This window comes from Nyctibius grandis, chromosome Z, assembly GCF_013368605.1.
Source record: "Nyctibius grandis isolate bNycGra1 chromosome Z, bNycGra1.pri, whole genome shotgun sequence".
Taxonomy (NCBI): Eukaryota; Metazoa; Chordata; class Aves; order Nyctibiiformes; family Nyctibiidae; genus Nyctibius; species Nyctibius grandis.
The window spans coordinates 11761706-11997399 of NC_090695.1; the positions used below are offsets into that span (position 1 = coordinate 11761706).

At 37.9% G+C, this 235694-nt stretch overlaps 1 protein-coding gene across 3 annotated transcripts; it reads left to right on the forward strand.

Annotated features, from left to right (window-relative positions):
• The first annotated feature begins 47001 nt into the window (after positions 1-47001).
• NIPBL (NIPBL cohesin loading factor) lies at positions 47002-220819 on the forward strand. Of its 3 annotated transcripts, none has more exons than XM_068422204.1 (47): positions 47002-47382; positions 112398-112540; positions 115228-115393; positions 116546-116676; positions 123372-123471; positions 125087-125238; positions 129100-129260; positions 133595-133688; positions 143036-143668; positions 157215-158786; positions 171963-172145; positions 176025-176222; positions 176394-176465; positions 176551-176640; positions 177859-177962; positions 179524-179610; positions 181784-182015; positions 182881-183032; positions 183854-183934; positions 185002-185102; positions 186962-187100; positions 187308-187390; positions 188427-188559; positions 189449-189592; positions 194159-194248; positions 194496-194710; positions 194811-194913; positions 195840-195938; positions 196035-196181; positions 197386-197520; positions 198528-198626; positions 199843-199896; positions 201095-201203; positions 201777-201913; positions 205853-205993; positions 206313-206406; positions 206518-206672; positions 206943-207033; positions 212681-212854; positions 213437-213627; positions 214412-214519; positions 215470-215670; positions 216090-216236; positions 217683-217978; positions 218300-218474; positions 219081-219266; positions 219831-220819. In XM_068422204.1, the coding sequence occupies exons 2-47, from the start codon at positions 112477-112479 to the stop codon at positions 220194-220196; spliced, it is 8385 nt and encodes a 2794-aa protein (XP_068278305.1). In that variant the 5' UTR covers positions 47002-47382; positions 112398-112476; the 3' UTR covers positions 220197-220819. The 3 variants fall into 3 exon arrangements, with proteins under 3 accessions (XP_068278305.1, XP_068278306.1, XP_068278307.1); XM_068422205.1 differs by having other exon boundaries at positions 219081-219307; positions 219831-219918; XM_068422206.1 differs by lacking the exon at positions 143036-143668.
• The last annotated feature ends 14875 nt before the right edge of the window (positions 220820-235694 follow it).

Genomic DNA, 235694 nt, shown 5'->3' on the forward strand with positions numbered 1-235694 from the left:
AGACAATTTAATAGGTAAAGCAAAAGCTACACGCACAAGCAAAGCAAAACAAGGAATTCATTCACCCCTTCCCATTGGCAGGCAGCTGTTCAGCCATCTCCAGGAAAGCAGGGCTACATCATGTGTAATGGTTACTTGGGAAGGCAAACGCCATCAGTCTGAACATTCCCCCCCTTCCTTCTTCTTCCCCCAGCTTTATATGCTGAGCATGGCATCATATGGTATGGGATATCCCTTTGGTCAGCTTGGGTCAGCTGTCCCAGCTGTGTCCCCTCCCAACTTCTTGTGCAGCCCCAGCCTACTTGCTCGTGGGGTGGTGTGAGGAGGAGAAAAGACTTTGGCTCTGTGTGAGCACTAGTCAGCGATAACTAAAACATCCCTGCTTTATCAACACTGTTTCCAGCGCAAATCCAAAACATGGCTCCATACTAGCTACTATGAAGAAAACTAACGCTATCCCAGACAAAACCAGAACAGCATGGCTGAATGACAAGGCACAACAGGGATGAAGTACAGGCCAAACAAGATTATAGCCATGCTGTTAGTTTGCAGAAGATTATCCTACATTTGACAGGCATAGCTTTCTTCTCCCATTAATGATTGACTGAGCTGCAATATGCTCTTAGATGTAAGTAGTTTCTCAGATCACAAGTGACATTAATTGTTTCCACATCTCTTGGCATCTCTTGTAGGCTTCTCCTCTCATAACAGAGCTCCCTCAGTTCCCTGTGCATCTGACATCTAGACTGAATCACTTCAAGTGATTCTGCACCTGGTGGAGATTCTTGACCTGAACAAGCTAGAGAGCTGGGTGGAGAGGAATCTCATGAAGCTCAACAAAGGCAAATGTGGGGTCCTGCACCTAGGGAGGAATAACCCCATGCACCAGTACAGGCTGGGGGTTGACCTGCTGGAAAGCAGCTCTGTGGAGAAAGAACTGGGAGCTCTGGTGGACAACAAGCTCACCATGAGCCAACAATGTGCCCTTGTGGCCAGGAAGGCCAATGGTATCCTGGGGTGCATTAGGAAGAGTGTGGCCAGCAGGTCAAGGGAGGTTATTCTCCCCCTCTGCACTGCCCTAGTGAGGCCACATCTGGAGTACTGTGTCCAGTTCTGGGCCCCCCAGTTCAAGAAAGAGAAGGAACCACTGGAGAGAGTCCAGCAGAGGGCTACGAAGATGATTAGAGGACTGGAGCATCTCTCTTATGAGGAGAGGCTGAGGGAGCTGTGTCTACTTAACCTAGAGAAGAGCAGACTGAGAGGGGATCTTATCAATGTTTACAAATACTTTAGGGGTGGGTGTCAAAAGGATGGGACCAGACTCTTCTCAGTGGTGCCCTGTGACAAGACGAGGGGTGACAGGCACAAACTGAAACATGGGAAGTTCCACCTGAATATGAGGAAAAACTTCTGTACTTTGAGGGCGACAGAGCACTGGAACAGGCTGCCCAGGGAGGGTGGGGAGTCTCCTTCTCTGGAGATACTCAAAGGGACACGACCCTGTGCAACATGCTATTGGTGAACCTGTTTTGGCAGGGGGTTGGCCTAGATGATCTCCAGACATCCCTTCCAACCCCAACCATTCTGTGATTCTGTGCACTGAATGCATTTTAAGACACTAAAGAGATAAATCCACAAAGGAGATAACTGAATGTTTACTAGGTGAGGGTTTATACGGAGCAGAAGTTACACCCATTTTTCAACTGCTTGGGCCTGCTACAATGATTTCCTCTTTGATTACACATTGAAGTTCTGGTCTGTACAGTCTTAGAGACAGTCTAAAGAGATCACCTATCTGTCACTGATCTACGTGACAACTAAGGTCAGATAGTACCTTAAGATACTTAAGTTCCTATTCAGACACAACAGGATGCTGTTATTTATTTATCCTCCACAAAAAGACCTCCACTTACAATATAAGCTTCTTCTAAATTGACTAACAGGTTTTGTTGATATCTAAACTCAGCGAAATACCTCTCTTGTGTTCCTCAGATTATCTTTTGAAGACACTGGGACAGGGGGAAGATCGATCTTTTCTTTTGACCTTAGAAAAGGGCAAAGGTATGTGTGGTTTATTTAAATTTCTGTACCCTTTCCTGAAACAAAGAAAAAAATACATTTTATAAAATTATTAAGCAAAGTTATTTTCAAATTAGAGGTGATAACATTTTTTGAATGTCGGGGAAATTACTTGAATTACATATCCTTAAGGATCTCTCGGAGCAACTAATTTTCAGTGTGCAGTGTTTCAGCAAACTTCATGTTGTTTTTATTACTCTGCATGACATTCTTTTGCAGAATGCTAGTATCTGTTCTAGGTACCTACTGTTTAATTAAAATAATAATAATAATCAACTAAAAAAAGACTCCTGTGCATTTTCAGTACTGAGCAGAAAGACAAAGAGGAAAAGATAAACATCTGCATGCATAAAACTACCTGTTATCCTGACCATGTCTGACAATCTGAAATTTGGTACCTCAGTCTTCATACTAGGAGCACCTGGTAAACGTGAACTATCCCCTTTAGTCCCCAAGCATCTTGAATCAGTTCTGAGTGATGCCTGCCAGCTGTCACACAGAGCAGCATGGATGTCCTCAGCCAACATGAGCAAAGTAATGGAGAGCTCCCTAATGGGGAGCACTTGCAGGCAAATAACTATTTGGAGCACAGGGTAACACCAGGACTTACCTTTAAAAATGCACACTATTTAGTCTGTATAATATGCATGTATATATGGACAGTAGCAGAATTATGATTCAGCTGTCATTGACTGGATAGCTTGTTGCAGTTCAGAGGACTATATAAAGTCAGTGATGCAATCATCTTCGGTACAACAGATAAAAATGTCTCCTGCCCAACTATCATAGCCTGTCAGTAAACACCACTTCCATTGATCCTCTAACTGCAGTGACTTCGGAGTAGTCACAGTCTTCCAAGTTATTGATCTGCAAACCAAATGTTGTCAAAGTGGACTTTAGCGCAAGTGACTGTAGCAAGTGCTGCTCATCAGCTTCAGAGTTATTAGTTTGCTCAGCAGAAGAAGATGATAATCTGATTTTGCCTATGTCACTCAGAGGCCCTAATCGTGCCATTAACTTTTGTTAGAGTATTTGATTGCTGTTTAAATTCCTCAAAGGCTTGAGAGGGTGTTCGATGTAGAAACGGGAGATGTGTCATCTCTGCTCTGCCTTGCGGCATCTCACTCTGCTGACCCATATCCATCCTCTGTACCTTCATTTGTAAACTAAGTGCAAACACCTCAAGATTTTTAAGGCCAAAGGGATTGTTACATTAAGACCAGTGATTTGCGTTTGACTAAGCATATCTTCCACATAATCAATTATATAAGATAATTTTATTCATCATCCTCTAAGATCTATGGGTGAAAAATGCTATTTAAGAGCTATTGTAATTATAGAAAAAAATCTATTAAATCAAGACAGGAAGAATTAAACTGAAAATCTTTGCTGATGTCATCTCTCTTAACTCACTAACATTTTATTTTAATTCCTCCAGAGTTACTTGTCTTTTTGAATATAGAAGTGTATAAGATTTGAGTACTGAATGAGGTCTATGGCCAAGACAGTAAAGCAAATATTAAAGAACTATGTTTATAATAAATTGAATTATTACAAACTGAATAGCAGATAGCAATTTTTCAAATAATCTCATCCTGTTCCATCAGATTCTCCAGAACATTTTAAGAATTTTTTTCAAATATTCAGTTTACTGTTATTCTAGTGTTAGTAAACAACAAAATGTTGATTTTCATAGTTTCTTATTCTCATCTCTTTAATGAAAAAGTGGTCCCCATTTTCTTCTAGACAGTCTAAAGGTCAGTTTGACATCCAATTATATCACCAGGTGCATGAAGACAGGCCCATTTCCAAGCTCTGCTTCTGATACTTTTCTCCTGTGTGATTCAGTTTACAGCAATCAATGTTCCATATAGCTATAATCCTAATGAATCAATTACTACTTATTTTCGCCTATTTATTTCCCTTGAAAAATGTTGATGGAATAGTCATGCTCTAATAGGTAGTTTAAAATCTCTATAATATCTTTAATACTAATTCATTTCATTATGTCTTTGGTTCGAAACTAGCTGAGATCCAGATTCTTCCATCCTTCATCATGCCATTGGAGTCATATATCCTAATAAAATGATGTTTAGCTGGGAGCTAACTAGAGGAACAGGAAGTTCATTTGAAGTTTTTTCAGCCTGTGCTGTAACTTCAGAAGTTTTTAACTGAGATGCCTGCATTTCTATAGCAACTTCTTTCAACCTTTTTTTTCTGCAGGAGAGAGACAGAGGAGATTCTGTGATTCTGTGAGAAGGAAAGAGAAAAACAAAATATTGAATTTAAAGTTACGCATGCTTCGTATCTCCCTATTTTTTATACTTCAGAGTTAATAAGCAAACTTACAATTTGGCAGGTTTTGAAGCATCAGTATCAGTTTGTAATGTCTTATGAGGAAGCCTTAGTACTCTATCATAGGTGATAAATTAACTTTTTGCTATTTAAAATTAGCAGTTTTATACCTAGTCGTTACAGAATGATTTAGCAAACTCAGACAGAATACAATAGCACCTAAAAATTAATCCTACTAAGTAAATCGATGAACATTTATTATAGATTATATTACTATTAATGTAACTTATTAAATAGAAAGAAACAAAAACCCCCAAGAAAAGCTACTGAAATATATAAATAAAAGCTGATAAGCGTAAACCACTCCTCAGAGCTTAACTATCTCAAGTTGAGACTGATGAAAGAGGATCTGAGAAATTCCAAAAACTGCTCAAGCAATAAACACTGTGGAACACTTTATAAATGATGCAAACAATCACTCACTCAGGTCCTGAATCCCAGTCCTGATACTGCCTGTGCCTTCAGGGGCTGGGTGGGATGTGTAGGTTCACTGTTTGCCACCTGCAGTGTGGGGGGGGTGGGCAGGCAGGAAATGTCATGTATCTCTCATCAAAAGCAAACAACTTCAAACAACCAAGCAACACTGCCAGACTCTTTGGCATTATCTATATACAGAAGCCAAGGCTTTTGTAGAGTGTCATCGATTTCAGTGGAACTAAGCCAATTTAAACTAACTGAGGATTTGGTCTGATACGCCTTTTATAAAGCTAGCAAAGAAAAAATGAAAAGTTTCCACCAGCCAGCTCCAGATTATCTTCCCTGATCACTATGGAAGAAAGGAATATACATTCTTTCTGTGCTATCTTTGTAACTGCATTGTCAAACAACCTGTAGAAGATGCTAACAATGCCATAATCCTTGTATTTTGGTAAAATAACCTCACTCTAGCTACGATGAAAGAGACAACTAACAATAAGATGTTGTCTCCAGTCATGTTTGAGAGTGTTTAGTTTGCACTGCAGCTCAACATGTCAAGGGTGTGTATTATTAGAAATTACTCATATGGTCTGTATTCCCACCTGTGAACATCTGGTGGGACTTGCTGATCACAGCATTGTCTTCATTTAGCATGAGATTTTCAGCACCACTGATTTAGAGCATTGTTGTCAGTAAATAATTGTCAGAACCTGAGCTCACTCCTATCCTTTGCATCTCTGTCCATTTTCCCTAAGGGTGTCAGATCTCTTATGCACCAAACATGTCCACTCTTAGTACTGAAACAAGCTTGTAAAGCTAGCAGGCATAGCAGCTTCTCGATTCATCTTTGATGAGACTGTTATCCTAAGTGTTGGGAATGAGTCATTTCACAATGAAATAAAATTTTTATATATCTCTCTAACCATATTGTTTTCGTTTATGTTCTACCTGCTGCTTTGGTTTGGTCCTTGTACCTCTATGCTATAAAAGTAAAAACCACCAAAAAGACACTCTCTTCAGATCTCAACTCAGAAATTAAAAATACATGGTAGAAGCAGCTGAATCAATTTACTTTGTACAACAGGTCAAGGTAACTTATTTGCATTCATTTTTCAGTATCACTGAAGATTTGCTCACTCTTTTCAGAGCTTTCTTTGTCTCCTTTGAAATTCAGTGACTGCTCTTACATTGCCTCAAGTGCCTGGAAAAATATCACTTCCCATGTGGAAGGATTCTCCCCCTCTCTTTCTAAATATGCCTTAAATCTTAACTCTCTTTTCCCCAGAGTGATAGGAAAAGAGCTATTTCTGTTCGGTTTGCAAAAGGCTTTTAGGATGGAAGAGACTGCCATTTCCACACAAATCTGATTCCTCAGAAGAACTTTATGGTTCCTACTCTCACACATTGCAGCTGGAAGGAATCTTAGTAAAGATATTAGAACTAGTGAAAATACTTCTTTGCTGCCCTATATATTTCTCAATAATGTTCAAGACTTTCTCTGCATAGCCTGTGGAAGTGCAGGGTAGCTACAATCACAAACACACACACTGTGGTGCCTCTTTGAAGCTCTGCAGTTTCTGTTATTGTTCTTCTCTTCATCCAGGTATACCTCTTTGTTTCAAGTCTGCAGGAAACATAATACTTAACGTCATGAAAGGATTCTGTGTTGCATCTCCTGTTTTGAAGTGGAAGGCTATAGTGACTCTTTAGTTTCAGGGCCCACAGCTAGCTTCCCTCAGGCAGGCTGACAGAATTCTTTCCATCTGGAACCTTCAGAGCTTAATAATTTCTGAATCTCACATTCATTTCCAATATACTTACCCATATCTCAATACATATCTTTTACTCCTTCTGTTTACAATAAAAATGCATAAAAAGCTTCAGTAAATATATTAAGATGCTACATGGAGTACATTATACCATAAAATCACAGCAACCACAGATTAGAAAATAATTTTTGTGTTTAATAGGAAGAAAAAGAAGCAGCAAAGCAGGAAGGAGCATAGAGTAGAGGAAAATAAGAGGAAGAGGAGGAGAAAATGCTTCAGTTATGAATGTAAAACAAAAGCAGTACTGTCTATAATTAAATTATTCTTCCATTAAGTTGTCATCTATACAGTGTTTTCTCATATAAAGTAGTTTCACTTAATGTTGTGATCTCTTCTTCCAGGCTTTTTTCTGATTTTAGGTATCTTAATATTTTCCACTCATAAAACTTATAGCTATCCATGCTGGATATTGACATGACATCAATTATACTTATTGTAAAGTTGAAACAACCTCCCTCTTTTCTTCCAGAGCTCTCACTTCATTCTTCACATTCTTGTTGCAGGAATATCTTTCTTTCGTGTCTAAAAACCTGACTCTCCAAGGACTCTCCCTTCTGACTGTTTTGTTTGTAACACAGGCCTTAATCTGGCAAAGTAAAAATAAATACATCTATCATGAATAAGTTAAAGTACATGGAGTCAAATACGTACATTGGTTTCCCCTGAATCTACCTTGCAGTATTGTGCCAATAAACAAGACATTATTGCATAGATATTTGTATTCTTCTCCAAAATTCAAATGCACAAATTGCACATGACTGTTCTGAAAATCTGACGCTAATCTCAAGTGGATATTCCAAAATTCAATTTATCATATTTCCGTAACAGAATGTGGTGCTTAGAATCATCATAGAATCATAGAACGGTTTCAGTTGGAAGGGACCTTAAAGATCATCTAGTTCCAACCCCCCTGCCACAGGCAAGGACACCTTTCCACTTACTACTTTCCATCTACACCTTTCCACTTACTACTACTTTCCACCTTTCCACTTACTACTGGTAGTGTCATTCCGCAGGTATTTTCATTCTCATGAATCTCTAGTTCTCAGTTTTGCACTGAGGTATTTAAAAGAGATGAGTTAAAATGTGAAAATTACTTTCATTATTAGGACTCATAAAAACTTGCACATTGAAGCAACTAACAGATTTTTCCTGTTGCTCCTAAAGTATATTATTTTTAACTATATAGCCTAATTACATGTTCGACAGATGCATTCAACTATCTAAACTCCGTATTCTCCTGTTCAGACTTCAACTGGATCATGGAACCTTTACTATGCTAATAAAGAATGAAGAATTGTACTTAAAAACAATGTCAGTTCTACATATTTACTAATTCTTTATTAGCATAGATCAAATATTCAGACAGTCCTAAGGTAACACTGGGAGTTAATATTTTAAACATAGTTTATAGTGCAGTGACGATTTGCACCTCTCCACTGGAAAGAGCAGGAATGCAAAGTAGCCCTTTCCAGCCCCATCTACAAAAAGGTTGCAATTCTACTTGGCATTTTCTTGAGACACCCAAGGCAGGGAGAACTCCTGAGCCATTCTTTCCTCTACTGGCGTGTAAAAGAAAACCTAGCTCCAAGAAAGCACCTGAAGATTTGGTTCCCTAAGAAAGGTACTTTGCCTTCATTACAACTGGTAGAAAGAAACAACTTCCAATCATCTTTTGACTCTCAAGAAAATAATTAACTAGGTCAATTTTTGAAAGAAAATCAATCGTGTCTTTGAAATGAAATAACAAATAGAATAAAATGTTGTTAGACATTCCTTTAAAAAATCCTATTTTTTCATAAAAGCATATGTAGTTTTGCTCTGATAGTCAGATCAAAACAAACAAAAAAGATATCATCTGCAAAAAGCAACTCACCTAAGACTCAAGAGAAGCTTAAAATTGTACATAGGAAGCTTTGTCTATGAATACTGAGTATTAATCTTAGATCTGATTCTATAGAATAGCCTATTAGTATCAAGCAGGATTTTTAAATACTTTCCAATTTCCCTCTTAACAGGATTATCTATCAAGATTACATTTTTCCTCTCTCATTATTCACTCTGGTGATGAAACTGCCTACCTCTTCTATCATAAATGACCTGCAAATATTCAGGCTGGTCAGTGGTGATCAACAGTATGTCATTTTATTGTGTGCAGATGGCAGCAGTGTCTGGAAGCAGAAATTCCACTGCAAACTCTCCTAAGAGCAGCAAATTAAAATGTTGCCTTTGTGGAGGGCTGGTGTGGATGTGGTAGGCCACTTACCATTCAAATAAATGTTCACATACTTAAAGGTTTTAAATATATCAGCATTTAATCTACAAAATGACAGAGGAGTCTGTGATATGTATACACTGGTACTATAACACACATGGATGTGAAAAACAAAGAGCAGCAGTTGATGCCTCATCTGTAGAAACAATATGTTATTTCTGTACCTGCTCCTTGTGCATCATGCTATTTTTCTAAACACCTTAACCACAAAAATCTGTAGGATGCTTAATATATTAAAAAAAAACAGAAATGCTTCCCCACCCTGTTGTCATAGTGTCACGGTATCCAGAGGGAAGGCATCAGGCAAAGAATAACCTCCTTCAACAACATTAGCATTCTCTAATAAACAGTTAATATATAAGGAGGAAAATGAAGTCAACACTTCTGAAGTGCAAACACGACAAAAGGGAGAGGTGCCATATTCAAACACTACTGTTGCAAGAAAAAGTGAGTATGAGTATTTGCAGTGAGTATCTTATAGCCCAGAATAAAGTCTCTATGTTCTTTCACTGAATTTTCTTCACTACAGTGTAGATCCCATTTAAATAAATGGATAATGGTATTTTCATCTTAAAAAAATAAAAGGCAAGGCATTACTAACAACAACAGATCTTGCTGGCTAACATGTATCTCAGTAGGGTCAGATATATTTGTAGATAAAACACTTATTGTAAATAAAGACAAAATTGGGTACTAAGAGGATGACTTTGGTGTTCAGAAAATCCTCGGAACATGACCGTGACAATGAAATGACCTTCCTGTTTGTGAGGAACGGCTCACTTCTGTAAATATATTCTAGTGGTAATTCTAAAAGCACATTTCTAACACAGAAACTTGCAAGTCAGACTGATTTCCTGAATCCTTCACAAGAGGTTGGGTGTCTGTTCAGAAGAGCACAAACATAAATTGTAATAAATAATTAGCAGCACACCTTGAGAACAGAGAATCCTCTTTTCCAGTGATACAGTAGTTTTCCAGTCTCATTGTCAGAAGCAATGATAATCCATTAGAGAAAATAGGCCAATAAATCCAAACTATTCACTGTTACAGATAATTTCTGACTTGTCTATTGAAATCTGATGGAAATTAAGTTGTTTGTGAGTGTAACATATCCTTACAATTTCCTGGGAATTGTGAAATATGAATACTACTTTTTACAGAATGCCATTGTAGGAAGCAATTTCATCTCAATAACCCTCGTACATTTCTCTGCTTCCAGATGCTTAGAAATTTTTCAATTGAGTAACTATCTACAATTTCTCCTTAAGATCTTCAGATTATGTTATGTGTTTTTCCTTTAAGATTTTCACATTTTCCTCTAAAACCTTAGAGGTCTTGAGTATATTCCCTTCAGAATCCTGTTCAAGCAGTTCCTTGCTTTCATTATTTGTAGTTAGTTGAAAATATACCTCAGAAGTTCCTGCCTGTGCTTACTTTTCACATTTAACAATCAATTATGTAATGGCATTATCATTTTCTGAAATGTAGATGGTGCCTTACACAGATGTAATGGAACTGCCATTGACCACAGATCCAAGAAGCCGCTTGAAAACCTAAAAGTTGTCCATTTTCCCATTTCAGCCATTGTTTTTTACATTTTATTCAGTGCTCTGCAAACACAAAACAGTTAGATAATATTACAAAAAGAACTTCCATTCTGCATGTCCTTACACTTATTAAGACTATAGGGTTCACTTTGAAATAGATTCAGAATACACTGCTGTTGTTAATTTTTAAAACGGTATTTCTTCCAGCGTTTCTCTTCCTCGCTCTGTAAAGACAGTCCAAGGAATTTTGAGGGAAACATTTAGTGTTAGCAAAAAAAAGGATGAATTAACTGAAATAAGTTAATAGGTATCACAAAGCTTTTATAATCTCTCATTTTCCATTGTACAATACACTTCGCCTTTCTCCTGTGCCTTTGTTACTAAGCGTGTAAATTAATCTCATTCAGTCCTGGCATTGACAAGTTATTTTCTTTCATACTTAGCAGAGCATTCCACAGCCCACCATTGTCATCAAGTTCATCACATATCAAGAACTCACTTACTTTCACCCTGAAAGAGCCAGGTCAACGTGCCTTGCTATTCAGCCAATACTGAAGGAAAGTCACATAAACAGAAACACAGCAAAGAGAAATGCTGTCTTTCTGTGGTTTTTTTACATAACTGATGCTGCCAAAACTTTTGCTTGCATGCATAGCTGAAAATCTCTCCCTGAGCGATTTTCATGATGTAATGCTCATATTTAAGGACCTTACTCTGGCCTATAGTAATTCTTAGTTTATCTTGTTTTATCATAATGATTTTCCAGTAACCTAGCAGCATATTTGTTTAATAGCAATCACACAAAGATGTTTTCCTTTCTTGCTGCCACATGAAAATCATGTAATTCATTTCTTGGTGCTATGTAAAAGTCATGTAATTCATAATTCTTTTTATATCCTATTGGAATCCTTGTCAATAGGAGATACCATCTATAATGTATGCTGGTTTATTAAAGTCATCCAGTCCTTAAAGCTTATTTTTTGCATTCTGTACAGGGCAACTAGGCAAGTTCTAGGTCTGTTGGATAATACTGGGATAATACTGTACGCTTCAACTTAACTGTTTCAGTCTTTCCACTCAAAAGCGTGGGATTTCTCCATTGAAGTCATGTAAAATCCCTTTGAGATGCAGGTGTCTTTGTCTTACTCTGTAAAACAACCCTTTTCATCCTGGGCAACTGTAATCTTCTCATGTCTGTCTATTTTTTGTGGTCAGGTGCCTGTCTGGAAATGCAGGCTATAACTTTATGTATGTATGTCTTGAGCCAAGTAAGTCAGCAATGTTGCCAAACAAGCAGTCTTACCTTCTCATTGTTCCCACCTCTGCAATTGTTCTTTGTCCTAGCACAAGTGCTTTCCCAGCCACGGGGTGAAGCACCTGGCAAAACCAGCACAGACAAAAAATAATGTTATTTCACTGGCTGATAGGGTTCACTGACCACATGAACACCTGTGCTAGGATGAACAAGGGGGTGATAGAAGCAGCGAATTAGGAGAGCAGGACAACTTTGTTTTGGCAATGCTAGCTCATGCCAATTTGAACCATTTACCTCAGTTTCAGTTAGTTTATTTCTGGAGTCACAAACCACTCTTCAGTCAAACTTTGTACATCTATCAAGAAATCCAACCAAGACTTTATTGCTGCAGGCTTACTGGAGTTTTGTTCTATTGCTCAGTAACAACAATTCTGAAATTCTTGGAAAACTGTGGAGAAAAGCAGGTAGTTTTATGCATTTGTTCCTTTTATTAAAAGTAGGATACAACAACTCTCTTGCCTGACACCACTGATTTGTGTTGTGATCTCTTTATCTCTTAATGAAAAATGTTTGTCCTTGTATCCAATCATCTTTCTTTCATGTTCTGTCTTAATTAGATGAACTCTTTGGTTTTCATAACTCACAGAATTTTATTTGTGAAACATAATTTTTACTATCCGTGCAAGTACTTGCTATTTCCAAATTCATGTCCATCTTTCCTATATATCACACTTCTATATTAATAAGTAAGTCACACAGGAAACTTCACTCAGAACAATTTGTAAGATTTCATCCTCTTCAGCATTTCAGAAAGGCAGTGTTGAATTCATTCTGTCCATATGGATTTCCATTTTGAGAAACCATTTTCTTCCAAAAATCTTAAGGGTTTTAAAATATCAAGTAATTTAATTATTGTGAGAGATCAATGCAAGAGAGGTCAATAGCTACCTTCTTTCTCAGGCTATTGCTACTTACGTTTGCTTATACAGTTTGGTTGGGAATCATGAGCAGGTAGCACCCCTAAGTACATGGAAGCTTGTCTCTACTGTAGCACATTACGTATGAGGGTACTTTAGACATGTACAGGTCTGATAATCCATACTGTTGATTCCTACAGCCATTATACTCTTCTCTACACTGGTGCTTCAGTTACATGCATTTAGCTCTAAGATTTCCAGGAACAGACATGAGGCACTCCATGCTTCAGCAGCTAGAGCTGGTTCTCCATATACTGTTGGAAAACTTGTCTCTTCCTCCTATATCTCTTAATGGAAGTGATTTCAGCTCATCTATATATTTAGGTGAAAACAAATAGCTTCTAACTTCCTGTGTGAGACCTCCTCTGTGAGATACCACACTGGCTGGTCCTTGCTGCATCTTTACTGCTTAGCTGTGTATGTCGAACAGACTGAGAACCTTCTGCTAACTCATGCTCTTCTAGAAAACAGATTTGATAGTTGAGACCACGGGATTGTGGCAGGCGATCTGACATAAATTCCTTAGTTAGACTGGACTTAGAGTGGTGTGCTCTCATCTCCTTGGACTGTCCTGAACGGCCTACAGTTACCTGCTGCATAAGACGGTTGCCAGGATCCTCTCTCATGAATAGGATTGCATTTGGGATACCATAAGTGATGTTTAAGAAAACATATTAAATCTAGGCTCCTGGCAGACCAGAGACTTGCTCTAGATTAGCCATTCCCTCTGACAGTGAAAAAGATGACAACGTGGACCCTGGTGATTTGGCCATGAGGGTCCTTCCCTATGTCCTTGGTTTCCTTGGTGTGAGCTAGCTATGATACCCTGTCACAAAAGAATAGCACTTTGGACTGCCAGAAGTTCAAGTTCAGCTCCTTGCTGAATACCTCATTCAACTTATCATAGAATTGGCAGGTAAATTCAGTTCTTGTCTTCTTTGTAGACACAATACAGCCTTGAATTTCCTGAACTTTATTATTTGTCAGTTTATGTGAAGATGCTCATCTTCAACCCAGTATCTTCATATTATTGCCTGGGAGCTTTCCCAGCAGTAGAGACCTATATCTAGGCACAGTCCAGACAAACATTAATCACATATCAGATCTCACAGGTTGTACTACTTTGTGCCAGCACTATAGCTCCTCACAAGTGCAGGTTAAAAATAACTGCTTTGTGGACTGCTAGGCACAGCCTTCTATAGAGCCCTCTGGAAGATGTGGCCTGCAGACATGGAGAAGCGGTAAGAACATGAGGACTTGGACCTCTAGCAGCCCACAAGGCCTGAAGAGTTACTCTTGGAGGACTATATTAGGCAAGGAGTCAAACTTGCTGAGGATTATGTGAGTCATGAGCAGAACAATAGAAAAGAAGCATGTGCTAGCTTCTTGTCCCCATCTAGGTTTCTCCAGACAAGGACCCATTTAATTCCTCTCAGAACAGTGTACTTAGGACCTTAATAAGGAACTCTCACAAGTATTACAGATGTCACCCTGTGTGACACGCTCAAGGCCTCCTAGGAAATTATTGGCAGATACAGGAACAGTCCTCCAAACCAGGATCAGTTCTTTCCTTAGATAACCGTTTGTCTTTTCTTTGTGGCCTACTTAACTGGCAGAATGACTTCCAGCCACTTGGTAAGTGAGGAAACTCTGACATACCTCCTTCCACTGCACTGCCAGCTCCTGTGCTGATAGTACAAGTGTCAGCAAATGTCATATCAACTAAAACTTTGTAGTTTGTCTGCACTACAGTGTAACTGAATAAGAGGTTACCAATGTCTGAAAATCTTAGTGAAGCCAAGTACAGATATCTTTAATGGGATTTCTGTAGGAGCATGATAAAATTAATTTTTTTAGTAATATCTTGTCTGAAATTAAGCATAATGCCTTACTGCAAAAGGTGAAAGGGGAGGGAGAAATGAAATGTCTTGTACATAGCACATTCAGAAGGACGAAAAATACATAAATGTAACAATAAATGACAAAGAGTACAATTACCGAATAGGTACCTTCATTCATCTCTAATATCGGTGAACTAGCTCCAAATACAGAAAAATGAGTCATTCATGGGAAAACACCTATCCATGTAAACCACCTGAGAATGGCAAGAAGTTTCCTGTATCCCCTTAGTAAGGTGTGTTTTCTAAGAGATAATAACAAAGTCTATATCTTGTAAGCATTTTCAAAGCTCTCAAATAACTTACAGTATACTATTTAAATGTAGATTGGCTTTTTGCAGTGTGACTTCTGAACAAAGAAAAATTATTGGCCTTTTGATACCATAGAAATTCATTAAAGGGACGATCCTATGAAAGCAAGTTGTCATTATTTTATGAGCTGCTTCTCCCCACAACATAAATGCCATTCTTTAAAAGAAACAGTGACATAATATAAAGTATATTTTAATCACACCACCTACTTACAGGGAAGAGTAAATCACTTAAAAACCATATGAAAAGTGTCTTCACTACCATGTAACAAAAAAGAGTAATTAGCAATAAAATAGGATAGTGCCATTTTGACAGACTAATGGAGCACATGGGACTCGTGGAATGCTTCTCCTATTGGAATGCATGACAAAGGCAGAATCTTTCAAAGTTGTTACAGGGAATTCAAAGATAATTCGGTTAGTTATTTAAATTTGTCATATAATAACTTTGAAACTGCCTTTGTCCCCAGTTCAGATGTATTTGAAAGAGATTTCCTTTGTACTTGTACAAGACTCAGAGCTGCATAAGTGCATGGATTCCTGTTCAGTTCTACCAATTTACATCAATAACTGCTTAAGAAGAATAAAGCTTCAGCACTGAAAATGGCTGGGTACATCTCAGGGACATCTACAGAAAAATGACAGCTTTACAAAGACCACAACCACAGTCCAGGCATTAACGAAATGGTGATGCCCTTTTAAATGGTGGATGAAGGCAAAAAGCGATCTTATTCTCACAGTTTATTGCTATAATCCTGGTAGTTAACTCCTCCTTATCATGTATATTCCGCAAACAGAAACGTAAACTGACATTCCCTTACATGGTGTAAATAACTAACATCATTCCATATAAATATCACAATTTAGGATACACAGCACAGTTAGACTAATGTGATTAAAATAAGCAAACTGAACCTCTCAAAGGCTTTCAAGCTTTGTTTGCCTCTCTTCAATGTGTCAAATGGTCCACTCCGAAGTATAATCTGTCATACACCCCAACAGATCCTACAGAAACAAATAAGCAAACAAATCTAAGCAAGCAAAGTACAGAAGTCTGTTATCACAGAAGTTCATTATCATTCCAACTGTAGGCCATCACAATTACGCAGTGAAGCTCAAGGTGGACTTTTTTTCAGAATCGGGGAGAAGGAGATCAGCATAATTTGCATCACATCTAATTTTTGCAGCCTATTTCTCACTGCTGGTGTAGGTTTTCTGCTGTTTATGAAATATCCAATATTTGCCTCTTTATGATTGAAGATGAAAAAGACATTACTGAGATGATGTCTGAGGAGGACTGGAATGGAGAATAGGTGTTCTGCACCCACAGAGGAGCGCTTAGAAAAACACTCTGCTGTTGTCCAAATTAGTAGGATTTAGCTTGGAACTATAATTGGTAATGATGCAATTATAATGAGGGGAAGAATACTGTTGTTCTGTGGCCAGAATAAATCAAAAGAAAGGAAATAATAGATGATACTCACTTTGCAAATATGCTTCCATAAATAAGGTATGTTGGGTAGTAGTAACAGAAAAGTGTATCTGATTAATTTCGGGTCTCATTTTACTTGACTGTATATCTATCTGTAAGATTTGTGTTGTAAACACACCCAGAAGTCCCCTTTCTTTCCACTGCTTTGGTTTAAAACATGGCATTTACCAGATTTTATGTTGTAACTGCTGCTACATGGTGAATCAACTTACTTATTAAATACAAAAGCTATTAAGGTAAATGTATAATTCTTCAGCAACCAATCATAAAGTGTATGTTCTAGTTTTCCCATACAGCTTGCTTATTAATTTGTAAAACTGCTCAGATTAAATCAACTGGTGTCTCTCCTCCACAGCAAAAAGTACAAACACAAAGCATTTCAGTCATTCCCCTGCAGAACACTGTGTTCCTTCCCAAAATCGCAATACTTAATCATCCCAATTATTTTCCAAAAGAATACCTGATATTGAGAAGTTACACTATTCTTTTCATAGCTAAGACTGATACCAGGCTACTCCTCTGCCACTTCAGTTTAGTGCTATTGTAACCTGCACTGGTATTCTTCCCCTGCCTAGAAATTACAAGATGTACACTGAATATAAAGTAGGCTCTTCCTTTGAACATTGAAAGAGTGTTGTCATAATTTTTAAATGCAGAACATCAGAAAATGACAAAAACATTTTAATTTTGTTTCACATTTCTTTGACTCTAGATCAGAGACAACTTTTTACTGGCCTGTCATACTTCCCATAAGTTTTATTTCTTTGTAAACGCATGTGCCGGCTACATAAAAAAAAATCTATGAATGAATTTTGCTGTTCATAGATTTTGACTCAGTTCTGATTCTACTGGTATCAGGAATTATTTTGCCATTGATTTGAGAATATATATAATTATGTTCTGTGCAATTACATAGATATGGCACCTTCTCTTTAAATCTCTTCAGCAATTTCCACTTAAAGCAGATTACATGACTTTCCCGGCCATAATCACAGAATCACAGAATCACAGAATGTTAGGGATTGGAAGGGACCTCGAAAGATCATCTAGTCCAATCCCCCTGCCGGAGCAGGATTGCCTAGACCATATCACACAGGAACGCGTCCAGGCGGGTTTTGAATGTCTCCAGAGAAGGAGACTCCACAACCTCTCCGGGCAGCCTGTTCCAGTGTTTGGTCACCCTCACCGTAAAGAAGTTTTTCCTCATATTTATGCGGAACCTCCTGTGTCCCTGCTTGCACCCATTGCCCCTTGTCCTGTCAACGGATGTCACTGAGAAGAGCCTGGCTCCATCCTCATGACACTTGCCCTTTACATATTTATAAACATTAATGAGGTCACCCCTCAGTCTCCTCTTCACTAAGCTAAAGAGACCCAGCTCCCTCAGCCTCTCCTCATAAGGGAGATGTTCCACTCCCTTAATCATCTTTGTGGCTCTGCGCTGGACTCTCTCTAGCAGTTCCCTGTCCTTCTTGAACTGAGGGGCCCAGAACTGGACACAATATTCCAGATGCGGCCTCACCAGGCCAGAGTAGAGGGGGAGGAGAACCTCTCTCGACCTGCTAACCACACCCCTTCTAATACACCCCAGGATGCCATTGGCCTTCTTGGCCACAAGGGCACACTGCTGGCTCATGGTCATCCTGCTGTCCACTAGGACCCTCAGGTCCCTTTCCCCTACGCTGGTCTCCAACAGGTCTGTCCCCAACTTGTACTGGTACATGGGGTTGTTCTTGCCCAGATGCAGGACTCTACACTTGCCCTTGTTATATTTCATTAAGTTTCTCCCCGCCCAACTCTCCAGCCTGTCTAGGTCCCTCTGAATGGCTGCGCAGCCTTCCGGTGTGTCAGCCATTCCTCCCAGTTTGGTGTCATCAGCGAACTTGCTGACAGTGCACTCTATTCCCTCATCCAAGTCATTAATGAATATATTGAATAGTACTGGTCCCAGTACCGACCCTTGAGGGACTCCGCTAGACACAGGCCTCCAACTGGACTCTGTCCCATTGACCACCATTCTCTGGCTTCTTTCCTTCAGCCAGTTCACAATCCACCTCACTACCCGATCGTCCAGACCACACTTCCTCAGTTTAGCTGCAAGGATGCTGTGGGAGACCGTGTCAAACGCTTTACTGAAATCGAGATAGACCACATCCACAGCTTTACCATCATCTGTCCACCGGGTTACGTCCTCATAAAAGGCTATCAAGTTGGTTAAGCATGACTTCCCCTTGGTGAAGCCATGCTGAGTGCCCCTAATGATCCCCCTATCCTTGATGTGCCTAGAGACAGCACCAAGAACAAGTTGTTCCATCACCTTTCTGGGGATGGAGGTGAGGCTGACCGGTCTATAGTTACCCGCGTCCTCCTTCTTGCCCTTTTTGAAGACTGGAGTGACATTCGCTTTCCTCCAGTCCTCAGGCACCTCTCCCGTTGCCCACGACTTAGCAAAGATGATGGAGAGTGGCCTAGCAATGACTTCCGCCAGCTCCCTCAGCACCCGCGGGTGCATCCCATCAGGGCCCATGGATTTATGGACGTCCAGGTTGCTTAATTGGTCCCTGACCCAGCCCTCATTTACCAAGACAGATTCCTCCTCTGTCCTGACTTCTTCTGGGGCCTCAGGGGTCCGGGGCTCCTCAGGACAGCCTCCAGCAGTATAGACAGAGGCAAAGAAGGCATTCAGTAACTCTGCCTTCTTTTTATCCTCTGTCTCCAGGGCCCCCACCTCATTCATCAGTGGGCCTACATTGCCTCTAGTGTTGGCTTTACCTGCAATGTATTTGAAGAAGCCCTTTCTGTTGTCCTTGACCTCTCTTGCAAGGTTTAATTCCAAGGAGGCCTTAGCTTTCCTAGTTGCCTCCCTACATCCTCTGACAACAGACTTATATTCCTCCCAAGTGGCCAGCCCCTCCTTCCATGATCTGTACACCCTCTTCTTCCACTTGAGTTTGCCCAGCAGTTCCCTGTTTAACCATAATCAGGAGCTTCAACACTGAACTCAACCTAATCTTGTCCGATTAGAAAGCTAATGCTCTGTTTGGGTGATAGGGTTTATTGTGTTCAAGATTTCAGCATGTGAGAGTCTCATGATAATTTCTCCTTTCAATTCTCAAAGTGAAGATCTTTTTACTGCCTGCATCATTAAATACAGGAAAGAATACTTATTACCTGCCTTCTAAATTTTCGTGCAGCTGATAAATAGAATGATTTTATTGTTGATAACAATTTCCATCATTGAATTACAGTCTCAGCTACAGAATCTTCAGAAACACTATTATTTGTTAATTTCTATGGGAGATTGTGATAATTGTAAATCTAAACAGAAAGGTAACCCATTTGTCAACATTATTTCAAAGAACTAAGGTGTTCTTTGAATTCGACCTGTAAGATATGAATTCCACCTGTAAAAATTTTTTAATAATGTCATTTTCATAGCTTACAGAAGAAAGATACTGAACACAATGCAATACGTAGTAAGATTTATATTAAAATTATATCAAGTTAAAACTTCCTATCCTACTTGTCTTAGAAGAACTTCTAAGAGAAACACCCTACCACATTAACAGCTGTCACTCAAAATACGTGACGATCTACAACATTCTACTTGAATAAATATCCAGTTAAGAAGAGCATGGAAGTCTTCAGTGGAGTTAAACACAAAGCCATATTCATAATCATAGAATCACAGAATGGTTTGGGTTGGAAGGTACCTTAAAGATCATCTAGTTCCAACCCCTTGCCAATGGCAGAGACACCTTCCACTACAATAAGTTGCTCAAAGCCCCATCCAGCCTGGCCTTGAACACTGTCAGGGAGGGGGCATCCACAGCTTCTCTGGGCAATCTGTTCCAGTGTCTCACCACCCTCACAGGAAAGAATTTCTTCCTCGTATCTAATCTAAATCTACTCTTTCAGTTTAAAACCATTACCCCTCATCCTATCACTACATGCCCTTGTAAAAAGCTTTTCCTCTCCAGCTTTCCTGTAGGCGCCTTCAGGTACTGGAAGGCAGAGCCTTCTCTTCTCCAGGCTGAAAAACCCCACCTCTCTCAGCCTGTCTTCATAGGAGAGGTGCTCCAGCCCTCTGATCATCTTCGTGGCCCTCCTCTGGACTTGCTCCAACAGCTCCATGTCTTTCTTCTGTTGGGCGCCCCAGAGCTGGATGCAATACTCCAGGTGGGGTCTCATGAGAGCGAGGCAAAACCAAATTTATATGAAGATAAACATGATTACTATTTTTCTTATTCAGGAACAATTTTTGCTTTTCCCAGCCCCTAACTGAAAGTGCTTCTCACATGCATTATTCTTAATTACCGCAGTCTCCCTAGTTACCTTGCTGTAACTGCTGTAAGAATGGAGACTGTTGTTTTGTTATGGTTGTGTACAGCATTTCCTACTGTGGGAGGGTAGGAAGGAACAGGACTGACCTGCAACAAAATCAGTAAGCAGTAACTCTACAGAAAAGTTCAAACTGTTATGTGGATGTGAAGTTTTACAGGTGATGTTACTTCACCTTTTACTTTTGGGTCTTTCCCCAGATAAGTGATTAACACAAGAAAGGATTCTACTTTTAGCTTATATTTGAAAAATCATGTTTTCTTGAATAATATGTTACCGTCTTTAAAAAGAAAAAGGCCGTTTCTCTTTTCAGAAGGTGGACCTGAAGAAATCCATTTCTCAGAAAAAGAAGATAGAAAAAGTTTAATCCTTTCAAACAACAAAAATTCAAAATTTCTTTGCACTAATCTCCTTATAAAATTTCATAAAAATCAGGCTGGAGGAGGGGATTGTTATATAGATTCCAAAAAATCAGTACTCTACAAAAATATAAGAGAATTAAATAAACTAATATGGTCAATCTCCCCAAATAGTTTGTTTCCCAAAATTTAGGAAGGGCTTTTTAACGGATTTTTTTCTGCAAGGTTGACAATAGGAAATAGACATGGAATGAATAAGGACTACAGCAGAAGTGCAGGCAATATGAATCCACAGATTTAAGCTGTAGTCCAGAGGATAAATAAACAAATGGACACAATGGAGATGCTAAATGACAGAACTTTTGGGGCACTTGATGTTTCGAAAGTATCATTAATATGGGGTCACAGAAGAGTGAGAGTAGAGATACGAGAGATCAGAACCTCAATTACTGCAGTACTTATTAGCAAAACCCTTTGTAATATAGGAACCAGAAAAAGCAACAGGGATTAAACAATGATAAACTGTGCTTAACTGGAATGGTTATGTACAAAGAGCACATGTTTAGATCTCTCGTATGAAATATGGAGGTATCAAGTGAATCACCCACCACTGCAAGTAAAAATTTACATATTTTTAATAAATTGGTGGGAATTAAAAAGATGTTTTAACTCTCATGCTTTTACCTTTATCACAAGATTACATGAGAAGCTACATTAGGTCATGCTGGCCTGCCTTTGAATTGGAGAACTGTCAGGAATATATCTGCTACAGATAATGTCTATATTTTCTTTGACATCACTGTTTCATTTGCACTTAAAGCAAACCCTATCATTAAGAACAGAGAGACACCTTCTTTTCGTGATTTCATCAAATTATGTCCCGAGTAGTAAAATCGCTTCTACCAGAATTCTTCCTGCAGTTTTTGATGCATGCTACAATCACCTTTATACACTTATTAAAGATACCTAAGGAGCATTACTTCATTTGGTTACATTGTCACATTTCACCCCAAAGGTGGTCACATTCATGGCCCAGTGGTCATGTCTATTGGTAACAAGAAAAGTACTTTCTGGTTTAGAGGTGTTAAATAAAAGTTATATATTATTATAAATGCACCTCTCAACTGCCATAGACTGATAGACATAATGACTGGGAAGAGAATCACAGATTAAATTGTTATTATAACAATGCATGGAGTGCTTCTGCAATTAAGGCTGGGTTGACTTACTATTTTAAAGCCCACTATACAGTCTAATATTCCAACACTCTAAAATAGCCTGGGGCTTTGTGAATAATATGCTATGAGTAAAGATGGAATATTTCTTCTTTTTCTTTTCTAAAAACAGAATATAGATTTCTCCTTCTTCCTACTGAGTTGAAATAATCTTCTTCTGTTTTGAACATACATCCACAAAGTAACATTTTCAAGCAGCTAATAGATGGAGCCATTACACTATATTCAAAAATCATAGTATTTGTACATTTGGAAAACCATTATTGAGCATGCAGAGTAATTACTCTTAATAACCTCATTTGTCATGACATTGATTCCATCATTTATCTTCAAGGGATTTTGTTTCCCATCCCACAATCCCAATGATGTCAGTGCAGGTGTGCTGGGATGACACTACAGTAATGGAAGGAAAACATGCCATTTTCATTTAGTATCTTTCATGCCAAAATAACTTCAAAGCACTGTAAAAAATACAGTCATTAAAACCAGAAATTTGTTTCCTACATTAAAATACAGTATTTAAAATAGTTTTCCTTTGGCTTCATATGTATTTATGGAATTAATATTTTAAATGTGATGAAGTGATGAAAGTGATGATGGCAAAAATAAATTGATCTTGCATGAGCTCTAAACCTGTGAGTATACACCTATGCAACACAAAGAATTTGGGAGCTGAAATAATTTCCTCCTCTCAGCTCACAGTCTTTCAGTCTCCTCTTCCCCAGCGACCGCCTGTCACACCTTTTTTCTCAAAATAGTCAGAATTATTGCAAAGATGAACAGGAAAATGTTGGAATACTACTTTCAAACAAAGCATAACATCAGTTAAGCATCATTAAATGAATTATTAACAGCATTAGGAAAAAAAAGATTAACTACCACAACTTCTGAGTCAAGCATTTTCTAAAGTACATTTTTCCTTTTGTCTCTCGTTACAAGAGACCACGATTTTTCATAAACTACTGTGACAGTTACTTACATGCAACAGTAATAATTCCTTCAAATACAAATACTTCAAAGAATGAAACAAGCACTGTCTGTGTTAGCAGGTAGCACGGGGCAATAGGAGTCACTTTGTGCAGTGACACCTTTAGTGCTGAGGACCAATGTCCTTTCTGCCTGTGTTGTAGGCCTCAGTCCTGAGGACCGAATGACCATCAGGGGTCAGACTGCATTAGGTGCACCGGTATGCACATCCTGGTTCAGCGTGCTCTGAGACTGTTGTGCAATGCAGACCAAAGTTAAGTGAGATAGTTGCTTCAAAACTAAAAAACTAATGAATGTGCACCTTTAATTAATTTGATGATGCTAAGTGAATATTGAACCAATACAATGACTTAATGATAGAATAGTGTTGCAGAAAACAATTTTTTCAAGAAATATCACCTTAAAGGAAAGGCACTGTGGACACTGAGAAAATCAGGAGATGAGAAGCGGAAATAAAACCTGAAAAGGTTTACTAAGGTTTACTTTTAAACCTCGTGTGTCACTTTTCTACAGAGAAACTAATTCTTTTTATATGCAAGTTTAGGACTTACATATTAATTTGAATTAAATTTAATCCAAATTAATTTTGAAGATTAAAAAACATTGAAGATGCCCCAAAAGGAACCTGATTAGGTAAGTTCTCAGACCAGATATTCAAATCATGTAAGGCATGATTTGAAGTCCTCCTGAGACCAACAAAGTGTCTCTTTTCTTGTTTACTGTTATTATCTGGGTTATCTACCACTCAACAGTCTTGATCATGCTCCTAAATAGTAAGCAAAAATAAAGACATAACCTGTTTCGAAAAGATTACAGTATCACATTCAAATACAAGGAAATTAAATAGATAAGGTGGGTGCAAGGAAAGGGACAACAAGGTAACAGCTAAACAAGAAAGTTATGCAAAATGATATATATAACTGTTGCTAAAAATTAACACAGTATAGTCATTACAAGCACAATGGGAAAAGATGTGGAAGAGAATTGTGAAAAAAATGACTTCATTGGTTTTGTCACAACAGTTTTTCCCAATCACAGGGACAAGAGGCGAGAAAGCAAAATGGATGCTGCCTGAAAAGAGTAGATGCTTGTTGGGCAGAAGAGACTGTGAATGTTACTGGGGTGAAGCCTGAAATCAGCCTTCCTATATATCTGTAATACAGTGGAGCAGGACAGGAGCTAGTAATAAAACCTCTAGAGGACAGGCAGTCGTTGTTTTTACTGCAATAATTAAAAACTGAATGAATATGACATGATAATAGTGTCCATTTTTTCCACTTTGGAAAATGCAATGGAACAGAGCAGCTACATAATTCTCTAGAAAATGTTTCTTCCTGTACTTCTTCAAGATGCATCCTCTACATTTGTGAAAAGTAAAATACAAAATAAGTTAAATATAGCTACTTAGTCATTTGCTTCAACTGGTCATTGTAGGCACAAAAAAGCTGTACCAAATATATGAAGAAATAAAATCAGATTAGTCTGGATTTCCTTTTATGATTACCCTTCCTTGGAAAATGTCAAACAGCAGAAATAAAAATCATGCCCTTGGAAAAAGTGAATTTCCATTCTGGAGATGATCCCTATACTCTTTGTCTTTCCTAACATCACAAACATACAGTTGTCCAAAACTTTCTTGAAATACGTCATAAAAACCGAGAAAAATACTCCAGTTTAGGCTTTATCAGTTTCAAATACAGTGGACGTATTATTTCATATATCTTACTGATTATATTCTTATTTAAGCACCTAAATATTGTGCTTGATTATTGGACAATAGCACAACAGTGCAGACAGATATTCACGATAGCTACCAGTACTCCCTGATCTTCCTTTACAAATTTTTCATTCTCCACCCTGCATCTTCCATTTTATTATTCCAACCTCCTTCACTTTGAACTATTTCTCATTTATGCCTTTAATATTTTTTTCCAAGTATCTGCTGGCATTCTTCAGCTCTTTTTTCCATTAGAATCCTTTCCTATGGGATTTTTTTTACTAATGATCTTTTTATTCTTTTCCTAGGAATCATGAATTTTATAATTCCACTACCACAATCATCAGTATTGCTTTTCACCTTCAAATTCTCAAACAAGTCTATACCCATGATTTCGATGTCAGATGCACTTCACCCTGTATTCCTTCTTACTGTAACATTAAAAATCTTGGCCAATATGTTCCAAGAACTTATTCATACTTTGCATCCTGCTACATACTGTACTTCTACCGAAGTTCAGCCTAGTCTAAAATGATTTCATCTACCTCATTGCCTTGGATTGGTGTTTTAGATTTGACTAACCATGAAAGCACCTTTGTTTTTTTTCTCTTTTATCACCCCTATGGACTTTAAACCAGTTTATCTCCTGTCAGATTCTGCCTCTTAGAGCAAGCATGTATGCCTCAATATAAGGAGTGATATTCCACTTCTTCTGACTGTCCTTCCTAATAAGGTTTAACATTCTATATTCATATTTCAATCATGAGACTTATCCTATGAAGTTACTGTTAGGCCAAACATCATAATCTTCTTAAAGTATTCAGATTTCCAGCTCTTTATTTTGATACTTTTTGTGTAAGTATCCATACTAGAAGAAATGACTTAACATGGTGGATTGTAAATAAAATATAAACTCAGTCCCATTTGTACTAAATTGAATTTAATTAGTCTTGGACAGTTCATTTTATCTGCTTGATTTTTTTTTGTACTCACTGCACGAATGGGTGCTTTACTGACTAGGTTTCCAAACAGTGCAAAATTTTAGCATGTTTTTAAACCTGGCAAACTCATAACACTAAAACAAATCATCCACATAAAAAAAATTACTAACGGTAATATAACTTTTTTTAAAATGAGAAAATGCATGATGCAAATCTTAGATGCACAATTTTTCAACAGCTCAATAACGCCAGGTCAAGCTATGGTAATGTCATTATTAGCATATCATCAAATACCTATCATCTCAGCATCAAAATATATTTATATTATTATGACACTGTTACGTTAGGAAAAAAAATAGTTTGAAGTTGTTTTATAGACCTGTAATTCTAATATATATCAACAAAAATGAATGGACTGTCTGGTACAATTACAAAAGTCTCCTTACACATTCATTTAACTTCCCTTAAGATCATTCACAGTCCAAGAGAAAACCTTTTAAGCCCGTTGTTTCTGTTTGAGGGTTCCTTTAATTACTGTTTTAGTTACATATTTAACTAATATAATTTAGAATGTATATTTTGTGGAAAGTGCACCTTAATTTGAATGTTATTTTAATGTATTGTTCATTTTAATGTATTTATTTTTGTCTTGGTCAATGAATCATTTATGAACATTCTAGGAGGTAAATAATGTGATTTGGTCATAATAGCACAGTACAGCTGTTATGTCTGAAGCAATAGTTACTCAGTGTCCTAGGGAAACTTAGGAAAATGAAATGGTTGCAGAATTGTGAGCAAGAAATTTCTCTGAAAATCCACATTTTGATCCATAAGATTCCCTAGCACGATATGCACTTAGCCAGTGAAATAGAAATTAAAGTAGTATGTTATCACTTAACAAGCTCTTTTGTTGATCAGACTAGAGAGAAATTACACTATTTGTAGTAGCTACTAAAATGTAACAATACAATTTCCAAATAAGCTTTTTCCTGGATAAAAGACACACCACATTGTTCTTCCAGATTCTGAGGAGTGTTCATCACCGCAGACATGCAGTATGCAAATTAAACTCCTTTGCTCCAGCTGAGGCTGTACTGCGCCCACTGAGTGATTCATCTTTGCAGGAGAGCGGGCAGTATTTGCGCCATTAACCTTCCCTGAGATTTTACTGGGGGAAGTTTTCTTCACCATTTTGATGTGATTACATAAGTCATGGTATGGAAATCACCCTAACTAGAAACACCTTTGGATATGTCACAGCCATGGACCAAGTATCTGCAGTCTTACCCATTTGGGGCATAGCACAGACTGTATATGATGCTTTAAAACAATTGTAAACTGTTTTTACCCTTTCGTGTTACACTTTCTATTACCAGAATGCATCTGCTCTGAATTATATTAACAGAAACTGACACAATTTAGGAGTCTACATGAATCCTAAAAAAGTTTCTTTGAAAGAGCATGTTTCTTTGAAAAAATGGAAATCTTACAATGAACACTGAAGTAATTGTTGCTCCACTCCCAAGTGTGAATATTATAATAGTCTGTAGAAATAAGATTTGTCTGGGGTACTAACATCTATAGATTAGTCCTCCAAAATCAAATAATAACTTGCTAATTACATTTGCTTTTCTTTTGCTACACAAATCTTTTAAATTCTCTAACAGAAAAAAAAGAGGACTTTTTTCCTCTTTCATATCCTTATGTGGGCCTCAGAGGCGCACAGATGTCAAATCCCCTCACAATGAAATGTTTACAAATTGGTAAGAGAAAACAAAATACTCTGTATTTTTAAACTTCTAAGAAAAAAAATTAGGGAACAAACACCACAACACGGTAAGGACTGAACTGAGCTTCTCAGTTGTTCTGCTTTCCCGTTCTTTCTCATTCAGTCCTCCCTCCCTTGGCTGTTAATCTAAACTGTAAACTACTTTGGGTGAGGGGGTTGTTTTCGGACTCTCATATTTGTCAATAAAGATTGCTTGCATTCTGTACTAACAAGTACAGAATAAACAAAAACGTGTATATTCTTTTTCATACAAACTCACTAGATTTTTTTAACAATCAGGAATGAGGATTAGAAAATAGATTCCATACTTCAGTCTAGAAAACTGGAAATTTGCTGAGATGAAATAGACGAATGAGCCAGATCCCAGGAGTTAAGGAAGAGAAGTTGATAGGGGCACCAGCAGCAAGAAGCATTGAAAGGACAGAGGGGAAGCTCATGTTAAATGACTGGAAGGCACATAAAGGGTTTAAAATCAGACATGAGTGAATCACTGTAGCATGAATATGGCTCTCATTCACAAGCTGAAAGTTTCTAACTAGAAATCCATTATATAGCTCCCAGATACTTGAAATTGCCCAAGCCAAAATGGTGTTGGGAAGAAAATTCCAAGCTTTACAGTAATAATGTACAACAGACAACAGTGACTGGGTCTGAAACAAGGGATGTCCTTTCTCCAGTGGCCAGTTTGGCAATATCACAGAGAGGCTACGACACAGTTATTTTACAGACACCTCTATCTGCAGCATAATCCATTTCTTCTTCTTAAATGGAAAAGTTTAGTATGTCAAGGCTACACAAAAGTACCAGTAAGTAAGTGATTTGCTTCAAAATGGAAATGAAGAATAAGTGTGTTTACCACTGAAGAATCAATAGATTATCAGATTATCAGATTCCATTAATTGATTTAAAAAATTATTACGTGCGCAATGGCATGTACCGGGTCTGCTTAAGAGAGAAACATGATAGGAACTTGTTTATTTATGCAAATAGTCAGCTAGATGTAAAACACAATAGACACAGTATGAAAATAGTTAATTCATAGTTGTATTTATGGAATTTGTAAGAATGTATTAAGAAAGTACAATTCATATTTGCCAGTCCTAAAAATCAGGACTTAAATCACACTGCAGAACAGCATAAGCTAGTTTTCAGTTCTGAGTGCCAGTATTCCTATCTGTTATGATACAAAACCACAATTTTAAATACCATGTTGATTAGTAAGTTGTGCCACTAAATCCTGTTGACTAAGGCTTGGTTCTCAGTGTATTTCTGTAAAATTTTGTGTAAAGCCATTATTTTCATCACTTTAATTGAAATTATGTTACCTGCTTTATTTCAAGATAAAATTCTAAATAATTTTTCTTTTTTCACCTTATAAAAAACTCCTATAATTCCCATATCAGAACATAATCATCAACAAATAAAATTACTGTTGTTAATAATTTGCTCAGTATACCTGGAACTACAGCCTAGAAAGTCTGATGTTCACTGGAGGGAAATTGGTAGAAACAATACTAAAACACACAAAAAATGGACACATGGATAAATACTGCTAGTGAGGGAAGCATGAACGTGGCTTTTTAGAGGCAAATCATGTTTCACAAATCTTTTGGACCACTACAGGTGTATCTCAGCTCTTAATTTTTCTATTATATGTGGTCTTCCCAGATCCAACTCTCCCTCACTCTTAATAAACAGAATGCTCCTATCCCCTTTCTTACATTATACTAAATATACTTTCAAATATCAGCTGGCTCCTGGCACAAGCACAAATTTGGCAGCAGGTAACACACATAATTAAAAGATGGAAAAGTCACTTCTTTGCTCAACACTGACTACTTTTTTAATGCTGTTGCTTTACCATTTTGTTAACCTATCTGCCATACACTTTAGTTTTCCACTTTTTTTTGCTACATTAAATCTGTCTGTTTCAAATTTGAAAATCTGATATCTAAAACTGTGGTTCCAAAAATTATTTACTTCAGTGATGAAACTGTGGAATGTTAATTTTACCTGTATTTATTACTAGAGGGTATCTAGCTGTCTCTTGAAATGTTCTTTCTCAAATGCAAGACTACAGTAGGTTGTAAAAATGAAGACAGCAACTTTGGATTAGAAGCAGAAGTGACTGTGGGAACTAAGTAGGGCCTTAGAAAAAATGTGTTAAAACATAAGTGTTCTCAGAGTAAGAAGGTGGACAGGATCATTCTGCAGTAGCTGATGTCCAGCCACTTGTATCAGTCAAGGTAAGAAGGGAAATGAAATTGTGTGTAGAAATTCCAGCAAATACATGCCACAAACTTAAAGAAATGTCTGTATGGGATTTTTGTTTGTTTGTTTTCCATCCACTAATACAACTCTGTTGGTGCTTCTAACAGTGGAGGCTACAGTATAGGCAGGATGGAGATGTTATCACCATGTCATCTTGTCCTACTCAGGGCGATACTAGTAGAGAAAAATGCTTACAGATTTATCTAGAAAAAGCCATTTTACTTTCTGAAAAGATGAGACAATGATTATCAATGTTGTGAAGAGAACATCTGAACAATCATAAAAGAGATATTAGGATGGGATGAATGACAGCATCAAGGTACCTCTCAAGAAAGTTAAAAGGAAGGACATTCCTTTTATGCTGTACAACACTGGATGTGTTGGTATCTGATGTTAATAATCATACTGATAAGAAAACAATCCACACTGGAAAAATCTCTTATTTCCTAAAATGTCTCACTTCCTGACTATTTCTAATAGCAACAACTTGTACAAGGATGTTTTCAACAATTGTTAGTATTTCAGAAAATAAAACCGGATGCTGGCAAGGAAAACTGCAAAGCCCAATTTAAATTTTTCAGTGTAGGGACTGAAGCTATTGCTTGATCTTTTTTAACCTCTCTGAGCAATTCATTCAGCCTTTCTGTAAAAACTTCTTACTCATGATTAATGAACTTTTTCAAATCTGCTTTATAGTCACAGGTAAAGTGTTATCTATAGAAAATATTAATTAAAATAGCAGTAATTTTGTGTGTATACCTAATTCTGGAATGATAAACCCATTGATTTTCAGACAGCAGTATGCTGAAAGTGTAGAATTTTCTGTGAAACCTTTTCCGATGTTTTTACCTATTCCATAGGCAAGATAATGAAAACTAAGGTATTACAAAGTCTGTTCTTCTATCTAAACAAAAGCCTTTCACATAACCTAATTACAAGTTATTATAATAGCAAAAAAATACTAACTTTGTACCATATATTTAATTCTAGTTCTCTTTCCACTGTTAATTTTTTTGAGTTGTACAGCATGTTGAATTCAGAGTTACCTATTGCTTAATTATTAAAATATTCAGTTCAGGCTTAAACTAGTTTACAAATGTAGTATATACTTATCACAAACAGTATTATAAACATAAATATTACATAAACATAGATGTAGCAGCATAAATATTAGCTATTCTTGAGGCCTTATGGTATAGGAAGTGAAATGAATGTCTCCATCATTTGGCTGACAGGATTCAGATTTCATTTTCAATCAGAGCAAGTCAAAGTAGGAATAGAACCTGACTCCCTATTTTAGAGACACTGAACTACAGCACCATAGCATCTCAAATGTTCTTGCCAGTGGCTTGTAAAATTTCTCAGATGCATTTTTTTAGAAAATATTATGAATTATACCCTTGTCTTAAAGACAGCAATGGTGACAGTGCCTTTTGACCATGATAAATTCTCATTTTCAGCCTGTATTTAGAGATTTCTCCTCTACTTAGCTGATTTACTCAGATGCAAGATTGCCTTTCTGGCCCCAAATCCAAGCTTTCCAAACTAACTTTACTATTTGATGCTTCTATATACAATATGTTATATTTTCATGGGCGTACCCTGCACCTCAGATAACAAACACCCTTTTAGAATTACCAGGCCTTGAGAATAAGCACTTATATAGCATGTAGAGGATCAGAGGAAGAAGCAGGAAAACTACTGGGGAGTAAGAGCTGTGGAGTAAATCTTTTGTAAGCAGCCCACACTTATAAAATTACTCAAGTGAAGAAGATTTTTGCCTGTTCATTTTAAAGAAACTGAAGTTCCACATGGAAGAAAGTGTGAGAGTTTGTTACTAGTTACTTTCCATATGTACCATTACTTTTCCACAGCTCTGTAACACCCAGTTGCCTGATGTTTATATCATGTATTTTTGATACAAGTACCTGTCTTTCTAAATATATTTGTAGCTCCAACTTCTGCTGCTGTCTTTACATAGCCAAGTCCCCGTACGAAAAGCAGTTCCACACACTGTTCTCTCTGATATAATTAAGACCTTCCACAGAATCCTTTATGCCATATGGATTGATAGATAGCTACGTGCTGAATTAAGCCATTCTTTTTGAGTTAGGTAAAAGATTATGACTGATGCCATTTAGAATGTCAAATTTCTAAAGTATATCTTCCTCCAAAGTGTCCTAATAAGTCTGGAACACTGGTATTATCACCGCACGTATTTATACATTAATTATTCAGACTTAAATACCGTTTCTCTCAGTAAAGTTCATCCTTCTTTGTAACCTTATCATAGACTGCGCTCTCTACGAAACAGGTAGGAAGCTTGTTTGAAACTACTTTTAATGGTCCGCTCACTTCTAAGAGACTGTGCACGAGTGAGAACCTGTTGCTTTCTGTCAGCCCACGGGAGGTGAACCTGCTGTCCCTCGGGGTGGGGAGCCGGAGCTGGTCCTCTATCCCCACCTAGCGGGGAGGGGACGGGCCGGGCGGAGGGCGAGCAGAGGCCGCGGGCCTGGCAAGGGGCGAGCAGGGGCCGGGCGGAAGGCGAGCAGGGGCCGCGGGCCGGGCAAGGTGCGAGCAGGGGCCGCGGGCCGGGCAAGGGGCGAGCAGGGGCCGCGGGCCGGGCGTTACCGTCGGCTGTCCCCGCTGCCGTGACCAGCGCCCGGCAATGCACTGACCGCCCATCGCTTTCCACAGACGCGCCCGTAACGCCGCTGAACTTCGTGAGTGTGAAAGGGAGTTCTTCAGTGAATGCCCTAAATGATGGATTCCGCGTTATCTGCTTGAACCAAATCTTTATGTCCGGAGATGAGTTAACGCTCAGACAGCTGACTAAACTGAACGTTACATCAGAGATTTTTTTAAAAAAACAGCCCAACAGCTCTGGTTACATCACCTTTTTTAACCTTTTACCATTTCGGGCAGAAACAATCCGCATATTTTTGAATGCCATAAATTCCATGCTTGGAGGTTAAAAATTAGAAACTGTTCCCTGACTGTTATTTGGAGTAAACACTCACTACAGATAATGGGTTTCTCGTAAATTAATGAGCCACAAAATTGGCGTAATTGTTTTAGGGAAATAAAACAACTGCACATAATTTGCTCAACCCCTGAAACAAGGACAAGAAGACACTAATGGAAAAACATATTCGGTGTAAAAATTCAAAGAATATAAGAAGACTTCTAACACTTCTTTTCCTTTTTGCAACTTTGAGGCAATAACTCTAACGAAGTGGTAAAGGAAAAATTGGGTTTCAGGACAAATTTTATACCTAATAGGGCTAAACTTTAAAAGCAATACTGATATTTTCAAGGATATTAGAGGGACATGGTAATTATTCAGAAAATTTTACTGGGGTGGGGTTATATTAGAGTACATGCTTCCAAACTAGATTTCACCTATTAGAGGGCGTAATTTCTCTCTTCACATGTCAATATAGAGTTTAGAGCTCTTTTTCTGACCTAGCTATGCATTTCCCTACCTAAACACATCTTGTAAATATAATCCTAATACTGAATTTCTTGACATGTCAACTAGACAGAAGATGACAGATGCCATGAGACGCATTGAGTTTAAAGCACTGCAAAAAAGAATTGGTATGGACAAGCTTAAATACCAACTAAAGGTGGCCAAGGTGCCTTCTACGAGGAAAGGTTTATGGCTGTTCTGAAAGACTGAACCCAGAGCAGAAACAAGGTTTTATATTATCTCCTTGTTTATTTCTGAAGGAAGAAAAACACGATGTGGATTTTAACAAAAAAAAAAACCCTCTAAACCCTAAAGAATCATAGCCATCGTGAGGCTGTAGTGTGAGAGTGAAGAGGTCCTTTCTGCCAACTGGAGAGGGGATCAGGAGGCCAACAGAATCAACTACCACTTCAAAAGTGCCCAGTGCTCCCAATACTTCCTCATATGAAAAGGAAAGCTCTGTATTTGACTGAAGAGAAGCAAACAACAAAATTCACTGAGTGAATACAGTACCCTAGCTTACCCTTTTTTTTTTAAACTTGCCCAAGTTCTCTAAGCAAAAGCAGACATTTCTCACATGTGTTGTATTAAAATCTTGCAATTTATTGTTGCAAAATGGTTTCCTTCTCTTTTTACTTTTAAGGGTTGTGGCCGCAGTTGTACACCATGGGTGCTTTCTAGATTAGAAAACTAGGCCTACTGTTGAAATATAAACCAAATGTGCAAAATACTTTTCAGACAAGAAGTTAAACAGCTGTAATAAATTTAAATATACTAATGCCTCGTTTGTTACAGGAAATATGATACCAATATTCATGAATTGTCAGACACTAGCACAAGTAACTCACCTTCCTTAGCATTAAGCTGTCTAGGAGCTGCAATTCATATATCCATTCATATAACTTAGGAGGCTTCTGGAAAAAGCTGTCTTTAACTTGAGAAATGCAGGTAAGGACCCCGGGTCTCAGGTCAGGACACTTCCATGACTCCAGCTCCTGCTCAAGAGAAAAAAAAATTGTTTCTGAAAGGTGACTTAGCTCACCTGAGAGGAGCAACTACTCTCCACTGACTGAGGGCAACATCTCGAGGGGTGAGGAGGTTGCTGACCTGAGGCAGCAGGTAGGCGCCATGCAGGGTCTACGAAGTTTTCCAGTGCAAAACTTAAAAAATAAAGAAAATTAGTTTACCCAGTCAGTGTTTAAGCATTGTCACATCTTGCCACAACACTTACTAAGATGAATACACGTTGGATGACTTCCTGATGGCAGTTAAGTCCATCTTGAGAGTCTCTACACGTGTGCCCCATTTTACACCGTCCATATGAGGCAATTCGTACAACCCTGACCTGTCTGTGGTGTTTAAGTGTGGCACAGCTTGAGGCAGGATCCAAGTCTCTTGAAAGAAATAACCCTTTATAAGGGGACGTTGGGATTTGGCAGAAAAGGAGTTAAAAGTCGAGCGTCGGCGCCGAGGAACCCGGCGGACTGTTCCATTACCCGGGGAGGGGGGGGAATATACTTACGCATTGTTAATTTTTCGCTATAAAATTAATGACAACATTTCAAAAGGGGAGCTATAAGCAGTCATTATAAAGCACGAGGATAAGATCTATAACTTAAAAGAGGTGAACCTGTAGTAAAATCCTGAGGGTACCTCTCTCCTTTCTCCTGCGTGGGAAGTTCCACGCAGCAGCCGGGTGGGCGTCGAAGCCCGGTCTGAGGGAGGCGGCGAGGCGGCAGCCGGGTACCGTGCGTGGGGCTGGCTGGGCGCTTTGGGAGCTGTTAGGTCCACTTTGATTTCTCCTTCCAGCATCACCAGAGCTTCCCACCTCACTGGCGCAGTGGCTGCTCATAGCGGGCCTCGTTTACCTGAACGGGAGCGGGAGAAGAAAGGGAGGGCACGGAGCGGTGATGGGAGAAGGGGTTTGGAGTGACAAAGGGCTGGAAGCGGCCGCGGCGGGGGAGCCCGGGGTGCCGCTCAGTCAGGAGCCCAGTGGCTTTCTTTAGTGCAAATAATAATATAATTTGACGTACCGAGACAAAAGCTGTTCAGTAGAAGAGCTATAACAAACAGTCTTGGCTAACGGGAGTCCGGAGCGTAACTCGGCCAGATCTCATAGGAAGTGCTGGAGAAGCGGGTGCTGAGTGGCTGAGACCCACCACAGGCAGTTCTCGGGCAGTGGGGGCTTCTCCGGGTGTCTGATCACACCAGTGTTTTGGAGTATCTTAGATACATTGATTGTGTTCTTTAGGATCGATTTAAAACGTCAGTGTATACAAAAAATACTTGTTGTTATTAACAGATTCTACTGTGGCATCCTTGATTTAGACACCCATAATAAGAAATTCTCACGAAAGTGAGGAACTGTTTTTTTTGATCTCTGCCTAGACAGAAGGAAACTGAGGGCACTTAAAATGTTTGTGAAGTAGCTATTAGAGAAAAACATAAGAGAGCTTTTCATCATACTTAAAATATTTTTGTAGAATCATAAGCATGTGCAGTGCTTCCCAGGCCACTATAAAATGCCAAGCCCACTTCCTCTAAGAAGCTCTGAAGCTTAAAAGCAAACCAAAACCACACAGAATAAACAAATTAGGAGCATAAAATGAGGTGAATAGGAGAGGTATCATCTTTGGGAAGCCAAAGTAATTTTTTTAACTTATTTTCTTCTATATGATTAATAAGAACATTGCCCAGTTACTCCTAAGTAGCAGCTGAGTAGTATAAGCAGTAATACTGTGGTAACATGGTATATATGGAGAGTCCACATACTTAAGAGAAAGATACAAGAGATTGAACTACATTATAAAGTTAATGGTGGTCCCTCTGGGGCGCACCAGTGAAACAGCACCAGGAAGTTTGCTTTAACCATTGCTCCTGCGCTGTTTGTTTTTGTGGATAAATAAGGACTTCAGTGTACTAAGCTAGAAATCCAGAACCTTTCTTGAGCTTTACATTAACACATAACCAAAAATAGCATTTAATTAAGAAAAAGTTGGAGTATGTTTTTGCAATCAAAGGGAAGTGTGTATGCTTGAGGAAACCTATTAGATTAATAGTACTGTAACTTTTTGCTTGGCACATACACAGTTCTAAGAACTTGTCCTTTAAATTTCTGCAGATGAAAAGACATATATATTCCTAAGGGCAATAATTAGCTCTTATTCTACAGCTACCTAAAATGTAGTTGTATTCCTATAGCCAGATATTACAGCTCTCTAACTTCCCTGAAATTACATGTGAAATTTTCTATTACAGGCATTTTGGCATCAGTATATAGCATTTTGAATGAAATTTTGGGGAACTGGACAAATTGTATCTATTGCATGTGAAGAACACCTGCCATATAAACATCTCTGAACTGCTTTTAGAAGAGGGCAAAGCTGGTAGAGGCCTGGTAAGAAAAATCTTAATTTAAATATACACATTTGTTTGTATTGTTGGAAGGGAAGATTATTAAAGGAGTGAGAAGGACAAAAAAAGGTTAAGTAACTGCTTAGGATAATCAGTTTGATAGATCTTGAATGTTCAACAGTTACGCAGTTTTATACTAACTTCATAACACTGTGAAGGTTATCAGAATGCTGTGTAACACAATGTTCATAATAATGAAACAAAGACTCACAGACAGGCTATAAAATATGTATGTGACACTCCTTCTGCCATAGGCCATGTTATATTTTTGAGTTAACCATCAACAATATAGGAATACTAAGCATTTTTCTCAGTTTTCAAGTTCTAGCTGGTATTAATGGGAAGATTTAGAAAATAAGGGGATCATACAAATATTGTGACTAACTATAAAATAAAACCTGATGCTTCCCATTCAAAATTCAAATGGACTAGAAAAAGCTGCATTTACCTGTATGAATCTGTTTTTTAAAAAACAAAACAAACACCCTAAACTTTTTTAGTACCTGTGTAGATGACCAGTTTTTCATGAAACTGCATTCTTAAGGAAAACTCAGATGAGGGTAACATCAAAATATGTAGCCTGTACATCTCTACTTAACGTGCCCCTAAGCTGGACAGTCAACTTTAATACTTCTGAAGATTAGGAGGCAACATCCAAGTTTTCATATTATAAGCAATATGCTAAGCTATTCACAGACAATCATAAACACAGCACAACATTAACATTTTAAATAACGTGAAACATTTGCACTTTATAGTCTGAATGAAGTTTCTGAAACTATGTGTGAAAAAATTGGAAAGATCATATTTTCAAGTCCGCACATATATAACAACTTCTGTGAAACAGTATTTTCATGTAAGTACTTTTTATGCTATACTATACTTTAAATATAAATTTTGTAGCATGGGTTTTACAATTAATTCCATTACCAATAGATTATCCCTTATTTAACTGACATTTTTATCCAAACATTATTCAAACACAAATACCTTTTCTATAGTATTAAAATGGCATACCCACCAAAGCAAGTTTTACATTAACTGTCTACTCAAAGACATACACATTCTTCTTTTGCCTCTATGAGCATTTGACTAGTCTGTAAAAACAATTACCAGACAAACTAAAAACAGTAAGATCATTGCTTATAGAGACATCGATCGTCTTTTAAGCCAGTGGATTCTTTAAGAGAAACAGGTAGAGGTTCACATTTTGGATTATTTTTGCCAATGAAGAAGTGTCAAAATAGTACAAGAAGGAAAGTAAGGGCTTTTATATGCTGCCTCTATCTTCGGGAGCAAGTAAGAAGGAAACAATCAAAAATATTAGGGAAAACATGGTCTAATGGCAGACAAAAGATAAACATTGCCCGTGGAAGTGCAGGAGAAACAAGCACTTGACCAGAAGAGAGCGATCACTAGTGTAGCCTGGAGTAAACACAAGACTGACTTAAGTCTGGGAATGAGGGGAAACAGCAATGGAACCATGGAAAGTGTGAAATTAATGAGTAAGTTCAGGAAAAAATCTAGTGAATGAAAGTATGAAAAATATTTTATGACGCATGTGTATACGTTTTCCTGTCAGGAAAATTTGTATTTTGGATGCTGCCAGGTTACTGTAATTTATGGATTTAGTTAGAAGGCAACTGTCTTTCAAGTTGGAAATGTACTCTTATCTGCTTTGACTTGAATGGCTCGTGCATTGTCTCTGTCAGAAAAAATATACGATGGCATCAGATGTTGATGCACTCTATTTATAAAGATTGTGCATGTGTTCTTTTCCTCTGAAACCATGGGAAAGTTTCACTTAAAGTGTCAAGTCCTTTTTGGTTGATAGTCATCTTGAATCTCTCTTGCTCCGTTTTTCTTAGAGCTACATTCCCAGTGATTGCTCAGGCCTGTGTACGGGTTTCTGTGTCTTCTCTGCATCTGTTTGTATGGCTTTTATGTCTTTTTTCTCACACGAGCCTATCCTCAAATATCCAACAACACATGTGCCCCTCACATGTGTCTTTGTTTTGGGTGGTGATATGTACCCTCATGGAGGGTTTTTTTAAACTTTTTTCCAGAAAGTTTAACTACTTCTTACAGTGATTTACAGTGACAGCACTGTCTCTGACAACTAGCTGTAATATGTTTTATCTAACAGCAATATTGTGGAAAATGTGCCACCTTAATGAATTGAACCCTGCGTGGAAAACGTACTACCAAAAGCACAGGTATACATATCACAGCCTCTTCAGGAGAGACACTATATCATCTTTCATATGAGTACTTGCATTGGATTGCAATCTTTACTGGGAATACAGTAGAGAAAGTTGGCCACTTGTCATGGTTTAAAGCTGGGCCGGCTATTAAAGCTGTGGCAGATGCTCTCTGTTAACCCTCCACCCAAAGGGAAAGGGAAAGGGAAAAGGGAGAGAGACTTATGGGTTGGAAAGTTAAAACAGTTTTAATAAACTATAATAATGAAAAAGAGTATAATAATATTGGAATAATCAAATATATACAAATATATACAAAACCAAAATCGAGCTCCCCCGAGGTCGGGCACGTCACCACCGGCACTGCAGGGCAGGCTCCGGGAAGGCCCAGGCTGCGCCCAGCGATGGTTGAGAGCTGGATTCAGGGATGCACGGATCGGGATCGGGGGCAGCAGGAAAACGGACAGAGTCCTCCTTGGACGCTGGCCAAAGGCTCAAGCCGCAGAAGCAGCCCGAAGCAGCAGAAGCAGCCCAAGCAGGCAGAAGCCCCCCAAAACAGCAGGCTGAGACCCTCGTGATCCCCGTTTTATACCGAGAATGACGTGTATGGGATGGAATACCTTCGCTGGTCAATTTTGGGTCACCTGCCCTGTCCGCTCCTCCCTGCAGGTGCGACCCCCCTTCGGCTCTTCACTCGTAAGTGGTGAGGAATTTAGCAGTGACCTTGGTTTCTCTAAGAATAAGTAAGTACAGCAAGAGCCTTTCTGCATAACATCCCTACTGGTGCCTCAGCGATAACTACAAACTTTGAGCGTTATCAGTCCTAAAAGCAGACACTGTCTGCAAAAGTAGTAACATGCAGTTACTTTCAGAAAGTGCAGTTACTTAGAAGAGACTTAGCTGAAAGTAAAAATCACTGAAAGGAAAATTGGCCTGGTTTAGGCCAAACCAGGACACAACTGTACAAAATGTTCAATAGTAACTCAAAACCATAATTTAACATAAATCAACAATGCCGTGCACAGTAGCGTTCCTTCATTATAGTCAAGATTTGTAAATAATTTCCACTTACCTATAAACTTTAAGAAACCTGCTCATACTTATGCTGTTCTTTCTCCAAGTAGATACCTCTTAGGCGAAGATATTCTATGCTGTTCTTCTCTTCAAAGATTAATTGTGTTTGGGAAACCTGAGGGAAGTTGTGTAGGTATTTTAAACAGTGGCAGGACAAATACAGAAATTTAAACATCAAAAACTAGAATCTAAATACATCATGATACAGAAAAGGACTTTTTTCATAAATAGATCTTTTTGACTTGATTTTTAAGTTATGGCTATTTGAGAATTCCATGCTATCCATTCCTAAAAGGTATATTCTTCTTTCAGTATTTTTTTTTTTGTATTGCAACCAAGTTGCATCACCTAGCCAGAGACATTTATTTGTATTTAATTGCATTGTAAAAGCCTAGGGAGCTTCTCCAAGTCAACAATTCAATTTTCTGGACCACTTACTGTCCCCATCAAAAGTTTAAAAAAAATAAGAAAGGCTTTGTGCTTCAGAATGCGTGGCATTGCAAGTCTGTGAGAAATTAAATCTGTGACAAGTTAATACTGCTTTCTGGCTCACTGATGGAGCACCCACACATCTTCTGAAGTGCTGACAAAGTAGATGGACTGATGTTTGTCCCTATGGCCACACTGAGAAGAAAATTGCCAGCACTGTCCAGTTACAAAAAGGAATAATCTTTTTTTTTTTAAAAGGAATTTTGTAAGAGGAATACTCAGCATTCAGAAAATACCCAGTGATGTTTTATTTATCCTTGCTCCTTTTCCATTTGTATCTTAAAATCAATACATTATACTTTAGAAGTTATTTTCATTACAAATTGATGTTAACAGCCATAATTTAAAGGAGTGCCAAAGTCAGTTGTGTTTATTTCATTTTATTGCACAATGTGTGTTTTCTGTTCCTGTTCTCACTGTAACATCCCTTCATAAGGGCCACAGGATGTCTAAAAGAAAAAGTGACATCTGCTGAGGGTTAGAAGGCTGTTTTAGCCACCATGTAGGACTTTCTAAAATGTCTTCACATGAACAAATAGCTAACTTGATAGACAAATTTCGATCAACTTCCTTTTGTCAGGTTTTTGGATAAAAAATATTGCTTCAATAAAGAATTAATTGGAAATATGAATGTGATTTATCTCTAGGTGGGGGACCACAGTTCTCTCTTACCTTCCAAGGAGACTGCTTTAGATGTGTCTATAAAATGCAATGTAAATGAAACCACCACAAAACTTTCACGGAGATTGGACATAACTTGTCTAAAAGTTGTGTATTAGAAGTGTTCGAACAGACCCTGGCACAGGCTAAAACCATGCCAGCTAGCACTTTCCCAAACAATTCCTCAGCACAGTTTGTGAGTAGTGTGAGTCAGGAACCATTCCCAATGGGCAGTAAATGCATGTGTCTATCCTGTTGTGAAGAATAAAAGGGTTTAGTAATATAGGCATGAAACATTATATGGCTCCCAGCCTTAATGCCAGAGAACAGTCCCAGGCATGTTTAACCTGTTAGTTTGTATGTAGCCATTGAATCTTTTGGCTGAGATGGTTAACACTTCAGTATCTGAAGAATGGAAGAGTTCTTCTTTCTTTCAAAGAAGCAGTTTTTGAAAGCCGAAGCCCAAGAAGTTTTTTTAACATACACGATTTAGATAATATCTCTTGTCTTAGATCTTCTTTTCACTGGCAAATTCATTAAGAACAGAGTGGCAAGGCATTTTAAGCATGATATGATGTGCTCAGATTTCTTTAATCCGTAGAAGTATGGCTTTCAGCTTGCGTTGAATACAACAGTCCTTAAGGCCAATTTTTAACTTCTGTCCTTTGCCAGAATATGAATGTCCACATTGACTTGCTGGCCCATGAAGCTGATTTGATTTACCTTTACACCTTAAAAAGTGAAAAAAAAAATTGCCTAAATGTTTTTATCTTTATCCCTCAAAATAATCCATAGTGGCCCTCATTCACAGCTCTCATGTGAAATTGCACAGGATTTCTTATGTAACTGACATGCAATTCTGTATCTCTGTTACAAAACATGACAGTAAGTTGTTTTTCTAGTGCCTATCCAAAACAAGACGTTTAAGTTATATAAGGCTCAAATTAAAAACAACAACAACAAAAAAAAAAAAAACAAAAAAAGAAGAAAAATTAAGCAAATGAATTTGTGGGAAGTTAAGGAAATTATAGAAGGAATGGTACCAGCTTCCTTTCTGAAGTTCACCAATGGTGAATCCACAGAAAAGAGCCTAAAGAGCATCTTCAGCCAGATTTCAGATTTCTTTGAATGACAATGTGTAACTGATCATTTATCTTCCCTACAAAAACAACTGCTATTAGGCCTGTTCTTAAGGCCCTAATGTAACAACACTGGGACAATCTACTTGTCCAGCAGAGTAACCTCTTTTTCTGTTATATAATGTACTTTATTATTATATATGTTTTATAGTCTAAATTACATGTTTTACATTATCTCTCTTAACTTTATCAGAATCCCTAGTGCCTTGCATAATAAGAACTGACTGAAACATTCAAATGAAAGTACTAAAGCTTTGTCTTCCATCGTTTTTCCTCCATATAAAACTCTTTTTTACAAGTATACATTTTGAAAGATATATCTGCCATAAAATTCATATCGTGTTTTCATACAGACAGAAGCACATTCTTAACAAGGTAGAGATAGTGCAAGTTTGTCACTTAGAAAAAATGAAAAAGTATTATTCCATTTCATAATAAATTATTGTTGGTAAATTAGGCTAACTAATTAGAAGAAGGAAAAAATTACTACTTCCATCTGGCATACCAGAAAAAAAAAGTCAGTAGTCACCATCAAGTTGTAAGCTTAGAGCCAGTAACTATACAAACATTTCACTCCTCAATCTGCCGGCTTCCTTGGCTTTTTTATTTTACCTGTACCACTGAAGGTCTCATTTGGCACTTAGGTTGCTTACTTCTCACAATGAATATTCCCCAGTGAACTAATTATGTGGTGCAATTATTTGCTTCTGTGAACTAAAGTCAATGCAAAGAACATAACTTTATATTACTTGTCATACAGCATTCATTATTACATTATTGCTACTTGGTGTTGTAGTCCAGCCTTAACATCAGATTCTAAATAATTTGAATACTTAAATTTAGGATGATAGGTAATGATTGCATTACTATATTTTGTTCAGATAATGAGCTCCTGAGATTTTATAGGAAAGTTCTTTTCAATTATTGAAAAAAATATTAAAAATATACAATAATAATGTTATTTTTTATTTTACTGACACATCACATGTATTTAAAAAATCTGTTCAGACTATAAATTATTAAAAGGTAAAATGTAACAATGTTTGTGCATCCCATTAACAACTTAAAATGACAGGTACCTGCCTGTTATACCAGCCCTTAAAGAGACAAAAATGGAAAAGCACAATACATTTTTCATTCATTCTACAGAAAAAAAACAAATTGCAACAAGCAACCCCTAAGAAAACATTTGTGCCAGGTGTATTTTCACTGTAATATTACATGCTGTCCATAATTTATGAAGCTGAAAAACAACATGTAGCTGTCAGGCAAGTTAACATCAGAATGAAGAGGGCAAAGAGGCCTCTTCACTATTTTCAGCAGTGTACACACACATACTGTCTTTGCATCTAGAAAGCTTATCTCAGTACGCAGCTGTAAACAGCAGCAAGAGAGGTACCTACAATTTACCATATATTTTGTGAGAACAATTTGAGAAATGCATTTTAAAAACAGGACTGTCTGCATGAAGATCTTTAGTTCCTGCCTTTTAAAGCTGCATTAAAATACTCTTTGAAGAACAAGAAATGAGTCTGAGAATAACCGACTGTTCAAATAGTTTAGAATTATGGGAGCCCAGTCATTTTTTAGGGCAAAAGACACATTCTCCCTTGATATCGACGGGAGTGGGATTAGGTTCTAAAGCTTTACCCTGAAACTTGCAGTTCATTTTCAGGACTATATAGGTGTGGATTTATCAGGGGAATTCAGAGAGCTTTGCCTTCCTCCGCACTGCCACCAGCTTTGTTCAGTGCAGTATATGCTCCTTAGTGTGCCACAGTCATGGTTGTATGACTACATAGCTCCTCCCATACAGATTAGGACTACCTCCACCCCATGACTAAGGCCTGTAACAGAAAGAAGGTGTAAAGTATCTTGATATGTTTTCAGGTAATATTCTGAAATACTTGATTTATCCCTTTTTCTGGCCATTTCAGGCATAATGAGACTTAAGTATTGCACACTGAAGTGCTTTTTAGGAACATAGTGAGCCTCCATTCTTGCAATAAATTGCTGTGAGTGGACCTTTGAAGACAACAGGAATACAAGGAACCACTTGTCTGAATGCAATTGAAGAATTTGATTTTTCCTTTTAAAAAGTGGATTACAGTAATATCTAATGGAATAAAAAATATTTAATTTCCCTTAAGGAAAAAAAAATAATCCTGATTTGCTCATGTGTGTTACACTACCACCTTCTAAAACAACTAATGACTTAAATTAGTTGTTTTCTTGTGCAGGTGATAACATCATAGTACTTGGGCAAAATAGCCATTGCTACAAATTCTTTTAGTTGAGTGGGATTTTAAAAGCATAAAATGATCCAGTGACATTCTCACTGGAAAATCCTGACTGAAACAGTAGTCAAATACGTGTTGTGTCTTACTATGATGTTTGCACTGGCTGAACCATATTTGGCATTTGAAAAATAAAAGTTCAGTATTTTCATTTTATTTACACACCAGTTAAGAAAAAGAAAGATCATTATATAAATAAATCACTAAAATCACAGAAAGGCTCCATTAACATGAATTGGTAACAATCAGAAGTAGATAGAAGTAGCATTCCTGGGCCAACTTTGTCATTTTAGAATCACATTTTCCTGTGTATTTGTAGGTGTGTATGTCCACATACATATGGGTATGTGAACTTCAACTAGGGTCCATTGAACAGTAGTCTATTACCAAGAGTATATAAATATTTTCCCCCTTGAGTTACTGAGTTGCACTGTACTAAATTAAGCGCAAACACTTATGAACACACTTCATTCACTACACCAATTATTTCCCTTTATTTCAAATAGATAACTTGAAGTTGTAAATGCATAAACAATTACAGGATTGGGACCTTTTGTATTAACTTGGAACAAAAGTATGTAATACATTTTTTTCAGAGCCCCGTTTACTCTGTGTCCATTAAACTTATATGAGCACATACCCATTAGAATCTAGTATTTCCAGTACTGAATTACCGTATTCTCCAGTGTCATCTTCATTTCTGTACTTTCAAACCAAACACACAGTTGTAAAACGAACTTTGATTCATCCAACATTACGAATTTAATAGTTGTTTAAGCTTGAGAGATGCATTTTAAATCTGCATTAAGGGCAGAGCACTATTCAGGAAATCCTAAGACTTGGGAAGATCCAAGTGCATCAGTATAAGATATTATCCCTTCACGCAAATAATATCCATCCAGACCTGAAAGGATGTCTTTATATGTCACGGGATATTTACAGCTGTGTCCAACTGTATGGCTGAATCCTGAAGTCAACAGACAAGCAAGGCTTCTTCTAGACATCAAGGGATTTTTGTCCAAGTACTGAGGAGCAAAACGACGTGAATACGAAAAGACATTGTTAATTCATCGGCTATAAATGCTTCTTCACTATTATCCTGTGCTATGAGCATTCACAGTTTTACCTGTACAGAGGAACACCAGAAAGTCTTTCAGACTAGGACATGCTCTTTCTCCAAACACTGCTTCACAACCCACAATTGAAATATTTCCAGTAAATCTGGTGGCGGTGGGGAGCATCAGCCTCCGGCGAAGGACCCTTCACCTGAACATCAGCATTTTCCCCCGTGCTCGTCCAAAAAAGGTTGTTTTTAAAAGCCACTCCAGTTCGGTACGTCCACTTGGAAATCCCTCGCCCCGGCAACGCTTTCCGCATCGGGTGTTTCAGTTCCTGCGACGCGGCCTCTTGACACCCGCGGAGACGAACATTAGCGGCAACAGTAACTGCGGCGAGTGTCCCAGTCCTGGCACGGCTCACCCGCTGGGGCGGGGGGGAGGATGCGCCTTTGCGGGTTCGTTTTAAGGCGCCTTTTTAGGCCTGCCTCCTGCGAGGCGGCATTTTGCAGTCCTCCCCACCATCCTTCGGGAAGACAAAAAAACCAAAACGTGTAGTTTTTTCAGCGGTCACTCCATCACAAATCCGTGGCTGTCTTCCTCTCAGCGCAGGCCTTAGCGTAAACTCCGGTCTCGTTCCGCATACCAGAAGGGGGGAAAAAAAAAAGAAAGAAAAACTGAGGCAGCAGCCGGAGGAGTGGGGAAGAGGAGAGATGGCCACGCAGCGGAGACTCGGCTGTGCCCGCCGCCGATAGGCGCGGCGAAGCGAGGCGGAGGGAACCGCTCCAGCTGCGGCGGCGCTGGGAGGGGAGAGGCGCGGCGCGGCGAAGAGCAGTGGCGGCGGCGGCGGAAGCGGCGCTGGTTGAGCGAGGGAGCGAGCGAGCGAGGAGGCGGCAGCGGAGGGAAGGGGGAGGCTGTTGGTGTTTGGCGCCGGTGGAGGGAGTCATTCCTGCAGCTGCACTTCCGGTCGGCATTTTGTTCTGAGAGGGAGCGAGAGAGACACACACAGGATCCTTCCCCCTCCTCCTCTTCCCCCTACCCCCCCCGCTCGGTACCGACTCACCGTGCCCAGGCTGCCCCCTCCCCCGCCCTCCTGCACTCGCACACACAGAGGGAGCGGCGGCGGCGGCGGCCCTTTGGCAGCGCTGTCCCCCGGCCGCCCCCCTGCTCCCCCGCGGCTCGTAGTGTGTCTCGGAACCGGTTCGGCGCGGCCTGGCCGGGCCCGGCCCGTGTTGATGTTGTGAAGCAGGCTCAGGGGGAAGGGATTTGCCTCGGCCGCTCACCCCCCGGCTCTACATGTTCGCTGCACTGAGGAGGAGACGGAAGAGGAGCCAGCCCCCCTCCCGGCCCGGATTATTGTTGTTATATTATCTCCCCTCCTCCTCCTGCTCCGCGGCGGCGGCGGCGGCCCAGCGGCGGCGGCGGCGGCTCCTCTGAGGAGGGAGGGGGCGGATTTCTCTCCCCCTCTCTCGGATTCTCGTTGGATTCAGACGCCGATTTGCTCAGGTAATCCCCCCTCCTTGTCTCCCCTTCCCCTCCCTGCCCTCTCCAGCAGCGGGCCGGGCCTTCCAGCCCAGGCGGCCCAGCACTGCCGGGAGCAGAGGGGATTAGCTGTTATCCGGGGTAGAGGGGAGTAAGTGGCAACCGGAGGTGTTTATTTCGCAGCCCCCCTTCCTGCTCGCTCGGGTTTGGCGGAGGAGATTGGTTCCTCCCGGATTGCCGGCAGGCCCAGGCCCGGTGGAGAGCGCAGGCCCGCCGGCCAGCGCCTTTACTCCAGCTCGGGGATTAGAAAGGCGAAGCGGCTTCTCACTGACAGGCCTCAACCCGGAGAGGAGCAGGAGGAAACAATACAATTAACTGCAAATGTGCACTGATCCTTTGCCGTATTTACAACTTCACTAGGACAAGGAAGGAAGGTCCCAGCTCAGACAGCCCTCTGAAGTGGGGAAGGAGTAAGTGGAGGAATAGGGGAAGAGAGACAATGTAAATATCCAGGAACAAAAATACCACCTCTCTTCGCTGTTACCTTCTCCTTCTAACCAAGTGCGTTCTGAACATTCAAAAGTTCGAATGCATATGGATTTATAATATGTAGAGGTTTAATCTCTAAATAATCTAGCGATTGATTAGTGTGTTAATCACTTAGTATATTTATAGTATAAAACTAGTGCTTGTGGGATGATTGACAAAACACGGACACCTGCAGACCCAGGAAATACAGATAGGCAAGCATATTGTATCAGGTACTCCACACAGTCACAGTGTCTGTGTGCTGTATACATTATAGGAATATGTACTAAATTCAGAAGAAGTACCATTTTATTCTTCTAACAAACAGAAAACAGGAGGGATCGTGTGTAAAGTGCTGCGTTCATGACGTTTAAGGGACGAAGGTGAAGATCAGAGCTTACCCAAAGTACTGAGAATCAAACGTAAATTTAATTAAGTGGAAAGTGAGGAATGCTTAAAAAGTGTCATCCTTTCTTGTCAGGCCATATCACTTTGAGATCCGGAGGTTGTTATTGGCTGTTTGTGACCATGATGTTTGAATATGTAATTAGGTGTCATTTTAACAGGTCAAATGTGTTTTGTAAATGACTGTTGATTAAGTGTCAGGTCTTTATAAATAAATGGTAGCTAATTTACAGTAAAGTAAATCTCGGACTTATGTGTGGTAGAGTTGAGAGTGTAACTAAAAATTGAGGTAGATTTAAAACAGACACCCTGTGAACTAATAAAAATACTCCTACAGAAATTACATAATTGAGGGAATTTTTAAGATACAAAGTTTCATCTTTCATATAGAAAGGAAATTTGTAAATGGCAAACAAATATCAACATTACATAATCTGTCTATTTTTCAGCAGGTTTTTCAGCAGGTTTTTTAGTTGTTCAGGCAGATCTGTTGTAATAATAAGTGGTTAATGTATCTACTAGAGTAATTTTCTGGTATACTGTGTTTAGAATCTTATACTAAAACTGTGCTATCGTGCCTCCGAGTGCCCTGATACATGTTTAAAAGGGTGAAGTTAATATAGCTGTCATGTAGAAGGCGTGTTTTTAATGCTGTAAATCCGTGTAGTAGTCAGTAGCGTGTCCGTGATTTGTATTGGTCAGGGAGCAGTTTGAATTTTAAAAAGCCTGAAGATCCTGCTGAGCCCCAATCCCGGCCTCCCTCCCTCCCACTAATCTCCCATTCCTGTCTTTGTGCTGCCTGGTCCTGTTAGACACTGTTTGCAACAGGGCCTCAGGCCTACGTGCGTGGAGGGGAACCATTTACACTTCGAAAAAGCAGCTTGTTATTTTTAAACTTTGTGAATTGCAGAGGGAGCCACTAGTTGTCTCTCACTGTCCCTATCTCAGTGTGTAGCAGCGGAATTGCTGTTTTCTTTTGGTCTGTAGCGTGCGTAGAGGCCGAGTGTAACTCTGCTTTGCAGGAAAGAAAGGACTGTGCAGAAGTAGTTGTAGTTCTTGGGTAGTTTTCATCATCAGGAAGCGACAAGAGCTCTAGCATTTCTGTCGTCTGTTTCAGGCAGCTCTCGTTTTAACAAAAAATGGGTTTCTTAAGCTAACAGTAGCGAACTTCTCTGACTTACTATTCATTTAAGGAGATTTGCTTTAAATATACCAGATATGACCAGGAAACGAGCTGCTGTTGTTATGTAGTTCCTGTCAAGTTTATCTTGCCAGGCTTGTGTTTACGGTGCATTTTTTTTTTTGCTTAATCAGAAAGCATGCACTTTTCTGGTATGAAAAGTAGACATATTTATAGAGGGAAATTTAAGATGCTGTCCATTTGTGATTTGTAATGAGTTTTTTGGTTTTGTTCTTCTAAGCCATATGTGATTAATCCTGAATTAGTTGCTTTATCACAGTTTATGTAGTTGTAAATTTCTTTATCTCAGAAAAATATTTTTAGCATACAGAAATATTTAATGTGGAACTGTTTATAAGATGACTTATTTTTGGTTTAGATTGTATTTTTTAGCACATTTAAGAGTCTCTGTGAAGCAGGACTATGTCACTTTCATACTACTTTTTCCCTAATGTTAGGAGTTTATCCTAGTCCAGTGTTTATAACAACAGCTAGGTACTTAGGAGGATGTAGTTATTTTATTCATGTTAGAGAAATACAAAATTAATTATTATCAAGATGTTAGTTGTAAGATTTTAACAGAAAGAGGAAAATACTTTCTTATCTTTTATTTTGTGCATTTGACTACCTTGTACATTTTGAATTTGTTTCCTGTGTACAGGTTTTGTTTATTTTTTCCCCTCAACTTCTTAAACGTTTTACCTGAAGTTATTCCAACAAAAAATCTTTCCTTGAAGCTTTTTGCTGTCTTTTAAAGCTGTTTTTATACTTTTTAAAAATCAATACATAGGAGCAGGCATACCAAAAAATAAAATAATTTCTTTTTTACATTTGAAATGTTTAAATTTTGATTTAGGAGAAACAGAACAGGATCAGAGAAGCAAAATTATATCACTAAAACTCTTTGCAGATCCCTATTCTACACAAGAGTACAGGTGCCCCTGTGCAACCTTATTGCATGTTTGAGACTCCATGAACATTAATGTTCATGTGATTCTTCTTGCAGAATGAAGGCAGTAGATAGTGATTCGTTGGGAAATAATCACGGAGGTTTTGTTGTGTTTGTGTGACGATGAAGGTAATGCAGCCTTAATCCTGAATGTTTTATGTATATATTCCTCTACAATATAAATAAACTATATTTTGAAGTATTACTAGATGAAAAGTAGTGGAAGTGTGAACTGACTTGAGCCAAGGATTGGTATAATAAGTTTCCTATTGCAAATCTCTGTGTTCAGTGGCCAGTGTGATACTTTTATGTGTACATTATAATACAAAGTGTTAAAGTCATGCTGTTGAATTTTTATTAACATTTTGTAAATATCGCACAATAAATGTAAAGTTAGTGGATAATTGCTGTAACTGGAAAGAAAAATATACTTCTATTGTGAATATCTAGACCTAGGAAAGAAATTAAGTCTTCAAGTTCAGAAATTTATGCTTTCTAGAAATTATTCTAGAGGAGTGTGTAATATTCATGAATGTGTGGACACTGTGACAGCAATTATGGGCATACTTCATTGGAAAAACATGAGTAGCGATAGCTTTAGAGTTTGGTAGGCATGAGGTGGGTAATTCAGTGTTAGAGTAGCTATTTAGTGCCACCAGATATATCACTAGAAATAGTTAACATTTGAAACAAATGACCGTTTTGATGTGATACAGCTTATTTTCAATCTTACTTTTCATATACCTTTATTAGAGGTAGTATGGATTTGGTTAGCTTCTGATTTTGAATCATCAGCAGTAGCAAACACTCTGTTGTACAGAGATACCTACAAGGAAATTCTTGAAATTGGTGATATCTGTGTATTATTGCTAATAACCCTGTACAATAATGATCCTTTTTAATAATCAAAAAAGGAAGTCCTTTTGAAATGACAATTGTTAAAGGCTTATATTCTAAAAACTGGTAATATAATTAATCTATAATATGTTTTTATTTTCTTAGTGTTACAAGCATACTTCTTAGTAGCTGATCCTGACCCCCAAAGTACATGTGAGAGAAGTGCTTTATATTGACATCTGCTGCACCCTAGGAGTGAGGAAATTGCGTTTGAGGAGATTGTGCAGGACCTATGATTTGTGTCTCACTTCCTGTCCCTACTGTTCGCTATGGAAAATCTCAGTAACAAAAGGGAGGGCAAAAAGGATTTGTAGAAACTAAAAGGAATTCCAGTCAAATTGAACGTGGTTGTTGATACTGCACTAGAAGGTGACTACTTGGTTTACACATATAACTTTAAAAAAACATAAACATTGAAGACCATTTTTCATGTTACAGTCAGAAAAAATGCTAGAAAAGTTCATTTTTATGGCCTTTAGTATTTGTGTCAGTTGGTATTGAGTGGTTTTGCAATCAGAGTTCTCAAAATTCTTTATATGAGTGGATATTTTAATTTTTCAGATTATTACTGTGGTTTGATTTGACGCACTTTGTTTTTTGTAGCAGTGTGTATGTGTAGACATGGAATATGGAATGCATTTTAGAAGAACAGTGTCAAAAAACACTAGGCTATGAAGTAAGGGACTCAGATAAGGAAAGAGCAGACTAAGTTACAGAAACAAACATAACCCACTCCCCTTCTCTGTATACTGGGCCTTTAACTACATTATTGCATTCCCCCTTACCCTCGCAGCCCTAATTCAATGCCTCATACAGTGCATGGGAAATGCCAGCTGACTGGTGTACTGTTATAACCTAGTTTATGTATGTGTTTTTCTTTGTCATTCAGTGTGCAGCCTGCTGCCTTATTACATACTGTATACACGCAAATCTTTCGTGAATGCTGAAGTATTTTCATCTCTTCATTTGTAAGAATTATCTCACTTCACAAACATTAGAGAACTTTTTTTTTTGCACATTGTAAAATACTATTTCCATTTTACATATGGAAGACTGAAACTGAGTCAAAATAGAGAGTTTTAGAAGTGCTATAGATCTTGTGTAAGGTGACATGCTTTATTCTTTAGATTTTTAGAGTTACTTTGCAGCACTTAGTAAGTTTGTAGCGTTGTTTTCTTTGACTTTGTGGTTGCAAGTGCGCTGCGTTTCAACATATCAGGCTCATTGTTTCTTGTGCTGGATCCCTAAGAAGTATAGAATGGAGTTTTGCCGATGGCCTTAAACATCTATTAAGTATCAACTGGCTTGATAGTGCCAACAGCTGGAAAAGCATAGATTTCCTGTCCTGAAAAATTAAAAAGAGTCACCCTCCATATTGCGAGGAAACCAAAATCTCTTAAAAGTTTATCAGGAAGAACAGAGACAACAACTAGGTAATAACCCAGATCCCACAAGTAGTTTGATGGCTTGCCTGCAATATTGGACACAGAGATTCAAAATGTTACTCTGTTAACTTCCAGCAGAAACTAGCAACCCTGGAGAGTATCCTAAGCATTGGTTGTTGGCTGTTAGGGGTAAAACTCTGTCTCTTGCAGTGATAATTGTTGTAGTTGATGTAAACTGGTTGAACAGAAACCTCTGCAGCCTAGTGATCAGACCCGTTTCCTTGTGATGTCGGTCTGTTGTCCGGCTGCTGTATGGCTCTGTTAGGAAAGCAAGACCATTCTGGGGTGTAGTAAGTGCATTCTTAGCCAGAACGTTGCTTTGGGTTGTAAGAAGTCCAGGTCCAAATGCCTGATCTTTATTGGGCAGAGAAGTTCTTGAGCTTTTTTCTCCCCACATGGCTTTTTATGTCATATGCTTTAGGTATGGCCCAGAGGCTGTGAGTATATTATGGAATAGGTACAATAAGTAGTACTCAGTCTTTTCTTTTTTCCTTTTTTTCTTTCTATCTTTACTTGTGATGGAAATTTTCTGTGAAAATAAGGGTGGTTTTTTTAATTTTCTTTTTTTTTAAGGAAGAGTCGATTTTTATAAATGGCAGTTTCCAGCAAAAGATCTCTTGGATGGGAAACTGGTTTTAATCAGGTGGATTTATTAACTATGTTTTAATAAAATTCCTTAATAAAAAAGTGTAATGTCCCACAGAAGGCACTTCCTTTTACTCTGTAACTCTGATTTGTTTCAAGACATATACATCATGTGCCATATATGAGGCAGAGATCCTGTGAATAACAAAAACCAGTATATGATCATTTAATGAATGACTATCATAATGCACAACAGACTAAACTGTAGGTGTAAGCAACCATAATTCTGACGTTTCTTAGTACTTTAATGCTTGGTTTTATGGTACTAAACTTTTCTCTCTCTCCTTTTGATTAAAATATAATGTAATTTATCAAGCTCCTTGAATGTAACGTGTCTGTGATAGTGCAACCCCGTCTCTCATGTTTGAGCTAACAATCTTTCCTCTGTGTTGACCAGGTACTCAGAAAGGATGAGGTTACAAATACTTTGTCTCCAAAATTTTGTTTTCAAGTCTTAGGTTTTAATAGAGACTGTCCCTCTTGCTTGCATGTTATTTTCCATTCAGAGATGTTGCTTTCTCTTTTTCTTCAGATATGCTTGCTGGCTATTAAGGATGTGGGAAAAATTTAGAGCGCCCTCATCAGATACTATGTACAGCAGCTACCTTAGCGCCTGTAGAAAAAATAATCTGGAACCTGTTTTTTGTAGTCTAGAAGCTGGGAAAAGTTTGATAAGACTCTAGTAGACTGTGGTGAGAACTCATGGGGAGTGCTCTGTGGAGATCTAAAATCAGTTTAACTTTGACACCCCGCCACCCACCCCCCGAAGGGAAAATTAAAAATTTGCCTGATGATTTGTATGTTAAATTTCTAGTTCAAACTGAGGAGATATGATTGCTTTTTACTACATGGATGCTTGGTTTTCCTTTTCTTTCTCTCTTCTTTTTTTCTTTTTTTTTTTCTTTTTCAAATAATGGAAAATAGATTTTCTTCTACTAGTGTGCTTAGTGATGATTGGTTCTTCCTGGCAGTTTCTTTAAAAACTCATGTTGAGGCATAACCTGTAACATAGAAAAACTTCGGTGTGTCCTATAAAATTTGGCAGTTACAAGGAATTGCAACATTGCTTAACAGAGTTACTAGTCGACTTTTAAGAATGCATGTTGCTCCCTGCTTGTTTTGTATGGGTAGGACTGGTGGTGACTCCTCTCAGTTTCCTGGCACTTACTATTTAAAGGCACTGATTTTACTTCTGACTTTGCTAAACCTCAGTCATTTGGGCTGACATCTTCCATGTTGGGTGACTGCCCTTTAGTGACTGGTTCTTTTAATAAAGCTTAAATCCAAAATAGTTCACTGGCTCCTAAGGGCCATGGTAGAGAAAAAAAATTTTAAAAATTATTTCTGACCTTTTCTTTGAGTAATTAGAACAACCCTGTTCTTCGGGAAAGGAATTTAAAATTTGAGAGTGAGGTGACTTTTTGCATTAGGGATGTGCATTTTGTTACCATTCAAAAACCTGTCCAAAAATTGCGCAGGTTATTAGTGTCTGAAAAATTAGCTGACTTCTCTAATTGTAGGGATTAATGTTGAAAAATTTTGTTTGCGTGACAGGACTTTCCTAATAAGTACAGTTCTAAGCAGTGAGATGTAGTATAGACTCTTAGTTTTCTGGTGTCCATTCCCTGCTTGTCCACAGTGCTGATTTGTTTGAATGTGGAAAAGACAAGAACTGAGGTTGCAGGTGGCTGGAAGGATGAACACACAGAGAAGATGAGCGGTGGACTGGAGCGAGACTTACACATGTGTTTGGGGAGGGCATGGGAGTTTGAAGGGCAGGAACTGGGAGGAGAGTAGGAGCTTGGAGTTCCTAAGGAAGTAATGACTGAACTGTGAGGACTCGATAAAGGACCTGGTGGGGTAGATACAAGTGTCCTTAGTGAAAATAGAGGAAGAGCTGTGAAACAGCCTTAGCAAGAAGCTGAGACAGAAGGGTACTTTGGAATTGGGTGTACAATCAAGGGAATAAGTTCAGGGATGGGAATGGGTGGGAAGTATGTACTGAGAGAGGCCAGAGAGGGGAAGAAGAACAAATTGCCTGAGAAACCAGAAGTACAAAACAAGGATTGGCTAGGCAAAGAAGCATTATTTCACACACAGGAATTCATTGTTCGAATTGTCTTTTTTTTTTTTTTTAACAGAGGAAATCACATAGTAAAAAAAAAAAAAAGCTCCAAAATGTGGAGTATTTCTTGTAAGAGCAAATGATAGGGAATCCTGTAGTTCAGATTACCTGTGTAGTCCGCATTTGGCATCTTTGTGAATGTATTGTGGTAGTCTTTAAGTCTGTCATCACTTCTTTTTCTTACACCAGGATGCCTGTTTCACTGACTCTGTGGAATGAGTGTAGCCTCCTTAATGGAGTTGTTTTTTTTTTTTTAAAAAAGCACAACATGTTATATTAATGTTTCCTAGGATTGGCCTCAGTTATTGTTGATTCTGTGTTGGGGAAAGGGGTAGACTCTTGAGATTGCTTCCAGTCCTGTCTTTTATGATTGAATGTTTTGATACATCTTTGGTGTTCAATGTGTAGTCCTTTGCCTTAATCACTTCACATCATTAAATCCTGCTCCAGAGATAGAATTAATTTCCTCATGGGCTTTTCTGTGACATGTATTGTAATATCGGAATGCTTCACAAATACTTATTTTTTAAATATTTTTGAGGAGAGTATATAATTAAGCAAGTTCGGAACTGAGATGCAAAAGTTGATCTTTATAACTTTGGAAGTCCAGCTGTAGCAACCGTAAGACCTGACTTTTAAATTAACTTGATTTTTTTTGCATCATAATGTGTGTGATAATATTAGAACAGATTTTATTAATTTTGGCTACAAATATGACTAATCAGTGCTGCTTCAGATTAGGCTTCGGAGCATGCAGGAAAAAAGGAACACAGAAATATTTAACATTAGTAATAGAAATAGAATGAGATTCCCAAGAGCGGTGTTTTTGTTTCCTGCTATCTGATCTGCAGCCTCTTTCCCTTCATGCTTCGCTTTCATTTTTACTTGAAGTTGGAGAGTCATGTATACAACAGACCTTACAGCCTTATGAATAGCCTCTGATTCATTTCCAGAGCAGATTCCCCTTGTAAGCTGGATGACGATTGGGCCCAGGGGTGGGAGGGGAATATTAAACAATTATATTATCCAAGGACTGTGTCAGAATTCTTGAGCACAAGGGGAATTTATTAACTTTTGACTGACTTTGCAAATGTGATCTTTCAGCCTGAGGATGTGGGATTTCCTGGTAGAAGTCTTAGAAAGTTTGAGTTGATACACAGAAAAAGTAATGTCTGAGTATTTGTTGATGTCAGCTTTTCTGTGTTGACTGTTCTGTTTTAGAGAGTTTTTTAAAGTCAGATCTTCAACATTTTTAATGATATGGATTTTAATATACAGAAATGCATTTAGCATGATACCTTTTTAAGCATTGCCTTGTAAACCAGCTGTCACAATGCAGTATGTAAAATTTTTAATCTTGATTTCTACATCATAAAAAGGAATTGGAGTGAGATCAAAAAAGGAGTTAGTTGTTGTGATACTGCTGTTGAACAGGTCAGCCCTTGAGTGTCAATCAAAAGTTTGACATGTGTGAGGATGCAAAGTGGAACTCACAACTCCTGTGGTGCTAAGTAAGAGATCCATATTGTTAGTCAATAGAAAACACTGGAGAGTTTTTTACCTCCTGAAAGAGAATTTAAATCGATTTATTTGATAATCATATTCTTTCTTTCAGGCTTTTTCCCTATTCTAATTAATTTTCTTTGCACTGTGATGTAGTACTCCTTTGACAAGAGGAGAAGGAAATGATCACTACCCCATAAAATCTTAGAGCCAGTCAAAGACTCTAATGGATAGTGACAAATGCATGTTTGAACCTCCTGAGAATTTTAGAATCTATGTGTCTGATATTCTGAGCAAGTGCTCTTCCTCTGTCCTGCCGAGATTTTGAGTGAAGGGTTGGAGGTGTCGGCTAGTATGTAGTGCGAAGTAATTGGTTTTGCGTGTTAGGCATGTTCAAAGCATGTGTATGACTGGACTTTCCTCCTCTGAAGATCTTGCCCAGGCTTAGGTGTGAAAAAGGTGTTGAGCTGCTTAGTTCTGCAAAAATAGTGGCAGTTCTGACATGCAGTGAAGCAAAGCTGTAGGTGAACTTTCCTGGTGATAATTTAGGTGACTAATGGCTTAGAGAGTTGTAGGAACACACTGTGCACTCTATTATAAAAGATCATTTAGATTTATGGCTCTGGATACTTACTCACTGGAGTAATTCCCTCTGGTTCTGTCTAGCATGATGTAAAGTTTAGTCATATTATTTACAGAAATAATTTCCATGGCAAAAATAAAATACCATTAAAATATTTGAGGAATTGCATTAAAAATGGTATGGTTTAAAACCTGTTTTGTCTGTAATTCTCTAAATATCATTACATGAACAAGCCATTGTAATACTGGAAGGTAAACATTCTCAGTTTTCACATCACACTATAATCTTAGCCTGCAACTGGGAAAAGAATAACGAAAGCTACTTATTTAATTTAGTGCCATGTTAAATTATCATATTAAATTAGTAGACTTCAGAATGGGAATTCTCTCTTTTTCTGTGTATGTTTGTGTTTATTTGTGACAAATCCTTTTTTTTAGGCTCAAAGTAGACATATGATGTCATGGGATTAAGCAGATTATTAATCACATCTTGATAAATAATTAGCCAATGAAGTCTTATAGAAAGCTCTGTAGATGGACTTCTGAGGATTCAACATACCTTGTTACATCCTCATAATTTGAAGTTATTGCATGCTCAGCTACAGTGAATGTTCAGTTGTGTATATGTATATGCCTGTGAAATTGCACACAACTTTGTTTAATTTAACTCTGTTTCATTGCTTGCTAAGGAAGGTTGAATTAGTTTGTGTTTTTCATGGGCTGAGTGTATACACACAATCATTGAAAGTCAGCTGAGTCACAGTAACTTGAGAGTCTGGGCTAATTGACTTGCCCAAATGTGGCTGACACTCCATAACTCTGTGTGAATTTTGGGAGAGCGCAATATTTGTCTGGAACAAAACTGTTGAAGGTCTCCTACCTGCACCTAGTTACTGGTACAGGTGTAAATTTGAACAAGTGTTTTGGGAAGGACAGTGAAAATAGGTGAAATATCTCATTGTAAAATACACTAATTTTGAAATCCTGTTAGAAGATATCATAAAGCTTGTTATAGATATAAGCAGATAACCATATTAAACGACAGAAAAACCTCATCAGTTTTATGATGATGAAGCTTACATGCTTATGCTGTTTTGCAATGAACAACAAGCAAAAATTAGAAGACAGATGTACTTTAGTTTTAAAGGTGACCCTATAGAAATAACATCAGTTACCAAAGACATTAAATTTGCTGTACAGAACTTAGAGGTTTTATTAGTAAAATGACATTCACCTTGATAGAAAGAATTCTGTTTAGTTTCATGTTCATGATTATGATGAATAAATATTTTGTAAATCGAGTTACATACAGGTTCATTAATGGGCTTGTGTGTCGAATAATGCTTTAAAATTATACTTCTGTGAATGGATTGCCTTCAGCGGGTTTACACAGGTATAATTACTTGAAAATGATAGATATGAACATATTTGCTTCCTGAAATAGGTTGGAATTTCAGCTGGACTTTAAATAGCTTAGTCCCTAAACATTAGGGTATTGAAATACAGTAAAATATTTATTCGCTGAACTTGATTATAGTAGTAAGTAGTCTTGGTGCACACAAGACTATTTAAGAAGCATTTTTGTTTTTATTTAAATAATATATAATAATTTTGTAGATTAGATTTACCCCATTAAGAACAACAGCAGCTTTATTGATTCTGTCATAGTTACTTGGTATCGTTCTGTGGTTAATTTGGCTTTTGTCATAATCATTGTTAAGCATTTTATGAATCTTTGTAAGTTAAAGATGTTTGTATTTTGGGGGGATGGGGTGGAGGTGTGTTGTGACCTGGAGTGCTGATTGTTAAGATGTAGTGGTAGGCTCCCACTTGTTGTGATTTCTTTACAATAACTTTCTGAACTCTGAATATAGTTTAATAAACTCAACACTCATGTAGCTTACTAACGTACTCATCAGTGGTATGTTACTGTAGATGTTCAGTAGCGTCAGGTAACTTGAAAGATTTCTTTATAATCACCTGTGTAAAAGGCTTATATATATGGTTGGGTAATGACTCAGATACTTGTCCACTGAAAAGCACAGAGTCATGTTTGAAAATTTGCCTTAAAATCTTTCAGAAGTAAGAAATACCTACTTGACAGCCAGTGTCTTAGAAGATCTAGAAGAGGATGTTTGCTGTGAGTAAACAATAGGAATAATTAGCAGTGGGGGGAGCTCAAGTTCCTTGTAATATGAACCTGGAAAACACACATGTAAATGAATATTGGATTATGAAGGATAGCAGTTTAGTACTATATAGAATACTACTGTCAGTATAAATTTGTGTCTCAGACGTAAATATTATCATGTGTGCCAAAGCATGCAGACAATAATGTCAAACATGTGGCCTGGGAAGGCCACTTGTGGTTCTGTAAGCTCTGATTTATGGTCTCCCATGGCAACTGTTAAAGAGAAAAAAGGATTATGAATTGAGATGTGTCTCTGGATCATGTCCTGTGAGTTTAATGTGAAGAGTTTTTAAGTTATTTTTTTGTGAAGGTAAACAGCCTGTTGCCACAGGAACAGATCATTCCCTTGTTGCTGCTACTTAGCTGCTCTCGTCTCAGTTGTATGTTTGATCATGGAGGTTGGTGGTAAGTTAGCGGTTACACTACTGGAAAACAGAACAGAAACTTAGTAGTTTGGCGGCTTGGATGAATAGCTAGCAAAGGACAATGTCCCTACTTGTACAGGTGTCTTGGCATCTGATGTAAAAAGGAAAGACTGAGAACTAGCTGCTTCTTATTGCTACTTTAGTGTATATGTCAGTCTTGATGCAAGTTTAAGGTAGTTGGGGCCTGATCCATTTCTTCTTCTTCTGGTTTCTGTTCAAATGGCATGTGAATGAAACTGAAAGGGTATAATGCTTCATTTTTAATGCTTCCGTATTGCCAGAAAATTCCCATAAAGATGTGTAGCCTCTAGGTCTCTTCTGTGCTAAAGTATTTTCCAGTTTGGAAAAAAGCAAATTGATTCTATTCCTTCTACAATAACAAAGCTGCAGAGAACTGAGGATCTTCTCCAAAATGAGCCTGACTTGTAAAATAATGTTAATGTTTCACACTAGAAAGATTGAGCTACCTCTCTAAAAGGTGGGTGTTACCACCTGCATCTCAGGGAAGACTGCAAAGATGAGCTTTAGTTTTCCCTCCAAGGTACTGCCCTACAAATACATATTTATAGCAGTGCTGTGATTTACATCTTACTTTACATACTGGTTTTCATTCATCAGTGAATTATGGTCGGCAAACAGCTGTAACTGTATTTTTCTCATAACAGAGTGACCTGAAATGCATGCATAGCACACTTATGTTAGAATATTTTTAAATGTTTATTTTTTAAGTAAGTAAAAGATATAGCGATGATAATCCAATTTCATTCAGGTTCTATTGTTTTTTCAACATAGGTAAAACTCTTTGTGTCACTTCAAATATAACTTACCTGCATTTTAAAATCCATCCCCTTGCTAGAAAAAAGAAATGCTTCATTACGAATTGTTGCAATTCAACAAGTTATGAAAATAAAGTGCTCAGCATGCAATTGTGTAAATTCTATAAAAAATTAAGCATGACTGAGTAGTCTTCCGTTTATTTATTAATTTGATTTATCTGCATGGTCAGTTGTGGTTGTTCACATATCTGTAGCATATGGGCCACAGTTCACCTTTTCCTTAGCAACAGCCGGGACAACAGTGCTGTGTGAACTATAGTAGAGAGCTTCATATTAAAGCCTCAGGGAAATTGAGGGCTATAATTAGCCCTCTCCTCCACAGTAGTGAGTTTTAGATCCTTAAGAAAAGAAGATGGTTGTCATTTGGAGTGAAGTGCCTTGAGAATAAAGTTCATAGAAGATAAGCAGAATGTCTGTGGGTTGGTGGATACAGGCAGGCATGGAAGGATTCAGTGTGGATTGTCTCGGCATGATCCTGTGAGGACTGACCTAGCCTTCAGGAGCAGTTTTTGGGCCTTCTTGATCTGCCCATAACATAGTCAACTTGTCAGTTCAGTCAGTAACTTGGAACTCTGTCCCTGGCCTAAGAGATGCTTCTCTTATTTTAGCATTATCAGTTTAGAATTTAGAGGTGTATTTATAGGATGCATGTGGATTTTCATTTAGTCAATAAAATTATATCTGCTACTCATAGAACTAAAGTTCACAAACGGGAAAATGCAATTTTTGCTGTTCAATCATTAATTGATGACCAGCTTTGTCATATTGGAAGGTGTGACTTACTTATATAAATAATGAAAAAAATATTTGTCATCTATTAATGAATAGAGAAGTAGTAGTGCATTTATTCTCGCTTGAGATTTTACCAGTCACTTCTTTGAAGAAGTCATTTTAAGAGCACTTTTTGCTTTTACTGTATAGGTTTTTTGCCATGTTTTTTGTTTGTCAAACTCATTATCTCCTTGCTTTTGTAAGTGAGAGCTTGTATATGTGACATAATTAGAATATACTTTCTGTAAAGGCCATGTGAATACTTCAGTAATTGAAGCTGGAAACCAAAACAAGCTGCTCTTATACTGAGACTTAGATTTCTGCATTTCTTTTAATGTTATTTTAAGCATTCTACTTTTTAAAGAACTGTAATTCTTTTTCATTAGTAAAGACTTGCTCATCTCTCCACACACACCCCCTCCCCCCAGTTTTGAATTTGGATGTTTAATCACTAACTCTTGTAAGTCAGTGAAGAAGCCACATAATGAAGGACCACTCAGGGGGTGGAGGGGAAATCTAAATCTTTCTTGTCCTGTTCTATATGGGACCACTGACAGAAGAGATTGGTTGGGTGGAGTATAAATGAGGCTGTCTTTGTCTGGTTTGTGCGTTATAAGAGATTAGCAAATGAGAGCTTTGCAAGTGTGTGATGTAAACAGGATGGAAAGGCTTTAGTCCCTTTCTTACCTTGCAAAATATGAACAGACGTATTTTGGCTTGGGCAAGTTGGGTAGGTTTGTGGGAAAAAGCTTGATTTCTGAGGGGGCATGTTTGTTCATTTGCAATAATGTCATCATTTGTTTTAGAGTATCGCAGTGTTTCATTAAAAGTATTTATAAATGATTTAGGAATACTGAATTTCAAAGTATGTTACTAAAATAGATCTCGAGAAATGTTTTGGCTGACTGGAAGGTGTTAACTACTTACAAATTTCAGTATAATAGAACAGATAACTCTTCATGGATCTTTTTTTTTCCATACACTTCTTATTTTCTTGGCTTTTGGAGAAATATGGGTTAGTGTATATGAGTATATTGTCTTGTTTGTTTACTTGTGTTTAGTTTTTGCAATGATGTGAACTAGTGTATACTTTCTCTCTGTATGGCATGTTGTACAGTTTTCGATGGCAGTCTACTCCAAAGCAAAATAGAAACAATGTATGGCATCTCTGATCAAATTTCTGGAAAAGTTACGTCAGTAAAAATACTTAGGTTGACATTTGAAAACAATATAGTGATATTTGTGGGAAAAAATAAAATGGAAGTGTACTAACCAGCAATTAGAATGTAACTGAAGTGTTTTATTTTAGAAGTATTGTAATGGTATAAAGCTGAAACACCTTAGTTCTGTTATTTTAAAATAAAGTCTGTTTAAATGGAAGCATTTTCTAAGCTATGTCCACTTTGACAAATGACAGTTTTCAGTGAAACATTCTAATTTAGAAAATTCTCATTCCGTTTAATGGGCAGCTGTCTGGGAGAGAGGATCTGCACAAATCCTTTCTAGCCATTAATGATGAGGGAGATGGGATTTTCGCCAGTGTCTCCCTCCTGTACTTTTTTAGTAGATCTTATATGTTGTAATGTAATCTGAATTATGTTCTTAAACTTTTGGCTATCAAATGATTTCTCTTTTTGTACATGTATAAGGTAGCAGCTGTAAGATCTCTTCCAGATCTTGCATGTGCTTCTTGCTTTTCCTCTTATTTTCTAGATTCTATCACAGTCCATTTCAGAGAGCCTTAGACAGCTTTGATCTCATGGATTATTTTAAATATTGCTAAATAGGCAGGTTTACTAAGAGGTTACAGGAGATGGCTAGGACTTTTGGAGGAGGTTCAGTTGTCTTGGCCCTAATGTAGATTTTCGTGATATTCCTTTAGCAAACAAAAATTCTGTTTACCGCATATGAATTTAGAAAATATGCGACACGGAGGGTTAAGGTGTCTATAGTTCAGTGTGCCACCTCTCATCCATAACCCTATCTACTGTGCTTTTTTTGTCAGCTTCATAGGACAGGACAGCGGTCACATGGTTGTACAGCTTCCCGTCTTCAAGACTGCTACATCTAAATTTCCTTAAGCTTAAAAAAATACTGTATGTGCAGTGATTATATTAATGCCAGCTAGGGAAATTATGGTAGTCAATGAGGTATAACTTTATAGCTGAATTTTCTAATTTCTTGTACTATAAAATCGGCAGTTACACAAGTTTGACAGTATAGTACTTGGGGAGCATAAAGACCATTAACGGAAGCTTTTGGATAATGTGAAATTAAGTTAATATCTCTCTTCAGAGTATGGGAATTTATTAGGAGTGACCATGCTTAGTCAATGCACACCCTATCCTAAATTACTGAATAGTTACTTTGTTTAGTCAGTTTGTTTACCTAAACAGTAATACTTTTTCCACAATAGGTAGAGCAGGAGTTTTGAAAGTTATTAAAATTAAACTAGTTTATTCATAACTATTGACTTGTAGTGAGAATTAGTCGATATACAGGACCATGATCTTGTGACTCTTTAGAACTGGAAAAGTAAGAAAAAATGCTTTTATTCAAAATTTAGGAATAAAACCTCTCTATCAAGTTTTATTTACTTTTTGTGATAAGAACCCTCCTTAATACTGCAGTTTAATTTACATCTGTGAAAGGACAGTCTCTAAAAACCAGATTAAAAATCTGTGATAATGCCATTGCATGCAGTCATTACATATTGACTGAAGAGTCCATTCTGTATTATATATTTCCCCCTTCCCTTGTTTTGTGTTTCAGGTGGAAATGTAGGAGTTTGTGTTCGTTTGTTTTAAGTCATGTTACCAAATAGATTATCATATGCAAGAGTTTAATTGAGAAGAACACTAATGGAATCTGAAATCCTCTAATAACTTTCTAGTTTTACAGTGTTTCTTCTCTTACATCTGATTTTGATATTGTTTGTCCAGCTACGCCTGTAACTGCAGCTTTAATTTGCCTAAACTAAAATAGTTGTTAATTTAGGTAGTGTTACTGGAGAAGTGTTACTGGAGAAGTGTTGCTAGCCAGAAATTTTTGTGATGGACTTGATAGCATCAATCCTACTTGTGTTATCTGTCTGTGTGTCTATATATAATACAAAGAGAACTGACAAATGTATAATTTGAAAAACAATTTGAGTACCAGGCAGAAAAAACCCCAACTGGCAGGCAGTTGAGCTGTGAATCTTAACGAAAAATGTCCCTTCTGCTTCTTAAAAAATAGCCTTTCAGAATATTTGATTATTTTGGTATGATGTCAGTTGCCTTTCAGTTTGTTTTCTGGAACTATGGAGGACACGTCTGAGTGTGTTGGAAATGTCTTTTTTTTTTTTTTCCTGTAAGGATTTGTCCATCCAACTGAATGTATTAAACCACTGAGACAGATAGTACGAGACCAGACCTTAATATTAACAGTAATTATGTTACTCTTCTCTGTACTTCAAGTTACCTATGTAGTACGGTTTCTTAGCTTTTCAAATTCCTAGCTTGAAGAGCAAGTGAATAAAACATAATAAGATGATGTAGAAGGTGGTATTATTATAAAAGGAAAAACCCTAAAGCTTTGCAACTTTTAAAGTTTCCAGCACCTTATCATGAGAGAGCATTTCTGCACCCTTTGTCTAGTCAGGTGTCACACAGCTTACATAGCTTTAGCACGAAGTATAGTAACTGCATCAAAGTGAGGCCAAGTATTTTCTTTAGCTTTCCTGTCTATTCAGTGGACAGCTTGACCTCCAACTCAAAATTTTTTTCAGATTTTGTTATTAAAACTTTCAGATCGCACACATTATGTTCAAAATTATCTCTGTAATCAAGGGGAAGAAAAGCAACAAAACCAAACCATATCAGAAGGTAACAGACTTTGAAACTGATTTTTCTCAGTAAATTCGAGAATATGTTTAATTTTGTGATGTTGATTTCCAAAAAGATGGAAAGGAGAGAGAGGTGTAAGGATGATGTCATCGTACAAGCCTTATTCCTTGTTTGCAGAATTCAAGCATGACTTTTTTGCTAAAGGCTGGGAATAACGACCTGCAGTTTAATGGACAAGTGCCTCTCCCTGTCCACCACATGTTATATTGATCGTGCATCTTTACCTACCAACTTATAAAACTCAAGACAACTTTCTGGTCCTTAACAGGCCAGTGAACAAGTCTGCAAGACCCATAAATATTTCTGAGAAATATTGCTACTCAAGCCTAGGCTTTCCTTGGCTCTCCATAAAAGTGCTACTTAGTTTCTGGTATTTACTAGTGCTGTTATTTGTGAATCATAAATTATCTTGGATCGTTAAGCTTTTTGAAGAGGATTACCTGACAGTGTTGAAGGCATTGCCAAAATACTCCTGAAGTTTCACCAAGAAGCTGTTACTGCTTTGAAGGCACATATGCATAATTTGGAGTTGGAGGTCAGGCTGTCCACTGAATAGAATTCAAGTTAGAGAAGAGCTTGCCTATAATATCTGAAATAGGAACCCGTTCAAAATGAGCCATTTTCAGTGGACAGCGAGGATTAAATTCAAAGTATGCTATATATTAATGAGTGCTGTCTAAACAATGTTACATAATGGGTTAGCTACCTATGCATAATATACAGATGTTTCAGACATCAGCAGTGAGTTGTTTTCAGTCAGTTTTATTCAAGTAGACCAAAACTTCGTTCCCGTTAACTGCTCGGCGTTTGTTGGCAAGTGAAACACCAGGTGGAGTTTGAGTTTGTTTAATTCTCCAGAGACCACCATGGGTAATTCTTGTACAGTATAAAAATAGAAATTGTGATAATTTTGCTGACTTCCCAGTCTGCAGTAGTAGTAACTGGGTTAAGTCTTAGGTGTTTTTCTCTACAGTAGTACCAGTGAAAATGGGCAGAACTTGCCAGTGTTGTTATGCTGCTGTGCTGCAGTGTAAGGTAAATTTTTGTGGATTTTGCAGAGCAGCATGATAGAAATTCTTCAATGACCTAAGTGTATTTGAATAGTGGATGATATAGTGATTGTATGTCTTTATTTTGATGTGGATGTACTATATGGTGTTATTTTAAGCCAGCTTATTTTACATTGTTCTTGCATATGATTTTTGACGCACTGGTGCTCATCATTATATAATTGTTCTGCCAGAGGTACAGATAACACCAGGATTATACTAGAATAGCTGAAAGCTTTTGTCAGGTGTGTGGAACCAAGTAGGGTGTTTGACAGTGGACTGAACATTGGGATGTGAGTGGTTGAAGTGACCAATTTACCCATATAGACCAACTCTTGATAAGATGGTAGCAACAGGTAAAACAAAAAATTACCTGCTTTAAATCACCAGATAGTCTCTGTAGTACTTAGAGATGAGAAGCCTTTATTAGAGAGTCATTTTCATCATTGATAATCAAGTTCCCCTGACCTTTCTCTGTTTTGGTTTTTGTGGGTTGTTTGTTTTTTTTTTCCCCTTTGTAGCCTTTTGCCCATATATATCTGGGGTCAGGTACACATCTTGGGTTTAAATTATTATTGTATAATATTTAAGAATTTGGAAATATTGGTAGACTAGACAGAATAATTCAGCACATCTGTGCTCCCAAAAATTACATCACTTTCTCAGCACTGTTTCTAATGATATTTTTATTGATACACTACAGTGTTGATCTCCTCTCCTGAGGGAGCAAAAGGAGCAGAGGTAATGCTAGTTTTCCTTGGCATTTCTGTAGTTGTAGTTTGTCTTGATCTTTGCATTGAAGCAGTGGGGACAGCGTGGAAGGGAAACCTGGCTAATGAATAGAACTGAGAGAAAAGGAAAGGAGTAAGACATAGAACAAATTGAATTTGAGGAAAGATTTTTGCAAAATAGTATTTTTGAAGAGTTGCTGGTAGCAACAGTAGTAGGAAAGGAGGCATATTTGGTTTTGCTTTAGTGATTAAAAATACACAGCAGGCGGCAAAGGAGATAAAGAAACGATCAGTGCCTTTCTCATGTTTCTCAGTCCAGCTCTTAATTGCATTAGAAATTTAAAATACAGATTTCTTCTTGAGTACCCCCTTTCAGGGTGAGATAAGGTCATCTCATTCTTACTCTCCTATTTGTGTACTACGATGTCCTTTTTCATTGAAATGAATAATGAATTGGAGACAGTGCTATGAGAGCAGTAGCTTGTAAGCCACTGAAACAGTTCAGCTGTTACACGGAACTTTATCCTGCACTTTATGCCAGCACGTTTAGTACTACTACTTTCACTCAGCATCTCTGATTTTCAGGTTGTCCTGCATTTATTGTTTGGTATATTAATTTCTAATTACTGTTGCTGTTTCCTGATGCGTTAATTTAGAGAAAGTCATAGGAATAACTTTTGTCAACTTATCATGCTACTTGCTTCTGTTTTTCTGTTTCTGTACAGAATACAGTAAGCTATTTAAATTCATTTATATTGTGAATGGTCTAAATTAAAAACAGATGAATAACAATGGGGTGATTCAGTCTCCTGCTTCTGTGTCTTTAATCCAAACTTACAATATGAAATAAATATTTTCATAAAATTACCACAGTAGTGCAAAAGTAAATGAGACTGAAAACTTCCTGATGTATAAAGCATATGTTTTCTAGGGCTAAACTTGTGTTGCCAAAGTGTGATAGCATAATGTTTTTGTATATTGACAGCAGCGTATTTGCAGTTTTATTATATATCAGTTGCAAAGCTGCAGGACGTCACATGCAGTTACCATAGCTCAGCTGATGCATAGTAGCCTGAAGAAGAGCCCTAATCCAGAATATTGAAAATGTATGGATAGAGGAAATCTTCATGACCACAGTTCTTGTACTGAACTGAGTTAAAAATCATTCAGCGATTCATCAGGAAAATAATAAAATCGATTCCTGAAATAAGCAGTTTTCAAAAGTGGTGAAAGAGTAGCTCATTACCTCAGCTGTGTGACTGCTTTCTAAACCAAAAGTTGCAGTAACCTGTCAGTCTCAGGAAAGATGGGATAATTTGTAGGTACATAAAGTAGGTAAATGCAGTTATGTTTACAAGTTTATATAAATATGGTATACAAGTTGTACCTTGTGTATGACAATCAGCAAGTGTTCCATGCTTTTCAAGGAGAATATTGTTTAAGACAGATTTCAGGGTGAAGAATGCAAAGGACTTGTGGTGAATCCAGGAAATGTCCTTTGTATATAGAAGACAGAACAAAGTGTTTGACTGCTAGCATGAAAGGGGCAAATGGTAGAGGGAGCTGGCCTTATTGACAATGTGGAGGAGGTGGTATGAAGTGTGATGTCAGGCAAAGTACGTAAGTGATATGTAACATCAAATGGGAAAAACTATGTAAAGTCTTGCAGCTGTAACATCATGGGATAGAGATGGAAGCTGGTTGAAGAAGCAAGATGAAAAGGTGGACTCAAAATGCCCTGAAGACAATGAATTATGCTGTGGGCCATGAAGATGAAATCAGTCTGAAACCAGAAAGTAAATGACACTATCAGTTAAAAAAAGAAGATGCTGACAAACTGGAGTGAGGGTGACAGAAGGCCACTGAGATGGTTAGGGGACTGAAGCATGAAATGTAGGAGAATCTGAGGTAGCTGGGTTTGTTTACCCTGGTGGAGAGAAAGTGAAGAGGGATTGAAATGCTGTTTGTAACTAGGTAATTAGTGTTTATGTAGAAGACAAGACAAGCTCATCTAAGGTGCACAACAAAAGAAGCAACAGCTGCTGTTGCAATAAGGGAAATACTGTTTGGATTTAATGGGGAAAAAAATCACAGTGAATCTCCATCCTTGGAAGTATTCACAACTTGACTGGGAAGGCCCTTAGCAGCCTGACGTAAGCTTGAAGTTGCTCCTACTTTAGGCGCAGGGTTGATCCAGAGGTCCCTCTAAGCCTAAACAGACCTATGATTTTATGGCAGCTTCTGTTTAGTATCATCATCTATACTTGTAGCAACAGGAGTTATTGAGGGAAAGCATTGTTAAAATACTGAACCAGTTAAATTCTTACTTCGACGACGTATTCAATATAATCCAAGCCTGAATGTAAAGTTTCACTTAAGCACAATGCTTGGAAGTTATTCTCCTGTCTAAGATACGGTACCTCTCATGGATTTGATGAAATTAAATGTTTCAGTTAGATTAAGATGTTTATCTAAAAGGTACCTTTTAAAATGTATTTTCAAATTTCTGCATCTAGTTTACTGCATTTCCCCCTGTACTCGGCACTGGTGAGGCCACACCTCGAGTACTGTGTCCAGTTCTGGGCCCTTCCCTTCAAGAACAACATTGAGGTGCTGGAGCGAGTCCAGAGGATGGCAGCAAAGCTGGTGAAGGGTCTAGAGGGTATGTCCTATGAGGAGTGGCTGGGGGAACTGGGATTGTTTAGCCTGGAGAAAAGGAGGCTGAGGGGAGACCTTAGTGCTGTCTACAACTACCTGAAAGGAGGTTGTAGCCTCCCCTGAAAGGGGTTGGCTTCTTCTCCCAGGCAACTAGCGACAGGACTAGAGGACATAGCCTCAAGCTGTGCCAGGGGAGGTTCAGGTTAGACATTAGGAAAAATTTCTTCACAGAAGGGGTTATTAGGCATTGGAATGGGCTACCCAGGGAGGTGGTGGAGTCACCATCCCTGGAGGTGTTTGAGAAAAGACTGGATGTGGCACTTAGTGCCATGGTCTAGTTGACATAGTGGTGTTAGGTTAAAGGTTGGACTCGATGATCCCAGAGGTCTCTTCCAACCTAGTTGATTCTGTGATTTGCATATCCAGTTACTGAAATTCTGTGTTTAAACGATGAGAGAAAGAGTGGCAATAGTGGGACTGAAATATCTTGCATAGTGATGTTTCCTACAGGATGTTACTCAAAGCGATCATAATTACAAACTCAGTTACTTCCGAATATTTTTAATTCTTCGTCCATCCATAGGAACAGGAGACATTTTTGTAGATAGAGGCTGTTGCATAGCTTTAACTCAGTGGTCTTTCACAGTAGTGGTACTTAAGAATATAATTTAATCTTTTCTAAAGAACATATTTTATTCTTTTAGCTTCTGAAAAGTTATATCCTGGTACAGGATCTCATTTTGTAGGTAAGTGCAAGAAGGAATGCACTTTTATTGTAAAGCAGGGTTAAACATTAAAAGATTGTTAATAGTAAATACAAGTTCTGAAGATGGATCTACAAGCTGTTTAAAATAGCGTATTTGTTAAAAAGCCATGAATAAAAAAATAAGTTCGTTGTATCACTTGTGGATTTAAAGTTGCCAGTTATTGTTGGTACAAGGAAGGATGGGAATACCTGCCAGGAAAGATTTGATGACCTCAAGAGCTGCAGAAATTTAAGGATGAAATTTAAGTGCCAAATGTTGATACTTTTAGAGATTCATTACTAGAATTTCTACTGTAAGCAGACAGCTTTTCAGCTGGGTATGACAAAGGAAGCATAAGATCATGTATATTAATATTACTACAAAACACCTAGTCAGTCATCAGTAAAATGAGACTATTAAAAAGCATATGCAGTTTTTGAATCTACCAGGAGAGGTACGTCTGTGTAGAGATAATAAAGTATCAGAGTATATGCATTGAGATTGCAATGGTGCATGGTTCCTTTGTGCTCAGGAAAAAAATAATCAGATGATATCAGATGTAGAGGTTAGTAAGAAGACTGGAAACACTTATTTTATGTGAAGACTTATTTTGTAAGAGGGAACTCTCAGCATAATTTAACAGTGCAGCAGTCTGAACTAATTTGTTTACATGGCTTCTGGGCTATAGCTTGCTCCTGTCTGACTAGCTCAGAGTGTTTACTGAGTGGTACTCTTAATATTTCACCTATTCATTCAACAATACCCAAGCTTTTCTTCTCTCTTGTTCCATTTCTGAGCTTGTGACCATGTGTTTTCTGGAAGTGTTACTCCTGCTGTTAAACTTGTCAAATCTGTAAGCTGCTTGTGTTCTACAGCTCCGTGTTTAGGGGGTTGCTCAGGGATGGTACAAATGAGCTCTTTAAATATTCTGGAAGGGTTCACATCTGGAAAGGAGAGGAGCTACAGGCAAAGACGATGCAAGAAAAAGGAAATATAAGCTGACTCTGAATAATTTCAGTCTAGAAATTGATACAAAGCTCTAAAATGCAAAAGCATAATATGCTGGAATTACCTTCTAATAAGAATGTTGAAGGCAAAATGCTTAACTAGTTAAGGAAGAAAAGTTGATTAAATTACTAAATGCTTGAAATACATTATGTGATATAAATGATAAGAGTCTGGACTTCATGATCAGGGAAATCCTCATTTCTTAAGCAAGCAGTGTGATAAATTGTTTAATAATTTCTGATGTATTTAATGTGAAAAGATAAAATCTGTAAATAACAAAAGTTAAAAGAACTTGAAAATTACATTACAGGACTACTATATTTAGCCATATTCAATGTCATGGAATTACTGTTACACATGCAGCTCCTGGTGGTTTTAGAGTGTTCCTCTCTTTGAAAAGGAACTTTATATCTAATTTATTCAGATGGCTTTCTAAAGTGTGTTCTGAACATATTTTTATACTGATGTCTAAAGTTTCTGATCTTTTTTTTTTCTGTTGGGAACGTGGAGTCATTGCTACTGCTAGAAGATAAGATAAATTTGTCCCCCTCGCTTTGCTCAGCTGGAACTTACTATTCATATGTAAATCCATTGGTGCTAATAGGATTAAGGTTTCTGGGTATCTTAAGGTGGAAATGAAACAAACATTTGTAGTGTTGAACGTTTCATTGAAGGATTTGTGCAAGTATAATGCAGAGCCTAAAGAAGTGATGTGTTGGAAAGGAGAAACCTGATTTGCTGCTGTGGTTGTAGGTGGACACTTGAATAAACAAACCTACTTGCTTTGCATGTTGCTTTTTCTTTTAAATTAATGCAATATATGGTGTTGATTTGTAGTCATATTGCTGTAGGAGCTGTTTGTTCAAGATAAGAGAATGGCATTGTGCTATGTGATTCACAAAAATGTAGTTAAGACCCTGTTTTGGCAAGTCTACTTTCTAAATGCGTATTGTATTACTTACCCTCTTTACGAAAACTGTTTCTGTTGCTAAGGTGCATTTGGTCTCAAAGGAATATACCTGAATTTGGTCTCAAAGGAATAGGCTTGACTCTTTCATTTCTAGTCCAGAATAGTTTTAGGCTGTCTTCATGACTTTTCAGAGGGGACATCTATTAGTGAATGCTTTTGTGAATGGCCATGTTTGATAGGTTTCAGAAATGTATGTGGAAGGCATGAGGGAGGCTGAGGAGTTTTGTGTTCTGTTTCCTGTATATCTTGTGGCAGAAGTGCCTAGAGCCTTGAGGGGGTGTACCATTCCGTTTCTGTTCAAACTTGAAGAAAAATTGAGGCACCAAGAGGTGAATGTGACGAGATCAAAATCATATAGCACATGAATCGATAGCCGAAAAAAAAGGAACCATGGTCTTTCTAGCCCAATTTGGAGCCCCATTCTTTTGCTATGATTTCAGTCCAAATGCTGGGAACTAAAGAATGGGTTGGTTGTGATAGAGAAACCTATATTATATGAAAATCAGAGAGCACAATAGTTTTATCACCACCTTGGACTGCAGTCCTATGACAAAGGCGAAGGACCTGGTGATGAATCTTCCCTCCTTTCCCCGGGAAGGTCGGAGCTTCTCTGCTGAGGAGTGGAAGACGCTTCTTCAGTTCCCCTATCCCAAGAATTTAGTAAATAGAGTGAATGGCATCATGATACTTGGCTGTATCATTATTCTTTATTCTGTATTAATATAATGAAAGTTTCAGGTAGTATTACTCATTTTGTCTGAACTACTTGTAGTGAGCAGTACACAATTTCTGTCCCTGGCAGTACAAAAAGCATGAAAACCTTCAGAGCACTGACTGATTCTGTTGTGCTTTTTTCCCCCAAGTTTTTTGATTAGTTGGAAATTATTTGAAACTGCTTTGGAAGAAAAACTTCTTCAAGTTTGGCAGTTACAGAAAGAGAAATATTTAAAGTTCTTGAAGTTTATAAAATTAATGTGAAATTAGACAAAGTTTCTAGGCTTGCAAAATTGAGAAATTCATACAAGCAGACTCAGTTATATCAGTGAAGTAAAGCTCCAAATGAATATGGGTTGAATGAGACTTTGATTATATTACTTTAATATTCTAGGTTATGTTGGTTATACCACTCTCATTTCATGACTTGCTAAATTGCTACAGCATTTCATCGTGAGCCCTGTTCTTTTGAATCAAGAATTTGATAAGTCACCTCTGAGTTAAATTGCTGGTATGTTCAACTTCTGACTGTTGTATGTCACTTTCTGTAGTATTTCCCTATCTATTGATAAATGTTTCCTAAGATTGTGAGTGCTGTGCACTTCCTTGGCTTGATTTCTTACAGAAGGAAACACGGTTGTACCAGATTCTGCATCTTCTCTGCCGGTATCACCTCTATCTGGAAGAGGAGGTCAAGTTTTAAGACAATTTTTTACAGCAGGCTTCATGAAGACTGTCTTGGCTGAACGTGGTATAAGATTTAATTAGTCCTCCCCTGCCATGTTATCTCAGAATAAAATCAGTCATAACTTCACTTTATGGCATTGACCAGCATCCACGTAGCACTGAATTAGGAGTAGGATGTTGTGTGTCTATATATATAGTATATCTATAACCTGATAGTTAAGGGTTAAAGGGTGAAGTTCAAGTTAGTATTAATGCAGGATACAAAGCTGCATGAAACAAGCTCTCCTTAGTTGTGCTGCATGTGGAACAGCTTGTTTTGCTCTTTCTATCTCTGTGTACAGAGATAGGGAGAGAAACAGAGAAAGTGTTTATGGGTCATATCTAGAGCTTCTGATAATGCCTTACTTCTTTCTATCCCTGAGGAAATATTTGGACTCTATGAAGCGTGCCAGAGTTCTCAGATTACAGATTTAAACGTTAGTTGTTTTAAACTGTTCTGGTAATACTGAGCAAGATTTGCTTTGAGAGGGCAAATCTTGCAATTTTAGATTACTTTGTTACCAGGAGTTACACTTACAATTAAAAATATTTAAAGAATTCTCCACCCCCCTTAACTTGAAAGCAGTGTTGCAGGGCTGAAATACAGTTTTTTAATTCTTACATGCTTTCTTTCTAAAACCTAAAAAATCCTTTTTAGTCTATGATAAAATTGAGTTTATAATGGAGAAACATTTCTGACCCAAATTATGAAGACATTAATTTCCATTATACTGGTTACTTTTTTTTACAGAGTTCTTCTCAGTTTGTAAGTTGTGGGTTTTTTTTCTGTTTAGTTGGGTTTTTTGCATTAAATTCTTCAATGGACTACTATCAGTTTTCATTGGTAGCAAAGGGTGGTTTATAAGGTAAACTGCCTTGACTGACCTGTCTTTCTTTCCTGCTCTGTGTGTAGTGTTTGTAGCAAAGATCAAGTGCTTCAGGTTCTCATAATGTTGGAAATGCTTCCCAGAATGCAGCTTGAGCAAGAATGAATTTTGTGGCATTTGTAAGGTGACAATTGAGAAATGTCTTGACTGTGCAATGGAGAAGTACAATAGCTGACTTTGAGTAGGAGGAGATGACTTAAAAAACTGTGGATTCTCCAACAGTGGCTCCCCTTCCATCAAAAATCTTCAAGAATCTGTAGTAGATGCTCATCACTGTCCTTATCATCTGTGCCATCCATGGTTTAAATGTGGTTTAGCTGTCATATAGGGTAGAACTGGAAGTGCAGCATTGTGTTTCCATTGTGGCATGGTAATGCTTTGCTATATTCTTGGAATCTTCCTTGAGTTATCTTAGAATATTTAAATTACAATAATTTTACCATCTTATTTTTTTTTAAAAATGCATTTCTGAATCGCATTAATTTGTGTAGGTTGTATGTTTTACTGATATTCTAAACTTTTTTGGTCATATGTATAACTTTCATTGTTTTTTAATCAGTCTGGGATACCCACTGAGGATTTTTATTGCCAATGACTTGCAATTTTATGGTCAAAATATGCAAGTTTAGCCTTTATTTTATTCCACCATAAATTCCTCCCAGCTACTAAAATCTTGAGCTGCATTAGTTTCCTTGGTTTTGACTTGTGATCAGGCAGCTAGAACTGTGTGAGGTAGCATTAGTGTAAACTTCATGATGTGTAAAATATGTAGTCTATGCATTATGGTCTTAAAATAGTAAGCAAGCAAACTGAAAGTTTTATTTTTAAAATGATCAAAATGAAAAATATAGATGGTGTATATGTTTAGATGGTGAGATTACATCTAGTTTACTGGAATTTTTGTTTCTAAATGTTACATTAGTTACTGTTTTTAAATGTGATGTTACTAGTTTACTTAAAGTTTATTTGAAGCTACTAAAATCTTTTAGAAAGAAAGAAGTGTGCGCCAACTAAACCGAACATTCTCAAGGTAATGATTGAATGAGTCATTTCTTGAGTGAGATTCTACACGGAAACAAAAGTCAGCCCACACGGACTGAGATGAAGGACAGGCCTTCAGAAGTTGCTGCAACAGCTCCAGGAACTAAGAGGGACAAATGAGAAAACCAGTATTATAGGGTCTAAAAGTTGAACGGTTTTTTCTTTGGTCCTCAGTAATCTGATAGAGAGGAACACCATAAAATTATCAGTCTGTGCTGGTTACTGGTCAGTTCTGTAGTTTCTTATAAATTGTGCAGAGTACTGCTGAACAATGTCAAAAATACGGAGTAATATGTAAAACATTCAGTTGTATCCATAGCTGAAAGAAAATGGTAACATATCTCAAGTATCTGTACAGGTAGTACAAAACAGTAGTCCAGTAGTTGACAGTGCAGTTCTTTGCATTCAGAAACTCTGTAGCTAACGTTTAAAACTGAATCTTGGGTTACTGAATAGTTAGATTGAAAAAACAAAAAACAAAGCTGAAACAAACTATATAACCACAGAACTATCGTATGTGTTAGTTGTGCAAGGTCCAGTATGGTTTAGCTTTCTGAGGCAGAACTCCAACTGAAACCAGCAGAGTGTGTAAAATAAGTGTCAGAGGATCATTCATAGTTTTTATCTTTACTACTTAATACATACAAACTTTTTTTATTTTTTTAATGCTATCATAAGTGATTATCTGAATTTACCCATCTAAACTATATCGTTACCCATATCCAGAGAAGGAGACAATGCTGTGATTTCTAGGATAGATATTTATTAAAACAAGATTCCTGGGGATTATCTCTTCAGAAGGTGGAAGAACTTAATGTTTTGTTAATCTGTAGATAACTGATACCTGAAAGATGTAGAACGAAGCTTTTACTCTAAGTAATATGGCTATGCTGTATTTTCTCCACTGCAGACATATCCTGCTATCTATTGAGATTAATTTTTCCACTTCTCCAAAACAGTCATATAACAGAGAGTGGAATGTTTTCTCCAATAAGAATTAGGGTAAGAGAGAAGAGATATGTAGACTTGTAAATTACAGAATGACTGACCATTACACATTTTTTCAGTCTTCACCTCTTACTGGTATGATTTATCTATCAGATCATGTCATATATAACATGCCATTGATGATGGCAATGCTAACATTCAATTCAGAAGACAGCAACAAGAATGCTAAGGGTAAGGATATACCAAGTACTCTGTTTCAAAAATGAAGCGGCTGAGATCTTCTGCAACAGTGGTACAGCCTCAAAAGCAAACATCTCTGAGAAATCTGATGGTCTTGCTGATCCTGCTGCTGCATCTCCATGTCATATATATCTTCCTCTCTGTTTAAACTGTGTTCCATTTCTGAAGTTCCTGCACGTTTCTTCTTACCACTTCCTCCTATTATACTAACTTACACAGGAAAAATTCCTCATTTTCTGTCAAACGTAGCCATTTTAGCTGCAAAAGAGAGAATGTTTAGTAGAGCAAGAAATTGAACAATTGGGGATGCAAGTATGAAACAGTGGATAGAGAAGTGATGGATGGCAAGGGTGTTCTTGTAGGGGGTCTTTTTTTACAGTTTTTGAACTTATTTTCCAGCTTTTCTTCTTCAGTGCAAGAGCACTGTCCTTGCTACTTCTTTGCTGCTGCATTGTGTTAGACAGCTATGAAAGGTCCTGTGTTTGGTGCTTAGTAGTTCCAGTAGCTATTCCAAAACTGTTCTGTGGACCATTAAATCCATACTGGCATTTTGTAATTCATGTATGTGCCATTGGTCAGCTGAAAGCCAAAACTGTCCCTATTGCAGCTAATTGTTCAAGAGACTTCCATTACTAATGTTCAGGGGGTATGTGTAAGTTTCTATTTTGGAGGCAGAACCTTCAAGTTTTAAAAATCTGTTGCAGTATGTTACTGTACCCTGACAGTCATTTAATCATGAATTTGTGATCTGATAATTCTTAAAATAAAAGTATGTGAAAGAACACTAAAAAATTGCAGATCTAAATGCAACTATATGACCTTTTCATTCTTAGCTCCTTTACTTCAGTATTGTGTTGTCTTTGTTTAGCCCGCACCCAGGGCTAAACAATAACCAGTTGTTATGTCACCCAATGTCCTTTCCCTGACCAAGAAAGGGAATTCGGAAAAGGAGGAAGACTTGTGGGTTAAAATTTAAACAGATTTAATAAAATAAGGAAACCAATATCAATGCTAATACAAAACACACAAAATTATACTTAGCTCGCAGAGCTGTGACAAGTCGCTCCAGGGACAGCAGTTTTTGAGAAGAGAGTAGAAGGAGAAAGAGGGAGGGAAGAAGAGAGCACAGCAAATAGCCCCACCCCTCCCCAGCAAGCTGTCCCTTTTATAGTGAGTGTGATATTAATGTTATAGAATACACCTGTGGGCCAGCCTGGGTCAGCTGCCCTGGTAACTGGTAATGGCCTTGATCACCACACGATGGCTGGCCACAAACTGAAACAAAATGTAACAGAAAAGTGATTCTATAAATTTCATCCCCGCAAAACCAAGACAGGATTCCACCCCTTATTCTATATCATTTACATCAAGTCACTACTATATGCCCTGTCTCTTGAGATATATATATCCATATATATGCACAGATATAATTTTCTTTGGTCTATGGGCTATATCTCTAAGAAGTCCATTGAATTAATTTAGTCCAAAACCATGGGTTCCATTTCTTGTAATAGTCTCTCAGAGCAGGGGAAAAAAAAAAAATGTCATGGGATTCACTCAGTCAGCAGATTGGGACCTGGCCTTAGTATGGTGTGATGGACTGGTGAAGTTGGGCACAGCAGGATGGTGTGTTGCACCTGGAGCTTGTAGCTGGTGTATCTGATGCAGCTCATGTTCATGGTCTGGGGTGATTCTTACTGTGATAAAAGAGAATTAGCATCATACAGTTCAAGTTATCGGCTGTTCTTGCCCAAAATCAAATCTCCTTGAGGTACACATCTAACTTCCCCATCCTCCTGCATCATCCACCAGTTGCACCCAGAATCACACAGAATCACAGAATCAATCAGGTTGGAAGAGACCTCTGGGATCATCGAGTCCAACCATTGCCCTGACACCACCATGTCAACTAGACCATGGCACTAAGTGCCATGTCCAGTCTTTTTTTAAAGACATCCAGAGACAGTGATTCCACCACCTCCCTGGGCAGCCCATTCCAATGTCTAATAACCCTTTCTGAAAAGAAATTCTTCCTAATGTCCAACCTGAACCTCCCCTGGCGAAGCTTGAGGCTGTGTCCTCTTGTCCTATCGCTAGCTGCCTGAGAGAAGAGGCTGACTCCCACCCCACTACAACCTCTCTTCAGGTAGTTGTAGACTGCAGTAAGGTCACCTCGGAGCCTCCTCTTCTCCAGGCTAAACAACCCCAGCTCCCTCAGCCGTTCCTCATATGTCAGACCCTCCAGACCCTTCACCAGCTTGGTCACCCTCCTCTGGACCCACTCCCAACACCTCAACATCTTTCTTGAAGTGTGGGGCCCAGAACTGGACATGGTATTCAAGGTGCGGCCTCACCAGTGCCGAGTACAGAGGGACAGTCACTTCCCTGCACCGGCTGGCTACACTATTCCTAATAGAGGCCAGGATGCCATTGGCCTTCTTGGCCACCTGGGCACACTGCTGGCTCATGTTTAGCCGGCTGTTGATCAGCACCCCCAGGTCTCTTTCCGCTGGGCTGCTCTCTAACCACTCTTCCCCCAGCCTGTAGCACTGCAGGGGGTTGTTGTGACCGAAGTGTAAGACCCGGCACTTGTTCTTGTTGAACCTCATGCTGTTGGTCTCGGCCCATCTATCTAACCTGTCCAGGTCCCTCTGTAGGGCCTTCCTACCCTCCAGCAGATCAACACTCCCACCCAGCTTGGTGTCATCTGCAAATTTGCTGAGGGTGCACTCAATCCCTACGTCTAGATCATCAATAAAGATATTGAACAGCACCGGCCCCAGAACTGAGCCCTGGGGAACACCGCTAGTGGCCGGCCGCCAGGTGGACTTTGCCCCATTCACCACCACTCTCTGGGCTCGGCCATCCAGCCAGTTTTTAACCCATTTAAGAGTCCACCCATCCAAGCCCCAGGCAGCCAGTTTGTCTAGGAGGATGCTGTGGGAGACAGTGTCAAAAGCCTTACTGAAGTCTAGACAGACTACATCCACAGCCCTGCCCTCATCTACTAAGTGGGTCACTTTGTCATAGAAGGAGACCAGGTTGGTCGAGCAGGACCTGCCTTTCATGAATCCATGTTGACTGGCCCCGATGCCCTGATTGTCCTGCATGTGCCGTGTAATGGCACTCAGGATGATCTGTTCCATCACCTTGCCTGGCACCGAGGTCAGGCTGACAGGCCTATAGTTCCCTGGATCATCCTTCCAGCCCTTCTTGTAGATGGGCGTTACATTTGCTAATTTCCAGTCAGCTGGAAATTCTCCAGTTAACCAGGACTGCCAGTAGATAATTGAGAGTGGTTTGGCAAGTTCATTTGCCAGTTTCTTATTACTCTGGGGTGAATCCCATCCGGGCCCATAGCCTTGTGGGTGTGCAGCTGGCACAGCAGGTCACTAACCGTCTCCTCCTGGATCATGGGAGGTTCACACAGCCCCCCATCCCTAACTTCAGGCTCTGGGGGCCGAGTCTCCTGAGGACAACCAGTCTTGACATTAAAGACCGAGGCAAAGAAGGCATTGAGCACCTCTGCCTTTTCCTCATCCACTGACACTACACTACCCTCCTCATTCATCAAGTGGTGGAGGCTCTCCTTGACCCTCCTTTTGCTGTTAATGTATTTGTAGAAGCTTTTTTTGTTATCTTTGACCATAGCAGCCAAATTAAGCTCTAATTGGGCTTTGGCCCTTCTAATCTTCTCCCTACACAACCTGGCCACGTCCCTGTAGACCTCCCAAGTTACCCGACCCTTCTTCCAGAGCAAATAGGCTCTCTTTTTTTCCTTAAGTTCTAGCCTAAGTTCTCTGCTTAACCAGGCCGGTCTTTTACCCCGACGGCTTGTCTTCCTACACACCAGGACAGCCTGCTCCTGAATATTTAGCAATTCCTTTTTAAAGCACGTCCAGCCTTCCTGGACTCCTTTGCCCTTCAGGACCGACTCCCGAGGGACTTGGTCTACCAAACTCTTAAACAGGCTAAAGTCTGCCTGGCAGAAATCTAAGGCAGAAGTTCTGCTCTTGCCCCTCCTTACTTCCCCCACTATCGAAAACTCTAACATTTCGTGGTCGCTATTCCCAAGATGGCCACTGACCCTCACATCTCCCACTAGTCCCTCCCTGTTCACAAACAACAGGTCAAGCAGGGCCCCTCCTCTAGTGGGCTCATTTACCACTTGCATGAGGAAGTTGTCCTCCACACATTCTAAGAACCTCCTAGATTGCTTCCTCTCTGCCATGTTGTATTTCCAGCAGACATCCAGCAAGTTGAAGTCACCCACGAGTACAAGGGCCGGCGACCGGGCAGCTTCTGACAGCACTTGTAAAATACCTCGTCCACCTGCTCATCCTGGTTGGGTGGTCTATAGCAGACTCCCACCATAATGTCCACCCTGCCGACCTTCCCCCTGATCTTCACCCATAAACATTCAACCTTGTCATCCTCACGATCTTCCTCAATTTCGACACAGTCCAAGGACTCCCTAACATACAGCGCTACCCCACCGCCTCTCCTGCTTTGCCTGTCCCTCTTAAAGAGCTTATAGCCATCCATAGCAGCACTCGAGCCATGAGAGTCATCCACCGCATTTCTGTGATGGCAACCACATCATAACCTTCCTGCTGTACAGTGGCTTCTAGCTCTTCCTGTTTGTTGCCCATACTGCATGCATTGGTGTAAATGCACTTCAGCTGGGCTAACGGTCTTGCCCCCGACGCAGGCCCGTTCGCCTCTAGGTTCATTTGTGGTTGCCCTGGTCTTATCCCCCTCCCCCACTGAACCTAGTTTAAAGACCTCTTGATCAGCCCTGCCAACTTCTGGGCCATTACCCTTTTCCCCTTCTGACTCAGGTGTTCCCCATCTGGCATAAGCAGACCCCAGTGCCATGAAAGCCACCCCATGGTCAAAGAACCCAAAATCCTTGGGTTCCAAAGAACCCAGGTCCTTGAGCAAAAGCAATTCCACACATAGATTTGCCTTTGCTCGAGGCAGGAGTAATCCAAACTGTTTTCCCCAACATATTCCTTGTGTGCACCATCTCTACAGTGCGCAACAGCTCAGATTGAGCAGGACCAGCCCGACTGACAGATCCCCTGGTATTAACTAACTAGGTGGCCTTTGCTAAGTGTTCATACCAGTTTTTGAATGACACATCACCCATTGCTTTCAGGGTAGTCTTCAACAGTCCATTACATCATTCCACTTTCCCACAGCTGGTACATGGTAGGGGATGTGATATATCCATTCAATACCATGCTCTTCAGCCCAGGTGTCTATGAGACTATTTCAGAAATAAGTCCCGTTGTCTGACTCTATTCTTCCCGGAGTACCATGTCGCCACAAAAATCTGCTTTTCAGGGCCCATAATAGTGTTACAGGCGGTGGCATGAGGCAGAGGGTATGTTTCCAACCAGCTGGTACTTGCTTCCATGATTGTGAGAGTATAGCACTTGCCTTGGCATGTTCATGGAAGTGAGATGTAATGAATTTTCCAGGCCTCTCCATACTTACATTTTAGCCATTGTGCTCCGTATCACAGGGATTTCAGTCATTTGGCTCGTTTAATTGCAGCGCAAGTTTCACATTTGTGGATAACCTGTGCAATAGAGTCCATGGTCAAATCCACCCCTCAGTCACAGGCCCATCTATATGTTGCATCTCTGCCCTGATGGCCTGATGTATTATGGGCCCACTGAGCTAAAAATAATTCACCTTTATGCTGCCAGTCCAGATCTACTTGAGACACTTTAATCTTAGCAGCCAGATGCACCTGCTGGTTGTTTGCTGTTCCTCAGTGGCTCTGCTCTTGGGTACATGGGCATCTACTTGACGTACCTTCACAACCAGCTTCTCTAATTAGACAGCAATATCATGCTGCAATTTGGCTGCCCAGATGGGTTTGCCTCTGTGCTGCCAGTTGTTTTTCTTCCATTGCTTCAGCCATCGCCACAGGACATTTGCTACTATCCCTGAGTCAGTTTACAGATAAAGTACTGGCCATTTTTCTTGATCAGCAATATCCAGAGCCAGCTGGATGGCTTTTACTTCTGCATACTGACTCGACTCACCTTCTCCCTCAGCTTCTTCTGCCACTCGTTGTGTAGGACTCCACACAGCAGCTTTCCACCTTTGCTGTTTGCCTACAATAAAAGATCCATCGGTGAACAAGGCATGATGCTTCTCATTTTCTGATAGTCTATTGTATGGTGGGGCCTCTTCAGCGCACGTCACCGCCTCGTCTGGCGCCATTCCAAAATCTTTGCTTTTGGGCCAATCCATGATTACTTCCAGAATTCCTGGGCGATTGAGGTTCCCTATTCGGGCCTGCTGAGTAATCAGTGCAACCCACTCACTCCACATAGCATCAGTTGCATGCTATGCAGAGGGGGTCTTCCGTTTAAACATCCAGTTCAACACTGGCAGTTGGGGCACTGGGAGGAGCTGTGCCTCAGTACCAATTACTTCTGAGGCAGCTCAAACTCCTTCATAGGCTGCCAGTTTCTCTTTTTCAGTTGGAGCATAACAGTCCTCTGATCCTCTGTATCTCCGATTCCGCAACCCCAGAGGTCGACCTCAGGTCTCCCCTGGTGCCTTTTGCCAGAGGCTCCAGTTAGGGCTATTCTCCCAGCTGTGGTATAGAGGACATTCTTTACTTCTGGTCCCATCCGGACTGGTAAAGGGCCACTGCACGAACTACCTCTTGTTTAATTTGCTCAAAGGCCTGTTGTTGCTCAGGGCCCCATTTAAAGTCATTCCTCTTCTGAGTCACTTCATAGAGAGGGCTCACAATCTGACTGTAATGGGGAATGTGCATCCTCCAGAAGCCTACTATGCCTAGGAAAGTTTGTGTCTCCTTTTTGTTAGCTGGCGGAGACATGGCTGTTATTTTGTTAATCGCGTCCATTGGGGTCTGATGGCGGCCATCTTGCCACTTGATCCCTAAAAACTGGATCTCTTTTGCAGGTCTCTTGACTTTACCGCATTAGGTGACAAAATCAGCTTCTAGAAGGATTCGAATTACTTTTTCTCCTCTTTCAAAAACTTCTCCTGATGTGTTACCCTGTACAATGATGTCATCCATGTATTGCAGGTGTTCTGGAGCTCCACCCTTCTCCAGTGCAGTCTGGATCAGTCCATGGCAAATTGTGGGGCTGTGTTTCCACCCCTGGGGCAGTCGATTCTAGGTGCACTGGATGCCCCTCCAGGTGAAAGCTGTTGCCTATACTCTGCTGCCAAAGGAATAGAGAAAAATGCATTTGCAATATCATTCGTGGCATACCACTTGGCTGCCTTTGACTCCAGTTTGTAATGGAGTTCTAACACGTCCAGTACAGCAGCACTCAGCGGTGGTGTGACTTCATTCCAGCCATGATAGTCCACCGTCAGTCTCCACTCCCCATTAGACTTTCACACTGGCCATGTGGGACTGTTGAAGGGTGAGTATGTTTTGTTGATCACTCCTTGGCTCTCCAGTTGATGGATCAGCTCGTGGATGGGGATCAGTGAGTCTCTATTAGTACAATATTGTTGCCGGTGGACCGTTGTAGTAGCAATGGGCACGTTTTGCTCCTCAGCTCTCAGCAGCCCCATAATAGAAGGGTCCTCTGATAGACTGGGCAGGGTAGACAGCTGTTTAATTTATTCTGTCTCTACAGCTGCTTCACCAAATGCCCACTGGTACCCCCTCGGGTCCTTGAAATACCCTCTTCTCAGGTAATCTAAACCAAGAATGCATGGGGCATCTGGGCCAGTCACAGTAGTGTGCATCTGCCACTCGGTCCCAATCAGACTCACTTCAGCTTCCAATACAGTTAGCTCTTGGGAGTCCCCTGTCAAGCCAGAGATACAAATTGATTCTTTCCCTTTATAGTTTGATGGTGTTATGGTGCATTGTGCACCAGTGTCCACTAGAGTCATATACTGCTGTGGTTCTGATGTGCCAGGCCATTGAATCCACACAGTCCAAAAAACATGGTTGTCTCTTTCCTCCACCTGCCTGGAGGCAGGGCCCTTTTAATCCCGAACGCAGTGTTCAGTATCGACGTCTTGGTTCAAGCAGCTCACGTAGATTTCATTCCCATTATTCACGTCTGGTAAATAGGGATCCGAAGCCCATCTACGATGTCTGGAGAGCTTCCCATTGGAAACTGGGACAACAAGTTTCCTGGAAGAAGCCCCATTCCTAATTGGTTCACCTTGCAACTCACATACGTGTGTCCGTAGAGCTGAGGTAGGTTTTCCATCCCATTTTCTCATGTCTTCTCTATGGTCACACAGGAAAAAACACAGGGTGCCTCGTGATGTATACCGTCTTTCTTGAGCAGGACTTGCAGGGGAGCTCTGTCTCCTGAAGGCAGAGACATTCGTCAGTACAGGCATGGAGCGGGGTCTGTCCTCCATCTGGGACAATTTTTCCAACACCTCACTGAGCAGTTCTGTGGATTTGTCAGACGGTTTTTCCATAGCTGAGATGCTGGCCCGTGGGGAGGAAAAGAGATTGTCTGCATATTGCTGCATCCAATTATCTATGTCACCCACCATTGGTGCCTCGGCATTGGCCCAGCTAAATAATGCTAATGTGTTGCTATACAATGGTGGTGCGGTCAGTACCCACTTGCGCCACATGGGTCTGGTAACTGATTGCATCTGGATCTACTGGTGTCTGCAGGTCATCCAGGTCAGCAAAAATCAGCTCCTGCACAGCTGTTTCCCTCAGATTCTTAACACCTCTCTCAATGGTTGTCCACTTACCTGGGTGGTATATGACATCATCCCTAAAGGGATGCCTGCTCTTCATGCTTTGCAGGAGTCGCTGCCAGAGAGTGAGGGGCTGTGCACCTGTTGCAAGACCCCTATTAATACCCACTTCTCTAGCCATTGGTCCCAGCTGCTTGGCTTCTCTACCATCAAGCTCAAAACCATCGGCTCCGTTATCCCAGCAGCAGAGCAGCCAAGTAACAAGTTGCTCGCCTTCATGACAGCTGTAATTTTTACATATGTCTTACAGCGCACTCAGGGATAGGGATCGAGTGGTTACCTCTGGCTCGTCCTCTTTTGATGTTCCTGGTAGACCATCATGACTTGCTCTTTTTGTGTATTTCGTCTTCTGTACAGGGGCGACTGATTCTGGCACTGGTTGAACGCCTATGGGTAGCTGCACCACCCATCACTGGGGGCTAATTAACTTCAGCCCTTGTTGCCAAAGTCTGGGTAATCGCAACAAGTGCTGCCTGGAGTTGAGCAATCGCAGTACCAAGTGCGGAAATCTGAATAGCCTCTGGGATAGCTAGGGTGCCTGCTGTAGGGACTGGCAGGGTCTGAGTATCTGCAGTTCCAGTTGTTGATGCTGGGACAGCCGCCGTGTCTGTCATAGGGGCTGGGGCTGCTGTGGTGCCTCGTGTAGGGGCGGGGGCTGCTGCAGGGCCCATTGCAGTGGTTGCAGCAACTGTGCTGTATCCACCCCTATACCCATGTTTTACTCTTAAGCAAGAGCAAGAACTGAAAGATGTTTAAAAGGCCTGACAGTATGATCATGGTGGTTGAAACATCCCAAGGGTATTCAAAATTCTCAAGTCATTGAGATGAGCCTTGAGGGAAAAGGAAAGTACATGTCACCTACTGCCATTCCATAGAAATCAGAACTGGGCACAGTTACAAAAGGATTTATAATACCATAAACCAATGCCAAACAACATAGTAGAATGGTACCTCTAAGTCCACACCCAGAAGTGATAAACCACACAAAATCAGTAACAAACAGCAGCAAAACCACAGGTTTGATTAGCCACCCCAAAAGCAACTGTAAAAACAAACACCAGAGAATTCCACCCAGCGACCCTGCTACTGACACCAACATAATGAATGTTCGTAACAAAAAGTCAAATCTGTGAAAACTTCAGCCCTCCAAGACTCTTAGATCAAAAGTCTACAGTTCTCCCGGGTGAGCTATTTATGTGGGACACCAAATAAACTGTCTTCATTTAGCCCGCACCCAGGGCTAAACAATAACAGTTGTTCTATCACCCAGTGTCCCTTCCCCAACCAAGAAAGGGAATTGGGAAAAGGAGGGAGACTCATGGGTTAAAATTTAGAGAGATTTAATAAAAATAAGAGAACCAATATTAATACTAATACAAAAGAAACAAAATTATACTTAGCCCACAATGTTGTGGCAAGTTACTCCAGGGATAGCAGTTGTTGAGAAGAAGAAAACAGAGCAAATAGCCCCACCCCTCCCCAGCAAGCTGTCCCTTTTATAGTGAACCTGACGTTAATGATATAGAATATACCTGTGGGCCAGCCTGGGTCAGCTGCCCTGGATTTAACTGCTAATGGCCTTGACCAGGATACCACAGCTGGCCACAAACTGAAACAAAATGTAACAGAAAAGTGATTCTATAAATTTTATCCCCATGAAACCAGGACAAGGAGTCACACCCTATCTGGAGCTGTGTGCTGTGAAAATGAGTGGGCAACAAGAAGGGTTTCTACAGGTACATAAGCAGCAAAAGGAAGACTGGGGAAAATGAGGACCCACTGCTGAATGGGAATAGGGACCTAGTGATAAAAGACATGAAAAAGGGTGAAGTATTCAATGTTTTCTTTGCCTTGGTCTTTACTGCTAAGACTGGCATGTGGAAATCACAGGCACTGAGGCCAGTGGGAAAGTGCAAAGCAATGAAGACGTACCCATGGTAGAGGAGGATCATGCGAGGGAACATTTAAACAAACTGAATGTGAACAAGTCCATGGGACCTGGTGAGATGCATCCATGAGTGCTGAGGGAGCTGGACAATGTCGTTGTGAGACTGGTGTCAGTAATCTTTCAAAGGTCATGGTGATTGGGGGAAGCACCAGAGGACCGAAAGAAAGCAAATGTCACCCATATCTTCAAGAAGGGCAAGAGGGAGGAATCTGGAAAATTAAAGGCCAGTCAACCTTACCTCAATCCCTAGGAAGGTGATGCAGCAACTAATCCTTCAAACTACTTCCAAACACTTGAAGGACAGGAAGGTGATCAGGAGTAGTCAGCATAGATTTATGGAGGGGAGATCATGCTTAATAAGCCCAGTTACCTTCTAAAATGACATGACTAGCAGTGTGGATGAGGGCATGTTCGTTTTTTACTTTAGTAAGGCTTTGAACACTGTTCCATAACATCCTTGGTAGACAAATCAAGGATAGACTAGATAAGCAGACAGTGAGGTAGATCAAAAACTGGCTGAACTGCTGGGCTGAAGCATTGTGAACAGTGGCATAAAGTGCAGCTGGAAGCCTGTCATCAGTGGTGTACTCCAGGGGTTGACAGTGGGGCTAGTACTGTTCAGCATCTTCATTAATGACCTGGATGATGGGACACAGTGCACACTAAGCCAGCTTGCAGACAAAATGGGGAGGAGTGGTTGGTACTCTATATCAGTGTGCTGCTATTCAGAGGGACCTCAACATGCTGGAGAACTGGGCAGACAAGAACATCAGTTAGTTCAACAGAGTTGAACTGATTGATGAGAGTTCTGCACCTGGGATTGAATAACCCCATGCAACAGTACAGGCTGGGGGCCAACCAGCTGAGTAGGAGGTTGGCAGAAAAGGGCCTGGGGGTCCTGGTAGGTAGAGTTCAACATGAGCCAGTGATGTTCCCTGTGGCAAATAAGGGCAAACAGCATCCTATGCTTCATTAAGAAGAGTGTTGCCAGAAGGTCAAGGGAGGTGATTCTTCTGCTCTACTCACCAGTGGTGAGACACATCTGGAGTGCTGGGTTCAGTTCTGAGCTTCCCAGCACAAGAAAGACATGGACATACTGAAGTGTATTCAAGCATTGCAACAGACTGCCCAGGGAAGTGGTGGAGTCACCATCGCTGGAGGTTTTTAAAAGACTAGTAGATGTGGTGCTTAGGGACATGGTTTAGTGGTGGACTTGGCAGTGCTGGGTTAACGGCTGGACTTGATGATCCTAAAGGTCCTTTCCAACCAAAACAATTCTGTGATTCTAAGTGAGTCTGGTGAAGGGTCATGAAGAGAGTTAAGGCATTGGAGCATCTGGTATTTGAGGAGAATCTGAGAGAGCTGGGACTGTTCAGCCTGGGGCAAAGAAGGTTCAGGGGGATGTTATCAATATGTTGTTAAGATTTGTGATGGAGCCAGACTCTTGTCAGTGGTGTCCAGTGGCAGGACGAGCGACAATGGGCACAAACTGAAATACAAGAAAATCCATTTTGAGGAGAACCTGTTTGACTTAAGGGTGATCAAACATTGGAATATGGGGTGTTGTGGAGTCTCCATCCATGGAGTTACTGGAAACCTGACAGGACACAGCCCTGAGCAACCTGCTGTAGCTGACCCTGCTCGTTATATTTCACTGGAGCTTAAAATTTGATAGAAATTCTGCTTTATAAGTGGCTATACTCTAATTTTGGTACTTACTAATATAGTAAGCATAGTCATTCTTGACTTGGGAAAAAAGATAAGCTAGGTCTCCTAAATGCTTTTTAGAGTAGAACTATGCCCTCAATGACTACAGAGGGAATTGTCACTTTAGAGACTGGTAGTGTGAACCTTTCCAGCTTCCTCAAATTACTATTTCAAATTCATTTCCAGCTAGAACTTATTCTTGTATGATACGCAGTGGAATTCAACTTTTCTTTAATATTAGAAACACTTTTTGTCCATTATGTATTGATAAGCAGTGAGGTGTTTCTTACTAAATTTACTTCAAAAGAGGTAGGCAAGCATAATGGAAATTTTATGGGAGTGTTTGACTGCTTACAGCTTTCCAAGATTGACTGTCTCATAATATCCTGGGCATTGAAATAGCACTTGTATTAGAGGGTTTGCGTGTTTTGTGAAGGCTAAATACCAAAATTGCCTTCTGAACTGAGAACCTGGAATCAGCTCAAGGGCTATGGCAGTTCCAGTCCTTTTTCCGTCTAGTTTTAAAATTTGTGATGAGGAGTGATTCTGAAGGACTTTCATTTTTCCAAGAGGAACTGAGGTCTAGTAAAGGCATTTCTAAGGACCACTGTCTTAAAGTGTTGCTTTTGTGTTGGTTTTTTTTTGTGTGTGTGAGGGGGTTTTGCTGTTTGTTCGTTCGTGGTTTTTTTTAACCTAGGATACAATTTTCAGCATCATTCAAGCTTTGGATGATGTACTGTCACGTTTTGTGTGGCAGATAACAATAATTTCCCTTGGGAGAAGGTACTCACTTGCAAAGTGGTGCTGGAAGACTGAATTGAATGGAGGAAAGTCAGTAAAGGGAAGTCAGATGGTCATTACAAGCACCCATATATACATTTCTACAACAGTTGCAAAGGCTATGACCATTGCTTTGAAAACAGCAAAAAAGTTTCAGGCCTATCACATGCAGTAAAAGTTACTTTGGAAGAACTGAGCAATTGGCCAAAATGTTTTGTTTCTTCAAAGCTTGGGAAGCAAACGTTTTGCTTGGGAATCTGTATACTGAGTGTTAATAATGGTTAATTCAGCAGATCAAAGGCATTGTATTTAGCGATCTAAGAGAAGGGTTGCTAGAAAAGGAGAACTCTTAGGAGCAGGTAGATTTTCATCTTTATCCAACAGTGCACCTTATTGGAAATGGTTCAGTCTTATTGGAGCTCTTAATTTCTCTTACTGATCATAGCAAAGTTGTGGACATTGCAGTTAAGATTTTACACTTTTTGTTGTAATTTCATATTTGTGAACTGTATTGTATATTCTCCAAAAGAAGAGAAATGGGAGGCAAGTACAACAGAAGTAGCAGATGAAGTAGTTAGCTTTGATTAGGCAGTGATTGATAACATCTTGTAATGGTAATATCATGTTATGCTTAAATTTAAGGCTAAGCTTTGTACTGCATCAAGTACTATTCAGAGTAGTTTATCATCAGTAAAAGTCTGCAGATGTATTAAATGAAAGTTCAGCAAAATAGAATAGAAGGTTTATATCTAAACGATTGTAATGCAGACTGGCAATTTAGGATAGTACACTATTCTACCATTTTTTTTTTCTCCAGTTAGAAATAACATGTCTTTGCGCATTGGAGATGTGTTCTTTGGGGATGAATATACCTATTTTTCATCCTAGTTGAATGACTGTAGTGGTTGTACTAAACTATAGCTACAGTCTCATTGGGGAAGTAGAAAAGTTAGGTCCTTGGATCCAGTGTTTCCAGTTCATCCATTTCATCTGGTTGCAGAGAGCTTATTTAACCAAGGGTCTTCATATTTGTCAAAGCAGGAGTAGGAAGCCTGTGGCTCATATTGAGTACTGACACTTAAAGCTGTAAGCTGAATATTTTCTGGTTCCATGAATCTGTGAATAGAATAGTGAAGACTTTGTTGCGTCAGTAATCACATAGGAAAAAATGCCTCTGTCATTATGGATATTTCTAATTTTGTTTAAAAAGACCATTCCAGTTGGAGCTGTTGAGATACCCGTTTCTTTTTGCAAGATGCATTTAAAAAGCCTCTGGTGATTTGTGTTGGGTTTGATTTTTTTGTTTGTTATTTTCTTACTTACTGTAAAAGGGATTTTTTGGATTTTTTGGATTTTTTTTAAATACGACTATTCAGTGTACAAGTCAACTCTCTTCAAGCAAGTAACTTAGTTTCTGCCTTCCATCAAAGTAATACACCAATAAGATTAAAAGCCAAAAGTAAAAACTACAACATGGAGTAGCTTTGGGAAACAAGCAAACTTAAGTGTAGACTTAATTCTTTGCAGAATTTAATGCATATTCTGGATTACTGATGCTCTTTTACTTCATGATGACTTTTTTAGCTGTATGTACTCTTGGTGTGTGGTTATGTGTTAATCGTAACTTACTTGGTCTAAAGAAGTTAACATGGTGAACTTCAGGGAAAGTTTTTGCTTTGTTACTGTCAATGTCAAGATTAGAAAAGTTAGATGCAACTTTGCTTGGAGCCTTTGTAATCTAAAAGCCTCACTGCTTTTCTTTAAAATGAAAATGGAGAAAATGCCTACTTTTAGAGGACAGGCTGAAAAAACAGTATTCTGAAATTGTTGAAAATATTAATTTTGTTAATATGATGTTGCTCGGTGGATTGTTTACACTTTTATTTTTGGAATAGGGAGCCTCAGATTTCGGGAAATACTTTCTTCCTCAGTTTAATAAAATATGCTGTCTAAATTGTTGAATTGTCTTTGGATTTATTTTGTTGTAGAGGAAGTCCGGTAGTTAAGTGGCAGGTATGATAAAGATTACTGATAAAGAAAATAAAATATGTTGTCAGTTTGAGTACACTGATTTTTTTTTAAATGTGGTGGTTTTTTTTTTCATTGCCCCTCCCCCTCCTTCCCCCTCCCTGGGCAATGTGATCTTGGTGTCCTTGCTTGAGCAGGAGGTTGGACAAGATAACCTCCAGAGGTCACTTCCCACCTCAACCATTCTGTGATTTTTGGGAGAAAAATAGTGAGATATGCAAAATCATGGATGCATGAGCACAGTAGTAGTCCTCTATTCCTTCCTTCTCCCTCAAAGGGTGGGGGGGTAGGAGGGAAGAGGGAAGGGAAAATGAATATATGCAGTCTCTTTGGTGTTTGTTGTCATGGACTGTCTACCTCATTGGCACTAGAAGGCATTGTTCAATGCAGTGTAGGGTAGTTGCAGTGTTAGCTTGATGGTAATTTTTAGTCCTGTCAAATGTTCTTTGTGTTGCATACTGAAAAGGAGAGCTCTACAGAAATATCTGCATGGTCAGACCATGTTTTATGGAGGAATGGGATTAACACATAAATCATGGACATGAGGAAAATGATAAGCAGTGGGGACAGGAGAAAGGCAGGACAGGAAACAGTAAGTTTGTATGTTGTATGCCTTCAGTCAGCTAAAAGCTGAGTTTGTAAAAGTTTTGGGAAGTGTAACTGTCTTCCTTTTTACTCATTTGTCTTTGTGCTGTCCTCTGAGTCAGCAGAAGCCTTATTCTGTAAGAGGATGGGAATCCCGGTTGTAGTTACTGATAGCGTGTATCTAAACTCATTCTTCCCTCTTCTTCTCCAGTCTCTATACATGCGTGTCCATCTATGCATGCCCACCTGTCTGAGGAACTGAGCTGCAGATTTCGAACTGTGACTGAGCCTCATCCTTGGGAATTGTGAAAGGCAGATGGCGAAACATAGGCTTAAAGGAGCAGAATAAAACCGGACTAGAATACAAAGACATTAAGTTAAAAAAAAAAATCTTGAATGTAGGAAAAAGGGCAGCAAAGGATAACTTGTTTGGTTGGTAATCACATTAGTTTCATAGACTGTTCTGAATGCTCTTTGGTCTTCTTTGTCTCCCCTAGCCTTGTGCATTCTGGAATTGCTGTGGAAGGAGGAGGTAGCCATTATAGAAGGGCCATGTTCTGTGTTTTTCAAAATAGTCTGCAAATGGAGTGAAATTTTTAACATAATTCCTCAGTGGGACAGTTTCAGCTTTTTGTGTCATGGATTATGATCCTGCTTTGCTCTTTAAAGAGAAAATAAAATCTACTATTGATCACCCACAGTCTAATCCGTTTGTGTTCTTCAGTGTTTTTACTTGGTCTCCAGTGGTATGCCTTGCTTTTGACATTGTTCTCCCTCTAGATTGACAATGGCTCAATCCTGAAATGTCATAGTGAATCTGCTGTTTCCTTTTATTTGTTCTACCCACTTTTATTCTGATCGATAAGTTTGTACCAGAAGTTGATAGAAATTTACAATGTGAAACTTAGAATTTTCCCTATTTCTTGGAAAAACAAAATTGAAGCTAGTTGACAGATGTATTATTTGTGTTCAGTTGAACTATTTCAAGATGTGTGACTGACTTTGTCCACATAATTAGAAATAAAGGGATTACTCAAACCTTGTCTACATAACAGCGCTTAAGGCTTTTAATGTAAATTAACAGGAGGAATTAATTTAAAGTGGTTTAGATGAACTATATTAAATGTTTGAGTTTATATTCTCTTTCAGATATTAGTAGCTTGAATTCAGTTGTTTTTATTTTGTTGTAAAATTAAGTTGCATTGAGTGAACTCTACTAAAGTGCAAAGAAAATTTCCAAACTGATTTGAGGTAGTTGTCTATTAAAAGAAAAAAAAATCAGATGCCTGTTTTAGGGAATTTCTATGCATAAGGAGATTTTCTTCTAAGTAGTGTTCTTCATTGCACTTGTTTTATACTAACTGGGTTATGGTAGTCCTATCCACACAAATACTTACCTTTTGTTTTGCTTCAAATTATTACTTCTACAAGTATGCTTTCACTGTTGACAGCTATTCTGTGTTTCTTTGTACTGCTGCAGTACCAGGTGGAGGTGAACTGAGAATGTTTAACATGGTCAAACATTAAAAATCCCCAAGCTTTTTTGTGCATGGCCATCATAATTTTGAGATTCCACCTGACTGTTGTTGCTGGAATGTTTGTTTATACTGTGACATTGGTAATTTGGGAGAATTTGAAAGTTGGGAAGTTTAAGCTTAATTGAAATTGTGAGCTTGACTAAGCCTGTGAGCAGCTTTGCAAACCAATTGCTGCAATTCCTGGGTAGTTTTGGTTTAGATTTGTAACATCTACAGGCTGTCAAGGGTAGGATATGGAAGATGATCAGTAAGGTGAAAGAAACACCACTTTAGAGAAACACTTTTCTTGAAACTGCATCCCTCGTTTCAGCACTGTGTGTGAGCTTAAGAAAATTCTATTGTGTTTGTGCTGCAAACATAGGAGAACCAGCAACAGCAGCAGAAGTTCAGGATGACATAGGGCACTTTCCTAGGTAACTGTATGAATCCATCCCCAGACCTACAAAGACTGTACTCCAATATAATATTTTTCCTAGCTATTGAGAGATACCTGATTGTTACCGTCTAGCCCCAGTTGCTCCTGCAGAGGTGGTCATCATTTGAGCTTAGTTAACAGTAATTCCAACACAGTACCTCTAGATGTTGTGTGCTGTGTGCTTCAGGGCTTATTAATAACTTTGAGTGTGTGATTTTTCCGGCTGTAGTCTCCATTTGTTTCCTATGTTATGTCTTTGACTTCAAGTTTGGTTGACTATAATGTTCGTATGAAGAAAAGTCTTTAGTGACCAGACTCTGTGTGCCATTGGGAAAAAGGACTATCTTGGCTGACTAGTGATATTGTTTTACATGCTTGTTTATAATCTCTTGGTTTATATGTTAATAGGGATAGTAATTAAATAGGATAGGAAGATAATTTAAAAAAAATGCCATAGAGTGTCAGGGACTCCTGACACTAATCATACTTTTGTAGTCACAAAATCATGGAGCTCTACATTTTTGGGATTGCTAGGTTGGATAGTGTATGCGAAAAAGTTTATGTAATCCTCAATTTTAGAATATAAACACTAGCTAAAAACAGTTATCAAGAGATTAAAATTTTCATGTTTGAAGTCTCTTACACAATTATTTTATTTATTAGACACTAACACTGAATTTATTTTTTTAAACGCTACCTTTGCTCTCATGTTCAGTCTTTCCAAGCAATGTGTTTTTGCAAGATGTTAGTGGTCTTAATTACAATGTTAAATTGCATTGATTGTTTTGGATTTTTTTGTCTTCTAAATGTTAGCATACTTTCCTTTGGAGAGAATATATCTTATCTGTATGTTACATGACCAATATAAACTACCTCTTGTAAAATTAACCAAGCAAAAAAAAATTTGGGTAGTGAATGCTATAAAATTGCAAAAATAATTGCATTACCAGTAATCATGCAAATGTGTACAGCAGGGCAGTACAACCAAAGCTCTTTATGTGTTTCTGCACATAGTCGGTAAAAACGCTGATTTATTTAGTCGTTTTCTGCCTAAAATCATGGCACTTCGTTATCTGTAAATCCTTCAGTCTAATAATTTTGACAAGCCTCAGCTCATTTCAGTTATATTTTACAGGGGGTGGAAGTCTCAAGACAGTTTAGCTTGTGAAAATTGGTTGTTGGATAGAGGAGATACTCATGTCCCCATTGAAGAAGAGGCTGGAGCATGTGCTGTCTCTCTTGTATCTAGCAGCTGAGAGGTGTGGGAGTGGACTTGATGTGAGGGGACGATATTGGGTGTGTTACAGAGGGCTATTGCAGAGCCTTTGGATAGAGGAATTGCATCATTGTGGTGAGGGGATGAGGTGAAATAACACACCAATCCAGAAGAAAAGCATCTTAACCACCTGTAGTGCTATACAGTGCCTCTCTTAAACATGCATGGATCTTAAGCTGAAAAACAGACAACAAGATGAGTATTAGGAAAAAGGGAATAACATATCACAGGTCAATATTAATTCCAATATAAAAATCCAGTGAGGTGCTTTTGAAATGCAACATAATACATCTGTTTATGTAGAATTTTACATTAGCGTTTATTGTGGATCTCTAAAGAAATGTTATACTTGTGCATCTGTTTTCTTAGTGTGTATTAAAGAAGCTTGGAGGGATTTTAATTGTTTTTCAGAGTCAAAAAGGAGGCAAAAATTGTGTGATGGGAAGACTTGTGCAAAATCAGCTGCTGTCTCAACAGGTTTATTTCTTCCCAGTTTTGTTTTATAAAGATTATGAATCATCTGAGAGAGTTTAAGGACAGAAATGCAAGATTTAAAATTGGAAAAGACTCCTGACTTAAATAGGTTTTGGTTCAGTTTTTAGTTACTAGGTTTTTAGCCTGGTTAAGATCCAACCTAATTAAAGAACGAAAAGTCTTTAAAATACAAGTAAATGTCAGTACACAACTGTTTTTAGAAAGGGCAGCACTACTGCCAGCTAACATAAATGAGACATTCAAGAAAAAGTTGAAGAAAAACTTCTACTCCTCTCTCATACATGTCACAACTACTTTGTTAACAAACATGTGTTGCAACCTGAAGTGTTCTCCATTTGACAGAGCTGACCTAAAGAATCCTTTTAATTCCTCTTGCTCTTCTACACATCTCTTAGTTATTTTCTTTCAATGAAATTAACTGTATCTAGTATCAGCCACTGCATGTATGCCTGAGTAAGCAAAAGGGCTGTGCTCACCAAAAAGAGCACAATTACAGATGTTCTTTCTTTATTGGAGTAAAAGTTGAGTGTAGATGGGAATAAATGTATGAACTACTAAAGTAGCTTGGGGTTTTCCCTTTATGTTTGAATTTCTCTACTATGCTTAATATCATGACTGCTGCCAAGCAAAGTTAGGTTTTTGTAGTTTAATTCTACATTTGCTTCTGCAGGACAAAAAGAATTCAGTAGCTCTCAGTAGTGTCAGGATCTTTGACATGAAAGGCGATCTCATAAAGAGGATATTTGTTACTTAAAAAGATGGAAAAGGAGCAGTAATAAACTCCCTGAATAACTGGATTCTCCCTGACAAAAGTTTTAGCTGCTTTATTTTGCAGAACTGGTGAACATAACTGCCCTACTAAGGTATTTCATGTCTAATAGCTATAAGTGTAATTGTGGCTGCAAACATAATGTGTATTTTATACAGGTTAACTTTTTAAAACATACCAGTTCTTTGGTTTAGGTTTTACTGCCTTATCAGTAGGACTTAATCTTGTATCACTTTTCTAATGAGAAGGAGCCAGTAATATCTTATTTTGGAACCAGGTGCAAGATTTATGTTCTATTCACTTAAATTTAATCCCCAAGTTTTAAGAAGACAACTTAGCTGCCTAAAAGTAAGGCTCTTTAAACAGATTCTGTTTTGCATTAGTTCTCTAACAAAATAGCAGGAAATACACTTTCCTATAGAACAGTATTCTTAGTTATCTGCCCCATTGATGCATTGGGTGTTTTCCATGAAAATCAGTAATTCTGAGATTTACATTTTTCTCTTTTACTGAAGTAAGCTACACTTGTTGATCATCACAACACTTTGTGAATATAATTTGATTTTCTGCAAATTTTTGGGTCAGGTTATGTTTCCTGAAAGAATAGGCTTTTACTTGGTGCTTAAATGTCTTATTTGTGTATGAAGGACTTGATATGGGCTCATTTTAAAGAGTTTGTCATGCTGATACATCTGACTTATATATTTGAGATGTTAATTTTTAAGTGCAGAACACTGTTTATAATTTTTATATCAAATAAAATGAATAAAAAGTTTCTTGTGCTTGAAAGAAGGAAGGAAATTGCTTTAACAGAAGAAGGTCCTGATGCTGCTGGAGGCCTATTCCTTCTTTTCAGGAAACTGTGTTCTAATTAATTTTCACCCTTTGTAGTTGTGAGGTAGCAAGAATAGTCAACGTTTCTGCTAGATGTTTGTGCAGTGTAGATCAGGGAAGCTGCATACTGCCTGTAGGTATCTGCTCTCTGCCCATAGCTTACTCCGATTTTTTTTTTTTTTTGTGGTCCAATTGTGTCAATTTCCCTCTTCTCCTCCCCCAGGAAGAGATATTGCAGGTGCAAAGCACAATTTGTGCTTTGTGTTAGTTTACCCTGGTAGAAATGTGTGCATTCCTGCATTAGAGGGCATCTTTTCTTGAATCCACAGACCTCTCATGCTGTGTATGCTTCCACCACCTTTGCTGGGGTTTCTCTTGCCATTTGCTATTGTATCATTGCCACTGCTATCATATGGGCAGCAGAGGCGTCAGTGTCATTGTTATCGAATAGAACAATGGAGACCAAAGGAATGTGGCAGTAGCCACAGAGGAAGAAGCTGGTTGCTCTAAAATTTTTTTCCAAAGGTTGCTTTATATTTAGAAGCAACTTCCAATTGGCCCAGTACAGTACTTTTCACTGAGGTTTCTTTTCTTACACTGGTTGTAGTTGGTAGTGATTTGAGCAGCTACTATTGGAATAGTTTTAGAAAAACACATTATGCTAATATTGGTTTAGAAATTGTACTAGGTAACTTTTATCTCAAATTTTTTAATTTTTCAGTTGCTTTGTCAGCATCACTGCTTCTGCTTGCTGATCACGTTATGAACCAAACATATGGATTTCAGTAGTACACTGAATTTCATCTGGTTTTGTTCTTCTGGGATTTCTGTATCTGTATTTTCAAACTTGGAATCATAGAATCATAGAATCATAGAATGGTTTGGGTTGGAAGGGACCTTAAAGATCATGTAGTTCCAACCCCCCTGCCACAGGCAGGGACACCTTCCACTAGACCAGGTTGCTCAAAGCCCCATCCAACCTGGCCTTAATTTTTTGTAGCCAGTATTGTAAAAGGTGAAACTGTTCAGTATGTAGTGTGAACTTCCTGGTTTTATAAATCCTGCTGTGTTTTCATGGGCTTTTATTGTTAGTAATGAGTCTTCTGGATTTCTGATACCACCCCCTCAGTCCCAGCCCCCCCTTTCTCTTCACCTGCCCCCACATGCTGCAACCACCACCCCGCTTTGGTTGTTCAAGTTAGATTCGTACCAGGTAGCTTCATAGTTTCTTGCATTACTGTTTTAACCTTAGACAGCTGCATCAGTGATTAATTACTGTTCACTTCCAATACTGACTTTTTCTGAGATTGAATTAGTGTTAAGATGCTTGTGAATGTGTGTGCTTTTTTTTCTTTTCCCCAAGTACTTAAGTGTTAGACTATGTTTTGGCAACTGTATCTCCTTCCTTAGTATTTTTTCAAGTATTTTTGAAAGGATTTAGTCGTGGAAATTTGTAACAGAATACTGTTATTGTGTCAAACCGTAGCTCTGGTATGGAAACCAGAAATCTGCCCTCTTGTGGGTGAATCTGTATGGTGTACCTCAGTCACGGTATCTTATCTGAATGAGAACTAGAGGATATTCATTCATTCTCTCTCTGCTTCTCTCCTGCATTCACTAAGTGATTTTTTTTTTTTAAGGACAGTTTATGGACTGATAACTAGCAGAGATTCATGTAGTAGCTAACAAGAAAAGTAGTTTATTGCCAAATGTGGAAGTTTAAAACTGACTATGAGGCAAGGCTTCTTAAATTTCTAATAGCATTTTCCTGATTTAAAAGAAAGCAAAAAGTCCACTACTCACCTGCATTATAAAATAGCTAGTACATGAGTTGTACTGGTTTACTTTGAGTGTGGAGGTGCAGAAATCAACTATGATCATGGTACTGCAGTTATATCAATATGATGGTAGTCAACAAATAAGAAATGAAAACCACTTTTAAAGTATTTTTATTCTAAATAAACATTTCATAATTTGAATTAAATAAAAATGTATTTTAAGTATTCTATTTAATAGAATGCTTTTTAAAAAGAAAAATATAGAGACCTAATACCATAGCCCTTCTTTAAAATTTAATTTTAATCCACCTGATTTTGTCTCTCATCTCCTCAGAAATATATTAGGTCAGTCATATATAAGTTATTTTTTAAATCCAAAGATATAATAACTTAAAGAATACTCTGGAGTATGGGGAATGAAACATTTAAACGTACACAGGAAATTTCTGAATCCTGAGATTGGTTACTTATCTTTGCATTACTACTGAGCCTGTGTATTACTGCACATAAACAATTTTTTCATAGAATCACAGAATGGTTTGGGTTGGAAGGGACCTTAAAGATCATCTGGTTCCAACCCCCCTGCCACAGGCAGGGACACCTTTCCACTAGACCAGGTTGCTCAAAGCCCCATCCAGCCTCGCCTTGAACACTGCCAGGGAGGGGGCAGCCACAGCTTCTCTGGGCAACCTGTGCCAGTGTCTCACCACCCTCACAGGAAAGAATTTCTTCCTCATATATAATCTAAATCTACCCTCTTTCAATTTAAAGTTCTTCACTTTGTTTTGTTTTCCACCGTTCTCATGCATGCACATAGCTCAGCTGTGGAAGAACTGATATTTTTGTTAAGGAGACAAGGATGTTTTTCAACCAAGAGGAATGTTTTGTAAATGTAGAGCTTGAACGTGTGGTCAGAGTTTTCCTGTTGTCTCATTGATAGTCAGATGCTGCAATATCTGAAAAAAATAAAATTGCAGTTTGTTTCTTTTTCTTGGATTTTTTTGTGATTTTTTTTCTTTGCTTGTTTGTTCGCTTGAGTTGTTGGTTTTTTCCCTTCCCTTGTTGTAGTCTCTTCTTTTTGCTGGGTGATCACTGCCTCTTTGCTTAAATTGTTCACAACTTCTGTTCATCCTCTCTTCCACCCTTAATTTTACCCATGCCTGTCCATTCTCTCTAAAGAGATTTTCTTTTGCTGTTAGTTTTCCACTCTGCCATTAATCCAGTACTATGGTGGGAAATGCAGAATATATAGAGAAATGGTTGTAGAGAGTATCCACATGACACAGCCCAACCTTGTGCCACTGAAGGCAGTCACTATTTTCTGTGTCGATGGTATGAACTGTTTTACAAACCACATATTTACTTTCTACTTTAAAAAGAACCAAAACACCACAACCCACAACATTTTAAATTTAACATTTTGATAGGAATTTTCTTTGGAATATTAATTTGCAGTAAAGGAGAATATGCGTAATTGACAAAAAAAAAGGAATAAGATAACATACAGAAGTAACACTTTAAATGTGTACTTATTATCGATAGCATAAACTTTTTTTGATATTATTTTCCTTGCTAGCTTGGCTTGGCTTCATTTTATTATGGTGTATTATGATGATAGCTTTTTCATATGTTATTCTCAATATATGCTGCCATTTCACTGTTTTCCTTTCACTGAGGGGTACTTTATATCACTTTCTTTGTGCCCTGTAGTTTCTTCCTCCCTGAAAGGTCTTTTATGATAGCCGTTGTTTCTTATAAAGGAGCAAGAGCCTAAATACATATATACTGAATATGCAAGACCTCCTTTGCATATATGTAACTTGGATTTCTACTTCTCTGTTTAAACTGCTACACTACACTCTGATGCGTTGTTTATAAGCTTTCCAATGCAGCAGTTCTTTGATTTCCTCAATTCAGCTAATAGAACAGTTTCATTTTCTCAGTCTAGATGTAAAAATGCTGTACTACTGTTAATAGCTACTGTGCAAAGCTGATAATGTAAATTTTCTAAATATTGAAAAATGTTGTTTCTTCTTGACTAATTGTGAGCTGTTAAAATGTAGTACTTCTGACTCTTGTTACAGTTGGGGAATGAAAAAAAAAACCCACAACAAAACTTGTTTGTCAGTCAAGCCAAGTGACTTGGCTTGAAAAAAAAAAAAAACCACAACAAAACTTGTTTGTCAGTTAACTGTTCCATGCTGGTCTGATATTTTGTATGAAAGAACCTATCTCATCTTGAGCTATCAATTTTTTTCCCCTAACTGCTTGATATTTTGAATTCCTTAAATGAGTGAGTTTACTGATGTTCTCAGTGACATCAGATTTGAGTTCTAGTTTCACTGGATCTCAGTCTCTAGTTCTGGAATTGAATCCCACCTTGTTTGCCAGTTGTATAACAGATGCAATTTTGCTCTCAACACAACAGATGTAATATTTGGACCCAGATATTCCTATGTGGTTTCTTCATATTGTTTATCGTATAAAATAATCCCATCACTTAATCCCATCAGTCTCTTTTATTTATTCTCATCTGTTTACTCGCATCATCATACTTAGAAGATCTTTGTAGTGTAAGAGACAGGCTTCTTGAATTGCCATGCTGAGTTCTCAACTGGTGCAGGCAACTGAAACGGTTGGGGGCCCCAAGAACAAGGAGGATGTTGTAAATACCTTAGACATTCGACTAACCTAGTTATATAAATAAACAAAGGGGAGCCTTTTTTTAATTTAGATGGGTATATCTCACTTCAGACGACTGGGCCTTGAAAAGATAGTTTCTAATTAGGATGGCTGTATTTCAGTTCAGACAACTTGGCCTTGGGAAAACAGAGGCACAGAAACCTAAAGATAAGGGAGTTGCAACAGCTGCCTTGAAGGACATAGCTTACATGACCTATGTGATCCATGGACTGAGTTTGCGCAGAAGCCTTCATCTGAAGACCCCTGACGACCACCAGAGAAAACGACTGCGCATGCGGAACGGACATTTACATATATTAATGAGTTACGGGAAATCTCATGACTATGCAAATGAGTTCTTGGGAATCTTATGACTATGTATAACTTTACGGTATATAATCTCTGAAAATCTGCAAAATCGGCGGAGCACTCATGGTGGATAATCCCCAGTGCTGCCCAGCGCTGCAATAAAGAATGCCTGCTTAATAACACACTCTGGTGTTACTGAGTTGTCTTTCGGACTCCTTACCCAGCCGCACCTCGCTTCCCACTTTGGTGAGGAAAGTTAGAAAGCAAGGGGGTTTGGAGATCTCCGATTTTTGTATCAGTTTTGGCGAGCCAGCCAGGAGCCTCTCTGTCCGGCTGCAGGACCCCTGGGTCGGAGACTCCCTTGGCCGGCCCTGGAGACTTCTCTGGAGGGACTCTCCAATTCAGCCGATCCGTGCGGGGACAGACAAGGACCACTGGTAAGAAAAGGCATTCTTTCTGTGTTTGTTCGGTTTGTTTTGTTTTGTTTTTGTTTCTGTTTTGGGGACCGGTCATTTGGAGCTACTCATAAGTTGCGGTTTGTAAGAACCCCGCCGGGTGGCATTTGGTTTACATATGCGTAGTAATACGTATATGTTTGGTATATGTGTATTTGAAAATCTTTGAATAACCTGTGTCGGCATTTGTCATCTGGGGAGTAGCAGCTGCTGTTGTTAACTTTGTAATCTCTGTACCTTTGTTGATCTCCCCGAGGTTTTGGCGGGGGGGTGAGTGAATGTTCAGAGGAAAAATTTGTTTATTGTATGTAACTTGACTTTGTATCTGAACTTGTGTGATTGTGTGAATGAGAGGTACAAATACGTACGAAGTGAGTGCAGAGTCTGGATCCGCGGTTCTGTTATCCTGCGAGGGAAACAGCCGGAGAAGGACAAAGTGATTGATAAATGTGGGAACCTGAAATACTGTGTGTGTGTGTGTGTGTAAGTGTTCGGGCGCCAGTCCCTGTCTTTGTGTTTTGTAAATTTTAAATGGGAAACAAACAGGGTGGAGTTTTGAAAAAGAGCCCTTTGGGCTGCGTTTTGGCTCGCTGGAAAGATATTGGGGACCACCTGGAGGAAGTGCGAGTCGTAAGACTCTGATAAAATATTGCAATCAGTGGTGGCCTTTATACAAGTTATATGACGGAGAAAAATGGCTTGTTAATGGAACTTTAGATTACAATGCTTTGTTACAACTTATGTTATTTTTAAGAAGGGAAAGAAAATGGGATGAAGTGGGTTATGCAGATATGTTCTTTACTCTGTGGAATCACCCAGAGTGACAAAAGGAATGTGGAATTAATTTAGCACCCCAGGACCCTATGGTCCTGGTGATAGGAAAAAAAAAGAGAAAGAAAAAAAAGGGAAAAAAAAGGGAAAGAAAAAAAAAGAAAAATGGGAGGTTAAAAGGATGTTGCTTGGCTTGTAGCATTGTACAAAAGTGTTTAAAGGTTGGTGCACAGAATGAAAGATTAGAGGAGGGGATAGAGAAGGAGATGCTGCGGGGAATTATCGGGATGATCCTGAAAAGGTTGCTAAAGGATTTGAACTAGTTGTAAAAACCCAGGATCCTGACTGGGAGGATGTGGATGCAATGTTGGATGTGGTGTTTGTGAAAGCAGTCAGAACCCAGGTGCAGGCTCTGATTCTGGCTGGAATTCTGCCGGGAACAGTGAATCTCTGTTTTTGGGACAATCGGCAGATGATATTAGGAGAAAGCTACAGAAAGTGCAAGGAATGGCTGCGAGAGACTTAGAGAGGTTGCTGGAGACTGCATGGCAGGCGTGTCGGAACAGGGAGACTCGGAGGGGCAGAGCGAGGGCGCAGCGGCTGCCGGTGCTGCAGCGGCTGCTCTGCGCACCGCGGGGGGCCAGAGACCCTCTGGAACTTACCGGGAAATAACACTAACGCTGTGAGACGAAGTGCAAGTGCCCCACCGAGGGGAAATACACCCCTCCCGAAAAGATCAGTGTGTGTATTGTAAACAGATGGGGCATTGGAAAAAGGATTGTCTCAAACTGAAATCGGTAATGGTTACTGACACAGGAGCTGACTGACTGGAACGAGGGGAATCTTCCCTAGCAGAACCCTTGGTAAAAATGCAGCTAGGGAAAGGAGAGGAAACTGTAGAATTTCTAGTAGATACAGGGGCCACATTTTCAGTATTGAATCAGACCTTATTGTCAACAAGCAAACAAAATGTTAACACTGTGGAAGCAGCTGGGCAGGTTGAGAAAGCTTTCTTTTGAAACCATTAGAATTCAAAATTGGGTAAAGTGTAGTAATTCATAAATTTGTCTACCTGCCTGATGCTCCTAGACCACTTTTGGGAAGACATTTATTAGAACAATTGAATGCTGAGATAAAATTTAAAAATGGAGAAATTGAGTTAAAATACCAGAAAAGAATCACATTGAAATTTTGTTTGGCTCTCACTGAACCCCAAATTAGGGAAGAAGAAATTATACACGAAATAAAGGACCAGGTATATCCAGGAGTGTGGGTCTCAGGAATGCCTGGAAAAGCTAAAAATGCAGAATGGGTTGTTGTTAAATTTAGAGAACACAGCCTGTTAGGATAAAACAATATCCCCTGAAACTGGAAGATGGTCGAGGAGTGAAAAGCGTTATAGAGGACTTGCGTACTTGGCAGGATCCCTTAAAGCGACAGTGTTGCCCTCCATCCCACTTTAAACTTCAGCTTGCGTCCTTCGCCTGCTATAACTTTGGCTTGTGCTTCTAATCTGCTTTAACTTTGCCTCGTTTCTCCTGTGTACCCCGGATAGGTCTGATCTGTATCACATGTCTGTATTATGTGTTCACCTCTCAGGAACATACGGGTTGGGAGTTCTTGTGTGTGGAGTTCGGTTTTCTGTGTGTGCCTCTCAGGGATCATTGGGGTGGGGGTTGTGTGACGAAAATCCCTGTTTAACCAGAGCCTTGTGAAGATTTAAGTGCCGCCTCCCTGAGACGATTACCCCCCTGCTTGTTGTGTTTGTAGACCAGAACTTCAACAGAACTTTGTGGCTTGTGTGCCTGGATTGTGTAACTTGTGCATCCGAATTCTGTGTGGAAAATTGCTTGATAACTAGGATCTTGTGTGAAACCTGTTTGTGCATTAGGATTTCTGTGGAAGCTCGCGTGTGGACTGGGGTTTTGTAATGAAACCGTTTGTGTATTGGAAAGCCTATTGCTGATTTTTTTCTTTCTTCAGAGTGCACGGGTGACAGCTGCTTTAACCGGAGCTGTAACCCCGGATCGCCATACCCAGGGAAAAAGGTGGGGATGTGGGGGAAGTAGTTCAGGAATTGATTAACTGTGGGCAAAAATATGGCCCAGTTAACACCTCGTCGGCGAGATCGGAATCAAAGGGCTTGGGGCGTACTGAGATAAAATCCCCCGGCAGCTGCACAGGGTTCCCTCTCCCTAGATCTCCTGGTGGGAGAAACATACCAAAGAGGTGAAACACTTTATGGTCTCTGGGGTGTCAGAAAGGTGTCCCTAGGGATCTCATGGATGGGTTACCCACAGACAGGCTAGAGAAATTGGTCTCAGGGTGGCCCAAAAAGCTGACAACCAAAGCAGGCTATAACTGCATCTTACGTAAACAGTTATTTGAAAGAAAAGAGGATCTTTGTAACCATTGGCAGAATCCTCATAATTGTGAAGACCCTTCTGCTTTATGGACAATTTTTAGTTTGTCATCAAAACAAGGAATTATTGAACTTTCTAGTAATGGTGAATATTGAAGCTTAAGTCTCCAATACTATGAAAAACATCAACTACCTTACCAAATTGGGTTTTTTTGTTTTGTCTGTTGTGTTGCTAAACCAACCAAGAAATGCACTACAAGTTGATAGCTTTGAGTGAAATGAATACATAAGCTGAAAGAAATCAGAATGTGTGAAAGTGAATAAATGATGTGGATCTGTATAAGTTGGTAAAAGGTCAACAGAGTATTACATTAGTAAAATACAGATCCTCCTGATTGTCAGGGTCCTATACTTACTTGCAAGTATCCTTGGTGATCAAAGTAACATTGCTAGACATAAAAGACATACGTAAAGAATATATCTGTTAGATCTCATTGCACAGATTTTTCCCCCAAACCACACATGCGCCTTCCAGCCCTTCCAGGAGAAGGTGCTGGAACATTCCTTATTGGGTTGGGGGTGTGGAAATCCATTTTCCTACTGCGTATGCAGACCCCAACTCCAGCAGACCAGGGCAGCGTGACCACCAGTCTCCCGATCGCGACGCAGGCGGCAAACTCATCTGTGAATAGCCAAACGAATCGTAAGAATTAAAAAAGGACAGAATGTGGCTGGCACCAGGAGCTGCAATTATGATTCTGGTCGCACTCTTCCTTTTAATTATTACTTTAATCATTATTGGAATACTTAATCTTCTGTCTTTTTATGATTATGATTTATCCTGTAATTGTCATTGGCCTTGTGTTTGCAATTGTGGACAATCACCTCCTTCTTCTGATCCTCCAGAGCCATAAACCTCCAACATGGCCTGAGATGCGTTTCTATTCTCTTTCAATTGTTGAGATATTGTTAAGTTTCTGTTCTCTTTAAATTCTTGCTCTTTAGATTGTTAAGATATTGTTAAGATAATTACTATGTACATATCAAGATGGTGGACGAAGCTGTCCATGCGCTACATAAGCCTGTCTTGTTTTGTTTGTTGGGTGGAACAATATTTTAAGTTTTGTTTATTGTTAAAATACAAATTTCCATAGGAGGGCTGCCACATTTCTCAATACTAACTTTCACGAGAGAGATAAATAATATGTTTGCCTGCAATTTTCTGTTTGAAAAAGCAATAATGTCTAAAGACTAATTTTGTTTGAATTTATTTCTGTCTGACCTACCACATCACTGGGTGGCACTGAATACACCAACCGAAGCCATCCGTTGTACAAATTGTTTGAATTTGTTGATTGTTTACATTTTAGGAAGTTCAAATGCTCTTTTCCTACTTTATTATCCTTTCCTTCTCCCACCACCACGGGATCCCGAAGACAGCGATCTGAGACGACATAACAAACTTTGAGCCACGGGGTGGTGTGGAGGACCATAAAATGGACTCTTTGGGGCAGACAGCAGGTGCGTTTAGTTATTTTGGGATAAGTGCGCATGTTCTATCTGCCAGCGACAAGTTCTGTTACCAAGGCCTGTGGACACGCATCCATTGGAGGAGACCTACATGGAGACACATGCCCATTGGATGACACGACTCCATGGATCAGCTGCAGGATCCTTACAACCTCCCTGCTTCCCCCTGCTGCTGCTGCTGCCCCCTGCCACCACCTCCCTCCTCCTCCGGGCAGCGCCTACTTCTGTACACCCCCCCACTGAGGAACGAGGACCGACAGCATACCGCTGGATCTGTGGTGGTGACTAACCCTGCTGCTCTCTCTGCTCTCCTGCTTAGTTTTCTCCTCTCACTTCCTACCTTTCTTGTCGCTTCGTTTTCTCTCTGCCCTCTCGTCCAACAAAACAAAGCGGTCTGAGTGGCAGCATCTGACCTTGTTTATGCCTTAATGTCGCTCTCTGGGATCACAAAGAACCTTCTCAGAGCACAGAATATGACTTGGACCCTGATAAGGATGCCATGAGATTTGGATTATTGACTGAATGCTCTTCAGAGTATAACACAAACCTATTTTACCTGTTAAAAAACCTGCTGGCAAAACTTATCGATGGGTGCAGGATTTGCGAACAATAAATCAGATAGTTAAAGGTTTGTATCCAATAGTGGAAAACCCATATACTTTGCTGACCAGTTTAAAGGAAACCTATGAATGGTTTATGGTCACCAGTGCATTTGTTTGGACCTGAGAACTGGGTTTACATTAAAAATATTTCAGGTAACCTTCTTGAATAGAAATGGAGCAAAAGCACCTGAAGGACCATGGAAATCCCAACTCACAGAACCCACATCCGTAAAGTTAACTTGAGACTGTTAATGATTATATTGTGTTTTTGGTTTTGACACCACCTCTGATATTGTTAGTGTTTGTCATTACACTAACAGCTTTAAATTGCCTTTTATGGTATAAATTGAAGAAATTAGCTATGAAAATTTGGATCCTACCTAAGGTAATGAAATATGAAAACTTGGAACCTTTGTAAAAGAATTTACAAGTAACAAGTAAAGGGGGGAATGAAATGGTTGGGGGCCCCAAGAACAAGGAGGATGTTGTAAATACCTTAGACATTCGACTAACCTAGTTATATAAATAAACAAAGGGGAGCCTTTTTTTAATTTAGATGGGTATATCTCACTTCAGACGACTGGGCCTTGAAAAGATAGTTTCTAATTAGGATGGCTGTATTTCAGTTCAGACAACTTGGCCTTGGGAAAACAGAGGCACAGAAACCTAAAGATAAGGGAGTTGCAACAGCTGCCTTGAAGGACATAGCTTACATAACACACTCTGGTGTTACTGAGTTGTCTTTCGGACTCCTTACCCAGCCGCACCTCGCTTCCCACTTCGGTGAGGAAAGTTAGAAGGGAAGGGGGTTTGGAGATCTCCTATTTTTGTATCACAACCACATCCTGTCCCTTCTGTAACATCTGTATGATCCATCTTCAAAGTAATGGTGTTGCTTTAAAGTAATGTTGTTGCTTGTCTCTGCTGCTACTCCTAATGGAATGCTGTTCCAGAAAGTGGCGGCTCTGATGGTGAGAAGCTCTGTTCTGATTTTTTTCTTGCTTGCATTCATGCCCCCATTTACTGTTGTGTTAGCATTGTCCTGTAGCATTCTTCCTTTGTAACCTTCTTTGACTGCCTTAGAGAGAGCAAGCACATCCTCTCTTGACCTTTGTTTTGTTAGCTAAACAAACGCCTTCTACTCTCCTCTTAGAAAGAAAATTTACTCTTCTGCTGACCGTCCTAGCTCACTGCACTTGCTCCACGCTCAGGTCTGGATCTTGCCAGTTTGGGTTTCTTATCATGTGTCTGTGGAGAAAGTTTCTGATTTGAGTGTCTGGTTTTGGAGGAATTTTTCCCATTGAATATCTGTATAATTTAATTATTGTGACAGTAATACAAGGAAAGAATTTGCATTAGTAGTGACTGCCTCTGATGTTTACAGCTTTCCCAGGAAGCTAAAGTGAACAGATTTTTTTGTTTGTTTTTTGTTGTTTCTGGGTTACATATAGGATTTCCAATAATACTGACTAGTGACGTGGCCTTAGTCAGCTTTGATGTAGTTTCAGTCAAGAGAGAAGAGATCATCAGACATGACGTTTTTATTGTACATATAATTAATGTGTGGAAGGTGTTCTTTAATTTCTTTAATTAGTAACCTTTCCATGAATACTTAAATTCTAAAAGTAGTTGTCCCTGTGGGTTTGCTGTTGGAGACTCATTGTGGGAAAAGTTAGGTCCTTTTTTTTTTTTTTTTTTTTTTTTTAAGAATTGCTTATTTATGGAACTAAGAAACCACTGAAATTCTGTGTATATTGCTATTCATTTCAGGTGAGGAACCTCAAGTATCAAGTAGTATTTGAAACTGCTCTGGATGTTTGAAGGCTGTTTTCTCCTGGATTAAAAAAAACCCAACATGACAACCCACACAGCATATCTATCTGTAGCAGTTTCCTTAACTAGATTTTTGTACCTGTAATGTACTGGTTTTTTAATAAATGTAATTTAGTGGTGAGAGTGAGACTGTGGCAGGTGCAGCAAAGGAAGTCAACTCATTGTCAGTTCTGTTTAACCTCAATCTTGGTATTTTTTTCAAAGAATTCAGCTGTGTGCAGATAGGGAAACTTTGAAAAGTTAACTTCAGTGGTTCATGAAAACTTTGAGCAGGAAAAAGACTTAACATTCAGTTTCCTTATCTTGCTTGGAATCTATATGTATTTATTAGCAGTGGTATCCTATATATTGCCATTGGTGTGACATAAGAAAGAATGAGATAAAAATTACTAAGGAAATTACAGTGATCTTTTGGTTTGTATGTATAGTATTGTATATGTAATTCTCAGAAATGTTGGCTTGTAAAGTAAGTGTAAGCAAATCACGATTTCAGCATCTTCAGTATATAACATAAATGCTTAGTAAAAAGAAGTAGTCTTTTTACTGTTTCACAAACTGTTAACGCAAGTGCCTGTCTATAATAGGTAAACGCATATATATCAAATTCCTTTCCTTTAGTTTATTTCATTTGTCTTCAGAAAATATCATGTTCAGTTTTTGTCATTTCGTTAGTATAATAGTAGATTGTAATGTGTGATCTTTGTAAATTTTTGTTGATTTGGAACTGCAGTTAAGTTATTGCGATGACCTTTTTTGTTTTGTTTGTTTGTTTGCTTTCAGTAGTGTGGACTTCATTACTGTTGGGATCTTTATAGTTAGTGAAAACTGAGTGAATAAATTCCTTTTTCAGTAGTTGAATATAAACTCTGCAGTTTTACAGGAAATAAATGAGCTAGTTAAGTGGTGACTAAACCTTTTCTTTTTGTGGAGGGGTGATACAGTTTCTGGTAGTAGTTTGACTGGACAGTGTTTAATATTAAAGAAATATTTTCAGATCAATTTTGAAACAGGTACTACTTTTAAAATATACTAAGATTTTGTATTTGTCACTTCGTTTACTCCTGATTTTTGCATCTGTAAATTACTGCTTTTGTTTTTGCTAACCTCTTCTTATATGAAAAATATCTCCTTCTGCAAAACTGGGAAGTGAATATAGCAGCTAATTACTTAAACTGGTTGTGCATGAAGTGTTGTCCACTGCAGTATGAACTAACAGAAGTTTTGTTACCAATTTTTGAGTTGGTACTTTATAACTGTAAATTTTCTTTTGATTGCTTTATATTGCATCTGTTTTGGTGAAGGGCTCTGCTTCTGAGACCAAAAGCTTGCCTTTTGATTGCTTAATACCATTTGATATTTAAAATCTACATTGTTCTACCCACTCTTAACAAAATTTACTTAGTATGCAGCTGAGGGTATGGTCTGTGTTTCATTTATGTTACTGAATTTAAAAGTCTAAAAAAGTAAACTGAGAATTTTCATTTGGTTTTGTTCTTTTTATTTTTAGTGCTTGGGAGATGGGAAGTAATGATAGCTGGCACCTGAACTAAAATATCTGTGTAGGCACACTATCCCAGAACTTCAGGATGAATGGGGATATGCCTCATGTTCCCATCACTACTCTTGCAGGGATTGCTAGTCTTACAGACCGTAAGTACTCTTCTTTTTCCTGTCTTTGGTGTGCTATTTTCTACCTCTTCGGCAAATACTTGCATTTTCAAAATACTAAAAATAGTTTTATTTTAAAAGTTCCTAAAGGTAAAGCTGTTCAAAATCTGATTTGGCATTAAAAACATTAATTTTGTCATTGCTTGAATTTAAAAAATCTATTCACATAAAACACGCTAATTTAAACATGAAAGGAAATGAAATGAAATGAAGGTTAAAAAAAACCTTTAAGGAAATCTGAAACAAAGTATAGGAATTCATTGTTTAGAATAACATTCAGTAGCATATCTGGGTACCCCACAAATAAAGAAAACCATAAATGATAAAATACTTCTCTAAAACATACATCTCATCATCTTCGGTGGGGGGGCGGGATTAGTTTTGGGTAAGGTACAAAAAAGTTGTTCTAATTAAGGTGGAAAGAATGGCTACTGGAATGGAAAGAAGCAGCTGAAGCTGTCTTCTTAGCTGTTCAGCCTGCAAAAGGAGCAGATGAGGTGTGCGTACTGTCTCACAATACATCAGGAAGACAAAATGCAAGGAAAGGATCAGAACTGTTTACATTAAAAGCTGATACTGGCACAAACCCAAATGGTTATAATGTGACCAAAAATAAATTTCTGGAGAAAACTGGGAGGAGATTTATCATTACTGTAATGAGGTCCTAGAACAACCATTGCAATAAGAGCAGTTGGGACAAAGATGCATCTTCTTTATAAAGCGTAAGGAGTTTATGGCTCAGTCATCTGTCTAAGGATGGTAGGACTCAGTGACCCAGGTCCTTCTTCTGAGCTCTTGTTTTTATTATTATACTGTTGAAGTTTGGACGCTTTCCAAGAGACAGTGTAGGAATATACCCAGCAATTGAGCTTGATTGCCTACAGTAAAAAAAGACAATATATTCGAGGAAATAACCCACTTCTTCACATCCTCTGATATTCTAAAATATCAAATTGGAAGATGCTGCTTGTGTATTTAGGTGTTTATGTGTGTATCATTATGTATGTCTAATAATGGACCACCGGGATGCAAATCATAAGTTTCTGTGCTATGGGCTGTTTTCCAGCATTAAAGTATCTGCAGGTAAGTTCTAAAGAAAGTCAAAGTACTTAACTGGTAGAAGTCACTGGCCAGACTCCTGGTGCAAGAGTTTCTTGAAACACTGAACTGTCTTTAGTGGGATTAGCCCTTGTGTTAGGTGCATTTGCTTCTTTATCTGTCATATTTATCTGACGTTTGGAAACACGGAAGAAGCTGAAAGAGAAAGGCTTGTAACTCACCTTATTTTTCTCTGTGTGAAAAGAATGAAGTGGAATGGACAAGACCTGTCATCCTAAAAACATGGAGGACGTGATGACTAGAGGCAGTAGAGTAGGCTAGTTAACTGGCTGAATTTACAACTGTTTTAATAAATATGTTTTGCTGATCTTGCTGATTTTTCCAAGTTTCTGCCACATTCAAGGTATTCTGATGCAAGTAATGAAAACTAGCTATTTTAATATATTATACATTTCTATTTGAATTGCAATTTATTTCTAAATACAGTAACGATATACATTATATAGGGGGAAAAATTCTGGAATTCTCTCCCCCCTCATTTTTTTTTTAATAAAGAATTTCCAAATATAAAAGAGCCAAAAGAGTGTATTTCACTTAAGTTGTTTGTTTTTTTTTTTTTCTAAAGCTCTTTCTAATGGTTCAGTTAAAAGCTTTATCTCAGAGCTGTAATCAGCCTGGAAACTTGAAGTCAGAGTCAGCTTCTTTTCATGGACCCATGAGTGACTTTTCCGTGTAGCTAGCTTTTTGGCCTCTTCTGGCTTAGTCTCCTCTTGTCTGTATAGCTCTGACAATCATCTGGTCAAGGCTTCTTATATGCTACACTTCCTTGTTATGTCTGTAGACCTGAGAATGCCCTCTGAAAGTATACTGTGCTCGTTTATAATCTGATTGAAATATTGTGATGGGTGTTTTCATTACATCTTTTTACCAATATTTATGAATAGGTGTATGACTGAATTGACATTTTAGTGATCATACCAACCAACAGTTATATAGCCTTTTCTTGAGAAGATGTCTTACACAGAAATAAATACAAGAAGTAAACTGAGAATTTAATCAGTGGCTTAAATTCGTTGTGGGGTTCTTTGTTTTTTTGGTAGGTTGTTTTTTTTTTGTTTGTTTTTTTTAATCTACCCTGACCGTACAAAGTGGGAACACTAATTAAATATGAAGATCAGGAGTAGAAAAGTTAAAGTATATGCTCTATGTACTTATAGTACTGCACGCAACTACAAGGATTTTGCATTTCCTTCCCCTGTCAATGCTTTTGGCTCCAAGAGAAAGCTGCCGTAAGATATTAAATAACAATATTCTGGAATGTTTCAAAGTATGTTTTTTATTTGTAATACTTGCCTTAGCACAGTTAAATATTTATGATAATATAGTAATATAACTTATGGACTTGACTGCATTACTTTGTTTAAAACAGAGTCCAGCCTTTGCGTGTGTGTGTATTGATGATTTTAAAAAAACTGGAAATCTTCCCTAGATTTCAAATGGAGTTGTTAAGTTTTCTGTCTTAATCACATGAGGGAGTAAGAAGGTGTCCATCTTTGCATGCTTGTGTTTCATGAAATGATTCTGAATTCCTTTCTGTTTTCTGGTAACAGTTTTGAACCAGCTGCCTCTTCCATCACCTTTACCTGCTACAACAACAAAAAGCCTGCTTTTCAATGGACGGATAGCTGAAGAGGTGAACTGCCTTCTGGCTTGCAGGGATGAAAATCTGGTTTCACAGCTCGTCCACAGTCTCAATCAGGTGTCAACAGATCACATGTATGTATTTTGAACTTCAGCTATGCCAGATCACCATCCTTATTCCATGAAATCAAAATTAACTGGATTGAGAAAGATGTTTGTGAGAATCTGAAAATTAGAACATGCAGGTTTTTTATTAGGCTTGCTTGGCAGATTACTGCTGTGTGAGAGTCAAATGTTTCAGTCTGTCAGAACGTTAATAACTGTCCAGCAGCCCCTATGCATAACTGTGGAGGTTATTTTATAGCTCTGCTGCTTATTCTATTCTTGGTAGTTAGGAGTGTAGACTTTGTGGTGAGAGGTTGTGCAATACTCATTTGTGTTCCACTTCGGTTAATAATGCACATAGACAAATTATATACCCAGTATTACAGAAAAAGAGAATTTTTTTGAGACACCCATGTAAGACCACATCAATTCTGATTAGGTATTGAACTTAAATATTTTAAGAATTGAACCAGCAAGAATGCTAATGTATTCTCTTTTTGTTAAATTCCCCACCCTCCCCCCCCTTTTTTTTTCCCCCTGGTGTCCTTTGAATTGTCTTATATTGACAACCCTGTCTTCTTCTTACACGTTCCAATCAATTGTTTTGATCAAATGGAAGGAGCTTTTAGAAGTCCTCAAAGCAAACAATAAGTGAAAGCATGGATGCATTTATAGAAAATCCATTAAATTTTTTTATGGTTCAGAGGGAATCGTGTTATGTCAGAGATATGCCAGTTTCCCTTTTTAAAATAAAAAGATTCTCAGAGCATTGGGCTGCAACCTGAATGTTGTACATTCATGCATATGTTATTGTCACTCCTACAGTAATACTTCCTTGATGTTATGCCAAGCATTCTTTTATGGAGAAGATCATGATATAAAAGTGGGCATGCGAAACTTTTTATACTAGTCTGGATCTGACAGCCGTGTATGTATAAGGGCTTAGTAACAGAAAATAATTTTGAAGACTAGTAGGAATACCTCTGCTGCCATTCGTTAAAGAAAAGAGGAAAAAGAAACAGAGACAGGGAACAGTGCTTTGCAGACTTGTTTTTTTCTATTTTTTAACAGTGAATTGTCTTCTTTCGTTTTGTGGTTTTTTTTTTTTTTACTTGACTCATATAGTTTCTTATAGCTTGAAAATGCATTTGCCTGTTTATTTGCTTACTTCCACGATTCCAGAGAGTTGAAAGATAACCTTGGCAGTGATGATCCAGAGGGAGATATACCAGTCTTGCTGCAGGCTATCCTGGCAAGGAATCCTAATGTTTTCAGGGAGAAAAGCATGCAAAACAGATACGGGGTACAAAGCGGTAAGGGTTTTTGATTATTTATTGGTTGCATTTTATGTTGTTCTGTAAGTTTAGGGGACTGATACTAACCACAAATATATATGAAGCTCAGCTGTGGTATTCATGCTTTACCTTGTATTTGATAGTGATATGAAGCTATGTACGTTCGCAGCTTCGAAGAGCGATTGTGTTAGAATAAGCATGGAAATTAACCATTTAGTTTAAGGGTTGGACTTGATGATCTTAAAGGTCCTTTCCAACCAAAATAATTCTATGATTCTGTGATTCTATGAAATAAACTCTACCAGGTGTTTTTGTAAAAAATTTTTAATTTCACTACAAAGTTTAATCTCTAGGATGAATGATTGGAGTTTATTTTAAAATAGTTTTATTTTAATTTCTTTATGACTATGTTCATATATTTGTCTTAGTAAACAATAGAAGTTGGAAAAATATGCCTTGATCTTACTGAAAATCTTTACGATTATAGTGTATCATTGCAGTGGTAGTTCTTAATAGTTCTAGGGTAAAGAATAAGGTTGAATGAACCATACTTAACAGCTCTTTTCTGCCATTCCGTGTCTCAGCAATTTGGGATGCCCTACGGATTTTACTGTTTTGGCATCTAATTCTCTTCTGAGGTGTAGAGAAATATGCTGCTGGATAGCAACAATGAAGAAAGAGAGAGTCCAAGCAAAGGATTAATTGGACAGATTCTAGGTGTAGATCTGGAGACTTGCACCTGAAGTGTGTTCTTTAAATACCAAACTGTGAAACGAGTAGAAGATTTTTTTAACGTCTTTGTCAGCAACATGGACAGTGGGATCGAGTGCACCCTCAGCAAGTTTGCCAAGGACACCAAGCTGTGTGGTGCAGTCGACATGCTGGAGGAAAGGGATGCCATCCAGAGGGACCTTGACAGGCTGGAGAGGTGGGCCTGTGAGAACTTCATGAAGTTCAACAAGGCCAGGTGCAAGGTCCTGCATGTGGGTTGGGGCAATCCCAAGCACAAATACAGGCTGGGTGGAGAGTAGATTGAGAGCAGCCCTGAGGAGGAGGAGGACTTGATGGTGATGGTTGATGAGAAGCTCAACATGAGCCAGCAGTGTGCGCTTGCATCCCAGAAAGCCAACCATATCCTGGGCTGCATGGCCAGCAGGTTAAGGGAGGTGATTCTCCCCCTCTGCTCTCATGAAACCCTGCCTGGAGTGCTGCATCCAGCTCTGAGGCCCTCAACATAAGGACATGGAGCTGTTGGAGCAAGTCCAAAGGAGGGGCATGAAGATGATCAGAGGGCTGGAGCACCTCTCCTATGAAAACAGGCTGAGAGAGGTGGGGGTTTTCAGCCTGGAGAAGAGAAGGCTCTGGGGAGACCTTACAGCAGCCTTCCAGTACCTGAAGGGGCCTACAGGAAAGCGGGAGAGGGACTTTTTACAAGGGTATGTAGTGATAGGATGAGGGGGAACGATTTTAAACTGAAAGAAGGTAGATTTAGATTAGATATGAGGAAGAAATTCTTTCCTGTGAGGGTGGTGAGACACTGGCACAGGTTGCCCAGAGAAGTTGTGGATGCCCCCTCCCTGGCAGTGTTCAAGGCCAGGTTGGATGGGGCTTTGAGCAACCTGTTGTAGTGGAAGGTGTCCCTGCCCATGGCAGGGGGATTGGAACCAGATGATCTTTAAGGTCCCTTCCAACCCAAACCGTTCTGTGATTCTATGATTTCCAGAGTTTCCACAGTGTGAGGATAAAGCTTTGCTTGCACTGTAGAGATATAGATAGAAGTTTACTGGAGTCCACAAGTGATAGCAAGTGTAGGGTGTTTTTGGAGGGGAAAAATGATAACATGAGATTATTATTAGATTCATTCACCTAGGCTAGTGAGTAAAAAGCCATACAATATTTGAAAAGAACTTGCTAAGGAGAGAACACATAATGTTTCTTGAAAGAAGGCAGAAGTTTCCTGGAATGAAAATCTGAAAGGCAGTGCTAAATAATTGTAAGTTCATTGACGCGTACATACTGAAATCTAAGCTCTGAAAACAGTCTCCAGATTCTGTTTTTAATGGTAGCTGTGGCAGAGTATGATTTTTCCAGCTGTGGGAAGAGTTGTGACCATCCTGTCAGTTTGCAAAGTTGTCCCATAAAGAACATACATTCAAATTAGAGTTTTCCACCAGTTTTGTATAGAGTAAAATGATTTTTTGCCCGTGCAAAAGGGAGACATTGTTTTTGAAATTATCTGTTCCAGCAGAGGCTTTTGAAAGAAAGAAGACAAAGCTAGCTAATTTCTTTCTAATTTTCGCTAATTCTGTGCTTCACAAGGAGAAACACTTTTGAAGCTTGATTCAATAGGTTAAGAATAATCCTTAATGAAATAAAAGCACCTCTATCTTTAGTAAATGTGCTTTGGCCTTAGCTTCAAGGAAGGTATTAGTAGAGAATAAAAAATAATGCAACATGAAACTTAAAAGGCTAGTTGATGTTATTTTAGTAAGATTAACAAAGTAGTTTCAGAGAACCAGAAGAGATCAGACTTTAAAACTCCCTTGAATAGTTAATTTTATTTTGCATAATTCTGAATACTTGTACGAGTGCAGGCATTGCAGTGTAAGTGTGAAATCTGAAAAGTGGAAAGAAAGGGGGAAGAGGGGAAAAGAGAGGAAAAGCATAGCTGTACACAAAGTATTTTGAGAGGAAGAAGGTCCTGGAATGAATGTTTGGGAAAGCTGGGTGAAGTGTGACTTTACTTCCAATGGAAAAAGGCCACACTCTTACCTGGAAATAGGTGGATCTTTAAGCTAGATGCTGGCAAATTGTGGTAGCCTTATTAGCTGTTGCTGTGTCCCGTTCAGATCTCCAAGGCCAAAGGAGGCTATACTGGTGTGTTGGGGCAGCAAGGTTTGGATTTTCTTCTGCTTTCTGAACAGATACTGTAATGTCCGTAGAGTCACGATTTGTAGAACAATTAAGCATTTGGTAGAGATCTTATGTAATGCATTTTGCCAGCTGGAAGAGTGCAATTTGGGTTCTTTTCTAGTACTTCTGATTCATCTCTTCTGCTTTCCTTACTGTCTTCCTTCTGCACCATGATCCCTTGAGTGTTAATTCCATCATTAGTATGGACAAAGTGAACTCATATTCATTTCTCCTAGGCTTCATTTTTGATGCAAGAACAGGAAGATCACCTGGCTAAAGAATTACGTTAAACACGGAATAAAATTCTTAGTTCAGTAGAATTTGTCAGGAAATAAAGTTGTCTTCAGAAAGCTAAGTACTATGTTTTGAATTCTTGTGAATATAAGGGAAAGCACAAGCAGAATTCTGTGCTGACATTTTTTCCCAAGATCATATTGATCTGTAGTTCAACACTGAATTTAGAGCAAGAATTGCTTTTAGTTCTGATGAGCAAATAGTGGAAGAAGGTTGGATTATGTGGACACTTCTTTTGCTTTGTGTCCTGAGTGGGCACCCCATCTCCCCTTGCCTGTCTGCTGCCATATTTCGTTGAACTCTTGTTCCCTGTCTTTCGATAACAGTCCCATTGTTGAAACAGTCTTCATACAGCTTAGATTTTTAGATTAGATTTTTAGTTAGATTTTTCAGACTTTTTTCTGTTACCAGGTTGTCTGAACAGTCTGAGTCACATCAGGGTGTAGCGTCAGGCCTAACTTTGTCCAAGGGCAAAATGTTAATTTTATTTTAGAACTTTTTCATCAGATGTCATAGAAAGTTCTGGGTGCAATCTTGCAACTACGTCTGTCTTGCATCTTATAGGGTATGAGTGAAGTGAATTTCTTTAATTTAAAATTAAGATATTATTTAGTTTCAGTTTTAATAATATTTTTTTCTCTTTTCCCTCTCAACATTTGGCTCTGTCTTTCATCAGATATGTATTGGAAGATCAGCTAAAATAGTATATTGCAATAGGTTAGTATTCATAGCATCGCTTAGGGTTCAGAAAGGACTTAATATTCACTTTAAGCTATTTATCAGAACTTGTGAGTTTTAGAGGATTAAAATCTTATGCATCTGTCCATAAACGTCAATTACTTGGATAACTTTTTTCATTTATACAAGAATTCAAGTGCTGCATGTGTTCCTGTGCGTCTGCAAAGTTTTTCCCTTTTACACTTTCAATAAGGACTGTATATTTAACTGAAAAATCACCTGTTGGTGAGCAGTCCTAGTTTAAGGATGCATGATGCTGTAATACAGTTTAATCATACAAGACTTCTACTGTGACCTTGAGCTGTGTTTTTATGTAGTGCATTCTTTGGCATTTAGTAGGAATGCTAAAATGCATTTATGCGTTTGACTTTTTTCCAAGCAAAAAAAATATAGTTAAGACTGGAGTAGGTGTTACGGAAACTCATTCTAGTAATGTTACTACTAGGATGATGTTTTCTCAAGTCTGAACATTATCAACATTCAAAATTAAGGTTGCATTTAAAAGAAATTAAATATTTAAGGTATGGGAATGTACAGTGGAGCCATAAATCTGGTGCTTAGTGATATGACAACAATGTAAAAAACGTACAAGAAGATATTTTAGTGCTAATGGCCACAGACTAATTTCAACTCCTTTTTAGACTAAATGTTTAGGACTTATTTTTACTTCTTTCTCATTACATCATTACTAGGCATACTTGTCATCTGTCTGGAAACTTTGGAGACACTGTTTTTTTTTGTTGTGGTTGGTTGGTTGTTGTTTTTCATTTTGTTTTTGTTGTTTGGGGTTTTTTATTTTTTTCTTTTAAGTTACCTAGATGTGCCTACCGTGTCCTTCCCCCCGGTCAACAGAGGTAGAGAAGTGAGAGCTGTCCACCACAGAATAAGTTTTAGGGTTTTTTTAAATGGCATTAAAAAACGTTTCATTTATATATTTTCTGTCATTCTTTTAAACTAAAAACTACCACATCTGTGGTTCAAAACGTGTTTTAAATTTAGAGAGGAGAAAATAAATAGATATTGCTAAAAGTGCAGTCTGTGCTTTAAGCCTAAAATGAAACTTCATCTGTATAGTTCACGCTCATATGGGCTCATTCTCTCATCTTGCTGTACATGAATGTTAAGGGTTAGTAGTTTGACTAAAATATTGTACCTAGCTGCGTTGAGAGTGGCAGTGAGAGGTGAGTGAGCAGTGGGCACGTTGGGCACTGCCTCCAACAGAAAACCCTTGGAATTTCCTCCTCACTCGCCTCTGTGCGAGGCAATCAGTGTCCGTTTAAACAAATTCTGCAGAAGCTGAGGAGCCCTCTTCTGTTACTCGAGACAATGGAATGTCCTCTATATTGAAGAATGGAGAGCTCTGATTTTTTTTTCAGCACAACACTGGACTTTCACTCCTGCTCAGGGCTAGTTACATTGTGCTAATGTACTTGGAATGCAGCACTTCACACCTACCGGGAGGTAGTAACCGCTACATTCCTGAGGGATTATCACATCTCTTCTCTGCTGGGGAGAGAAGAGAAAAGAGGGAGACGGGGAGGACTTCTGAAATTAGTTTTGCTTGTGTGAATATTGCAGTAATTGAAATCGGTGACTGAAGGATTGACAGTTCCCAAACGCTCTGAATTGGGTACTTCTGTCAGCCTTCTGTCTAACCTTTGGTTTAAAATATTTGTACTACTGATGTGCTTTTACCCACTGCTGTGGATCACTTGCTGTGGCTTCCCAAGCTGCAGTGGGCATGTGGATTCTGACACTGTTTAAGCTGGAAGATGTTAAATTCTGTCATTAAAATAACATAAATTCATTTAAGTTTCTGTGTTTCTGCATCGCTTTGACTTCCACTGTCATGCTGTTTTTAGGGCATTCTTTATACTTGTATTGAAGAGAGGAAAAAAAAAGATTCCTTTAAATTCTCCCTCATAATGATATGAGTTAGAATAGAACAGAGTATTTCATTAGGAAGGAACCTGCAATCATCATCTAGTCCAACTGCCTGACCACTTAAGGGCTGATGAAAAGTTCAAGCAAATTATTAAGGGCATTGTCCAAATGCCTCTTAAATTAGTTAAAGCACATTGGTACTTGTGGCTTGCCAGTTGGTACCACTCCTGAATTTCCACAGCATGACGGTGGGAATCTACGGGCTGTGGGAGCCTACAGTTGGGATATTGGTTCTGCTTTGAAATTGAAATATTTCAGCACCTTCTTTGATAACATTCCTTATAAGCGTAGTGGAGGTGGAATAGAAGGCTTTTGTCCCTGGGTAGAAAGGAACCACTAAGGCATTATGAGAGTGGTGAGAATGTCTTAGAGCACTCAGCCCGAGATGATTGTTTGCTGCACTTTCTCTAAAAATGGGAGATAAGTTTTCTGTATTCTTCTGACCTGTGAAGTTTCCAAATCTTTTACTTATTGGCATAATGAGTACTGTACACAGCAGCCTAAGGTGTGGAATGTATGTCCTGTTATAAAATGTTTCTGTTTACTAGTAGGTTTTGGCTTGAGAAGCTTTAAGAAACAGAGGAAGGAACTACTGTTAATATTTATAACTGAACTACCACTGCTTTAGGGAACACTTTTTTATGTGATGATGTAAAATGGACATCTTAAATGGAATTGATAGTTTCTAATGTTTTCTGACAGTTGTGGGTAGATGATGTTAATGTCTGTAAAGTTTATAATTTTGTATATAATAATTTCTCAAATGAGAGACTTCATTGTTTAAAAAGGAAATGTGTGTAAAGTTGTTATCTTCTTTTTAATAGGGATGATGATGTCACCATTTAATATTTCTCAGAATTCCATGCGTGGTAGTCCTGCATCTTCCACTTATCAACAAACCACTATCTCACATAGCCCTTCCAGGTAATGCTTTCTTTTAAACGGGATGGGAGGGACAGCGAACTGCAAATTCTTCCTGTAGTGACAGTCAATTCTTGTTGCAAGTATGTGAGTGGAAGGTGATCAGTGTCAAGACAAGTTTTGCATTTGTCTGACAGCAGAGTGAGTTTCTTCAGCTGGCAAAAAAACATCTTTCTGTCAGTAAATTAATCCTTATATTCTAAGGATTAGTTATGCTTCTCCACTCTCTCCTTCCCATAATTTTGGCAAACTTTCTTCCCTGCTTAAGGAGTCCCTTTGCCTCCTGCCACCCTCCAGCTGTTTTCTACCTGTGAGACAGGTGGCAGGAGGATAGGAGAAAAGAGACTAATGTGTTCTAGCATGTATAACAGTACCAGCATGACAGGAGGGTGGGAAAGAAGGCTAGTAAAAGCATGGAGTACTGCTGTAACAGTTACACAAAAGGCCACTCAGAGGATAGGCCCAGTAGTTTGGCCAGTCTTCCAGCAGCATCCTCATCAGCTTTCTGGTTCTTTTTTAAACTTTTGAGTGTTGGCAAGTAGCATGTACCTATAATCCAGACCTTTATTAATATAATAAAGTACTCTGGACTAGAAGAAAGAGTTCTGCGTGTAGTTTCAACCCAGTTACAGATTCCATCTTCAGTTACTAGATATCATTACTAAAATAAGCTTATTTCACATTTCACTTCAAGTTACTGTAATTGTTTTGGCAAATGAAATGCTCTGTGTCTGCACAAAAACCAGTACACTTTTCTTTTATGTCTAAAAGGGATACTGAAGAAGGTTTTTTGAATTGTGAATATTACAATGAATATTACAAAGTCTTCTCAAAATGCTTGCAAAATCCTTGTGTTAAATACTTTGCTATTTCTTTCTGTGGAAGCTTACCTTCATAGAGTTGCTATCTAGAATTGAGGATTGTGAAAGTGTGTAATGTACTTTCTGAAGTATTTATTTGGTTTATTTTTATTTCAAAAAGTTCATATAAGAATGTAAGTTAGAATGTGCCTATATTGTTGTCACAAGCCTATGTTATTTTTATGGCTTCCTGTCTGTAGGATCAGTCTAAGATAAAGCCAGTGAAAGAATAAGTTGCATTTGGTGGCCTTTGGGTCAGGTCCTACCTAACTGCCTATCGCATTCCTGTATCTTGGCAGTATAGTTCTGTTAGATGAAGTTCTTTGAAATCTTACTGTAGAAATCATATTTAGAGTAGATGGCTCATTATTAATCCGAGTGACCTAACTGTTAATTAAAACTTCACTGTGACTTTCATTCAAACTTCTAGGACTACCTTTTGGAAATTGCTGATCTTATTTTAGTACATATTTGTGGCAGTTTCCTGTCCCTAAGTGGACGTCTTAGGAATGCTTTTGTTGTATTCTTTACTTCTACTAATGCAGTATGTACGCTGTGACTCTTAAGTAATAAGTGAAGCTGGGAAGGTATCGATGGCTTAAAATACTGCTTTTAAAGGAGATTCTTGATTATGTTGGAATTTTGCATCTTAAAGAAGTTGTAATGTTCTGAATGTATAATATTCCAAAAGAAATAATTAATTTATCTCATTTTGCTTTTCCGACTTTTGAAAATTTTTTTTTTCATTTTATTTTTAGCCGGTTTGTGCCACCACAGACAAGCTCTGGTAACAGATTTTTGGCACAACAGAACAGTCCAGTGCCTAGTCCATATGCTCCTCAAAGCCCTGCAGGATACATGCCATATTCACATCCTCCAAGTTATACACCACATCCTCAGATGCAGCAAGGTAAGTCTGTGATGTTTGCTTTGTTCTCCTATCTCATGTCAGCTTTACCTTCATGTACATGCTTCACGGCTTTCTAATTTCTTTGAAGGACTCACATGTTTAATGCAAATCTTTGAGCTGGCAGGTATGTTTAAGCTTTGCATCCCTAACTGTAGAGTGCTAGTATATACTTTATTTAAAAAATAAAATAAAAGGGAAGAAGAAAACGTAAAACCCATGTTCATGTTGCATTGTTCCCCTATGTACACCCATTTTGCATAGTTGTCGTGTATACATGACAATAGAAATAATCAAAACAAACCAAAACTTATTTGTTAGCTATGGCCATCATTTATCTGTACCAGCAAAAACCTCATTTTTGCCAATGTAATGTAAGTTTTGCTGCCAGTTTATTTAGCCTTACAAAACCTTTGTAGTATTGTTGACTTTGTAGTATTGTTCGGTCGGGGGGCTATGATCTAGTGGCAATTACAGAGACTTGGTGGGATGCCTCACATGACTGGAATGTGGTCATGGATGGCTATGTCCTGTTCAGGAAAGACAGGCCGCTAAGGAGAGGTGGTGGAGTTGCTCTTTATGTGAGTGAGCAGCTAGAATGTATTGAGTTCTGTCCAGAGGCGGATCAGGAGCGAGTTGAGAGTTTGTGGGTGCGAATTAAGGGGCAGGCTGGCAGGGGTGATACTGTTGTGGGTGTCTATTACAGGCCACCGGATCAGGATGAGGACGGTGATGAGGCCTTCTACAGGCAGCTGAGAGCAGTCTCGCAATTACAGGGCCTGGTTGTTGTGGGGGATTTCAACTACCCTGATATTTGCTGGGAGGCCTACTCAGCCAGCCATCCCCAGTCCAGGAGGTTCCTCCAGTGCGTTGATGATAACTTTCTGATGCAAATGGTGGATGAGCCAACTAGGAGAGGAGCGCTGCTGGATCTGATCCTCACTAACAAGGAGGGTCTGGTTGAAGAGGTGAAGGATGAGGGCAGCCTTGGTTGTAGTGACCATGAGATGGTAGAGTTCAGGATCTCATGTGGCAGGAACAGAATAGCTAGCAGAATCACAACCCTGAACTTCAGGAGGGCCAACTTTGGCCTTTTCAAGCAATTGCTAGGGGAAATCCCATGGGACAGGGTACTAGAAGGTAAGGGGGCCCAAGATAGTTGGTTAGCATTCAAGGACTGCTTCTTCCGAGCTCAAGATCAGAGCATCCCAGCAGGTAGGAAGTCAAGGAAGGGTACCAGGAGACCTGCATGGTTGAACAGGGAACTGCTGGGCAAACTCAAGTGGAAGAAGAGGGTGTACAGATCATGGAAGGAGGGGCTGGCCACTTGGGAGGAATATAAGTCTGTTGTCAGAGGATGTAGGGAGGCAACTAGGAAAGCTAAGGCCTCCTTGGAATTAAACCTTGCAAGAGAGGTCAAGGACAACAGAAAGGGCTTCTTCAAATACATTGCAGGTAAAGCCAACACTAGAGGCAATGTAGGCCCACTGATGAATGAGGTGGGGGCCCTGGAGACAGAGGATAAAAAGAAGGCGGAGTTACTGAATGCCTTCTTTGCCTCTGTCTATACTGTTGGAGGCTGTCCTGAGGAGCCCCGGACCCCTGTGGCCCCAGAAGAAGTCAGGATAGAGGAGGAATCTGTCTTGGTTGATGAGGGCTGGGTCAGGGACCAATTAAGCAACCTGGACGTCCATAAATCCATGGGCCCTGATGGGATGCACCCGCGGGTGCTGAGGGAGCTGGCGGAAGTCATTGCTAGGCCACTCTCCATCATCTTTGCTAAGTCGTGGGCAACGGGAGAGGTGCCTGAGGACTGGAGGAAAGCGAATGTCACTCCAGTCTTCAAAAAGGGCAAGAAGGAGGACCCGGGTAACTATAGACCAGTCAGCCTCACCTCCATCCCCAGAAAGGTGATGGAGCAACTTGTTCTTGGTGCTGTCTCTAGGCACATCAAGGACAGGGGGATCATTAGGGGCACTCAGCATGGCTTCACCAACGGGAAGTCTTGCTCAACCAACTTGATAGCCTTTTATGAGGATGTTACCCGGTGGATAGATGATGGTAAAGCTGTGGATGTGGTCTATCTCGATTTCAGTAAAGCGTTTGACACGGTCTCCCACAGCATCCTCGCAGCTAAACTGAGGAAGTGTGGTCTGGATGATCGGGTAGTGAGGTGGATTGTGAACTGGCTGAAGGAAAGAAGCCAGAGAGTGGTGGTCAGTGGGACAGAGTCCAGTTGGAGGCCTGTGTCTAGCGGAGTCCCTCAAGGGTCGGTACTGGGACCAGTACTATTCAATATATTCATTAATGACTTGGATGAGGGATTAGAGTGCGCTGTCAGCAAGTTCGCTGATGACACAAAACTGGGAGGAGTGGCTGATGTGCCGGAAGGCTGCGCAGCCATTCAGAGAGACCTAGACAGGCTGGAGAGTTGGGCGGGGAGAAATTTAATGAAATATAACAAGGGCAAGTGTAGAGTCCTGCATCTGGGCAAGAACAACCCCATGTACCAGTACAAGTTGGGGGCAGACCTGTTGGAGACCAGCGTAGGGGAAAGGGACCTGGGGGTCCTAGTGGACAACAGGATGACCATGAGCCAGCAGTGTGCCCTTGTGGCCAAGAAGGCCAATGGCATCCTGGGGTGTATTAGAAGGGGTGTGGTCAGCAGGTCAAGAGAGATTCTCCTCCCCCTCTACTCTGGCCTGGTGAGGCCGCATCTGGAGTATTGTGTCCAGTTCTGGGCCCCTCAGTTCAAGAAGGACAGGGAACTGCTAGAGAGAGTCCAGCGCAGAGCCACGAAGATGATTAAGGGAGTGGAACATCTCCCTTATGAGGAGAGGCTGAGGGAGCTGGGTCTCTTTAGCTTAGAGAAGAGGAGACTGAGGGGTGACCTCATTAATGTTTATAAATATGTAAAGGGCAAGTGTCGTGAGGATGGAGCCAGGCTCTTCTCAGTGACATCCCTTGACAGGACAAGGGGCAATGGGTGCAAGCTGGAACACAGGAGGTTCCACTTAAATTTGAGGAAAAACTTCTATACGGTGAGGGTGACCGAACACTGGAACAGGCTGCCCAGAGAGGTTGTGGAGTCTCCTTCTCTGGAGACATTCAAAACCCGCCTGGACGCGTTCCTGTGTGATATGGTCTAGGTAATCCTGCCCCGGCAGGGGGATTGGACTAGATGATCTTTCGAGGTCCCTTCCAATCCCTAACATTCTGTGATTCTGTGATTCTGTGACTAGATTAGTTCTAAGTTGGCTAGAATTATGCTCAAGGTATGCGTAAACTGGCAAAGATGACCTTCACAATGAATGGATTTCTTTATTCTTCCCTTTTCTAAAAAAGAGTCTTGAACACATGAACACTGTTAAAGTAGCTAGGATTTTTTTTTTTTGGTAAGTAGAATTCTCATTGGATTCTTTTAAATCATTAGTTCTTAAAGTTTAGCATTGTGTTTAGGACATATATAGCTGTTCTGTACGTAATGTTGTATGGCTGATGAATACCTTGGAAGTTAGTAAAGGTAGCGAATACAAATTATGTAGAGGAAACCAAAGTTTTCTATAATCAGTAAGGACATGATACTGACTGTAATTAGGATAGATGTGGAGAGAAACTTGGCTAATCTGTGCATGGAATTTAGGTTTTAAATCGCCTTGAAAATTAAAATCTTAGATAGCTAATTTCATTCAAGGTATTTGTGGCAAAATGATTCAATCAAAAAGTTAGATTCCTGTTCAGATTCTGGGACCCTTGCATCCAGCTCATTAGCATCCACTATTATGGTGTTTTCTCTGAAACTTTTTAACAGTTAACAAGTGTGTGAATATATGAGTATAGTTACTTAAATTTTTTCTATTTCAGCTTCAGTATCCAGTCCCATTGTCACAGCTGGGATGAGGAATCTCCATGAAAATAAAGTTTCAAGTCAGTTGTCTGGAAATTCAGCTAATCATCATGCTGATAATTCTAGACATGGCTCAAATGAAGACTACCTACAGATGGTGCACAGACTAAGTAGTGATGTATGTTACCTAACTCCCTTTACTATGATAAAGCAAATATTTACTATAATAAAGCAAGTATGTGTTTAGCTGCCTTAGAAGTCAGATATTTTACTATGTTATTGTTGATGTATAAAACCACAGAAAATATATTTTGATTTTAGGTGTGTACACTCAACCATGCAACTTCAATGTGTGAGATTTAATTTTTTCTAGATCTTGCTTTCCTTTGGAACTCTTTGTGACATTCATTCTGATGAAATTAGAAAAAGTAAAAAATCTTCACATAATCTCATATGTGAGTTTATTTAAAGAAATGGTGGAGTGTCTCCACTGTAGCAACGTGTTGATGAAAACAATACTGGATTCTAAATAGGTGTATAGTTAACTTGTCTCTCTGAAGATCCCTGCAACTGTCAATTAGACTTGACATGTTTGAATAACCTGTTGGGTAATGTAATAGCGTTGTCAAACGCAAGAATTCCTATGGACATTTTTTCTACTGGTCTATTATGTGCTTTTATGGTCTGGTTTCTTCTTAAGAAGTTTTCCCTTAGTAACTTTATTTCATGTGGGAGAAATTTCTTCTGAAATCTTGCATCTAAAGGAAAAAAAAAAAACACGACTATCTCCGATATTTTTTTTAACTGCTGATGAATTTTCTTCTTAATGAGCATCTCATCCTGTGGATGAAGCTTGTTAGGATTCTTCTTTACAAGTTTGGCACATAATCTCTTAACAGCTCTTAAGGGGAGAGCACTTAAGTGTCAGTTTTATTTTTTCATCAAAACTTGGTGGCAAGCAGGCCTCTTTTTTTTTTTAATTGTGACTGCGTGTGTGTTTTATTTAACTTACAAAAACAATGGGCAACTCTTGTCTTCCTAAACTAGCTTGTTGAAACAAAAAAGTGTTGTATTCAACAGCATACTATTAACACCAGGCTCCCTAAATCTCTTGCCAGGAATAACAGAGTAGAACTCCAAGAGTTATTAGTTTTATTAGTCATCTTTTTTTTTTTTTTTATAATGCAAGAATTATGCTGATTAAAAATATTAGCTAATAAGTAATATCTTAAACAAGGGAGTGTTGTAATGAAGTGATCTATCCTCATACACAATCATGAAATGTTTTTCTCAGCATCTGCTTCAGCAATTCAAATTCTTCAAAATCATAAACTGTTCTAGGCATTAAATGTACATATATCCTCCAACTATGTTAAAGGTACAGTATCAAGAGTATCTTGGTTTTGTTAGACAGGATTTTTGGAAAACTTTCATATTAGGATAATTTATTTAATCATTTTTTAAAGAGGAAGTATTTAAAAATATTCATCCCTAATTTCATGATCCAAGCAATGCAACCACATCCTAGTTCATGAAAACTTAGAAGTGAAACTCTTTCAAAATGGACAGACTATGTAAACATAAAGCATACCGTCATTGGTTGGTTTAACTGGAGAAATACTAAACGTAAAAAGTAGTAAACATTGTAAACTTGCACTTTCATCTCTCTGTGCATTTTCTTAATGGAGCATATGTGTTACATTTATTTTATTTGTAATTATACCTTTAAAAGCTGGTTTTAGTAGCTATCGTGCAGACAACAGTTTGGAGAATTTGGATTAATTAAAGTTTTGCATCTATGCTTAATCATAATGTTGCAGCCTTTTCAGAAGCAGTGTGACCTTTATCAAAGGTAGTTATGAATGAGGATTATAAAACCATAAAACTTAAATTCTTTTTTATTCTTTTTCTTAGTTTTAGGATCTTATTGCTTTAAGAAACGTGAAGTTACAGGATATTATGTATTTGCAGTATATGATTCTACAAAATCAGCAAGTACGCCCTTGAAAGCTCACTACACATACACTCAATTTAAGGACAATTTTTTGGCAAACTTGAGAGCATTCCTAGAATATACGTTTGTGCTTAAATATCAGCATTTGATGAATCTCTGAACTAGGAAACTGTAAATGAGCACTTCTGAAAATTTGTCAGCTACAGTAGGAATGGCATGTGTACATGAAAGGTCATCTACCTACTTAGACTGTTTAGTTAATTTAATAAAAGTCAGCTTTGCCTGTGTCCTTGGCAATCATGGGTAGAACACTGGAACAGGCTGCCCGGAGAGGTTGTGGAGTCTCCTTCTCTGGAGACATTCAAAACCCGCCTGGATGCGTTCCTGTGTGATATGGTCTAGGCAATCCTGCTCCGGCAGGGGGATTGGACTAGATGATCTTTCGAGGTCCCTTCCAATCCCTAATGTTCTGTGATTCTGTGATTCTGTGACCTCTCTTGTCCTAATAAAACATATATGATGAAAAGTTACTAAGCTTTTTTTCTCAATATTTTGAGGGGTTTTTTTAAGATTTATTACAAGTCAAAGATAAGTCAGGTTTGAAAAAATCAACTCCATAATTTCAATGTCGTAGAGTAACTCATCAGGACATTAATTCACTTTGACTTACAATAACAGCATATAAGTTTAAGATACAGTTCTTTTTATTGCATTGAATCTGAACATTAGATTTCTTTGCGCAGGAGACTTTCCTCACATGAGGCAACAACTCTTTTTGCAAGCACTGTTGCAAAAATAAGTGTAATTAATGGCACAGCGTGAGTCTTAGATTCATTGTGCTGTGGGAGGGAAGAAAAAAATCTAATAGAATTGTTTTCTGAGTGCCAATGGATGGTGAAACTCGTGAAATCTGATTTCTTACAGATTTATATTCTTTGTCTTGCAAGCACCTTCAGTCCATAAATTTCAAACTTTTTCCTTTTCCCTAAGCAGTGTTAACTATGCCTTCACATGGTGTAACAAGTACACTGTCTAGTCTACACCTGTGCATATGGAAGTTGGCTGTTTGGCTGTTGTCAGAGGGAGTGTGTACTTGCCCATCTGTGCAGGCTTTTATCTCCTTGAAATGCCAATTTAGCTTTCTGACTTACTACTGGCTGCTGATTTTTTTAATACAGACCTGTAAAAACGTGATTACAGTTGAGCCTTCTAACGTTCTATTAATTGGATTGAAATTGGTCAAAAGGATAAAAGGTATTTATGAGACAGATGATTCAGGTTTGGAAAAAAAAAGTTATATGAAAGAACTGCGTGTATTCAGATACCTCAATAGGAGCCGTGTTAGGATATTAGCTACTGAAATAATCAATTTAATTAGGAAACAGATTAAATGACCTTAGAACTTCTTTGGAGACTTCCTTTGTATGACTTTACTCTTTAAAAGAACAGACTCTTTGCGATTTGTTTATAATTGTAGAAATTGTCTCTTCATAGATATAGGAGTGGTTAGTTTGTTCTTTCTCAAAACATTCTCGTAGATGTTGTATAAAAAACTGTGCTAAAAATAAGAAATACTATAGGAGTTTAAATGTAATTAGGGCATTGAGTGAATGAGTATACTCATGACCAGCAGAGGGCTCCATGAAAGTAATAAAAAAAAACATGTAGAACATTAAATGGGAATTTGAATAGTGTGTTTCATATTTAATTTTAAGATAGCGTGGGGGTAAAAAAAGACACATTTACGTTCTTAAAGCAGAGCATGGACATCATTACATTATAATAGTAGTATATTGTGAAGAATTTTGGCGGAAATCATGAATTCCATTGAAGCAGGTTGTTCTGTGCAAAACTGAGAAGGCAGTAGAACTTGTTTGCCATTTTGGGGAAGTGCTTCATATTATCATTGAGTTGTTTCTTATCAAACTGTCGAAACAGGCAAATAACAAGCTAAAGTCACCTTAGTTGTATTTTACATGATACTATCTATCAGCTGCTGCAATGGAAGTGCAAGAGATTTTGTTCAGTCCTGATGCATGTATGCTGGAGGATATAACTACAAAGTGTTAATCTGTTTAACTGTAAAAGTAATATGGCATTCTGGATAAGCTTTAAAGATAGGTTAAGTGAAAAAATTATGAGTTTGTTTTAAAAATCTACATTTTGTGCTCTATTTCTTTCAGTTGGTATTGTATAGAGGTCATGTATCTGCTTTTCAGCTCTTTGCTATGAGTGCTTGTAACAAAAAAGTTCTAAGTGGAATGTTAGTGTAAACCAGAAGTGCTTATTTAGCTAGAAAACATGTACATAGAATAATTTTTGTGTGCATGTTCTGGTTATAGTTTCCTCTTAGGGCTGATTGTGCTTTGGAATATTGCCTATATAGTAGTCTAATAGCAGTCTAAATTACAAAGATATTTATGTAAATAAATATTTTTCTAATATTTCTTATATGCTTTTTTGTCCAATCCATTTTATCAGTATATGTACTAATCTCAGTCTTTATTTTATCAGATGTTCATGTTCATAATGTTAATTTTTTATTATTGTCACTTTAGGATGGCGATACTTCAATAAGGAATGCTGCATCATTTTCCTTGAGGTCACCACAGTCAGTCTGCTCTCCAGCTGGAAGTGATGGAACCCTTAAAGGTAGTCTAGCAGTCATATATATCAATGTATTTTTTCCCAGTTTTAAAGAACAGGGAGTTTAAATAGGTATTTAGTTATTCCTCTTGACTTCTGTATTCAAGTGGTACTAGAGAGTATGTCATTATGTTTTGGATACAAAATTATTTTGAGCCCTGATCCAGAAGAAATTTCTGAAGGTCCTAAAATTGACCAATCATCCTTCAAAACAAAGCTCAAATTCATGGAGGACAGAAGGATTTAAAATCCTTTCCGATATGAGGTTTAAATTCTTTATGAGAATGGTTTCAGTTGCTCTACATAAGAAATGGTTTAAAGGCAGCATTACGAGTATTGAACTCCTAACCAGCTCAAAAGTGTTTTAACATGCAACGCTTGTTAGTTGCAATCATGAAATTTTAAGAACCTGAAATTAAAAGTAGTTCCATGAACTCAACACATATAGCATAAATGAAGCCTGAAAACCTTAGCTGTGGAGAAGGAATAGGGTGAACTGTCAGTCAGTTGAGAGGGAAGAGAAAAAAAGCTGCTCAAAATAATTCTTTATACTAAAATCTGGAATGCATACTGCTGTTTTTAATATTATCCCTGAGAAGCAATGACTGAGATATAAGACTTAGCAAAGTAGGGGTTTGGGCATATTCTTGCTGATTTACTTTTTCAGTGCTTATATATTTACATGGCAGTAGTAGAAAGATGCAACAGTGCTTTCTTCTCTTTAGCCCTGAAACAAAATGAAGTCTTTCTGGATGGTCAGGTTAGGTGGAGAGGGAAAACAAGAGGTCGGGGAGATTCCAGAGAAGGTGAAGGTATTGGCCTTGTGCAGCCTGGATTAGAGACTTCTTCAGCAGGGGCAGACCTCAGAGCAGCCTTCCCGTACCTATGAGGAGTTTATCAGGAAGGCTTGAGTCAGGCTTTTCAGTGTTGTGGAGGAAGGATGAGATACAATGGACATAAATTGAAATGGGAGGTTCTAACTAGGTCTAAGGATATCAGGACAGTCGAGCATTGGAAAAGGTTGCCCAGAGTGCATTTTCTGTCCTTGAGGTTTTCAAGATCAGACAGGGTAAAGCCCTGTACAATGTGGCCTTGCTCACCCTGTTTTGAGCATAAGGATGGACTAAAGACCTTCTGAGGTCCCTTCTTAACTGAATTATCCTGTGATCCTGTGACTGCTAAATGATCTCTGTGGTTCATCTTCTGTATGCATGTACTGTGTTAAACAGTGATAGAAGAAATGTGCCAGCAGCATCAGTATTTCAGGAGGTCTTGTGCTAAAGGACTTGTTGTAAGACTTGCGTAAAAGGCGAAGACTAAATGTGGTTGTTTTTCTCTCTTTGTCAGGCTTATCAGTTTAACAACATTGTGAATCTACGCTACTTCCACTGAAATACATGATAACCCCTCAGTCAGAAGGCTATTTGAATTATTTTTTTTGGTTAAAGTTTCAATTGGCTGTCTCAGAACCCTCTATCGAAGGGATACCTTTTCAGATTATTTCTGAAAACAATCTGACTGTACAGTTCAGATTGTAATGTTTCAGCATTAGAAGGGTTGAAAAAGTGCAAGAGTAGCTTTTTGATTTATTTACCTGTATGTTAGCTTTACTTTTCCCATTGATAACGCACACAACTGAAATACTGTTACTAATGGTGGTACCATTTTGCCTTCTTAAAGAGATGGATGAACCCCGATTGAGAGAACTGCTGCTTGATGCTGCAAGAATCTTGCCAGATGTTTACTTCCTCTAATCCAGTATTTTAGAAATGTATGGAAGAGGTGTGGATAATTACAGTGTTAGTTGGAACATGGGATCCCTGACAGTGAGTTTTTGGCCTATTGTTTGGAGTGAAAGTTGTGCTGATAAGTTTTCCAGTGATGAACAAGCAGCAAGTGTCTATGCTGAGCTTTTTGTTGCTACTGTCAGCCGTTGAAAGTTTGGTTGACAGGTTGCAAACTTTGATAAAGAAAATTAGCAAAATACTTAGTTGTTTGTTTGGGAGGACAAAAAGAATGGCACTAGACATCATCAGTTCAGAGAGAGATCTCAGGAAGGATGTTATAATATCTAGGCTTTCTTATATAACATAGAAACTTGAGGCAATTACTAAGGTATGGTTACAGACTGCATTTCTGTTCTTTTGACATGAAAGTAGCAAGGACTTCTGGAGACTTGGAGAATGTGATTACACAGTCTTTAATTACTTTAAGACCAAGCATAGCTGTCTGGTTGATAGAATCGGAATGAGGAAGAAGTTTTGTTTGCAACTCAGGCAAATATATGAGAGATGGCAGAAGTTATATTTGTTATGTTGGTTGGTTATTCACTTACTCAGTGGAGTAAAATTTCTCTGTTACAGAAGTCTTTGCTTCACTTCTGCTCCAGTAAAGGTACCAGAGCAGCTGAAGTTTTATCCAGAAGTCCTAGTCTGGTCTTTGTCCTTTCTTTTGTCCTATTTTTAGCTATGCAAACAGAATAATGGCTCTGCTTTGATGCTATCATCTGTTACCACATCTACTTTCCTAAAAAATAATTGCTGTGAATTGATCTATGAAGAATTAACATTGAGTATTTTCCTTTTGTTGATCTCATAAAATATCCTGTAGGTTCCATTACCAAGATTGATTACTCATCAAAATCCTTTATCCATTTGTTCTACTTGCCCACTGCTCTGGAACCTCAGAAAAGATTTTTTTTCTTAAGACAACTTCTAAAGATCTATATAAAACAGTCTTCCGCAGTGTTTTTAGTCCATTGCTTTCCAAAGAGAAGAGTTCATGTCATTTACAGTCCTGTTTCCATACAGTTTCCTAAACTCCTGGGAAAACATCTGTAAGGACTAGCAACAACCCTTATGAAACTATATAATTTTGCTCTTCTCCAGAAATAAGTTGTATTCCCTCCAGAAATTGTTAATGGGTATTCGATTATTTTCTGAGTAATTTGGAAAGATTACTTTTATTTTCTTAGGGGTTTATAGGACTTCTCTAGAGAGATTCCTTTACACTCCATCTCTGAATATATACTGGGTGGCAAGAAGAATTAGGAATCTTCTCAAATCTGTAGTACAGACTTCAGTGCTCTTAAAGGTACTTGTGAAGAAATATTACCATTTCAACCTTTCTCCTTCTAAAAAAGGTGGAGGAAATTTATTGAAAGATTTTTTCTGACAGGGCCAAAGCAAACATCGTTGTTGTTTCTTTCTTCAAGTATTAATTTTTTATGCGAGGATGCTTCTGAATGCAGGAATTCTAAGCTAGAACAACCAAAGCTGAGTTTTTAATGAGGCATCTGAAGCTCTGGAGAAAGTGGTGGGACTGTTCTCTGAAAACTATTGAAAGAGTGTGTGGAAAGTGAATACAACCTCTCCTAAAAACCTCCTAAATGTATGTTCTTTGTCTGTCTCATATGCTATCCCTTTAAGTTTGAATTTTAAATTAAGTTATGCTCTTTGAAAATGAATGTCAACATTGTCTGTTAATCAAAATAAGTAATAATTTCTTTATATTTAGTACAAAACTTGGGAAGATTTCCAAAGGAAGATTCTGTGATTTTAGAAAATGCAGCAGGAAAGGACTTGGGGACTTCCCATCTTCTTCCCCTCATGTTAGATGAGCTGTACTCCAATATCACTCCCAATAACTTCCATCTATTTTTTTTTGTTAAAATGTCAGTAATGGAGTTCCCTTACTCTTGCCACGCAACCTGTTCAGATTCTTAGTGGTAGAAAGATTTTGTCCTAATGCTTAGCCTGAATCATTTTTTGTTGCAGTTAGGCATGACACTTCTTGACTTCTTTCCAATGTGCAAGGAAAAACAATTCACGTCCTTTTTTTTATGGCGGACATTTACATATCAAAGAACGTTATCATGTCTTGCACTTACCTAATCTTCTACAGACTGAACAGCACACTTTCTTTCTATCTTCTTTATGTAAGTCATCATTTCTGAGCTTCTAATTGTGTTTGATGTTTTTATCTGAATTCTAATTGGTCTGCATTTGTCTTGACATTGTACTGTCCTAAGTTGTAGGTACAACTCTTATTTGAAGACTTAGAAGGATGAATAGTCAGAAAAGTACCATAGGCGACTTTGTATGATACTACTATTTATATGAGAGTATAGCTGCTCTTTGCTGATAACTTAGATTCATATTGCAAGTTGTTTTAAACATATTGCTGTCTTTCTGTAGAGCTTATCTATCTTCCTCTCATGTTGTTCCAATTGCTCTTTCTCAGATAAATAAAAAGTTTGTGCTGCTTCTCACTAAATTCTTTTGATTCAAAAAGTTATTCAAATTAGTCAAGAAAATTTTAATTTTTGATTCTGTCTTTAAAAGCAGTTGTGGCCCTCTCTCAAAGACTCATCACCAAAAGCTGTTATGATCTTTAGATTAATAAAATACTGTCTAATTCTGTTACACAAGAAGTTATTAATGACAAATATTTTAAACTACTATTCTTAAGGCAGTGCTCTGGAAATCTGGTCTTGTTCACCAATACTCCATCCATTTTTGCCAAGAACAATTTGATAGTTTATTAACTACAATTTTGCAATAGGGTATACTGCGATCTTACAGTATTTTTGTCTAGATCATACTTACTCAGCTTGTTCATGAAATTGTTGTGAGAAGGTATATAGAAAGCCATGCTAAAGTTCAGATATGGCACTCAGTTCTCTTTAATCCACAAGACTTACTGCTTTACTGAATAAAATTATTTTGGTTTGATTATACTTCTTCCTAACAAATTCACTTTGGAATACTACTTTATTATTATCTCAATCCTTACAGAGAAATTGTTCTTCTAGTATGTAATTAAATTATACGGACTATGTATAATACTGTGTATAGTCCTTTATCATCCTTTTGAAGGGATTGCTTTTCCCTTCTTGAGTCTGCTGGGGGCGCAAATTCTCAAGGTGATTATTACCAATTCTGAGATTGGTTTAGCCAGAATTCCAGGGTGATCCCATTTTCATGAAAACATTCCATCTATGTGAAAGCGGTAAACAGGATCATATTAAATTAAAAAAATGAGACGCTTCCATTTATACATTGTAACTACAATCTTCTGGCAGTAGTGTGTTCCTCCAGTTTCTGTCATGAGGTTCTTAGCTTTTCCAACAGACAAACATCAATATGAATGCAATACGGATGCTCTGGTTCTTTTCTCCTTCTACAGCTTCTGCCTTTAGGAACTTATTTACAGTATAATTACTCAGGTGTGAAGTCTAATAATCCATAGGTAGCACGTATGCATTCCTTAAAGCCTCTTTTTCCAAAGACTTTTCCAGTAAAAAGTCTGGAATGCTGTGTCCAGGTTTGTACAGGAATTTGGTACCCACTTCGATAATGTTCCTGGAGTGTTAAGGATCACTTTGCTATGGATTTAAAAAGGTGTAGCCCTTGAATGTTCCTGAAGTTTCTCTCCAATGTGCTGTGAACCAAGTATTAGACATTAGTCTTCGTTCACTAGCAGTTTTTTCCAGCTTTCATGCATAGAGAACGATACTCCTGGCACAAAAGGATGAAAGACTTTCTGTCAACATCTGGGAACCTTTTACCTGCAAGGGAGTCAAAGGAATATGAAGATACGGTTTTGAGTGACCCTTTGGAAGTTGTTGTTATGCAAATGGAAAGCTAATAATTCTTTAAAATTCTGTAAAGTATGTGAATACTAAGTTCCTGGTAATCTTAATAGTTGTTTTCTGACCATGTGGATCCCAACAAAGAATGTGATCAGTGTATACTTTGGTGCATCAGCTTTGAAAGGCAAGTGGTCTTTTCTCTGAAGAGGTTCAGAGATGATCAGAGAAAGTATCATGAATGCTTAAATAAGATGCGAGTACTACTGTGATGTGATTAGAAAGCATGTAGACAAAAACCATACAATGGAGATGTCAGTGATGTGTGCAGTCTCCTGGACAGAAGCTTATTTGTTTTCTACCCAAGTTACTGATGCATAATGAGCAAGTGAAGCCATTCCAGGGGTAAACAAAGAAGAAGTGGTTTTTAAACTTTGCTTTTAGATTTTTAAGAAGGCTAAGACAATGCCAATGCAATGCGTTTTATGGTTGCTTGCATTATAAAGGGTTTGATAAGAAATCAGTCAAGAGTCACAGAAAAAATTGCTACAGCAGTTGATAAAACTTCTTCTATACTCGGTGCCATCTACCACTAGGAATCAGTAGGAAAACTAAGTAATTTAGAGAAGTAGTCCCAGGATTATCATGGGTGGGCAGGACGACTGTTACTGAAAGACTATGGAGGTATTGTTGATGGGTGTATTTGTTCTCTGGAGAGGCCTTATTTCCTATTGATGTTACCCGCTTCTCAGCTACATTTGATGTTATCTGGTTGACCATCAGTATTTGCTGTTCAATAGTGATACAATGACCTTCTCAAATCAGTGGAGAATCTCTTTTTATCTCACGAGTTTTACATATTCCTGCCATATAAAAAGAGACTCCACAAAGTTCTTTTATTGATACTATGGAATATCAGCTACAGGAAGTCAGATTTTTTTTCTCTTGAATTACCACACAGCCCTAGATTTAGACTCAAAAGCTGCTTACTTATTTCTCTGTTCTGAAAGAATATTCTGAAATTCGGTTTATTCCCAAAGATAATTTCCAAAAATTATGGTATGATTTACTACATTGACAGCATTTTATAGAACAAACCTTCTCAACCTTGGAATCTCGACTGGTTCAGCAAACAGATCATACCTGTCTGTCTGTGTATTCTTTCCACAAAAACATTTCTTCTGTTATCAAGAAGTCTTGTAAGAGCTTTGTTCTCAGATATATAATGACTCAAGCCTTCTCCAGTAGGAAATGTTTCAGACTGACTTCAACAGTAATAGGCACAACTGTCTCTGTATAATGGATGATGTTTTGTCTGAAGTGTAAGCATCCAACAGAATGTGGTACGTGTTCAATGTGTGATACCTGTTCAAAACTGCTAATATATGTGGTAGAACGAAACTCCTCCAGAATGCTTAATCTTTTTCAATTTATTTTCACCTCAATACATAGGCATTTGTAGCTTCTAAGCCTCCTTGTTGCCATAGGCTTAACCGTTACTAGACATCTCAGAAATATGTTATTACCAGAACGTGTACTCTTAAAATGCAGCTTATAGGCCTTACTATCAACACCTTTCAGGAATTTCCTTCAGGAGGAAGATACTTTCAAATACCTATTCGTAGTGCTGCCTAGGAGAGGGGAAACTTTACTTTTGTTTCTTCATTTACCGGATTCTAAGAATGTTCAATGGAATGCACTGAAATCCTTCTGACCTCCTCAAGTCTACCCAAAGATAAAAAGAACCACTTTATCTGTTATTTTTCAGCATCACAAATACCAAATTAATACCAAATCAGAACAATCTTGTCATATTTACTTAAAAGTTTAGGACAAGGGAGAATCAAATCTGTGGTTTCTGTTTGAAGTGTAACTGTGAAAAACAGTGAATTGTTGCAACTTCAGAAGTATTTATTTAAGAGATAATTCAAGAGTAAGATGTCAGTAAGATCTCTCTGGAAAGTTTTGAGCTACCTCTAATATTTGTAGAAATGAAAATGCAGCTTGTATTTCCTGAGTGGTAGTCATTACCATAAAAGAAATCGCTAGCTAAAGATTTCTGCCATACATTACACTAAGACAATCTTGTAAATTACCAAAAGAGATGGGGCGGGGGGGAGCGGGTGATGCGGTGGAGCATCACAGGAATAGGAATCTGTGGTGAAAGGCAAATGAGAGATCTTCGTAGGGTGTAGCCAAGACTTCTGTACTGGTGGTTGAGTGTGATATCTAATGTGAGGAGAGGAAGTGGAGTAGTTGAGAGATCCTGAGAATCAGGATGAGTCAAAACAGGGCTTCCCAACATTGTGGATGTTGGCAGAATAAAGAGTTGGTGGTGGGTCAAGAAGGGTAAGGTAACCCATTTTGTACCCTGATGTCTACATACAGAAGTTACAGGACTTCTAACAGAATGTACTAGGGAGTGAAAATAAGTATAGTAGTCTGTGCAAAGAAGTCAACAGTAAAGGTACACCTTTCATGTGAATTGAAGCTTTGCTAGAGGTATCCATTCTTTTTTTCATCTACAGGTCAGTACATTGCTTAATAATTCTTAATATTTCTTAAAATATCTCGTGGAAATTGAAGCTGCAGAATAAAGCTGCTTTCTTGTTTAGTGGTGTTTCTTGAATTAAGCACATGAAGACCTGTATTCCAATTAGTTTTTGGTTGTTGTTAGAAGTACTGACCTATGATGACCTGATCCAGAATGACTAATAATAATCTCAGTCACTGCTTTCTGAAGATCAGTATTCCTCAATGGATGAATAGAATCTGATATGTGTTTACTTTAGCAAGACAAGGCTGGCCCTATTGATCCTATATTAATAGGCTTTTTTTTTTTTTCCCCTCTGCATACCCCAGCCCCCCCCCCCACCCCCCGCACCCTGCCCTGTATTCCTTTGTAAGCCGAAAATTATAGCTCAGAATTAAAAATGGACAGGTTGAGAAGCTCCTCTGTTTTTCAAAGCTTTATTCTGGGCTAACAGTTATGGGGAGCTGGTTTAATTTGAGGAACAAAAAATTTAAATGTGATAATTGGAGAATGTTTTTGATTTAAAATGCCCTCTTTTAAAAACTTCTCTAGATACACTGGAAGCCTGGAATGAGTTTATGTAGAAGTAAAAATTCATATGTTTAAAAAAACAATTGTAGAAAAATGCCATTAAGACAATTAGTGTTTTCTAGATAGTAATGAGTGAGGGAGGTTGGAATGAGTTTACCTAAAATAAAATTTGCAAAAAAAAAAGAAGAAAGTTGAAAATTATCTATCAGAATCAAAGTCAAGGAGGTTGTGTGTGATTTGATTTTTTTTCTAATTAAAAATGTGTGGCTGAAATGGCTAATACCTATGCACGGATCATTAAGTCTTCATCACTGAACCTTATTAAGAATCTTTTTGATCTTTCTTTTTTCTGTAGTCAACTTGCTTTCATTGACCATTTTCTAATAGTTGATATTCTGAACCTGCAGGTACTATTTTTATTTATTCTTTTTCGGTGGTGGGTTTTTTTGGGTCCATCTTCTCTGAAATGATCATTCTCTACCTGCAGTGGACTGCTAAAATTCCTAGGAAATACACTGCAACTATCTGGATTACATCTTGATCTAGGAATGATGTGCTTCCTACCAATCTTATTTAGACTTTTTGTGAACACAGATATATGTAGAAATACACATTAAAATCATATAGGTTATATTTAGTGTGTTTTTATATAAACATGAAACAACATAACTGTTCAGTTTTTCTGAATTATTATTCTAGGATCAAGACAACCTTTAATCCAACAGTCTCAGCCTCCACCTTATTCATCACCTAGAGATGTTCCCCCAGACATATTGTTAGATTCTCCAGAAAGAAAGCAAAAGAAACAAAAGAAAATGAAGTTAGGCAAGGATGAAAAAGACCAGACTGAAAAAGCTGCAATGTATGATATCATTAGTTCTCCTTCCAAGGACTCCACTAAGCTTACATTAAGACTCTCTCGTATAAGATCTTCGGATATGGACCAGCAGGATGATATGCTTTCTGGTTTGGAAAACAGCAGTGTGTCAGAGAGTGATATTCCTTTTAATGTGCAGTACCCAGGACAGACTTCTAAAACACCCGTTACTCCACAGGATGTTAACCGCCCACTAAACGCTGCTCAGTGTTTGCCACAGCACGAACAGACAGCTTTCCTTCAGGCACAACAAGTGCCTGTTTTACAACAGAACACTTCAGTTGCTGCAAAACAACCTCAAACTCCTGTGGTACAGACACAGCAACAGGTTTCGCAACAAGGAGCTATAACGTCATATGATGAAGTAGAATTGGATGCATTGGCTGAAATTGAGCGGATAGAACGTGAATCAGCTATTGAAAGGGAGCGATTTTCAAAAGAAGTGCAAGATAAAGGTAAAAGGATTGTGTGTGTGTGTATACACTATATATATTATATAAATATATATATGCATATAAATCCCATATATATATATATATAGCTTCCTGTCATTGTCACATAGTTCAATTCTGTTTACTCAGTGTAGGTTCTTCTGCGACATTCATCTCCATTCCCCTCCAACAATGAACTGTAATCTCTCATATATGCATATTTTTAATATCTGGTATTCTTTATTTGGGGTCTTAATGGATGGGAAGTGAAATTCATATGTTTAAAAATTTTTTTTAAGCTACTCTTATTTTGAACCATGAGACTGAATGAAGTACAATGATGTTGTTTATAGTTTCTAAAATCCCAGCAGTACCATAAGTCAAAATTTGTAATAAGTTTTGATAGTTGAATTATTAATTAAATACCCATGTTACCTAATTTAAGAAAATACAGGAAAACTCTTTTATCCCATTTCTATTCATATCCCCATTTGAACCTAATGTGAAGGAGGTGTTAGACTAAAATCATATCTATTCTTTTAAGGGGTAATATATGCTAGTGTATTGCCTCCAATGTTTGTTCAACGGGATATTCATTACTATGTAGGCATTACAAGCTTTGGAGAACTACCATGTATCTATATGGTCTCTAGCACAGAACCAGATGAGCCTCTGAAATGTTTTCTCTTCACTTCAGTAGCTGTACTGGTTGTCTTAACTGATTTCATTGAATCTGTCCTCTGGGGTTTTTTGTTTTGTTTTTTCTGTTGTTAACTGGTTTGAAAATCTTAGGCTTCAGAAATCTCAAAGGTAGATGCAAAGCCTGCATAAAAATCTTGAAGATAAGATGTGTTTTATAAATTAGTGATATGTTAACATATTTTTCAGAAGCTTCCTCTGCACTGTGTTTAATTTCTGAGAAAAAATCTTGTATAGTATAATGCTAATTTTTTAAATACTCCCAAGAAAAATCTTGCAGAGTTGAAAATGGCACAAATTCTGATTTTGGAAGTTCATATGTGAAAATGGTCAATTTTGGACATACTTGCATGGACACAACTGAATTTACATACAGTTTGGGTCTTTAACCAGCAGAGAGACCACAAATTTTCTCCCTATTCATCTTTTTTTCCTGTTTTAAAGATGCTGTGGTGAGGCGGGGGGAGCAGAGAGAGAGTTTGTGTGTGTGTGTGTTTGCGGCTGTTGCAATTACTGAAAGTTTAACTTCTTAGACATTTCTGACTTGGTAACTAAATCAAGCTTTTTAGGAAACATTGTGAATATATGGAGAAAATGTTTGCTCACCTCAAAAGAGATCTCTACTGTCTTTAATGAAATGGGGAAATTGTTACTTTGCTTAAGTATCTTCTACTAATTTTAAATTTATTGATGGAGAGCTTGTGGTTCGTCTCCTAATACTTCAAAAGCTGCTTTTATATCCACACACTTCAAGTAGAATCTCCAGCATGTTGTAGCTGAGAAGCATCTGGAAGAATGCACTGTATTTTTGATGGTGCACAGCAGCCTTTAAACACTTAGAGCAAGACTAAAACACACTTTCTCTTTTGTTCTGGCTTTCAGGAAATGTTGAGCATTAGTTGTAAAGTTTGTTTACCATAATTACATAGCCACAGGCAGACTCTGATTTGTTTCTTTCGGAGAAAGGAGTGATTTTTATAGAATGTGAACTCTCCCCTTCACCACTGGGCAATAACCATCTTCCCAAATAAGGATTCCAGCCTTATGCTTCCCTTCTACCTGTATCGTCTGGCAGGTCTCGGTTCTTCCTGAGTTCCTACAGTTGCTATGAATCAGGTGCAAGAGTTGCTGCCTAACACTAGGGCAAACGACCACCATTTATTCACTGATGGTAAGTTGCCCCTATGCTAGACAGCAGCTCTCTTCACTTTGGCTACTGAGGTTTAAGCCATGAATGAATAGTATTAAATAGAAGGATTTTTAGCAGTCTTGGGACAGATTTCCTGAAAGGCTGCTACCTTGGAGAAATATGGTTCTTGTTTTTTGTTAATGCTTTTGCTGTTGCTCGTAACTTTGTACTGTGTCTACAAGTTGATACACTCTGGGATTGTTCTAGTTATAGCTGTTTGGTTTGGTATGACTGCAGGAGGAAGCTTCGTCTGTTGTTCCTACGGGAATATGTCTGTTAGAAATATATCCAATAACTCTGAAATCACTCATTCATTTTTGTGAAGCTGCTTACAGTATTTATGCAAAAGCCTGGCGTTTGTGCATTTTAGTACATGTACTGTAACTTCAGATCACATTATGTCAAGAAAATAGTGTGATTGCAGCAAGTACTCGGTCTAATTAGAACAGGAATGCATAGTGCTAGCTGGTGCTTTACAATAGCAAGCGTCCCTCTAGAGAACTTACTTAAGATGCTAGCATATGCTAAAATCTGTATGAAACCATCTTTACTGCTTTTGTAATTGAGGCATAGGAATACACATTATAGTCACACTACACTTTCTGTGTAGGCACATGTTGTCTTCCATAAATTACTTTGATTAAAATTGTACTCATGAGTTTTGATAGAAGATTAGTGGTCTGTTCTGTCCTTTTTTTTAAGACATGAAATCTCTATAGTACTATGATTTATCAAAGGTTTTCAGGTGCTTTCTTTTTAATGGTAAGGCTTTGACTGGATATGACATGTTCTTTCTGAGGCTTGGAACCAGTAGTGTGGTGGAACTGTTTATTCCACAGGAGAGGCAGAGATTTTTTGGGGAGGGGTTTCTTGCTAAAAGTTATACAACTGCTACACTTGCCTAAGGCAATGCTAAGGTCTTTTTTTTTTTTTTTTAAATGCTGAGGTCCTTTTATAATGCTTGAATGTCCTGGTTTGGACTAGGACAGAACGAATATTACTTTCAGTGATTTTTTCCTTTCAGCTAAGTTTCTTCTAAGTAACTGCACTTTCTGAAACTAACTACATGTTTTTCAGACAGCGTCTGCTTCTAGGATTGATAACACTTCAAGTTTATAGTTATTACTAAGATAATGGTAGGAATGATATGCAGAAAGGCTCTTGCTTATACTTATTCCTATAGAAACCAAGGTCACTGCTATGTCTTGTTTCTTAATGTCCACACGTGAAAGGCTGTAAAAGAGTCGCACTTGTGGGGAAGAGCAGACAGGGCAGGTGACCCAAAATTGACTAATGAAGTATTCCATCCCATACATGTCATACTCGGTTGAAACCTGAGGGATCACGAGGGTCTCGCTCTCTTCTTCTATGGCCGGCGTTCAAAGAGGACTCTGTCCCTTTTCTCCTGCCTTTGATTCCAATCCTTGCCTTCTTGGATGCAGTTCCTGTCTGCCGCTGAGTCCAGTCCGGGACTTCCCGGAGCCTGCCCTGCAGCGCCAGTAGTGACGTGATCATCATCAGGGGAGCTGGGTCTTGGTTTTGTATATATTTGTACATATTTAATTATTTTCATTGTTATTATTATACTCTTTTTCATTGTTATTGTTTATTAACTTTCCAACCTGTAAGTCTCTCTCCTTTTTCTCTTTTCCTTCCCCTTCTAGGGGGGAAGGAAAGGATTAATAGAGAGCATCTGCTATCCCTTTAATAGCCAGCCCAGCTTGACATTGGTACAGGTGGGAAATGGGGATGGGAGCCCTTTGGTAATTACGGTACATTCTGTAATAAATCGTAATTCTAACAAAATTTAAAATATTTAGCTTTCACCAAAGTCTCTCACAGTGGGAGGCAGTCTCCATTTCAGAGGTGGAACTAACACAGGGTTTTGCAGAAGTGCCTTCTTTGAAAAGCTGCATATCTTTCTGGGACCTGATTGTCATGCTTTTGCTTTCTGAAAAAGGAATTCTTAGTGCAAAAATCACTAATGCAAAATCTGGCAGATTTGACCTAGTGTATGTCAGATATGCATAAGGAGTGATTTTATAATATAGACCTTTTGCCTCATATCTGAGTGCTTTTCAGAGCTCTGTTTTTATAATTCTATCCTTTTGATTTATTTGGATCTTGGATTAAGTGGATTAGATGGTCTTTTCATCATGGTAGAGAGGGACAAAGTTTAAAAAAATTAATTTCGTCCTCGTTCTCTGTGGGGAAGGACAAGAGTCCATCTCCTCTTTCTACTTTTTCCATCAAGGAAGTCTCTCTGTATTGATTAATTTTCCAAGTAATTTGTCTGTATCTGTTAATGAAAGGAATAGTTGGAGATTTTGGAGATCAAGGCACTTGGCACCAAAAGTTACATTCTAATACATCTGTTATGATTAATAGCCTCAGATCAAATAAGTCCATGGAACATGACATACCTCACGTCTTCAGTTCCCTTTGCCCTCCCTCACAATGGCCTCTATACCCTGTTCAGATACAAGTTGCCAAATCAATACTAGGTCATATCTTCTCTTTTGAAAGGATGTGTAATATTACAGATAGATCCCGCTATTATTGTCAAGGCTCAGATTATATGAGTTGGAAAAAAAGTGATTTGTAATGGCTAATACAGAAAGGGATTGTCTTTTTCCACAACAATCAATAAGTGAACCATCCTCTACTTAGGTGCATTGCAATAGTTTGATGATATAATTACTTAATGAAGCTTCCCTCACACTTTCTTCTCTTCTAATCACCATCAGGAGTCACATTTCCTGTACTACTTCGTGCTGTTCAACACTTTTGAAAGAAGTAGAGGTCCGTATTCTGAACCTGTTTTGTTCACTCAACTGGAGTTGTGCTTTGTTCACATTCTGAAGTTGTCTACTCCAAGAGTGTACAGGAAAACCTGCTGAGTTTTAGAAAATTATGTCCCAGGAGTTTCTATTCTTCTCAGGAACCGTTTTTTGCCTTGGGTGGGGGGGGTTGTTGAGGGAGAAATTTCATTTTGGTAGCTGAAATTCTTTGCATTAACTCATGCTTTGCCACTGTTCAGATACAAGTGGGTTATTTTTGTGGATAGTCAAGTAGTTCAAGGCTAGTCAGTCACTCTTGGTCTAACCTTTCCTAGAACATTACATTAAGTTCTTATTGTTCTTCAAGATTTAGATCTCCTATTGAATCAATTTTCAGGTTCAAAGTTTATACCTCAAGATCTTTCATGCTTTTCTAAAAACGCCAAATACTGTGAATCAAAAATATTTAAGATATTAATGTTAAAAGGAGCTCTGAGTCTTCTAGGAAGGGGAAAGGGGAAAATAACCTTGAAAATTACTTGAAAAAAAACCAGAAAGTAACCCATCTATATTCAGAGACTCTTTTTCAAATTGCTTTAGTTTTTCATTTTATTTGGATTTGCTAAATTTTAATTTGAGTGTTTGCATACATAGTATTGTGTGTTCACTTTTAGATTTTAGGCTTCTTCCAAGACACTTTTATATAATGCAGCTGTCTTAACTGCATTAAGGAGTTCTGCTTTTACTTGTAAAAGGCTCTGTTCTCTGGAGTTTGTGAGAAGAGTAATGAAATTATTAATCACTAACCATTTCATTGTGAGGCTAATATTTTTTTAAAAACTTAAAATATTAGAAGCATTTTTTAAATGAGACAAACCTACTCGTGTCTGTGTTTTTTTTCCCTATATATATTTTACCTCTGAGGATCCATTTTACCCACTTCTTTGGAATCTTACTGTGGATTCTTTGAATTAGGAAGAAGTGAAGCTGTAGTAACTTTATGTCCAATAATTGGATCAGGTAGGGGGCATTTGGATGCCTGCTGTGGGCCCTTCTTTTTTTAGTTCGTTCCAAGCCCATAGCAGCAGAGACACACATCCCAAGAGTGTGAATCTGCCGGAGCAAAACTCAAAACTACAGTTATAGGTAAGTAACCTTTTTCTCTTACCTTTTAAGTTCTTATCCAGCTCCCCCCCCTTTCTCCCCATTACCCATCTTCCCCCAAAAGTTCCCCCAAAGAGGAACCTAATAGAAGAACACTATTAAGAATGAATAGTTTGTTTATGTCTAATTTTATGTAGCCAAGTAATGAAATGACAGAATGTGTAACTGCAACCAGTATATTAGCATTCATTTCAAATATGTTATGGGGTTTTTATTTCCTTAAAAGTGGAGCTACAAGTGTAGTCATTTGTACAGTAATCTTGCAGGAGATTACAGTCACTAATACCAGAAGATGAAATGAGACAGTGTAAAATATAAATGATTGTGTGTCTATGTAGTAAGACAGTGTGAGCATTAGGTATCATGTATTTTGTGTATAAAAGCTTTCATTAGGTCTGCATTTTGTAGTGTGATGGAATGAATGAAACTTACACCTCATATAGCTTTCCCAAGAAAAAACAGCTTTGCAACCTCCAGTTCCTATAGATGAGAGATTTTTTTGTGTCTGTGTGTTCAGACATGTTTTAAGAAAAGTAAGGGGAAGAAATTTCTCTTCTATCTAGAGAAATTCCAATGAAGTATTGCAATGTTTCCATCTATCTAGGAAAAATTACTTGCTTTTATATTTTTTATGAAGAATGAAATACTGATTGAATGAAAACCACATTTTTTAAAAAAAAAAGCAGAGGCGTATTTTTTAATGGTGTTTACTTTATTTTGATGCGCTTGTGTAACATGAAGAATTCCCGTTTATCCCAGGTTGTGCTTTACATAGGGTAGCGCAGAAACCTGCTCTTGTAAGCAGGTGTAGAAAACAACTAAAACCTAGCAGTTTTGTAAGAAGTCTGATTTTTTTTTTATCTGTAGTGTAAACTAAGATTAGAAAATCAAATATAACTTGCATGTAGCATATGCCCGTAATTGTTCCTGTTAGATGGATGGGAGGATTTATAATATTACTTACCCAGTAATGACTTTATTTTGTTCTGGGACAGTCACTTCGCTATAATGGATACAAATCTTCATGAAGAAAAGGCATGTATAATTAATAAACCTTATTAAGAGTTTAAGCCCAGTGTTTCTATAGTTCATAGTCACTAAGTTCACTCTGACATCAACCTAAGAAGGTGCAGACTTTTTTTATTATCATGCAGTATAAATATTACTGGATCTAGTTAATTGAAGATATATTTGAGTGCAAGGTATGATGTCAGATTTCAAAGTTGTTGCTTATTTCTAAAGTTTGCTGTTTCTACAAATGAATTAAAAACTAACTGGATATGTTAATCTGTAAGTGATACATAAAATAAGTAGTTTTCATTAAGTCTGCTGTTAGTGTGTTGCATTTTTCTTGTGAAATTAGGTACTGCATTGTGTATTTCAAAGTAATTGCACTTCAGGTTTTGCTCAGGTATTTTAAGAATTGAGTTTACAAAACTATAATTCTTCACAAAGCAATCACATGTATAAAACCCAGCATTTTTGTGTCAGAAAAATCTCTCTCATAAATAAATTAAAATCGTATTGTTTGTAAAAGCAGTATTAAATTCAGAGAGGTTGACTTACAGCTTCCAATCTCTAAACAAGTGTAGATGCTTGATTATACTTTTCTGTAGTTCAATTCTTGTTATTTTCTAATGTAATATTTCTTTTTATTACTGTAGTTGACAGGGAATAGTGAGTTACCAGACATCCTTAAGTAGAAATATTCATAAGATCCTATTTCATTCTCCAGTTATGCTAATTACATTTTTGTTGTATTTGAGAAAACATGTGAAACTTTACCAAAATGGAGATTCTGAAGTCTGCTACACCCTGAGGCATGTCAGAGACTCCCGTAGTCTTTTTGTGTTTTGTCCTGAAGGAGTTTGGACATCCCTCCTTGATGGGCTTTCCTTTTTCCACAGTGACCACAAGTTTGATGAAGTCTTTTAACGGATTGCTAAAAATCAGCAGCTGTTTGTGTTCAGATTCTCAGAAATCCTTTCCTCAGAACTGCAGCAGCTGGAAACCCTCTGTCTCTACTTTGGAGACTTTGGAATTATTTTCTGTTCTATAAAGCTTCCTATACCATGTTCATGATTGTACTTTCTTAGTTTCTTCTGTAAGGGAGCAAGCAGTGAGAATAAAATTTTTAGCCTGTGTTTGCTGAGTCTCTCCTTCAAGGGGAGGAGCTAGTACTGTGGGAATCTCTTCTACTGATCAGAAGAGTTCTCTTTGGTTATTCAATTATTTGTTTATTGGAATATGGCTTTGGGGGGAGGTCAGGTGAGAGCAAACTCTCATGGTCAGTAGTGCTGAATGTTCATGAAGGAGTAGAAAGATAAGAATGGATATTTGCCCTCTGTCCATTGCTAGGTCATCCCTCAGTATCATTAAAGTAATTTTAAACCTTCCTTGTACTCAGATTAGATTGATTGGTTTAGATTTTTGTGTTCTACAAAGCACTGTTGGTTGGAGTGACAGGGTGCTTGGACAACTTTGAAGAGATCTGTGAAAAATAACTAAGAAAAGAAAACAGTTGTCAGTAACATAGATTTGTTATTTAGTTGTATAGTTATGTGTTACCTGTTGAAAATTCCTAATCTTGACTGACAGTTTAAATAAGATAAGCTTCTGATTGGCTTCTGGCTGACTTGTCTCTGATGTTAAAAAATGGAAGGTTTGACAACAAGTAATAACTGCTTAGGACTGGTGTATTTGGTTTAAATTTATTCAGTGCTGATTTAAATAACTCAAGTAAGTGGTATTTCAAATGAGTGGAAGTGTATCCCAGTAATCTCTGAAGAGTGTTAGAGCTTTGAAATACAAAACTCTTAATTGTTATGCTTTAAAAAAAGACAGTCATCAAAATGGTTCATCCAGAATTCAGCATTAGAGGATTAATCTTCTTTGTGGTTCTGAAAAGGAGTGCATTCACATTTAACAATCTTGGATATGAAGTCTCCAAATGAATCCCTTACAAGGTCTCAATGGGGAATTGATAATTTATCTGTTGTGTCTTTGAGATCATTTAGAAATATCTGGATTTTCGAGTCTACCAAACAGTATTAATAGAGCGGAGTGTTACCATTCTGCTAAAATGAAGCTTAGTAACCATACACATACTTATTATTTAGACTTGTTACCTTTTCATAGAAATTTACAAAACGCCCATTTCAGTTTCCCAGGACAAGCAGTTCTAGAAGTTTTTAGGCTATCATACTATTATACTCATTTGTTGAAAGAGTTTAATCTGGAACTTAAGGCAATCATCAGGTTTGCAAGAAAGCAGTAACATCGGAGACTTGAGCATTAATGGTGTTCTGGCTGCTGCTTTGGAAAGACTTCAGGTTAAATGGAAGAATGAAGATACTTTAATACAACTCCTGTCGTCCAGCTGCTGTCGATAACACTTGCTTAGCTTCCAAGCATATCCATTTTCAGGATGGGTATTCTTCAAATCATGATGGGCTCACGGTTTCAGCAGAAACATATTTGAAGGGTATCTGTGGTTATTCCAGTGCAATAGTTTTTGCACAAAGGTTCTGCATTAATTAATTAATTTCTAAATCTGAAAGTACCTGTAGTTTTGACACACAGATGTTTCCAAAGATTAAGGCCACAACCTGTCTCCAGGAATACTGTTTATAAGAGGACAGGTGAGAGATAACGGCTTGGAAATCCAGCGAATGTTATTTCCATTTCAAACTTGTGGTTCCTGTAATGTTTTGTTTCTTGCACCACAGTCACCCATTGAATTTGGCAGAACATCTCTACTGTTTTTTACAATAAAGTAGCTTGTGATCTTGCTTTGCATACCAAAGTACTGCCTTTTAGCAAGCATGTTGCAATGTAAAGAGAACATCCATGTGGATTTACCAAGCCAAAAGGATGTATACGTAAGAGAATAACTGGGATCAGACTGTGCTCTGAATTGTCGTAAATTTGTTCAAGGAATTGAACAAAATCTATATATATTTTGGATGTATCTACATCCTTGGGTCGGGGGGGAGGAGTGAATAATGTTTCTAAAAAGAAAATAATCTGAAAACAGCAAACTTGGATACTTGATCTCTACTATAGTCAGAAAGTTCTTCTGTGGCTTACTACATATTCCTTTTATTATGAAAACTGTTACAAAGAGTGAAGAAAAAAGATCCTGATCACACTTTATTGGTCTCAAGAGCTTGTGAGCCTACATGTTCAGGACTGTGGCAAGCCTTGAATCTAAGTCTGCAGGTTTTGAAAGAAAAACATTAGTCTGACGTTTTGGCAAAGTCCTAGATCCTGGTAATAGAAATAAATTCTGCTGCCTATGGAGTGAGGTGGATGAAGCTTGGATACTGATGCCTTGAAGAATACAAAGTATATTTGAATGGATGTTGTAAAAGTTCCTAAGTTCATCTCTTCATCAAAATCCTAAGGGGTCTTGGGACTCATGCCTTAACAAAGTAGATGTACGCAAACTTGAATATATTTGGTTGTAAAAGAGAAGATATGAAGACATCTGTTATCAGAGGGTAATTACTCTCTCCTCACCTCTCTGATTCTCTGTTGAGTATGCTCATACAGTTCAAAGTGAGTTCAAGATTTTGTAAAGCCGTTGAAGCCCAATAGTGTATTTCAGCTTTCAGATTTCTGCAGCTATTATGGCAACTTAAAAAGTTTTTGTCCTCATTCAATGGAATTTTTTCATTAATGCTTGATGAAGATAGTAGTACTATGTACTCATCCTACCTTGTATGCCGCAGTTCAGCTTGATATTGTCATATACTTGGGCCAGCTTCTTTGTCCCAGATCCAGAAATCTCATAGAGGCAAAACAGTAACGATGAAGTCTAGTTCTGAGGATCGCCATCAAGATGCACTGGAAATATGAAGAAAACTGTGTAATCTGTAACTCTGTCTGCAATCACCTTGCTGTTTAGGAAAAAAAAACTTTGAAGGTGTCCCTTTCTTCTCAGATAAGATGTCAACAGGTTGTGGTTATAATAACTTACTAAAACATCAGTATTCAGTTGTCAAGAGAAGAAGGTGCATCAGAAGAGCTTTGTATTTAGAGGGAATATGTATGCCAAGTTGAGAACATAAGTAGATGAACACATCACAACTTACAGTTTCATGTTTTGGATGACGAAGAGCAGCAGCATTTTGAGCCTGGTCAGTTACGGAAGTTCAAGCGAGAAAATTGGTCCTACTTGAATTGTTTTGGTTGTTTAATCTTTGAGCCTTCAGCATGAGGGCTCTTAAAGGTGAGTTTTGGTTGATCCAGCTACAGCTGTTTAAGGCATCACAGCTCCTGGCCATCTGCCTTCCTCCTATAGTAGGAGTAGCAGAGGGAAACATTTGCTTGGCTCTTAACTGACTCGTTCAGCCTGGTAGGTTAATGCAAACCATCTTCACTCGTGCCTTAAGCTGATGCACTGAACAATGAAATGCACCTGTGGAAATATGAATGCGTGTTCCCTTCTGCTACAGGTGACAACCTCAGGCAAAGGAATGGGGCAGATAACTGATAACAGTAATGTCTTAAAGGCTACTGTTAGATCCACCATCAGAGCTTACCAGGACTTTTTTCAGTGTGGCTAACATATCTGAGTTAAAATGAAAAAGTTGGCTGACTTCTTCCTAAGAGCATAAATTTCTCCATTTGTGTTTCAAAATTTAAATAGTTTTAATTGAGAAATAAGGTAAAGATTTGTGTGGATGTATGTGTATTAACATATATGTTTTGAAAAAAAAATCAAATTTGAAGCCTGTTAGTCTGGAAGCTTCTACTTCATGACCATTCCTAAGACCTGCCATGAAGCTCAGTGAGGTCAAAGCCCTCTTAGTCACAGGGAGAAGTTTTTTTGTCACTGCATGAAGGTTTCAAAAAAATATATTCATTTTAATCAGTAGCGTAGGGAAATTAGTCTATATAAGTTCTCATATGAATCCAATATGTTTGGAATGTTGCTGTAGTACAGAAAAAGCAAAAATCTCCATGCTAAAAAGCTACACCTTTGATTTGGCCGATTTATTTTCCTTCACATGTCTATCATAAAGTTGGCAGGCATTCCTACAGATTTTTGTTGAACTTTGAAAAGTTCCTTATTTGCAGTTGACCAGTTTCTGCATGGAGTTTATTGTGTCTGTCTTTACTGTCTTCCAGCCATTAAATGTTGTACATAATTTTGGAGTTTTAGGAAGTTAAAGATGCACAAATAGATTTGAGAATGAAAATGATGGGGGAAAAAGCCTGTTCACATCACTGGAATTGACCATGTTACTACTTGTTATTGTGTTCTAATGTTCATTTTGGAGGTGGTTGTTCGAAGTTTTAGTTCTTCTAGATAAGAATCTTCTACAAATGTAGAAGAAATTAGAAGTCGAGTGTTATAATTCTGGTTTACAATTTGAGAGGGTGGTGGGTTTTTTTGCCTTGGAGTTTATTTCCCTGTTCATTGATTGCATCCTCCTTACCATTCATTCTCCTGCTCCCAAAAAGAGAGCTGGCTCATTGCATCTGGTGATAAGGCACCACAAATCTAGGCACAAAATAAGTTATTTTTCTTATATTGCATTTGTTGTCTAGACATTTTGACAATAGATCTACAACAGAATTTCAGCGTATGTTTAGTCGTTCCTTAGACTTAAAGTCATATTCCTTGATACAGAGAAAGTAATTGGGTTTTTGACAAGTCAGACATTGATAGTTGAGAAATGAGAATATAAGCCTTAGTGCAGGTAGGGCCTTTGATTCTCATGACAGAAATTAATTTTAGTTTAAAGTACCATGTGGTAATATAAATAGGTTGTAGTTTAAATGAGTAGAGCATACTCATTTGGATACTTCCATGTGCTTCTCATTTCTACGAATTCTACCAAATTACAGGGTGTGTGGTTGGCTCACTTTATTTTTCAGTATTCTACTCTTAAAGATTTTTTTAGTATAAACCAAAATGGTTATTGCAGAGTCAAGCTCTTGACACTACATAAAATTACCACTGAACTTTTTATTTCATCCATGAAAAGTATTATGGTTGCAAAGGGAAAATACTCAAGCTTTTAAGTGTGTAATAGCCCCCCACCTTATACGTATGTGTTATGGTTACAGACTCCAACTGTTGTTATACTGCTTTGCTTCAAAGAGAAGCATGGAGTCTTGGAGTTATTTTAATAATTATTCTTCATTGTTCATGTGTTCCCTGGCTCAAATATGTGTGAAGTCCAACTGATGCACTGAACCAAGTAGAGAGAACCTCTGTCTTAATCATTGCAGAGCCTTGCTTAGTTCATGTGTAAAGAAGCAGGCTGTATCTGCAGAAGAGAATCTTTTATGGTAGTATTCCTCAAAAGGTAGTTGTGGAGATGCAGCTTAACTTTGTCTTTGCAGACTTCGGCTTCGAGTGTAATTGATTAGTTTGGGGTTTTTTAAATGGATTTTTTTTGGTCTTTATGTATTGCAGCTGCTTTATTAGATGGTTCTCTTGGGAATTATATAGGGACTTTGATTTCATATGTTTTGAGGGTGGGTTTTTTTTCATGATTAGTTGGCACCTGTGGTAGACTGACAGTGAATGATAGTCTGAAGACACTAAAAAGTATTAGCTGGAGAAGTTCTATTCTTGCTTTTAAATTCAATGGATTTTATTGTTTGTGCACATACATGCTGAGGAGGATTAATTAGTGGGAATGGACGGGAATGGACATTCTTGCTTGGACATTTACCAGTCTATGTATATAATTCGTGATTTTTCTCTTTTAACTTGCAGATAAGCCTCTGAAGAAGCGAAAACAAGAAAACAAACCACAGGAGGCTGGAGGTGCTACTGGAGGAAATAAAGGAGCTTCTCAGGAGACAGGTTCTGCAGGAAATGGGGCGAGGCCAGCATTGATGGTTAGTATTGATCTGCAGCAAGCAGGAAGAGCGGACTCTCAGGCAACAATAACTCAGGATTTGGACACCATCAAAAAACCTGAAGAAATTAAGCAGTATAATGATGTGTTTGTGTGTGTTCCGCAAGAAGACACTGTTGGAGTTCTTAAATTTAAACCTGAAAACCATCCTGAGATTTTTAGGAAAAAGCCAGATTTTGAGGGTCAAAAGATGGATATCCAGCAAAATGAAAACAGACAAATGGAATTTCAGCAAAATGAGAGCAGACGGTTGGAAAGTAAACACAATGAGAACAAACAGTTAGAAGCTAAACATGAAAGCAGGCATGAAAGCAGACAAATGGAAGTGAAACAAAATGAGAACAGACAGACGGAATCAAAACAAAATGAGAGCAGACAAGTGGAGATGAAACAAAATGAGGGAAAACAAAACAATGGCAAACAGGAGGTAAGACAGAGGCCTGAAACGCCAAAACAGAAGAGTGAAAGCAGGCCTGAAACACCAAAACAGAAGAGTGAAGGCAGGCCCGAGACACCAAAACAGAAGAGTGAAGTCAGGCCCGAAACGCCAAAACATAGACATGATAATAGGAGGGACTCCAGTAAACCATTGTCAGATAAGAAAATTGAAATATCCAGGCATAAACTAGATGTTAAATCTGATCATTCAAGGGTAAAACCTGAAAGTAGATCTGATACAACAAAACAGAGGCCTGATGGGCGTTCAGTTTCTGATACACCGAGGCGTGACCATGATAGCCTTAAACAAAGATCTGATGACAGGGGGGAGTCGGAGAGATACAGAGCAGATCCATCCAAGATTAGAAGGCCTGAATATTTGAGATCCTCAAACAAAAATGAACATGATTCAAAACATGGTATTAAATCTGATGGTTCAAAACCTGAGAAATTTGAAAGGAAACATAGACATGAGTCTGGGGAATCAAGGGACAGGTTTTCTTCTGGGGATCAGAAATCAAGACCTGACAGCCCTCGTATTAAACAGGAAGGTAAAGGAGATTCTAGTAAATCAAGACCTGATAAACCTGGTTTTAAATCACCCAACAGCAAGGATGAACGAAGGACAGATGGTAATAAGAGTAAAGTAGATAGCCATAAAGCACATGCTGACAACAAAGCAGAGTTTCCCAGTTATTTGTTGGGAGCAAGATCTGGTGCATTGAAACATTTTGTCATTCCAAAAATCAAACGTGATAAAGATGGCAATGTTACTCAGGAGTCAAGGAAAACTGAATTCAGAGGTGAACAGAAGGACAAAGTAGAGAAGATTGGGCTAGTTGAAGATCTAAATAAAGGAGCTAAGCCTGTAGTTGTCCTTCAAAAGCTTTCTTTGGATGATGTACAGAAATTTATTAAGGATAGAGAAGATAAATCAAGGGGCTCTTGTTTTAAACCTAACAAGAACAAGTCATCCAAATCTAATAAAGGTAAGATTTTTTTAGTATTAATTGCATTATATCTTTTACACGCCTGTTCTTTTAAGTTTGCTGCTTCCATGGTTAGAAATTAAGCACAAACATATGATAGTTAGTTTATATGCTTGCTTATATGGTGATTTTGAGGAACAAAGTGAAACTCGTCTACAGGCTTGTCATTATTGGAAATGTTGCTGTGATGTACCTGAAATGATTGATTTACTCCAGTGCAAGTACCTAATGTGGGAACGTTTAAATGGTCTTAAACTGTACTTCAGCTACATGAGTTTAACCTGATAATTTATCCAGGGAAACATAACTGCTGTATGTATGGTTTAAACTGTTTCACATATGTCTGTATAAGGGACTGGAACTACTGTAACTAAATCAGTGTAGCTGGAGTGGTGGGAAATACTATGTATACAAGCTCTATAATATTCTTGTATATTTTTAATTGGAACTCAGACGTGGTTTTCCAAGGCATGTTTTGACAGGTTGCATTAAGAGCACAGTTACAAAGTCCCATATGCCTCTTTTACACTAACTTTGTTGGGGAACCTCCACACCTGAGGCTGTGTGACAATAAGCTTACAAAAATATTCTGTCTTTAGGAGAATTCAGACGTCATTGTCTCTAGGGTCCATTCTATGCAGAAAGAGGAGGTGGTAAACAATTGGCTGGCATTTTCAAATTAGTGATATGGACAGGAAATAGTTCAGAATAGCTTGGAGGTTTGATACTTGGTTGATTGTCTCTTCTGCAGATTTAACACTTTAAATAAGATTGCTTTTCTTCTTGGTGCTCTAATTTTAGCTTCTTTGGTTTTAAACTGAAGTAGATCATTTCACTTTGTGAAATCAATGTTACTAACTGATCAGGGTTCCTTTCTTTTTTAATGTTTAGCATTTAAAGCATTCATAGTTATGTTTATAGAGTTGTCATGTCTCAAAATAGACAAATCAAATGATGGGGAGAGGATTTCAGCTGTATGCAGGATGATTTGTGACTGCAGTTCCAGGTATATCATGAATTTGAGATAAAATCTGAGATTAAAATATTTTCTTCTGTAGTTGATCTGATAAGAAATGATGTAGAAATCATCTTTGTGAATGTATAACTATGTTTATGTGCACTTGTACAGAGGTGATATCTGTATAATTTATTGTGCTGTGTCTGTTCTCTATCTACTAACCTGACTCAATAATTCAGGATATGTATTACTTATTTGTAAAATATTAGCCTCCTTGTTAAATACTTGCTCTTTATCCTGGAAATACGAACATTTCCCCTGTCCTGTGTTGAGGTTCAGAACAGGCAAAATTTCCTTTTAAATAATAGGTATCTAGAGTTAGACATGAAATTATGACATCTTTGTTGTCAGTTTAGTTTAAAGATTTCAGATGAGACCTTTATGTTCGTGATAGGGAATACTGAAAACTTTCTGATGGAACTCAGCTCTAGACTCAGAAGGACAGATTTTGAATTTACATAATTCTATGTGGAGAAAATCAGTAATTTTTAGAGCCCTCAGAGCCATATATAGTGCATGTATGGTTTCTAAAATGTTTCTGGAATACTTTCCTTGTCGTCTGTATTGTATGTGGTTATTTATATAGAATGTTTCAGTAATGTGTAAAGGTTTTAATGACTCTTGTCTGATTGGCATAACTCTAGTAGCTGTGTTACACATGAGCAATGCATTAATTTTTAAGTCAGGTTTATAACTTTTCTGCAATGTTTTTGTGTATTTTTTGCTTTCTGAAGTCATATGTTTCTTACATACTCTCAAATAACTTGGGACATATTTTCCAGGGAAAGAAAATGTTTGAATCTGATATCAGTCTTTTTGCCATTATATTCAGAATAACGTTCTTACAACAATATTACAAATAGATTTCATGGAAAGAATAATGTTGTAACTATGCTCCTCTTACAATCAGGATTTGAGTGTTCAGCCAGGCCAGTTTTGGAGAAAGTGTCTTTGAACTTCAGATTTTTCATGTATATATTTAGTTTAATAGTTTTTTTACCCGACTTCCTGGTAACTTACTTCCTAGGATATATTGTGCTAAATAACTAATGGACTCCAGTGTTTGAAAAGGTTCATAGTTTATAAAGGTATCTCTTCATAAGCCAAAGTCTTATTTGTCAACAACTGACTGATAAAGAAAATATTCATGCCATTGCCACAATGTCCTCACGCCATTTGGGAGAAATAGTGTTCATTTTTTTACTCTGTGCCATTTTTAGTTATAAATGTTTTAGTACACTAGGAAATGTAATTTTCACAAACATTCTTTATTCAGTTCATTCTATATTTCTTAATAGATTGTAGCAAATCTTTTCTAGTGTTGCCTTTTAGCATCATTAGTCCACTTTTCATATTCCTCTTGTTCCATGTAGCTTAGTATATTTTGCTTTATCTTTCCTTATTTTACTTCCCTGTGTTTCTTGTCCTTTATTTTTGCTTTCTCATCCATCCCTTCTCCAGGAAAATGTTGTCTTCTGGTTTTGTCACGTGCAACATCATTGCTGTGATTTATCTGAAATCCAGTTTAAAATAGGATTAGGTCATCTAGTTCAAAACACCATTTAGATAGTCATTGTGTCTTGAGGGACTAATGCCCATTCATTATAAAACTCAGTAAAATTTACTTGTTTAAACCTAAAATTAATGCTTTGCAAACTGGAAGTCTATACAACTTTTTACACTGTTTCTGTAAATTTTAAATTTGAAAATCATACCTTTATTGTGCATGTGGATAAGCCTTGCATTGTACTGCAAAAAGACAAAGTAACATTTTAATCAAGTTTTATAGACAGGTTTGAAATTTTGTGAAGTTATTATATGAATGGAAGGGATAGCTATAGTATGTGATTGTTAATATTGAATCTTCCCAACAGTCCCTTTTGGCATTTACAAAGAAGAAGAAGAAACTTTTTTCTCTCTCTCCTGATCTTTGAGCATTTTTCTGAAAGATTCTTTCTAGCTCACAGGATAGTTACGGAAATTTTTTTCATAGTATTTTTATTAAGGGGCCTTATGGTGAAATTTTGTGGCCTGTTTTGTCCAGGTCAGAATGAATTGTAACGCTTTTTTCTTCTGGTTTTAACATCTGTGAATGCCTTTTATCCTGGTTTTAATGCAAATATATGTTGGCGGATCCATGAAACTTTCCCCTTCGAGTTTGTGCCTGCTAGGAGGAGATCACGTTTACTATCCTTTCTTTTCAGAGCTTCAGCGAATACCTTCTCTACTGTTTCTTAGAGCTATACTGATCAGCTATATTGGGATGAGAGCTGTTAACAGTTTCATAGTTACTGCATTCTGAACAAGACAAATGTTCCTTTGTTAAAGTATGAAACAGATATGAGTAATGAGAGAAACTGTAGCTGTGTAAGGAGATGTCTCGAGTTGGTTTATAATATGTTAGAAGGATTGTCTTTCCAAAATAAGCACCATATATGTAATGCAACTTTTAGTTCTAGGACAAATGAGTGCGTGTTTTTTAAGACTTGTGCAGAAACACCTTTTGGGTTTTCCAGTGTCACCTAAAAAGAGTTTGTTGTTTTAAAAAAAAATTGGATCTGAATGCTACTCCTTCATTGTGTAGATTGTTATAGGATTTTATTATCTGTACAACACGGAACTTTTAAATACAGGTTTTTGTTGCTCACTGCAAGTCTTCCTAAACATACTGCGTTCTCTGCTGCTATGATCTGAAATTTGAGTGAAGATTTGCCATTTCTTCAAAGGTGCTCTTCATACATATTCTTACGGGATCAACTAAAAAATTTACTGCTTAATCATCTTAATGCTGTAGAGTTAAAACAATGCTTCTAGATTTCTCTGTATTCTGTGCTTGTATGGTTTGTTGGTTGTTGGTTTGTTTTGTTTTTTTTTTTAATTCCAGGTGACTTTTTCAGAACCTATAGTAACTACAATTTGGCATTTGTGTAACATGATGGTCTGTATTTGAGTTCTAGCACTGCTGGAAGTAGTCTCACTTGTGAAGCAGATTAATCAATCAGGTGCTCATCTTCTAGGTAGGAGTGACAAGAAAGGAAGTATTCCAGGATGAAAAGTTGTGTCCATATTGTGTTGGCTCAGTGAGCCAACTTGTGATGCCTCTCACAGACTTCTAATTAGCACAGCAGAGCTACTCATGAATACTGTCTGGTACAGCTGAAAACTCTGGACAAAAAGGGAGTATAAAATTTAAACATTTGTTCAAATCCTTCATGTATAGGACTTCTATAAGGACAAAATTGGCAAACCTTTGTGAAAAATAGCTTATGGATATTAACACATCAAGAAAATTTTAGAGTTCACTCTAAGCCGTGATTATTTTTTTTTCTCCTTTCTGGATTGAACAGGTTCAGAGCTTGAAAAATATTCCAGGCATTGTTTAGTCAAAAGCCAAAACCAAACTCTATATAACCCGTTAAATCCAATAGTCTAGGAAGATCTCATTTCTCTAGCATGCTTGGCACCAGAATGGATTGTTCAGAGTTGCAGGTATTTTTTAGGTATGGTGTCCTATCCCAGAAGGTATGTTGGGATTTGTATGCACGTTGTGCGTACTCTCTGAAGCCTTCAGTTTGCTGCTGTTTTTTCAGAAGTAGATGTTGGATAAACTAGTCTCGATAGACAGCAGGAATTCGGCCATTGCACACTGGAATCCTTTCTTGTGTTGATCTGTTACCAGTACAATAGGAGACATTTTCAGCACAGTGCTGCCTGGAGGCTGCTTAAGTTGTTTCCTACTTTAGTCTTTGCCACTAAGGTAAATACTCCAATTCTTGCTCTCATAGTTGTTTCTTAAGTTTTCTCTGGGTAGTGAGAGTGAACTTTGCATGTTGCACATCTAGTTCTTAGCAGCAACAATGAACTTGACCAAACCTACTAGTTTCATAGTACTTTGGTTCATCCAAAATATGGTGCTTTGTCCGTTTGCAGATTTAGGAGTGCATTGTTTAATGAGTTTGTTTTTGAAAAATTACTTTGGCACATGTAAGTGATAGAAATTTATTATCTAATTTGTCAGAGCAATTTGTTAAAAGTCTGAAACTGCCTTTGGTTTGTGGATGTGGATGCTTGATCAGGTTCCGCTTACTTCTGGGAACAGCTGAGGCTATTTTGCATAAATAATTTTTGCAACAATGCATTGCAATATGTAAAAATATGGGCCAGCAATTTGTCTGATGTCAATTACAATATGCAATGCAGACCTGTTCATGTGTCTTAAGTATCTAAATATGGATGTTATTTCTTGGCTTATGTGCGGGTATATGTGCTTAAAATTTTTGATTTGCATTTTCTTCTAAAGAAAGGGTAAATGTGGCAAAATACAAGTAAGAGAAAGCCTCAGATTTGCTTCTGGTGAATTAACTTTTCTGTTGCTCGACATTTTCAGCTGTTTTAGGTGACTGGTTTTGTGTAAGAAAATTTAAACTGTTTACTTGAAATTTGGAATTTATTTTTGCTCCATGGAAACATTACCAATGAACAGAAAAGGATGAGACCTTTTTTGTTCTTCAAATTACTGAACTGTTTTTTGCATCAAACAAAGGTTCCTTAAATATACGTACTGTTTAATTATCTTCTGAGCAACTTTTCTGTAGTATTTTATATTAAATGCTAAAAAAATCAGCAATCTTTTGTTGTTGTTGATTATGTAATTAAGTTACTTTGAAGAAGCAAAACAAGAGCAGCTTCATGTGATATTTTCAATGATAAAGGCTGAGAATGTTTCCATGATAGAGTGAGGAAAAAGCAGATCGTCTTGATGTACCTGTAGTCACAGATCAGATGTAAATCATGGCATTTGTTTTGCTTATTATCTGCAAAGATCTTGGTTGTATTATATTGTTTGTATAGGAGTTTTTCTTTTATGAGAAGAAAAATTATGAGGTGTAATTTGATTTTATTTAATTAAGGTCTTTTTTTCTTAGATGAGGCCCCATGGTCAGTTTTTAAATTATTCACACTACATGGCTAGGAAAATGCATCAGTCATAAATTTAAAATTCCAGACATTAACAGTAGCAGAAAATTACATGCTGTGCTTTGCAAGTGTACAAAACACCTTAACTTTTTAATACAATAAATTGAGTTGACTTAAATTTCAATGCATATGTTCAAAAGCAATGACAGTGAAATCCAAAAGCAATCCCCTGACAGTGATTCATAAAAGCGAGGGGTTTTGTGAAGAACTGCGTTTATTTCAGTTGCAAGTCTTGCTCCATTTTACTCTGAGTACTACTATATTTTTTGTGAAGTATCTTGCAAACCTAGACTACTCTAGCCTGCTTTTATTGATTTTCATAAAGACAAAAAGCCAGTGAATAGCAATAAGGAGTAAAATAACTTGTGGCTATAGTTGCCACAGCAATCAGATAGCTTGAGGATAACATTGATACCGATGTAAATGCGAGTTCTCTTGGCATCTTCGAGGGTGCATGTTGGGTATATTCCCTGCTCTCTGCCTGGATCTTTCAGGGTGCTCTTTGGAAATCTCTTCCCTGCATCAAAAAATGTTTCTTGCTTCTAAGAGTTTTTGGTACTACTGTAAAATCATTTTTGAATCTTTGCTGATTAGCTGTGGGCAATGATGACCTCTACTGTATCATGGAATTATTCTTGTTGCTGTGTCCAGATTCTTCTGTGACCCACCAACCTGCCTGGGTCCCATTTTCAAGTCCAAAGCTAAGGACTGGAGTATAACAGGGAGTCTGAACGGCTTCTTGTGTTTAGCCCGAGGCTGAGAGCCTTCCTTTTCTGCCAGTATTGGGGCCGATGAGGGAAAATTATTTTGAAAGATGTGTTCAAGCAGGTTCTGTGGAATTATATAGAACATACTTCTTCCTCATACTACTTCTGTCCCTCCTGCTGTATTTGTTGCGGCACAGAATCCTGTCGGTGCAGTCCCTTGGGTGGTGGTGAGGGCATGTCAGTCTCCCACCTTCTTTCTGGCGTGTGTGTGTGTCTGTATGTGAGCTGAGCTCAGGAATTATCCCTTCATGGATGTACTCAAAAGGTAAGGGCAAGAGGCTCAATAGAGGATAATAGCCTGTTCATAAGATGTAGCTCTATATCCTTCCATAAACTTTAAGGCACAGAATGAGAGAGGAAAGAGGAAAGCCGCTGGAGTGAATGCACTGCTTCTCAGATTATTTTCACCAGTATTCATTTGATGATGTATTTTTCAGCTGGTGATATGGTATTGACATAGAAGTGGAACATCTGTCTTTTGAGCAGATGTACCTTCCTCATACCTTAAATTCCTCTTCAAGAAAAGGATTGCAATTTTCCTGTGTTTCCCGTTCTGTTCTTGAAACTCTCCAGGGCACAGAATTACTTGGAGGAGTGTGAAGCTGATGGGCAAGGAACTCTGATCACCAAGGACTCAGTGCGCCATATAAAGAGCATACTGGAGCATTTAAAGGGAGAGCCTGGTGGAAAGGATATCATTAAATTTGCAAACTGAGAGAGAGACAAAAATTTTCAGGTTTAACCAGTAAGCTGTTCATCAAACAGAGGTAGTCGTGGCTGTAGTGGCACTGTAGTGCCTGAGCACTATACTGTAACAGCACTTAACTATTCTAAAAGAGTGTTTATTTTCATCTTAAATAACGATGTTTATTTATAACATCTTTATAAAGTAGAGAAGTACTTTTATCCCCTGATTTCTCTTTTAGTTCTTTATCTAAAATAGAACCTTATCTGCATGAGTGGTTGTGGAAGAATTAAGCTGTCAGTCTGTGCTGTTGTAGTTACCATGACATGGCTATCCAACAAGAAGGCAGCACTCTTGTTACAGAGTGAGAGTGTATATTTTATTTGATTTAGCACAAAGTTTGAAGATTGTTTGAGCTAAGCCAGAAAGAAACTGCTTTCATTCCTGCCTGTATGTCTGACATAGGAGGTTTTATTAGTGTGGTTGTAGTGGTGACCCAAAATTACTTGAAAAAGTTAGGTAGTAAGCTGGTGATATGTAAGGGAGGAACATCCTCTATCAAATAAGCAGAGAGGACACGTTAAGGGAAGTGAGCTTGGCCTGTGTGGAATGACAGAAAGACTGGATATACTAGTCATCAGCCAAATAAGAAGAGTCCAGTAGCAGGTAGTATCTTCTGTGGCAAAAAAGGAGCAAGAGGAGGGCAAAATCAAGCTACAGTCTGTAGGTTTTTATCTTTAATGTCAAAATGAAGATGTCTGGCGATTCATTAGTGTAGACGTTCGAGAATGTGGTGAGCAGTTAAACTTAAATTTCTAAACGCTGAGAAATGCAGAGTCATATGCTGACCCCAAAGAAGCAGCACTGTTCCCTCTTAGACCCTTGTGTGTCTTTTATATAATGTCTTAGTAGTTGGAAAAAGTTGCCTTTTAAAATACAAGATATATAGAGAGTTTACAAATATGAAATTTCATTAACTGCAGTTTTTCTTATTACAAACTATTAGCACACAAAAATGGAAAAGCCGATATTTATGGGAGGCAGATTTATGCAAAATATTTCAATAACGTAAATGTAAGTTATGAAATGAACTTCAGGGGCAGATTTTCTTCAAGCACTTGTTCATTTGCCACAATAGATGTATGTGCCAACAGGCCACTTTGATGTCACAAGTATTTTAAAAGTAACCGTATAAGCAAACTGATATGGATTGTTTCCACTGTGTTAACTGTCTCTTGCAGTTATGGAAGTAGCAATTCGGAGTTTAGGTTTCTAAATGTATTTGAATCTTGATGGCTTGTTAGTTCATAGGAAATTGCACCAAAATGTATAATATAATATCTGTTTTCCATAGTTTGGAAAACAAAGATAAATCATTACTGAGAAGATAACAGAGTTTATTAGTGTTGGTTTTGATGATACGGCAGGAACAGCCTCTCTGATCCTGGAAAGGTGACCTAAACATCAGCAAGCATCATCCCCTTTTCCATAGCTGCTTGTTTGAAGTTGTTGTATCAAGCCAGCTGAAACTAATATGAACACACTAACTGGTGTCTCAAAAAATAGTTGTGCTGTCCATATGGAGTGGATCCAGTAAAAGTCCATAATGATGTTACCTTTTTTTTAATGTTCAACTTCTCTTGAAGACTGGATCTGACTGGATCAGGGAGGTCTATTTGACTTGCAAATTCAAGGCAAAGTGATTTTGGATCCTTCTGAAGATTAGATATGCGTAAATATTAGCTAATATTAAAGGCTGTTCTACGAACTTGAAACTAGCCATCAAGTTATGAACAAAAAGTGATGCTGAACTTTGAATCAGAACTGTGGCCTTTCCATTCTTTTTTTAAGCCATACATGAAGAAGGGAAATACTACATCCACTAGATATTTGTAGAAATCTTTCTACTATACATGGCAAAACCCTTTGAAAAGCTTCCCAGATTAAAATAAAGTATGGGAGGAGGCTTACAGACTAATTAATTTTTAGCTAAGATTCTCTGAGTGATCTTTAACTGTATTATATTTTGTCAAGAATTGCTTGGTGAGAAAACAAGTATCTTGATGGTCAGTGGACATTCAGTAACAGCTGAGATTCTTGAATACCTTCTCTAAGAAACCTTTCCGTAATGGCAATCAAACAAAACCAAGAACTTGTTCTTCCTCCAGCAAGCAACTATTGTGTAAGTCATGAACAGCATTGCATACATTTGGAGAAGCACTGAAGAAGTAGTGACTGTTCCTGTATGCAGTTCTTTGAGATCAATTATTCTTACAGCTGTTCTGTAACTTGCCCTTCAGTTTCATTAATGTGGAGTTTTCTAGCATCCTGTTCTTTACAGTGAGATGAAGATTTTGTTATGATGGTGCTTTTTTTCTGGTTTTCTTTGTTTGTTTTAATAATTGAAGCAGCTTTGAGAATATGTGTAAGTGATATCTGAAGAACACTTGGCTATAGCCCATTTCAGGCATATTGTGTACACTGATCACACACATTGCAAAAAATGGAGCTCTTCAGAAAGCTAATTTATTGGGGTGTTCTTATTAACTTGTGGAGTAACTTTTTAGTAAAGTTACTTTCTCCTTAGCTATTTAAAAAGCCATGCAAACTAGAGGCGAATGTAGCCGATTAAAGTGGAAATGCAAAAGTAGGTACCAGGTCTTAGCAAACTTATCAAAGAAATTGAAAAACTGAAGGTGATCATACATGTTTTTCTAGATGCTCGCAAAGGGGTTTGTGCTATATATTCTTTTAATCGTTTTTGAAAAGTGTCCCATAACCTGAAAAGGCATTACTGTGGGTTTTACAACCTAATATTTGTTGCCATGTGACTGGATTCTTATGGTGAACTGGATTCTTTTAAGTATTTCTTTACTATCCTGAACAAATAAATAGTACCTTCATTATAAAATACGGAGGTGTAAAAGAAGGAATTTAGTAAGATGATTCTAGTGAAGATTGGGTTGCCCTGACTGAACATAACATAAGTAATAGAGTAAAATAAATATTAGCAAGCTCTTGACTGAGGTCCCACGGTATATAATATCCCTGGATTTCTTCAGAAAGGATGGTGAGTCCTTTTCTATGTATATCAGAATTGTAGATACATGTGCAGTCATGCTTAACTTCTTTGTACTGCATGAGTAAAACTCTTTCTAGATTTGGTTATTTACAAGCCTCAGCAGCTAAGGAAACTGGGCATGCGGCAGGCTCGCTTCAGGGAACATTGTGACAGAAACGAAAACTTAAAAGGTAGCTTATAGAGAACTTTACAATAATTCTATTTGTTCTCTTTACGGCTGTTCCATACTTGAATAAAGCAAGCTTTGCATATTCCCTAATAAAAGAAAAAAGGGTAAGCTTATAGTTTCATCTGAAATACCTGTAACAGGAGAGAGTGCAATTCAAGCATGAGTTGAATTTAGCACTGGAGAACGTAGAAAACTTGGAACTTTTGAGAAGAAAGTAAAGTTATTTTTCCAAATATTTACAGTACTTGAATGTTTATTTTTTCATTGATGTCTAATTAATACTGTGGTAATTGATTTATTTTTAAAGATTGAGTAGTATTCTACCCTGGGAACAAAATCAATAAGGAAAGCAAGAATAGATATTCCTAGGATGTAGGAGAGTAGTAGCCTGTGATTTTGTTTGTTGTTTGGGGATTTAATGCAACTTTTGTTCCTTTACTTGTAGCTGGCTTTTGCAATGTCTTTGTTTGGCCAGATTTACTGTAGGCTTTATGCTGTGTGTGTAGTCCCGCTGATTTCAATAAAATCTCCCAACAGTGCATAAAATTGAGAATATGTGTTAGAGAACCAGGATCTGAGGCCCTCTAGCGATTTCACCCATGGAAATTGTCTTAAAACTTGTTTATGTGAATTTTCCTGTAGTCTGGGGCTGGATGTAATCTACATCTTTTCAGGCACTGTATAGGCATAGAAAAAGACATGAAGTATTAGTGGGGGACACCACCGTGCAGGCACGGCTGTGTGGCATCCAGATTAGACCTGGCTGTCATCCAGTCAGCTGGTGGTACACACAGAGGAACTGATCTGTCCATGCTGGCATACTTCTGCCTATCCTGAATCAAGTGCCCAGCCCACAAAGAATAATCATGTCACAACAACATGGTCAACCACACTGTGAAATGTTTTCTAGCATTTTTTAAAGCAATAATGAGAATTTAGGTAACTTTGACAGGTGGTGATTATCTAAGGATGGCAACTTGACACAAATAAGAAGAGTGACCACAGCATGGGGGGAGTAGGGACAACTTTTGCTCACAAGTTTTACTTTATAGATATTTCCCTACCTCAGTTTGAAAACCCCAATATTATAAGTTAAATCTTTTTTAAAAATGACCTTTAAGGAGATGACTTGCTGAATATACTTGAGAAACATAGAAAAACAGTTTTCTGATCATTAGTTTCATTGCTTATAGGCAATTTTTATGGATGTAGATATATGTGAAACCAGTAATATATGAGAGTTATTTAAAATTTTGTTGCTGGAAACTATTTTCTCATATTAAGGCTCTTCTAATTCCAGTTAAAGATGTTTAAAGAGGGAAAAGAAAAAAGAAAAAGACTAATCTTGGATTAGAAGATAGGATATTAGTGTAAAAATGGAAATAAATTTTAGAAAGTTACGTTAGCGATATAGTGAATGCAATTAAGAAGGGAATTATCATACAGAAATTTTTTTTTTTGGAGATTGTGTGTGTGTATATAGCAATTGACAGGTGATCTCCTCTCTAAATAATAGAGTATGCTTTAGGAAGGAGAGAGAGACACTTATGACAAAGATGTTTGTTCTGTTGTTGGAAAAAAGGTAACAGTTTAGTCCGATAATCTCCAAATCTGTGTAATAGGTTCTTTGATGAGTAGAGGTAAGACATCAAATAAACAAAACCCAATAAATACTTTTGAATTAATCTAATTTCCTTGTGTCAGTTGTAAAAGTTTTGACTGCAAATCTTCTTCATTCTGACTGCATATGGGTTTAATTGTAGTTTCAAAATGTGATGAGAATGGTGTGATGTTGTCTACCTGTTTACCTCTGTGGAAAGGAAACTGCTGTGGTCCAGCTAGCTGTTTGTCTATATTAAATAAAAATCTTTCAACTTTACTTTGTAACAAAATCAAGCAAAAATTTTTGTTGCATTATAAAACTGCTAGTAGGAGGTAAGAAAACACCTGAGGCAGAGGTTGGGATGTCAATGATTTGGCCTGTATTTACAGATAAGACCCCAGAGGTTCTGCCACAGATTGTCCCTGCTTACTGGAAAAGGGAAGATTGTTGGCTTGTATACACTAAATAATATGAATGCGAATAAACAGAACTGTTATAGAGGCACAAATAATCTGTAATTGACCTACACTGTTAGAAAACCTGTTAAATTCAGAGGATGAACTGGAATAAGACTAAATTTTGTGGAAGTAGAGCAGGGATATCTTTTTACAAAGGAAATTAACCAATTTGAAATTGTTTGTATGCTTGACAAAATATTTTATTGAAGGAGATGTGTATGCAATTTATTGTGTTAATTTCTAATTGTAGTGTGAACAATAAATGCGACTTTAAAAAGGGCTGCAAATACATCCAGGTATATCTAACTGTAGTATTATTAGTGGATATACTGTGCGGTTCCTGAGAAAGAACTGTAGTGTTGGGCCCGTATTTTTATCTTAAGGTTCACATTTACTCTTCTTACTCTCCATTAATAGGTAGCATAGATCAGTCAGTGTTAAAGGAGTTGCCTCCTGAGCTCCTGGCAGAAATTGAATCCACCATGCCACTTTGTGAACGTGTGAAAATGAACAAGCGCAAACGTAGCACAGTTAATGAGAAACCAAAATATGCTGAAATCAGTTCTGATGAAGACAATGACAGTGAAGAAGCTTTTGAATGTAAGTAGTACATCGTTCTGTTCCTACTGCTGAAGAAAGCTAATATTTTTCTTTTACAAAAATATAAACTTTTTTTTTAAGTTGGCTACCCTAAAACATATGAAAACAAGTTTGCTGTCCTGACAACTACTTGGCGAAGAACGCTTTTTTCTTCTAAAAGAAAAATTACTTGATGTCAGTTTGTCACTCAAGGTGAAAAGCAGCTAGTTCATAAATTTATTTTCCTAATTACCTTATGGGAAGTCACTGCCTAGATTTTTTTTTTACAGTTGTGCTATGAAACATTTTTAGCCAATCAGATTAAGGAAAATATCCTGTAAAGCAGCACAGAGAAATTGCATACAAAGGTGTGCATAAAAAATTTCAGTAAATAAATTTTAAATTATTCTTAGTTTTATTGATAAGAAAAGTGAGGGATCCCCTCTTGAATTCTTCTTACATGATAAACTGAGAATCTTACTGTCCAGAAGTTTAAGATATTTCTTCTTCTATTATTTCTCTAGCATATTGCTTGAAAAACTCGAGTTGATTGTGATGAGTTCTCAAAATACCATTTGCTGATGATACTATTGTTGAATTAACTGTTTTCAAAGGAAGAGAGGAAGCTTGTAATTACAATTTTGCTGTGCAACTGGATGAAGTTCCTCAGTGTCAAAAAACCGTTATATGTCTCTCAAAGTTAGGAAGGGTTTTCCTACTTGCTAATAAGAGTATGCTTAGTTTGTCTCTATGGTAGTTCAGTTAGCCAAAACTGTAAAGAAACTCGCTTAAAATGGAGTGAATCAGTTCAGTCTGAGTTAACATTCTAGCTGTGTTAATCCATGCAGGGCTACAGGAGAAGTGCCTATTGCTGTTAACCTGAGAAGGCATCTTGCTTGTAATGATTTTTTCCCAAGTTTAGACACTTTCCACCTTTGCTTACATAAACATCTTAGTGAACTTTTGTAAAATACAATGTTTTGCTTTTTAGTCTTTCTTAGGGTCCAAAAGAGAAAGATTTGTTTGTTCTACACAGTACTTATGCACACGTACACATAAAAATTATAATAGCATACCTCTGATCTTTATCAAAGAAGCAGAAAAGAATATCCTTTTGTTTGTTTGGTTTTCCTTTTAATTATAAATGAATAATGCTGCTTTGAGTGTGAATATGAGATCTTGAGGTAATTTGTAATCGGTCTGATTATGCAAAGGATTAATGATAATTTGCTTCATTCAGGATTCTATATTCTCTGTTTACCGTGTCATATCACCTTATTATGATGTTAATAATCTGGAACAGTGAATTAAAAAATAAATAAGTAAAGCAAAATTATTTAAGTTGGTTGGGAATGGAGAGAATTGTCAAGAATTTCAGATACCTTAATCTACCTGTTAGCCACAGTGGTTGTTGAAATTCTTAAACACAAAGTAAATCAAATTAAGGAAAATTTCACAGTAATTACATGTTTTAAGGGATTCTAGGTTCATTATATCCGCTCAAGAGATCTGGCCATCATTCTAAACAATTCAGTAAGGACATCTGGTTTAAAAATAAATTACAATATTTCTCAAAGGATTCTGTAGAACTGAATTGAATTAAAACGAGACAAAATTATCAAGAGAGTGAAAAATTTCTGACAAGTACACTGAACAGATTTGTATTGTTACAAAGATGTATTTCAGAATTCTTCTGGTTGTCTGAAATTGAACTTTAAAAAATATGAAATAATGATTGTTATAGAAGAAGAGAAATTTCTTTGAGTATCTCATGAAGAAGGGGCATTCCATTAAATTAAATCATGAGAAATTAAAAATTGATGAAATCATTCTCATACAGTAAGTGCTAAATGTGTTATTGCATAAATGTTTGGCAGAAATCAGAAGGAAATTGGGTATTTATATTCTGAATAGTCTCTATTTATGTATAAAATTAATAATAACTCTTGAGATGTTATTAATACTTAAATTTTTAGTCATTTTTTTCTACCTAAAAATAAATTTTTTAGAGCAGTGATTGCTCATCTTATTTGCCTTGCAGAGCCAGCACAACTGTAACACTTTCTGTTTTGTCATGCAGCATTGATAAACTGATCAATTTAAAATTCTGCTGGAAAGTGATATTGAAAGCTACTTTTCTCATGGAGGTGTAGCTGGGGTTAGAATTCGTCCTACAGAGCTTAAATTGATACTGATTATTTGTTAACTGTGGAGACAGATATCATCTGCCTCCGCAAAATACTGTCTAATGCGGGAAGAAGAGTCGGTTAAGATGTGTAAAGTCTTTTCCCATAAAACACTTTCTTCTCCAATATGCTCACTCCAGGTATCCAAGATGGCCCTCCATTTTTTCAGTTGCAGTTAACTCTCAACCATTTTAGACAGTGTTAGTAGTTCAGGCATCAGGAACATGACTGTACTGCCTCCAGAAGCAAGTCTGATCCAGAAACAGTACAACTCAAAGCCTGAACTGAGTTATTACCTTAAAGACTTAGACCACCTCCCAGCAGAAGTTTTGTAGTACCTCTTCAGAAGTGGGATTTCTCTAAGGTGCCGTGCAGAGCATTAGTATCACCTCAGGTTTAATGTATTATTTTTTATTAAATGTGAGCCTGGGCTGACTATTGACTATATCCTGGTACATATACCAGGCATGACTGTATCCTGGTATGTTTCCTATGCTTCTCAATAAACTGAGGTTGTGGGAAGAACTTGTCAGTGCAGTTCCAGTTCTGTATAAATGCTTTGAGCCATTTTGCTCAGAAACAACAATATACAGTAATATCAACAACTATACACAGTCATACCTCTCTAAATTTCAGGAGGCTTTGGTAGAGACACATAGATGTCAGGGTTGTTATATGCAGGTTCACAAGTCTAGAATGTGATGTTTTGGAGCTGTTTTGATCTTCATAGCACAATCTGTGTTAGACATCTCTTTGCTAGCCCAGTTATCTAGATAATGGAGAGTTGGCTGATTTCATGGATGAAGCTACCTCCTCCTCCTTTTTCTGTTGTATCTTAACACCCACTCCCCTTCAAAACACACAAGACTTTCTTTGAAAATAACAAAGAACCCTCCACTCCACTCCCCCACTTTACTTCTACCAAATCTCTGTTTCTGTATAGAACATTTATTACAGTTTCTTCATCATTCACTTCTGCTGGGCTTTTTGGTCCTGACTGAACACTGGTTATAATAACCTTCTGTGGTACTGACTTGCTGTCTGGCCCAGAATTGTGACTCCAGCTTTCTTCTTTATACTGAATTTCCTGTAGTATGTATCAAGACAAAATTTTAGTTGTCTTGGCAAAACAGAATATCTTTAAGCAACTAGATTGCCAAATCTAATTGGAACTTGCTGTTTTAGATGGGCAAAGCAATCACTGGATTGACATGTGGACACCCAGTAATAGTCGCCATTCAGATAACTGAAGAAATTATCTCAGCATTCTCTTATGAAAATATGAAACTTAGTTTGTTTTGTTCCACTTTCTTTACTTTGCTTAAAAGGACAAATGCCCTGTAAATTTGTGTTTTTAAATATTTACTGGTGTCTTTGCCAGTTTCAGTCACAGTTTTCATGTAATTCAAAAGAAATCTTTAGAATAATACCATAACAGAATTTTATATAATAGTTTTAGAGCGTTCACTTGTTTTACAGAACAGCTACACAATAGTGTTTAACTTGCAAATCTTAGAAGTGTAGAATCATTTAGGTTAGAAAAGACCTTTAAGATCATCAAGTCCAACCGTAAACCTAACACTGTCAAGTCCACCACTAAACCATGTCCCTAAATGCCACATCTACACATCTTTTAAATATTTAGAATTGTTTAATTTTGAGCTGTTAAAAGTAGAATTTTTGTACTTATAAAGAAAATGAATTTTATTTCTAGCTTCTCGTAAAAGACATAAAAAGGATAGAGATGAAGCCTGGGAGTATGAAGAACATGACAGAAGAAGTTCTGGTGACCATAGAAGAAGTGGTCATTATCATGAAGGAAGGAGGACTTCTGGTAGTGGCCGTTACCGTAATCGCAGTCCCGATGACTCTGACATGGATGATTATTCTTCTCCCCCTAGCCTCAGTGAGGGTAACTGATCACTTAAAAATTTAATTTTATTCTATAATGCTGGTGCATTTTTAATGGATATGTTAAAACATTTTAAAATAAACAGTATTGAATACAAGTGCAAGAAATATAAATAATCCTTTATTTCATTTTTGAGAAAGTATTTATTTAATTCTTTATTCTCTTAATTAGTGGCTAGAAAAATGAAGAAAAAAGAAAAACAAAAAAAGAGGAAAGCTTATGAACCTAAACTAACACCTGAAGGTAATTTTAGAAGATTTATTTTCTACAGTTTGTATTTTCTGTTTTGTATATAAAATAATTATTTATAAATTTCTTTTTTCACCAGAAATGATGGATTCTTCAACTTTCAAAAGGTTTACTGCTTCAATAGAGAACATTTTGGAAAATTTGGAAGACATGGATTTTACAGCTTTTGGTAATATGTCAGAAATTTTAAAAATGCTTTCCCCCATTAGAAACATAAGAAACACCAAAAAATTTGTATCTCAGTATTTTCGAACTTCCTTCTTGGTGATTTAATTGCCCGTGATACATGCTAGGGCATACTGCATTTATATGGCTTCCACCTTGAGTGGTGGCATTTACCTTCCAATTTCGCTTGCTGCTGCAGGAAGAAGATCCTCCTTCCTCCTCCATGCAGAATCCAAGGGGAGCATAAATCATAGCAAGACAAATAGTAGTCCCCTCTGTGTGGAAAGAATACCTCTTTGGGATGTCATTAGGGTGTTATTTTCTGACAAAGATTTCTTTGTAAACAACACTGATGTAAGATAGTTCTCTTTCTAATAATGTCTGAGGCACATAATTTTGCATCTGTTGTGGCCTTTGACCCAACAGAGTTTGATTATTCAATTCAAGCAGCAGAGTCCTTGTGCATTATAGCTGAGGCACTGAATCACTGTATGCTCCTTATCCATTTCAGTGGAAAACCAGCCAGCTTAGCTTAAGTGTCTGAGGACGTAGTTCAGGTTGACTAAGGTGACTTTCTACTGAAATGGATACTATTTGTTAATTTTCTTTCCTACCATCTTTATCACAGGATTAGAACAAGGGGAGGAGCATAGTAAACAACTCACTACAGATTTTAAAGCAATAGTGTGTGCAACCTTGGACTTAAAAGTGAAGTCGTTGGTTCTTTCTGTGTCTGGTAATATCATGTTTTTTTGTAAGGGTAAATACGAGTAACACACAGTGTATCCCAAGGTACTTAATTTCATTTGTGTTTTTCATCTGTTGCTCGTCTCCACATTTGAACTTTAGAATTAGGACTACAATCATTTAGTATTTGTTTTATTGAAATGAGAGTGATGACACAAGAGCTGCAATAAACGGGTTTTGCTATATTAAACATTTTTATTTTATGACTTTAAGAAATGGATGCCTCATGTCAGGCTGTTAAATGATTTCAGAACCAGTCATATTTAACAAGTAGTCGTTGTTTTAAGACAACCAAAAGTTGTCATCATCAGTCTTCATTAGATGGAACTATTAGATGCTAACTATTTGGAAAATCAGTTCTTTATCTGCAGTTGGCTTTTTCGTATTGGCTGTAAAATACTGACTGTAAAATACTGATTTCCTTGAAGTCTAATTAGAAATACGATTGTTAATTTTTTGATTTTTTTTTTTAAAGGAGATGATGATGAGATTCCACAGGAATTGCTACTGGGAAAACATCAGCTTAGTGAGTTGGGTAGTGAATCTGCAAAAATCAAGGCAATGGGCATTATGGACAAGGTACATCTTCATAGTCTTTAACTCTTTTTGAACATGTAATTTTGTTAAACATACAAAAATTTATGTCCCCTATAGTAACATTCTGCCCTCTTCCGGTGTGCATGTGACAGATACTGTGCTTCTGCTGACTTAGCTGAAGTGCTTAAAAAGTTACCACATCTTAATTGCCATGTCTCTGAAGCTGAGACATTTTTGCTGAATGATCTTTCTCTGTGTCAATGCTGACTATATGCCAATATGTAATGCTCATGCCTGAGCAGTAAAATCTAAAATAATCAATCTACTTTCACAAAAGTACGTCAGCCTCTAGGCTTTGCTCCTTACAGGTGTTGAGCAACCACAGTAAATCAGAACCTGCTGGCAAAGTAAAAAAGTCCACCCTTCCTGATATATGCCATCAGTGCAATGTAAATATATGGTGTCCAGCCAGCATCACACTTAATTGCCTGCTTCCTCCATATCTCCAAAAAGGCCTTTCAAACTTAGAAGATTTAACACCTCAGGTGATAATAAGATGCATTTTCTGTAGACTATGTTTAGTGGTTTCTTTGCCATGCTCTTCCCAACTTCAGTTCAAGGGAACTTTTTGTTGGTGCAAACGCTAGAAAAAATGTTCTTGCTTTCCTTATCTTCCTGGAGCTCTTGGCTTTGGGCCATCTTATGTTAAACCCTTACTGTGCCTGCTCATGACCACTTACTATGTTTATGAAGTGTCTGTGAAGCCATTTGTTATAAAAGTCACTCTGAAGGGTTTTCTTTATTCCAAAATTTAGATATTTTTCCTGGACTTTTCTTCAGTCACCCTACCTTCCTTTGTAGCATGCTGTCAGCCTGAATGTTTCTCTTTCCTGATAGTTCTCACCCTTAACCTCTGTTCCCTTTTTTTCACACATACATACATGCATACATAAAATCAGAGTTCTGTTGCTTGTAAAGATGAGTGCCAGTAGTATCTGGATGAATGAAACTGGCTCTCCTGGAGTTTAGCATATTCTACAAATTATTTAATCATAATTCTGTAGAAAATCAGTAAGTGAGTTTGAGTTATTTTTTTCAATATGCTAGTTCTTCAAAGTTAACACTGTTATTAAGAATACATTTCCTTTTTATTAGCACTCAAGTATAAGGGAATTTCATTTCTGCTTGTTCATGGTATTTGGATTTTTTCCTAATAAAACTGTATGTGATCAGTTAGAATTTGTGATTGATACTTGATTTGGTAAATTTCTGTTTCTAGAAGCAAAAGTGTATAACTATACAACATTAATGACAGATACGCAATTTTAAAACTATTTCTATGGATTTTGCTGGTTGAAAACGCAGTTTGGTTGCAATCTTAGAATGTATTTCACCTAGTTTAGTTATATTATCAGCATTCTCAATTGTGCTGTGTCAGAAACCACAGAAGTCAAGATCCAATCCTTAATCTCAAATTGCTTACAATTTGTGTTTCAGATTATATAACAGGGTCTGTTCTTCTGTCCTTCATCCATGGTGATTATTTCAGGAACTTGGAAGCCTTTGTTTGCGGTTGTTTGATGTATTTCTTTTCTTATTTTAGCTCTCAACAGATAAAACAGTAAAAGTCTTGAACATTTTGGAGAAGAATATTCAAGATGGATCAAAGCTTTCAACATTACTTAACCACGTGAGTTTCAAATTACATAATTCACAACGTTGTGTAGAATAGTTTTCTTCACTTGAGTCCTATTTAGTGATAGGTTCAAATACGCTGTATGTGTGTGAAAGGAATTTCTGATGTAATATGTATGTTATTGAGATTGCCAAATTTTAAGATTTGAAGTAAAATTCAGTTGATTATATATTTTTGGTTCTGAACATGTTTTACTGTAGTACTGATAACTAATAGGTGTATTGGGCGCAACTGAGTCTTCTTTTATTTCAATTTTGAATATTGTAGTTTCATCCTGAAATATTCATGGTAACTGGTGTAATTTGCACCATTGGACATTTCTTTGCTACTTTGCTACATGTCCTTAAAACATCCCTTAAACAATTAAAGAAGTACTACAGCTTTCATGTACAGCACGTTCTTCTCCTGAGCATTAAGAAAGGAGGAAGCGCTTTGTTTAGGTCTGTTACGCTGCAAAGTTAAAGTTGTCAACATAAACAAAATTAACAGGAAGTTTAAGATTTTAGGGTTTTTTTTTCCTGGTATACCTAAAACTACATGGGGATTTGGAGTTTTTATGAGGTTGGTATGCGGTATTTCACATTTCATATATTTCTTTATTTCTACACTTTCTAGTCAAAACAATATTCTAGCAAGAATAGAGTTCTTGAGTTTTATGGGAAAAAACCCGCCTTGATCTGCAGAAATAGAGAGTAATTTTTCTATTGGAAAGGAAGAATCGGAACTCACAAATGAAAACCCGAGACACATTATTTGTACCTAAATACTTTCATCTAGATAGTTTGCAGGGTTTTCAAAGTTTCAGTATACAGTTCTGAATGTCTTTAGCAATACTGAAGAAAAGGTGCTGGTTTACCTGCTCTGCTTCGCTGTGATAAATCTTTATGCTAATGCTTTTAACTGATACTTTTCTTTTAGCTTTTTGTAGTGAAACAAGATTATTAAGCAGTCATGAAATTGTCCAATGATGGCAATTCAGAGACAAGTCTTAAAAAAAGAAGCAATCTTCAGCCAAACAAGTTTTAGGTTATCCTAAAACCTATTAAACACGATTCAAATTACTATGGCAAAGTAAGCCTCTGCTAAGGAGTAAGCTTACTTCTTTTACAGTGCAGTGAAGATATCCTACCTCCATGTTAGGATGTTTTTTGTGCACTTGCATATTCTTTTTATTTCCAAGATTAGTGAGAAAAAAAAAAAAAGAAAATATTTAAAACTACTTGGGTTTTTTTTAAGCCACATTTGTTTAAGGAACAGATGACTTAAAGCAGTTCTATGCAAGAAATTTGCAGGGATATCCTGATTTGTAGATTTCTGTTGATTTTACGAATACATATATATCATATATATAATGCACTGTGATATTGTTTTAGATTATCTTACCCCAAAGGAAAAAGTTGATATGGTTTCACCAACCCCTTATTTTTGCAAGGAAAGCCAACAGTATTGAACTATGGTGTCATACAGGCAGGAAAGATTCTTCTTCTCTGTAGGCTACACCTGTACCAGAGAAGCTATGAAAAATACTACCTGGTTTTGCTATAAATAATGTTATTACCATATTTAAGTAGTGCTGGGTGGTCATAATTAACCTGATGTGTGGGTTTTTTTGTAACTTGTACAAACACAGAAATACAGAGATTCTGTACTCTCTGGTATCTAAATGGACATATTTGATAAGGCATGTTTTAAACCTATTGATAATAAATGGGTTGGTCTATGAATCAGAGAAGTCATATACTTACGAGTTTTGTGTGACTTGTAACAGGCTTCTTTGTGTAAGAATTCCCTCTAGTGGCAAAAATTAGGCTATCAAAGGAGCAACTGGTGTGCATAGGCCACTGAAGAAAACGCTAGGTGAATGAGATTAGGTTTTGCTTAAGGTACATCAGTCTTAAGTGAAGTATGTGGCAATCTTCCCTCATAGTGCTCCCCAGTGATACCCAGAAAGCTTCTTTGTGTTCTAGCAGAAGAATACAGTGAGACTTTGAAGACTTTTAACTTAGGGAAACATATTACAAACATGTTGCTAATTACAAACATTAGTTGAGGAAATACAACATTTTATACATGCATCTATGTAAGAATATTAAGGTAATGTTTTACTTGATAAAGATAAAAAATTGGCTTCTTGTTCACACTATCCTGTTTTTCTTGCCTGTTACAGAATAATGACACTGAAGATGAGGAGAGATTATGGAGAGATCTTATTATGGAAAGAGTGACAAAATCTGCTGATGCTTGTCTTACTGCTATCAATATTATGACATCACCAAATATGCCTAAAGCAGTATATATTGAGGATGTAATAGAAAGAGTTATTCAATACACAAAATTTCATTTGCAGAACACTCTCTATCCTCAGTATGATCCTGTGTATAGAGTGGATCCTCATGGTGGTTAGTATGCTAGGAAATTTTAAAAAATCTTTCCACATTAAAAAATATCGAAACATAATCTACTGTATGATGATGCAAGTGATATGACTTTCTAGAGTAAGATTTTTATATGCAACTCTTATACTGATATTTCTTCCATATCATATGCAACATCCTGAATTAATGCTTTGTGTTAGTTTGAGGATGATGAAATGTAGAGTAAAAAAAACAATGAATGAAATGCGTCCTCTGAATAACATAGTGATACAAAATCTTGGTTTACTGCAATAATGTCAATGTAACCAAAGTATTTAGAAGTTCGTCTTAAGTTCAGCTTCTGTGTATAGTTATTATATGTAGGAATAAGTTGTTTTATAGTCGTAATCTCTGTGTATGTGATGATCTATTTCAGTGAAAACTGTTTAGCATTTAGCGTTTTGTTGTCACATGCATACATTTAGATAAAAGTGTCCAACTTGAAGAACCTTTTTAAAAGTCTTGGATCCAGAATTCAGAGCAATTATGAAAAATTGATATCATGTGAAATTCTTGCTTTCCAGTTGATGCTACTACATAGTTTTTCTTACGTACGCAATTGCTTTTACAAAGCTGTAGTCATGCGGTTGTTTTGGGGACACTTTTTGAAGAAGATCATCTTTCTAATATATCATAGAATCATAGAATGGTTTGGGTTGAAAGGGACGTTAAAGATTGTCTAGTTCCAACCCCCCTGCCACAGGCAGGGACCCCTTTCCAATAGACCAGGTTGCTCAAAGCCCCATCCAACCTGGCCTTGAACACTTCCAGGGAGGGGCATCCACAAGTTCTCTGGGCAACCTGTTCCAGTGTCTCACCACCCTCACAAAAAATGTTTTTTATTTTCTAGGTGGTGTTCTAAGTTCAAAAGCAAAACGTGCCAAATGTTCCACCCACAAGCAAAGAGTTATAGTGATGTTGTATAACAAAGTTTGTGACATTGTCAGCAGCTTGTCAGAGTTACTAGAGATACAGCTTCTTACTGATACAACTATTCTTCAGGTAAGTTTTATCAGAAGCATTTGTGTCTGAGAATGTTTGTTTTTCTTTTCCCAGCGAGAATGTGAAGTATGATTGCCTTAGTGACATGAAGTATGAAATCAGTACAGACTTTTGAATTAACAACATCAGAGTGGTTTGTTGTGTAGTAGGTAATCTGCAGGAGAAGAGCATTTAATGTTCAAATCTTAATAGCTTTTCTTGTACACTTAAGAAAAGTTCAACCTGATTGTGTTCAAGTGTGGAGTCATAGAATCATTTAGGTTGGAAAGACACTTAATATCATTGAATCCAACCATAAACCTAGCACTGCCCAGTCCACCACTAAACCATGTCCCTAAGCGCCACATCTACACGTCTTTTAAATACCTCCAGGGATGGTGACTCCACCACTTCCCTGCGCAGCCTGTGCCCACGCTTGACAACCCTTTCAGTAAATAATTTTTTCCTGATATCCAGTCTAAACCTCCCCTGGCGCAACTTGAGGCCGTTTCCTCTCATCCTATCACTTGATACATGGGAAGAGAGACTGACACCCACCTGTCTAAAACCTCCTTTCAGGTAGTTGTAGAGAGTGATAAGGTCTCCCCTGAGCCTCCTTTTCTCTAGACTAAACAACCCCAGTTCCCTCAGCTGCTCCTCATAGGACTTGTTCTCTAATATCTTTTAATAACTTTATTTGTAAATAATATGAAGTAATACATCTTGTTGAATACCTTAGCTGCTGAATGAATAACCTACTTGTGAAACTCTATAAATATCACTTTGTTAGTCAAATGTACTTCTTTACAAATAATTTCTTTACAATTTCTTTCCATTGATAGGTATCGTCTATGGGGATAACACCTTTCTTTGTAGAAAACGTCAGTGAACTGCAGTTATGTGCCATCAAATTAGTGACTGCAGTACGTACTTTTTAATTTGCGGTTTCGTATTCCTATGCTTCTGAAAGTTATTAGGGTATTTCAGAGGCTGTGTTTTCTCTCTGGTAGAGAATTGGAGTTTAGAACTAATTTTGGTCTTGCATGTTTTTACAGTTTGGTATCATAATCTAGGAACAGTATTAAATCTACCTGAGCGCCCGTATTTGCAGAGTGCTCTATAGGAAGAAATATCCTACTTAAGCAAGGAAATTCTTAATTTTGGTTATGCCATTTACAGTGTAAACACGAACCCCTTCCTCTTACCTGTCCTTTCTTGTCTTAAGAAATCTTAGGAAATGAGGAAAACCACATTGCTGTGTTAAGATCTGAATTTATGCAATGGATTAAGGTGTAGAACTAGTAGGATACTTCTATGTAATAAAATAAATTCTTTTCCTCAGAAGAAGTGGCTATGTGAAAAATTCACAGGGCAGATAAAATGTTATTTCAGGAAAGATGCGGCACAACACAGATGTGCTTGTTCAAGTGGGAGTTTTCCGTCTTTGTAAGGATGATATACTCCAGTATTCTGCCTAAACAAAATGAGAGGCAAACTCTACAATCCTGCCCCTGTAAATTGAAAGAATATGTCATGTCAGTCAAACATTAAAGCTTAGGATATGAAGTAAAACTGGTTTGTCAAATGTGCTCTATAACCATAAGTATGTTCATGTAATTTACGTTACCACAGAATTTTGCTCTGTATTGGAGTCTGAAAGCTTAGTATTACACTGTTTGACTTTCCTATACAGTATGTTCTGCCATTGACAGAAATTTTTAAAACAGAAGGTATTTTTAAGCGCTATTACACATTTATGTTATTTGAAGATTTTAAAAAATTATATTTGAAAAAGGTTTTATATATTTTATAAAGAAATGCTTGCTTTGAAAGAACAAAGTAGTGCATTAAAAACAAGGTATGCATTAATTATAATTTATTTGTCATGTAAAGTGTATGTTTCAATATATAGTTTTTAATAATATATTTAATGAGTGATATTTTATGTAACAATAAATAATTTTCTAACAATCCTGTAACTGTTAAATAGGTGTTCTCCAGGTATGAAAAACATAGACAGTTAATACTAGAAGAAATTTTCACTTCCCTTGCAAGACTACCAACTAGCAAGAGGAGTTTGAGAAACTTCAGGTAATTTCTGACATAGATTAATAACTTGTAGATGATAGCATTTACAGTTCTGTAGATGTAGGATTTTAGGCTTCAGTATTAACTACTTCTTTAAAAATCTGTGACTCCCCAAGCTGCGCTTTATTAGAGGTTGATATTTCAAAACAATGAGAGGAGAATTGCCTGACGAGTGTCTTGTAATACTGTTTCTTATGCCATCATATTTGTGCCTGCTCACGAAAATAATTGAAATATCTTATTATTTGTCTCAATAAGGATGTGAATGAGTGTAATGTTAGTGTGCATTCAGAGTTTTTTATTGGAAAATTCTTTGGTTCTTGTTTCTATGGAGTGACATAATTTCTTCATTGCTAAAGCTTAATAGGAAAATTCTGGCAGAGTTTCTTTGAGGATACATAAAGAGCACTCTTTCCAGGAAGGAAATCAATCTAATAGCCCTTTGAATGAGTTTCATTTAGGAGCTACTCTGTTCACTTCAACTGTGTTTTAAGCACTTCAGCTGGGTTTCAGTGCATCTTCAGAATAACAGCATAGGTTCAGGTTCAATCTGAGAAAGAATCTGACCTGAACTGGATTTCAGTTAAAATTGAGGTTGGGACACTTTAAATGATTCTAAAACATTTGTTGTTCGTGTTGATTTTGTCCTTTGCTTGCATACATCTTGCCTGCAGAGACAGACAAATTGTCAATAAAATACTTTGTCCAGCCCAGGGTGGATGAACAGGAAATATCCAGGAAGAGAAATACACTGAAACTTTGAAGTTGAATTCAGCAATCCTAATGTTAACATAAGTGCTTGTTCCTAGTATTTCCTATTGTTTTGGTTATAGACATCAGAGAGATCTAGCAAATAGGAAGGTGGTAGGAACAGGAGCATAAATGGTAGATATGCTTTTTGAATTAGGACCTGTATCAGAAGGAAATTGCTATCTGAAGGTCACAATGACTGAACTGTTTATCTGTAGAGTCCTAATGGTGGTCTGTTAAAGGGCATTCTCTAACTGTGGCTACAGTCATGAAGGGTACAGCTTACACAAAATTTGATATGAAAAGTTTTTCTCTATAGAAGTAGTCAAAGATAACTTAATAAAGATAATAATATGATCTGTTTGTGCCCACTTAGTATTTTGAGAATTTAGGGAGAATGATGTCAGGGGTTATCACCTTTTCATATGTTAAAGGTAGCAATAGGTGGTGTTGATATATGTATGGGTAGTAAACACCATACTATTTCTCAGCTTATATCATGGAAGAAACGTGAAGTGTATTCATACTGGTCTTACCAACTTAAAGACACACTTAAGACACACTGAAAGATACTTGCATGCTGAAGTTCAAAGTCTGTTATGCTACCTCAGATTACTGTAGGTGTAACTCTCGTAGAAGTCAGTCCAGGTCACGGTCACTATTTTCTGTTGTGTAAATTCCTGCACATTTCACGTACATTAAATAATATATAAGTGATAAATTATTAGGGCAACAGCTTGGTGTATTTTTTGTGTTGTGTTGGAAATGGATATGGCATTACACATAATAAACCCATTAGTAAGTGCCTTAGCATGTAGGTGTTTGATTGATTAAATATTTCTGTAGATTTTTCAGCTGCTGAACTTCACAGATATGCTGATAGCCGATCTGTGGGCTGTTTCAGTTCATCTCTTCTGCCTAAGAATAATACTTACTGGTTTTGTTACACCAAATCTTACACTGCATAAGAGAGCAGCAAATTATTAGATAAATGTCTAGAACACAGATTTCTAGCTGTGGTAATAATTTTAGAAAGATATTATAGAGGACCAAAAATTTTTTTGTTATTTGTCTTTAGTTTTAGTGTTAATGCTGTCTTTTCTTACTAACAGGTTAAACAGCAGTGACACTGATGGAGAGCCTATGTATATTCAGATGGTAACGGCACTAGTTCTGCAGCTTATTCAGTGTGTGGTGCACTTACCATCAGCAGAAAAAGATTCTAATTCAGAGGAGGAATCAAATAAGAAAGTAAGATATTTTTTAAAAGTGATAATTTTTTTTTTTGTGCCGGAATGACTTGGTGTGTTTGTAGTTATAATATTTTATTATGGTGCTCTGGTAATCAAACATTGTCATTTTATATCTGCTGTAATTATTTAATGCATGAGAAATGCTGATCTGGAAATCATATTTCTGTATATGCTAAAATAATAGACAAAGATATCTTATTTTTAGGTGGATCAAGATGTGCTTATTACTAACTCATATGAAACAGCCATGAGAACAGCACAAAACTTCCTTTCTATTTTCCTTAAGAAGTAAGTACTGTTGCATTCTCTAGCATATTGATGAAACCAACTCCAAATAAAGTCTGTCATACCTTAAGACAAACCTCACTACTTCGCAGTGCTAAGTACTTACTCATAAAGTTATTTATTACAATATACTTTCTAGATCCCTAAGAGAGCTGCCTGTCTGGACAAAAATTTTTGTGGAACAGAAATTCTGCAGGGAGTTCTTTATACATTTAAGAATCTGTTTGATAGTTCATGTAGGATCCTTTTATTAGGGGTCTGTTACTCATCTGAAGCCTGGAAGAGAAGGCTGAGTAAATATTTAAGCGGTGAAACCATATTCATTCAGTCATCAGAATGACAAAGATATAAAAAAACCTAAAAATTACTTTCATTTAGCTAAAGTTAGGAATATCAATAGCTCAACATGGAAAAAAAAAATAGTATACCTGAATAAACAAAGGATTTCTAAGAATAAGACCTGAGGTTTTCATCATGTTAATTTCTACTCTGAAGCCAAAAGGCTATTTAGTAGCCATCTAGCAATCTCGCTGCATACTTCTGGTATCATTTAAGTTAGGGATGACACATGTAAGTGAAACACTTTCACGTATGTTATGTTTTGATTTTTTTACATTCTGATTTTAACCTTTGTGGAGCATAATACTGAGACATCTTATCACTGTCAGATAAATCAGACCAAGCTTAAGGAATATAGACACAACACCTCTACCCCACTCCAGCTTGAGCTTTAGAATTTTACCTACTTTGTCCATCCAAGTTAATGCAGACTTTAACTCAAAGCAATAAATAAAAAAATCTTGGAAACAAAATTCTATTGTGGATTAGCTGCTTTACTTGCAGTGCAACTTAGAGTGATAACTGTTTAAACTATTTTTCTGTAAATGAATAAAACAATTTTTCTGCTAATATTTCAGGTATTTTTTTAGAATTGCATAAAACCTTTTCTGATTAAACATAGGATTACATCTGTTTACATCAGAAGAAAAGCTTAAATGTCTCTTAAATTTGCTTACAAAATGCATTTTCTTTTAAAAAGGTGTGGCAGTAAGCAAGGGGAAGAAGATTACAGGCCACTGTTTGAAAACTTCATTCAAGATCTTCTTTCCACAGTGAATAAACCAGAATGGCCAGCTGCAGAGTTGCTACTTAGCTTATTAGGAAGGCTATTGGTAAGGAATTCTTGTTTTTAACTATCATATTAAATTATTTCGTAATAGAATGAAGACTTGTTTATTTCAGCTGAAACTACTACAGGAATGCTTTCTGATTGTTGACACACATGCAGCATTTAAGGATTTTCTTAGGTGTATCACTACTATGTAATACATAGATAATAAAATTTGGGTTAGAGGATCATTGATATGGAACTTGTTAAAGATCATATGTATACAGTTTCTCATGGAAGTCCATTTCCACTATTCCATGACATTTTCAACATGAGAAAATGCCATTGTGTACTATCTAATAAGTGTAGATATTCATTTGGAGTAAAGTCAGACTAACAGCTGTAATTATTCATGTTAAATATCTTCTCTGGACTATTCCTTTAGCACAGAGCCTGAAAACAATTAAGTGGTTTGTTTTTTTACCAATAATAGCATTTACTTATTATATTTTACAGAATGTGAATATTTTTGTTGATGTGGTTTTTGAGAGTTGTTCTTCAGTATTACAATGTAATAACACAGTAATTTGAGCTGTTTCTTGGAAAAATATTTTATGGTCCTGTTCCTGGTAAAATGTGAATAATGAGGAAGTTGCATTATGGTGCTTTAGATCTATGCTATTGCAAAGGATATCTGCTGTACTAGTTGGCCAGTTTATGCTATGAAAAACATGTATTTTAAAAAACTCTAGCAGGCATATTTGTAGAGAGAGACACACACAATAAAGGAAGAAACATTAATGTAACGTAGGTAGTGTATCTGTGATGTAATAGTGAATATGCAGCATGGAAGTTAGGTGGAATTTTTAAGAAGGTCAAGCAATCTATTGTGAGAAGAATATTAATTGCATAAATCAATATTTGTTTTTAACAGTTTATTTTGTTTTTCTTAGGTTCACCAGTTCAGTAACAAATCTACAGAAATGGCATTAAGAGTTGCATCACTTGACTATCTTGGAACTGTAGCTGCAAGACTGAGGAAAGATGCAGTCACTAGCAAAATGGATCAAGGATCTATAGCCAGAATCCTCAAACAGGTGTGTGAGAGATCCTGTACCAGCTGAATTGAGATGTATCCATTCGAATACTTGAAAATTTTAAAGATGTTTGAAAAACTGACATTGTGGATAATCAGTCTTCATTGTTCAGATTTCTGAATCAAATATACTCAGTTTATAAGTATCACATTTGTTAGCTCATGTCTTCCTTGCACCATCTCTGTAGTGATCATATGAAGTGATTAATAACAGTGGTTAAGCATTTTTTCTTGTGACAATGCAGAAGAAATAATGGAGCAACAGTGGAATTCTATCTTAAGAGGCCTTAAAAATATGTAGGTATGTGCATTTGCTATCACAAAGTGGTAACTGAGCTTCTGGCACTCATATACAGCCTTTAGAGAGTTAAACTGTTAGGCCTGTAAGGTTAGTTTTATTGTGATGTAGCTGGTATTGGTCATCGTGGGTTTTTTTATTTTTTTTTTAAAAATGGACTTGCATGTATCTTTCATTAGAGAGTGCATATTTGCATTTCTGCCTATGCTGCTCCAAATCTGCAAGGGTGGCAAGAGTTATCAAAGCATTGTATGCGTTTGGGCTCTGTACAGTACGTAGTATGATAGGAAAATCTCAGATCTTATGTGTCTGTTTAAAAATGTGGACTTGCACATTTCTTGTGGACGCTATACATTTCTTCCTGAACTACTAACAGTTCTCAGCATGGTCTAAAGTTGAATGGTCATATCAAGTTCAATTCCCTCTCAGTTACCTGAAAAGACTACAGATCTATTACATATACTTTATAATGACTGTTACGTATTTATGTTCAGAAGATTACAGGCCACTGTATGTTCAGAAGGAAAAACTTCTGCACTTTACAGGCATTCAAATAAAGAATCAAAATTCACCTACTCCTTTATGAGGCTGATACTTCCCGTAACTTTTGTTGATTAGAATATTCTACAACATACAGTGTCAGATCTTTATGTCTGTGGCTTAATACAATTTATACTTCTGTATGTTAAGGGATTATAATTCTCCTCTGTTGGCAGTGATTCTGACAATTCTACATTAGACTTTGTAGGGAGATACTTTAGAAGAATCCTTTTCTCTTTCCTTATCTCCAGAAGTTATAAAAGTACTGAAAGATACTCTAAAAAAATACATACCCTAGTGGTGACCTGAATTTTTCTGTTTGTTTTGGGGTTTTTACAGGGTCAGGCAGTAACTAGGCATTGGCATCTGCAGAAAATAAAATGTGGACAATTGAGTGCTAAAAGTCATTTTTTCAGTTACTCAGGAAGGTTAGCATCAGTGATGGCAGACAGTGTCATCCGTGCATTGTGGAAGGTGTGTACTATGCAGTACGATCAGTCAGGGTGGGCAGTGTGTTGTTTATAAATTATTTGTAACATGAGAACAAATAAATACTTGGAAATGTGTACATGACGGCTAAGCTTCACTTTGCTGTTCAAATGGCAAGAAAATAAGAAGATCCACTGGTAGACATACTCAGCTGTCATCATCAGAACCTTAAATTATTATTTCCATTCAGAAATTAACTTGTACCTCCACAGTTTTTTCTTTCCTGCTAAATTGAATACTTAGACTCTGTTGGATATTTCCTTCTACGCTCTGATATCATTACCAGGATATTCCCCAATGATTGATGAATGCTTATAACTCTCTCTACTGTGGTTTGGACTCATGACCTGTAGAATTAGATTTAGGAGAAAATCTATTCTGATTTGATGTTTTTAAACAGCAGATTTTTTTGTAGAAATCTGTCATAGATTGTCAAGTTGATTTGAACTTTTGTGCATGTTTTTCATTAGTTTATCTCTTGATAGACTGATGTTCTGGACCTGTAACTATACCTTTCTCCACTTGCTGATGTTTGCAAGCTATATTATGTGCTGTATTTGTGACAAGATTCTCAATCTGTGCTGTTCATGCAGACGTTAAGATAGTTATGTTATGAGTTCTATTGATGAAGAAGAAAAATATTTTGTAGCTGAAGAATTTTAAGTGATAAATTATACTTCTATTATCAATATTGAATATGATTTATTATGGGCTTCACAGTTTCTCTTTGTTTGTTCTGGGTTTTTAACTTGTTTGAAAATAGGCAGTTAAAGTTCATCAAACCACCATTTATTCAGCCAGTTATCCACAGAATTTAACATTGGTTGAAGGCTGGAATTTCGAATCACATATATTAGGGTGCCAAATGTATATGTAAACCTATACCAGTATTATGTGCATTGTAGACATGTTTTGAACTCTTGAACTCATTGATTTTGAAAAAAAAAGTCCTTTTGTATGCTTTAACATCAGCACCTGCAAGGACTGTCCTATTGCAGTATAAGACTAAGGAAAAAAGGATGGTTTATGGGTTTAGTTTTATGCTCTCTTGTCAATGTTGAGAAAGTTAGTTTCTGACTCATGCACAAGTTCATTGATGCTGATTTATTCTCTGTAACCTGTGTTTGGGGAGAAGTACATTATCTCATGTTCATATACAAGATAGTTGTTTGATTTACATAGGATAAAACTATTTAAGAGATCAGGATATACATAGAATCATAGAATGGTTTGGGTTGGAAGGAGCCTTTAAAGGTCATCTTGTCCGACCCCCCTGCAGTGAACAGGGACATCTTCAAATAGATCAGCTTGCTCAGAGCCCCATCCAACCTGACCTTGAATGTTTCCAGGGATGGGGCAGCTACCACCTCTCTGGGAAACCTGTGCCAGTGTTTCACCACCCTCACTGTAAAAAATGTCTTCCTTATATCTAGTCTAAATCTACCTTCCTTTAGTTTAAAACCATTACCCCTTGTCCTATTGCTACAGGCCCTGCTAAAAAGTATGTCCTCATCTTTCTTATAAGCCCCCTTTAAGTATTGAAAGGCCGCAGTAAGGTCTTCCTGGAGCCTTCTCTTCTCTAGGCTGAACAACCCCAACTCTCTCGGTCTGTCTTCATAGGAGAGGTGCTCTAGCCCTGATCATGTTCATGGCCCTCCTCTGGACTCACTCCAACAGGTCCATGTCTTTCCTGTGCTGGGGGCTCCAGAGCTGGACTCAGTACTGCAGGTGAGGTCTCACAAGAGCGGAGTAGAGGGGCAGAATCTCTTCATCCCCCAGCCCATATTGATACCAGGGGTTGCCCTGACCCAGGTACAGGACCTTGCACTTGGCCTTGTTGAACCTTGTGAGGTTCACACGGGCACACTTCTTGAGCTTGTCCAGGTCCCTCTGAATGGCATCGTGTCTCTCAAGCATGTCAACTGCACCACTCTGCTTGGTGTTGTCTGCAAACTTGCTGAGGGTGCACTCGATCCCACTGTCCATGTCATTGATGAAGATATTAAACAGTACTGATGCTACTATGGACCCCTGAGGGATACCACTTGTCACCGATCTCCATCTGGACATTGAGCCATTGACCACTACTCTCTGGATGCGACCATCCAACCAATTCCTCATCCACCAAACAGTCCATCCATTCAATCTGTATCTCTCCAATTTAGAGAGAAGGATGTTGTGGGGGACCATATCAAAGGCCTTACTGAAGTCCAGATAGTCGACGTCTGTAGCTCTTCCCCTGTCCCCTGATGTAGTCACTCCATTGTAGAAGGCCGCTAGGTTGGTCAGGCAGGACTTGCCCTTGGTGAAGCCATATTGGCTGTCTTGAATCATCTCCCTGTCTTCCATGTGCCTTATATACATATAGGAAATACAGATATTTCCTATTGAATATCCTCTTGAAAAATACATTCTGTATTTAATATTCATACAGTTTAGATACTAGAAATCTGATACATAGTCTCCAGCACTAGTTTTCAGATGAATATTTCATATGTAATGCATTTTGTGCGTCTTAAAAGTGCTTCACTGGTAAATTAATATTACCCTATTCTGTAGATAGGCTTTAGGTGACATTTTTTACACAATATGTGTTTATTCTCAAGCTTTTTGACTGATAGAAACTTAGTTGAATCTCAGAGGTGTTTGGAAGCAACCTCTGTAACTTCTTTCCTAGGCTGAGCACACTTGCTGCACTTTCTCAGTATGGATGCGTTATCTCTGAAAACAATTATACCAATTTTTTTTACAACAGGATAAGTCACTTTTTTTTTCTTTGATGTTTCCTGTACCTTTTTACTGTTGTCTGTTTCATATTTCTTTTATTTTACTTTTTTGCCTTTTGTCCCTTGTTCCCCTGAGAAGTATTTAATATTGGTGACACAGCTAGTGCTGACTTAGGTTAAACCTTGTGTCAGTCTGCTATGTGTGATTTCAGCCATTCTTTTTTCCTCCGTGACAGCGAGTCTTCACACAACATCATAGAATGAAAATTAATCAAATTAATCGGTTTTAAAACCAGTCTTATTCTCCTCTTAATCTTTTTTAGACTTTAGAGACACGGTATAATTTGTTTCAGTTTCTATGCAGTTTATAAGTAATTGGTTAAAAGTTTTTTAATGTTCTGCAATTATCAAAACAACTGACTTCAGTGTATTTTATATGTGGACATGAGATTTTCAGACTATAATTACCACTGTGCAATATTCTGTTTTATGACTATCTTTCTACTTCTGACAGGTTTCAGGAGGAGAAGATGAAATTCAGCAGCTGCAAAAGGCTTTGCTAGATTATCTGGATGAGAACACAGAAACTGATGCATCGTTAGTGGTAAATTTCAGCTTTCTGGTATCAACTGTATATGAAAGTAATTTCAGTAATATGTACTGAATAAAATTATTTTCAGTTATGCATATGAGTGCTTCAATTAAATTGTCACCCTAACATATACTGTTGATTGTGTTTTCCAAAATATTGTTAATGCATTAGATTCACTTAATCTCATTATAAATCTGTTAATTTTCCTTTGCTGTTTCTGCCGTTTTTGTTTTCTGTGTGTCCTGCTATATTTCTCCAGTTTTCTCGCAAGTTTTACATAGCACAGTGGTTCCGTGATACAACTATGGAGACAGAGAAAGCAATTAAATCTCAGAAGGATGAGGATTCATCTGAAGGAACTCACCATGCAAAAGATGTTGAGACCACAGGACAAATCATGCATAGAGCAGAAAGTCGCAAAAAGTTTCTTCGCAGCATCATTAAAACCGCTCCATCTCAGTTCAGTACATTGAAGTATGTGTCAGTACCACTTATGTCTTTATTAGCCATGCATTTAATGTTTAAGATCATTTTTGATAAACATGTCCTAATTAACACATGGAATTTGTTGCAGGATGAATTCTGACACTGTGGACTACGAAGATGCATGTTTGATTGTTCGCTACTTGGCCTCTATGAGGCCGTTTGCCCAGAGCTTCGATATTTATTTGACACAGGTAAACTGTGCCGGACGTCTTAGTACAGTGAAACACAGTTGATTTCTGATTCCACTTTTGTGATAGTGTGCCATATCTGTTCATTGTTGAGCACAGGTATTTAACAGGCCATGATAACACCATGTGCTTTCATATTCTGTATTGATGATATAAGTGATTATGGTTCTTTTTCTTGCATGCATTTTGTATGTCTTATTGTACATACATTATTTTATTTGTCCATGTATGTGCATGGCAAAATCATTATAATTAGACGTACCCAGTAGGAGGATAATTACAAAATATTGAAATAATTTTCACAGTTTTCTGTAAGATGCGTGCTTATTTGGTAATATTAACTTCTGAAACTGAGCTTAATTTGATTTGAAAATACAAGCCAGCTTGGTCAGTTGCTTGCAGTGCATGTTAATGTCACTTTGGAAGCTGTTGCTTGCAGTGTTGTTTCTTTGTTTTTTTCTGGGAGAAGAGCACCAACATGTTGGCATGGTGACATGTTTGAATTCCAATATTAGTTTAGGTTGCATTACTTATATTGATCTGCATACAGAGCCATTCTTAAAATTATAGTGCCCAAATCCAACTCTGCTTTTAATAGAACCGTGGTGAAAGCTACAACTGAATGACAAAAGTAGAGTTTAAAATGAAGGGACTTGAAGTGAGCATACGGACCCTGTGTAAATCCTGTTTGGACCAGTCTTAGAGATGTAGCAAATCCTAGTAAATATCCATGCTCACTTATCAGTGCCATGGAACATCACTTGCATGCACCTTTTTACTGTCTTAAGAAGATATATTAAATTTTTAGTAGACAGACATTCTTAGTTTAGTTAAATTGTTTGCATGTTATTCTGCTGCATTTTTGCCTGTTAAACGTAGTTTGCTACCTTCCCAAAGCAATTGAATCTTTGTTTTTGTTCTCTTATTAGATTCTGCGTGTACTTGGTGAAAATGCAATTGCTGTTCGAACAAAAGCCATGAAGTGTTTATCTGAAGTTGTTGCTGTAGACCCCAGTATTCTAGCCAGGGTAAAAAAGGAAATATCCGTCATGCATATACATTCTTCTGTCATGCTTAAAACTCCATTTCTTATTTTGAATCTGTGTTTTGTTTGTTCTTTTTAGCTGGATATGCAACGAGGTGTTCATGGACGGTTAATGGATAACTCCACTAGTGTACGAGAAGCAGCCGTGGAGCTGCTTGGCCGATTTGTGCTCTGTCGTCCTCAGCTTGCTGAGCAGTATTATGACATGCTGATCGAAAGAATATTGGTACGGTGACTTGTGATATTTATGATAACATAAGTGGCATTGGAAAATTTGTTTTTAACTAAGTTTATATGTTTAATAATATGGAATGATGATCCCAAGGGTAAATTATATCTTATTGTTTTAACGGGGAGCATCATGCTTCTAAGACCAACCTTGTAAAATGCATCACTTGTTTCCAGCGAGGCTATGTTACATCAAAAGGTGAACGTATGTATAAAGTTGTACCGCATCAGAATCGGGATTATATTCCTTTTGATTCCATTATTAAGGCACAAATTAGATCAAATGAGCAATTGTGCCACATCTCTGAATTCTGAGATAAGGGTCACTGAGCACAGTGCAGTAGTGTGAGTGATGAAGAAAGATCTACAACACAGTAATCTAAAGATGCCATTTGTAACCCAAAAGAAAAAAAAAAGATAAAACTACTTTGCTTTTCTATGCTATTTTTTGTGTTTTAAAAGGCTTCTTATTAGAGTTTTTTGTACAAAAAGTGTTTTTTTGTCTGGTTGTTCAGATAAAATAGTGTTAGATGAACTGTAAGATAACACTAGCTCTTAGCATCCATGTCAGGTTTTTAGTCAAATACTACTCATTTGCTATAGTTACATGATAAAATATGTTTGTGAAGGGTTTTGGAAGTAAGTAGCTTCATGTGCATATGAGCATGCATAAAGCAATTCATCCTGACATTCAGATTCAACAGGTTTTGAATAAGATAATATGAAGTGAAGCTCCTCATCTACTCGTTAAACGAAATCTGGGAAAATGGGAAACATTGCTGCATGTATCTTATCCGTAAGCTTTATCCAAAGCCTTGAAGTATTACAGTCCAAATCTACAACGAATCTTGTGTGTTCCAACAAAGTAGCTAATGCATCATCACATCTAGGTTGTAAACTGTTGAATTAAGAAGTGGAATTATACATTTGCAACATCATGAGATCTTAGATGGGAGAGTATAAATGGAGGAAGTGTTTCAGCATTCTGGGGATTCAGCTAGAACCTTTAGAATTGTTGCAAATAAAGTGGTACAAGTTATGCTGACCTTTTGTATAAATGCATTTCAGAATATTTTAGCTGCCTTTTCTAAATAAATTTTGCAAGTCAGATTGGGTGATCTTCAAATATTAATTCATATAATACATAAATTAATTCATATTTCTGATTTTTTTTCAAGAGTGTAATGCTTTTCTCTTCACAGGATACTGGTATCAGTGTCAGAAAGAGAGTCATAAAGATACTTAGGGATATCTGCATTGAACAACCAACATTTCCCAAAATTACAGAGATGTGTGTGAAAATGATTCGGAGAGTCAATGACGAAGAAGGCATTAAGGTAGAATGAAACATATCCTTCAGGATTTTAATTATCATTATTTTTCTGTTTCTATACTTTGACAAAACAAAAGCAAAAAAGTATTGCATTGCTCCTTTATAATATTTATGACTTTTAATTTTTGAGACCAAGTATCTTAGCTTTCTAAAATGCTCTCTGACTTGGTTTTCTTTCTTGTCTGTTTTCTGTTTTCTTGAGGTTCTTGTTGACAATCAAAAGATTTTAAAGAGTTATTTTCTAGAGTTTTTTTCTTCTTGAAAATGTTGTCTCTGGTACTTCTCTTTTCTAACAAGTAAAATTGCCATATAAAACTTTTTTCTGCAAACAAAATAAACTTTAAGTCAAAATTAAATTATTGACATTAATATATGCCAGATTTGTAAATTCTACATATAAAAAATATATTCATCTCTGCTAATTTTTCATTAATTCTGAATGTTCAATGAATCAGTTATTCCCCGTAAAATGTTACTTATTTGATCATACTCTACTCTTTGTGCAACGTATATGCAGAAGGGCACAAAACTAAGATTATGTGTTAAATCATAAACCTGAGAATGATGGTTTTGTTTCATTTGGCAAAATAATTTTAAAATTGTTGGGTAATCAAGAACACACCTAGAATAATTTTGTATCATACACTCAGTAGGATTTGAAACATGCAACTTTAAAGCTGCAGCGTATATTTTAACCACTTGAGGTAAGTTCATGACAAGTGGCTTTCTGAGAAAACTGTTAATCAAGAATTAGATGAACAGCTGGATCCCAAGTGCTTCTGGGAAAGGAGGGTGACCTTTTTCTCTCTCCTCCTTCCCCTTGCCTTTCTAACACCACGAGAAAAAATGAGGCATTATCTTCAATGTATTTTCTATGTTTCCATGAATGAGGAGAGCTTCTTACAACCATATGCACGCATCATCAACAAACCTATTGTAAGGATGTATTAGAAATAATACCTGTGTGACAAGATAAGTTTATTTATTTCTGCTAATATTTTTTTCCTTCAGAAATTAGTAAATGAAACATTCCAGAAACTCTGGTTTACTCCAACTCCACACCATGACAAAGAAGCAATGACAAGGAAAATACTAAACATCACTGATGTGGTATGTTAAACAAATTTGAGTTAAGCTGTGGGCAAAGTTTGACTGTGTTTTTACTATCTTTGAAATATTGTCTGTACTTTCTTAGAATACAGTAATTTAATTGTCAGATGGTTTTATTTTTATATCTCCTGGCATTGAATATATGCCAAAATTATTCATCTGATGGGACAGGCTGTAGGAAACTTTAAATGTTCACTAATCTGCTGGCAGTGATAACTGGGACCACGCTATATTCAGGTTGTATAAAATACTTGTGCAGTTAAAACACAACAAATTTCAATTATATTTAACATTTTCCAGCAATTGCTAGTAGCAGCATACAGTTAAGCCTAACTAAGAAGTTGTCTCTTAAACGAAAATTTTTCTCAAACAATTGATAACGTTTATTTTGAAAGGTTAATAAGCTATTTTAACAAGTACAGGATCATGTTCTCATGCAGGGTAAACTAGTATCTGCATAATTGTATCTACTTTTTAGGAGAAGCAAATTAAATAGCATGTGTCCAAAATAACAAAATCTGTTTTAAATAAAATCCTTTAATTTGTAGTGAAAATGTGTTGTGTAAAACCACTGTGCTGAGAAGGTGTTTTAATATCAATTATACCAAGATGTAAATGTCAAGTAAAAGTACTCGCTTCATTACTTACAATTATGGGTTTAAACTTCATCCTGCTTTTCAATATTTTTACAAGATAGTAGTCTAATGTGCATTTTTCCAGACTGAGAAGTCAGTCAATTTGACTTCAGCTTAACTCTCAGTTGTCCTGCCACTTCGACTTTGGAATGCTTGTGAACTGTTCCTGACATATGATACCAGTGAAGGCTTGGTTTCTTTATATAAAAATATGTGTATATATATATATATACACATACGTGTTCATTTTTAATATGTCGGGCTTGTATTTGTGCTTTAATCTGTGCAAAATGTTCTACAAAACCAAAATTTGGTTTACATTAGACCCAGCAATCTCCAGTAAAATGTATATGGCTTGTGTTGCATGGAATACAAATTCTGGAGTCACTTGAGTGGTGAGAACTATTTTTCAAATGCAGAAAGCAGTTTCTGATCTCCAAAGATACAAAATCATTGTACTGAATGCATATGAAAATATATCGATGCATGTTTACTGGTCTTTTAATATTACATCTGTGTTGAAGTAACTTTTCCTCAGATGCCTTTTTTACTAAACAGTTTATTCTCAAAAATACTTCTAGGTTGCAGCTTGTAGAGATACAGGGTATGATTGGTTTGAACAGCTTCTTCAAAATGTAAGTAATTAGTTTTTAATGTATGATACAATCATTGTTAGAATTTTAACATTTCTTTTGATACTAAAACACGTAGAAGGGGGACTACAAGAGCAATCATTAACAGTAGACCAATTCATGCCCTTTAAACATCTGACCATTTTTTTTAATCTTCATTTGTGCAGTTTTCTTTGTCTCTGACATGAGTTTCTGTCTTTCCATATGATCTGTTTTAAAAATACTTCACTTATTGGTTTTGGAAGGGGTTTTGTTTGTTTGTTTTTAATTTCATAATCTCTTCAGTAATGAGTGGCATAACATGAAGTCCACAGCTAAGATACTTAATTCTGAAATGAGACATCTAGTGTAAAGTAGATTTGTTTTAAAAATGGTAGTTAAGTGCATTTTCACATACAATATATTTGTTACACAGTTTATAGAAGCAGTGAATCTTCAGAGTATAGGTTACTTCTACATTACATTTTACTCTGAATTTTCTAAGAATTGAGCTTGCTTTGTTTATATGTCTTAACCTGTGTTATCATTCTCCTCTACATCTTGTATGCAATGGTTAATTTTCAAGAAAAAAAAACCTTTTGTTTTTACTTTAGCCTGGAGTGCCATGAAAATAAGTAGTCAAGTAAACCAGAGCCGCTTAATGCCTGCACTGAAGAAAAGGCTATAGTGTAGTCTCAGTCCTTAGATGTTAGAGGATCTTCATGGACACAAATTCGTTATTGAAGTCATATGGAAGAAGGCTAACTGGTTAAGATGTTCATAAAACTGTGTTTCGTCTTTGATATTTTTGCTTAGTGTCAAAAACAACATTCCTTTTGAATTTGCTTTTTTTCCCTAAGCATTTTAAAAGCTTCTAACTCCTATTAGTTACTGCTGGCGAGTATGACTACATTATTGTTTTCTGCATTATTTCATTAAGCACAAAGTTAGCTTTTCATCCCAATGCAAAAATCAGTAGACTTTTTCTCTGCTATTTTTTTTTATTGCAGTTAATTTTTCTTTACTTCTCTTGCATCTTGGTTTGATTTTTCACTTCCCTTAATTTTTTCTTCACCATGTAACTTTTATGGAGAAGTTAAATAAACACTTCTGTAGTGTCAAATCCTTGTGTATCTGTAGTAATTGTTATAAAACCAGCATGTTTCCAATGTAAATGAATGCACACTTAATACTAAATCATTTTCTGTTTCATCTGCTACAGCTTTTGAAGTCAGAAGAGGATGCCTCATATAAACCTGTGAAGAAAGCCTGTACTCAACTTGTTGACAATTTGGTTGAGCACATTCTTAAATATGAGGAATCTTTATCAGGTAACATTATTTGTAACCCAGTAGTTAAACTCCTTTGAATTTTATAAGATACTGTAACAGTGGTTGTTCAAATTACTTTTAGAGAATTCCTATGACAAAACTGATGGTAATGAATTGCTGTTTTTAAGTTCATTATGAACTTGTGAGCACTGTATAATAATAAAGCTTCCCTAATTTTCACTAGCTAACCACAATAACAGAACTACTTTTAAAATAGCTTATTCAAACTTCTAGATCACTAATACCAAAACAAACATGGCAAGTTTTATTCACACTAGTATGTTCTGCAGTTCTAATAGGAATCATTGTCTGGGCCAGTGTTCTGTGTACGGTAAGTAGTTTAAAAACTAGTGATGTTTTTGAAGCATCTTTGGTTCTTTTTTCACATATTTTGTGATCACATACAAATGTTAACACATTAGGTTCTCAACTCTAATGTAATAAGAATATTCTGTATTGATCTTGAAAGAGATGTAATGAAAGATATTCAAATTATGTTTAAGCCGTATGTTTTTCATTGCTCAGACATTACTTGGACTTATTATCCTTTTTATATTTTCTACTCTTTTGCAGATTCTGACAACAAAGGTGTGAATTCTGGTCGCTTAGTTGCTTGCATAACCACTTTGTTCTTATTCAGCAAAATCAGGCCCCAGCTAATGGTCAAACATGCCATGACCATGCAGCCATACCTGACCACTAAATGTAGTGTAAGTAGAGAAAATCAGTCCTTCTTTTCCCCAGATAATTAAGCATGGAAATTAATGGCTGTCTTGTATACTTGATGAAATTGAAAGTAGGAAAAGAAATATTAAAATTGTGCTTTTATTTCATGGGCATCATAGCTTCTGAAGATACTAGGTTCTTTTCATCATCTCTGTAGCTTCTAAGATGCTGTTCCACACTTTCTACCTCCACATTTTACAGCCAAATGAAACTGCAACCTGTGCTGCCTCTTTCCCTTGAGGACTAAGACCCAGTTTTTCTCTGGTTATGAAATAATTTCTTAAAATTGCTTTGGTTTATAGTCACTAAAAGTATATAGTCATATAGTCATAAAAAGTATATAGTATATAGTCATAAAAGTATATAGTCATTGGTTTATAGTCATTAAAAGTAGTTAATATTTAACATATGAATCTTAAGACTAAAGGTACAGTTCCATAAGATAGAGTGATCTAATATAGCAAATATATCAGAAGGAAATTCATAGAATCACAGAATGGTTTGGGTTGGAAGGGACTTTAAAGATCATCTAGTTCCAAGCCCCCTGCCACAGGCAGGGACATCTTTCACTAAACCGGGTTGCTCAAAGCCCCATCTAGCCTGGACTTGAACAATTCCAGGGAGGGGGCATCCACAGCTTCTCTGGGAACCTGTTGCAGTGTCTCACCACCCTCACAGGAAAGAATTTCTTCCTAATCAGTTTAAAACTGTTACCCCTCATCCTATCACTACATGCCCTTGTAAAAAATCCCTCTCCAGCTTTCTTGTAGGCCCCCTTCAGGTACTGTAAGGCTGCTGTAAGGTCTCCCAGAACCGTCTCTTCTCCAGGCTGAACAACACCAGCTCTCACAGCCTGTCTTCATAGGAGAGGTGCTCCAACCCTCTGATCATCTTCGTGGCCCTCCTCTGGACTTGTTCTAACAGCTCCATGTCCTGCTTACGTTGGGGGCCCCAGAGCTGGATGCAGTACTCCAGGTGGGGTCTCATGAGAATAGAGTAGAGGAGGAGAATCACCTCCCTCGACCTGCTGGCCATGCTGCTTTTGATGCAGCCCAGGATACGGTTGGCTTTCTGGGCTGCAGGAACATGTTACCAGCTCGTGTTGAGCTTCTCATCAACCATCAACCTCAAGTCCTTCTCCTCAATCCATTCTCTGCCCAGCCTGTATTTGTGCTTGGGATTGCCCCAACCCATGTGCAGGACCTTGCGCTTGGCCTTGTTGAACTTCATGTGGTTCTCAAAGGCCCACCTCTTTAGCCTGTCAAAGTTCCTCTGGATGGCTTCCCTTCCCTCCAGCGTGTCAACCGCACCACACAGCTTGGTGTTGTCTGCAAACTTGCTGAGGGCGCACTCAATCCCACTGTCCATGTCACCAACAAAGATGTTAAACAGCACTGGTCCCAATACTGACTCCTGAGGAATGCCACTTGTCACTGGTCTCCACTTGGACATCGAGCCGTTGACCGCAACTCTTTGAGTGCAACCATCCAGCCAATTCCTTATGCACTGAATGCTCCATCCATCAAGTCCATGTCTCTTCAATTTAGAGACAAGGATGTCATGCAGGATAGTGTCAAATGCTTTACACAAGTCCAGGTAGGTGACATCAGTCGCTCTTCCCTTATCCACCAACGCTGTAACCCCATCGTGGAAGGCCACCAAATTTGTCAGGCACAATTTGCCCTTAGTGAAGCCATGCTGGCTGTCACCAGTCACCTCCTTGTTTTCCATGTGCCTTAGCATAGTTTCCAGGAGGATCTGCTCCACAATCTTGCCAGGCACAGAGGTGAGACTGACTGGCCTGTAGTTCCCTGAATCTTCAGTTTTTCCATTTTTGAAGGTGGGGGCTATGTTTCCCCTTTTCCAGTCAGTGGGAACTTCACCAGACTGCCACGACTTCTCAAAAATGATGGATAGCAGCTTAGCAACTTCATCCGCCAGTTCCCTCAGGACTCTCAGATGCACCTCATCAGGTCCCATGGATTTGTGCGTCTTCAGGTTCCTTAGATGGTCTTGAACCTGATCTTCTCCTACAGTGGACAGTTTTTCATTCTCCCAGTCCCTCCTGCCTTGGCCTTCTGTGACTTGGGCGGTGTGGCTTGAGCACTTGCCAGTGAAGACTGAGGTAAAAAAATCATTGAGTACCTCAGCCTTCTTCATATGCGGGTAACCAGGTCTCCCGTTTCCTTCCAGAGAGGGCCCACATTTTCCCTAGTCTTCCTTTTATCACTGACATACCTATAGAAGGTTTTCTTGTTGCCTTTGACATCTCTGGCCAGATTTAATTCCATCAGGGCTTTAGCTTTCCTAACCTGATCCCTGGCTACTCAGACAATTTCTCTGTATTCCTCCCAGGCTACCTGCCCTTGCTTCCACCCTCTGTAGGCTTCCTTTTTGTGTCTGAGTTTGTCCAGGAGATCCTTGTTCATCCATGCAGCCTCCTGGCGTTTTTTTGCCTGACTTCCTCTTTGTTGGGATACATCACTCCAGAGCTTGGAGGAGGTGGCCCTTGAATATTAACCAGCTGTCTTGGGCCCCTCTTCCCTCCAGGGCTTTATCCCATGGTACTCTACCAAGCAGGTCCCTGAAGAGACCAAAGTCTGCTCTCCTGAAGTCCAGGGTAGTGAGCTTGCTGTGTGCCCTCCTCACTGCCATAAGGATCTTGAACTCCACCATTTCATGGTCACTGCAGCCAAGGCTGCCCTTGAGCTTCACATCCCCCACCAGCCCCTCCTTGTTGGTGAGAACGAGGTACAGCAAAACTGTCCTGCTCCACCCTGTTCCATACTTCACCTCTCACTTTCCCAGCTCTACTATTTTTGTATTCCCCTGCAAGATAATTTAGCTCACAAAAATGGTAGAGAGCTATAATGCTGTACCACCCCCGCAGTCTAGTAAAATGGTCCCTCTCCTCTGAAACATTGTGTCGCTTTCTGCCATTTCGATTAGCAGAGTTGGCTCAGTGAACGTTGTGATGAACCCCTGATCTGGCAGAAGGAGCAGGGCAGGATCATGCAGCCATGGCTCAAGGAGGAGCGTGCGTGGGTGGCAGCAATCCATTACATTAGGTCAGATGCCGAGGGTAGGCTTGAGAGTAATTGTTAGCAGCTTAGATTGTAGGTATAGCCTACCATTTTCCAGGTTCAGCCCTGGAGTGTTCTCTGGGCACATTTACAACAGACTTTCACAGCTACTTCTAATCAAACAGTATAGGAAAAGGTTATCTGATTATTTACTTGCTGCAACTTATTTAGTAGGTTACCTTGGTTTTGTACTTACACAGCTTGAGAATCACCACTGTCAGCTTGAATATGTTAAATAGCTTGATTTGGGGATTATCCTATCCTCATTAGTGAGCTTGATTTGTCAAAAAAAGTAAATTTCTAGCAGGATGTATCTATAATAGATAAATGTTTTCCATAGATTCCTCGCTTACAATACATATACAGTCATGATAATGCAAAGCAGTAATAATTTTAATTGTAATTTCTACATTTGTGCGCATTATCGCGTGTTTGTTTAAGGCGCACTGAGTCATAGCACAACTTCGTTTTGTTGCTGACACCTGTTTCCAGGTGTTGTGTGTTCTCTAGTGTGCATGTGTCAAGAGGAGTTCCTGGATTTATTGTAGGACTCCAAAAAATTATCAGGACCAAATGTTTTCAGGTCTGTCACAGCCTTGATGAGAGGTGATATTCTGCTTGTACAGGGTTTTTTTGTCCAGAAGTTCTGTAGAAAAGAGAACTACCTGTCATAATAGTATGTAATTTAATAGCAGATGTAAACTATACAAATAGTCTTTTAGATCTTTACCAAGTATCTTACATGAGTAGGGATTTTTTACTATCAGTGCATATTAATAATACTTAGCTTGTAGGTAACATGGCCAGAAATGTTAAATGCTATAAATACTGTTGTTTCAGACCCAGAATGATTTCATGGTGATCTGCAATGTTGCAAAAATCTTAGAGCTTGTAGTGCCACTAATGGAGCACCCAAGTGAGACCTTTCTTGCCACTATTGAGGAAGACCTTATGAAACTCATCATCAAATATGGCATGACAGTAAGCTTTTAATTGCTACTATTCAGTTGATTCCATTTCACATTGTGAAATTCATGGGTTGGTTTAAAGAAAATCTGTCTTCATTATGAAGATAACTTTTGAGCCATGAAAATTCAGTGTACTTCGTTTACTGGAGTTTCTGTGTGGGGTTGCTATATTTTAACGAGTTTGAGCAGGTTTTCAGAGCAGTCTAGGAGATGGACAGTACAGCCATTATATCGTTAGTTTTAGTTCAGCATTGCTTTTTCCTACATAATTTCACAAAAATCTCTATTTTAACTTCTAAATATGTAACTCATTTGTTCTTTATTGCTCCTAGGTTGTTCAGCATTGTGTGAGCTGTCTTGGGGCTGTTGTGAACAAGGTCACTCAGAACTATAAATTTGTGTGGGCCTGTTTTAATAGATACTATGGTAAGTAAAATCACAACATGTTAATTGTCACTTTTTGGTTTTGGCTACAAGTCTTATCTCAGGGATACACCACAATCAAACACTGTGATCAAAATTGTTATCTTACTGTAGGTGCACTTTCGAAATTAAAAAGTCAACACCAAGAAGACCCCAACAGTACAATACTTACTGCCAATAAACCAGCACTCCTTAGATCACTTTTTACTGTTGGAGCACTGTGTCGGCATTTTGATTTTGATCAAGAAGATTTTAAGGGCAACAGTAAGGTAAAATAACTTGTATTAACTCTCTGTATCTTAGTTATATTGAATGCCTCACTTTAATCTGAAAGCACATTATTCCTAGTCCCTCAAAGCTATGTATTTTTTCATAATGCATACAATATAGCTTTTTGGTTTTTAAATACATGGTTTTGCAAAGGCCATACAGTAAGGTTGTGCTTCTCCTTTTCTTTTTGATATTTATGCTTTTTATAAGATACTGAAAACATCTGTTTCATTTTCAAATAGCTGTTATTCTTGTTCTGATTTGCTCAGGTTAACATTAAGGATAAAGTACTTGAACTGCTGATGTATTTTACAAAGCATTCAGATGAAGAAGTACAGACAAAAGCCATTATTGGCCTTGGTAAGAAATATTAATAGTTTTTATTATTCTACTATAGTAAAAATCCATGCATATCAGTAGGAATTCATGTATTTGTGTAGTGGCAAGGGAGTTTGTTTAAAATCAAAATTTACTGCATGTTTTATTTGAGACGTAGCTATAGAAAAGTTGTCAAAGGGTTGCCAGTTGCATGCTTCTGCAGCAGAGTGGATGCTTTTGACAGTGAATGCCTTTTGATGTGTGACCAAGTCTTAAAGTGCAGCAGATTTCCAAAGTAGCGGAGGTGTTATTTTTTTCTCCACGTGCAAGTATTTTGTAACTCCAAATCCTGTTTTTCAGTCCACAAGGTATGGTTAAAGAACAGCTAGAAAAAGTGTTGGAAAAACTTTGAACATTTTAAGTGTAGGAACAGATATTCTACAGTATTCAAGGGAACTCTGGCAGTTTATACCAACTGGGGCGTTCTCTGTGAGATTTCGCTAGGCATTGAGATGATGTCATAGTCTAGATATTACAATTTGTTTTGGGATTTTAGCTGTATTTCACTTTTAAATAGATTCTTTATCTGGAGGCATTTGTATGTTGTTTCAGTGTCTTGCAGTAGTACCTGAACTGCCATTGCGTGCTTTGTATCATGTTCATCCTCTGCTTAAGGGCAAAAACTGTACATGTGACAAAATCTTGTTTGGGCAGATAGCCTTTGGTTTCTGGAAGAGCTCAGTTCATGTTATGGCTTAATCTAAAGAAAGTTGTCTCCCAGGCATGTGAGCTTGTATTGTATAGTTTAACTGTGGACAAGAATTTGCCTCTTTATGTTGCTGTTTAGGTGGCTTTTTATATATCCTGCTTCAATTCAGGCTACGGAGGGCTCAGAGGATAAGAACTAAGACTGAATCTTGATTTCATATTCTATGAAAAACTATTTCAGACAGCTGAGTGAGATTAACAGCTTTAGAGTTGCCTCTGTTGCAGGAGCAATGCTATGGTTTTCTGGACTAGTTGGAGTTTTTCTAGGCATTACATCACAGAATCACAGAATCACAGAATGTTAGGGATTGGAAGGGACCTCGAAAGATCATCTAGTCCAATCCCCCTGCCAGAGCAGGATTACCTAGATCATATCACACAGGAACGCATCCAGACGGGTTTTGAATGTCTCCAGAGAAGGAGACTCCACAACCTCTCTGGGCAGCCTATTCCAGTGTTCAGTCACCCTTACAGTAAAGAAGTTTTTCCTCAAATTTAAGTGGAACCTCCTGTGCTCCAGCTTGCACCCATTGCCCCTTGTCCTGTCAAGGGATGTCACTGAGAAGAGCCTGGCTCCATCCTCTTGACACTTGCCCTTTACATATTTATAAACATTAATGAGGTCACCCCTCAGTCTCCTCTTCTCTAAGCTAAAGAGACCCAGCTCCCTCAGCCTCTCCTCATAAGGGAGATGTTCCACTCCCTTAATCATCTTCGTGGCTCTGCGCTGGACTCTCTCTAGCAGTTCCCTGTCCTTCTTGAACTGAGGGGCCCAGAACTGGACACAATACTCCAGATGCGGCCTCACCAGGGCAGAGTAGAGGGGGAGGAGAACCTCTCTCGACCTGCTGACCACACCCCTTCTAATACACCCCAGGATGCCATTGGCCTTCTTGGCCACAAGGGCACACTGCTGGCTCATGGTCATCCTGTTGTCCACTAGGACCCCCAGGTCCCTTTCCCCTACGCTGCTCTCCAACAGCTCTGTCCCCAACTTGTACTGGTACATGGGGTTGTTCTTGCCCAGATGCAGGACTCTACACTTGCCCTTCTTATATTTCATTAAATTTCTCCCCGCCCAACTCTCCAGCCTGTCCAGGTCTCTCTGAATGGCTGCGCAGCCTTCCGGCATCTCAGCCACTCCTCCCAGTTTTGTGTCATCAGCGAACTTGCTGACAGTGCACTCTAATCCCTCATCCAAGTCATTAATGAATATATTGAATAGAACTGGTCCCAGAACCGACCCTTGCGGAACTCCGCTAGACACAGACCTCCAACTGGACTCTGTCCCATTGACCACCACTCTCTGGCTTCTTTCCTTCAGCCAGTTTACAATCCACCTCACTACCCGATCATCCAGACCACACTTCCTCAGTTTAGCTGCGAGGATGCTGTGGGAGACCGTGTCAAACGCTTTACTGAAATCGAGATAGACCACATCCACAGCTTTACCATCATCTATCCACCGGGTTACGTCCTCATAAAAGGCTATCAAGTTGGTTGAGCAAGACTTCCCGTTGGTGAAGCCATGCTGAGTGCCCCTAATGATCCCCCTATCCTTGATGTGCCTAGAGACAGCACCAAGAACAAGTTGTTCCATCACCTTTCTGGGGATGGAGGTGAGGCTGACCGGTCTATAGTTACCCGGGTCCTCCTTCCTGCCCTTTTTGAAGACTGGAGTGACATTCGCTTTCCTCCAATCCTCAGGCACCTCTCCCGTTGCCCACGACTTAGCAAAGATGATGGAGAGTGGCCTAGCAATGACTTCCGCCAGCTCCCTCAGCACCCGCGGGTGCATCCCATCAGGGCCCATGGATTTATGGACATCCAGGTTGCTTAATTGGTCCCTGACCCAGCCCTCATCAACCAAGACAGATTCCTCCTCTATCCTGACTTCTTCTGAGGCCGCAGGGGTCCGGGGCCCCTCAGGACAGCCTCCAGCAGTATAGACAGAGGCAAAGAAGGCATTCAGTAACTCCGCCTTCTTTTTATCCTCTGTCTCCAGGGCCCCCACCTCATTCATCAGTGGGCCTACATTGCCTCTAGTGTTGGCTTTACCTGCAATGTATTTGAAGAAGCCCTTTCTGTTGTCCTTGACCTCTCTTGCAAGGTTTAATTCCAAGGAGGCCTTAGCTTTCCTAGTTGCCTCCCTACATCCTCTGACAACAGACTTATATTCCTCCCAAGTGGCCAGCCCCTCCTTCCACGATCTGTACACCTTCTTCTTCCACTTGAGTTTGCCCAGCAGTTAAACTGGTAATCAAGTTAATCAAGGTGCACAACAATTACTGTAGTCCAGTCCAATTTAATTGTCCTCTACAGAGTGTTGCATATGGGATAGGGGCTGTCTTCCTAACCGTAGACATGATTGCTTTGCTCATGGATGTGGAGAATGTTCCATTTGCCAAAAATATTTCTACATTATGGACTGAACTGTGATCAGTTTGGAGGAAGTGGGGAAAATGGGAGTGGCTCTCAGTAGGCATTCTTCAGATTTTTTTTTCTCTGCCTGTACGCGTATCAGTCTTTATTTTAATTAAACCTTGGGACAACTGTTTTTGGTGATATATTGATCTCATCTAAGTACTGGTTCCATTTTGAGGGTAGCTCTTGGACGTACTGAGATGTGGTAGACAGTGCAAAGTTCCGCCTTACAGGCTGGTAACTGAGCAAAGTTGACAAAGCCATTCAATGTTCCTGTGCAGCAAGAAGGTGAAAAAGACTAGCAAGCTAATTGAACATTTATAGACAGTGAAGGCATCATGTGAAGAGTGTGTACTTTCCTATGAGCAATTATTAGTGTGTTGTTTCAGTAAGGACACTCAACAGTTTTAGCCTTTGCTTTGGGATGTGTCACTGCTGTTGAAGGATTAAGCTTAACTATAAGCTTAATGATTATGGTTATGCTTCTCTTTCAGATGTGTACTTGCAAGGCAGGTTGAGGATATAGAATAGTTTAAGTAAATTTAGCTAAACCTGTAAGAATGTAACAGGTAATGTCTTACTCAGCCAAGTTCAGTGCTTACTCTTGAGACTCTCAACAGAGTGAAAACAAAGTTGTGAAGAGAAGTGATGTGAGGGCAGCCCCAAGGTGTGAAGTCAGTCCTTAAAAGAACACAGAAGGTGCCTTTTTTCCTATGACAAATTCTTACACCAAGTAAGATTTCTTCCCCACTTACAGGGGATGGAAAAATAAGAGTTTTCATGAGAATACTGGTGTTTTAGACTCCTTTACAGAATCACAGAATCACAGAATGTTAGGGATTGGAAGGGACCTTGAAAGATCATCTAGTCCAATCACCCTGCCGGAGCAGGATTGCCTAGACCATATCTCACAGGAACGCGTCCAGGCGGGTGTTGAATGTCTCCAGAGAAGGAGACTCCACAACCTCTCTGGGCAGCCTGTTCCAGTGTTCGGTCACCCTCACGGTAAAGAAGTTTTTCCTCATATTTATGTGGAACCTCCTGTGTTCCAGCTTGCACCCATTGCCCCTTGTTCTGTCAATGGATGTCACTGAGAAGAGCCTGGCTCCATCCTCATGACACTTGCCCTTTATATATAATGAAGGAAAAAAAGTTATGGGTTGTTACACGTGCATGCACGTGCTTTTCATTTTTAAAATTAACCTTAAGAAATGGGTTGGACTTGCTCAGAGCTGGTCAAGTTACAGACATCAATATACACCTGTATAGAGTGCACAATTATAGCACATACTCCAAAGACCATCGTCATTCTTTTTTGGTTTTCTCCTCTTTCCTCTCCACCTTGCCTGCTTCTCTCTGCTTCTTGTTTGTAGGCTGAAATGCGATCTTAAACACACTGAGGTCTTGCCCTGGACTTAGCCTTTACCTACACTGTCTTTTCTGTGTGTATGGAGCCAGTTTTAAAAACTTGACTCAGTCTTCCCTTTGTTATAGTTATTTTTATACATTGCTTTTGCATAATTTTACTTGCTTTCATTTTTCGCCCCCATTCTTCTTTTATGTTTCATATGTTTTCTGTGTGTTCATTCAGAATTTTTGTTTCCTGTGGTGATAAAAAATACATTTTATGTCTGCTTTTCTTGAACAGTCTTAAAAAAAAATATCAAGTAGTTAAATGTAATTTGAATTGGGATGTTATGTTACCATTACTGTTTTTTTATGATACTCCGTAAGAGTTTGTCAGCAGCACTTCTAAATCTACATACATGATCTAAAATGGTATATACTGTCACTAATTTAGAAAAGTTTTTATGAAATATAGACTAAGAACAACCAGTTCCTTGACAAGGGTAAGGTTGCAGGTAAAAACAGTTCTATAGTGTGTATCTTCAAACAGATGTAGTCTTGGGAGCGCTTCAGATATTTTTAAAGAGAAGACCTTAATAGGTATATGAATAATGACAGCAAGAGGTATAAATTTTACTGTGTTCACTGTTTTTTTAAATCTTTTAAGGCTTTATTTTTAAATACTTGTGATATTTATCAATTTTTCAATATTTGCTCTGCCTCCATATGAATAAATCTTCACAGTTTCAGCAGAATGTTTTTCTCCAAATTTATTAGAAAAACAACAGGTAGTTTTTAGTAATGTTCCTCCCCTGCTCTTGTGAAAGCTCCTAGTCATTCAGATGCAGGCCACTACACTGAACATGCTTCCAGACCTGTATAACTCTTCTTAGTGCAGCTGCCCTGGATCGACACTCCCTCTTTATCTGTCAGAGTCATGGCTAATAGAACTGTCAAGCCTAACAGAGCTCCTTGTAAGATATGGATGGTGTCCATATAGAAAAGCAATACTGTTTGGACTAGAAAGAGCTGTGCTGTTGGGAAGAGATAAATGTCATAGACCTCTGTTTTGAAGAAAGACTTAAAAAGCAGAAGTACAATTTCTAGATGATAATAACATGGAATATTTCCTCTTTTTTTCCACTCTTAGGATTTGCATTTATACAACACCCAAGTTTAATGTTTGAACAGGAAGTGAAGACTCTGTACAACAGCATTCTTTCAGATAAGAACTGTTCAGTAAACTTAAAAATCCAGGTGTTAAAAAACCTCCAGACCTACTTGCAGGAGGAGGATACACGTATGCAGCAGGCAGACAGAGACTGTAAGTGTTGAGTTCTTCTGTGCTAATGAGGCATGCAAAACCTAACTTTCCTGCATACAATTACTATATATATATATATATATATATATGTCAGTAACTGAGTCAGTTAAGATTGTTATCAGATCAGTAATATTGTACCCAAAGTATCTTAGAATAATTTTCAAAAATTCATTATGTGCGTAGGTTTGTACACATAATAGGTATATTATTTACTTCCAAGATGTATAAATCCTGGAAGCAATCCAGAATGCGTAATTGCTGTAATGATGGTAGTAATACTTTTTATCAAAATCTCCTCTAAGGTTAATTTGCAGGTAGAAAATAATAAATACAACATAAGAAATTTTTAAAATGGAAAACCTTTACTAGGGAACAAGACTTTTTAGTTAAAGTAATATCTCTTTAGTTTTTTGATGTATATTCACCATCAGACTGTTCTACGTTTCATGAGATCATAAATCCATTTTAAGACAGCTGAAATGTGTATGTACTGTAAAGCTTAAAGATCAGCATGCATCAAGAGATGGTGAAGTAAATTATTATACTGTGGTGAGTGTGTTATTGCTTTTGTCCTTTTTACAGGGAAAAAAGTAGCAAAACAGGAAGACCTGAAAGAAATGGGTGATATTTCCTCAGGGATGAGTAGTTCCATCATGCAGCTATATCTGAAACAGGTCCTTGAGGCTTTCTTTCATGCCCAGTCCAGTGTACGCCACTTTGCTCTAAATGTCATTGCACTGACGTTAAACCAGGGTCTCATCCATCCTGTTCAGGTATGGTAGGCTTTTATGATGGGAGTTTTTGTTATTCAGGTTTTCACAGGTTTTTCACACTTGCTACATAAATTTCCATTTTTTCTCTTCCAGCTATGTTACAGTAATTTCTTATTGTAGCAAGGGGCCTTTGAGAAAGCATACTTTGAAATCTGTTTTATGTAGTTTAGCCAGTGAGATTCCAAATGCTGTATTTTCTATTTTTGGATCAAGATGTAAAAGCCCAGCTAGTGCCTAAAGAGCATGTGCTGTACATTGCAGCATATTTCTGTTAAAAATTTCAGGTGTATGCCAACTTGTTTTCTTCATTTGATTCTTTATCCTGGAAAATGTGTCAGCTTGCCTTCACCTCAAGCCCTTGTCCTCCAAACACTATGGAATTCCACAGTCAGTGTCAGAACTTCAGTCATCATCTCCATTATTCTTTGCTTACATAATGTTTTTGTAATTATTTTTTCTACTGCAGCCGTTGTGCATGCTCAGTCATAAGTGGTATTTTTTTTTTAAATGCCTGTTTTTGTAGTGTAAATTGACTTTAGAGTTTGAGAGAAAGGGAAATACTACCTGAAACCTCACATAACTTCTGTAATTTATAATGCTGGTCTCTCGTGTATTTTATACTATTTGCTTGCAAAGAGTAGTCAGGTCGTAAGTTGCATAGAGCTTCCTATTCTAGTTTCTGCAGTAGTCAGAATATAACAGGAACAATAGTGTAGTAGAAGAACAAAGATTTAGAGAGAGGATGTACAATGACTCTGAATAATCATTTTGTTTGTTTTTCAAGTGTGTGCCGTACTTAATTGCTATGGGCACAGATCCAGAGCCCTCTATGCGAAATAAAGCTGACCAGCAGTTGGTGGAAATAGACAAAAAATATGCTGGCTTCATTCACGTAAGTAATACTAATTTAACCTTTTACAAAACTGTTATGTTCTCTGTTATGTACCTGAATATGCCTCAGCTGCAGAAAAAGAATATAAAGTAACAAATAACAATAACTGTAAGCAGTTGTAAAGATGGTCTTGACTCTTTCCCCCTTTGGAGATTTCTGTTCTTAGAAATAGAAAGGATATAATAATTTGACATGTCTCTTCCAATCCAAAACTTCCTTTGATTTACAATTCAGAGTAATGTTTTTGTCAATGAATAGTACTTAAGAGGATTTATTTGATAAGAGGTAAGGACAGCTGTTTCATAATGTTCAGCAACGGTTTTCCTGTATCAGTGGACTAGGAAAGAGAACACCTTGTAAAAGTAGAAGTCCTTAGTGTATATGTGTTAGAATGTTATGGCATCAAGGCTTTATAAATTGTAATCTAAGCAGAAGGAGTGTAGGAAGCTGTTTAGATCTGAGGGATCTTGCTGAAAGGAAAATCTGAGGGCTAAGTGAGGATTTGTGGAGTTGTGGTATAGTGCAAATAATTCTGCTTAAGATCTGAAATTGAGCTGCAGCACTCTCTCCTTATTTCAGAAGGCCCCAGTTTAGGTTCAGTGTTGTTGGTTTCACTACAAGTGACATCAAGCATACACATTTGGTAAAAAATTCTGTTCATGTATGAGAACATTTCAGTATTATTGAAAATTGTTTAAATTGGAATGCCTGGTTGTAGTGGCTAAATAGATTAGCTGTATGTTTCTAACAGAGTTTTCAGTGAAAACAGTTCACAGGACATTCTGATCTCTGCCACAAGTTCTGTTTTAATCTGTTTCCAACTCAAAAGGTGGTATCACCTCAGTGTATGTTTTAAAGTTAAACTTCAGATGAGCATCCACTTAACAGAAGTAAGTTTTACTGCTTTGAAAGCAATGGTTTAAATAAAAATAAATATATTTCCATTTCAGATGAAAGCAGTGGCTGGTATGAAGATGTCTTACCAGGTACAACAGGCGATTAATACCTGCCCAAAAGATCCTGTAAGAGGTTTTAGACACGATGAATCATCCAGTGCTTTGTGTTCACACCTATACTCCATGATCCGAGGGAACCGTCAACACAGACGAGCATTTTTAATTTCTTTACTCAACCTCTTTGATGATACTGCAGTAAGCATCACATTTTCTTCATTTAAAAAGAAATTAAAATACAGCATTTCAAGCTTAAATTCTCCCTTTACAATGTATTTTTATGACATAATTACTGATAACTTTATTTCCCTAATGTACTTTGTTTTGCTTTGTAATGTAAGATATTTACCTATATAATATTACCAACAGAGTGCATTTGTTACTTTTGCATTATTCTGTACCTTTCTATGCCCAGTTTGGACTGATCAGAAATAATGTATCTTCAGGTATGACTAAATTTTGTATATATACATGTTGTTTAGAGTGGGTTTGGTGGTGTACGTAGAATAAAATTTGTGATCATGTTTTTGCTCTAGACTGTTAGGGACACAGAATAAGTGTATAAATCTAAGATATTTATATGTGTATTCATATGTACTCTTTTTTTTAACTTCCAGAAAACAGAGGTGAATATGCTTTTGTACATAGCAGACAATCTAGCCTGTTTTCCTTATCAAACACAGGAAGAGCCACTGTTTATAATGCATCATATAGACATTACACTATCGGTTTCTGGTAGCAACCTACTACAGTCATTTAAAGAGGTATGTGCATTTAAATTTTAGTATATTTATTATGGTGGCAACATAAGCTTCTCTATAATTTGGTCAGTTTTTCAGTGAATACAGTACCATTATTTTGATATGGGCCAGTATTACTTTGTAACCAGTAGTTAAAAACAAGCAACCCTTTCTGTTCTGGCCTGTTACCTGGTAGTACTAGTTAAAAACTTTCCTTACGTTGCTGCTTACATTATTAAAAAAGAATGATGAATTTTGAGATCATAATATCAAATCTATATCATTCCCTGAGGTGGCCAAATAATAATTAATTGCATGCATCTGGAAGTATATTAACCCAGAATCATCATGAAATACTAGTTTAGTGTGGTTGTATAATTTTAATAATAAAATCTAGTTGGATATTTATTTTGTTGTCAAGTAGTTGATGGCAGTTGCGTGTGTGTCACCTGGGAGATTCCAAATGCATAGTTTATTGCAAGCAAAGAGTGCACAATATGTCTTTTCGTGAGGTAGCATATAAGAACCTGAATCATATAAGAACCTGAATCATATAAGAACCTGAATCATGATATAGTACCTGTTGTTATGGCAATGCGAATCCCTGTAAGAAAAGGCCTCTGCTCTTTAAAGACTTCAGTGTCTTCATTTCCTGGACAACTTTAACAGTAGAAGGTGCAAACTGTCAGGAAGCAAACCTGTTTCTAAAATGTCCAGTCTTTCTTACTCCTAGTAAGTACAAGTCAGAGTTGATGCCTGCAAAGTACACTGCTTTGAATTGCCCTACTAAAGTCAATTTTTAATCTGCTAGAAAGAGACAGTGTATTCTTCAGATTGGAGATGAGTGTGTAGCGCCCAGCACAGAAAGGATGAGATCCTGCTTAGGACATCTTAAGTTCTGTGTTATATGTGCAGTAATAATGGATGTATGGAATTCTGTAGCTCTAAAAGTAGTAGAACTGATTATTATTATTAATACTGTGTAGGATTACTTGAGGGTTTCTCTGGTCAGGAGTGTGATTACTGTCATAGAGTTTTAAGAGACAAAGATTAAAACCAGCTTGGACTAGTCTGTACCAAAGTACATATGTAAATCTGCATGACACACAGAAATATGTCCAGGTGAAAGGAAAATGGAATTTTCTTCCTCATTTATTGTATTTGGCCTTCTACTGCATTTTATTGTCACTGCTAACAAACTTGATCAGTCTTATAAGAATAATATGCCAGTGGAGTACTTGTTCTGTCCCTTCCTTCTGTACCCACCTTGCAAAAAATGTGGGCTTTGGATCAATTTTTCAGCGTCTTTTTGCCGTAATTTTGTTTTCAATATCAAGTTATAAATCAATAACACTGTTCAAGGAATTCTGCTAATTTAAGACAGTAGTTATTTTGGAAAGATTTCTTAGAAATGTACATGATGCTACTTACTCTAATGTTGGAATGTGTCTTAACTTCTCTGTCTTGCAGTCTATGGTGAAAGACAAAAAAAAGGAAAGAAAACCTTCATCAGATGAGGAGACTGAGAGTGACAGTAACAGTGGTAGTGAGAGCGAAAGTGAGGAGGAAGCTTCAAAGCCTCGGAGGTTGCGGAAACGAGTAGACTCTGATTCAGATTCCGATGAAGAAAATGATATAAATGCTGTGATGAAATGTTTACCAGAAAATTCAGCTCCTTTGATTGAATTTGCAAATGTCTCCCAAGGCATATTATTACTTTTGATGCTGAAACAGCATTTAAAGAACCTCTGTGGATTCTCTGATAGGTAAGGTTATTTAGATAATAGGCCATCTTGTTATCTAGTGAGTTCTTTGTAAGGATTAAGTTTGGAAGGTTTTTTTTTAAAGTTAATTGTAACTAATTGTTTAAGCAATAGATTTGTGTAAGAGAAAATACATAAACATGATAAGTTGAATGTAATGAAACTTTGGCTTAGAAAAAGCAATGATTTCATTTCCTACCAGGATGTTTATTGTATATGGAATTATTAAAATATAACTACTTATATTGAAGATTTTAAAAGCTTTTCCTTGAAATTACTTTGGACTTTCCTTAAAAGCTCTTCCCTTTTGTTTTCTTTAAACAGTAAAATTCAGAAATATTCTCCATCTGAATCTGCAAAAGTTTATGATAAAGCGATAAACCGGAAGACAGGAGTCCATTTCCATCCAAAACAAACTCTGGATTTTCTGCGGAGTGATATGGCTAATTCCAAGATCACTGAAGAAGTGAAGAGGAGTATAGTAAAACAGTACTTAGATGTAAGTAAAGTTGCTTTGCAGAAAACCTGAAATCCTTTCAAACTAGGTAACACAGTATAAACTTGGAAGTAGATGTTGATGTATTGCATGAACGTTTCAGAATGTTAAAATCCTGGTAATCTTATGCAATATACTGATAACTCACCACTTCCTTTCAGGATGTTTAGCAGAACTATCTTTCAAAGACTTCTGATAAGTTTAAACACAATAAAAATTAATTTCAACTAAAGGATATTCATCTTTATAGAATATTTTCTAATTTCTGGTATCCATCTTCTATCCCTCTCCCATGTAACTTGTTCACTTTATCCCTGACTGTTTATCATAGAGACTAGATCTAGTGTATTTACTTCTCCTCAATCTTTAAGTATCAATTAGAGAAAACTTGCAATTTTAGAAACACAGGAAGAAAGCTTTTACATACCTACTAAAAAAGGAGAGGAAGGAAAAAGATTGTAGAACAAAACACAAGCTGTCAAGTTTGAAGTTGTCTGCCATTTGCTTTACCCTGTTTCTTTACCTTGCCATTTGTTCTTTATTTAATGCAGTGTGATATAAATGTCTATTTTTAAAGTTACAATGTGGACTAATCTGTTTTATTAATAGTTCAAGCTCCTTATGGAACATTTGGATCCTGATGAAGAGGAAGAAGATGGAGAGGTGTCAGCTAGCACAAATGCTCGGAACAAAGCAATTACCTCGCTGCTTGGAGGAGGCAGCCCTAAAAACAATGCAGCTGAGACAGAGGACGATGAAAGTGATGGGGAGGATAGAGGAGGAGGCACTTCAGGGGTGAGGCGGAGGAGGAGTCAACGTATTTCGCAGCGTATTACGTAAAATGATTTTTATGTGCTTATAAATGTCAGTCTATTATATTAAATGTACACCAAGTAATGTAATCCACATGAAAGAAAGCATTTTGTAGATAGAGATTCTCTACTTAACCGTTTATACAACTTTTGTAGAAAGTTTAACACAAAAGACAATAAAAAAAAAAAACAAACTAGAAAATGAGATTTATCCCATATAAAAAGTTATTAATTTTCCTTTGGAATGTACTGTGTGTTATCCTTTTTATTGTTGCCAAGTTTTTATGTAGCTTTATGATTCATGTGTATATATAATTTTATATATCAATAAGAGATAAAGACACGGGTACAAATTAAGAGTATGTGGTTTTACAAGGATATGTTAACCCCTTGGCGCTGGCGGTCGCGGTGCGTCTCATTGCCGGCAATGGAATGTGTGCCGGGAAATCCCAACTCCCGGCGTCAAGGGATTAAAAGCAATAAAAGCAATAATTTCACTAAAGTTCTTTTGTGTAACACTTGGTCTTTTTTCCCCCCAATGTTTTAGTCATTGAGAAGGTCAAAACGAAATTCAGACTCTACGGAGTTGGCAGCACAGATGAATGAAAGTGTTGATGTCATGGATGTCATCGCTATTTGCTGTCCAAAGTACAAAGACCGACCACAAATTGCAAGAGTAGTACAGAAAACCAGCAATGGCTTCAGTGTTCAGTGGATGGCAGGCTCCTACAGTGGCTCCTGGACTGAGGCTAAGCGCCGTGATGGCCGCAAACTGGTGCCTTGGGTAGACACTATTAAAGAGTCAGACATTATTTACAAAAAAATTGCTCTAACGAGTGCTAATAAGCTGACTAATAAAGTTGTGCAGACTTTACGATCGCTGTATGCCGCCAAGGATGGAACTTCCAGCTAATGAATTTGTACATGCAGCCAAATTTACAGGAATTGAAATAACAGAAAAACTTGAAATACCAACTTTCTGGCAAAAAAAAATCAGTTAAATGAAGAGTAAGAATGGAACCTGGGACGCGGGAAAAAAGAAGGAAATGTTTGGTAAACATTTTTGTGGGAGCTTCCTTCGCTGTTGTGCAGCAGAAACTTCTCAGTTCATTTTTACTCCCACTGTATTATAGTTTAACAAAAAAAATGTTTATATCTTGAAAAAAAAACTTTCTGTTTAAAAAAAATAAACAAGTGAATGTTGGAAATTAGTCTGTTAATGTTCTTAATAAAGTGTTCTTGGAGTTTAACCTAGCAGCGGATGGCTTTCTTTAGCTTAGCCCAGTTTCCAGAGAAGCATTGTTTTTCCAGGCTGTAAAATGGCAGAATCTCCTGGATATATAATTTATTCTGTTGAAGAAAAAAAAAAAAAAAGGAAAAAAAAAGCATGCAGTATCTATGACCTATCTGCAGGAGGAGTTTTTGTAAATGTAGATTTTGATGTATTAGGTCACCCTGAAATAATACAAGAAAAGGGATCCCCAGCAAATCTGGTGGAACAAATACTGCAATAAATTTTTTTACTTCTCTTTGTTACTTGTCTGTTTCCATTTGAATTTCTTATTGTAAAGATCTGTTTAAATCCATTTATATTATTTTGCAGTCTTTTATGTAAAATTTACTATATCAGTGGTTTTCAAAACAAGACATAAAATATTGTTTATACAGTTTGTATAGGCTGACTTCTGAATAATTGGTATCTTTTTATTTTTATCCCTTAAAGGGTGTAAACACAAGTTAACTCCAGGGTTTTATTGTATCCTGCAATATTTAGTATTAACTATATGATTTAGCACTGTGCCAAACACATTTTCAAGAGTACATTTTGATATAAAAAGAAACTATAGTTTATTCCTTGTATGCTTCAATTTCTTTCTAATGCTGTCCAAATGGTAATTTATGATAATTTAAATTTTGGGAAAGCTGAATGACTATTCTGCTTGGGCTAACTGGCCATGTATGCATTTCTCTGGGTTATTATAGAGAGGTTTGTGTCAAGAGGAGATAGCTACCAGTATCTGAGGAGTGAATGGGTATGAGTTTGGGTAATTACGCTACATTCCTTCACAAATGAATTTTTTAAAAAATGTTTGTATATTAGACTATTTTTTTTACTAATTGAAAGATGTTTTCACATTTTGTAAATTGAAAAAATGCTATTGAAAGCTTTCAGAAGCACTTGCTTCAACTGCGTTGCCACAGCCTTTCATAAGCAGTTTGCCTTCCTAGAGGGTAAGAAAAGTAGCATATTTACAAACAGAAAAAATCTAAAACAGCTAAAGTTTTTAGGGGACTGTTAAACCCTTCTGTGTTTTCAAATGTATTTATCTAAAACAGGTGTTCCTCAATAAGTAAATCTTTCTTTATGTTTCTTTTCTTTTAGAAATTTAATTTATGGTAGGAGGCTGTTTTTATGAAACTAGTTTGCAGAATTCTAATACATTATTCAATTTGTGAGGAATAGTAACAGTATTCCAAAATATTCTCATGTACAAAAAAAACCATTAAACTGAAATGATTAATAACTCCTCAGAATCTAGTTAGTAATTGTTCCTATGGGAAATGCCTTTTTGCTGTTTCACCACTGGAATTTTTCTGAACAGAAGTATTTTAGCACCTTCTTGTTTTCACTGTTAATGGTGTTTTCTTCACTGTACAAAAAGCCACCTCTCGGGCTAAGATAGGTAAAGTAGGGAGAAGTAGAAAAAGCAGAAGTCACTCCTGTGCAGCTCTGGAAGCAGGATGTTTTTGTAGCAAGCAATCGAATACTGTATTTCTCAGGGCCAGGAGCAGCTTTTATAGTGGGAAATTCATACTTTAGGAATAGAGGGGTTGTATGATATATCACGTGTTACTACTGGAAAGAGTTGAAAATACTTCACAAGGAAACTCCCAAATGGTAAAAATGAGAATTTCATACAGAGGAGTCTAAAATGAAGTTGTCTGTTAGCCATTTCTGATGCTATTTATATTAAAGCATCTTATTTTTAATAGGTAATACAAATATTTCATTGTTCATAAACAAATTGTTTCCTGGTCATGTGGGTTTCCCAATAGCAAAGAAGGTTTTTTAGTTCAATTTGCTTTGTTTATTGCAATAAAATTATCAGAAAGAAATTATAATTAAACAGTAGAAACCTGAAGTCTAAAGTTGTCTTAGCTGAGAGGATTTGGACCATTACTATATTGTGTGATATGCCAAAGGGCAAACATGCTCCTTGATGTGATCTGTCGGCTATAATATAATATACACTTCATAATTAATTATAGATGATTGAATAAATTGAATAAGATTCTCACTAGTTAAGAGTTGAATTTTCCCCTTCTGTACCACCCAGAGTAATATCTAGTTTTGTTTTGCCTATCACAAACATTCAGATTCCTTGCTGCAAAAGAAAAAGGTAGTGGTGTTCATTTTTGGGAAACAAATTCCTGTTAGCTGTGTGTCATAGGGGCTGATGATTTTCAGTGATCTGAAGCAGGAAGCCTGAGGTTGCAGCTGTACTTGGTGCAGTGCTCAGCTTCTGAGTAGCAGTCGTGGTTTTGCCAACATGAACCACATTACTGGCAACAGCACATACCAAGATGAGGATTTTTCTACAGTAAAAAAAAAAGGGTGTTTTTTTCTTAAAAAAAAAGGTGCTGCAGTGAAGTAATTGATACGGTGACAGAATTTTACTCCTTTGTGTTGACATAGCTTTGTAGTATTTTTTCACTGTATGGCTCTAGATTTTTACATACATAACTATAATAATTATTGATTTTTTTTATTACTGCTTTCTCCCTTTGAGGACAGGTTCTGTATGTGGAAACTTGCTGCGGTAGCTCACCTAACAAAGGGATATTGTCAGGCTTTTAGAATTAACACTAGCCATATTGTACTTTTTTAAGAGAACACAGACACTTCCACAATCTAAATAAATAAGAATGAAATTATTATTTTTAATCTTCCACTTCAATACTGTAAAATTGCAGAGTAATTCTTGAGTATTTTCATTATCTACAGCTATAAAAGATCACAATAGTTTTTGACAAAACTTTAATTATAAATATTTTTTTAAGTGATTCAGTAATGCCCTTTTGTATTTTTTTGAGGTTCTTTATTGCTTATATTAACAATTCTAACATGTATAAAGGTAGGCATGGGCAGTGTTCAGTTTAAGTATTTTAGTGAGGTGTGGCCATTTAAAAAGCTATTTAAAAATTTAAAATTTGAGTCAAACTTTAGCCTTTGTTTTGCTCTTGTGGTGTCACTAGTGAGAATGTTGTTACTGTGGAATAAGTAGGTTGTGCTAAACATTAGCTCTACCATGAAATACCTTGTAGCACTGAAATAGTTCTTAAATGCGTTTGTGGCTCATGACAAAAAAATTTGTAATACAGTCTGACTCATCTGGTGCTAGTTGAACAGCAGGATATTCTGACTAAATACGGGTGTTAATTATGTTCCAGGGTAATTAATGGATCAGTTCAACTGATCCTTACGGTAGAGCTAACACATTTTAACTCCGAGACTCAGCCAGATACTGATGGAGTTGAATTCAAACCGACACCTGATGCTTTTGTTATGTGCCCGACACTGCTGAAGTCTCACACCCTAGAAATAGCAAGAGCCCAAGGCACAAGTCCTATATCCTAGTTTGCTTCCACTCACCGAAGAGCCACACCATAACCATACAAGCGTTTCCGTATCCCTCAGAGAACTTGTCATCTTATCATTAAAGTACTGAGTTGTAATGGGTGAGTTCTTAATGTAAGTAGTGAGTTTTTAGATTTCATGGTTCCTTGACTAAATATTAAAGTGTTATTGTTATATACAAATAAATTCATAGTATTTTCATATTTCATTTATTTAAAATAAATGTTTTAAGAGTTCAGTTTGGACCCTTCCAAAATGAAACTTGCAAGTTTTTATCGTAGAATGCGCATGCACTTCATTGACCCCTTTCTCATTGTGCTCACAATGCTCAAATTATGCCTGGGGCACCTGTAAGGCGTCCAGGGAATCCATTTTTGGATTATTCTGAGAGAATTCTTGCCAGTCTATGTTCAACCCATCAGACATAACTACATCGTTTCTTGTTTCTACATGATTCAGATGTGGTTTCCCACCTAATTTTGGAGTTCCCTGTATTAGGAAGGAATAGTTTTCTTTGGCACGCATGCAACTGCATACAGTGCTTGCAGCTACCCAAGTTAAATGTCTCCTCCAAACATCCTCCTCAAAAAAATCCTTAGCCTGAGGGTTGGTTTGGGGGGAACCGAGGGGGTGGGAGGGGTTCACGGAGCAGCACTATCTCAGGCAGCCGAACACTGGTGTGGTGGTTGTGCATGTGTGCAGCGTGTGTTGTAGCAATCATCTGTCCAGGCAAGGGAGTCTGCTGCACAGGAGCTGCAAAAGTACGTCACCAAATAACTGACTGTCCCAGGTACAGTCTGTGACACAGAGCGGCAAGTATTTCTCATTATTTCAGTGACTATTTAAAGAAATTTGTTTTTACTTCGGAAGAGCTTTTCTCCATCACTGTGCTTAGTGCAGCTGTGTTGAAAGGCTCATATTTCTGTTTTGAGACCAAGTATCCTGCTTCCCAAAAGCTAGAATGGTGATTTAGCTGATTTCCACCCCCATCTGCCCAGAGGACTGATTGTTAAACAGGATACTACTTCTGTGTTTGTAATGTACCCTCTGTTGTTTGGAAGCTGTAGTTAGGAGCACTAAACCATGTTGCATGGGGCACTACTTCAAGTGCTGACTTTGGCAGTAAACCTCACTCCACCAACACCATTTTTTGTCAATCAGCTTATTTTCAATGCACTTCCTCCTTTCCCTTCTCCCAAAATAGCTTCTGAATTTGTTTTACCTATACCTTATTTGCAATTCTTTTCCCAACCATAGAGCTACAAAATTTTTTTTAAACAGCTCAAGTCTGTCACTACAGTTAATTTATTCTTGAGAAGCTGTACAAGGGGTCATCTCCTTTGCATTTTCACTTCACAAGCACAGACTGAAGACTTATGCTTTCTCTGGGCAACAGCCTTCTTTCTGCCTCTTATTTTACATGTTTAGTTCTCTTGTTAAGGGTTTATGCTTGTACAGAAATACTACAGAACCTGAACTGCTCTTAAATTCCTGTAAGCCAGAAATACATATGTAGAGGAGAAATTTGATGGGTTTGTGCTTCCTGCTTAGACTAAATGTGATTCCTTGAGAAAAACCATTCCTTTCAGATTCATGAGAGCTTTTTTTTTGATTCTGAACAGTCCCATGTGGAGATGGATTTTCAAATTCAAGGTCATCCTTGGACATCTCCTGTCTGATGCATCCCTGCAGTTCTGAATGGTACCACTTCATCTCCACATACAAATCTGCAGGTCAGATTCATGTAATACCAGGTTCTCTGTGATTTGGATCACTCCTCATCAATTCTTTCTATTTGCTGTCCAAAAGTACTGGTTAGAAAAAAAAAATGATGATGTACATAGTGGGGTTTTCTAAAAAAATCCGACAGCTGTTACACATTGTATAAAATTCTCAGTTCTGACCAGCTCAGTAGCAGGTCGAAAAACTCAGAATTTTAACAAAAAATTATTTTGGAACTCAGTTTGTCAAAATCAGCATCTGTGATGTCCTGATTAAACTTGTGTCCAGTTGTCAGAGATTTCTGGAAAGGCAGAAATTTATTTCTTAAATAATTTATTCCTCCAGCGGGTCTATCTGCTATGTTCTCAAAGTATCAGTGGTATTCTGAAACCAAAACACCACAAGGAAGGGGGAGGATTATGTTCTGAATTAGAAAGCAAATTTCTTTTGAAGGTATTGCTCTACTTGTGAGAGAGTGAGGATTCCTTTCCTTCCCTTCGTCTTGAAATCCAGGTGAAATAATTGGGGCAGAAGTTGTCACTACATCTGTGTTCGGCCTTCAAGTCATCCAGACCAAACTTGCCAGACCAACCACGTACAGACTTCTACATACTTGTTCTGTTTGGGCAACTCTGATTAGTACTGGATGCTCCATGGTTAGTGGAATTTTTTTCCTACCTTCGATTTTAAATGGTGGCTGAGAAACCCACTCAAACAGGCCACTTCTTTAAATGACACATTAAATATTTTTAGGAGGCTGCACATAGCTGGTCGTCGCAAGGCATGTATTTCTCTCAGCAGGCCCTTTTCAACTTCGAGTACTTCCTGAACTTGCCTTTCTTGTATTTGTTGTGTCTTTATACATCAGAAAAAGAAAAACCCTTCCATTTTAGCTTATTTGAAACTATTCCAGTTGAGGATCGGAATAGTCCGTTGTTGCCTTACATCTTCTGCCTTATGTAAAGCTGTGCAATATGATTCCAAACACAAGTTTCAGGATTGTACTTGTTGCGTGGGCAGCAGGTATTAAAGAAGATTTGTTCCTTTTTCTTACACAATGTAGTACAGACTTACCTTATGTACATGTTCCAATGCCATGCACAATTTCTTGAAGCATGTGTAGGATCTTTAAAGTAGCTTGTTCGCACAGCTGAACACTCTCTTCCACCTTCAAAAGGTATGAGCGTGACTTTGAGGAGGTAGGAAGCCTAAAATGCAACCACCTTTCCTTGCATGTTCCCTGTGAAATCTACCTATTTCTCTTTATTTACTGAGGCAATATTTTTTGAAATAAAACATAGATGCCAGCCCTGTGTATCTTAAGCTGTCTTTTCACATAATTTGACCTCTCTTTAGTAGTCCCTTAGTTTAAATATCTCAGCCAGAGCTCTGACAAAGAGACAGGCTTCTGCTGAAGATGTATTGTAAAGGCAGTCAACAGCAGCCAATGGTAAGTACCATTTTCTTTATTACTCTCCAAGTCCCTTAATAATTAAGATTTCGTATTAAAGAATAAAGATTGTCAAAGTAGCATCTTCTTACTTTTGTAGCTTTGTCTTTTTCCTCTTCCTATTTTAATTCTTCAATTTCCTTGGTTTTTTTTTTGGTGGTGGTGGGTGTTGTCTTCAATATCTCTTTTTGGGTTTTGGTTTGTGAGGTTTTTTTGTTTTGCTTTTGCTTTTGTTTGTTTTTTTTTTTTTAACTTCCTGGAAGAAAGTTTTTTTCTGGAATAAGTTAGGTTTGCTTTTTTTAAGCTACCAAAGACATCAAGGATGAACACATATATTAAGATGTCAAATGCGTGATAATGAAGTACAAAACGTAGAGAAAATAATTTCAAACAGTCATTCTTATAAAAAGGATATCTAAATTCAAATTTCTAAGTCTATATATATGATTTAACCCAATAAAATAATCCTGTGCTTAAAGGTGTGAAACTTCAGTATCTTTCAGCCAAATGGAGATGTCTCACCACTAGACCACTAAAGAAAACTTAGGTTTCTTTGGGTGGGACTCCAAAAAAGTGTTAACCATGTTTTGGGAAAACAAAAATTGCTGTAGCTTGTCTCACTTGAACTGTTCTAAAAATTGAACCGTCTTTTAAAAACACTTTCTTATTTTTCTATTAGGTTATTTTAACTACGTATGCATGAGATTTTATATATGTATATTTTCTATTTCCCACATTTTCCTCCTCTGTATTTCCACATGTATTTTCTTAACTAACTGATACGTCCATCTTTCTGCAGCTGATCTGTGTCGTAACATACTCTTATTTGGCTTCTGTGCAGAGCCTTTTGGTTAACAAGCAAACAGATAAATCAGAAGTTCTCTCATGAAAACAGGACTATGTGCATCCCTCTCCAGCAGACACTTGGGAAACAGATGGATGCTGCCTTCACAGAGTACAGTAAAACTGAATTTGGAGTTAGCCACTCAGCCAACTGCAAGCTGCCATGCAGTTCTCTCTGCTCTTTTCACAAATGGACAATGTCTCTGTTAATTTTTCTGGTAGGACCAATGGGACTTGCTTTCTTTGAGGATTGGACTGTTGCTGTCGGTGGCTTTGCCAGAAGTAAGTGTTCCTATTTTGCTTTCATCTTGTGGTCAGAGACAGTACACTACCTCTGCCAAGCCTTTCAGAGATCTTCCAAAACTAACTTGCTAGTTTTCCTGCTAAAAGTCAGAAGAGAAAGAGGTGTTCCCATTGATCTCAGCATGCTGCTATGTTCCTACTAATTCTGGACCTCTCTTTGCTCATGGGATACCAGAGGGAAATCCGATTACATCAGCATTGCTCCAAATAAAAAGGAATTACTTTAACTGGTTCACAAGAGACTATTTCTACAGATAAGGATTTTTTAATACAGAGGAGAATTGTTTGCTTCTAAGACACTAGAACCTTTTTTTTGAAGAGAATTTTTTTTTACCTACTTCCTGCAAAATCATCACCTACTGTTCCCTCACAACTGTTACGTTCTCCGAGGAGAATTATCAACAGAACATCAAAATACTCCAACTAATACAGTATCCAACCTGTTTGTATGTGTTAAAGCTGCTCCTCTTTGACTTGCATCACTCTGCTGTGTCCATGTTGACTTGAAATCTGTTCTTATGATAGAGGTTATCTCAATCATCAGGAAGACCAGTGTAGCCACCTACCCTCAGTTACGGATTTTAAGGCGATTCTAAACTTTTTTTATTAGCAGAGCATTGCTGAGCTGTCTGCATCTTGCTTTTCTAAGGAAAAATAGCCCATCTCCATCACACTAGTATTTGCTGCTGATGCAGTTCTTGAGACTGTGAAGGGTCTTCACTGAGTGTCTGGAAATTAAGAATGCCAATATTGTTAGAATAAACACCAGTTTTGTTACACCAGGAGCCAAAATCAGCCAGCACATAAAGTGTTTTAAAACAAGGAACCTTTTCTGTCAACTGCCTGGACAATGGAAGGAAGCTTTCCACGCTTCTCAAGATTTTGACTTTACAGAAACCTGCTCTAGTCTAGTCAGAGAATAACAGAGATGGTGATTTACATCCCTCTCTGTCCACTCATCACTGGGACATCTTCTTCTTCTCTCGAAGTTCCTCAGTGACCTGTGGAAATTCATGGCTGGGGAAGATTGTGTGAGCTGCATTTTGCAGAAAAGAGCTTGTGTTCACAGCAGCACAACATTGGATTATTTTGCATTTAGTAAAATAGAAATGAGAAGCCACTAGTATGAAAACCAACAAAAACAAGTCTAAGCTCTTAAGATATTTTGTAAGAGAGATGTGTCTCATAGCACAAGAGAGAAATTCATACATCTTTTTTCATCACATCCCTGTCATGAAAGTGCCTTTTGCTGCAGAAGGTAAATACTGTGCAGCTTCTGCCTCAACTGGGAGGGAGACTCAACTCCTTTGGTGGCAGTTTACCATTAAGAACACAACTTTGGAAGGCTGAAAAATTATAGTCTTTCATCTGCATCTTCTTTCAAGTAGAGGCTATGAACCAAAGTGTTGTTATCTGGAGAACAGCTGTGAGAGAGAGATTGCTGGGCATTAAAATTTCTGGTTTTATCTTCAGAGTAATTTATGGGGAGGGAACTAATGTCTTGTTAATTCTTAGAGGTACAAGCAATTAGTTTGAGGAGCTATTGACTTTTTCTCCAATAGTAAGAACACTTTAAAGATAGTAAAAAAATAACAGAAACTACAATTCAAGGCCTGAGTTGTACACAATCACCTCACCTCAGAGGCTACCTGGAGAGTAGAAGTCTGGCCATAGACCTTGTGACATGTTACAGCACCATGTGTAGAGAAATCTTTGATCAAGAGTGGTTGTGTTTGAAACTGCTTTCAGCTTAACTGGAAGACTTTCCATTTGCAGCCCTTCATTCTAATAAAGTGGTCCTGAAATTGTGATCATCAGCTGCGGCATAAGCAAAACTTTTTACTTTAGATTGGAACCATTGAAAGACAGGCCGTTTATTTTCTTGATACAACAGAACCCTTCGTTACTGGGAAGGAACAGCTGTGCTTCCCTTCCATTTGAAAAACAACAACAACAAAAAAAAATCACTTTTATTTGGTGCAACATACAACAACATGGCCATACAATTTCTGCAGTATTGTTTTCCTGGTGATGTAACAGCAAATTTTAACACAGGGCTCACCTGGGGTATATTGTGGATTTCTCTTGGGTGAAAAAGGATGTGATGCTTTTGAACAGACCGCAATGCTCACTACATGCTTACGAAAGGCAGATGTTAGCGTAATGGATTAATTTGGGTTTCTTTCTTCGCTTTGGTTCTGCAGTGCTTAGAAGTTATGTGAGAGAGCATATGTGTCTGGCTGTGCTTCTCCCACTCCTAACTGGATTTGCTGATGCTTATATAAAGCTTGTTATATATGGGTTATTAAATACAGTATTTCTGTGCAGCATTTCCAAATATGAGATTAGTCATTGCTCATCATGGTAATGATATTTAATGTTTAATGTAGGGAAGGTGAGAAATGTTTACTTTCTGCTTCCCAGGAGCACAAGCAAAGGAGGAAACTGCTGCCACAAGGAAACTTACTTTATATTTTGAGTCTCTGTCTGTTCTTCCTGGGTTGAAAGAGCATTTCTATATTTGATGTGCAACAGAGACAAACCTGTAAACAAAGCACAAAACAGGTAGTTTCTAAATTTTGTAATAGGCACATGTAGTGTTGTTGCCAAGTCTTTTGGCAAAAGCCCGAAGGGAAGTGGGGAAGAATATGACCATTAAGTGAACAAATACAACATATGGTTCATTGGAATTGCTTGCTATTTGCTCTTTTCCTCTGATAAATTGCATTTTACTCTTTTTTTTTTATATCCTACTTCTGTATTTTTTTTGTTTCCTGCCCTCAGAACTTAGTCTTGCTGGTATCATTATGGGTCCAGAGAATCACTGGTCCCAAAGAATCGGATGCTCCGAAAACTACCACGTGAAGACACATTTGCATAAGAATCTGATTGAGAAAGAAAATTGCTGTTTTCTTGACTGGCAGAAGAAGGGAGAGGTACTTTGTGAGTCCAGATATGCAATGACAGAATTCATTGGAGGACAGTAGCAGATGGATGGGGTCAGGATGGCCAAGGCACGGATGGAGCTGAGCTTGGCAAGGGACGCAAATAATAATAAGAAGGGCTTCTACAGGTATGTCAGCCAGAAAAGGAAGGTCAAAGAAAGCTTAACCCCCTGTGATGAGCAAGACCAGCAAACTGGTAACAACAGATGAGGAGAAGGCTGAGGAACTCAACAACTTCTTTGCCTCAGTCTTCACTGACAGTCTCTCTTCCCACACTTCTCGAGTGGATGGACCACAAGGCAGCGACTGGGGGAGCAAAGTCCTTCCCACTGTAAGAGAACATCAGGTTCGAGACCACCTGAGCAACGTGAACATACAGAAATCTATGGGACCTGAAGAGATGCTTCCCAGAATCCTCAGGGAGTTGCCGGATGTAGGTGCCAAGCCACTCTCCATGACATCTGAAAAGACATGGTGAAGTCCCTAGTGACAGGAAAAAGGGAAACATTGCACCCATTTTTAAAAAAGGTAGAAAGGAGGATCCTGGGAACTACCAACCTGTCAGCCTCACCTCTGTGCCTGGGAAGATCATGGAACAGATGCTCCTGGAAGCTATGGCAAGGCTCATGGAGGACAGGGAGATGATCCAAGACAGCCAGTACAGCTTCACCAAGGGCAATTCCTGCCTGACCAACCTTGTGGCATTCTCTGATGGAGTGACTACATCAGTGATCAGGGAAAGAGCTATGGATGTTGACTGTCTGGACTTCTGTAGGGCCTTAGACACACTCCCCCACAACATCCTTCTCTCTAAATTGGAGTGATATGGATTTGATGGATGGACTGTTCAGTGGATGAGGAATTGGTTGGATGGTTGCATCCAGAGAGTAGTGGTCAATGGCTCAGTGTCCAGATGGAGATCGGTGAGAAGTGGTGTCCTTCAGGGGTCCAAAGTGGGACCAGTACTGTTAATATCTTCATCAATGACATAGACAGTGGGATCAAGTGCACCCTCAGCAAATCTGCAGATGACATGAAGCTGAGAGGTGCAGTTGACATGCACCCCTGGACCCACGTGAACCTCATGAAGTTCAACAAGGCGAAGTTCAAGGTCCTGCATCTGGGTCAGGGCAATCCCCCACCAGTATCAATACAGGCTGGGGGATGAAGGGATTGAGGGCAGCCCGGCCGAGAAGGACTTTGGGGTACAGGTGGATGAACAGCTGGACATGAGCTGGCAATGTGCGCTTGCAGCCCAGAAGGCCAACCGTATCCTGGGCTGCACCAAAAGCAGCGTGGCCAGCAGGTCAAGGGAGGTGATTCTGCCTCTCTACTCCGCTCTCGTGAGACCCCCACCTGCAGTACTGTGTCCAGCTCTGAGGCCTCCAACATAAAAAGACATGGACCTGTTGGAGCAAGTCCAAAGGAGGGGAATGAAGATGATCAGCGGGCTGGAGCGCCTCTCCTGTGCAGGCTGAGAGAGTTGGGGTTCTTCAGCCTGGAGAAGAGAAGGCTCCAGGGAGACCTTATTGTGGCCTTTCAGTACTTAAAGGGGGCTTAGAAGAAAGATGGGGACAGACCTTTTAGTAAGGCCTGTAGCGACAGGACAAGGTAATGGTTTTAAACTAAAAGAAGGTACGAGTCAGACTACATATAAGGAAGAAATTTTTTATGATGGGGTGGTGAAACACTGGCACAGATTCCCCAGAGAGGTGGTAGATGCCCCATCCCTGGAAACATTCAAGGTCAGGTTGGATGGGGCTCTGAGCAACCTGAGCTATTTGAAGATGTCCCTGCTCACTGCAGGGTGTGGTAGACGAGATGACCTTCAAAGGTGCCTTCTAACCCACAATATTCCATGATTCTCTTCTATGATCTAAAGAGCTAAGAGGCTATGACCAAAAAAAAAAAAAAAGGGGATGGCAAATATGAGGCAGACTTCAAAACAAAATTAGCAGAAAGAATGTGAGCTGGATAAAGAAGGAAAATGGTATTTACTAACTTCCTCCTTTTCCGACGTTTCAGCTTCTGTAGTTTAGTGTTTGTGGAAAATCTTAAGCCTTCAAATTTGAACGTGAGCATCAACTTCTATTTCAACTCTGCAAGAGAGACTTTGATCCTCAAAAGTTAAGAAAATAATAAAGCAACTAAATTGTAAACCAGGTGGGATTTGTAAATACATATACAGTTGCATTTTGACTAGAAATCTTTACTGAGAAATTAGAGAAAAAATATTTTTAAATTTGTTTCTAAAAGGATGCAATCATTTTAGGAGTTAATTTAACAGGTTTTGACTTGTTTTATCCACGTAGCTCCTATGACAGCAGACACCTCTTGGAGGTATTTTTTGATGTGCATTTCAAAATTTCATTTAGAGATTGGCAGAGCTAAAAGGACTATCTGCTCCTCTCAGAAAAATACATACTAAAGTTTCATCTCTGGCCCTCAAAAGAAAAGCATCATAGAAGAGAAAGGGCAAGAAAACTTGAGTCTGTGGAAGCAGCAGGGTTAAGAGGTCGGTCTCGATGACCTTATTCCCACATGTCTGAGTGCTTTGTGATGCTGCCATGACTGTGCAGGTACAGCTCTGCCCAGGCACCTGCTTCTGTCACATCTCAGCCAAAGCGTTACGTTTAGCACTGACCTTGTGGTGGTCAGGCCTTCGAACTGCTGCTCTGCCCTTGTTTCAGTGATTGGTGGTGCCATGGATCAGCAGGCAGTTAAAGAAAAGATTTCCTTTGCCACTGTTAAAATGAAATTAACTGCTCATTTGCATTTTTTCTTCCTTTAGCACCAGGAAATACATTGCTTGAAGAAAGCGGATGAGCCTTCTTACTCCCACAGTCCCTCAGTACTATCATTTGTATCTGAGAGTGCTGCACCACCCAAAACACTACTAAGGAATAAGATACGTGATGAAAGACTGCAAAGGTCCTTCAGACGCCCTTTTTATAAACAGCATTCTTATGCCTTATTTCCACTTTTCCTCCCCCTCCCCCCCAAACTTATCTGAACATTTTCATCTTTGGATGTCTGCTGGCAAGGTCTGAATCCTTTACAAACAACTTTTGTTTACAAACAAGTGAAGCCCCTTTGGGGGAGCAGGTATACTGCCTTGGTAACCTGTGTAACTCAACTGCTAGCAAACTACTATGTTTGCCACCTCCAATCTTGTCCAGAGAGTGTTTTTTTAAAATTATTACTTTTAATATGTTTGTGCATCACGGCATATCAATTAACATTTAACGACTGTGATGCTGTAAGTATCCTCCGAAACAAAGGCTGAGCATGACAAGAGTTTTCACAAGCTTTTTAGGACAAGGTTTGTAAGTCACTGTCTTGTCCCTGCTTTCTCTTCCTTCTCACAGCTGGCTGTAATCATAAGGAGACTTTCATACTTGGCTAAAACGGGCTTTTCTCAGATTTTCTTTCCACCAAGAACAGTATTACTGATTTCTTTGCTGCCCCTCTGGTGAAAGACAGTTTGAGACTTCGAGTGAAGCCACGGTTTCATGCTTTGGACTGGCTCTTTGGAGGTACTTGCCCTTTTCCTTTGGAGATGATCACTCCCAGCACCGAGTTTCATACTCTGGCTACTCCTGTAGGACAAGCTGATGCAGACTCTGAGGACTGCTAGACATGCACAGCTAGTTTTGATCTCTGAGCCTACAAAAACTGTCAGTTCTAGCCTGATGTGTGTACAATCTTGTAACAGGCATTCTTTGAACCATATTTCTTGATGTTTGCCAAAACGCAGCTTCACTTGGAAACATGCATTTTCTTTTTTTAAACTACTCCAGCACTGAGTGACAGTAATTAACCACTGGAAATTAACACACTTTTGACTTCCGTGAAAAATCCAAATTTCTTTACTACAAAAATAAAAACTACTGTTGTTGGGAAAGATTTACCACAGCTGCATCTGTTCAGGCTACCACAACTAGCTGTTGGCCACTAGACATATGGGAAATTTTTCTACAATCTGGGGGCTGCTAGAAAAGCTCTAACACAACAGCATCATATAGATGGATGAACAGCGATACGTTTCTTTACCTCAGTGAGTACTAGTCCTTAGTGTCTCATACTGGCAATTTGATTTTCCTAACAGATCATATAATCATAGAATCGCTGTGGTTGAAAAGGACCTTTACGATCAGAGTCCAACCATTAACCTAACACTACCAAGTCCACCACTAAACCATGTCCCTAAGCACCACATCTCCATCTCTTTTAAACACCTCCGGGGATGGTGACTCCACTACTTCCCTGAGCAGCCTGTTCCAATGTTTGACAACCCTTTCAGTGAAGAAATTTTTCCTGATATCCAACCTAAACCTCCCTGGTGCAACTTGAGGCCATTTCCTCTCATCCTATCGCTTGTTACCTGGGAGAAGAGACCAACACCTACCTGGCTACAACCTCCTTTCAGTTAGTTGTGGACAGCGATAAGGTCTCCCCTGAGCCTCCTTTTCTCCAGGCTAAACCACCTCAGTTCCCTCAGCCTCTCCT

Bases quoted from the DNA above. Each gene is read 5' to 3' on its own strand.
- NIPBL (XM_068422204.1), top strand. From the start codon at position 112,477: ATGAATGGGGATATGCCTCATGTTCCCATCACTACTCTTGCAGGGATT. The intron at 115,394-116,545 runs GTATGTATTTTG...CCACGATTCCAG, and splicing joins CAGGTGTCAACAGATCACAT to AGAGTTGAAAGATAACCTTG. The intron at 182,016-182,880 runs GTTAGTATGCTA...TTTATTTTCTAG, and splicing joins TAGAGTGGATCCTCATGGTG to GTGGTGTTCTAAGTTCAAAA.